This window comes from Lynx rufus, unplaced genomic scaffold (genome assembly GCF_022079265.1).
Source record: "Lynx rufus isolate CCGP_SWC_20201006 ecotype Redwood Valley unplaced genomic scaffold, mLynRuf1.p SCAF_19, whole genome shotgun sequence".
In the NCBI taxonomy this organism is placed as follows: domain Eukaryota; kingdom Metazoa; phylum Chordata; class Mammalia; order Carnivora; family Felidae; genus Lynx; species Lynx rufus.
The window spans coordinates 26,496,237-26,712,205 of NW_025814833.1; the positions used below are offsets into that span (position 1 = coordinate 26,496,237).

The following is a 215,969-nucleotide window of genomic DNA, read 5'->3' on the forward strand; positions in this document are numbered from 1 at the left end:
CTTTTGTGAACAGCCCGAGGGTTTTCGCTGTTATTTTTTAACATGAGATGTGACATCAGGCTCAACATTGAGACCGGGTGGGAACTTTGTCAAGTTCAACTCATCGCTGCAGCTACTTTGCTCTGTGTTTAATGAGCAGGCGTCCTCCTTTGGAGACAGGCCGAAGTGAACTTGGATCAGACCCTTAGTCCTGGAACAATGCATCCCACCTTTGTTGGAGCCCAAAGAGCTTTTCTGTGCAAAGGCCAGTGTGTCTTAACAAATGGCATTCCGCACATTTTCTCGGCCACGGCTCCAGCCTCAGCGGGATTCCACTGCATTCTTGGCAGTCGGGCTCCTCTCCTCTGGCAGGGGGTCAGCCCGGGGCCACTGAGGTCAAGGAACCTCCACAGGCCGCCCCTGCCTCGAGGAGGCGGACAATGCAAGCCCCCGCCACAGCGCTTCCTGCTTCAGCTTGGGCTCGAATGTGCACAGCTGCCCCCGCGAGAGGGGCTCCCGGCCTGCCGAGGACCGGGCGGCCTCAGCCAGCACTGGAGCCTGCGAGGAAGCCGAGGGGGAGAGTCTCAATCTTAGCTCAGGATTTGAAGGAGGGGAGCCCTGTGGGAAGGGGCCGGGAGGGTTACACTTCCTTAGGAAGCCCTTGCCAGCAGCCCGTGCTGTGGGAAATGCACGAGGGCGCGTGACTGCCACCACGGTCCCGGTCACCGGTCACCGCCGGGCCTCCGTGTGAGTGGATGAGGTCCATCAAAAGGCCTCCTGCAGGAAGGAAATGCTACGAGCTGTGATTATGTTTGGGGAGAGGGATTGTGGGTGAGTTTCCTTTTCTTCCTTATATTCACTCTACTTTCTCATTTAACAATGACGTGCCTGCTAGCGTAAGCGCGCTTAACAACTCCACCCTTAAAGGCCACACTGCAGTCCTCGTGCGGAAGAGTTCCCACGGTCGAGGGTTGGGATAAGGGTCTGACTTCCGGAAGGCCCCTTTTAAAACGCCTGAGCGTGTGTGGAGTGAGTTGGGGTAGGGGAGTGGGTTTCAGGCGCGAACCCATTGATTTCAGAGCAGGGAGTGCGGAAAGCAGAAGGCAGAGCATACGAGCAAACACGATTGTGTGGCACGCATGTGTGTCTCTCGGGCCGCCTGGGAACCGTCACACCGTCGAGGAAGAGAGAAGGGCTGGGAGAAGAATTCCAAGTTTTGTAGGGAAAGTTCAGGAAGGCAGCCCGGATACTGTAACCTCAGGGCCTGGCCTTATTTCCTCCTTTGGAAAATGAACAGGTGAGGCCAGCACTGTCCAGTCGGGTCGTGGAGCACCGGAAATGTGGCTGGTCTGGAGTGAGCTGTACGGTAAGTGTAACATACCCACTGGATTTCAGACACTTAGTATGAAAAAAAAAAAAAAGAGCGGGAGCTATCTCGTTAATAAGTCCAAAAATACTGATTACGTGTTGAAATGATAACGTGTTGGTTATAGCAGGTTAAAGCACATATACCACTGAAACTAAGTTCCCCTGTCGTTGTTTTTTTTCTTTTTACCGTGGCTACTAGAAAATTTAAATTGTGCATCTGGCACGCATTGCATTTCTACTGGACGGCGCTGGGTTGCACAATCGTCTTGGAGCTTCTTAAATTTTCCCATTGAAATATCACCAAAAGCTCATACAAGTACCACTGAATGCGGGTGGGGGAGGCAGGCTGTGAGCATAATACGAAGCAGTCTGCTAAAAGCAGGGGGTGTCTTTGAAATCTCCTCTTTTCTGTTTTAAGATGGATATGTGCGTGTTTTAATATAAAAACGACAGGTCTAAAAGAAAGAAAAAGAGTTCGCTCCCTGCCTCCACTCACCAATCAATATCTTTCAGTAAGAAGACATAAAGTTTCGCCTGTCTTTCAAGCCCCACCGCACCCCAGCACACTGTGTTCGAGTCCTGGGGGTCCACCGACCTCAGTTTGGGAAACACAGGTGGTGAGCTCTAAAAGGGCCCCTCCGTCTTTCAGTTTCTATAGGAAACTCCTGAGTTCCTAATTGCCACATGTCCCCTTTTGTTCTCAGGTTCTCACCTTTGCTCCCCACCCCTTAAAGTTCCCGAGGCCCCCGGGCGTAGATTGGGCCAAGTAGAAAGGACAGAGGCGGCCTTTCTCTATCTTTTGTAGCCCCCCAGAGCTATGCACACAGGTGCCCCACAAATACTCGTCATGTTGAATAGTTCAGTAACCAGAAAGGGGGCCCGGCTCCTGCTGCTGCCAGCAGTGTGAAAAGGTCTTTCAAACTGGTTCTGCTTTGAAAATTAACTAGGGAAGAAAGCCGCCTCCAATCCTCTGGGGGACGCGGATGGGGTCGAAACCAGATGACAAATAAGCAGACGAAGTAAGAAATCAATTAGGAACCAGCGCGATTCAGACCATCATGTGACGTTCCCTCACCAAACTGGAAGGTAACCCTTCCGAAAGGTGCACCCCGATGGGTGGGGTGAGTCAGGACTGATCACTTGCTGGGCAAATTCCTCATTTTCTCTCTCCTAACCCTGTATGAGCTTTCCAGTGACCCTGGACGCTTCGTGTTGACGCCTTTTTTCCATTTTAACCTTCCCTTTTAGACTATCGATTCTGACTGCCCTTGACTCTCAAAGATGCCAACGGTGCCCGGTTCTGGGCCACTCGTCATGCTGCAGCCTCTGTAACATTTGGTGTAGAGGGATCCATCCCACAACGCATTCTCGAACAGAACCCTTGGAAGTTATAAATATATATTTTTTCTGGGTGACCTGATGCCTGGCCTTGTTCCCTCAAGGGGTCTACTGAGAAATCCCCGTGCCTCATCCCATTCCCAGCCCACGAACAAACAGGAGCTGGGAGCTGGTGCCCGGCTGGGGAGCAGGGTGGGAGGCTTGCCGTTGTTTCCAGAAAGGGGAAAACCGGGGCTGCTTGCCCTGTCTACGTCACAGGGCTTTGTGATCCTCCCTCTTCCTTGGGAATGCCTCTGATCTGAGACCCAGAGAGCTGCTTCTGGGTACAGAGTCGGACCTACCTTGAAGCTCCGATAAGGAAACCCCTGTAAGCATGCTCCATGAGTCAGAACAAACTCACTCAGCTGTTGAGCAGTTCTGGAAACTCTAAAGGTTCGCCCCGTGGTTTAATGAGCTCCTGTTAACAGAAAGCAAACTTGAAATTGACAAGAAGACCCAAGTCCCATCAGTGCACAATAATTGGACAAAGGCAGTTGTCTTTCTTCTGCAGTCAAGCAGGACGTTTAATGGTGTAAGACAAGAAGCATCACAGTGTTCGTTGTCACTTGAATAATTCCCGTGGATCGATCTGTGCGTAAGCTCGGTCAGATTTCTTGAAAATGGAGTGCCTCCTCTCTAATCACAAGCCTAGGTGAACTGGAAAGAGTTTCTGCCAGCTACAGGACCGGCCCCTTCATGGCTTCTGTGAAGAAATGAAGCTCACAGAAAGAGCAATAATTTGCCTATCTCACAGCAAATTAGTGGCATGGGCGGGGCGGGAATCCAGTTCTCCTGGCTCAGCAAACCTTTTAGGTCACTTACTATGCGCCTCGTGTTTTTCCTAGGCACTGGAAGACAGCAGCAAATAAGGTAGATGTGGTCTCTGCTCTCACTCGAAGCTTCCCATCTATTGGGTTTTTTTGTTTGTTTTTTTTGTTTGTTTGTTTTTTGCAGCATTGAAATGGAGCAGATACTAATTCCAATCAAGCCTGGCAGAGTATTTGGAGCCCTGGTTCCACCAGCAGGTGAAAACTAAAATTAGGGCAGCTTCCCTGTGGCTCGGGCCAGTCCCTGAGCACAGGCCCGCTTGTCAAGCTATGGGTCTCCCCCTTCACCTTCCCACCATTCATTTGTCAACAAATATTTATCTTTTTTTTTTTTTTTTTTTACATTTTAAAATAATGTAGGGGCGCCGATTTCAGCTCAGGTTATGATCCGGTGGTTTGTGAGTTCGAGCCCCACTTCGGGCTCTGTGCTGACAGTTCAGAGCCTGGAGCCTGCTTTGGATTCTGTGTCTCCCTCGCTCTGTGCCCTTCCCCTGCTCACACTCTGTCTCTCTGCCTCTCAAAAAAATCTTAAAATATATATATTAAAAGAATGTACCTGTTCCAATCGGGATCAAACTCAAATTCATTAATTGTAATTAGTACGTTTCTTAAGACTGAAAATCCGTAAGGTCCCCGTTTCCTCTCTCTCCCCTCTTCCCTCTTGTGTGTGTCTGGTCTGCTTTCCCAGGTTGGATTTTACCAACTGCCAGATACTCCTTTGCTCCTAGATTTCCTGTCAATTGCAAGTTAGAATTAGAAGCTTGATCAGGTTCAGGTGTGATTATTTGAGCCGAGCTACTTCATAGACAGTGTTGTGCGGGTCACCAGGAAGCACACATTGTCTGCTTGTCACTCTTCCTATGAGGCTATCATGCAATTGGCAATCAATGCCTAAGACCCGCTGATGGATTGGTGGATGCAAACTGTTGACATCCCAACCCTGTCACTCTCTCTGCCTTTATTAGCTGCAATGCTTTCTATAAAATGAATCTTCCCCTCATGAAAATTTGGTTCCCCTCCGGGGTAGGGTTTATGCCGGGAGGGAAGATAAAGGCTTGATTCTTTCTCTTCACTTACCACTTTTGAAATGAGTTAGTTGCCTACCATCTTCACAAGGGATCAATGAGTTTATTGTCTTGTTCTTGTTTTGTTCTTTAAGCAACCTCCTATTTCTCGGCATGGTCTCCCTTTTGGTCTCCTCCTGCGTGCCAGGCGTTGTTCTAGACCCTGGGACTACAATCGCGAGTGAGAGACGTGGGCTCTGCCCTGGTGCAGTTCACAGTCTAGGGCCGTCCATACACAGAGCTCACTAAATAATCCAGGAATTCCATGGCCATGGGGTTATCCTCAGGTCCTTCTCACCATGCTCCCCTGCCCCTAACGCCTCACCTTTTGGAACATCCTCTCTCCCTGCTAATGTGCCCTTGATATTCATTTTAAGCAGATGCTATGGAAGAAATTATTAAACAAGAGGAATCTATACAGTGTCATTTCCTTCCCCTTCTGGATCTCCCAGGAATAACCCCTGTCACCGATCTGTCCCACTCAAGCAGCTAAAGTGTCGGGCTTTTCTAGAATGCTCCGGCCCTGGCGTCTGTGACAGTCCCCATCCCCGCAGCCTGTACCCCACCTATTGAGAATAGGGTGCTTCTGTGCATCTGTAGGGGAGCAGTTCTGCTGGGGGCCAAGGACCTAAAGTGCAGGTATAAGACCCTCAGCCACCCGAAAGCCACTGGCTTACCGGCTGCCCATTGGACATTTGGGGAAGGAGCTGTTTCTCTCTCTAGTATGCCCTGCTTGGGTCCCAACACCATAGCTGACATGAAATAGGTTGGAGAGGTTGCTGACTGCCGTGAACAGGTGATCTTTTAATTATTTATTTTGGGCCCCATGCATGCTTAGAGCCTCACTGCAAGGTCAAAGCAACAGCCCACACAAAAGTTGGCTAAACATGTAAGAGATGGAAAATGTTGATGGTGGCAACTAAATATAGACGCACATATGGGTGGATTCCAGAAACTGCAAGGCGGTGAACCTGACACTGAGCCCCAGCAAGATTCTGAACCACATTATCAAACAGGTGGCTTTTGCATATTTAGAAAAGAATGTGGAGCCCACACACGATCGGGCTTGAAAAGGTTAAAGAGGAAACCTCAGAGCAGCTCCAGGCAAAGGAGCGATGTTTGATGATGGGAAGGAGCAGAAAGGGCCACGCCAGGCCAGCGGGGCTGTTTCTGTGACAACGTTGACCTGGAGGAGGTTTTAAATACAGGCCGTCACGAAGAAAATGGGGAGGATGGAGCATGACTGAACCTATGGCATGGATTATGTTTTGCAACAAATATATGTAAAAAATACAAACAACAACCTAGAATAGTTTACGGTATAAACCATAGTCTATAGTATAAACAGCGGGTTTCTGAAACTGACTATAACTCCTTCCTCCCTTACAAAACAGTGAAGTCCCCTCTCCAGATTTTCTGGTCCAATAGGTACCCCTTTTTAACTTGCATACATTTTTAAAGTAAGCTGTATGCCCAACATGGGGCTTGAGCTCTTGACCCTGAGATCAAGAGTCCCACGTTCCACAGACTGAGCCAGCCAGGTGCCCCTAACTTGTATATTCTAAGTTCTGTGGATCTTCTGTGTGTTGTCTTCCACGGTAGTCTCATCGGTAAAATGGTGAAGTGTGGGCTGGCTGATAACGTTTATCGACCTGGGAGTTGATTGATGGCCGTGTCAGGCTGGAGGGAAGAGTGGATACTCCAGAATCCCAGCCCTGTGTTGGTGAACATACTTTGTCAAGGAAAGATGCAAACAAAAAGAGTCTCTTGATCAAATTTGTTCGTGACTCCAAGCTGAGACTTGCCCAATTCTCTACGCGTACATACGCGCAAACTCCTACCCCAAACCCTTAACCTGAGACATTGGGATATCAAGAGCTGGAAGAATTAATTGACCCTACTCACATTCCTGCTCTGAGGTGCAGTCCCTGCTGGTTGCAGATCCCTCGCTCTTATCTGCTCGATCTCTCCTCCAAAGAAAGAGCACACACTTCTATAGAGCCTCTGTTCTCCCTCCAGGTAAGCCCTGGGAGAAAACAAAAGCGGACAGGTATCCGTTTCATTCAAAGAGCCTGGGAAAATGAAATTCTGCGTAGGGATCATTTCATGTTAAAGCCGTACGCACCGTTGTGCCTTTCGGTCTGAAGGAAGTCGGTGTAACCAAATACAATGTGGGCACAAATCTTAACATTCTTAACTATAATTATTTGTCCAATCACAAGGCACTGCTCTCAGGAGATTCTTTAGGTCAGTCCTGTCATTGCCAAATCTATTACCGAGAAGGTAGGAGAAGGAGGACAAAGGGCACCTGAATGCAAAATGCTGGCTTCTCTGGAACGGCCTCAATTCCAGCCCAAGTGCCTTAGGTTTATACAATTTAGAAATTACGTCCCCCCTCCTTTGTTTTAGAAGCGACTTTGATGACTTTGATAAATCTCCTCGAAGCTTTGGCTGACTCAGCCCTCTTCAAAGAACATTCAAGCAGCGCCTTCACTTTACTTCCTTCACTTTACGAATACGTGAACAATGCCCACCCAGGCCAAGGAGAATTGCCCACTGTTTGCTTGCAACCTCTTGCGAGGAAAGCAACAAAGTTTACGAATATACTGGATGGGACTCGCCAACTTTCCTTTTGTAACTTAGGTCATTTGGACTGGGAAAGCCCTTGGGTTGAGGATGCAGAAACACACATAGTCTCCTCCTCTGTATCTTCCCTCTGGAACTCCTTATTGAGCAGGTGGTTATATTTTTATTCCTGTATCTTATCAGCACCTTATTTGCCACGGAATGAAGAAGGCGTTTGTTCCAACATTTTTGTAGATACTGATCAGTTACAAGGAAAGTTGTGCTTTAAAATACTCTGCCCAGAAAATACTTTCTAAGTCCAGGAAGATGAGGTTGGCCTCAAGTTAAATTCTAGCTTACAGTTGGGAAGGAAAAACCCAGTTTATCTTGTTCCGAAATCAGAAAACCTAATAAACTTGGTAGATGCAAAACTTTATTTCCCTTTTCAGAGTCTCAGGAAAACGAAATGGAAATCCATGTACTGTGCCTGTACCTGATTTTAGTCTACCTTTTCTCTTTACTCTTTGTTTTTACACATATGACGAATTTCTCCTGGGTCCAGAAATGAGTGGCGAATGATATGGGGATTTCAACAAAGCATAAAGAAACCAGAAAAGGTCTCAAATGGTCTCTATTTAGTTCATTTCTTAGGTGACTTTGGTGAATTCATGCTAGAGAAGGCTGATTCACAATGTGTTTTTTTTGTTTTTTTGTTTTTTTTTTTAGGTTTTGAGAGAGTGAGAGCAGGGGAGGGGCAGAGAGAGAGAGAGAGAAGGCGGGAGAAAATCCCAAGCAGGCTCCCTGCTGTCAGCAGAGCTCGAACTCACAAACCATGAGATCCTGACCTGAGCCGAAATAGAAAACCAGACACTCAACCAACTGAGCCACCCAGATGCCCCCACAATGTGTATTTTTTTTAAAATTTTTTAATGCTTTTTTATTCTTGAGAGAGAGAGACAGAGTGTGAGCTGGGGAGGGGCAGAGATAGAAGGAGACACAGAAGCCGAAGCAGGCTCCAGGCTCTGAGCTGTCAACGCAGAGCCTGACGTGGGGCTCGAACCCACAGACCGCGAGATCGTGGCCTGAGCAGAAGTCGGACGCTTGACCGACTGAGCCACCCAGGCGCCCCCGCAATGTGTAGTTTTACACACACATAGGTGCAGAGAGAAATCTTCCCAAAAGTTATACGAAGCACCTCTCACCCATTTTTCCTCCCTCTGCTCACATACAGCATGGCTACCTTCAGAGCTTCGGTCCTCCCTTAACAAGGAGGTGTCCTCCAGAAACCAGTTTGGGCAGGCTTCACAGGAGAGTCTCGAAAAATTCACGACAGTGATCAAAATCCCCTCCTCCTCTGGGGCGCCTGGGTGGCGCAGTCGGTTAAGCGTCCGACTTCAGCCAGGTCACGATCTCGCGGTCCGTGAGTTCGAGCCCCGCGTCGGGCTCTGGGCTGATGGCTCAGAGCCTGGAGCCTGTTTCCGATTCTGTGTCTCCCTCTCTCTCTGCCCCTCCCCCGTTCATACTCTGTCTCTCTCTGTCCCAAAAAATAAATAAACGTTGAAAAAAAATATTTAAAAAAAAAAAAATCCCCTCCTCCTCAGTCCCTGATCAGGAACAGGACTCTTCAGTTGTTTACCAGGTGTCAGAGAACATGGCCGAAGAACGGTCCCCCGGGGAGACACTGAGGCGCGCACCTTTATCGGATTCAAGTGAGAAAATCAAGTACAGTCCTCCAGAACAAAATGGAATTTGAGGCAGTTACCCAACTAGCTCAGCAACAAAGTTAACCAGACCCATTCAGTTACAGGAGTGTTTAAGACCCCCAAATGGTCATAAACTAACCGGCCTCCAATCTCAGCTCCCCTCAGGCTACACAGCTACCCAGCTTCAGGCTCAGAGCCACAGACTGCGGAGAGGCAGAAAGGCTGCAGGGCATGTTGATGGGAACCAGAAAGCCACACCAAGTGGGTCCCGATTTTTACAGGAAACAAAGTTCGGCACTACACAGTGGGACCTGAGTTCTGAGAATTGCCTAGCTCATTGCAGTGCCCACCTGCAAATTCGTGAGGATTTGTACATGGCGATGATTCTGTATTCAATGCATTGCAGGAAGCATCTGACGCCAGAACAATGTAAAAATCTCGCAAGTAATTTTCCCAGTAATCCCATTCCTCCCAACAGATAGCTATTTGTGGCCCGACACACTGGAAAGTCTCATGGTAAATTCATTTTCTTCATCGTATTCAAAGCCGTTTGAAATAAGCCACAATCAAAAGTTATGTCAACACTTAAGGGCTACTCTTGAGCCCCTGGCTTCTCTCTCCCAACTATGTAGAACTCAGTGTAATCCATTGAGTTGTCTTTAAATCACCGAAATTTACAGTAGGTAGAAACTTTAGATATCGTGTTCCAAACACCCAAGACTTACCTACCCTCCATTGGCCAGTTGTAACCCATACACAATGACGAGTGGTTTCTTTTCTCTTTTTAAGAAATGATCAAATATTAAAAAGTTATTAGGTCACCTTGGCTAGCAAAGGGTATTGTGGCTTATTGGGCATACAAATGAAATAAACGTTATGGGTAGCAGCACTCGGACAGATCACTTTCTTATTCTTGACTGCACTTGAAAGTGAACACACTACTGGGTAAAGATGAGACTATGGTTTGCAAAGAAAGGAATGCGTTATTTAAATAATAGCCAGCCCTCACGCTGACAGTGTGGAGCCTGCTTGGGACTCTCTCTCTCCCTGTCTCTCTGCCCCTCCCCTTCTCACTCTCTCTCAAAATGAATAAACATGCTAAAATAAATCATAACCAGCCCTCAGTTAAAAAAACAACAACAACAATACTGTTTTATCTGATTGACATCTTTCTCCACGGAAGAAGAGTTGATGGAATGAATGAATCAATGTATCAAGGAATGCACAAATGAATCGGTTCTGCTTACAAAACATCTCATTGCACTGGAGCAACCTTCTGGAGAATAGTCTAAAAAGCCCTACTCAGTACTGCTTGGCTGGTGGTTGCGTTACCTTCTACTGGTATCGTATTTTGGACGTCTGATGTCTCCCATTAGCAGGTAAGCCCGGCCTTATCTCTCTCATATGCCCACATGGCACCTGGCATAGAGTTGGGGCTCAACTCTCGCAGGTGCTTTACCAATTTGCCCCCAGCAATCTCAGGGCACATGTATCGACCAAGAGGACAGAACTTCAGCTTTTTGCTGCCCATACAGGCAGCCCTCCTTTCTTTCCCCTCATTTCTCTTCCTGCTCTTCACCATTAGGCAAGTGCCTCCACTCAACCACAGTTCCACATCCTTGGCGACTTTCAAGGAGCCCCCTTCAGAACAGAGGCTCAAGTAGGCCTTGTCCTTAGTGGAAACCCAAACCCTGAGGAGCCTGAGACTTTGGAACCAGAAAAGCATATGGACCTCAGACAAACCGTTTTAGAGCGTAGGCAAAAGCCCAAACACCACCTGTTTTCAATATGAGTGTCTCCATTACCAAACACACATTTTTACTTAGGCCTCAAATTAGGTCGAATGCGACACCAGCCTCCAATGCCCCACCAGCCCAGCCGTCCCCAGAGCAGGGATCCGCCTGTATAATCAGCTTGCCTAGGCCACGGTGGTCTGGCCGGCATCCACTCATGGTGCCCTCAACCCTGAGTGCTCCCTGCACATAGCCACCCGACAAGTCTGGCCACGTCACCAGACAGGGTCCGGCCGGTTATTAAAGCAGTGAACGGGACGAGCCGCGCCCTCCCACCGGGAAACAGCTGAAAGTATAGACTAAATGGAAACCATCTTCCTTTTGGCCAGTCGTGACAAGATTCTGGAGACCTTCTTGGCGGAGACCTTCTTGGCGGTACGATCTCTTGAGGATGTGAAACAGTCCAGCGGCTGGGGTTCTTCAGAGCTAACGAGTGATTTGGGAAACTTGGAAGGAACCTCCCGAGCCCTGACCTTCCTGTCCGCCCTCGCCTCAAATCCCTAAATGACGATGTCATTGCTTCAGCTGAACACTTTGCTCCCAGTCAAAATGCAGAGGCTCCAGGAGGGAAAGCAGGCCATCAGAGCCTCTGGGGTTTGGGGAGTGGGTGGTAGGAAAAGGCTGATATCTGAGAGGCTGAGGGCACCCGGGACAAAGCTTGCTTCCCTCACATTTTTTCCTAGCGTTTCAGAATCTGTCGGTGAGAGATCTCACAGATGCCATCTCTGATTGGTCTGACCAAGCCAGCAGTGACTGCCACAGAAGTGCATCATGGAGGACAAGCGGACAGAGCCCAGGGTTTAAGGAAGCTGGATAAGAGCTCATGATGAGGCTTACCACCAAGCTGTTAGGACTTCCTGATGCATCCTCGAATCAGTCACTGTGTGTCCGTGACTTTTAACAAAAGAGCAGAACTTGCCCTTCCAAGGAGTGCTGGCTCCTTCCAAGTGCGGAGGTTCCTTGGAAGGCTGTCCACTAGCTCCAGCCATATTGTCACACTCACGTGACTTGAAGCACCGTTCACGGGACCTGACTTCCGAGCTGTTTCTGAGCCATGTGAGAAAATCCCTCTCCTTTCATAACCACATCTCGTTTCTGAGCAAAATTATTGACCTTGAGGCTGAGCGAACCTCATGAGAACTTGGCTTTCTTGGCACTTGTCTTACATGCAAACGGATCTGGTTGGTGACGGAACCCTCTGGCCAATGCTCCGGATGTGGCCTTTACTAACTTCCGGCTATTAAAAAAAATTTATATCCATCGTCAGTGGCAGGAGATATGCCCCAAAGTGGCGGGAACTCCAAGCGTGCTGCAGGCTGGGAAGGCATTCTCTAGTGGGTTCTAGGAGCACCGGCTAACCTTTTGAGGAATCAGCCTACACAGGCACCGTTGGAGAAATGAGGGCACACTTGTTAAAGAAGAAAGGTCAAGGGTAACTATTGGGGAGTGGGAGCAGTTTTCTCAAGGTTGATTCCACAGGCTATGTCAAGCTCTCGGCCACTGCTAAAGAAGCATGAATCTGCATTAACTGTGTTTTAACAAAACCAAAACCAAATCCAAAGCCATGTCTGGATTGGGAGGGGGGCGGGCGGGCCCAAAGAAGGGAGGAGGAGGAGGAGGGGAGAGGCTGCTTTGAGGATAGTGGCTTCAGAGCTGGTGGTGGGAAAAGGGAACATGAATCAGGAGGGTGGGGAAAAGCGGGGGTAGCAGTATAGATGGAATCATCCTTGAAATAAAAACTTTCTGCACTTCTGACCATGCAGGCATACTGAAGGGGACTCTTCCCTGCTGGAAATGGAAAAAAAAAATATTTCCATAGCATCATACTGACATTTGAAGACGACCGACGAGAATGCAGGACCCTGGTGAACCCAGGCAACTCCCTCTGGTCTGGTCAGGCAGGGGTGATCCATGTAGTCAGAGGAGAATAGAGTCACTGGGGCACAGATGGTCCCTTGGCGCTCCCTTGGACACTGCCTCTAATCCCCACCTGCTGAAACTCTGCAGTGAATGCTACCAAGCCCCTCCTCTGTCTTGGCCAAGGCGGAAGCTGTTGTTATTCCGCATTCATCTGGATTCGTGTGATCACACCAAATACACCATCCTACTCTCGTCGCGAGGTGACACCAAGGGAAATCATCCCCTCCTCCCGTGAGGACAACCAGCTCAGCTAGGCCTCTCCAGTCGAAATGGGGAAGGAGCCACGTGGGTCCTACATACGACAACTGTGCTTAAGGCTAACAGTGCAAGGCATTTCCTTAAAAACATTTCCCCCCAAAATGTTAGTTATTAGGTTATGCCATGGTCTAATCTCTTGTTAAAATTTAAACCATTCAAACCAAAAATGGGTTTGAATTATGAAAAATATCTAAAGATCTGAACGCAGACAAGCCAAAATTTTCCCGGAGTTATTTGGTTGTTTATTTTCTAAAGTATCTCTTGGCAACATGTACGAAACTGCAAGGAAATTTTAGTTAGAAACGTCTGAAAACTTCCATTTCCAGTGGAAACACTGACAGCAACTTCAAAGGCTCTGCCACCTAATCACTGAGCAAACAGTCCACGTGCATACACTTTGGAGTTGGCAGAAAACCTGTCCTAACATTTAGAGATGCCCAGAGATAGAACACCACCGGAGGTAGTGAGATCCCTGTCACCGGACGTGTCCAAGCAGTGCTCGGGCAACCACATGGCAGGACTATTGTAGAGGGCAATCAATCATCAAGGATTCAAGATTGACCTGGCTGACCTTTAAGGGACTGTGGGAATTGGGTTGAGCTGGTGTATGTCTAGAAGGTGATAAATTGATCTCTACGTAGCTCTGCGTACATTCCGGAATCCCTGAATCTCAGTGAAGTTTCCTATCCCCGCCAGAGCTGCTGATGGCTAAGGCACTGATGATGTAATGCTCCACTTCTCCATCCCGGCTGCAGCGAGGGTGCCCTATACTCCTACTCGTGTTTCCCTCTAGTAGTACGCAGGTGTAGCCAACCCAGTTATCTGCCTACCCAATAACCATTCCTCCCTTCTTGCTTGTGAATCAGCCCCTAATTTGCTCAGTGCCTATCCTCCTCCCTGAAGCCAGGTCTTTCAAATAGGACTAGCCTTGGGGCGCCTGGGTGGCTCAGTCGGTTAAGCCCCTGACTTCAGCTCACGTCACGATCTCGCGGTCCGTGAGTTCGAGTCCCGCGTCGGGCTCTGGGCTGATGGCTCCGAGCCTGGAGCCTGCTTTCGATTCTGTGTCTCCCTCTCTCTCTGCCCCTCCCCCGTTCATGCTCTGTCTCTCTCTGTCTCAAAAATAAACATTAAAAAAAAATTTACAAATAGGACTAGCCTCAGCCCAGGGCATGAATCTTGGTTAGACTTTATGCTCAACAGCTTCGGACACGTGAGCCAATCTGGACAACAAGAGGGGAGGGAAGGTTTGCCGGAACAGGGTACCTTCGAGGAAAGGTTCTTGGCTCCTCGAGAGACTTGAGGGAAAGTGTCTCATTGCTACCAACAGAAAGTGGTGTGTGAGGTTGTATTAGTACTATAACTGCTACAGCCATTTTTTCAGCTCTATTGAGGTTTTCCAGCCATCTCTCAATCATGAGAGAAGGTATCCAACATGCCACGGTTGGCAAATTGAAAGATGGAAAGAACCCGGATCCTTGATAACAACATTGAGAAATAACCGTCCCTGCAGCTTTCCTTATGTGGTAGATTCTCGTCAGAGGAGATGATGAACCCCTTATTGTTTAAATCCTTTTGAGTTAGATTTATCCTTCCTTGTAACCCAGACCGTCTTAACTAATACCACTGTCTTTGATGGGGTCTTGGCTTCTCAGCATGTTGCAGGGATGTGGCGAACCACTCTTTTAATCCGTGTGCTCTGGGCCAGGAGGCTGCATGAAAGACGGACAAGGGAAGTACTCAGAATCATCCTCTCCCCCTACTAGTTTTCTAGAGTGATCCCCACTCCTTACTCAGGCTTCCCTTGTGGTGTTATCATGCTCAGCTAACTCCTTAATCCCTTATGAAATTAGACCTCTTGTGGGTCCGCCTCACTCCCTCCACACTTGCCTGGCCTTTTCTGGGGCCTGAGGTGTGGTGGATGGGCTCCGTTTGGGAATATTAAAGCCTAACCTGTCACTGTGGCAAGACGACTGCAGTCTCAGACAGTTGACCTGATGCTTGTCTTCTATTGCTTTGGAGTTGCCTCTGACTGACTGCCCCACAGGGCTGTGTGCCCGTATCAAAGGCCAGGCTTAAAACTGCTTTGCCTGGGTCAATAATTCTCGAGGCGTAGTCTCCGGACCAGCAGCGTCACCTGGAAAAGTTGCAGAAATGCAAGCTGTTGGGCCCCATCCCAGATCTGCTGAATTAGAAGTTCTGGGGATGGGGCCTGGCTATTTGTAGCGGATCGATCGCTCCGGGAGATACTGACGCACACTACCTCGGCCACTGCCATGACTGCTCACGGGGGTATAGGCATTTCCTAGGGCTCTGATGTGATTATATCACACTGCAAGGGTCCCATTTCACTCTGCAGTTATACTTCCTTTGCCGTGACTATTTGATCGCCTGTCTCCCTCTCTAGTGGCGAGCTCTGCCAGAATGGTCACCACGTCTATTTTGCTTCGCTATGGTATCCCCGGTGCCTGGAACGGTGCCCGGCATATAGTACGTACTCTGTCGACGTTTCTGGAATAGGAAGAAGGACCCCTGTGGGCCACATAAATGATCGGATGACATATATTGCTCCATACTAAATTCAGCAAATTCCTAAGGTCATATCTAGCGAAGACGTTCCAGTTGTGCAATGTTCTCTCTCTGAACTGGGTAAATTGACTTTCAGGTCTGCCCACCTTGAAGCAACGAGGACGCCTTCAAATGACTCCAGAACGTGACTTCCACTCAGCAAGCTGTCGTGCTGGAGAGCCGCGGATATCGGCTATTGCTCATTCCTTTGTTCACCTTTCCCTGCAGCCTTGACGCTGCAGAACACTGAGGACCCCAGGGCCAGGATAAAAGGAAACACGAAAAAGGCCTAAGAGGCCCGGCAGGGCTTTTTGTTGGTGCCAGCCCAACGCCACTCACTCCCCGCCCTTCCAAGACCACATCGGATCCTTCGGGGGAGGACAGATGGGACTTGGCTACTGGGAGCCACTTCTGCATGGCTTTCTCCCTTCTCCCTGTCCGCTCTGGAGCTTTGCTATGTGACCAGGAGAGAAGAGCTTTAATTCACAAATGCGATGGCAACTCAGAGTCTGGCAGGAAATTGGGGGCAGGGGGGTGGTGGCGTGTGGTGGGGGGAGGCACAATCAGGGGGATCGAGGGGCGCTCACCTGAGCGTCCTCCTGCCTGCCTCCTAGGAGGTAGGCTCAGTGCGTGGAGTTTCTCTCCCCTGGCTTCACCGGTGGAGAGGAGAAAAGAGGTGTGTTTTCAGGGTGTGGAGGACGGCGAATGGGTAAGGTAAAGGGACCACTGGGCGTTTCTCTTGTTTTCAACCTTTAAATCAGAATATGTCATTATTAGACACTTAGAATCTTCTCTTGTCGGGAAGAAGCAGGCTTCGCACTCCCATCTGCTCATCTTCTATAAAACCCCAGCCATACTTTGATCCAAACGCGGCCTTCCTGCTACCACTTGGCAACGGCACGGCGGGTGTACGGGCCCACTCCATTCTACATGTGTGCAGTGTGTGGCCTACAGAGTGGGCGCCGAGAGCGCGGAAGGGGCCGGGGTCCATCTCAGAGTTCCGCAGCTGGGGCTCCTTCCTGCCCAGGCTCCAACCTGTGCCCGCCGCCGGAGGTGAGCTCAGCGGCCAGGCCTCAGGAATGCGGTCATCCAAGTGGTCACGGAGCCCGGCGTGCAAGGCCTTGTCAGACTGCCCCTGCCCTGGGCAAGGCCCCGTGATGGGGCAGCTCCTGGGGCCCTGGTCCCCTAGAAGGCCACTTCTTACCTTGGAACTCCATTGTGTTTTCCGGCTCCCAAAGTCCCGGTGTGTGCGTCTTCCCAGCATTTCCTCATAACCACCCTGTGCCACACACAGGGCACAGAGAGACCTCATTTAAGAGGAAAGCCCAGAGAGAAGTGAAGCAGCTGTGTTGTAGTTTTCAGACTGTGATCTAGGTCACCCAAGGGGTAAGGTCACATAAGCTGCCTAGGATGGTCCCGCCCCTCTCACCCCCTCTTCAGAGGAGTCCTTCCTTAACCTGATATATATTTGGCCCATTCATCCTGCAGGCTGGCTGCCTAATGCTTGAAGTTTCCCATCTCCCCTAAAATCCCAAGTCCCTGCAGGATGGCGTCTGGGGAACCAGACTCCGGGGATCCTTCCCCACGTTCCTCTCCAGAACCAAGAGGCCAGAGCAGAACAGAGTGGCCTAAGATGCCTGGCAACACTGGGATGTCTGCAGGGGTAGGGCTGTGCGGGTGGGCTGCAAGCAACGCTTGAAGAAACGGAGAAGACACACCCACGTGGCTGGCCACAACCCAAGGATGTGACAGTGTGGGAGGCTTCGAGGACCGCTTCTAACGTATCTGAGTGCACTGTTAGCCTGGGCATCCAAGAAGTGCCCCTCGTGTGGAACTGGATTGTCTTTACCAGAAAGCTCCCAATCAAGATGGTCTGGGGGACGCTAGGGCATAGGAGGTGTGAGAGGCGCTGAGCCCCTTCCGGATGCACAGTAGAGTGCTCGGCACGGCCAAGCCCAAGGGTAACCCTGTAGGATCCGTGCCACATGCTTCTTAGTTCATGTTTATACACCCGGGTCAGCATGTCAAGGCCTGTGCAAGAATTTCCATCAGATCATGCCCATTTGAATTTTAAATTGCCTTGCCTAGCTTTTGAGGGTTTCATACTCTGATCCCATTCTTCTCTAGTCCTGTACTAACAAATATTCACCTCCATTCATTATTATGTTTTTAAAATTTTATTTATTGAAGTAATCTCTACACCCAATGTGGGGCTTGAACCCATGACCCTGAGATCAAGAATCATACACTCTACCGACTGAGCCAACCAGGTGCCCCTTCACCTCCATTCTTTAGACACATTGCTTTTCCACCCCTCGATGACCCACATCTGTCCCGCACCTGTCCTCGGGCCAGTTAGTGCCACCTGTCAGCCCTTACTCCTTCAATTTCACAGCTGCCAGCATCTTACTGGGAGGCAACCCGTGGCACCCGAAGAGTACTAAGAACAGAGGATCGGTCCTGCCCACAAGTAGTTCACAGAATTCCCTGTCCTCCTTTTTAAGTCCAGCTAGAACCCTGCCCCTCCCAGGAAGCCACCCCTGCCACTGTGGTGTGCTGCTCCCGCTCGATCAGCAGGGCAGCTAAAAACTTCTGTAATTCACTGGCATGTTTCCCGAGTGACCTCTGCCTCCCCAGTGGAACTATGGGCTGAGAATGGGTCTCCCCTTTATACCCTCCTTCATCTTCCCATGCAGAGACCAAGGCCAGCCATGTCGTAAATCATAATACTGCCAAGAGAACACTTATCATGACGAGCAGTGAGTAATGAATAGAATTGTTGAATTACTATTTGTACACCTGAAACTAACATAACACTGTATGTTACCCATACTGGAATTCAAACTAAAAAAAATTTTTTAGGGGCGCCTGGGTGGCTCAGTCGGTTAAGCGGCCGACTTCGGCTCAGGTCATGATCTCGCAGTTTGTGAGTTCAAGCCCTGCATCAGGCTCTGTGCTGATGACAGCTCAGAGCCTGGAGCCTGTTTCAGATGGTGTGTCTTCCTCTCACTCTCTCTCTCTCTCTCTCTCTTTCCCTCTCTCTCTCTCTCAAAAATAAACATTAATATTTTTTTAATAATTATAAATTTCAAAATAAATAAATAAATCATATGACTTCCTCAAATCCCATGTGCTTCTGGAAACCCACACACCCGGAGCCAAAGTGACTGTCATTAGCAATCTCTGCTAACCAAGGGCTGGCCTCTTCAGGTACTTCTTTGGAGTGTGTTTCAATATGACAGGGACCTGCAAATTTTTCGGACGTAAACTAGTTCTCCAAAAGGGAGCTGAGTAGACAAATTAGGCAACGCGGGGCACATAAGGGCCCATCCAGCCCTGATTGTGTGTGGGCCAATGGCACAAGGGGCAGGTTGAAGAGTAATACCAATGTCTGATGGCTACCTTAGAGGATGCCTCCCTTACCACACCGCCCTCACCCACCCCTGGAGTCCAGGGATTTTGTTCACATCAGCTGGTCACCATCAGCCTACAGCATCCATGGTGTAACCAATTTCATAAGTCACTACTTGATTCCCCAGGTGTGTGTTACATGGTCAGACCAGTGAGGCATCCCTTGCCTTTCTTTCATTTGGAGGTAGAGTCCACAGCCCCTGCTGGTCTCACAGGTTTCTCTCTGGACCTTGGATCAAGGTTGGGGTCAAACACGAGTCTGAGTACCGGTAGAGCAGGACCTTCCCAATTGTTTTCAGTATATACCACCTGATGGGCATGTGTTCAGAGGAACAGTCAACAAAAGCTCCCAGGTTCCCTCTCTGGGTAGGAAATGGCAAGTCAAACTCTCCTGTCCCTAAAGCACACGTTTTGTCTTAGGATGTGGTCTTTTCTAATGTGCACGGAGACCAGTCCAGGAGAAAAAAACCTGGTACTACACTCCTCTTCCACGGCAGTGCCTATGAACTTGGTTCTTTGTGTCCAACATCTGACCCATGTCTAATGTTTAAGGTGAAATCCTGTTGAGGGTTCTCGAAGATGCCCAGATTATAGTCACAGGGTTCTATTTATCCCAAGATGTATTTACCTCCTTGCAAAGTCTAGATGACTATGCAGGTTATGAATTTTCCGTATGTAAACCATGGTGTTTTTCTTAACAGACTGTGTTCGTGTAAATGTTCAGCAAGTTTACCCTTTCCAACGATGCCGCTGCCAGGGCCACCCCAAAGCCCTTCCACACAGGGTCACAGGAGGCTGTCCTGGAGAGGGCGGACAGAATCACTTAATGCCTGTTCTTCCAAAACCAGCACAAAGGCCACATGGTCCCTATGCACTATCAACTGAGCTCTTCCTGCTTCGAAGTTCACTGAGCAAGGAGCCACCACGTGAGGTTACAAAACCTTTTTATCAACATTTGTTTCCGAAAAGAAGGGAAAAGAAGAGAAGAGAAGAGAAGAGAAGAGAAGAGAAGAGAAGAGAAGAGAAGAGGAAAGGGAAAGGGAAAGGGAAAGGGAAAGGGAAAGGGAAAGGGAAAGGGAAAGGGAAAGGGAAAGGGAAAGGGAAAGGGAAAGAAAGAAAAGAAAAGAAAAGAAAAGAAAAGAAAAGAAAAGAAAAGAAAAGAAAAGAGAAAAGAAAAGAAAAATACCGTACTGGCCCTGCGGAAGGCCAGGTTAAAGGTCATGGCCAGTACGGTTCTAGTAGCGGCAAGCGTGACAATCGTGTTCCTTCCTGATGACTGACACGACAAAGTAAGGAGAAAGGAGTCACGGAGGGAAAACTAGCATTTGGGGAAAAAACAGAAACAAAAACAGAAACAAAACACCAGGCTCTGGTGGCCAACCAACCTCTGTTCCAAACCTGGTTCTTGCATCTCTTACTGTACGTCACCCTTGGAAAAGTAACCCGAGTCCTTACACGCAGGTGCAAAATGGAGCGACTTCTGCTTGTGGGACCATGGCTGCGCCTTGGCCTTCATGCCCCTCGCACAGGTTTGTCCTGGCTCCCTGCTCAGTCGGGATGTTTACGGGTGCCCAAGCAGCCAGGAACTTTCTTTTCACAGTAAATACGTTCAAATAACTTTCGGCTGCTGCGGCCGGAGCTGGTTGCAAATTATTCCGCACCGAAACGAGCTTTTCATTGCATTTTACAAGCGAGGTGAGGGCGGGGGCACTCAAGACCTATAAAGGCACGTACAGTGAACGGGTTCAGATCCTGATGCCAGGGCTCAGAAAATGACTCACCGACCGGAGTTCCTTCTTTGTGGCTAACCTGGCACCAAGTGCCCAGCGTGGTGAGTCACCGAGAACAGTGGGCTACAGTCAGTTCTAGGTTATCAATGTCGGCGCAGAAAAGCAAGTCCCGGGCTGTGGTAAACCTAAGCAATTCTATCTGGAATGCATTTTATATGTGCACGCGTGTATTTTTTTCTTGGCCGGAGACTTACCTTCCTAATGATGTTCCCCTTAGGCTATCATTAAAGTTAGCCCGCGCTCCCCAAGCACACACCGCCGACAGCAGGGGGAAGGCAGCCCGTAAGCGACGGGGGTAAGGTCGGCCTGGGACCAAGGGTTCGAAAACACACAAACGTGCGCGGCAGTAAGTACGTGTCTGTGCGCGCACAGGATTTCCAGCTGTGCCGCGGGAGAAACACGGTCCACGGAGTGGCAAGGAAGGTGCTGCAAAACTTCCCCAGCCACCGGAGAACAAAAGCGTGAAACCCTTCAGAAAAGCATCTTGGCCTTGAGCCTACCGGTCGCCTTTCATCAGCGCTCGCCGGGTATGCCTGAGGCGCGGCGGCCTGTTCTTTCCAACAATCCGGTGCTTATTTTTTCGGGATGCCTCGCCGATGTTTAAGAAGCGTCCCAAGGAGAGTGAGATGTGCACTTACTGCCACGTGTGGACACTCGTGCTGCGAAACGGAGTCCTGTAGAGTCTACGGACCAATGCTCGAGTCTCTCCAAACGCTGATGGATAAAAGTGCAACTTTACACGAAGACTGAACCCTGACCCTCGTTTGCGTATTCGAATGACTCCTTGGCAATCGGACAGACAACTTAAGGCTGACTGGGAAAACCCAGGTACGCGTTTCCGGGACGCTCTCCTCTCCATCTTTGCATGACGGCGGCCGCTGCTTCGAGGCCTCTGGGCTTGAGGAAACTTTTAAGAGCACGGAATCCTAGGGGCCCGTGGGTGGCTCAGCTGGTGAAGTGTCGGGACTCTTGGTTTCAGCTCAGGTCATGATCTCAGGGTTCGTGGGTTCGAGCCCCACATCGGGCTCTGCGCTGGCGGTGCGTGAGCCTGCCTGAGATTCTGTCTCTCCCTCTCCCTCTGCCCCACGCCTGCTCTCTCAAAAATAAACTTAAAAAATAAATAAAAAGAATTTTAAAACGTATTCTAATAGAGTAGGAATCATTCCCAGGGTACATTTCCTTTGAACCATTCTCACACATTAACAGTGGTGTTCATGTGCGGTGTTCTAAGAGGATCTTCCCAATTGCTTTGGCCAGTCAGTACCTTCTTCACTGGTGACGATATGTTAACAAACTACCAGGAACGAACTTAACGTGAACAGACAGCATCCTAATGATGCACTCCAGGATTGTAGCACTATCATGACTGTTCCTCGTTCAATTCGACACTTGTTTCTTGAAAAAAAAAAAAAAAATCACGTAGATCCATCTGGGCCAAAATAGTCAAAATCCCAAATGGGGTACCACTGAGAAGCCATGCCTTTAGAATAGGAATCTGTATCTTTAGGGATCCCGCCTCTCAAAGGTAATTAATTAAAAAAAAATTAGGACACTATATGCTACCTTCCATGTAAAAAAGAAAAAACAACAACAAGGAGGGAAAAACCTCTATTCATACTTGCTTGCACATCACGAAACTTTGGGAGATATATTTATAAACCAACTAATAAGTTTAGAGTGTGGGGGTAACTGGACAGATTGGATGCAGGAACGGAAGGGAAACTTCCCCTGTATACCTTTATGTAGGTTTTGGTTTTTAAACCCTGTCAAGGTATTAATTACCTAATGAAAAGCTAAACTAGATAACTTAAGTATTATAGGGATTTGCCTGACGGATGGCCTGGAATTCCTAGATTACTGTATGTTATCTCCCAGACAGTTTTCACATCTGTAAGGACTTCCAGAAGAAAGTAACCGGAGGAGGTTAAAAGTGGAAACTGAGCTTGTACAATAAAGTGTATCCCAGAATGCAGAGCTACGTTTCCCACCCACCCCACCCCCCCCCCCCCCCCCCCGACGAAGTGCTGAGTTGGAAAAAATGTTCCCAGTGCTTTTTTTTCCTGGTTTCGAAAAAGGCAGGAAAGTTGTACTTGGTAGTTTGGCATTTGCTCGAGGGTGAGAAAGCACACGCAGGCCTCCTGTAGCAGATCCGGTTATGAACGTACTGCACCCTTCAGCTCTGCAAGTGGACACATTCTGCAGACGCAGAAGGCTAAGCCGGATTTTGTGTGGCATCACCTACATCTATTTTTATGCTGGTTCTAGAATCACAGGTGGCAAATTCTACTTCATGTGAACTGTTAGGTTTCTAACACCGAGGGAGGAAAGTTTTAACGTGCACATCAGTTCTCTGTCCTTTGCCTTTTATCAAATAATAGGTGCTGATTACAGACTCTTTTCTGAAATGAAATGTACATCTAAGAGTCGTTAAAATGTTTTTTTCTTAAGGTACAAGAGTGGTGAAGTACTGGGAAAGAAAAAGAACTTCCAAATGACTTTGTAAAACACAAAGTCACATGCTATTAACGGAGACTCTGGAAAAGTCAGGTCTACTAACAAAGCTTTATTCTACCTCATACTCTGAACTCTTAAGATTTTAAAATATTCGACTTGCCTTTATTCTTTTTTGGTGGGGGGGGGGGAAGAGTGGGGTGCAACGGTGAGCCTGCCAGCTGGTTAGAAGCCAAGAGTTATCCAGTCAGATCTGAATGGAAAAATCTATGATTTGTTTATTCCATAGTTCAAGTTCAAAAGCAAGAGACAATTTAAATAATAAAAGGGTAACAGGGAAAAATGCAAAGAAAGAAAACAAATCCGTAAGAGTCCAGAAGAACCTTCAAGAATATTTAATTCGGAAAATGTTATTGGTGTAGAGAACTTGACTGAAAGAAAACAGCTGGGCAGAGTTCAAGGTTTTAAATTAAAAACAATCTAACAAGGTCTACGGGGATAACTCTTTGAGCCACAGTTTGGAGACCAGATTCATTTCTAACCAAGTAAAAGTAATAGCAGTCTAAGCTAAAAAGGAAATTCCTCACAACTGAGGTAGTTACTAAGTATCAGCACACTTTCCAAGTTCTCACAAGGCGGCTGAGCTATTTACAATCCATTCTCCTCATACATAAATGGAGCACCTTTTCAATTTTGTCTTCTGTGATTTGTTTTTAAAAAAAACAACACTTATACACACCAGCCAGAATATGCCTATTTTATTAACATCATGCTTTAATAAATAACTGGCTACTTCTAATAAAATTAAGCCTCTGTTTACAACAGCCCCCAATATTCCATTTGACCATTCTGCAGAATTTGGTGTAAAAAGTTGAATGAAATGTAGACCCTGAGCTATCAAGTAATTATGTTTCAATATAAAAATAGAGAATTACTCTTACAACTGAAGATTGAACAAGAACACAAACCACCTCTCTGTGGGTTTTAGCTTCTGTGGAATCGGTTGGGATCTTAATGGCTGTCTAGAGCAGGAAGAGACTTGCAGAATTTTCTTTCTGAAGACTTTTGGGACCTCCTTCTTAAAGTGATTTGTTACATTCTCATAGTTTTATGAGCCGTCATTTGTGAGGATACAAGCAACGGGTTCCTAAGGGTCACCGCTAAGATACCACCGTCTTCTCAGATCTATCTCCTCTCTCCCATCCTCCTCCAAAAACAACATCACATGAAAAGATTCCCGACACTCAGATCCCCCCCCCCGCCCCCGGTGGACGTCTTGGCTGTTAGGGTGGCACAGCGCGGTGAACCACTGCCAGTCCTCTGTCTTTTTCATCAGAGAGGCCTGGACAAGAAGACTCAAGCAGGACACCTTAGAAATCTTTTTTATACAAACTGGAATCCAAAACCAAATGCAAATGCACAGACACAGACTTTTTGAATGTTGACAGCTATCCCGTGAGCCCAGGCTGTACCCTGGTTCTGACTAGCCCCCAGACAGCTCCCTCCACTATATGGCTGGGTTTGAGATCCGGCACACCATAACGGGGGACCAAATGAGCTTATCGGTCACTTATTTCGGCCATCGGGGTACCAATTCAAAGCAGGTCAGCGTGGACGTGAAGACCAGCATACAGCGGCTTGCTAAACTCGCCCGGATAAAACACAAAAAGACAAAAACCCACCCCCGAGCTAAGTGTGAACATGTGGTAACTGGGACACCCTGAATGCCTTCTATATTTCCAGGGAGAGTGTATTCAAAAGAAACCTTCTTCTAAATGGGCCACACTTTAAGTGTAAACGGGTTTAAGGAAAAGACCGATCTGTGATCTTAGTTTGTGTAACTCAGTTCAACCAAGATGGGTATAGTCTGCAGTCTCTTCCGGTCCCTGGCCATAAACGAAGCATAGCCTTCTTCTTGTACTGATACTCGAACACACCGAACGAGTGTTTCAGAAGCCCCCTGTACGGCCTGCGCGATCTGCCCTAACTTAGTAAAAAACAAAATCACATCCACTCGTCTCCAGATAAGGCAACTAAAACAACAGGGATAAATGGAAATTTCACTGCTTGTTGGGCTTTTCCTTTTAATAAGATAACATGTACAGCTATTTAATATTTCAGAAATACGTACATGTTACATGCCAAGAAAGGACCCTGGTTTTCTTGTAAGAAACAAGGTGAGATCATAATTGAAGGAAAAAAAAAAAAAAACAACCCACAAACAAAAAGAAAAAAAAAAAAACAACAAACAAACAAGAGTGATAAAATCACAAATGCACAACTAACTACAGTTCTGTACCTACACTGTTAGCCACGTTTAACATGATTCCAGGGGAGCAGGAACTGACTTGACATCCAAGTCCCTTTTCCCCGCAAAACTGAATGAAAACACAAAGTCAGCCTTTTGGAAACCAGTGGCCACATAGTAAAAACTGTACATCGTTGTCCATTCATTTAAAAAGCAAAGTCACTAGGATGGTATAAAAGTGATAACCGGTGCCTCCTTAACTTTTTGACGGAAACCTTTTCTCGACAATTAAGAATTATCTCCACTCTCTCTGCATAACCAGGAACAAGATGCAGGAGACAGCGAGGAGGTAGGGCTGCGCCCCAACGCGGGCACCGGTGCCGCCGGTTTTATCACTGGCGCTCTTCCCCGAGTGGTCAGTCGCATTGTACTCCAACTCCGAAGGGCACTGCTGATACTCACAACCACTGCCGCTTCCCTCTCCGCTGCTCTCATCGCCTAGTGGTTAAAAAAACGGAACAGAGGTTTCAATCTGTTTGTTCTCGTCACAAGGCGCCCAAGGACGAGGTGTAAATCTCAAACCGCGACAAACGCTTACTGATATCAAAGAAGTCCACGTCGTTCCCGTTGTACGCGTTCTTCATTTTGCTGGTCATGACCCGAAGGGCCATGATCTGACGAAGGATCAACATGTCCGTTTTGCTGGTGTCGACCTGGACCTCTGGGTTATTGCCCTGGTTGGCTAACCCGTTCCCCGTCACTGCGAACAGGTATCTGAAATGAGAAACGACCCTGTGAAGATGATCAGTAAAACAGAAGGTCGCCAAAGATCACCAGAGAGAATCCTGCTTGGAGTCTAGTTATTTCCGCGGAGGGCGATGCCCAGGAAGTTCTTCCGCTTCTAAACAGCTTGGATTTCTCCTTTTCCCGGGCAGGCATCTTGTTTCTCCAATTTGATGGGAACCTTCTGGAAAGCAATGGAGGTTGGTGGCTCAGAGTCAAGTGCCGATACGGAGGCTACGGAGCAAAGTTACTAAGTGTCTAGGGGGAGGGACGCAAGACGTCACCCGAGAAGAGCACGAGACCTTTGGAGAACTGGTGCTTTAGGAGGCGAAGCTGGTGGGCAAAGACCCACAGGGACCGAGTACCATAAAGACGAAACTACTGGAACGGCCTGAGCCCTGGCTGCAGCCCTCACGCAGGGTTGGAACCGCCGTCACAAACTTTGGGCCCAGTACTCTTTGTAAGTAGCCGGGTGCCTTCCCGATGCCTACGGGGTAAAGCCCATTCCTCAGAACGTCCAGAAGCCTTCCACGTCACTGCTACCTACTGTGAGATGCTCCAGGATGCCTCCCTCAACTGACAACAGACAGACCCCCTCTGGAGCGCTCCCGGGGCTGACCTGCTCTTGCCTCTCCCGTTCCAGCAGCCATCCTCGTTGCCATTCCCAGCGGCCATCCTCTCGTCATTGCAAACGGTGCTGGGCAGAGAGGACCAGAACTTTTTGGCCTCTTTCAGCTTCTCCTTGACATCGGTAACCTAATGAGGTGGGGGCGGGGGGGGAAGCAAGCACTCTGTAAAAAACTCACGGCCACCTAAACGTGTGTCTTCTGATCATTTCTAAAGTAGCTCCAGAGTGCTATGTAATTCATTTTCAACTTGAGTCACAAGACAGAAATGCAGATCAAATGTATACAGAAAAGAACAAGATCACGCCCATGAACTAAGAGTCGAAACGCAAGCTCTGAACGAGTTGCCCGGATCCGCTGCCCACTCGACCTCTTTATTACAACTACCAACTGCCGCCTGCCAGTCTCCGTGCCCTGTAGATACAAGGAGAAGACACCCTCTCTTCCCACCAGGCTTTTACACTCTGGCTCAATTATCTAGAGCAACCCCTCTGTGAAAGCGAGTGCCTGTCATCACGCTCCCTCCTCCTACTGTATGCACAGCCTGCTGCCACGTGCTCGTACTTTCCGACCGTCCCAGCGCTTACTATACACCCTCTTTGTCACTTAAGCCTGGGATGTCGGCTTCTCCCTCTTTGCTGGGGCTGAGAACGAGGATGAGTCTTACCGCGTCCCTATGACATGCACAGCGATGGGCGCACGGTACACGCATCACGTTTCCTAACTACGTACCGACTTTATGAGCTAGAAAATCAGAGGCAGATTTATTGACATCCACATGCAAGTTGCTTGAGAAGTTTCACCTGAAAGACCCGCACTTGAAAGCCTTCCAACTAAAAATGCATTCGGAGCAAATGTTTTCAGTTCTTTGCCATTAAACGCGGCCGTTCCTGCCAAACTGCTCACCAGTCGGTCCAAACTAGTGCCGGCTGCTGTGGTTGGGCGTTCCTCAGGGTGATATGGTCTGAAGCGAGCGCTGAAGGCACCTTCAGAGATGGAACGGGAAATCCGGCCGGCCGGGAGGGGCTTGGGAGGTCCACATCCCTGGAAAACCTGCATTGAGGCAAGCACGAGTCACATTAGGGGAGTCGTGTCCCAAGCTGGAGCAGGGGAGGGGCTCTGCCCGTCCTCTCCAGTGTCCTGCCTTCATTACCTTCTGGGACACTTGCACACTGTTCTCTTGCATATTCATAATAGCATCGGAAATCTTCACATCGATGGGGTCCATGACCGATTCGATGTTGAAAGGGCCCTCGAGCCTCTCCGCCACCATCAGCATCGCGTCTAACGTGATGTTGGGGGAAGAACAATACAGCATAAACAGTAAATCGTCAGTCTGGCCTTGGGTCATCAGTGTGGTTATTTTACTGTCTCTCGTTTCGGGGGGGGGGGGTGGGAGGAGGCATGCGTCATAATTCATGTTTTTGTTTCTTTTAAAAAAATGTTTTATTTATTTTTTGAGAGGCAGCATGAGCAGGGGAGGGGCAGAGAGGGGGACAGAGGATCTGAAGCGGGCTCTGTGCTGACAGGCTGATGCCAGTGAGCCCGACGTGGGGCCGGAATTCACAAACTGCAAGATCATGACCTGAGCCGAAGTCAGTCGCTCAACAGACTGAGCCGCCCAGGCGCCCTTTACAGCTTTTTCTATTACACCGAACTGCTTTTAGTCACTATGCATTGCTAGCTCTCTAAAGTGTGAAGTGGCCAGGTGAATGCTCTATTCCACAGCAAGGAAACCCAATCAGGAATGTTCTATTATACTGATTATTCGTTCCTTCGTGTGTCAGTGGCTGTCACTGTAAGGCTGTCCGACTCAAAAACGCAAATCTGTTAAAATCCTGGCGTATCACTTTCTTGCTTTCCTTTTTGAAATGAAACCCTTTCAGATCCCTGAGTGCACACCTGCAAAGTACAAATGACAGTGTTCCTAGGAATTCTAATGACTTTTCAAATAATGACCTTTTGAAAAATGCAATTTTGTGCGAAGATAAACTTCCCATTTCAAACACAAGGGCCTCGAGTTAAAGCAAAAAGAACCTCCTTTTTGTTCTGGTGAAAAGACAACACAAGGCCACAGTACACAGAAAGCCACGTGCTCACAGCGTGAGTCTTCACGGATCAGTCTGCGAATTACTTTCACATTTTGGAGGAGTCTAGAAGGTTTCGGCACACACTGACTCTCTTAAAATACGCTGTACTTGTTTGTGTGCTGTATGCGTTCGTTGGGATTATGAGGCTTGGTGTTTTCAGTGTCCTCTCATTTTCACCAAGAAATGTCAGGCAAATTGGATGTCCGAATGGGAAAAGGACACTCCTGACAAGCAGGAACTTTTCAACTTGTTCTCTCCCCTTTCCACTCTAGTGCCGAAAGCACGGCAGAAGGGTAGGTAGGCCCACGTTATCCACAGCCTTCAGGCAGGCCAAGGACAGCTCCTAGAAAGGAGGGCTAGTTTCCTGAAGATTATTATGTGCCCTTTTCAAAGAAGGCCGCAGGCCACCGCGTGGATCTCCTACCTAAACCTTCCAGTGCAAAGGAGTTTTAGCATCAGCATATCAATGACACCAAATTTGGTCAACCTTTCACCTTGAACCTAGGACAAATACAACACACCGTTTTAAGGCACGGGGATCATTGCTCTCAACTGCAATGGCGATGTCACAAACCACAGACAGATTTCCGTGAAATGCACTTTTTTTTTTTTTTAAGTAATAACAAATGAAGTTTCAGGTTGCATTGTGGTAAGCGCCAATAAAGTGACGCTTCCAACCTCTAAGCAAAGGCTGCCGGCATGAATATACCATTGTCCTAGAGGAGGAAAAATGCTTTTGATGTGCTAGCAAAAGGAGACTTTTGTAAACAAGTGGAGCACAACTTAAATGTGTTCATCATTGTCAAAGCATCAGGGCTGGCACGTACAGAAAGCACATTCTTCGCCGAAGAAGTCGCTTGCTCCAAATAAAAATATTATGAATAGACAGATAATAAACATCCAAAATGCAGAGCTTTAAGCAAGAAAAAAAACCAGCGCGTTTTGAAACTACTTATTCCCCTAGTGGCGAGGAAAGGCCAGATCACTAATGTGTTTGTGAAAGACTGAAAGGAAACATAAACCCGATTCTTCTGGCTGTTTGGCGTCTTTGTAAACTCTGGGAATGGAGGGAAGCCGGGCCTTTGTTGGGGCCGGTGCCATGGCGCTGGGCGCTGCGCGGCTGAAGAATGCGCGAGCTGCCTCCCACCCCCGGGGGAGTCACGGTCGGCCGTCAATGAGGCTCTTCCGTAGGAGCCCTGATGTAGAAGCCCCAAGAGAGATCCAAAGATAGTTGGTTTGGTGTTTTTTCTTCCGGCTGGTCTAGGCTGCCGGCCTCTGATTTGCGGGGTATCTGACTGGTTCCTGCCTCCTGCCAGCCACCCTAAGACCCCAATACAAAATTCATGCTGGCAGCAACGTGTGACATGAATAAGGCTGGCTAGGAGTCAGATGACTGTTAACGCAGCTACAGCAGGTGATGGAAAACGAGGCGCAACCAAGCATCACTTACGCTTTTCCAGAAACTGACTTTGTTTCGGTGGGGGGGGGGGGGGGCGGGGGGAGGGGGGCGGCGGTCGGGGGGTAGTATTTGGCTGACCTCTTGAACCAACCTCTTCCAAAACCACGTCCAGGGCGCTTCAAAGTGCTTGGATCCATCTGGATAAAGGCTGACAACCTGTAGATGCAACTCAGGAGAAGGAAAAGGAGGACGTGGCGGCCAGAGGGCAGATGTGGAAAACCTATGCTTAGTGTCTCCAAGGGTCTAGACCAACTGCGGGATTTCAGTGCTCAGGTTATTTGGCACTGGGTCGGCCCCGCCCCATCAACAAAGTGTCCCCTTCGCGCTAGGCAAAGCGATTCCTTTCACACTGTGCCGCCAAGATCAGAAACCCACACCTTCGGCCTCATGACTGACTGGGAGAACAAAAGGCAGTTTCCCCGACTTAACCCCAAGATCTGATTTAAAGAAGTGGGGGTGGGGGGAAGCCCTTGACCATTCATTAACTGCAGCCGTTTAAAGGGGAAAGCAAAATTCTTTGCAAAGAAAGGAAAAAAAAGAACTTATAGCTGAGGCATGTAAATTGGGAGTGAATTCCACAACCACAGAGCAAATTAAACCCTGGTGAAAATTCATACAAAAAGCACAGGGGATGAACAATGTGTATTATTCCCGGCCTTTTAGACAGAAAGAATAAAATACCCATTAAAAATTAAGTTTAGATACCATTATACACCTCATCCCTCCAAAAAAGGATCATTCCAAATAACTGAGGAAAATTGATTCAGAAATCCTATCGATTTCCACTTGGGTTTAATTTGGTTTCTTGAAAGGGAACAGATGTAATATTTAAGACTCTCAACAAGAATAACAGCAGCACCTCAGCCTCACGGTACCTGGCTGAAAACATTAATTAAGCCAAGCCAGAGGACGGTTTTGATTTGATGTGGGCCCTTGGAAAAATATTTTGTTAAAAACGGGGGAATTTGTGTTTTAATGCCACGAGTTACAGTTTCTGCCAGACGTGTTCGAACAAAGGAATAGTGCAAGGGACACGCCCCCCTCTGCACCTTACTCCTAACGGATCCGGACACAAGTTGGCAAAACTAGGTGACTGTCACTGTACGTCGTTGGTACCGTATGGCGAATTCTACTCCTTTGCCCCGAGAACTAGTACGTGAGGTGTTATAAAGTAAAAAGGCTAACCAACATTACAAAAATGAAGTTAGCAAAACTGAACTGCAAATGTGGCGTTCGGGTGTGGGGGTGAGGGTGGGATTAAAAAAAGAGAGAGGGAGCAAAAGCATCAACTTTAGATCTGGAAATGCCACGAGCTTTCCTTGCCATGGGAAACAGTCGAAAACAACGATCTCCCCCCTGGCTTCATTCTGGGCATGATGCGCCATTTGTCCGCGTGTTGCCTTCGCTGGTCTTAGGCCTTCCCTTTCATGGGATTCGGCTTTTCTGCATGTAGATTTTTTTTTCCTCAGGTCTTCTAGCTTTGAGCTATTTAGGCTACAATTGTGCCGAAGTGCTTAATATTCACGTCTTTTTTTTTTCCCCTGTGTCAGTGTGCTCAAGAATCTGCTGGAGCCAATTTATTGATGCATTTTCAAACAGACTTAATATGGTAATTAGCTCTCATGCAGACTAGAAAGCATTCTCTCCCACTCCAATCCCCCCCCCCCGCAAAAGTGCCAGCAAATTGTATGCACTTAAGTTCTGCAATTACACAAATGTGACTGGGGGCTGGGGGAAGAAGCGAAGTTTGCTTTTGTGAGCTGTTAGTATGTGTATTCGGTGCCACTATCACAGGAACGTCCATACTGATGTTTTAGGACTAAGCTATGCATGAAAAGCACATCAAGGGAGTCGATGACTGGACATTGAAATTAGCTTCACTTGTCCTTTCCCACAGATGTCGATTAACCCTCTCAGAAATTGGGTCCTTCGCTTACATGGCGGTCTGGATGCCGGGCTTCAGGTGCACGTTGAGAGTGTTTACCTCTAAAATGACTAGATCAAGAGCCCCTCCGTCCCCACCAGAGCGGTCTGCTTCTATCAAATCCTCTACAGAAACAGAACTCCTAAATTCTTACAACTGGATTGCACTTCAAATCCCCAAGGAGTATCCGTCCAGTATGCAGAAGATTTGGTCACAGTGTGACAGGTGCAATGATTCAAAAGCTCAGCCAGTGGGGTGCCTGGGTGGCTCAGGGGGTGCATTTCGGCTCAGGACATGAGCTCATGGGTCGTGAGATCAAGCCCCGCTTTGGGTGAGCCCGCTTCTGTCTTCCTTCCGCTTCTGACGGCACAGAGCCTGCTTGGGATTCTCTCTCTCCCCCTTTCCCACTCAATTCTCTGTCTCTCTCTGTCTCTCAAAATAAATAAATAAGCATAAAAGAAAAAACAAAAAGCTCACTCAGTGATGGCTGTACTCCAGCATCTACATGGACACAAACCTATCGTGTTTAACGAAAACTGACCTTTAGGAGGAAAATGTCAAAAAATCCCATTCTCATTATTAAAACTTGCTACTCACCGTGTCTAATGTCTTCTACAAGTAAATGAACTTGTAGAACGGTATGAACTCTGAGTACAGTCAGAACCCTGGCAGACAATAAATACTGAACAGAACTTTCACAGATGACAATTACAACATTCCGTATGGCTGGCGTTGAGCTCCCTCCAATGACACAAATACTTCCCTCGCTTACTCACCTATGAAATTGTTCCACTCAAAATCAAGATCCCCTTGGTGGGCCAAACAGCCTCTCATGATGTTTGAGCAGTAGTTGTAACATGGCTTCACGGTCACAAGCCCCTGGCAGTGGGAGCAGTAGACCATCCTCAACAAGGCGTGGGTACACTGGGCAGTGGGGTTCACCTGGTTTGGGAGAAGAGAAAGACAATGGTGGGGCCAAGATAACACAGAAATCCCAAGTCCATCAAGCTGACCCTGAAGGTTGGGCCACAAATTCAACTTGAGAATGAGTTGTGACAGACCATGCTGAGCGGGCCTGGCCTGCTTCTTCTAGAGGAAGATTAGATAAAAGGAAGGAGGGAGGCTGGGAACAAGGGTGGAGGGAGGGAGGAACAGGGCTTAACCTTAAATCATCAAGGTGCATGGATTTCCCACCCTGTAGACTCCCACTCTTCCTCCCTCCCAGTCCTTTTCTCTCTTAAACACACTCACTCTCTCTCATTTTCCATGGCTCGATTGTTTCAAAGTCCTCTTACAAGTAAATCTCCGGGATCGGCCACGAGACACAGCAGAGGTGACCTCCTCCTGCCCGCCATGCCTGGCCTGGGGTGGCCTCTGCCTTGCCAGACTGGGACCCCAGCGGATCTTCTTCTCAAACACACAGACCACAAGACTGTCCTTTGAACCTTAATCCCCCAATCAAGGTTTAGAAGGGTACCCAGTCTGTACTCCATTCTGTGCCAGTAGCTATGCAGAAGGGAAAAAACAACAAATACTCTACAGACGTGAATCTGAGTAAATGTAAACGTGGGGTGAGGCGGAGGCCTTCCGAGGCCCGGGAGCAGTACAACACAGTGTTCAGGGAAAACCTGATGGAAGAGAGGAGGCTTCAGTTACATTTTGAAGGAAGGGTTGGATTTAACTGGCCAAATGAAGGGACACCATCCAAGCCGGGGAGAGGGAAATGAACACGGGCTGGAAGAGGGCGTACCGAGCGTGTGGGGCTGAGGAGGTGCGGGGACTAAGACTGAATGCCAAGGAAGGAGGGTGCGTGTGGCCAGGGCCTGAAGGCACATGAAGAGCAGGCAGACACGGACATTCCATATGGCACGACACAGGCGGCGACTGAAGTTCATGACGAAGGGGAATAGCAAGGATGAAAACGGTACCCAAGTCAGACTGGGCTGGCCGTCCACTTAGTGTCTGCTTTATACTTATTTTTTTTAATTTATTTTCTTTAAAAATTTTTTTAGTGTTTATTTATTTTTGAGAGTGTGTGGGGGTGGGGCGCGGGGCAGAGGCAGAGAGAGAGGGAGACACAGAACTCGAACTCACCAACTGTGAGATCATGACCTGAGCCACTAAAGCCGGACGCTTAACCGACAACCACCCAGGCGCCCCAACTTCTTTTTTTTTAAATGTTTATTCATTTCTGAGAGAGAGAGAGAGAGAGAGAGGGGGGGGGGAGGGGCAGAGAGAGGGAGACAGAGGATCTGAAGTGGGCTTTGCGCTGACAGCAGAGAACCGGATGTGGGGTTCGAACCCACAAACTGTGAGATCATGACGTGAGCCAAAGTCAGACGCTCAACTGACCGAGCCACCCGGGAGTCCCTCCTCTTTCTACTTCTATACGGTGATGCTGTCTGAGGCCCGCAAGAGCTGGTTCCACGGGCCATACGTTTTCTCCGATGCTTAGAAAGCGTGGCTAGGCATCACTCGCTGGCAGCTGCCCAAAGGTTCCCATCTTCCATTCTCTCTGCCCCAGCCTCGGCTTTTCGGGGTCACTAGGAGAGGATTAGTGCATCCTTCTCGATCTGCACACGTGAACTTTACACCAGCGCAGGGAGCACATGCTGGGACCCAGGGCAGTCTGGCCGCGCACTTCACCTCCTCCACAGCGTGACTTCGGATGCCGCTTATCAACAGTACCCTTAGGAACAGGAACCGGGGCAGAGGTCGGGGAGCGGGGGGCGGGGTGGCTGGAACTAGCAGGAGAAAACCTTAACACCTTTGGGCTCCTACCTGATGTATACACACACACACACACACACCCTCTTATCTTCACCAGACCTCTGGCCTAAAAGGGGCAGGGCGGGAACATCCAAAAACAAGGTGGTACCCGTTACGTTAAAGTCAACATTCCCGATAAAGAATTAGGACTTTTCCAAAGTCTTAACCAGGCCCATGTTAGTCCTTTTAATTATGTTTTAACGTCCAGCGTAATCTTGGCTCCCCAACCAGTCCGGATAACTAAAAGTTCATTCCTTTGAAAGTCACAGGCGGTTAAGACTTAAACGCCTGCCCTCCCCACCCCCTCATTTTGTGGATGGGCAAACAGGCCTGGAGAGAGGAGGTGGCTGGACAATCCTGGCGTCACAGAAGTCAGAGCTGGAAGGGGCCTTAGAGATCACAGAGTCAGGCTCTCACACTTAAGAGATAAGAAAACCAAAGCCAAGCAGATTAACTGACTTGCTGATAGTCACCCTGTACATCTGATTCTAGAACTGCACCTGACCAAACATTTCCCAGACGGATCATGCTTCCCTGTTCTTCTTACTACACACCAGACACGAAACTCTCAGCTGGGGCATCAGTTGCTTTCCTCTTTAATGATACTGCTAGACGCCTGTATTTGAGAGACGTAAAGAGTCAGAATGTAAATCTCTACGAGAAATCACAGAAGAGCCTATGGCGTTTGTTGAATATTATGCTTAAGAGTTAACAACGTTGGGGCGCCTGGGTGGCTCCATCGTGACCTCACAGTTCGTGGCTTCGAGCCCTGAGTTGGGCTGCGCACTGAGCCTCGAGCCTGCTTAAGATTCTCTCTCTCTGCCCCTCCCCTGCTGGTGCCAGCTCTCTCCAAAAAAAAAAAAAAAAAAAAAAAAAAGAGGAAACAATGTCTCAGTACAAAAACATGTAGAAAGCTAAAGTGCCAACAAATAGTTACTGAGCACTTATCTCAGCGGTGGGGATTACTCTGGAATGTATTTGTGATAAGGTACCGAGGCCGGTAGGAATCTGTGTTGGAATATGGAACTTGTTCTAGAAGGCACACAGACATTCCAAAATGGTATGGGTCTTTAGGAAATAAGCAAAATTGAAAAGCCCAAGAGTTATACTCGAGACACAGTTTTTTCCAGAGAGACCTTTTTCTCCTTTTTTTTTTTTTAAAACTCTAGGACGTGGTCCGCTGTATTCTTAGTTCCACTGTAAGTCAAATCTGGGATGTAGCAGATCTTGTAGTACAGTTCCCTAACACAGGGACATGTTGGCTCGAGTTTGAAAAACAGAAACTGAAGGAAATGACACAGTAGAGTTTTATTAAAGGAAGATTATGAAGCTGGGTTTGGCCGACTTTTTCCATTTCATTCTCTGGCTAAGCACTGGCTCATGCTCTACACAGGACTGGCGGTCTAACCACTAAAAACGATCGCAAGGAACTGAGCTATAACATGCTCTGGAAACGCTAAATACCAGGCTGAGGAGAGGTGGCAAAGTTCTAAGAAAACTGCGATGGGGAAGCACACACACAACAGCCATGTTGGGGCAAATCGAATGGAATCTTTTGTCTCACAACCATTAGCCAGACCACTGTGAGGAACTTTACATGAAGGGAATTCAGACCCTGGGAAAACAAAACCCTTGTGTGAGAATGAGGCCCTGGTATAGAGGAGGGGGTTAACACAGTCAGGAAACGGAAAGAAATAGGGGTCCCCTGTAATGCTCATCCCCACCCCCAGAGGTAATAGCAATAATGTGACCACTCCCCAGGCCTTGGGTCCCCCTCTCACCGGCCCAACCAAGCTCAGGATGGTGAACCCAGAGTGCCAAGGAGCAGCTCTCCCTTTGGACTCTGGAGTACCCGGGGGAGAAACAAAATGGAGTAGATTCCTTAACGCCCCTCACCCATTTAGCTCATCCCCCCTCCCATAACCCCTCCAGTAACCCTCTGTTTGCTCTCCATATTTAAGAGTCTCTTATGCTTTGTCCCCCTCCCTGTTTTTATATTATTTTTGCTTCCCTTCCCTTGTGTTCATCTGTTGTGTCTTAAAGTCCTCATATGAGGGAAGTCATATGATATTTGTCTTTCTCTAATTTCGCTTAGCATAATACCCTCTGTTCCATCCATATATTTGCAAATGGCAAGATTTCATTCTTTTTGATTGCCGAGTAATACTCCGTCATTGTTGTGCTATATGCTAACTTGGATATAAATTTTTTTAAAAAAAGAAACAAAATGGATACCTATCTTTTAGAATCCTCAAGAGCTTCATTCTGGGACTTTATTTATTTTCAACGGAAATTCAAGTTCATTCACATTCTACTCCCTTGTAACCCTCAAAATCAATGACTTCTTGAGTCCCCAGATAACTTACTAAAGTAAGTACTTAGTAAAGTACATTTACGTCGAGACCCAAGTCCAAGTGGTAGATTGGGCCACATGCAGAGTGATGAAAGGGGTAAACTATACTCCAAGGGCTTCCTTTGATCCTTGTGTTCAGCACCAAGGGTCTGGGGAGCTCAGTCGGTTAAGTGTCCGACTTCAGCTCAGGTCATGATCTCACGTTTGTGGGCTTGAGCCCCACGTCGGGCTCTGTGCTGACAGCTAGGAGCCTGGAGCCTGCTTTGGATTTTGTGTCTCCCTCTCTCTCTGCCCCTCCCCTGCTTCCGCTGTCTCTGTCTCTCAAAAATGAATAAATGTTTAAAAATTAAAAAAAAAATGTTCAACACCATGGTTCCTTTGGGTTACAACTCTTGACCAACATTTGAGGTTTTCCTTTGGTTTAGAAGGGTCTGTTGAACTCTGATGCCACTAATTTCAGAATCCTAGGGGCTGGGGTAGGAGTGGGAGTAGGGGTTATGATTACTTTGATAAAAGGCACGTTTTCTCAGACCTCTCTTAGAGGAGTTACTTCTCAAAATGGTATTTAGAAACAGAGAAGGGAAAATTATACATTCTTCCCTTTCCCCTTTGAGCCATTAAGAGAATGGATCAATGGGCTCAGGAGGAAAAAGCTTATTTAGCATTTATGGTTTCATGATCATGAAGGTCCTGATGTCAAGGCTGAAGAGTAAAATATTCTGCTCTATGTCAGAATTACCTGTCTACTGATAGCTTTTATTGGATTTTATTAGTACGTAAGATACAGTTATAGAGTACTCACTAGGTGCCAGGCTCTGTTCCGAGTACTTTACGTGTCTATTAACTCATTTACGCCTCAAAATAATCGTATGAGAGGAGTATTATCATTTCATTTCACAGATGAGAAAGCCGAGGTCCAAAGAGTTTAAGGGATTCACACATGATCGTCCAGTAAACGGCCAAGCTTTGCATGCAGGCATTTTGGTTCTAGAATAGGTACTCTCAACCTCCTTGAGTATCGGAATGGCTTCTTTTGAGTAACAGAGAACAGTGAAGGAAACGTGAGGGCAGCACGTGGGGCTGGGCCTTCTCCACAGCTCCCCAGACCCAGCACAGGGTATCCACACACAGGGATGGGGAGGGATGTTTATCCACATGGATCGGTACTTGACTAGATCCTTGGATGAGAGGACATACTACTTAATAAACAATAAGGACTTATTTAGCCAATGCTGTAACGTCACAATGGTTTAAGATGCCACAGGGGCGAAGGAAAAAATATATATGCCACTCACCGGCCCCTGCTCACCAAGAGTTCAACAGCTCAAGCAAACACTGCTGCACATGGAGAAAAAAAGAGCTACTTCAACAACAACAACTCCAGAAAACAATACACACATTTTACCAAAGTTCTAACATTTTGAAAGAACTGTAGCTATGTGGCAGAGATGATCAATTTCTACTAGGAAGTGGGGCATTACATATGAAAAAGGTTTGACATTATATATGTAAGAATGAGGTGGTGTGGGTGCCTGGGTGGCTCAGTCAGTTAAGAGTCTGACTTCAGCTCGGGTCATGATCTCACAGTTTTTGAGTTCGAGCCCCGTGTCGGGCTCTCTGCTGTCAGCACAGAGCCCGCTTTGGATCCTCTGTGCCCCTCTGTCTCTGCCCCACCCCTGCTCCTTCTCACTCTCTCAAAAATAAATAAACTTGAAAAAAAAGAATGAGGTGCTTTGACTTGTTTACTTTGGGGGGGGCAGCATGGTAGAAAGGGGACATCATCAGGACTCAACACTTCTATATGAACTCAAATCAAAATCTGAGTTAGTGACCCATGACAATATATTAACAGCCAATTTCCAAGTCTTAGAAAATCCTTCAAGACTGACCGAGGTCTTTCTAAAGGCTAAAGTGTCTTGGGATTTTAGGAAGCAGTCTGTGTTTCATGGTAAAAGTCAATGGGAGGGAGGAAGAACCCTCATTTCCCTTTCATAAGATACTCATTCCTGCCATCCTCAGGATATACATTTGACACTGATATCTGCACACCATTTCTGCTATAAAAAGGCTTTGCAGAAAAGTCCCCTTCTCTGCAAAGACTTTTCTAATATAGATTGCGACTTTCTACTAAATAACCTCCATTTTCCAAGCACCACATTAAAAACTACTGCAAGCAGCCTGAAGAAAAGAAAAATGCTGGAGAGGAACTCTTCACGCAGCCTGGATTTTGTTTCAGTAATTCAGAGCGAGCCTTAAGCCACATTACACAGTGATGGCAGTCAACAAGCTGCACTGAAGTTAAAAACACATTTCCTTTTAGTTTATTCCAGTCCCTGACATACATTTGCTGCAACGTTTTTTTGGGTCTGCAAAGCCAATAGTACTGAACAAACAAAAAAAGATCTAGATTTTATCTGTTGCTTGGTAACATAAGCACCCAATAAAAATAAGGGGAAAATCTTTCCCAAAATTATGGTTAAAAAAAGACAGGGAACCCAAACACGCTGTGAGACGTGACGAGTTTATTCAACAACTTCCTAGTTTTTGAATTCACTGAACACTCATGAAGAAAGGACGATGAGATGCTCCCATTTCCTTGAGAACAGGATTTTAATTTTTTTTAACGTTTATTTATTTTTGAGACAGAGAGAGACAGAGCATGAACGGGGGAGGGGCAGAGAGAGAGGGAGACACAGAACCGGAAGCAGGCTCCAGGCTCCGAGCTGTCAGCACAGAGCTCGATGCGGGGCTCGAACTCGCAGACCATGAGATCGTGACCTGAGCTGAAGTAGGACGCTTAACCGACTGAGCCACCCAGGCGCCCCGAGAACAGGATTTTAAAGACGTAACAAAATACATGGAATTAACCAGGACCCACTCAGGAATATTTATAGACACACTGTAGGTAAGACTGAAGCATCAGTTGTATTGACCTCCTTACAGAGGGCTCCATTTTTGTCCTGAGAGTATGCCGCTCAGTTTCCTCAGTCCTTCACACTCCTCCCATCCCATTCCCTTCCCTATTAGCTGAAGTCCTACCTTCCTCTTTGCAATCCTACTGTTTATAAAGGTTGTGAGTGAAAACAAATATTAAGTGTTGAAAAAATGTCTACACCCTGCTTCTTAAAAGCTTTTTGTATAGGGGCACCAGGGTGGCTTATGTGGTTAAGCGTTCGACTCTTGATTTCAACTCAGGTCATGATCTCACGGTTTGTGGAATGGAGCCCTCCGTCGGGCTCTGCGCGGATAGCACAGAGCCTGCTTGGGATTCTCTGCCTCCGTCTCTGCCCCTACCCACCCCCCACGTGCTCGCCCCCTCGCGCGCTCTCTCTCTCTCTCTCTCTCTCTCGTGTGTATGCATGTGCGCTTTCAAAATAGATAAACTTTTTTAAAAAAAAAAAGCTTTTTGTATAGATTTACAAAATTTACATTTATCGTGATTTGGGAAATGGCAGAATAATTTGGGCAGCACTCCTGTATGTGCTGGGGCACTGTGGACACACAAAACTGAAGGGGGAGCAACGGAAATTGTTTTCAAGGCAGGACAATCATTTAGACATCACAATGTAAAGCACTGATTTCTAATTATAGCCCCTGTAGTTGGGGTGGGGGTGTAGACACAGTCCCATTATGTCAGTGTTAATTGAAACCATGAGAACGCAACTGTCTTTGGCATAGGAGCTATTAATTTGCATGGTGCATACAACCACTTGTGCGTTATGGCAGGTAAATACGAAATGCATCACGAACCATGACAAGTACGACGGAGTAAGGAATACGGAGATGTGTAACGCCAGAGTACTCGTGAACCATTTGTTACTAATTAAGGGGACTCTTCTGAAGCTGGGACTGTGAAAGTGGAGTGAGCTGCAAGGCAAGTGTCCTTCAACTAAGAAGTGACTTTCTCTTGGAGTCAGTTAAGCCTGCTGGCGCTAATGGCCTTTAAAAGGTTTCAGTGATCATCAAATCATTGCTACACGTGTAACTACAACTCTTGTGTTGCAAAAGTTAGCTGGAAAAACAGGGCATCCGCTTACACACAGAAAAAGTGGGAACATGTTTGAGTTAGGTATACAGTAACTAGTCCCCAAGACCACAGTGCTTTTCCATATTTGACTTTGAAAGACACCTTTGTAGAGCGGGTGGGTAAGGTGGCGGGCCGGAATTAGGAAATCTATCCTCCACTCTGAGAGGCCTTTCTTTTCCACGCCCAATAATAATTAATTCTATCGGACACCAAAAGAAGGAATGTCTATTTCTTGGGTTGCTCTAGTTACACCTGCAGACTACCCTTTGACAGCAACCGGCAGTGGTGGGAGCCCATATGAAAAACCAGTGCTTGGGTCCCCAAACTGGTCAAGAAGCTTATCTTATTAACCAAATATAGGGGTTTTTTTCCAGCATGTTCAATTTGGAATAAGGTTTTGATAGATCATTTACTGTCTTCCCTATACCACTGTATATTACAATTTTCTATTTCATAGTCATACTCTAGAAATTAGTGTAATAAATATTTTCTCAAATACCTAAGTATTCCTTGCAGGCTTCTAAGCAACAACATTACAGAGATGAGAGATTTTTTTTTTACATATATTGTGTTTTAACTCCTTTAGAAACTGATTTGATGCCCGAGTGTCTTATTATTGTGTAATTTAAATAACATAACCCAATGTAGCTGAAGGGTTTGCTTTTAAGTTAGTCCTTAGTCTACAAGAAGCTCAGCAGGGAAGCACAACATTATTTAAAAAGTTTACGGGGCTCCCGGGTGGCTTAGTCGGTTAAGCATCCGACTTCGGCTCAGGTCACGATGTCGTGGTTTGTGGGTTCGAGCCCCGCATCGGGCTCTGTGCTGACAGCTCGGAGCCTGGAGCCTGCTTCGGGTTCTGTGTCTCCCTCCTTCTCTGCCCCTCCCCCACTTGTGCTCTGTCGCTCTCTCTCCCTCTCTCTCTCAAAAATAAACAAACATTAAAAAAAAGATCTTAAAAAAAAGTTTCCAATTGCAAATACAAACTTTAAAGCAGACATGAAAGAGTATTTTCAACCAAACAAGTGGCAAGTGATGTTTACTCAAAGTAAATCAAGCCCTACAGCTTGTGTTCACTGTATTCTCACAAAACTACGCAAATATCTCTTAGGCAGATACGAGAATACAGTGACCGTAGAATACACATTAACTCTGAAACAAATTTAGGGTTATATTTAGAAAGGAACGTTCTCCAACAACTTAACAGTACTAAGGTACACAGGAAATCTCTTGCTTAAAAAAAATTCATACCAAAAGAAACATCAGAAATGGATCGTGACTCTTACTTTGAGTCACATGCTCCTTACGGCATAGGCTAAGGGCGTTTGGATCTTACATACAAAAGCCGATCTTGCTGATTTCCCACCATGAATTCTGAGAAGCAGGTCAAGAAGAATGTGACACCGGGAAACCACAACTGCTTCCTTGTCCCTACCCTGGGAAGTGGGCTGGTGTGGACAATGGCAAGCCTTCTGGCCCTCAACCTTCTCATCGGTGACGAAGGGTCTCGAAATCACTTCTTGTTTTATCTAAAGCCTTCTACCCCAAGTGGGAGGTTCTGCAATCTCAGTTCTCTAGGGGGTCTCCAACTTAGCAAAGTTAGGCTAACCAGACTTGTGCTGGCCTGTCCCTTTACCCAAGAATCGAAAGGGGGATGGTTAATTTAAAAGCAACCACTTTTCAGACGCTTACAAAAAGGGCTTTCTCCTCCTTGTCTTTCTCTTCAGCGCGAGTCTGCACACATGCACACACGTACACAAGCAGGCACACACACTCATTCAAGTCACATAGCAGCGCCTGTCTGCCTATCCAGATTAGGATGAAGCCAAGGACTTGCTGAAGAAGGGCAGATGTGTGAGGTGAGCTACAATGTAAATGACTTTGATCTGGAGTCACTGTGCCTTGTTTCGGGACTCTGACGCGAGCGCCTGCAGGATTCATAATGGATGCCGGGGTTGGCAGAAGTTCAGCAATCAGATTATTCCTTTAATTATAACCACCATCCCCCCACGTGCACACATCCACCCTCCTATGCCTCAACAAATTGTTGCAAGTTGTAAGGAAAACATCAGGAGAAAAAGGAGTGAACAGAAACATGCTGGAAAGAATTGTTTCCTGCAAATGTATGGCCTGGAGATGAGAGAGAACAAACAAAGCTGAAATAACGAATGCAACCAATCAACGAATCCTCGTATCACCCAATCCTAGTACGAAATATCCCATAAGCATCTAATCTTTTACGGCACACAATTCATCAGAATCTGCTCTTTGCTGGGTTAACGCAAGTTTCGTCTCTAACTAGGGTAACCATGAATCCCGGTCCGCTAGGGACAACCCTATTGCTTATTTCAAATTAGTGGCACATGTGGTCTGGGTAGGGCTGTGAATAAGCACCTCTCGGTTTCGACGATAAGCATCCTGGTTTGGACGATAAATTGAATGGTCACTTGAACTCTAGATGAACTGGTAGACAATCAGATTGATATTTTGACCTCTCCTTCAGTCCCCCAAACAACCAAATGGCCTAAGTAAAAGCTGCTGACCTTATGACTGCAATTTTTTTTAGCAAATGGACTACAATTTAGTTTTTTCCTTTGGAGGCCGGAATGTAATGGCACCAAGATCAGTCCTCCAGAAGGTAATGTGCCCCAGGTTATTCTGTTCCTTCACTGGTATTAAGTCATGGAAGGGTAGAGGTGGAAAGGCCTTCAAATTTCGTCTTTTTTTCTGGGGAAGGGGGAGTAAAGGAGCCATAGAACCATTTCCCCCTCAGAATCTGACTCAATACTCGACTGGGCAAAGGGGAAAGCAAAGCTTCTCCGGTGCAGCCAGGAGGTGAAGTCCCCGTGTCTCTCTTCCTCTCCTCAAGGAGGCCCCTGAGACACCTTCTTAAGGGGCTTCAAAGAACACGGTCCGATTCCTTCAATTTACAAATGAGGAAACTGTAATATATTCATTCTGTCTATTGGTACTCCTATAAACAAAGCCGTAAGTCAAGAGCAGGTGGCCCACACTGATTGTCATAAAAAGCTCTGCCTTCTCAAGAGCATGGAGCACACCTTAAAACATAGAACAAGGAAACACGCAGTAATGGATGCTAAATACTGTTCCAGACTGCAACCGGCAGGCCCAAACCCAGTCACTCAAAGCAACTAAATATGGAACCTGTCTGCTTCTTCCTCTGGAGGGGAAGTAGAATAGGAGGCAAAAAGAGTATGGCGATATTAAACTCAGTTTGAAAATGAAGGTTCCAAAGTGAACATACAATCTGCTTCTAAGAATAGCTACCAAGGAAACCACTGAAAAGAATGACGATGTTCCTCACAGCATTGGTTTCTAACTATACGGCGTACGTGTATCGGGCCAATGTGTGCGAGGGAAAAAGGCAAGAGAGAGAAGAGAGCAGAACAGAAGAAAACCGTTCTCGAGCCCACGTATGTCTACCTCCCAAACTTCCTCTTAAAATGCAACAACACAGGGGTGCCCAGGTGGCTCAGCCGGTTAAGCATCAGACTCTCGATTTTGGCTTAGGTCATGATCTCAAGTTCGTGAGATCGAGCCCCACACGGGGCGCTGAGCTGACTGCGTGCAGCCTACTTGGGATATTCTCTCTCTCTCTCTCTCTCTCTCTATCTCTATCTCTATGCCCCTCCTCTGTCCACGCTCTCTCTCTCAAAACAAATAAACATTAGATAGATAGATAGATAGATAGATAGATAGATAGATAGATAAAATGAAACAACACACACAAAAAAACACAGGATGCAGCCAGTGCTTACCACGGACACTTTGCTCACTACGTCCCTCGCAACTGCCAAGCCCTGAGCAAAAGTACGGGCTGCTACAAACGCACGGGTGACCTGCAGCTTCAGCTTCCGAGGGACATCTCCAAAGGGCTTCAGCTGCTCGGTGTACTTGCTCACACATTCCAGGTACTCGTCTGTAAAGTGGTACTGGGAGTTCACCAGGCGGAACATCCGCTCCAGAAGGCGAGCCCAGAAGTCACTTAGCATCTCTTCCAGGTTGACGCTTCCCGCCACATAGTAGCGCTTCAGCTCTCCGAAGAGATCTTTAAATAGCTCGGAATTCTGCATGTATAAGCGGCCATATGTCTTCACGAACATGTCATTGAGGGATTTCTCTGCGTTTTCCAGCAGTTCTTTGAAGAATTCTAAAAACCAAACAAAAAAAAAAAAAGAAGAAGAAAAAGAAAGAAAGGGTTTTCAGTAACTGAATAACGGAGGGCTCTTCGGGTCCATTTGAAGACTGAAAAAAAAAATCAGAGAATTAAACTGGAAAACATGCTCACATAGGTGGATTTCTTTCGAGGGGATGTGGCATTGCTGGTCGTTTGTCAACGAAAGGAAACCTAGGTCACAAGTTACAAAGTCTCGGGGGAAAAAAAGAATTTTTAGACCAAGAACTTTTCGGAAGTCGATATAAAACACACACACAGCCAGACATTTCTCTCATTCAGTCACAAGGTGAAGAAAGAACCAGATAAAAATGGGTACATGAAGTCTAAAACATGAGATCTGCCAGAACTTTCTTACCATAAGACTCTAAACCAAAGCCAATGATGCCTCCGAATTGAAACCTAACACCAGTGGACAGGTATTTTCAAAACATGTTGTTTTACTTGGACACATTTTTTTTTCTTTTTCTCCTTACATCTACATGACATGTAAGAACGCTACCCAGGAAATGTTAGCGGACAAGAAACATATGAAATACCCTAAAAGCTAGCACTGAGATTTTCCGCAACTAAGTTCACAGGTGTTCCCTGGGACATTAGTACAAATTGGGGTATCCAAGCTGACCTTGGGTTCTTAAAGGATTCATATGGTAACATCATGAGATTCTTGGCGGGAAGTGGGGAGGAGAGAGAGAGAAATGTCTCACAGACTCAATCACAGATCTGGTATATTTATAGGACAACAGGGAAAACTAAAATAAATAAGAATTCCTGGTTATTTTGGATTTACTTTTTTGGCCTGAGTGTTAAAGATAGTAATCTCTTAAGTACACATGGCAAATTAGTTTCTCCTGAAGCTTTTCTTAGGCAGGTCAGAGAAGAGAAGAGCTAATGGTGCATCTGTATCAATAATTCTTCAAGAATCTATGGTTGGTATAAAAATAAACACTTCATGACATCAAGTTTATAAGCAGGAAATGTAATAAATACCGAAGCAAAATATAAGGACATCAATTAAGAAAGTGCCTCCAGGGGTGCCTGGGTGGCTCAGTTGGTTAAGCATCTGACTCTTGGTTTTGGTTCCGGTCATGCTCTCGCAGTTTGTGAGTTCAGGCCCCACATAGGGCTCTGCTTGCTTGGGATATTCATTCATTCATTCATTCATTCATTCATTCATATTCTGTCTGTCTCTCTCTCTCCACCCCCGCCCCGTGCTCTTCCCCGCCTCCTTCCCTCCTTCCTTCCCTCCCTCTCTCTCTCTGTCAAAAATAAGTAAATAAACTTAACCAAAAAAAGTGCCTCCAACCAAACATGGAGCAGCAAAGAAAATATGGTGCCTCTTTCAAAGCCAGAAGAACATTAACAATCTTATCAAAATGCAATAGGGTGACAAAGCCATTATCTTCTCATAATGGGAAAGCATACTGGCAGGCAAATCAGAGGCTGAAAGCTGCCTTCAAATAGTTTCTCAAAACCTGCACTGGAAACACAGAAGCCTTTTGGAGGGGATGCGTGCCTTTGCTTACTTCCAAGAGATTCCATACCTATGTCCCTAACTCGTCACCACGCATAGTTGCTCGATGCTTGAGGCTGAAGTCCACAGTCTTCTGCATTCCAGCTTTATAAACTATGTGTGTTTTGTTTGTGGGGGTGGTTTTGCACAGAGAACGGCTCTTTCCTTTTCCTTTGGTTGAGTTTTTCTTTCTACTACCATTTATCTTGTATTTCCTGGGCTTTCTTCAAGGAGAGAAAGGAAAATGGATTCTCTCCGAAGAGGTAAAAAAAAAAATTAAAAAAATGAAAAAAAAAGGTTGGGAGGCCAAGTCAACTCCTCACCTCCATTACAACTGCACAGTCTGGCATTTTTACCAACGTTCTCTCCCTGGAATTAGACCAGAAAGAACACAAGGAGATAGGGGAACTATATGAAAAGCATTATTCAAATCAGGTACCTGAGAGGCCTCTGATTCTCTCCAAAATCCTAAGTGATTCTCAAGTGTGGCCCCAAGACGGGCAAGCATCACCACATCACCAGGATACTTGTTGGAGATGCCAAGTTCTTGGGCCCCACCCTAAACCCACTGGATCCGAGGCCCTGGGGATGGAGCCCAACCATCTACAACCCTGCTTCCCCTAACATGTGAGAACCACTCACCTCTCAATAGGGATCAACACCAGCTCAGGGCTGTGCTAATATGAAGCATGTGGGTTAAGCATTTTAATTAGAGGAAAATGTCTTCCCAATGAATTGGGTTTTTAAAATTTCTTTTCTTGCATTCTTGGGTATGATTTATGATGTTTTCGGGGGGACAAATGTTCCTGTGCGGAAGTCTCTACTAAGTGTGTGGATGCAGGTAGCACTTTTCTAGAATTCAAAGCCGGGGAGTCTTGCGGTAAGAAGAGACCTTAGTACATGTCCAATGAGTTGCACACATAGCTCCCACATACTGGAAAAACAAAGCCTGGTCATTGAGATCAAAATGCAAGCCTTCTGTCAATCCAGTGCTATTAATATTTCACGATCCAAAAGAGAAGATTCCAAAGGTAACCACAGGCCCTTCCTTAATATTGGATTTTTATTATAGTGTTCATAAAATTGGCACACGTCATTTAGCGTAGAAGTAGGATGTTGAAAATTATTTGACTTGTGCTTTGATGACTCACCTAATAAGTAACTCTGAATACTCGCATTTCTAGTGAATGGCATCCACAGGTTTTAAGGGTAGGGGCAGAGTGGCATTTCAAAGGTATTTTAATTGAAAACATCTATAAAATGTCAGAGTTCGTTGTTCAGGCTTCAAAGTGCTCCAGGTCAATGAAATGCTCAGACACTAAACATTTTATGGACAAAAATAAAAGTCTTAGAGTTCGTCATTCAGATCAAAAACCTATGGGTTGGTGTAGCTCTGTATAACATAGCTTTGGAGTATAAGAGAAATGATCTAATTAAGAGGAGAACCGATTTCAAACCAGCATGCCCTCTGTCTAACACCATCATGGACCTTACTCTGTTTCCCATGACTCAAATCCGGTCTAGAAAGGGTGTGTGTGTGTGTGTGTGTGTGTGTGTGTGTGTGTGTGTGTGTGTGTGTGAAGTACATGCGCTGTGTGTTATGTTAATTTAAACTTTAAGAGATTAGCTTGGCGCTACATACATATTAAATTCTAATTCCTTTGATTGTTCAGAAAATTCATTTCCTTTCCTTCACACTTTAAAGACTCTTTAGTGTGGCTATATAAGTTGCAAATATAAAGATCGTTGGAGTGGGCTATATATAGAAATTCTATAAAACTGATATAACAAGTTAAAATCTGATAATTTAATCCCTCCTAATGGCTATGCAATTTGACAAGTATTTACTGAGTGGCTATTAGGGGCTCAAATCAAAGCACACTGTTTTACCATGCACTTTAACCTTCTTGCCGAATCAGACTCCGATCAGCATTTCCAGAAAGACAAATTTCCTTCATCCAATTCACCTTCACTATACCGCCAACCCTCCACACGTGGTTTTACGTGCCCCAGAGATTTTTAAAGCATCTATAAAATCCTTAATCCTTCGTTTCATATAGCAAGTTTTAAAATATTCGTCTCTTTCACCTATGGAAGTTAACAGAACAAAAGTGAAGGGATCCCAAGAACCCAAACTAATTTCTCTTTGGACTTCTTACGGTCCTGTTCGGTTGGACTATGTGGCCTATGCCATTTGCCTCGGACACCTTGCAAGGTTGGCAGGCATAGTTTAAATTCTAAAATCCATACTAAGGGGCACCTGGGTGGCTCAGGCAGTTAAGTACCCAACTTTGGCTCAGGTCACGATCTCACGGTTCATGAGTTCAAGCCCCACATCAGGCTCTCTGCTCTCAGAGCCTGCTTCAGATCCTCTGCTCTCTCTCTCTGCCCCTCCCCCCAAAAACAAACAAAAAAACATTAAAAAATAAATAAAACAAGATCCATACCAATTACTAGGCACCTGGGTGGGTCAGTCAGTTAGCATCTGACTCTTGATTTCAGGTCAGGTCACGATCTCACCGTTCGTGAGTTTGAGCCCCAGGTTGGGCTCTGTACTGACAGTGTGGAGCCTGACTGGGATTTTCTCTCTCCCTCCCTCTCTCTCTCTCTCTCTCTCTCCCCCTTTCTGCCCCCCCCCAAATAAATAAGCATTAAAATCCATACCAATCAGGTACAATATCAAAGCATAATAATTTGCTCTAAGGAGAAAAAAAGAGAAAACGGGAGAAAAAGCTTTTACATCTGCTACTCCTATCAAACTAGCAGCTTTCGTAGATTGTTATAGAATTCTTTCACATCCCCTCTCCCCCTTACCTTCCTAGGACACTTCCTTCTACAATGAGGACTAGAACGTGGGTTAGACATTCAGGTCCCGGTCCATTAGCCATCAACAGCAACCTCATAAATGGTTGTAACGTTCATCTCCACTTTTCCCCCATTATTCAGAAATCAGGATCAGGGTCAGAGCTTAACTGCTAACAAAGAACCGCGTAGGCATGAAGACACCTCGCAGTCATTCCTTCTTAATCATTGTGTCTGAAGCCAAGTGTAAGACACTTCGTGGCTCAGAGAGAACCAGCTAGAGCAGTGTAAACCAGAATTCCACAACGACCAGAAGCTTAGTTAACTGGCATTAGGTCTCCCCTGTGGCAACTGCTTGTATTCATGAAAAATGCCGGGCAGGGAGTGTGTTTCAACTGATGCTACCAGTGGCTGAGAGACAGTCAGAGAGAAGAAGACTGTGTATAAGCGTTGCAAATATGGTATCTGTGACCAGGGTTTATTTCTCCTTCAGCTTCCAGTTTGGAGGCTTAAGTGTTTACGTTCTAAGGACCAAGCTACTCCCAGGTCTCATGAAGGTGCACCTGACATGGGGGTGGAAATAAACATTGCAACATGCTATACATATCCAACCCGGCATGACACAGGGGGAAAAGCATGGGACCTCTCATTGATGAGCTGTGTGACCCGGAATGGACAGAGGAGCTACCCTCTCTGATCTTCTGTTGCCTCATCCATAACATGAGGCGGTCACTACTCATCTCACATGGATGATGGCCAGCACGTAGGAGATGCTCAAGAAATGGACACTTTCTGTCAACTGTCCAGGGCTATTTTGTCACCTTTAGAGTGTCTTCCTGTCTACAATCACTTAAATCTTTCTTTTGAAGCTGGTTTTCATCTTTCCTGGCAGAGTCAAATAGTATCCAGCTCCGGGTACGTAAATGAAGCCAAAGCGGCTGGAGATGGATTAGGAAGACCCAAGGCCTTACACAACTGGGAGCAATTTAGTCAAGGGAAATGCTTAACGACTCTGACTTCCAATGCTGTGAAACATCTCAGACATCTACGACGGTGGCAGCTGCCACTGAAACACAGCAAAGACAGAAACCTCAACCCATCGAACAGGTTTTGTATTATATTAGGAGGGAGTATCACACACACCACACGTAGATAAACACGGATCAGGGCATTAGAGTAAGCCAAGAACTGGGGAAAGGAAAATTAAGAAATAAGCGGCAGGTCGGTCCCCAAGCCTCCCCGCGTATGTCATTTGCACACCGCCTTCTTTTCCTGGAGTCTGCTCGGTACATTGAGCTGGGGGACTCTAAGTATTTTCCAGCTCTAAAATGCGATGATCCTCAATGTCAGGAGTATCACTTTAACATGGGAAAAACTAGGATGAGAAGGCAGCTTTTCCATATACGAGTTTCCTCCATAAATATCCTGTCTTTTAAAAGAACGAAAAAGAACATCACGTACAGCCACTTGTCTTGCATCAAATAAACATTCAAAATTCTCGAAACAGGTCAAAAGGCCCCCGGTTCTGCTGTTCAATGCCATTAGTTACTCCATTATAAACAATCGACTGGCCATTGATTAATGAGCTAGAAAACATTCTAGAACTAACCCATGACCTACAGAGACTGGAAGCCCTTTCTATTCAATCCGTTTGGCGTGGTGCTACAAATTACCACCTTGTATTTATATTATTATGCAGCTGCTTTTTACACAGATGGATTAATTTCCTCTTTACTGTAAAGACTGTATTTCACAGCCCTGGTATGGTGTGCAAACAGTAAGTTACCACCTCGACGAAATTCCTGAGAAAAGAAGCCTGTGAGTGCTACAAATCATACCTTTCTCACTGTTAAGAAAACTCCGAGAGTTCTATTCACCCCCTCACCCAAGATCACGCGTTAATAAAGAATGGTTGACATAAGCATCTATAAACGTCAGAGCAAACGGAAATTAAAAAAGCATCTTACGGACTGAAACCAAACTGAAACTTTGGTCTTTGACCATCTCCTCCTGTCTTGCTTTTTCAGTAGTCTCTGTATTTTAAGTTTTCAGCAGGGACTTTCCTCTATCCTGGCATAATCTTACACTCCAAAAGTGCCTGGGAGGGCATGGTGTACGAAAAGGACACATACATGGGGCACCTGGGTGGCTCACATCCAACTCTTGATTTTGGCTCAGGTCATGATCTCATGGTTTGTGAGTTCAAGCCCTGCATCAGGCTCTGCACTGACAGTGCAAGGGCCCGCTTGGGATTCCCTCTCCCTCCCTCCCTCCCTCTCTCTCTCTCTCCCCCCTCTGTCTCTGCTCCTCCCTTGCGCGTCCTATCTCAAAATAAATAAACTTTAACCAAAGCTTTTTTAAATAAAAGGACATGTATTTGACTAACACTCATCAACCGGTGGCATCTCGATAGACCTCTCGTAGGTTGATGACAAGACAATTGCCAAGTGCAGGCCTTACTAGGGGCTGCGAACATATGAAAAGGTGCTAGGGATCCTGCCAAAGTAGGTTGATCTTCTTAATTAATGCATTTCGAACGCTAAAGCTCCTTATGTTGATCTCTCATGGCCCCTGTCTCATGCTACTGTAGCCAGAGACATGGGACAAATACTGTAAGGCCCCTTGTACTGGACCTCGTCCCATCCATACTAAGGGTCTACCCAACACCAGCCAGTTTCCTTTAACACCCATGTTTCTGCTCATTCAAGTGCCCAGAGAAGGCAGAGGGGATGCTGAAGCTACCCCAGGAGGGTAACTTCCATATACTAACCTCTATGTGGATCTACTGTATGGCCTCATATACAAACCTCATCATACAGTCTAGGTGCTCATGACCTAATATCAAGAGAAGAGTCAGGACAAAACGCAGCATAATCAGTTATGATGCTAATTTGCATCTACCTGCACAAAACACCATGAGGTAGGGCCAACGTTGACATAGACACAATGAGTGTTAGGGACCTGGGGTAATTTTTTTCAATAGACACTGCTCAATTTTGAGCACCCAAATCATTCAGTGACATTTTATAGCCAGAAAAATACTATACCTTCATGTATCCAAACATTACTTTATTTCCCTTTATTCTATTCATTTAACTTAATTGCTGGAAGTTTCCATGCATTTTTCTGCGGTCTACAAATGGTCTATAGTGAGCACTGATACTTCAGGAGAAAAAAAAAAAAAAACATTTTCTTCAAACACCACCAAAGCACTTCTTGTATTTTTCATAAAAATGATTTTTTTTCCTATCAAGTATCCCTTTCAAATTATTGCAATTTGAAAGGTACGGAGAGGTATGAAAAAAATGTAAATAAATTGCCCACAATCCCACCGCTAAAAGAGAGCAACAATGGTTTATCAAATTACCTCTTTTCCCCATGAAGATATGCATCACATGCTTGAGATCATACCGTATTTGTACCCTGTTCTCAGGTAACACCGTAATGGTTACCGTTTCCTATGTGATTAAAGATTCTTCAGAAATATCACCTGTGGGGCACCTGGGTGGCTCAGTCGGTTAAGCGTCCACCTTTGGCTCCGGTAATGATCGTGCAGTTCATGAGTTCAAGCCCCACATCCGGCTCTGTGCTCACGGCTCAGAGCCTGGAGCCTGCTTTGCATTCGGTTGTCGCGGTCTCTCTCTGCCCCTCCCCCACTCACGCTCGCACGTGCTCTCTTTCTCTCAAAAATAAATATTAAAAAAAATTTTTTTAAAAAAGAAACATCGCTTTGTAACAACTGCGTATACATGACACCGTACGGACAGGTCACAATCGTTATGGGACCCTTAGACCGATTTCCTGTTTTTCATTATTATAGGTTAATGCTGTGATGAACGCCCTTGTACATCAATCTGCACGCAGACCTTTCTGTCCCTGAGATAAATACCTACACGTGGAATTAGTAAATCAAAGGCTGGGAATGCATTCGAAACTTCTGACAGACTGACCTCCAGAAAAGGTGTGCCCACGTGGCACTCCACCTGAGTCACATGTCTGAGTCATATTTATTCCGAGAGTTTCGATGGCTTTGCTAGTTCTTTCAAGCGAAGGGGGGGGGGGGGAACGGAGACGGGAAGGGACAATAAACAAGAAAGGCCTGACCGGCTTGAGAATTCTCCCAGTCAATCAGTCGGGAGTCAGTGCTAGATCAAATACGCCCCTTTCTTTGCCTGGACAGACAGCCGCCCGCAAGAGGGTGGGCAGAGAGGAACAACAGCGTTCTAAACTCCCAGGCTCAGAGTGCAATGAACCAACAAAGTAGATAAAAGCAGTTCAGCTGAAGCTCTTCCATTTATTTACTTGCCTCCAAACAGATCAGCTGCTTCTTGCTGCTGCCGTGACTTCTAAAGAAGTCAAAGCTAACAGCAGAGGCCCGCGGCGAAAGCGCCCCGGGCGGAGGGATCCTTGGAAGCTGCACAAGTATTTGCAACCCGCCCAGAGCGCCAATGCTACGGCCACGATTGGTCACACTTCAGATAACAACTCAAAAGGCAGAAAACCTTTGTCAATACAGAAATGTGTGTGTTTTGTCTGAGCTCTTGATTTGATTACAGTAAAGCTGGCAGTGGCTCTTTTTCATCAACTTTCACAGAGAGATTATAAAAGAGTTAGCATGGAAGGAAAAGAAAATAGAATCGTAAAGGAAAGGGGAGTGGGGCTTCCCAACGAAATCAAAGACCATTACTATTATGATCTGGAAAAGAGCGCTACATTTGCAGGATGGCCAGAAGGCCTCGGGTCTCTCTCTGTAGTTTTGTGGCTGTGAAATGTTGTCCACTGCACTGTGGCAGAAGTTTGAAAAGGCAACACGTTTCTTAAAAAGGCCTCAACGGATGAAATCTGAGGTGAGGATGAAAAAGCGACCCTAGGTTGTATGTACGTTAGACATTTCTTTGACACATTTATTTTGAGGATATTTAAGACTTTATTATTTTAAAAAAAATTTTTTTTTCAACGTTTATTTATTTTTGGGAAAGAGAGAGACAGAGCATGAACGGGGGAGGGGCAGAGAGAGAGAGGGAGACACAGAGGGAAACAGGCTCCAGGCTCTGAGCCATCAGCCCAGAGCCTGACGCGGGGCTCGAACTCCCGGACCGTGAGATCGTGACCTGGCTGAAGTCGGACGCTTAACCGACTGCGCCACCCAGGCGCCCCGAGGATATTTAAGACTTTAAATAAATGTTACTATTTATTTGAGAGGGAGAGAGAGACAGAGAACGTGGGGGAGGGGCCAAGAGAGAGGGAGACACAGCATCGGAACCAGGCTCCAGGCTCTGAGCTATCAGCACAGAACCCGATGCGGGGCTTGAACCCATGGACAGCGAGACCATGACCTGAGCTGAAGTCGGAGGCTCAACCAACTGAGCCACCCAGGTGCCCAAGACTTTTTTTTTTTTTTTAATGTAAAAACCTCCCAGGGGGCCTTTGGTTATAAAGTCAATATGGATGTGCAAAGGAAAATAATAAAACCATGCAGCTGAAAAAATAAAGTCAGAGGTCAGGGCAATTCCGGAAATTTCAGTTTGGCTAATGGCCATGAAGCTGGGTTGGACGTATCTGCCTTTTAAGGTGAGCGGCCAGCTTCCTCCCACCGAAGTCACCGATTTCGTGGGCATGTGAATTCTAATGCCATCAACTCCCTGCACCTCCACGCTGGTTATCCGACTGGCCTAATGAAGTGGATGGCCAGTATGAAGTCTGGGAAATTTCCAGTCAGTGATTAAAACACAGATTTGGCTAAATCTGCAGAGTGCGACATGTCCTGCCTTTGTGAAATGATAGAAAACAAGGGGGCGTGAGGGCTTAAGGAAAGGGTGGCCACTTTGATTTGCACTTGGCCCATGCAGATAGATGGGACAGACAATTATTTCTTTTATGTGCGTTTTAAGCTAATTCAGAAAATTTCTACTATTATTCGAGTTAACAAGCTTCAGGCTCAAGGGAGGGTTTTCAAAGACCTGCGGAGAGTAGTGGAGTTAAGAAATCATAGCGGGAAAATAGAGGGTACCAGACAGGCGGCTAATTAACATCTTGTAAGACCTTTCACTAAAGCAGCTGGTCTAGTCACATGTTTAGAAGATACACAGAATTTTTAGAATTGAAAGGGTCTTTAGAGAGCATCCAGCTCAACCCCCTCATTTTATGGATGGGAAAACTGAGACCCAGCAAATGTCAGAACCAGGCTGACAATTCAGTGTGCTGTCTCCCAAAGTTACTCCATTTGCTCCCTAAAATGATGAATCAACAGAGTTTTCGCGATGGGCTAGCATCAGACAACCTATCTCCTTAAGATTTCTTCAACATGCAAACCAAACCGTTTGATTCGGGAAGTTAGGCAAAAATATACTCGCATACTTGTTAACATCAGTTTTACTACGTGATTCAGAGATATACTGAACACGGCAGCTCTAATCTTCTTAATCTATTTGGGTTGTTTGAACCATGCTTCTTTTAAAAACAACTAGTCTCTCACAAAACACGACATTTTGGGGTGGGCCTTTATGTTGTGGTCCCAAAACACGGATTACGCCCCACTTCTATTATTTCTATTCCTCTGCCTGGCAATTCTTTCAAAGCCCCCTGAACTGCGCATGTGATTAGCATATTCATGAGACAACCGATTCAGCTATGTTAATTAGCAGTTCTCCTTAAAAAAAAAAAAAAAAAAAAAAATCCCAGAACTCGCCAACAGGGGGAGCAGCCAGCTCTGTCACTATCGCTTCCCGGCTCTAGGTGTCTAGCCTAGGATGGATTTCTGGCACCGAACATCGTAAGTTAAAGAGTGGACAGAGAAGATTACAGTGTGGAAAATAAAGAGGTGAGACCTTAGACTCAGATGTGCAGGTTTAAAATGTGAGAAACCCGAGAATTCTGTGGGGGAGATGCGCTGCCTGAACGTGTACCTCTGTACTTCACTCGAGCCTGAGAACACACACCTGCACACAGTTGACAACTTAAAACAGGATTTACAGGGGCGCCTGGGTGGCTCGGTCTGTTAAGCGACCGACTCTTGATTTTGGCTCAGGTCATGTCACGGTCCTTGGGATCGAGCCCCATGTTGGGCTGTGCACTGACAGCGTGGTGCCTGCTTCAGATTTTCTCTCTCTCTCTCTCTCTCTCTCTCTCTCTCTCACACACACACACACACACACACACACACAATTCTCTAAACTCTAAAAAATGAATTTACAGACTGTATAATCTCTTCAGATGGGCAAACAACAGAAAACTAAACGTGTAGAACAAAAAAAAAAAAGCCTTTAGGGATGAGGGAACTGGCTTCGAAACACCACATTTGGCACCTGAACTCCGGAGCTTCTCAAGGCGGAATGATGGAAACTTGGGGTAATGGGATGGTCTCTGGTTAACGAAGGCTAATCCCCTAAAAAGCCTACAAATTTTGTTTTTGTTGAAAAGTTTATAACAAGCAATTGTTCCTGTCTTAGAAAGAAGTGGGTATCTCATAAACAAGACTAAAGGTTTTAAGTTGCCTGTGCTCGGGGTCACCACTTTAATTTTTTTTATGTTTGTTTATTTTTCAGAGACAGGGAGAGAGAGAGGGGGGCAGGGGCAGAGAGAGAGAGAGAGAGAGAGAGAGAGAGAGAGAGAGAGAGAGAGAGGCACAGAATCCGAAGCAGGCTCCAGGCTCTGAGCGGTCAGCACAGGCCCGACGCGGGGCTCGAACTCCTGAACCACGAGATCATGGCCTGAGCCGAAGTCGGACACTTAACCGACTGAGCCACCCAGGCGCCCCTAAATTTATACCATAAGCTTGGAAAATAGCAAAAGATGCTCCTTTGAAGTTGCTTGACCTTGTACGTTCCCATGGGTCCCTTTCCTATTTCCTCAGGACTCACCCTCAGCCTTCTTTATACCACCTTGCAGCCCCATCACGGTTCTCCAGCTGCCATCCTGCTGCTCGGTCCAACCTTCTCTCTTCCATTCACCCCAAGAACCTCGGGCTTGTCCTTTACAACGGCTTGGACAATTCTTTGAGCAAAGCACCCTGCCCTTGGATTTCTGAGCATCAAGACAACCTCTGTACGATTTTACTCACCATCATCTTTAGGCCTGAGGAGTGTTAGCAGTTCCTAACGGCCATCCTTAAAAATCAGTCAACAAACACAGCACACCCACGTGAGGCTTATGGTTTGTTGGATAGCAGTCACGTTTTACCATACAAAAGCATTCCATTATCTCAGAAAACCCAAATTGGAGGAAATAGGCAACATATCCCACACCTGTTCTGATCACCAGACCAAACACATTTCAACTACTATTCCCTCAAAAGAAATTTAATCTGTTCTCACTACCTTTATTGTCTATGCCATAGTTGAAGTTAGAAGAAACGAACTAGAGTTTCATAATCATTTTCATGACCAGTTTTGAAACTGATACAGTATTATTAAAACATTTATTGAATGTGAAACCTGGTAGGGAAGGGCAAGAGAAACTTTTCTCTGTAATTTTTTTTAATGTTTTTATTTATTTTTGAGACAGAGAGAGACAGAGCATGAGCAGCAGAGGGGCAGAGAGAGAGGGAGACACAGACTCTGAAGCAGGCTCCAGTCTCTGAGCTGTCGGCACAGAGCCCGACGCGGGGCTCTCGAACTCACAGACTGTGAGATCATGACCTGAACTGAAGTCGGACACTTAACCGACTGAGCCACCCAGGCGCCCCTGTTTTCTCTGTAATTTTTAAAAAAACTTCTATTAACACTTACTGGTGGTGTTTCTCTGTGTGGCTTCTTAAAAACTACACGTTGGAATCATATGAGTAATGCCACAAAACCATGGGGAGCGAGAAGGGGAAAGAATAGCTAAACCAGCAGGCCTGGAGGCGAGAGAGATCACTAACGTCTGTGGCCTCATACCAGGAAGAGACAGGTCTAACAGGAAATGGGGCAACTTGGGGAACTTGAAAACTGTTTTATCTCCAACTCCATCATGCTGCCAACAGGTTAGTTGCTTGTAAAGAGCAAGACTTTTTCCTTCTAAATGACATGATAAAACCCCAAGGGGTCATTTTTTTTGGTATCAGCAGCTCAAGTTTTCAAAGATGGCTATCTGATTATCTTTCTAGGTATTGTCCTCAACGTTAAAGAAAATGCTTGGGTTACTGTGTTGAATGAGAAATGCCATAGTCAAGCAAATACCAGTCTTTCTAATAATTATAATAATTTATATAAAAATAAATATAATAATTATAATTAATATAATATAAATAATTTGTATAATAATAATAATAATTAGACCACCAATATAGACAGAGGTGGTCTAAGATGTCTTTTGATATCAACACCCATCTCTGCGTGGTATTAGCACGTTGTTAAGTACTCTTTATAGTTACAACATGTGCGGTGAGTGGGGTATTGACTAATAAACAGGAAAGAGATATAAAAACATTTGTATCCAGGGGCACCTGGGTGGCTCAGTCAGTTAAGCGTCCGACTTCGGCTCAGGTCATGATCTCACGGTTTGTGAGTTCAAGCCCCGCGTCGGGCTCTGTGCTGACGGCTCGGAGCCTGGAGCCTGCTTCGGATCCTGTGTCTCCCTCTCTCTCTGCCCCTCCCTAACTTGTGCTCTCTCTGTCTCTCAAAAAATAAACAAATGTAAAAAAAAAAATTAAAAAAAAAAACATTTCTATCCATCCAGGAAAAAGGAGGACATAAAATTAAGACTGAACCCAATTTTGCACAGCAACTGTTGATAAAATGGGCACGAAAAATGGTAGGCTATGTAGGGAAAACTTCAGTTCAACTACATTACAAATTAAATATGCTCTCATGGTCTAGCCTGAGAACCCAACACTTATTAAATCGGTTATAAGTTTCAAATAACAAATCTCGAAGCCAACATTTGAAATACAACCTGTTCTTTAGCTGGGGACTGCCTTATCAGCTATATAAATCTAATTTCATCCAACTTCTCACCATGGTAACAAGCCCTTTGCAGAAATACTCAAAGACATTTCACATCTCGAAAATTTGCCTTGTACTTCTTCACCACACATAATGTCAAGAAAAGCACGCTTCAAAGGTACTATGTAATTAGAATGGCCTTTAAAACAGGCACAAAGAAAACCATTCCTATGAAACTTAAACCTACTTCATAATAATCTTCAGACTGAGTACAGAGCACCAGAGAAAAGAATCCTGAGGGGTTTGGGATCCCACACTCCCTGGGTTTTAAAGTCTGTTACCGGTAGCGTTGCCTCCGATACGATTGAAGCGTCTCTCATTTGGACCCTATTGGCTAGTTGTTCACTATTAAAAGAAAGTGCGCCTACGAGCTTATGTTTGGCACAGGGGACCGAAATGGGTTTGGTCATGGCTTTACGTGGACAGACCACACCAAAGTGCCAGCTGAGAGACGAGGCCCAGCTTAACAGCAATTATAAATATAGTAGCTACTTCTGGGTCATCGCTGCATGGAAACCCAAGAGCTGAGTTTTAATCCTATCTGTGTACCACAGGGCTTCTAGGAACTCTAGTGGTCTCTGAGGAATCCAGTTTGAAATCTAATTGGAAATCCAGCATCTGCAGAATCTCTCTGGTTATGGTAAGTTTTCAGACGCCTGCTTTTTATTAGGGAGGTTTTTTTGTTTTGTTTTGTTTTTTTTAAAGTAACTTGCGTCAACAACACTATTTTGCGTTCACCCAAGAAAATAAATGAAAGCCTTTCAATTAAACTACGCTAATCTTTTTGTCTCCTTGTGACCATATTTCCATAATGCCTACCATACAGATTCTAGAGCATCCAGAAGGGCGCTAGCAATGACACTGGAGGACTAACTCGCCCCTAGGATCCAACAAGGAGAGTATCTTCGGAGAAGGCAGGGGAGCTCTGAAAAAGCAATTGGACAAACTGAACTGTCACCTCTAAAATGTGACTCGAATAAAAGGTAAAGACCAATCCAAGAGCAAAGCACGTCGATGCTTACTTGGACCAGACTTCCAAAACCTACCATCAAACTTCTTGTAACGGGAAGCAAAGATGGCTTGCAAACGATTGCACTGTTCGCTGACCACACTTTTGAAATCATCTTTACTTTGCAGGCTGTATTTCTCCTCCATCTCCGGGGAGCAGCAGGTATAACCCTGAGGACAGATCTTCAAATGATCACCTGGAAGATAAAACGTAAGACAATCAAGCTCCATTATCATTCATCAAGGCCAAGAGGGAAGAGTTTGGCTCAAGTGCACACTCTCTGCTTCATTTCCACCCGTGAGGTTCCTGCAAAGGCCTAGGCATCATGTGTATCTGAAAAGTTTTACTAAACTGAAAACATAGAGGGGGGGCGGTGGCTGGCTGGCTCAATGGGTAGAGCATGCGACTCTTGATCTCAGGGTTGAGTTCAAGCCCCACGTTGGGGGTAGAGTTTACTTAAAGAAAAAAAAAAAAACTAAAAACATCCGTTCTGTTATGGGAAGGAGAAAATAATAAAGCCACCTACAAAAGACAAAAACTTTTGATTCAGGAACATTGCTACACTACAGGAAAATCGGTGCTGCCAATAAACATTATCGTTCAATATCAACCAAAGTCTTTTTTTTTTAATATATATAAACTATTCAAGATTCTATGAGGCATAAGTTTTTCTAGCTTTTCTGAGTTTACATTCCAAGAGGGGGTACCTTAAGGAAGAATGATTTCTAAAATACATGACAGCCGAAAACTGAGCAAATACACCAGCGGTAGTTATACTGAGGAGAAGCAAAGGGATAAGTGGATTTCAAGGGGTTGTCGACCAAGAGGAAATAATGTGAGTTCACACTGGATAATTTCAGGCTATGATAAGTCACAAAGGGTAATGGCAGGTGATCTTCAAACTTCAGGTTTTCTTGTCCGGCACCCTCTATGCAGTTGTTAGACACCGTGTGACCTTATGATACTGGGATGTGTAGCCACTCATCCCAATATAGACTAATGGCATCTGATAAATATAATCTTTATGTAGTGATATAGCCCTGAGAGTCAAGAGACATGTCAAAGACGCCATCACTCCACAGCAGCTCAGACACACAGAGGATCTCCCTCCCCTATACCAACTAGGTTCTGCTTGTGGTTCGGACCGGACGGTGTGGAGGGCTTTTTTTTTTTTATGTTTATTTATTTTATGAGAGAGGGAGAGAGCACACGTGCAGGCGAGGAGCAGAGAGAGATGGGGAGAGAGAGAATCCCAAGCAGGCTCTGCATCATCAGTGTGGAGCCCGATGTAGGGACCGTTTGTAACTCTGAGATCATGACCTGAGTCAAAAATCAAGAGTTGGACGCTTAACTGAATGAGCCACCCAGGTACCCCTGGAGGGCTTTTTTTTTTTTTTTAATAGACCCCAAAGTTCACCCACACCTTGTTCCTTCGGCCACAGAACAAAAATGTGCTATGCAGAGACCATAGCTCTTCCTCCTAATGACCAAGAGGTGCGGTGTCATTGAAAACTAAACCCAAACAGGTACCACCCCTTGAGTTGCTCCACAAATCGGTGTGATCGAATTTTTACAGAGGCTTACAAGGATTCACTGCCACTGTTCCTTCTGCTATTGCTGTCCATGTTCCATGTAAGATGAGGGGTCTGGAAAAAAAATCAAGATCTCAGGAACTCAGGAACTGAGTATATTAAAGACATATGCACTTGTCAATGGTAAGTGTGTACAATAAATAAAGGGCCGTAGAATGATGAGCAGATCAAACAAGTAACGGGAAATGAACCGGACCGTGCGCTGGCCATTGCTGCTTCTTGGCTGCGTGTGCTTAGAAGTTCAGTCTTCACCTAAGACAGATGCCAACGTGGCCTCGGGGAGGTGGGGGATTTCAGATAAAATGGAGTTAAGGAACTTAATTTGACTAAACTAGGACTGTCAACTGCACGTATGCAAACAATTACATGATCATATATATTCCTGATCATTCTTCCTTCCTGGCAATTAACAAGCAGGGAGAATGTTACTGCCACACAAAAAGGGGTGTGCGGTATTAAAAGACTATTTAATAGAGAAGGCGGAAGGGAAACAATCTTCAAACAGCTTCCTCATCCAGAAACTGCTAAAAGTTCCTTTTGGCATTTTTGAAACCCTTGGTCAACAGATAAATCTAACAAAAAATGTGTGTGTTGCGGGGGTGGGGGGGGTTGTGTATAAGAGTTTAGAAGCTTAGATCTCATTAGTCGAAGAAGAAGGTTGCTAAGGCTCAGTTTTCTGCAAACACCTTTGTTACAACCAAAAACAAAACTCCCTCTTTGCTGGCTTAACAAGTTCACAGCAGGCCTTTGGTGCTGAGACACATAATTAACAGAGAGATACCCAGTGGTCTCCAGGTTTCAGGGTTGAGGATTTCCCCCCAATATAGTCCCAACGTGTGAAATAATATGAAGAACCCCAACTAGTACAGTACTTGCTGTGGTCGCATTAAATAATCCATCACACTTACACCCCACATAGAAAATTAATTGGAATGCTCAGAATGAGAACTTAAGACACGCAGGGCTATATAAATGAATTATAATAAGGGAGCAGCTACTCTTTAAGACTGTCACAGGCTAATATTCATCACACGCTGGTTTTCAAATGCATGCAAAGAGTCCATTGGGGTATGCACTGCATTTCCGAGGCAAAACAATTCATGAGTTTGGAAAACAATCTATGTTCACCGAATCTTAACAGGGTTCACATATATAATAACAAAGGGGCCACTTATTGGAGGCCATCAAAATAAGCTGCTAAGTCCAAGGAAAACTACTCCTTTTTCCCAGCCCCAATGCAAGCAGGCAGGCAAGCAAACACACACACACACACACACACACACACACACACACACACACACACACACACCCGAAGCCAGAAAATTCAAAGAGACAGCAGGAAAGAATAATTTTCTACATTTAGGAAGGTGCTAGACATTGAGGGGTTTAAACTGACCCACAGGAATTTTGCATTGAGGAGACACCTTTCAAAAATGGGTAACAGCAATGAAAGTTACCAGCAACCTGCTGAATGCACGCAGCACCGTTTCCACAGATACATGTATACACTGGCACATCTAAAAGGCCCAGAGTGGCCCATGTACTCTGCCCATTTCACAGCCACCAGGGGCCCTCAGCAGGACTTTACGGAGACCTGTCTACAACAGAACACTGGAATACGTATTTGTTCTGGCAATACCTAATAAGGAGTCCACTTTCATTTTAGAGAGGTCTTTCCAGGAAGACTCGGTCTAACAGTAAAAGGCTTGCCTTGGGTCAAGGATGACAACAGGATGGATACGTGGTTAATGCTCCTGCTGGCAAAGTGGTCTTGCCCTCTGTTGCAAAGCAGCCCCTCCAACAGGCCACTTATTCTGTCGGCATCTCTAAACAGCATTGCTTGAAAACGTAACGTGACGTTCTCGCCCAAAGCCCTGCCTGAGACACACGCAGTCCAACCCATACCTGGTGAATTAAAACCCAAGCTCAGTGCCATGACCAGTTCCTGCTGATGAGAAGTACGAGGAGGAAAAGGTGGGGGCAGTCTGGGTGCATTTGAAAACGGAATCAGAGCTCGACATTCTGGTCAGAACTTGACCGATGCATTTGATTTTTAAAACCTGCATACTTCTGGGGGCGCCTGGTCAGCTTAGTCGGAAGAGCGTGCGACTCTTGATCTCTGGGTCCTCAGTCTGGGCCCCATGTTGGGCGGGGAGATTGCTTAAATAAATACTTTTAAAAAAAAAACGTGCATATTTCTACTTTAAGTGCCCAAAATGGTTCCTATTAAAAACCAGAGCACACGTATTATTTCAGAGACGTTATTTGTCTGAGACATTCCTAAAATGCTGTGTCTGGATGAGAAACGCCTTTTCTTTCTGGAGATCTCCTTTCTAAACCTGGTGATCCCTTTCTCATTTAAGAAAGACGGAGCGACGCTCTCCTTGGGCTGAGAGAGCCGAGCACAGGGACAACAGGATCCAGTATGGGGCAGGCAGACAGCCACTGCAGGGAGGGGGGAGTGCTGAGCACGTGCCTTTTTTTCAAAGGGCCCTGGGTATTTCTGATACATACAATTCCATAAGAATTTTTACTTGAGGGGCTCCTGAGTGGCCCAGTCGGTCCAACATCTGATTTCGGCTCAGGTCACGATCTTGCAGTTTGTGAGTTCGAGTCCTGGCAGTGCAGAGCCTGCTTTGGATCCTCTGTCTCCCTCCTCTCTGCCCCTCCCCAGCTCATGCTCTCTCGCTCTCTCGCTCTCTCTCTCTAAAAAAGGGATAAACATCTTTAAAAAAGAATACATTAAAACAAGAATTATTACGTGAAAGGCTCAAGCAGTAGAACTACAGATGAGCTATGAATAGCTGTGAACCAGTTAATTGCAGTTTCCTCTCTTTCCCTAACTCAGCTTCCTCCGTCCATGACCCTTGGCTGCAGGTAGGGTTTTCTCCACGTATCTCTTCTGGTCCCTTAAAACTCCCCTGGCTGCTTTCGCTCCTTTCCTCTCCCCGTACTGTTCTTTGTTGCTCTACCCCGTATCTTCTGACTGCGCAGAATATGAACCTGAAGAGGGTTTTTGTTATATTTGTTGTACTTGTGTCGAGTTCCCTGTTCTTCATTTAAAAAGCAGGTAAGTTGAATGCTTTATGCTTTTCTAAGGAAGCACCTAAATTAAGTTGCTTTTTGTACACGGCCCTTGATTAGTTTTTTTCTTTGTGGGTCAGTGGCCTTCTAAAGAAAACAGGTCCCCTAGCCCTGTCCTTGGAGGCTCGGATGAGATTCAACGAAGCGTGCTTTTTAAAGCTTAACTCTATGTCATTAAAAACAAAACAAAACAAAAAAAATCACTCAAAAGAGCCAAACGTTTTTCAATCACACCAGCTCTATGTAATTTCTCTTTAGTCTTGATATCAATGCCTTAGTTTTCGAAGCTGAACAAAGACAATCACAATAAATTACTGCTCAGTCCTGCCGAGCATGTATTCGCTCCTTTTTGGAAGCGCTTCAAATCAATGGTTAAAGAAGTAGGCACTGCACATGAGGCATCTAGCCCGTGCTTTAACGGGACTCTGCCGCGAACAATCTGTGGAAGTGTGCTTTCTCGTTTTCCCTCATCGACCTTCCCCTCGCCAAAGGCTGGCTCTGATGTACAAACGGGGTGCAGCTCACGTCAGTGGATTTCGGCTGCTCCTACCCACCTTCCCGTAGAAAATGTTACACGTGGCGGTTAGTTCTCAGGCCAGCTCTCTGCTTATTTACTATCAACTTGACTCTTTTTAGCTATATCTTACAACCACTTTCTAGGTCTTTCTCGGAAAATGCCTTTTGAAGTCCAACTAGATGCCAAGAAAACGTCTCTCCAGTGCTCACATATCCGGGCGGAACGGTGATAAAAGAATACCTGTAGTCACCACTAAGGTGTTAGCTTTCTGCACCTGCCGGAGATAAAGTAAGTCTCTCGTAATTAGTCCCCCAGAGTTCGAAAAGGAGGGAACAGCAGCCAGAAACCTTTAAGGGACACAGTGGCAGAGAACCCAGGCTTGCCTACACCAGCATGATTTGTAGGGCAGACATCCTCTGCACCCCAACGGATTTTACCAATAAAACAACCAAATGCTCTCGGTAAATAATAGACACACAAATTGCAGCCTAAGGGGAAGGGCTGGCCGCCTTGAGAAGAACAGACTGGAAGGCCCTTTGCAAACTGCAAATGTAAGAGACTAGACAATCTTACATTGGTCTTTCCTGCAGAAACCGAGTGCCTCGCTTGGGTTTTGATGAAAACTTAGCGCTTTACAAGGAGGGGTTTTTAGGAAGTGAATGTAAAAGGTTCCAAATATTTAACACTATTTGCACCTTTCATTCTGCGAGGCTAATGGTAGTCTAGGGATAAGAAGACTGATGTGGGGATTTCAGGAACTGGGTTTGAGTCTCGGCTGACATGATCCACTGTAGGCTCTTGGGAAGGCTCTTGAGCCTTAAAAAGCCCTTTGTAAACAAGGAAGCATTATGTCAATGTAAAAAGTGCCATGATCGGGGGACCTGGGTGGCTCAGTCGGTTGAGCATCTGACTTCTGCTCAGGTCATGATCTCGCAGTTCTTGAGTTTGAGCCCCACACTGGGCTCTCTGCTGTCAGCGTGGAGCCCACTTCAGAGCCTCCGTCCCCCTCTCTTTCTGCCCCTCCCCTGCTTGCGTTCTCTTTCAAAACTAAACTTTTTTTTTTAAGTGCAACAATGAAACAGAAAGGAAGAACATCAATTATGCCCTGAGAAGCCACCGAAGTTCTCCATGAAGAGACTTTTCTGACCACTTGTACTAGCTGAGGGACAGGGGCCAGGAGGGCAAGCAGCCTGTCTCCTCTGGCTAGATCAGGAAAATTTCTTATTCCAGCCTGGATTTTAGGGGAGTAAAGATGGTCAGAAAGGAGGTATTGAATGGCATGCATAAGTGACGGTTTAGTGATGACAATGAAGCACAGACCTCCTAAGGGCCATCAAAAGCAAAGTCCTGGGAGCTAAAGGAGGCCTGATGATGAAATAAAATGTATCCCGGATGGGATCCCGGAAGGAAGAAAACGATACTGGGGGAGAACTAAGGAAATCACACAAAAACTTGCAGGTGAAGGTTTAGAGCAGTAGTGATTTTATTTTATTTTATTTTATTTTATTTTATTTTATTTTATTTTATTTTATTTTATTTTTATTTATTAATTTTTAACATTTATTCATTTTTGAGAGAAAAAGAACATGAGCAGGGAAGGGGCAGAGAGAGGAAGATACAGAATCTGAAACAGGCTCTAGGCTCTGAGCTGTCAGCACAGAGCCCGACGTCGGCCTCGAAATCACAAATTGTGAGATCCTGACCTGAGCCGAAGTCGGACGCTCAACCCACTGAGCCACCCAGGCGTCCCTATTTTATTATTTTTTTTTTAACATTTATTTTTGAGAGACAGACAGAGACAGAGCACAAGTGGGGGCGGGGCAGAGAGAGCAGACACAGACTCCGAAGCAGGCTCCAGGCTCTGAGCTGTCAGCACAGAGCCCGATGCGGGGCTCGAACTCACGAACCGTGAGATCATGACCTGAGCCGAAGTCAGTCGCCCAACTGACTGAGCCACCCAGGCGCCCCAGGCTTATAGCAGTATTATTCATAGTAGCCAAATATCCATTGACGGGTGGACAAACAAAATGTGGTATATCCATATGATGGATCATTCAGCCGTAAGAAGGAAAGGTATGTGTTACTGCATGGCTGAATCTAAAGAAAATAAAATAAAAAAATGAAATGAAATGAAATGAAATGAAATGAAATGAAATAAAAATAAAATAAAATAAAATAAAATAAAATAAAATAAAATAAAATAAAATAAAATAAAATAAAATAAAACAAAAGCTAAATGAAAGAGCCAGTCACCAACGTCCACATACCGTAGGATCCCATTTATGTGAAATGTCCAGCATAGGCCAATTTACAGAGGCAGAAAGTGGATTCATGGTTGTCTAGAGGAATGGAGAAGTAAGGGGAGGTTACAGCTAAAAGGCAGGGGATTTCTTTCTGGGATGATGAAAGTGTTCTAAAATTGATTTTGGTGATGAATCCACAATTCTGTGAGGGTATGAAAAGCCGTTGTACACTTTAAATGGGCGAATCATTTAGGATATGAACTATATCTCAATAAAAGGGTTAGTTAAAAAAAACTAAGGAAATCAGAAATCAGATAGGGACTACAGATAATAATACATCAACATTGGCTTATCAATTGTGACAATTTACCACCCTAATGTAAGATGTAAATTTCCTGTGCTATCACTATCCTCCCAACTTGTGTGAATCTGAAACTCTTCTAGGATAAACAAGTGTGTTGCTTCTTTTAAAAGCAAGCTTCAGTTCTCAAAGGGTGTGTATACGTATGGAGGGGCTTTCATCAGGTTTTTAAAAAATATATAAATACTTGGTATAACTTTACTAATGGGAGCTACATTAAGCTGTTATTTGCTGTAAGTAATTTTCCTAATCCCTCAATTGCTACTTTACTCTTTTTCTGATTTTGATTTGTCCCAAAAGTAAAAACAATTCCTTGCCATTGGTCTTAAGAGTTACCAAAACAGTTTCCATCTACTTTCTACTTTCTAGAGCTAAATTCACGTAGCCACAAAGTGAGCTAAAAAGCAGGTTGCTGGATAACCCCGGGGCCTCCACGCTACCTGAGAACCCCAGGAGGAATATGCAACGTTCTGCTTCTTGGGAACAAAGAAAGAAAATCTCTAAAGGTTTTTAATAATCCCAGGAGGGAGAGGGAACATATACACTAATCCAACCTCCCTTTGCGAGAAGGAATGGAACCACGGCATAGGATGTGCAGTGCACATGGAAAGCCTTAAGTCACTTGACCTAAGCCTTAATAATAAAGCACATCAATTATAGTCATTATGCAGATGTGGGATTTGAGATCACCTACCAATCAGTAGGAGAAATGCAGCTAGTTAGTATTTTGCACACCCGTGCCGAAACACTGCTCTGGAGGGCTTAAGACTGCCAATTATTTTTAGGTCCACTAATCCTGCAAGGTAGGCCAGAGAAGGCCAATCAGAAACACAGACATGTTGAAAATCAGTTGTATTAGGTTTTTCTAAGAATACCTTCCTGTGAGTGTAGTGGGAAGAGTTAGGGTTGCTGCTTTAAAGCTCCAGGCTTCATTCCCATGAGCTTGCAACAGCTTTCAAATCCACTCCAGAGAGAAATCAACAGGATTTTTATTGCTCTTTAAATGATAAGCGAATTATGAACCAAAGTTTATGCCTGGCAACCTCAGAACCCGCTTTTCACTGCACCAAAGGTTTACTAAAGGAAGGCATATCAGCCAAAATGAGCGAGCGGCGTGAAACGCACACTCCGACCCGTGTCACCGTCACGTTAGAGCAGCCAGGGCACCTGCCTCTATTTTGCACATTTACAACCACTTTGTCCAAGGTCTAGGACCCAGCAGGAATACTACTGCTGGTGGGTATAACCCAAAACCCTTCAACGATTCGGAGGATCCAACGAAGAGTACCTAAGCAATCGGTGCAGATAAAGGCTCACAGGACTGTGGGTGGAGACCTTTTGGGGGGTCGGCGAGGGGCAGGCTTCCCGGGCGTGTACCTGGGCAGCATCATTTCAGAGTTTCTCTCGAATCCCAATTTCTAATCTTCATTGGGCTCATAATTTAACCGAATGCCTGGAGATACGGGATTCCAAATGCCTACGTTATATATTCAGCTACAAGCAACAAAATAGCCTAGAGAGGAATACCATCTATTGGCTGGGACACTTTTGTCTCTGGTGCCCAACAGTTACTTCTGGCACCTGTGAACTCAAACCACGCATCGCAAGCCCTGGTAGAGGAAGACCCTGGTGGGGTCATCTCTAAGACAGCTCATCGGGCCAGGCTTGGAGGGCCACAGGGGATTCTCAGGGTGGGGAGACGCTGGCCGCCAGCACCCTGCTTTTTCTCTGCACACACCTAGCGTGCACCAAGTCTTTTTTTAAAAAAAAAATTTTTTAACGTTTATTTATTTTTGAGACAGAGAGAGACAGAGCATGAACGGGGGAGGGGCAGAGAGAGAGGGAGACGCAGAATCTGAAACAGGCTCCAGGCTCTGAGCGGTCAGCACAGAGCCTGACGCGGGGCTTGAACTCACAGACCGCGAGATCGTGACCTGAGCTGATATCGGACGCTTAACCGACTGAGCCGCCCAGGCGCCCCGCGTGCACCAAGTCTTAAGGGTTGCCCCTGTGAGCAGCCTCCGGTGGGCAGTCGCTTAAAACTAGAGAACAAGTGAATGAAGGAAAGTATCCTCAGGAAAACAGGGCGTGACTTTCCTTATTATTTCTAAATAATCTCTGAAGAAACCCCCAGGGACCTCGTTTTCAGATAACCTGCCAAAGCCACTTAGGTTTCACAGCAAGATCAGAAAGGGTGAGCGGTGAAGTCCCGAGTTTATCACAGGCGTGGAAGAAAATGCAGTTGGTGGGTGGGGAAGCTCACAGACACTTGCTCTAAGACAAACATCAATGCCTTTCACTTCAGATACATTTCATGGGTCGAGGGGGTCGTGAACGTTTTAAAAATTATCTTCGCTGTTTTCCTAATTGCTTTCAGCTGCGGTACCTAGGAACCCAAAACTCCTCCTTAACTTCTTTTTACTCTGTCTCGCAGGATACACCTAAAATTCCTCTCCAAAATACCGTGTGAGACTAGGTTTTCAGTAAACCTGCTTTCTAGGAAAAGCATACCCCAAGAACAACATACTCATTAATCATAAGTCCTCCCAAAGATATTTTTTCCAAATGGCTATCTAGATAGCAAAGTCGGCTGCTTCACATAAAGCAAATGATACTCTCACATCAGATTTCAAGCCACCCGAACCATTCTTTAAAACTCTAGCCAGGCATCAACGAAACGGCAAAGAGGAAAGAAACATTTGCATTTTCAATGCTTGTACTTCATTACGTCCCTTAAAATCCACTTCCACACAACTCTTGTTCAAGGTCTCAGTGAGTTACAGCTTACTCTAATACACATCTGCATTGAAGGCCTCTTAATTAGAGTCCATTCCACGGAGACTAAGCTCCATGGACAGGAGCCACAGCTGAACAGGGGTTCATTGCTCTAACACGAGAGGAAAACTCCTGCACCTTAGCACAGGCATATGGAGAAGGGGCAGGGTCCCCCTGTGGCAAGGCTGAGTCTCTCTGACCCTCAAAACCAGCTCTTCTCCTCACTGTTATCAAGCCCCCTAACACCCGGGCCTGCCACCTTTGGGGCATACACCCTAGAACGGATTCCTTTTTAGGGGGCTCTCTGCTATTTAGAAAACTTTTGTTAACGGTAAGGTTTTCAACGTATACTTCCAGTTCTAGGTCCAGTTCTGGAGCTTGAAGTGGAATCTGTCTCAGTCCTAATTTTGCACAGAATGCCACTGTTCATGTCGCTATCCAGAGGATTATCTATCTGTACCCTTTGCTTCCTTCCTCGAAGTCAACTGGAACGAACAGTCCCACAATTCTGTGGTGAAGCCAATTACCCCAAGGTTCCGGGGCTCGGTGAGCAAACTCACAAACAGCTTTTGGGAAGCAGATCACTTGCACTGGTTTCCCTTTGTCCACATAGATCTTTAGTTGCTTGAAGAGCACAAGGTCAGTCACTCGCCAAGCACAGAATTACTCTTATAGAAATGATGTTGCCTTTCCCAGAAGATGGAGTTTGCTGAAGTTTTCAGCGTTCCCACTCTTCATTACAGGTCCTCTCTGCTTACCTTTATAGGTGACGCACCCCGCGTCTGATTGGGATTTATCCTAATGGCAATCTATTAGCTCCTTGGCACCACTTGATCCCCCAATCTCACCTTTCAGAATCTTTCCTTTACGATCAGACCGGTTGATTAATTACATTTGATTTCTTCATTAGGATTAGAAAATCCAGTGTATTTATCACTTGAACTAGTTACTTCGATCGGTCCACCTCAAGAGATCATCTGGGAAGAGAACGCTGCTCCCAAATTTTCCCCAAGCCTAAATCAAAGAACCATTCACGTTACCTAAACTAACCTTGGACCTGATTCAGCAACACAAAAACACTAATGCAGTATTTACCAAGCGCCTCTTATGTGCCAGATGTCATCCATCAGTGCAGAAAATACAAAAGGCTTGGTCTCTACTCTCGAAAATTACAAGAGGCCCAGACACGGATTTTATTGTTGCTCTACACGCTTTTTCTTTCTCCCTCTTACTCTGTAATCTGAATTCCTCCAGCCTCTATCCCCTCAAATCTCCGAGGTCCTCTGATCTTCTCCTGGAACAACTCGAGTTCAAAAGACAAGAGAGCTTCTCACATTGGGGCTTCAACAGATATGCTTTTGGAGGTGCCTCTGGACAAACTGGGGGAAAGAGTCACACCCTCAAATATCATTTATGTGCTGCCAGATACACTGGGTTCATTTTTTGAGTCATCCAAAACTACGGAAGATACGAGCTTGGACTCAAAGCAGAATCTCGTAACGAAGGAGAGAAGCAAACTCCTTGGGGACCTACTTCTGCTGCCTGTCTTGGTCAACAAAGCAAAATCCACAGAGCAAAAACGTCTCGCACAGATGCTTCTGAGTTAATTTGGCTTGACACATCAGGTCACTAAACATTCCCATTTATTTTAAAAACCCGCACCTCTCAGACGATGTCAGGGTTTTGATTTTTTTAAAGTGTCGAACTCTGGGGGCACCTGGGTGGCTCAGTCGGTTGGGCGTCCGACTTCAGCTCAGGTCGCGATCTCACCGTTCAGGAGTTCGAGCCCCACGTCGGTCTCTGCGCTGACTGAGCCCGGAGCCTGCTTCAGAGTCTGTGTCTCCCTCTCTTTCTGCCCCTCCCCTGCTCATGATCTCCCTCAAAAATAAACAAACACTGAAAAAACTAAATAAATAGAGTATTAAACTCCGGTCACTTGAGGATGAGCTGCCCTAAACTTATGTTGCAACAGACAATCACTCCCTGGCATGGCTCCATACCATTTTTTGCAACTGAGGTCCCAGGAGAGGAGTTTTTGTGCCTTCGAGTGACCGTAACGACAAACCGCCAAGGAGTTGAGGTACTACAGAGCTCCTCTCTGCCCCACTAGGAATAATCCCTGTTTGTTCTGGGCTCAGAAACTCTGATAAAAAGGTGCTTGAAGCGAAACGTAAGGTGCCATGCTGACTGCGTTCCACTTTACTCTCATTCCTTAAGGATCACACGGAGGGAAAAGTAAAGGCAGATCCTGGGCACTGCACTGAAGTATTAATGGGACTATTTATTTACGACACGAAAAGATTTACTTCCTTGCGGAAGAAGATGGAAGAGTGACCGCTGCTTTGCCGGCAGGTGACGAGGAAAAGAAAGAAACCAGTCATTTGCTTTGCATTCAAGTCTCCACAGGCCCTATTCAATTTTCAATTCCTGACCATCCTCAGATACAGGCCTGCCAGATAAGAGGCCTCACTCATAGTTACCCCGGGGCCACGTAGATGTGAATGTTCCAGAAAAAAAACTAGCGCACTGGAGGCGGCCTGGACCTCATTACTGCAGAACTATCAGATAACCAAGAATGAAGGGCTGCCCGTTACCATTTTTGCTTTGGGTGGGGATGAAAGGAAAGAGGCCACCATTCTAGTTTGAGCCTCTAAGAAATGCAAGTTGCTGTCACAGGGCTGACACTGGAGTCACCGGAGAAGGGTGCTGTCCCAGGACCTAAGTAAGGGACGCAGCAGGGCTCTGGAAGCCTGGCTGAGAGTCAAGCTTGAGACGTATGTGTCAGCTTGCTCTGGGCCAGAGCAACTCGCCAAGTGGGTGCCTGTTTCCTCATTTCAATATCCGACTTGCCTTCCACACATCTTTCGGACCATGGGTCAACTGCTGGCTTGTAAAGCAATTACTGTAGTCAAATCTCAGCTCCCAAGGAAGTTCCAATCACTCCTTCGGTCCCAGGATGTGACCCACCATCACGGCCACAGGAGTGAGAGAGAAAACCCGGAAGAGCATTGGGTGAGGAAGAAAGACCAGGAAGATAGCGCGGAACCCAAGGCTGAGTAGAGGCGATCTGGCACGAGGGCCTCAGGCCCCGTGGTAACTCTCATCGAGCAGAGGGACGTGTTTTCCTCTCTCGTTTCCATTACACAGAGCCTGCAGATGGCACACCATTACCACGGCAATTACTGGCTGTCATTATGAAAAGTCTTTGATGTGATCGCAAAAATTATTAAAATGGCCCTTAGAAAAAGAAGGGCGATAAACATAGCCTCCTTTGTAAAACCCAAGGACCAGTTTCATACCAGGACTTTGTGCCAGAAAAGAGGTTGCCAGTGTAATATACCTGTTTCCAGCTTCTCCCCTTCAAGATGTCTTCTCCCACGTGGAGAACAAATAATGGTATGTGGTTCATGATCTATCTTTTTTTTTTAATTTTTTTTAACGTTTTATTTATTTTTGAGACAGAGAGAGACAGAGCATGAACGGGGGAGGGGCAGAGAGAGAGGGAGACACAGAATCGGAAGCAGGCTCCAGGCTCCGAGCCATCAGCCCAGAGCCCGATGCGGGGCTCGAACTCACGGACCGCGAGATTGTGACCTGAGCTGAAGTCGGCCGCTTAACCGACTGAGCCACCCAGGCGCCCCATTCATGATCTATCTTAAGAGTATACTGACAGGTACCTCAAAGGAAAATACAAAAGTAAACTTCTCCTTGTGGACACACATGTATTTGCACAAGCTCCCAGTTTTTCCTCACCCCACAGTAACCAACAAGAGATCATTATCAGGGGCGCCTGGGTGGCTCAGTCGGTCGAGCGTCCAACTCTCCATTTCAGCTCAGGTCATGAGCTCACAGTCATGGGATCAAGCCCTGGATGGGGCTCTGTGCTGAGTGTGGAGTCTGCTTGGGATTCTCTTTCCCTCTGCCCCTCTCCCCCATCATGCTCGCTCGCTCTCTCTAACAAATAAACTTAAAGAAAAGATCATTTTGAAAATGGCCACGTGGTGCCTGGCTGGCTCAGTGAAGCATATGATTCTCGATCTCGGAGTTGTGGGTTTGAGCCCCACGATGGGTGTAGAGATTACTTAAGAAAATAAAACAAATAAAACTAAAAACGGGAGATGCCTGGGGGGGCTCAGTCGGTTAAGCTTCCGACTTCAGCTCGGGTCATGATCTCACAGTTCTCGAGTTCAAGCCCCGCGTCGGGCTCTGTGCTGACAGCTCGGAGCCTGGAGCTGCTTCGGATTCTGTGACTCCCTCTCTCAAAAATAAATAATAAACATTAAAATAAAAATAAATAGATAAATAAATAAATAAATAAATAAATACATAAAACGGTCTTCGAGGATGAGAACAAATGATAACTCACATTAAATGTCGGTCTTGGTTTAAACAGAACATGTGGCAGTGCTGTACTTATCTGCTGGAATTAGTAAATACTGTAATGTACTTAAATGGGTATCGGTAACCAGAAACATGAAAGAAAAGAGAAGAGCTCACTTTGTTCTCTGTCTCTCATAGGATCACAAACCGTGCAAGGTCACATTTTCTTTTCTTAATCCACCTAATCTTAGGTTTAAACTGAGTCGAGACAGCATAATCCCAAGTATATCCAATGTTACAGGGGCACATCCATGACCACAGCGCACGATTTTAAATCATATTCTGGAAATGAGCTTCAATGTGGGGGGAACGGGGCCATTTCGAAAGCTTAAGTGAGTAAATGTCCAGCATCATAAGCCCGTCTTTTTTTTTTAATGTTTTTTTTAATGTTTATTTCTGAGACAGAGAGAGACAGAGCATGAGCGGGGGAGGAACAGAGAGAGAGAGAGAGAGAAAGAGAGACAGAGACAGAGACAGAGACAGAGAGAGAGACAGAACCCGAAGCAGGCTCCAGGCTCTGAGCTGTCAGCACAGAGCCCGACGCGGGGCTCAAACTCACAGACCGTGAGATCATGACCTGAGCCGAAGTCGGTCGCTCAACCGACTGAGCCACCCAGGTGCCCCCATAAGCCCTTCTTTTTGCAAATGAGAGGCCTAAATCATAATGCCTCCGACCAGGCTAACATACTCTTGCTTTTGTTCATGGGTATTTCTAACATATGATCCCAGCCCAATATAAAGACACCAACTAACCTAACTCAAGTGTTTCCACTGTGACAAATTCAATCCTATAACAATGATATTACCACAATGAAATAAACTTGGAGAAGAACCACAGTTCAATCTCAAGTTTCACACACATGTTTGAGGAGGTGTTTGGCGGCACAAGCCTGGGCGTTCATTTGGCCTAATGACCGGGTAGGTATGGGTTAAGTGTGGGGCATATTCACAAAAAGGCGTGGTTTCATTATCGCGAGATGAGCTTTCATGATTTCATGATCTGAGCAAACAGAAACACAAATTATGCCAGAGATTATGAAATGTGCCTGTATTTAAAAAAAAAAAAAAGTCACGACGCATTTTGCTTATTGGTGAAAACTTTTATGATAGCATTAACAAATCTGGTAGCCCTGGGAGAGCAGACAGAAGCCAAGCTTCCTTTTCACTACAAACCAAATGAAGAAAGTCACAACAAGGAGGCCACTCAACAAACAAAGGGAAAAGAAAAGCTTACCACACACATTACTTGCTCTGAGTCTCTGAGGCAGGCAGGCAAGCTCCATGTGACGAGGAAAGCGTAAGGACTTTTGAGTTCAACGGGCCTGAATTTGAACTCAAGTCTGTGCAACTTTGGGTCAGTCTCTTCACTTCAGAAACGACTTCACCTTCTCGAAATTCGGGGCAAAACCAGAACCTACCTAACAGAATCATGGAATGTATATGGTGCTTCACAGAAGAGTAGCTACCATGATAAATACTGACATCGGAAGATACTATACAGGGGGCACCTGGGTGGCTACGCTGGTTGAGCGTCCGACTTTGGCTCAGGTCATGATCTCAGTGTTCGTGAGTTCAAGCCTCACATGGGGCTCACTGCTGTTAGCACAGAGCCTGCTTCAGATCCTCTGTCCCCCTCTCTTCCTGCCCCTCCCCCACTCATCTCTCTGTCTCTCTCTCTCTCTCTCTCTCAATAATAAATAAAACATTAAAAAATAAAAAGAAGATACTATATATTCCTCAGAAGGGGATCAGCTGGAAGCTTCCTTTAATCGATGGAAGGGTGTTGTTTGTTGGTTACTGTTACTACTACTGCTCCTCATCTCAGGTAGCAAAATAAAGGTTGAGTCGTATGAAGCTGCCATTGTTCTAGGTCAAAAGGATCAAATACCAGCAACGTTTATATAGCCCGACCTAATTATTTTGAGGCATCAACTTTCTATCAACATCCAAATATTTCTACATACAAACAAAGATCGTTCGCGTTCTAGAATTGCTGCACTCGTGAATACAATTCGGAAGAGTGACATAAGACACTCCTATTTACTTACTTAAATATGCAATCTTACTTTTTTAAAAAAATGTATGTGCCTGGAGTGTGCAGTATGTCGCTGCACTGCCCTGACAAAACGATCATTTCCTCCCTCGTGGCCAATCATTTTGCTGAGACAACACTGTGCTCTACCACAGAAAGGTGGATGATTCAGAAATTTAGAATGTCGAAGGAGAAACATATGTCAAAGAAAAACCAAAAAAGAAAAGAAAAAAGGAGAAAAAAAAAAAAAACAAAACCAGCGAACCCACCCTGAGATGAAGGGAGTTTGTTCCCTGTCACATCAAAGGAAGGGAGAACAAAGATGGAAATGACAGCTCCCTGCGCAATTGTGATGCATTCAAGTGCTGATTTTTTTGATGTTTCTGATGAGAGTATATTGACCTCAGATCGTCTGTCACTTTAGCACCTGATCACCTCCTTATGATCTATTTCTTAAGTATTTCTGTCAAATACATCTTCCCCTACTAGGTTTTAGACGGGTACCATAGATTTCCCTCCATTATCCCCTTACAATTATGCAGAAGATTCACAGACATGAATAAGGAAAAGAAAATTCATCAACATAACGCTTAACCTGCCAAGATGTGTAGGCAAGGTTTGGAGATGAAAAATGAGGGCTTCCTGAACAAGTGTTTCTAGAAGAGTGTGTGGGAGGAGTGTGCAGGGAGGGAGGGAGGAACAGGTGCTCCCTGGCCTTGGTCCTGAGTAGTATATAGGACTCAGGGCACCAAGTAACTGGTTAAACATGTAACGGTGATCACAGCACTATTAAATTCCACAGCGTGATAAGAGAGGAAAAGAAAAGCTCCAAACCCATTAAATGTGTTTTTCCTATTTTTGGCTAAGAAGCTATGGCAAAACCAGGCATTTTGAGGGAGAAAGAAAGAGTTTGAAAAGTAAACAACATGCAAGACGCCTGGAGACTGGTTTAAAAATAGACAGAAAAACAAACCTTACCTATTGTTACTTCAGAGTAAGTGCTCCCAAGTACTTATGATTTGGAGAGGGCTGCAGAGAGAAGAGAAGCTTTAGTGTGGATAAAAAGCAGAGTGAAAAGAAGTGAAGGTATCTTTGATGAGATAAAGAGCTAGTCGAGACACAGAATAGAGAAAAGCCCATAAGGCACTGCAGGCTGGACACAAAATAACCACCAGGCAGGAGCAACTTGCGAGAGACTACAAAGCCAACCGAGTAAGAGGCTCTTTTCGTTCTATCACAGGGAGGAAGCCATGTAGAGCATCCACGGGCCCACTTAATCACAGTCACAGGACTGAAAAAGGAGACGGCTGATGGACTGAATGAACTCTTTGTCTTCTAAAGAGATTCGCATTCCCGAACCCGAATGCTGAACTGGGCAGGTCAGAGGTACTAGATCAAATAGCGGTAAATAAACATGGTGGTCTGCGTGCAATCAACAAACCAGGAATAGATAAACCACGGTGACCAGATGGTACCCACCAGCCAGTTGTGAAACTGTTTTGGCCAACATGTGTAGGCCATCTTTACAAACAGCGACTGGGCCCGAGAGACTGGTGCTTGTCAATGCGATTCCTATTCAGAGGAAGGGCTCCAGAAGGGACCCTGTGAAGTAGAAACCTGTAAGACTCATTTCCATATCAAGTGGGCTGGCAAACTTTACAATAAAGGTGAAATCGTGGCACGTTTACAAAAAGAAAGCCTATGAGGGAAGAGAAAGTCAAATATTTTGGCAAAGGAGACAGATCGTGTTCATCTAATAAACCAGAGCTCAGGGAAAAATATGCGGTTCAATGAAGGGGACCCTGAAGATCAAATGTATAGGCGTGCTAAAAACACAACAGAAAACATTACCCTGTATCTATGCGGCTATGTACTGGCATTGACTCTTCAAAGATACAAAGGAGATAAGCAAAATTCAGAAGTTAGATAAAAAGATTGGGGCAATTATTTAAGGGATGTGGGAGAGACAACAGAAAATAAAGGTTCAATGTGGAAAGATGGGAATGCTATTTCTTTCAATCAAGCATATGGAGAGGCTTTAAAAGTGTTCTTTTTATAGTCTCCTGATATACTGAATTTATTCGATAAGCAATCCTAGAAGTATAGCAATGGATCACTTACACATTGCTTCAACTTTTGGAACAATCCAATAAGCAAGGGAAGCCTTGGTCTAACAAAAAGAAAAAAAAGGGGGGGGGGGGAGAATAAGAAAAAAAAAAACATTCAAAGTAAGTGAAATTTACTGTAAAATATTGGAGCCATCCTCTGAGACACATTTTGCACACAAATATCCCAGTTGCCTATTTAACCAACTCTGCTGTCTAATTTCTAGACAGTCAGTTCTGGCCTGGGTTAAAAAGGGCCCTGAGGACCACATTAGCCCACCATTTCTTAAACGATTTTCACAATGATGACCCTGGGTCTGCCTTAATTGATTACGGTTTTTAATCTTCTGTTTCATAAGGCAAGGGAATAAATATTCCAGAAATATTTTCACCGAAATGTTTAGAACATTTTTCTAAGAACGTTGATATGTGAAAGGGTAATTATCTGGAAAAATCTCTTACTCAAAATATTTCCTTTTCAGATGAAGCAAGATAGCGAAGCTATTATTTTAAAGCCACAAGCGGTAAGGTCAACAGTCGATACAGGACCCAACTCAAGAGCTTCACGAAAGTTCTACGTGTATTCAGAGAGCAGATCAACAGGGTGACTTATTAAGGAAAATTTGCTTGTTTTTGTATATATTTAGATACTTTGAATTTGTGTTCCAAAAAAGAACATTCATTTCCTTTCCACCTGACTGTGGTGTCCTTGCCAGAGACACAACTTGACCAGAGAACTGACCCATGGCGGCAAGGCTATTTTTCCTTTCAAAAGACATCCAGCAACAGATTCATGTTACCAAAAACGTTAATCCCAGAAGACTCAGAAGAGAGGACTTAAGTCAATATGAAAATAAGGTTGATTTCTTCGAATGGGCTTATTTAATTCTTCAAACATGTCCGTTCCCATTTGGGAAGAGAGCCTCTGCTCATTGCACTCCACACCATTCTTTATTCCTCTCAAGACAACTCGGGCTTAGTGAAGGAAAAAGATCCAAAATATCCAAGGAGCAAACAAACAAAAATAAGATGCTTACGTAAAGCCAACTCTCAAACCACGTGCCTTGGGACAAGTCACTGTGCACACCAGAAAAGCACCATTTCTGGTCTTTGTTAAGAGAATGTATTAAGTGTGGGGCGCCTGGGCGGCTCACTGGGTCGAGCGTACGACTTCAGCTCAGGTCATGATCTCGCAGTGAGTCTGAGCCCCGCACTGGGCTCTGCGCTGACATTTGGGATTCTCTCTCCCCCTCTCTCTGCCTGTCCCGGACTCGCGTGCAGGCACTCTCTCTTTCTCTGTCTCTGTCTCTCTCTCAAAAGTAAATAAACATTTAACTTAAAAAAAAAAAAAAAACCAGAATGTATTAAGTGCTCCAGGGAAATGAAACGTAACAAACCCTGTGTAACAACATGGAAGGCCAACCTAAGAATGCTTTCTGGAAAACAAAATTGCAGAAGCTCTCTCGTTCCTTCTCCTTTCTATCAGAGTACCCAAATGCAAAAGTTACTCATCTCTCATGGCAAAGAAAAAGGGACAAGGCAGGATCCTGAGTAAGGAAAAGACTCCCCTCCCACACAAATCAAATGCAATAATGGAAACAAAGACACTGGGGGGAAAAATCGGACAGAGAAAGGGCAGGGGCAAACGGTGGCTGGCTCTTTGTCACCCTGAAAATGCCAGTGTACCAAATATCACATGCCGGATCTGTACCCTACATAGAACACAGTACAAATGTTCTACGTTCGAAGGAACAAAACGAAGAATGGTTCTACAATTTTAAATAGCCCTGGTCCGGAGACTGAACTTTGCTATAAACCCCTCGTTGCTCCCAGTCTCTCGCAGGGCATTTTATAAATGAACATGTGTGTGGTCATAGATGGCACTCAGCACTGATATTTGGAGATCATTTCTTTAGAACAATGGCCTCTTAACATTTCCTACTTCTTAGCAGGAACGGACGCTAAAAGTGCCAGAGTCCTGCCTTGCTAAAGAAGGGATGAAAAGCTTACAATATTGCCAGCATTTCTGAGAGAAACAAACCTCCTCTGTGAGGGCTGTCCTGAAAACAGCCCTCTGTGATGGCTCACACAATCTTTATTTCATGAAAACCTACACAATGATGACTTTTCAGCAAAAGCTTGTCAACTCCTTCTTTCCTCTCGGGAGAGCCGAGTGGGTGCTGCTGTGGTCCCCAGACCCCCTCAAGCTCCTGCCACCGCCCAGCTGTCTCCCACTACAAAAAACAGGTAAGTCAAGTCAGGATAGCCTGGGCGAAGGGCAGGAAGGGGGAGGCAATGATGTTCCTTTTGCTAAGACAAATGGTGATGATGGTTTGCTTTTCTGACGGAGAGCTGGGAAGGCCATGGCCGAGAGGTCAAGAGGTGCCTGGGTGAGTGTGGTCAACACTACCGGTTCAGTAATAGGAATCAACCATAGGAGCGTGCCCTCCTCTGGCGAGCAGAGAAATGATGTTTCTTTCTAAACGCACAGCACCGCTACAGACTGAATGTTTCTGTCACTCCCACTTTGAGATGCTGAAACCTAACACGGGATGGTATTTGGAGGTGGTATAATTAGGTCACGAGGGTGGAGCCCCCATGAATGAGATCAGTGCCCTTATAAAAGGAACCCCAGGGGCCCTCACAGCGGACAATCAACAGGCACCTTAATCTTGAACTTCGCAGCCGCTGGGACTGTGAGAAGTAACACTTCCGTTGTTTAAGCCACATGGTCTCTGGAATTTTGTTATAGCGGCACAAATGGACTAGGACAAGTTAGCTTTTACTCTCCCACTTCCCCAAATATCCTCAAGCCTTTTATTATAAACATATGCCACTTACCCACTCCTCACCTCCCAACATTGCCCGCACTCTTTGGAGGATGGAAAACAGTGAAATAAGGCCACATGTTAAGCAAAGGCTATCAGAGTTTCCAACCACTGAGAACTGGAAGGAACCCATGACCTTGAGATCTGATTCCCTCAGTCTACGGAGAAGGAGATGAAGTTCCCTGCAAATGTGGGTGGAATTGTCCAAGGCGGCACAGTACTAAATTATTTGGGCTCCTGCCATCCAGTATGGGATTTTTGTGTCCCTTATCAGTCAGGTGAACCCAGATATTAGCAGTTAGGGAAAAGCAAATGGGAAATTCACGAGTCCAACATGGTGCTAGACACATTGCTTGCGCCCACCCCCCGCCGCCAACTGGTTTTTACTATCTTCCCCCAACTATTCTTTAATCAAGATGTAATTCACATACCATGCAATTCACGCTTTTAAAGTGTACAGTTCATTCGGTTTTAGTTTATTTGCAGAGTTGTGCAATCACCACCACCTAACTCCAGAACTTTCTCCATTTATCAGTTGATGAACATTTAGGTTGTTTTCACCTTTTGCCAACTGTGAATAATACCGCTACCAACGTACTTAAATTATATTATTTGCCTTTTATTTTGATATTGGATATAGACATTGACAGGAAACCCTCCTGGCAACACTAAAATCTTCGTAATCTCCAAACTTACAGTTTTGTCTGTCTTTTTTTCTTTTTTCGTCTTTTTTTTTTCCTTTTTTTTTTTTTTTGTTTTTTGTTTTGTTTTGCTCAAAGGGTTTCAAATTCTCTTAGGCATGTACATACCTAGGAGTGGAAATGCTGGGTCACGTAGGCCAAAAAGTCTACGCTGCACTTTTCGAGAATCTGCCACCCATAGACATTTTGGAGTTAAGTATTCCATCTGGACTGGCCTCAGATAGAAGCTTAACACAAGTTATTGGTCTCCACAAACTGGCTGCTCTGGCCACCAGAAACAACAATGACATTTAAATTGGGAGTGATGACCAAAACAAAACAGACTCCAAAACATGGGTTTTAATCCCTCAAATAAGAAAACACACTTAAATTTAGTCACTACTTCCTGTTTTCATCCAAAAACTTAGACAAGGCATTCTGAACTTCAAATACACACGCACAATTGTAAAAGTAGCACGAAACAGTAAGAATCATATACACCACTTTTCTTTAATAACTCCCATATGAATTACATCTTTCAGAAATTGTGAAAGGAATACCTCACTGTCTGGATCAGAACACAACAAATGATCTCAAAGAGATCTAGAGATGAACGCTGTTGAAAATCTAAGAATATCCACTGTTCCTAATGCAGCTAAAAACTGTGCTTTCTAGAGTAACTAAGATGTTTAAGACAGTCTCATTCTCCACTGATTAAGAGACCCTAGGGGCACCTGGGTGGCTCAGTCAGTTAAGTGTCCGACTTCAGCTCACGTCATGATCTCACGGTTCCTGGGTTCGAGCCCCACGTCAGGCTCTGTGCTGACAGCTCAGAACCTGGAGCTGCTTCGGATTCTGTGTCTCCCTCTCTCTGTCGCTCGCTCTCTCTCTCTCTCTCTCTCTCTCAAAAATAAACATTAGGGCGCCTGGGTGGCTCAGTCAGTTAAGCTTCTGACTTCGGCTCAAGTCATGATCTCACAGTGCATGAGTCTGAGCCCCACATAAGGCTCTGTACTGACAGCCCAGAGCCTGGAGCCTGCATCAGATTCCATGTCTCCCTCTCTGCCCCTCCCCTGCTCGCACGTGCTCTCGCTCTCTCTTAAAAATAAATTGGGGCGCCTGGGTGGCGCAGTCGGTTAAGCGTCTGACTTCAGCCAGGTCACGATCTCGCGGTCCGTGAGTTCGAGCCCCGCGTGAGGCTCTGGGCTGATGGCTTGGAGCCTGGAGTCTGTTTCCGATTCTGTGTCTCCCTCTCTTTCTGCCCCTCCCCCGTTCATGCTCTGTCTCTCTCTGTCCCAAAAATAAATAAACGTTGAAAAAAAAATTTAAAAAAAATAAATAAATAAATAAATAAATTAAAAACATTTAAAAATAAACCAACATTAAAAAAATTTTTTTTTAAAAAGAGACCCTACTAATGCAAATGTTATCAACTCATTTTAGGAAGACAGCTTGGGCAGGTAAAAGGTCATTCTTGTCAAAGATGGGGGTGGGCTGCAATGGATTGTTTATGGAGACTCACAGAGCTTGTTGATTTCTTTTCATTATGAAAATTCTTCTTATTCATTACTCAGGCTGCTGGGCAGGGCATTTTCCCTGATCACAGCTGCAGAATTGTAGCCCTGAAGCCAAATAAGTAATTTTTTTTTTTTTTTACAACTTCCCCAGTGTCTTGTCTCTTAATGTTTTATTCTATTTCAACTCTGGTTTTGGTGCCTGCCTGTGAGGCACACCCCCCAAGCTTTCCAGCTAATTTTTTAAACTTCACCTTTTCATCCCAATATTTCATTAACCTTTCGCCACTCTCATGCGTGCTTGCTCTACCTATATTCCCATGAACCATCCTTTCTTTCTCTAGTCAATGAACATTTACTGGCTACCTCATATGTGTCAGGCATGATGCCAAATGCGGAGGGTAAGAAATGAGCCTGGTCTCCGCCCTAAAGGAGCTCAGAGTCTAATACAGATGATTCCAGCAGCCCATTCCCTTCCCATTTCTTTCCACCCCAGTTAGGACAACATCTTACCAAAAGTATCTATTTGAGAGCCTATCTTGACTTTCTTGACTTTCCCTGTTCCCAGGAGACCCTCTGCCACTCGATGGATACCAGCACTGATAGGGCCATCTCTTCAGAACACGAGAATCTCAAGGATCTCCAACCTTATTTAATAAACCAAAGTTAGAATGATTTTACTTTCAAAGATCTTTAAAAAATCAGCCTGTAGGGGTTTTTTTTGGTAGAAAAAGGAAACAAGCCTGTTAAAACCTGCAAATATGCACTGTTTTCTGCATTACTCATCTTTCCTAAATAGTTGCAGCTGTTTTGCATGCTTTTTTCTGCAAAAAGATGAAGCAACATCCTATACTGGATGTTAGGTTAGAGGGCACACGTTTTAGACAGTAAGATCAGAAATGGCAAATGGCTGGAGAGTGAAATGTTCATAAGCAATCCCTTGAGAGCTGTACAGAAAGGAGAGAACGCTGTAGCAAGACATTCATCAGTTCTCCAAGTGTTTACATGCTATCAGAGCAGCCTTCTCAAGTCCTTATCAGCTTCATGGATTTCAGGTCAAATACAATGAAGGCACGAATCAGGTATGCACAGAGAGATGATTATCATTACATAAAAGCTACACATATGTTTTCAATGGTTCCGTTCAGTGGTTCCCATCCTGTGGGTCTTTGAGGTATTTTCAAAATATCTATAGGTCTGCCAAGTACGGTCTGCACACTGAATACTATCTCACTTATAGAACACACTATGGTTTTCTCAGACTACGCAAGGTTGAGATCCAGTGCAGCCGGCACTCAGCGCTCCCGTGCAGGGAAAGAAATCAGGGGAAGAGAACATAGCCAGTTCATGAGACCGTGGGCAGAAAAAGTGGCAGGTAAACCTCAATGAGCTGGTGCACGTAAGACAAATGATCAAAGTGATTTAGAAAAGGATGATGAACGCTTCTTATGTGCAGCAAATGGGATCGCCACTGATGACACCAAACCATATTCTGTTGGAGCCCAAAAGAGAGAGTAAGACCCTGCATGGTATCATTTAAGGGGCAATGATGAAGAAGTCAGACACCGTGGTCCTCAAACTGACTGCTGCAGAGTGGCTGGGTGACGTGGGGGCAAGTATGCCCTCGTCTGGATCTCAAAGACTTCATTCTGTAAGATGACTTCTGTACTCCCATCTGGCTCCAACATTCATAGGACCTCTAAGATCTTATGTTCCCCATGATTCTGTTTCCAGGGGCTCCCAGGGCCTCCTGTGGGGGGCAGAGCTGATGAACATCAGCCCCCCAGTGAGCTCCTACACGGAGTGCCTCTCCAGTAACCAAGGGTTTATTTTATTCACTTGAACATCCTGAGCCACAGTACCTGGTTGAGTTTCTCTCAATAAATACTTGTTTTGGATGGATGTGAGGGCTGGAAAGGGCTTCAGAGCCAACAGATACAGACCAAACCTCTCATTTCTTAGTCACCGGAGGTCCTTAGAGATCCTTAGGGAGGGAGATCTTCTGATAATTTCTGACCCCTTCCGTAGTGAGTGTACTTTCTCTTCCCTAACCCTGCCTCCCCAAGTTCAATGGCAATTTCTACCTTCTGCATTTAGTAGCAGGCCAAATAGGGTAGCTGTATTTTAATAAATTATGAGGCGAAAGCTGTGTATACCTCTGCGGGGTGGTTCAGTTTATACATTCCAATCTATGAATGCCAAAAGCTGGGAACGGACAGAGTTTTCAGTCCATTACGTCTGCAGGACTGGAGGCTTGCCAAGGCTAATGGGGGGACATTTCTAGAGATAATAAACGGGCCCCTTTGCGGACTTTTGCTTTGGAAGCCAATTTAAACTTAACATCACTGACAAACGGAATATGATTCCCATTCTATCAAAGGGTGGAGGACTGAAAAGCAGTAACGAACTAAAGCAAAACATTCTTCCCATGGCCACTGGCAGACTAACCTACCCTCAGTACAAGCCTGGCAGGATGGACATAAGGCTATAGGACCAATTTCATAAATTGTATCCGAGCACAGCATTTATTGTTTTGGGTCTCAGTTTCCCCTTTCAAACTGGATGCCCTATAGGCTACTTCGAATCTCTAGGATACTCTGGTCTTTCTTGATTTCATTTGCAATTAAAAGAATCCAGGAAAAAATAAAGTAGTGGGATTACATCAAGCGAAGAAGGTTTTTGCACAGCCAAGGAAACCGTCAACAAAAGGAAAACCCAACCCACTGAACAGAACAGATTTGCAAATGATCTATCCGATATAGGGGGTTAAAATCCAAAATACAGAAGGACCTCATAAAACTGAGCACCCAAAGAAAACATAATAATCGATTAAAATAGTCAGGGGACCTGAACAGACATATTTTCAAAGAAGACATGCAGATTGCCAACAGACATGAAAAGATGCAAAACATCACTAATCATCGGTGAAATGCAAATCAAGACCACAATGAAGTATCGCCTCACACCTGTCAGGATGGCTAGTATAAAAAAGACAAGAAATAACAGGTGTTGGCAAGGATGTAAAGAGTAGGGAACCATTGTGTACTGTTGGAATTTAAATCGGTACAGCTACTGTGGCAAAAGTATGGAGGTTCCTTTAAAAATTAAAAAAAAATAGAAATACCGTGTAATCCAGTAATTCCAATACTGGGTATTTGGCCAAAGAAACTGAAAACAATGAATTGGAAAAGATATACGCACCCCAATGTTTACTGCAGCATTATTTACAATAGCCAAGATGTGGAAGCAACCTAAGTGCCCATCACTAGACGAATGGATTAAGAAGCTGTGGTGTATACATACACACAATGGGGTATTATTCACCCATAAAAAAAAAAAAAAAAAAAAAGGAATGGAATCGTGCCGATTCACAATAATATGGATGGACCTAGAAGACACTGTACTAACTGAAATAAGTCAGACAGACAGAGAAAGACAAATACCAAAGGATTGCTCTTAAATGTGGAACCTCAAGAACAAAGCAAACAAAGACAGGGGTCAGAAGTCCAGAAGACAAACTGGTGGTTGTGGGAGGCATGGTACAGCAGGGATGGGCAAAATAGGTGAAGGGGACTAAGAGGCACAAAGTTCCAGTTACAAAATAAATAAATGAGTCACTGGGATGAAAAGTCGAGGGAACATAGTCAATAATATTGTAATAATGTTGTCTGATGACAGATGGTAACTACACCTACTACGATGAGCACTGTGTAATGTATACATACGGTTGTCGATTCGCTACGCCGCACGCTTGATACTAACACAGCACTGCATGTCAATTACACGTCAATAGGAAGGAATGCAGGGGCAATCACTTGCAATTGATCGAGATAAAATCCTAAGGAATAAGTGTGCTAAAATTTTTTTAATGTTTACTTTTTTTATTTTGAGAGAAAGAGTGCAAGCAGGAGAAGGGCAGAGAGAGGGGGAGAGACAGAATCCCAAGCAGGCTCCATGCCATCAGCACAGAGCCTGATGCAGGGCTCAAACTCACGAACCGGGAGATCGTGACCTGAGCCAAAATCAAGAGTCGGATGCTTAACCAACTGAGCCATCCAGGCACCCCAGGAATAAGCGTTCTAAGAGCCACTGAAACCGAAAGTCAACAAGACTAATAATATAACCTGTTCACACTACCATAAAGGTCCACATTTGAAGTCTTCTACGTGAACCTCAAGGGCACAGGATCCCATGGACAACATGCTGAGGTGGTCTCGAAACCTTCAGGTAACGAACCTGGACTTGAGGAGCTAAGGTGCCTTCAAAACCTGGAGATTCGCGTTTCCATCCTCGCTGCTTGTCCCTACTCTCCTCTCGATCATGGTCTCTCTGAACCAGGTTGCTTAAGAGGCACTTACCAACTGCCACAAGGTAATCCAGGTGTCTTCATGTGACATTCGCTGGTTAAGGACCTTAACTGTCTTAGCCCGCTGCTGCCCAATTAACTAAGTTTTCCTATAACTGGCGAGGGCTGGACTGGGACCCTATCCTGGCCTGACTTACAGCTTCACCACAGGGGCCTGCCATTCAAGGCTCCAGTTTAAAACACTGCCCTGTTGGGGCGCCTGGGTGGCTCAGTCGGTTAAGCGTCCGACTTCAGCTCAGGTCATGATCTCGCAGTTCGTAAGTTCAAGCCCCGCGTCGGGCTCTGTGCTGACAGCTCAGAGCCTGGAGCCTGTTTCAGATTCTGTGTCTCCCTCTCTCTCTCTGACCCTCCCCCATTCATGCTCTGTCTCTGTCTCAAAAATAAATAAACGTTAAAAAAAAAAATTTAAAACACTGCCCTGCTGCCCTTGCCGACACCTGTTATTGCCCTGGGAAGGGAGCTGACCCACCCCAGTGCCCCCAGAGCTAGAAATAATCCTGCGGGCCTTCCCACCTCCCACTACACTTAGGGTGCACATTCTTGTCCAGGGACCCTCCACATCCTAACGCGCGTTCTGCCTGCTTGGGGCAAGGGCTAAAGCTGAAGACACTCAGAAAGTCCTCCACGACCTCCCCCATTTTAGCAAGAGAGACACAAGGTGAGCGAGGGACTTCATCTCTCAGAAGGAAGCAATTCACTTCTTTAACCCCAGAAGAGGATTTCTGTATCCTTGTTAAGCTTCAGAAAGTAGAAAAGGGACCGAAGGCACGGAGGGATTAAGTGACTTATCCAAGGTCATCTAACACAGCACAGGAATCCGTCTCCTAGCTCCAAGCCCACTAAACCACACGCCACAATAATAAACACATAAATCTGATTCCAAAACACCTATTCCACACTATTTGGACATTTCTGTACAACTTGGGTATTATGGTGTTCCCTACGCTGATGATATTTGATCACTGGGCACAAAACCATAATTCATACTTTGGCCTACAGCGCTGTAACCAGTTTAAAAAAAACAAAAAACAAAATACACAAATAAAACAGTAAAGAGTGCTTGTCTGCTACTCTTTCTTACTCCCTGGGAGGAGGTTCGTAGAGAAGAAAAGATTCACTTTATCGGTCAAAAACAAAGACATTGGCAGGCCCTGGAGGAACGCAGTTGTGTACCCTGCATTCAACTTTCACACACAAGCTACACGGAGGGAGGCAGATATTTGCAAGCTGGTCCCCAAAACCCTCCCCGACTCTTACTGCATCCAGACGTGTAGCCAAGGTTATGAGAAGCGATCTTCATAATGATGGCCCACAGGTGCTATCAGTCAGGCTCGATTCTATTCTGTAAGATTCTTTCTATGCCATCGGTATACATGGCTTTCCTGCCTCCTTGAAAAGCACTCCCAATGAATCCAGAACCCGCTTGGCCAGGAGACTGACCTGGTGGAGCTTCATTCCGCAACCTTAGGCTAACTCACCCCTAGCAAAGAACTGGAAAGTTCGCTTAGCCTTTTTTTGAAGCCAAACTTTTTGAAATCAGGTTTAATTACCAAGTTCTCTTCACGAATATACCATTTCCTGTCCTGAGGCTGACCATAAATTATAGCCCACCAGGACACATTTGACAGGGAAAGAAGACCCTATTAACAATCATGCAAGGGGGTGCCTGGGTGGCTCAGTCAGTTGAGCGAGCGACTTCGGCTCAGGTCGTGATCTCACGGTTTGTGAGTTCGAGCCCCACGTTGGGCTCCGTGCTGACGGCTCAGAGCCTGTAGCCTGCTTCCGATTCTGGGTCTCCCTCTCTCTCTCTCTCTCTGCCCCTCCCCCACTCATGCTCTGTCTCTGTCTCAGAAATAAACATTAAAAAAATGTAAATAAAAGAACAAACAATCATGCAGGGACAACACGTGTGAACCTGAACTGTACCGGGCAAATCAGAACAAGAAGCCCTTCTCTCACCTATAATCTTTCAAGTAAAGTATCCTTTGCTTCTTTCAAATAAACAGGGTCAAAAAAAAAATACACAACTGTTCCACTCCACGCCATCTCTCTTCCAACTGTGAACCATCTCAAAAACAGTGCCGGAAACTAATTGGACCTGCTTGGTTTTTTCTTGCTGGGGTATGAAGTCTTAATGTAATCACAATGATCTGGATGGCCAATGGAGGCCCTTCAACGAGGACACAGGTCTCCCTGAATGAGACACTCGGGAGACAGCAACGTGGCACGTTTTCCAGTACTCCGAACGTCCATGCGGACTACAGACTTCATTCCTTCTGTCCACACCAAATTCTAAAAGGAGGTTTTCAATTCATAAAAGGACTGCTAATAAAATCTGCCATCTTTCAACATGTTTTATACTCCTTATCATCTGTAAGATTTTGTTCATTTACAGTTTCTCTAAGATTTTGAAGAGCACAGTAATTTTATCATCTAAGGAAATACTGAGAAAATTACTTCAGTATAAAGGAACAGAATATTGGGTGAGCGACACATTTGTTTAGTACTTTGACGTGGCTTCTTGACTTTATCCGTGTATGCACATGAAGATCCCACCTTATACCATAGATGTATACATGGGCGATGCCAAGTTATAGTGCGTTATATGCAAAACCAGGGAATTGATTTTATTCTGCTTGCAACCAAATGATTTCATAGAAAACCACATCCTTAATTCTCCCCAAGAAGTAGGATGTACAATTAATTTAATCCTTATTATGTGCTCTATGTTTGCTTTCCATCCTGTTACTGCCTCCCTTCGTGCAATCAAGAGCTCCCGAAAAACTATTACGTCAGTTACGTTTGCCTCCTCTGAGAAAGGTTATGACCCTTTTATATACCCTGTGGGGCTTCTGACCCCAGTTCCTGGTTTTGTTATATTCCTGTTAGGTTGTAGTCCTCACAGAACCACTGTCATTTACATGAGATAATTCAAGTCTGTCTTAAGTGATATTGAACTTGTAACCGTTAGATAGTGTGAGCTAAGCAACGAAACCTAATATAATATCTAGGATGCGGTTGATTAAAAATGACATGAAACCCTAGTCAAGGCTGTCAAAATATTTTTCAAATGCTTCACTTACACAGTGACTCAGTCTCACCCGATTCCCTGGTTTGGCATACGGTAAGGTGCTGTAATTTAGGACATCTTCCACGTATACACCTATGTATAAGGTAGGATCTGCACTTGGATACACAAACAAAATCAAGAAGCCACATCAAAGTATTAAAAAAAAAATGTGTCGCTCACCCAATATCCTATTACTTTATACTGAAGCAATTTTCTCAATATTTTCTTAGATGATAAAAGTACCACACTCAATCCACAGTACTATTCTCTTCAAAATGAATTTGAATTGAATTAAACGCCCTAGTATTTACAAAGCTTTCTTCCCAGGATAAATCATTCTTTCTGCACAGGATATGAACATGTAAATGAGGATTCTCAAACAGCAAGTAACTAGTGAGACGTACAGTGCCAGGCATTTAATTATCCTAAGGGATTGGGGAAAGACAGAGGTTGAGAATTAGGGCTTAAATAAATCATTTTCATCAGAAAATTGTTTAGTGACCTATAAAACATTCAACCAAGGACTCTGGACTCAAGGTCTCGCAGCCCAGCTGCGACTAATATTACTATTAACAACCCACCATTCAAGAGGGAGACCAAATAATTAACACTCAACTTGATAAAAAAAAAAAAAGGCCAAATTACTCCCATATGATTGCTTTTAAAATAAGCAAGGTATGTCAACTAGTTGATTACTTAGTTAAAAATGAAAGCTGACAAGGTAGATTGAGTGGAGGTGGGAGATCAGGTCTCTCAAGCCAGTACATATGAAAATCAAACTTCAAAGTCAAGTGTCTTCTTACCAAATGCTTTAAAACAAAAACAGAAGAGCTCCTCAAAACCCACCCACATCGCTCCAGAAATAAGCTTTTGCCCTGAGAATAGAGGCTATGCAGTCTGAGGTTTTTGTTCACCTCCCCAGCCACAGCAGCAAAATCTGTCCCCCAAATTTTCTGGTAAAGTCATTCTGTTTTGTCTTTTACTGTTCACCCAAAACAAAACATGGTTGGAAGGGAGGGAGGAGTGAGCTGTTTTGCAAGAGGTGGTTAAGACTTCCGGGGTTGTTTTTATTTGTCGGAAAACGCAATTTTCTGGAGAACCACTTGAAATAAAGCAGCAAACATCTAGACGTGGGGCACTGGGAAGTTCATTATCTTAGCTAACCTGCATCCATTGATAGCTCCTGGAAAGTTCCTCAGTTTTGTTGTCAGTTGGCGCTTATTTCTTCATACCTTCATTGTTCCAGGGGGACAGTTCCATCATCTCTGCTTTCTATCCTGGACCACGTTTCCGGGCTTATCCAAGAGATGCTCTCAAATGCTCCGGTTGTAATAAGCCCCCTTTCTCCTTGGATGTTCTTTGGCCTCCAGAAGCCACTTGCAGATTTAACTAATTTCCCTTCCAAGGACTGAATGACCACTAGCTCAATAACTATTTGAGGACCTAGGTCTACATTCAGAGAAATTCCACAGAACTGCTAACCAAAAGAGATGTTCTTTTAAGACTGTAGCTCTTGGGGGGTGGGGGGGAGTGGGGAGGAGAGACTCGAAGCAAAAAGGAAGTTTCAATTACTTTGTGAAGCGGAGCAGAAAAATTAAGTGAGATCCAAGCAAACTTTATTAGCTATGACACGCAATCCTTAATGCTTTTGTTTCGTGAGTTCTCTGAAACCTTTGCTGGAATATTTGAAGAATTCATCACGCTCCAGCATCCCAATGTAGTTGCCGTGTCTGGATGTGTGTGGAAATCGGTCTTTAAAAGCAAGTTCCCATTCAGCGTTTCATGAGCACGTTAGGAAATGAAGAGAAGTCCTAAGCTGCCTTCCTGTTCAAATACAAACGTAATTGGAAACTATGGCAAATTTAAAAACTGTTAATTAAAAGCCTACTTTAATTCTTGATTTTTAGGCCTAGACTAGCCTCACTAGCTCTTCTTCTCAGGGTTTTGACATAAGTGCAAATTGCCAAGATGCCCCCCGCCCACCCACCCCCACATCCCTGCCAATTTTTTTACTTTACCCAAATCACGGTTCTCTCTGGGGAAAAGTCAGCAGCCTGCCCTGTCCCAATGCTGAGATACGCTCAGATTTTATAATCTCAAACTTATCAAATAAAAGCCTGCGGCCATGACTTCTAAATATAAATAAAGCCATCTTTATACACAAAGCTTGTCCTTAATGGGTGTATCAATTCTTGGAGAGAAAAAAAAATATGCTTGAGTTGATTTCTCTTTTTCCAAATTGGCTAACATAAGGCACCTTTGGCCACTAGACCAGTTGCAATGTTTCTCACAGAGGGAGGCAATTAGCTTAGCCAACAGAAACTGAGGCCCCAAGACAAGCAATTTGCTTTCCTGGACAGTCTGAAAGTCATTCTAAAATTGAGCCGAGGGGGCTGCAGGTGATTTCATAGAAATGACTGCTGCTCCTACCCTAAATGAGCACATTCAGTCCTTCATCGCTGAGCCCAAACACCAAACTTCCCCGCCCAGACCCAGGCTCCACAGCTTGAAAGAGGTTACATGGAACCCGAATTTTGCTTTTAAATTTCAGAAAGTCTTTTTGTGTTGTAATATATACCCAAGGGTATATATGTTAAGGGTAGTCATAAAATGCTGGTGTTCATTTTCTAGAAAGACCTCTCCTTTCCAGTCTAAAGTGTAACACTTAGAGTCCTCTCTCCAATCATCTACACCTACTTGTGACCAAGCCCACCCCATCCCCCCCCCCACCCCCTGCAGACAATCAGCTTCAGGGCAGCCCCTGGCAAGCACAAGTCTGACACGTTCACAGAGAAAACACCAGAAAAATGCAGTTTCTGGCTCAGTAAGAACATCTCCTTACTCGCTAGATCAGAATTCTCCCCGTTTCTAACATTTTCTGAAAATTAGAAATCAAGACACAGGACGTAATGGGGAATGTATTTCTCTGACCCTCTCTTTTACAATCTACTTATAAAGCTCTCCCCTGAAGAAACCCAGAGCCTAATTCCAGGCCAATGAGTTTATGATTACTTAAAGGTCACCGACCCCAAGATATGTGTCACTTGTTTTCCTAACACGCAGCTTTGTCTTCTGGACTGTCAAAAATGCTTTGCTAGGAAGTAACAGTGAAAGCCACTTTCAGAAAGGCTCGCTTCCTAGTCGTATCATAGCTAAAATGGGGCTGGAGGGTGGGAGCGGTGAAACTCCAAAGCTTAACATGAAGTAGTCTGCACGGATGGGGTTTTAACACTTCTGTTTGGCGTTTTCATGTCTACAGCGCACGGTAGGGACAGTGTTCTCGAAGGAAAGCAGTGCCGAGTTCTAAAAGAGAACGTGCTCAAATTCCTTCGCTTTTCTCATCAAATCCCTTTCTGCTAGGCCACTGTCTACTCTTAGAAAGGTCCACCTGCCTTGAGAGCTGAAAAGTAGAATAAAATGATAATTCCCTCCTCCCCATCCCATGACTCAGAGGTTAAGCTCAACTAATACTCGTAATTGCTGAACTGGAAGTTTTGCAAAGCCCTTCGATAAGGTCTCTGGTACAAATTAGGAACATTTTAGGCGTTTGCTTAAGAGCAAGCACATGTCTTCGGGAGCGCTGCACTGCCTGCTTGTGGCTTTTTGAGAGTTGCCGGGATATTTTGGATAGCAAGCTTTGAAAGTTCAAAGCTAATTTCCAACATTCTGCTCCTCAGTGTGTGGCTTTTAACATCCTATTGGTGGACAACCTTAAACCCAAATGACCCTACAGGTTTCACTTTTGAATTTTTGCCGATGCCTGAGGGCTGCGTGTGCCGTGCTCCCTGGGGCAGCCCCATTAACGTTTCACCGACACTTTCTCAACTTCGCCACCAGGTCCATGGTTCCGGCAATCCGAGGAATCTGCGATAGGATCTTGTCACTCCCACTTCTTTTCTGACTGCTCCACGGGCATGTAGTGGATTGCAAGCAAAAGCATTCCTTACCAGATGCTCATCCTCAGATAAAGAAGAGCTACAAAGAATCCAGGCAGCTACCTGGATTTCTACAGCATTAGTAGGAAAGAGCAGACATAACTGGTCCCCTACACCTTCTACTTTTTTTTTTCCCTTAACACTTCATGGAGCATCACGTGGTTTGCTCCTGGATAGGAACCAGACTCACCAGGAACAAGCGGTGGTGAGAAAAGAGCACGCGTCTGATCAGTACCCCAAAGGGGATAGCACCAGAATGTACTGATATCCGTTTTATATGCTATTTTATTTTTTTAATGTTTATTTATTTTTGAGAGAGAGAGAGAAAGCCTGTGAGCGGGGGAGTGGCAGAGAGAGAGACACAGAATCCGAAGCAGGCTCCAGGCTCTGAGCTGTCAGCATGGAGCCCAACGTGGGGCTCGAACTCACGAACTGTGAGATCATGACTGAGCTGAAGTCAGATGCTTAACCGACTGAGCCACCCAGGCGCCCTACATGCTTTTTTTTTCTTTAATGATTTTACAGGTGGGTTAGTAAAAGAAAAGCACAACAGCACAAATGGGCTCAATTAGCTAACAGTGACATGGAGGTGTCAAAAAGGTAGGGTAATTTACTCTTCGTTAATATCAGTGCGTAAGCTCCCTCATTCAGAGAACAAGGAGTGTCTATTATGTGGCAGGCAGGCATTAGACTCGGGTTACAAAGTCCCTGCCTTGAGGAAGCTTCCACTCTTAGGGTTTGCCATCACCAGGGCTTAGGGGCAAAGAGTAAGCAGTCATCTGACAAAAACGAAGTCAGGAAGCAAGTCAGACATCAGAGACAAAGTTCACATAAAGGTTCTCCAAGGCCCCATTCTGGAGGCTCTTGCATGGGAATGGCAGTGCAGAATACACTCATCTTCAAGTTGACCTGCCTCTAAAGTACTCAGTGATAGGTCCAGCTAATGAGGGAGAATGGACAAAAATCAGGAAGGCCGCCGTCAGGGTGGGTGGGTGGGCAACCCGACGATGCCTCTTATCACAGGGACATGACTGTAGACGGGGCCCTCAAGACAGGAGTCTGTGCACAGAAAGCAGGTTAGTGGCTGCCTAGGCCTGAGACAGGTGGTATGAAAGGAGACTGATCGCTAAAAAGGTACAGGGTTTCTTCCGGGGGTGACAAAAATGTTGTGAACAGACGGTGGTGGTGGCCACGTGACTCTGGGAACATACTAACACCAATGAACTGTACGCTTCGAGTGAGTTTTACAGTAGAGGACTTCTACTTCAATAAAGCTGGAGGGAAGGAAGACACCAACTCAGCACACTTTTGTGCCTGGAGGTGCCCGGCACCATGGGAAAGGGCTGAAACCAAAGCCCTCCGCAGCCATCTAGGGCGAAAAGCCTTACTCTTTGTACAAAATAGTAATTCGGTTGTGCCTCGAGTACCATGCTATTGTAAAACTCGGGAACACTAGGGAATAGACTTTCTGGAGTAGGGCGGCGGTGGGGGGGGGGGGGAGAAAGACAACTAAAAGAAAAAGGAGAAGAACGTCACAGGAAGGGAGACGCTCGGTGGGAGAAACAAGCCTAAAGGTGGGAAGGTAGCTGGGAAAAGAAAAAGGAAATAAAATGTGCAAAGTCACGTGGAATATGGCCAGGGTGAACCGAGCTTCTTTGATCACAGAAACCTTTAAAAGCTTAAAAGTCTCCAAAATTGGGAGGGCGGGGGTGGGGGGGGGAGGGGGAACGAAAGCAACCTACAGTTGGTTACACATGTTGAGAGGAAACAAGGCCCAGTGAGTCAATCTGCTTCTAGAACCTTGAGAACAAATCAGTGACCCTTCTTGGGCTTCCACTTCCAGTCTTCAAAAGCACTGTGATTCCTAATTATGCTCAAATCCTCTCTCATTAATCAAGCAGAGCCCTTAAAGAACCAGGAGCTCTTCAGAACAGGACTATCATATTGCACTCTGAGTTCACAATACAGAAATTTACTAAGCAAGTCATTCAAGAGGTATATGGACGGCATCTAAACGGACTAGCTTTCACATGAGAGATCAAAACCTTCCGAGTATCCATAGGGTTTAAAGACCTTGGCAAAACCTTTGACAAACCTTGTTGGTTTAGGCTGTCAAAACTCCCCAGGAGCCTGCAGGTTTGTTAGGAAGCTGTGGCAGCCTATTAGGACACTGTATATTTTTTGCTGCCTGGTTGGCCAATATAGTCTAAAACAAGTAATATAAACACTTGCACATACTGCATAATAAAGTATCTTCAAAGCGTCTGACCATTTCAGACCTCAATTTGTAAATATCATCTATCATGCATGACAAAGTATCTCACAGGATTAATACGATCATTGAAATCCTGCCAACATTTGCGTATTGTGGGATTACAGAAACTGAACTACCCACCCCTGGCATGTGTATGTAGTAGCCCACAGCTTTCTGATTTGTTAATGTGTCCTCAAGGAAATAATTCTAATGGAAGCAATTCACAGTAAAGTTCTCCCCAAGTACTGAAAGAAACATGCTAATAAGATGGATAGAGGCATTTTTGCAGATTTACAACAAAGGGCAGCTTCTGGAAAATGCAAAAATCTGTCCACCTAGTGTGGTAACCAGATTCTCAAAAACAATTTCTTCATAATCATAGAATAAATAGCATTCCTTAAAGGTAAAAGCCACTGACACTAAAAAAAGAAAGCTTAATAGAAAACCACTTTACAGCTGAGGCAATTTCCATTTCTTAAGAATATTAACTGGAGAAACTACAAGTAGTTACACATTCTTGAAAATGGCCCACTTGTACTTGGGAATATCACAGCCCTTGGCCATTTAGCAATCCAATTCTCGCTGTTAGGGAGAGCAAAGCCTCCCTTCTTTCTTTTCCTTTCCAGTCACTGAAAAGCACACTTCCTCCCCCCACACACTCCAAAAGGATGAGAAGTGCTAACCCAGGGAAAGCAAGTAGTGGCTCTAACCGCTGCGACTATTAAACACAAGTGCCTGGATGTGAACTTTGCTTCATATTGTCCACCGCGATGGTCCTTAAAATATTTTACCGGTCCAGATACTGGTCTAATCCGCTCCATAGCTGCAGGGGATTACACCGTAGGGTTTGCAACAGTAAAAACTCGTTTAGGAAGGGAGAGAAGAATGTAACTTGGAATAAGACAGACAGAAATGGCCCCTCTTCAAATTTCCCAGTACAGCTTTGAGAGCTGTCCTATAGCCAAGTCTCCCCGGGGTTCTCCTAATCCTCGGCAGCCACTGAAGAGAGCCAGGATGAAACTTTTTTCTGAACAAAGAGAACTGAAAAGGGCCAAGTCTCAAAGTCACAGGCTCCCAGCTCGCCACTGGCTCAAAGCCAAGGAGCAGCCCGCGTGCTCAGGGCCAGCGGCCCTGCAGCTGATGGACAGACAGCAGGCCGGGGAGGGCCGGGCAGACAGGGAGAAGCCACCCATCTGACCCCGGGGGCCCCCTCCTGCCGCCCAGAAAAACCTCCCCAGGGTAACAGGGCTGCCCCCCGCCCCGGGCCTTGCCAATGGCATTTCACACTCGCCGACTTCTGGCAACGAAATCCCCGTATCTGACATGACGGCCCGGGCATGTGTCTGGGCACGGTGTGCGCGTGTGCGGCCCCAGCTGACAGAGCATTCCTGCCTCCATGATGGAATCCAACACAGATACCCTCGCAGGAGCAGCCAGCCGTGCCGACCGCTCGCTCGGTGGCGGATTCCCGAACACGCTGGGAGCTCGGGGCTCTCCCGGCGGTAACAGAATCGGTCTGCAGGCGGCCCTGGGCTGCAGAAAGGAGACCCAGAGACGGCCGAAATGCCCTCGGTGAAAGGAAGCCGCGACCCACGCTGCCCACACCCGGGGGGGCGGCTGTCGGCTTGCACTTGCAGCCTGTTCTCTGCAAGTGCTCCCCAGGCCCTCCGCGTGTTTGCTCTGGGCCTGTCTCCTCAAGGGGCTGGGGGGAGGGAGGCTGACTACCTCTCTGCCTTTGTCTGCCCCTCACAGGGGACCCTGCCTGGGAGGCGCCGGGCAGAGGCTCGATGCCTGGAGCCTGCAAGCGTGAGCACAGACAACGGTGGGCACGCTTTTTCTGGAGGGCCTTCAACCTGAGAGCGACTGGGCAAGCGGCGGCTTTGTTCTGCTTCCCTTTCACTCACAGATCCGTGTGGCTTCGACTCCTGCTGTGCGTCCCATCCCGGATTTTTCCTCTGCTTCCCTTGAGAGGCCGCTGGTTTCTTTACTAGCAGGAGCTCCTACCTCCAAGTTCCTCAAAAGCCTGGGGAAGGGAGGCATCAGGGAAAGAGAGAGGAAAACATACCGAAGGAAGCTAATCTACACCAGGACTCCTCCAACTGGGGGATCATGACCTCCAAGGGAACCGGAGAGAATTTCAAGGAGGTCAGAGGCCCTGGAGCCCAGGGCCCAAGACCTCCCAACATCTGTTGCCAGTGAGGGCAGAGCAGCCTTTTTAATACAATTTCCTCTCCCACATCACCACCAATGTTTTTTTCTAGCCCCTAGGTCTACCCAGCACCCCCTGCCACATGACCTCATCTCTCATTACTATCCGAATTATTGCCTCATTACGTTGTCCTGTACTGTTCATTTCCCTGGGCAGCAGGGTTGAACTAAGAACTTAAATTCTGAGTGGAATTCTACCTATTTCCTGTCTTTGTTGCCTTCTCATGAACAACATCTATCAGTTGGATCTTCAAAAAATGCTTTATGATGCTAATACCAATAGTTAGCAACATACATTGAGCACTTGTTATGTGTCAGGCACCATGCCAGGCACTATATCATCCACGGTAGCTCCTTTGATCATCACAATTCTAGGAGGTAGGTACATAACTATTATTTTACCTCCTTCTACACGTATGAACACTGGAGCAGAGTCACTAACGAGCTCCAGAGCCTATGCTGTTTTTTAATGTTTGCGTGAGATATAACTCACATGCCATAAAATTCACCACTTCAACTGTGCTACACAATGGCTCTTAGTGTATTCAGGCTCATGCGACCATCACCACAGTCAATACGAGAACGTTTTCATTACCCCCCAAAAAGAAATCCCATACCATAGTCCTCACATCAGTTCCCAAGCCCTAAGAAGCCAGCAGCCACCGATCCTATACTCTACGGATTTGCCCGCCGTGGACGTTTCTTAGAATTGGAATCATACGATACGTGGTCCCAGGACGTACACTCTTAACCATTATCTGACACTGAGGAAGAGGAGGATGTCCACTGACCAATCTCAAACCCTTGTTCCTTCCCCCAAGCCAAATCCACATTACCAACAACTTCCTCTGACAACATGAAACCCCACGCAAGGTGCTTCTGTTGTTGGCTGGAGGTGAGATTCGGTCAGGGGCCGGGGGGGGGGGGGCGGGTTGGATCCCTTGGGGAGTTATTAGGAGACAGCATGGCCCAAGAAAATGGGCACAGCCTCTGGAGTCAGAAAGACCTGTGTTCACGTCACATGCTGCTGACAGTCATGTAAAATGGAGCCATGGAAAATGGTTGGGCAGTCCCTCAAAAAGTTAAACGTAGGATCACCATATGACCTGGCAACTCCACTCCTACAATTATACAGTGGACCCTTGAACAACTAGGGGTTAGGGACACCGACCCTCCCCCCAGCACAGTCAAAAATCTGCTTAAAACTGCTTACCCTGAAAACTTAATTACCAAATAGCCTACTACTGACCGGAAACCTCGCTAATGGCATAAACAGTCGTTTGCCTGTATTTTGCATGTCGTGTGTATTATATACTGTATTCTTACAATAAAGTCGGCTAGGGAAAAGAAAGTGTTACTAAGAAAATCACAAGGAAGACGGGGCACCTGGCTGGCTCAGCCAGAAGAGCATGTGACTCTTGATCTCGGGATCGTGAGTTCAAGCCCCACACTGGGTGTAGAGTGTACTTAAAAAATAAAAGAAAATCTTTAAAAAGAAAAGAAAATCATAAGGAAGAGCAGACACATTTGCAGTAATGTACTTAAAAAAATCTACATAAAAGTGGGCCCCCACAGTTCAAACCGGTGTTGCAAAGGGATCAACTGTATTCAAGAAAATTGAAAACAGGGGTTCAGACAAAAACTTGGGCATGAATGTCCACAGCAGCACGATTCACAATAGTCAATTGGAAACCCAATGTCCACCAAGTACATAAAGAAATGAGGTACAAGAAAACAATGGAATATTATACACCCATAAAAATAAAGCAAGTGCCGAAAGAGACAACCGGGGATAGACCCTGAAAACATGATGCTAAGTGAAAGAAGCCAGGCACAAAAGGTCAGATATTGCATGATTCCATTTACATGAAATGTCCACAACAGGCAAAAATCCATACAGACAGAAAAGAGTTTAATAACTGCCAGTGGGTGGGGGGAGGGGCGGTAAGGAGTGGTGACTTAATTGGGTGCAGGATTTTACTTTTTTTAAATGCTTGTTTTTTGTGCGTGAGACAGCACGCAAGCCCGGGAGGGGCAGAGAGAGGAGGGGACAGAGGATCGGAAGCGGGCTCTGCACTGACAGCAGCGAGCCCGACGCGGGGCTCAAACTCACGAACCACAAGATCATGACCTGAGCCGAAGTTGGACACTCAACCAACTGAGCCACCCAGGAGCCCCCAGAATATTACTTCTGAGAGGATGAAAAATGTTCTACAATCAGTGACGGTTGATGGTTGCACAATAATGTGAATATACTGAATGCCGTTGGATTGTACACTTTAAAATAGTTGAAATGGCGAATTTTCTGTTATGTGAAACTTACTTAAATAAAAAAAAAATAATAGTTAAGAAAGGAAATCCTGGGGTGCCTGGCTGGCTCAGTCAGAGGAGCGTGCAACTCCATCCCGGGGTTGGAAGTTCACACCCCGTGTTGGATATAGACATTACATAAAAAAAAAAAATCTTTTTTTTAAATCCTGTATTCAGATACTTTGCAAGTGGAAGAAGTCACAGTTCCCTGCAGGGCAAAACACATTTTACAATGTTTTTTAAAGGAGGGAACACATGGAAATTAGTGCTGATATACACGAAGGTCTCAAGTAAAAGAATCAATTGGTGAGCCAAGGATCAAAACCACTGCCCTCACTCTCTGGGCAAAGATACCGATTTCCATTCTCCACCTGAAACACTGACATTTCTATCAACATTTCTGGAGACAACAGAGTGGTCCTCAATAGCAAATAATAACAGAGAAATCAGAGGCTCCATGGAAACCGGACTCCTTTGACCTGACGATCGGAGAATCCAGAATTCTCTTTACAAAACCTTTTTAAAATGTCACTTCTCGACTCCCAGGGACCCATTCCCAACCAAGCAGAGCAGCCTTACAAATTTGATGCAGCTCCTGGATGGCAAGAAGTTTTAAGGCTAAGAATCTATCTCAGCCAATCTACAGAGAAACCCAAAGCTTTTCAAAAATAATAGAGACACTCTGAGTCCAAAGCATCTCGAGTGAGGGGGATTATAGGAGATGATACACACAGAGTAGAGCATTTGTATTTTGTGAAGAATCCTTCCCTGCAAAGAGAAAATAAAGTATTTCTTTCCTAGAACAGAAGGGCAGCGTTTTGTTGTTGTTGTTGTCGCTGGAGCACTTGTCTGGATATTTATATGCGATGTGAATGTCTATTTTTGAAAACAAATTCCTCTCTAAGGCGTTGTTTTCCCTTTGAAAATGAGTCTTTAACATGATCGAGAGCTTCCCTAGGAAGAAATGGTTTCTATAATCCATAAGGGGAAAACTGCACAGAAAAGAGACGCAGACACCGCTCAATACGGTCCTGTTACGATCCATGCCAGACTCTGGAAAGACCTGGTTCTGATATGCTTTCAATGACTCTATGAAGACAGTTCATCAGAGGGCTCAAACATGCAGCCAGCCCTAGTTAAAGCCTCCTCGCCATGGAGCGCTGACCAGTGCTTCATCGACACCAGCGATTCTGAGTAAGCAGGAGGTCAAACAACATAGCGTCCCCCTCTACATAAAACCAGAGGTCAGCTCTCTGCATGCTACCTGGCCCTCCCAAGCAGCACAAGAGGCCCCCTGGGGAAAGGACAGACTGGTGATGAGTCCTGACTAGCGGGCCCTCAATGGCAGCACTTCTGGGCAGCACATACAAAGGAGGTCCTATGTGAGCAGCTATTAAGAGAAGGAAAGGAACTTTCTACGCTTAAGAATACAACAAAGAGGGCTGCCGGGGTGGCTCAGTCGGTTCAGTGTGGATAAACGACCGACTCTTGATTCCGGTTCAGGTCGTGATCTGTTTGTGAGTTTGAGCCCCACTTTGGGCTCTGTGCTGACAGTGTGGAGCCTGCTTGGGATTCTCTCCCCCTCTCTCTGCCCCTCCCCGCTTGAGCACACACACACACACACACACACACATATACATGCTCGCTCGCTCTCTAATAGGTAAACTTAAAAAAAAAGAATGCAACGAAGGGTATTCGCTAGAATCTGCTATGCTAGAACACTGATTTCGAACATGAGAATTTGTTCCAATGTGATATCCGAGGCAACCATTTGAGCACGTGAATTTCACATTGGCTTTCTCGTGCCATATTTGCCGTAGTAGTTATGCACTTCTTAATCATTCAGCATGTGCAAAACTATACTATTGTTTTTATTAGGTTATTACTTTTTAAATGTGCCGCTAGTTAAGTTTTTTAGTGCCATGCCCTAACCCCAATCTTCCCATAAGGCCTGTGGTTTTACTGCACGATTTTGCAGAGCACAGTGATCTTTAGGGATGAACATGTGCGACGGCAGGACAAGACTGCCAAGTTTGTAGCGTCAACAGGTTAAGCGGAAGCTACACACTTAGTGGGTCGCTAACTTTTTACCTGCCCTTTCGAGGGAAGCACGTTAATTACAGTGACTCCTTCGGCAAGCCCAGGGATCTCTGTACCAGGCACGGTCTGCCTGAGACCCCACATATCTAAGTGGGAGACATAACCCAAGTCAAACTTTCCAGCTGCCAGTGAGAAGGGACCAAATTAACATCTGTCACAGGATGGAACGATATTAAGAGTGAGAAGAACACAAACAACCCGATTTAGAAAATGGGGCAACGACCTGAGCAGATATCTTACCAAAGATCTACAGATGGCAAATAATCATATGAGAAAATGCTCCACATATCATACGTCATTGGGGAATTGCAAATTAAAGAGATACCTATTAGATAGCTATTCTAATGCACACCTATTAGGATGGCCAGAATCCAAAACACTGACAACACCAAATGCTGCTGAGGACGTGGGGCAACAGGAACTCGTCATCCCTTCGGGGGGGGGGGGTGGAAAATGTCACAGCCACCTTGGAAGACGGTGTGGAAGCTTCCCACAAAACTGAAGACACCCGTGCGCCTTGGTTCTTATCCAAATGAGCTGAAAACTTACGTCCGCGCAAAAACCTGCACACAGATGTTTACAGAAGCTGTGAACACAATTACCAAAACCCGGAAGCAGCCAACATAGCCTTCAGTAGGTAAACGGAGAAATAAACTGTGACAATCCTGACAATGAAATCTTATTCGGTGCTAAACAGAAGTGAGCTATCAAGCCATGAAAAGACACGGAGGAAGCTTACATGCATATTGCTAAATGAAACAAGCCAAGCTGAAAAGGTTACCTACTGGATGATTCCCATGATATGGCACTCTGGAGAAGGCAAAACCACAAAGACAGTAAAAAAGATGAGTGGTTACCAGAGGTTGTAGAGAGGGAGAAATGAACAGGCCGAGCACAGGTGATGGTTAGGGCAGTGAAACTCCTCCGGAGGACACTATAATGGTACATACATGTCATTATACATCTGTCCAAACCCACAGAACGTACATCGCCAAGAGTGGTCCCTAATGTAAAAAGGACGGACTTTTGGGTGATGATGACAGCTTCCCGTAGGTTCGTCAATTTGTAACAAATGTACCACTCTGGAGCATGATGTTGGTAAGGGGGAGGCTGTGCGTGGGGGGAGGCAGGAGGTCCAGGGGGAGACTCTGTACTTGCTGCTCAAATTTGCTGTGAACCTAAGATTGCTCTAAAAAATAAAGTCCATTAAAAATATTAAGAGTAGCTCTTAAATCAAAGTTTAAAGCCCTTTCAAAAACATGTACGCTTATTATTGTGACAATGCACTGTAATGTGTCCAAGTGAACCCACTCTCCAGAGAAAGGGCCATGCACACACTACAATGTAAAAGGCCTAACAAATTGTGACAATTTTGACTCCCGTATAAAAAGGAGCCAGGCAATCTTTTTTTTTTTTTTTTCTTTTTCGTGGAAAGTACAGTGCTATCCAGTTTTTAAAAGTTAGTTCGGTCTCAGGGATCCCTGTCACACAAAGTCATGTCCTTCAGCTGAAGACAGAAGGGCCATACCCTGTTGTTAAATCTGCAGTGAATTAAAGTCACTTCTTTTCAAAGAAAAGTTGTTTTTTTTCCTGAGTATCTCAAAGTCCAAACTTTGAAAGAGGAAAGAGAGATGAGAAGAACTTTAGGGTTGCTATAAATGTCTCCGTCTTCGGTTTGAAAGGTTATGTAAGGATGCACAATTACCTAAGTAGGAGGGAGAGCCCAAGCCAAAAGCAGACCCTGGGCATTATCTTTGGCACATGTAAAACGTTTCTGGAAGCCTTCAGAAGGCTTCAGACCTTGGGCTGTTGAACTACGTGTACAAGCAGGGACCCTGAAACATCCCAGGTCATCAAAGACCTTGAGAGGAACCAAGGGCCTTAAGAATCTACCAGCACAGATGTCAGATCTCAAGCACCCCCATCCCCAGTCCCTCCTGCAAACCTGTCACTGGCCAGCATTCCCCTGTCCAACCACCACCCACTACAGTCCCTAATCCCACTGGGAAGCACTGACCTTCAGACTCCCCCCAAAGCCCTTTTGAAGACAGAGGCCTCACCTCAGGACCTGGAACCCTATGCCAGGACTCATAATGAACGTGCATGTGCTTGCATAAAAATATTAAAACATATCTTGATGCAGGTAATCGATGCCTCCAAGAGCCTAGTATTACTTCCCCTACCAATTTCCTGCACCCTTCCAACTTGTGGGTGAATACAGTAAATGGATTTATGGGCAACACAGCCTCTATCCCACAGGAACGTGTCCTTTTTGACTTTGTAGTACAGCATCTAGTTCAAGGACTCAGTACTGTTTGCAAACTGGGGGGCCTGCAGTAATGTTTGCAAATCAATTTTTATGGGGTGGCAGGTGGCAGGGGAAAAGAGCATAAAAATGTAACTGCGATGGTCTTAGGAAACACTACAGAATTCAGTTGTTAAACATCAGGGACATTCCAAATCAGTGGGCTTATTTGGTTCTGAATTTTACTTAAAAGTATTTATAATCAGAACAGAAGTAACTAGTTTTGTGTTGTTTTGTTTTTTAAGTAGGCTCTACCCCCAATGTGAGGCTTGAACTCAGGAACCTGAGATCAAAGAGTCGCATGCTCTACCAACTGAGCCAGCCAGGTGCCCCCAGAAGTAACTGTTTTAAATAATGGCAATGCCTCGCACTCACATGGTGCTGAAATCGTCTTCACATATATGTTACTTCGTCCTCACCATCAGCTCTGAAGCTGTGATCCTATTTTACAGTTACAGAAACTGAGGCTCAGTTTCCGAGCAGAAAAATAAAGATACAAATCCTCTTCTGAGAGGCCCGTGAAATTGAGAGAAGATGCACTGACCTAAATGCTGGGAAGTGCCTGGCCCCCAGCTTAACCAAGACAGGCACTCGAGGACTAGCTAAAATGCAAGCGCTCTTGCCCTACACGTCTACATCCCAGCCAAAACTAACGTTTGATTTGTGGATGGATTATAGATGTGTATGTATAATTAAGCTAATGCTAAAATTAAAGAACATTCCTAAAATAATACCAGTTTGGCAGAGGGTTAGGACTGGGATTTCGACTTCTTTGAGGGCTCGGATACGACTTCTTTGTACAGCAGCTCTCCTATGGGAGGGAGGGCCTTGCAGGGGGAGGGGACGCTGTTAAATAGCAGTGAGGACACTGGAGTCCATTTTACTTGGGGTTTTTTGTTGTTTTCTTTCTTTCTTTCTTTTTTTAATCTAAGCAGTTCTTTCAGAGGATTCTAGCAGGGACACAAATGGAATTGAAAAATGTTTAAACAAAGAATACATATTTGCTTGTTCAAATTAAAATTACTTCTAGGCACATTATCGAGAAACTTTATCTGGAAAGTAATTGGGCAAAGCACAAGGGCTCTTAATTTTAACACGTAGTGTTTCAGAGAGAATGAAAGGGACATGATTTTATTCCCTTTCAAAGAGCAGCAATAAAGACCCTGATGATCCTGTATTACACACGATATGCAGCTCTTAATGCCATTAATGGAAATGGGAGGCAGGTGCATATACTCAGAGACTAAAGAACAACCTGAGAAGTGGCTATTAAGTCAGAGATCTGTCTATTCAGATCCCCCCCCTTGCCTCCCTTGTTTTAAGGACCAGCTCAATAACTAGCAGAGTTGTTAAAGCATTAATAGTCCTAATTCGCTCTGACACACTTGAAGGAAAAGTACCTATTCTGTGAGTACAAAGGACTCCCCCCCTCCTCCAGTTTCTAGTCTGTTTAGTTTGTTTTTGAGACCAGAGCTAATTTTATGCAGAATTAGATTTTAGAAGAAAAAAAAAAAAATAACTCCCATGTTAATCCACCCAGCGCTTCGGGACCCCAAGCTAATTCTCATGGCTATTAGAGACCAGATTCTATCTTAATACTTGAGGTGGGTTGGGGGGGGGGGCAGCAGCCAGAAGCCCCCAGTCCCTTTAATCAGGGAATCCTCATGCAATCCGGCATGGTAGTGGTGGCAGAAGTTGGAATCTGCAGTACATAAAGGGGTCCCCGCACCTCTGGTGAACAGGCCGCTTAACTCCGCACGCGCTTCTGATCGGCCGGATCCTGACATGACCCTGGTTTCACATGGGTCTGCTAAATCTTACTTGGCCATAACGCATCGGCCTCAGTTCACAAGAGCAAAGTGGCTTCATGGACGAAGGCCTACAGTTATCCCGGGGGTGCGCCGAAAGTCTCTCCTTTGGTCTCCCAGTACTTCCTGTTATTGTAGTAATGCTGCATGAAAGACAGCAGTAGGTTTCAATTATATGCGGCAAATAATTTCCCTGAAGCATTCTGTAGTGATATTAATTCCTTGTTGTTTATCGCTGCCAGAGTGGAAAGAGCAGAGCATTGGAAGCAATTCTGGTGAACAAAGGTTAATATCTGAACATCAAGCAAATAGATAGATAGACAAATGAATACATACATACATACATACATACATAAATAAATAAATAAATAAAATAAAAGTGCACAGAAGACTAAATGAGATTTCCACCTTGTTAGTGAATTAGGGCTCACGAATTTAGTATGTTATTCTCAAATTCTTTCCCAAAGCATTTAGGAATAATTATACACCACTTAAAGGACAGGCATGGCCAGATAAACCTATTAAGTCTATAATTTGTACTAGAAGCAGGGTTTCCTGTACAGGCGAGCTGGATTTAATTTTATCATTTGTACTTTAAAATGTTTGTTGGTTATTAATCACATGGTATGTCGGACTTCTGAGGCTGCAGCCCTTCATTTTCCTGATACGTGAGAGCTCAAATGCGTGAACTCGGCTTCCCCCCTCCCCGCCCCATAAGCTCGCCAGTTTGCAACTCTGAACATCCATTTACACTCAGTATAAATGATCCCCGATCCTGTCTTCGCGTTAGCCTCAAAAGCTCAAAAACCAGATGATCAGAAGCTTCCCCCCCCCCCCCCAACACCCGTGTGTGGTCTACAAGCCATTTTCTTCCTGGGACAATCCTACTGCTGGGCCCTCCTCTAGCTGAGGCGGTGGCATCAAATCCTTTCAACAAGATACACAGGTTTGCAGCTAAAGGCACTGTAGCAACTCTGGACCTAACAAGCCAGGTGGCAGGCGGGAACGTGTACTCATCCAGGAGCACATACGGGCAGAAGTCCTTATTTTCGAGGCTTCACACTGGAAAGAAGACCTTGCCTGTACCCGGCAGGGACCCGTCTTAACCCTTGGTGTTTTTGGTCCACTTGAGGTCGAGGGAGGAAATGTGCCTCAAAACCTAACATCGCCACTGTTAGATCGAAGCGCTCAGCCAAAGATGCTGCCTTGGAAAGGGCTTCTGGGAATGTATGCCCCTTTCTTCATGGGAAAGGAGTGGGGTATTCTTCCAATCAAGCTAATATACATTTACTGAGCCCCTCTGTATGGCACGCAAGGCACGATGGGATTACAAAACTGAGCAAAACACAGTGCCGGGCTTCGGGAGGGCTTACGACCCCATAGCGGCAATAAAACCAACAGTCGATTTTAATGTGAAGTATTATTTCCTTGAGGACCGAGACTGTGTCTTATTCATTTTTATATCCCTAGTACCCGACGCTTGGTTGGGCACACAGGAGAGGTTTAATAAATGTTTACAGAATAAATGAACAACTCACCATCCTGGTGTCCATTCATTTCTCCACTCATTCATTCATAGCAAAATGCTATGGGGAAGAAAGGGGGATGCCCAACCATGAGTAGCAGAGAAAATGGATACAAAGATCTAGGCGAGATGAGCAGAATGCTTCACTGACAGAAGCAGGAAGACGCGACAGTCGCAGGTATTCCTGGGGAACAAGGACTCCGATTGGGCCGTGTGTAGACAGAGTACAGGGTGTGGGAAGGGGAACATAAAACTGGGGAGGTAGAAAGATGGGGCGGCGTAAAGGGCCTCTACCCCCAGATTAACTGTTCTGACCACAAAACACACATGTGGCCAGCACCACAGATCGTGGGTTCGTACCACTCTTGGTCTGACGGCCAGAGAGACTATTCTGAACATAATGACTGACCATTTGACTTCTGTTTCATGCAGGAGCACTTTAAAGAAAATCTGGAGGGGCGCCTGGGTGGCACAGTCGGTTAAGCGTCCGACTTCAGCCAGGTCACGATCTCGCGGTCCGGGAGTTCGAGCCCCGCGTCAGGCTCTGGGCTGATGGCTCAGAGCCTGGAGCCTGTTTCCCTCTGTGTCTCCCTCTCTCTCTCTGCCCCTCCCCCGTTCATGCTCTGTCTCTCTCTGTCCCAAAAATAAATAAACGTTGAAAAAAAAATTAAAAAAAAAATCTGGAATAAGGATGCATATCTGGATATTAACGCCTTGCTGTTTATAACCTGCTGAAGGAAGAGGAGCTTGGTTCAAATTCCCACTCTGGACCGTGCCCCGAGACAAGGAGTGGGGTCTCCGTGGCCTTTCAGAAGTTTGGGTACAACGTTGTACCGCCCAGCACCCTACTTTAAGCAGACAGGCACACCCAAGCCAGCTCTCTCTTTAGAATCCAAGCTTCGAAAGTGTGCCTCCGGCTTTCTCAAACGGCCCCTCAGCCTAGCTCTTTACCTCAAACTTTTTTACCTTTAAGGAGGTCTCCTCTGATGCACGTCTAGCCATGTGGCTAGACCTGGGGAGGGGGCGGGCAGGGGGGGGGGGGCTGGGGAGGAGCCTAAATACAAGCCCCTCCCAAAGGCTCCGATCAGCCCAAGTCCAAGGACTGGAGTCACAGGAGAGGCCCTTCTTCCCAACTTCTGTGCACTTACTTGGCATAGAGCTCTGATGAGCTTAATGCTACGGTTTCTAAGACCACAAGGGAAGCAGCCAAGAAGGAGGGACAGAAGTGGCTAAAAGCAGGCATGCTGACAGCAGTACAGAATGACAGCTGACGGCAAGGAAGGAGACAAAAACCATTCAGAAAGCTCAGTTACCCAGAACTGCTCATTTCAAGGTTTTATTGTATTCGAGAATACATATGCAATGAGGAAAGGGCTTTCCTCCTATTCCTCTTAGCTTTCCAGATCATCTCATCAGCTCTCAGCGCATTTGCAGTGAAACACAGAATATCAGAGCCGGCCAGGATCTTAGTGACCAGCTAAGTTCAAAGCCCTCATTTTCTGAACTCCTGGAATAAGGCCCTGACAGGCTCACTTCCTGAACGTCCATCACCCAGCCGGTCAGTGGCAGAGCAGGGCACAGCACCCGGGTCTCTGGCTCCCCGCCCGAGGCTTTCTCCTGCCTGGCAGGGATACACTTTGGGATACACTTACGTGCTTACGTTATAGCAAAACAAAACAAAACTCAACTTGCTTAGAGTGTACTGACTACTGAAATGTAACATCAAACTGGAAAGAACAGTAGCTTAGAACTTCTGAAAAGGTCAGTAAAAGAGATTCAAAGATATAGAGATAGAGATATGAAATTCCTAGAAATTCCTTTCTAATTACATTTTTATCGTTGTTATTGCTATCAGCAGCCTTCACTTATGAGACATCTGCAGCATCAGGGCTCTAGAAGTTACAGTGAGTTCCTAAAACACCATGCAGCAAGCCTCCCTTCAAGGACAGAAAGCTTTCTCAGCCTCAGCAGATGGCCCCCTTTCCACTCATTGTTACAACAGAGTTCTAGCACAAAAAGGCAACGTGGACTGCTTTCGGTCCCCGCATTCACCCTCCTGATCATTCAGCTTCTTCCCAAGAGGCCACTTGTAAGCCAGGCTTGGGAGAGAGCAAGAAAAGGGGGCCTGGAAAAGAACTGCCCGGATCCCAGATCCTTTGAGCTATTACACACCGGCACAGCTTCGGTGGTTGCTACTGGTTAGCTCTTTACATCGGTTCAAACCTTACATCTTGTTCTGAATTATTAGCAGGCTTTAATCGGTTAAATGTACTGTAGTCAACAATACCAAGAAAAAAAAATTGTTCATGTACAGAGAGGGAGGACATGGGAATCAGAAAAATGCTACCTTCCATCAAACCACCTGGAATATTATTGTATCATTCTGCGCTGTGCACATGAAACAAGACATAAAGGCTGGGTGGGGGGGGGGGCGGTAGTCTGGCACAGGAGAAAAGATTTAAAGGGATACCTACACAGATCTAATTCCTACATCGTCAAGTCCCATGAACCCTAGAAGTGACGATCTCAGGAGGCTATCAACAACCAAAGGTTACAAGAGGTGTGGAGTTCTTTCACAACAGAGAAGCAGTAACTCACCCAGGAGCCATTCACCAGTCAACCTGCTGGTATGAACTAAAGAAAGAATGGCTAAAGCACTTCAGGGCTACTGGGAGACAGCCATGAACACCAGGATCCCTGGGGACCATGTGGGACACCACGCTGGCCTGGACTCTCAAAGGGACAGCTTCTCCTGCTAAGGATACCTAGCTGGTGAATGATTTATCACTCCTGTTCATTATAAGAAATTAATCTACCCAGTTGCGTTTTCTGGATCCTCATTCTGTTCCCATAGAGGGTGCCCAGTAAAAGGCAAAAAAAAAAAGGCAGAAATGGTCCTAAAGAGGGTACATCTGTCTTCCAACTTCAGGCCTTATGGGCAAACTCCTCTTTCAAGGCTCCATTGAGGAAAAAAGAGCATAATAATCACCAGCCATTTGTCAGACAGCCCCCAAAGCAGCAGCTAACCTCTCTCCTCTCCCCCTGCATCCCCCCCCCCACCCCGCCCTTTAAAAGCACCTCTTTCACCAGCCACCTGTCAAAATAAAGCAAGCCACGGATCTTTCAAAAACTGACACTGGAAAGAAGCCGTTGGACGATTTCTTTCCAGGACCTGTTGAAAGATAAAAGATGAAGCAGACAATTTAAAAGGCGAGACTGTACCCTCCCGATCACAAAGCTGAAAGCAGACAAACCGTGGAAGCCAATGACACAGGAAACGCCCTTTGACCAGAGACAGACATTAGGCATAGCAAAGTTATTTTCCATAAAGAATAAGAAGCTGAATTAAGCCATTTCACAACTAATAGTCATAAAATCTCTTCATTGTAAAAAAGTGGGAGAGGAGGGAGAATGGAGGGTTATTACGAGCTCCTCCTTTTAGAAACAATGACACCGCTTTCTAGGAAGTCCTGTTTAGATGACAAATGTTTTAGGAAGGGTTTTGTTTGGGTTTTTTTTTCTCCCTTTGTTTTGTTTTGTTTTTTGAAGTGAGACACACAGACATGTGGGAAACTGCTCCAATCAAAGGGCAGAAGAACCACAGAAAAAGGCCCTGCCCTTCAAGCAACTAACTTGTACTCACCTTTGGGTTTAATCCCCTCCCACAGGACAACATTTTAGCTGTTTCTGGGAATACTGCTGAACTAAGTTTTTAGGAACCAAAGGTGATGCAGGTTCCTTGCAAGTGCTGCGAGAGGGTGCATCCGGGACGCGCTAGGGAAAAAGTGAACACTTAAAGCTGACCGACCACCTGAGTTGAACCTCAGATTTCCTCGCCTAGGCCTCCCCTGCACATCTGGAGCAGAGAAGCGTGGCCTGCGGTTCTGCTAGGCCTTAGACACGAGTGGAAGTTTCAGGCTTTTACACCTTCTAAAAGTTAAAAAAAAAAAAAAAAAAAAGCCCAAGAACTCCTCATGAAATTGAACTTAAGGCAGTCATTCAACAGAAGCCAAACACGTAGGAATGGAGAGATGATCACCGTTGTGCTCAATATAAAACCAAACACACACAAACATGCACACCTACAAACCACCAGAAATCATCTCAATGTCCATACGGGGTACCAGAAATCCATTATGGTCGCATTTACCCTGGGGAATATTATACAGCCATTTCAACTGTAACTGTACAGAACTGTGTGTACCTACAGAAGCATTTTCAGCATTATCTTAAAAATAAGACAAACCTGAGTGGCTCAGTCAGTGAAGCGTCTGTCTGACTTTTTGGCTCAGGTCATGATCTCACGGTTTGTGAGTTCGAGCCCCACATCGGGCTCTCTGCTGTCAGCACAGAGCCTGCTTTGGATCCTCGGTCGGCCTCTCACTCTTGATTCTTCCCCGCTCGCGCTCTCTCGCAAAAACAAATAAACATTTTAAAAAAAGAAAGGGGGGCGCCTGGGTGGCTCAGTCGGTGGAGCGTCTGACTTCGGCTCAGGTCACTATCTCACGGTTCGTGAGTTTGAGCCCAGTGTCGGGCTCCGTGCTGACAGCTCAGAGCCTGGAGCCCGTTTCAGATTCTGTGTCTCCCTCTCTCTCTGCCCCTCCCCCACTTGTGCTCTCTCGCTCACGCTCTGTCTCAAGAATATTAAAAAAAAAAAAAATTTAAATAAATAAAAAATAAAAAGGAAGGTAATGGATTTAAAAAAATTAGAGACATACCAAGTAGTATGTACAATTTAAATGAAGTACAACTGTATAAACGTGAGTAGGGAGGGGACCGCGGTATGCGAAGGATATAGAAGTTCCTCCTTACAATTGTTGTCATACCATCTTTTCAATTGGAAAAAATTTAACCTACCATAAACCATAATCTCTGGAGGCCAAGTGACACTGTGACAAGTCAGTGCCAGGTACAAAGTCCTGAGAGCAGAGTGAGGGCAGGGAGAAGAAAAATGGCTGAAAAAGCAGAGAAGGTGCTTTCCAGAGCCCCAAGACCGTGTGAATTCCTAGATCTGAAGTGGCTTCAGCCCACAGGTTCCCATTTCCCCTGGTGTGCAACCGTCTGGTGTTCTGGCCATCGCAGGCGGCTGTCTGTGTTCGCTGTTATCGTGGTGTTGTTAGCAGGCAGCTCAGACTGCGAGACCAAGAGATATGAATTCAGGCACAAAAAAGGAAGCAGTTACCAATAAAGATAAGAAGAGTTTGATTCTAAGAAAAAGAAAGAAAAGAAGAAAAGAAAAGAAAAGAAAAGAAAAGAAAAGAAAAGAAAAGAAAAGAAAAGAAAAGTCAAGTCTGATTCATTAGACTGAACACCACGGACCCAAAAGACTGACCAGATTTCTCAAGTGTGGTTTCTTCAGATTTTATGGCAGATCAGTACAAGAAACGAAATCCCTGACAACACTGATTATTACACTGTTTACTGTTTCACCTAAGAATCTATGTAACAAATACTTTCCAGATTTAGCAAAAAGAAGACAATGTCTCACCTAAGGAAATGTTAGGTTTCTTTTGATCAGATAAGCAAAAAATGCATATAACCAGTTTGGCGTCCTGTTTAACCCCAGCCAACTGCAAAGCCTACTACCGGTCAGGTGTGGAGGGCTCATTCGCTATAATAAATAGCCTTGCTTTCTTCCATCCTTTCCATGCGTGTCTTTTTATTTTCTGTTTACATAAAATAGGTTCATCTACATAATGCATTCAGAAAAGGCCCATAGTGAGTGCTCCGGGCAAACGCTATCTACAGTTAACTAGGATAATAATTAACAACAATTACCACCATGATTGTAGGAATCTTGGTGAATATGGATTAAATAATTTTAAGTAGGTAGGGTTTATATTACAATTCAAATTTTAAAACCTTGGAAGAAGATGATATGACTTCTTAAAGTTTCAGGCCCTGCCAGATTTTTAAAAATTAAAGACATATGGTTGAAGGATGGGTCACTAGTTCCTTTTAAAACTGCACCCTTGATGTTTAAGGACCAACAGATTTCCATTAGGAAAGCAATTAGAAGGGCTGATGAAATCATGTCAATCTCTTCCTGGTTGTTTTTGTTAAGTGGGGAAAAAAAATGACCAATATTGACTGATTAAACAAAACAAATACGAGGAAAAGGAAGAGGAGAGGCAGAGGAGAAAGGCCCGGTCGAGGTTACAATAAATTGTTTAAAAAGGAACATGAGCACAAAGTCAAACGATTCAGTGGACAAAATTCAATACAACTGAAAAATACACTTATGTGACGTGGTACTTGAAGAAATTTCCGACATTTTACATTTACCTGGAGTAAAATGCCTTGCTCTGCTTCCTTATTTAAATTGATCACAATCCGCCTTCATTTCAAAGAATTATAATCACAATTGAAATACTTGAAGTACATTTTAATGGTCCCTTGGAAACTGTCTGCAGTTGGGGGCTGGGCTTTCTTCCACAAGAGCATAACACTACTAAATACACAGTAATATACAAATTTAAGGTCTGACACAACTCTCTGATCACACATCAAGTAACTGTTGCAAAAGGTGAAAAATCCCTTTATGGCCAATTTTCGTTAGGAAAAATACTTCATACTCAAGGCAATTTATCTTTGGCAAAATGTAGGATCTGAATCTACATTTCTGAAATGTCACCCCAGGAAGCCACAAAGCATTGGCATACCACTCAAGCTTATAGTGCAGATTCAAAGACAGTTCTGAAATTAAAACTGCGCCAAATGCAATCATTTCCCCTTATTGTTGGTGTCCAGCCTGCATCCCTGTCACATGAAAAACACTTCTCAATTCTGGGGGCTGTTTTTCCTTTCTGCAAAATATGGGGATGGAACAGCTGCTGGAGCTTTGAGAAAGAAAACAAATACTCTGTCCTAACAGCGGAGGCGCCACGAGTCTCTCATGTTAATATGGTCAATTACAGCAATGCCTTCTATAAATGTGACTAATTAAAGGGAATATGGGCTGAATTATACCATATTTTACAATCTCTCTACAAAGAAATACACCCTTGTCACTTTCGAGCACAAAGTGACCCCTCCCCAGAAGTACAGGCAACCGAAGCAACTTAGAGACTACTTTAATAGACAGTTATAAATAACACAATGGTTTCAATTGGAAACCTGCTCTTCCCCTCTATAGGTGTTAAACATCTCCTAATACTGTATTTAGGCCATTCATTTGCTTCTAGCCAACCCTTTTATTACAGACCCAGCTGGGATAAACAAGAATCCCAGAACCTCATGGTGTGTTTACTTCATTCTTGAGCTTAGAAGCAACCGAGAAAATCTCAGGGCTCCAAGAGAAATGCTAAGAGGTTATTGGTGAAAACAGTACATGTTGTGTCTGCTTTCAAAATAAAAGCAGAGACGATCACTCCTCCCTAAACTTAAAGCTACGGTTTAGACAGCTAAGGATTGGTTTGCCCTATCATAAACTCTTAGCCCATACCAGGTACTTCATAGCATATAGACGATTTGATCGCTTTCACAAGAAAGGAACTGCTTATTTCTATTCTTTTTTTAAATTTTTTTAATGTTTATTTTTGACAGAGAGAGAGAGAGAGAGAGAGAGAGAGAGAGAATGAGTGGGGGAGGGGCAGAGAGAGAGAGAGACAGACAGACAGACACAGAATCGGAAGCAGACTCCAGGCTCCAAGCTGTCAGCACAGAGCCCGACACGAGGCTCGAACCCACGAACCCGGAGATCATGACCTGAGCCGAAGTTGGACACTCAACTGACTGAATCACCCAGGCACCCCTGTTTATTTCTATTGTTAATCAAGCAACTTATCCTTATAATAATAGCAAGCCACAGTATTCAAACTAGGGCACTTGCATAATTGTTATATTTAAATTCACATTTAAAATAGGGCAACTTAATTTATTTTTTTATTTTTTTTTTTAAACTCTACACCCAACATGGGGCTCGAACTCACAACCCTATCCTCATTTAAAAAATTCTTTTCTCTCTTCACTGTTCAACTTGTATGCTTTCCAGTAATTAATTACTTTTAAAAGTAAAACCTTTCAGGGGCACCAGGCTGGCTCAGGAGAGCCAGTCTGGAGAGCATGAGACTCTCTCAGGAGAGCATCTAGGACTCATGAGTTCAAGCCCCACGTTGGACATAGAGATGACTTAAAAAATACAATTCTCGGGACACCTGGGTGGCTCGGTTGGTTAAGCATCCGACTTCGGCTCAGGTCATGATCTCACGGTTCGTGGGTTCCAGCCCCTCGTCGGGCTCTGTGCTGACAGCTCCGAGCCTGGAACCCACTTGAGATTCTGGGTCTCCCTCTCTCTCTGCCCCTCCCCCGCTTGCACTCTGTCTCAAAAATAAACATGAAAAAAATTTTTTTGATATAGAATTCTCAAAAATATCAATTATATTTCGATTTTAAAAATAAGTAATCTGGGACGCCTGGGTGGCTCAGTCGGTTAAGCATCTGACTCTTGCTTTCAGCTCAGGTCACGATCTCATGGTTTGTGAGCTCGAGCCCCACATCAGGCTCCTCGGACAGTGTGGGGCCTGCTTGGGATCCTCTCCCTGCCCCTCCCTGTCTATCTCTAAATGACAAACTTTAAGTAAGTAATCTGAAAAACAATCCCTGTTCTCAGAGCCGGGGCGCATGGCAGGGAAGCTCCTTCCCAAATTTGCCTCCTATCTCCAGGGACACTCGCGCCACAGGCCAGCCCCTTCCTCTCCCCTGGGTTACCTCCGCATACTCCGTCACCATTGATACAGTCTCGGGGAGGACAGGCATTTTGCTACCCAGTGACAAGTGCATCTGGTCCATCTTTTGTGGAAGCCGAGTTCTACTGTAACAATCACTGCTGGGCCAGAAGGTTTTGTTTTGAGCCACTCATCATGCAAAAACAACGAGTTATTTCTGTGGTCTCTATGGGAATAAAAGTGGACGCCAAACTTTCCCAGAAACCTGACGGCTTTAGTATTCCCAGCACTGGGGTGGTTCCTCTGCAGACACAAGAGTTCACTCTGCATTCTGGGGTCCCACGTGATCCCAATCCCCAACATGACGGCTAAAGTCTATTACCAGAGAAGGGCACTCTGTAAAAGCCTCACTGACTTAGCCCGTCTCGCCCGCGCTGCTCCACCAAGGACTCCAGAATTCACCTCAGGACCCAATGACAGAAACGGACCCTGGCCATTCAAGTATCTAGGGGGGACCCCGTGATGGTGTGAAAAAGCACTCCTCAGGGAGAATGGCAAGAGCCCTCACGGGCCTAAGTGCAGAGTCTACACGCTGAAGAAAACTCTGCTTCGCCCTGACCATCATTCACCCAAGACCAAGGGCTTCTCCTTGGAAACAGTTATCACAACTGTCGCGGCAGAAGAATAAAGCAGAGAGGGAGAGGGACAAAGCGTGGCTTCTCGTGAAGGGACTAGGTAAGCGATGCCTCAAAACATTTGAGGGAGCTAGCAGTGTTCTAGGTGCTGAGGATAAGGGCAAAGGGACCCGCCCTTGACTGTGCCCTGAGGAACAGAGAGACCGACGGCGTGGGGTAGACTGGGGGTGGGGGGAGGAGAGGAATAACAGAGGAGAAGGTGTGGGCTGGCATGGGAGAGGGCAATGGGCAGACCCCATAAGGCCTCATAAGCTTTGGCTTTCACTCTGAGTGGCCGGGGGGGGGGGGGCGGCAAGGGGGGGGGGGACTGGAGCGTTCTGAGCAGAGAAATGATATAGTCTGAGTCAGAGTTCACAGAAAAGGATCGTATTGGCTGATGTGCGGAGACAGCCCAGGCGGCGGGGGCTGGTGAGAAGGATGATAGCCAGAGAGAGCCAAGTGACCAGTTAGGGGAAAGTACAATAATCCAGAGTAAGAGGGGATGGGAGAGGAGACCAGCACAGGAGCTGCCCAGGTGGGAAGAGGTGGACAGATTCTGGATACACCTTGAAAGCAGAGCCCAAAGGCCGAGCTTACGAAAGAGCATCTCCACAGAAGCCACCTGCCACCCGGTGTCCGGAATCTTTGTTCAGATCACAAGAAAACTGACAGTCCCTTATTTTGGAAGGCCGTGATTTCCTCATGTGCCCTCCCCCTCGCGAGATACCAGGCCCTCCTGTAAGACTGCCACACTGCTTAATGATCGATCAGCCTCCCGCCAACAGAGCCTTCTTCCCAGAGTGTCTAGGCCCATCAGACCCGAAGGGGCAGGAAAAAGAACAAGTGAGTTCCAAACTGGGGGAAAACGAGGCAGAACATTAACCAAGCAGCCAGCCAGGGGCATTCAGTTCAAATCCAGGCTAAAGCGGACCCACTGCACGCCCCCCCCTTAAAAAAATTCTCCCCGCGAACACAAAACACGATTCCTCCGCAGAGCCTCCAACATCGTGGTCGGGGAGGGATTGTTCAAGGACTGCCTCTAAAAGTACGCCAGTGAAAAGTTGTCTTGTTTTGCAATTTTGAACCTTAGCATGGGGAAATATTCCATAATTAAGGCAATTTTAACAATAGCAGATAATAATTTGCCTATAAATTGGAAGGAATGTAATGACTGCTTATTCTGGAACCAAAGAAACAGGACTTTCTGTGAAGTGACTGCCAAGAAAAAGGATACTCCCACTCAGACCGGACCATTGCAAGTAGTAACTGTTAACCACATGCTGTTTGCAAAGACACAGTGCTTTGTTTTCATCTCTAACCAAACACCAGGCTGAAAACGCAAATGGAGACAAACTCCGTGGAGGAAGAGAAACAATAACTAAAGGGAAGAAAACGTTCTGTGGCTTAATGCTTGCTGGGACACCGACGTCAGGGCTTTGCAGAATGAAGGAAAGCTTGGCGGTCCAAAAGAAACCACTTTCCAGGGCGCCTGGGTGGCTCAGTCGCTTAGGCGTCCGACTTCGGCTCAGGCCATGATCTCACTCACGGTTTGTCAGTTCGAGCCCCGCGATAGGCTCTGTGCTGACAGCTTGGAGCCCGGAGCCTGTTTGGGATTCTGTCTCCCCTTCTGTCTGCCCCTCCCCTCCCCTCGCTCTCTCTCAAATAAAAACATAAAAAAAAAAAATTTCTTTTTTAAAAAGAAACCACTTTCCAGTCTGCTCCTGTAGACCAGAAGCCCGGCCTATAGGAGAGGAGCCAGGCTTAAAGAGGCTTGTGAAAGCCAACTGACAAAGTAGCTGTGAGAAGAAAGGACTAGAATGAAAGGAATGGCTGGGATGAAGCAGGACCAGGTGACCTTGAAGTAGACCAGACAAAGGCAGCAATCCTGCCTGGGGCCTGCCCCCAGCCTCCTGGGGAAGAAAAGGGACGTGATCACCTGGTAGAAAGGGGGAAGCAAGGAACAGGGGCAAAGGCGGCCTGGCCTCTCTCTTGAAAAGCACCTCTGCAGGTACAGCTGACTTCCTGTGTCTGGAATGGACAACGTAAGAAGCAACCATGTGTCCACCAAGCTTCAAACAAACCATGTGAAACACTCAGCTCCCAAGCAAGTCGATAAATAACACTACGATCTAGGTTTGAAAAGAGGATTCTGGGGCACCTGGGTGGTGGACTCTTTCCCTCTCCTGCTGCCCCTTCACCCCACTCGCAATCGCTCTAAAATTAAAAAAAAAAAAAAAAAGAGGATTCTCTTGCCCTTTCTTATTTAGGCATCTAGGATTGAATGCAGAAATGTTTAAAGCTTTTTTTTTAATTTTTTAATGTTTATTTATTTCTGAGAGACAGAGAGAGAGACACAGTGTGAGCTGAGAAGGGGCAGAGAGAGAGGGAGACAAAGAATCTGAAGAAGGCTCCAGGCTCTGAGCTGTCAGCACAGAGCCCAACGTGGGGTTCGAACCCATGAACCGTGAGATCATGACCTGAGCCGAAGTTGGACGCTTAACCGACTAAGCCACCCAGGTGCCGCTGAATGCAGAAATTTAAAATAAATAGTTTCACATGGGGGGCGCCTGGGTGGCTCAGTCGGTTAAGTATCTGACTCTTGATTTCGGCTCAGGTCATGATCTCACAGTTCATGAGTTCCAGCCCTGAATCGGGTTCTGCGCTGACAGTGTGGAACCTGCTTGGGATTCTCTCTCTGCCTCTTGGCTACATGCCCTCTCGTGTGTGTTCTCTCTTTCTCTCTCTAAACAAATAAACTTTAAGGGGCTCCTGAGTGGCTCAGTTGGTTAAGCACTGACTTCAGCTCAGGTCATGATATCATAGCTCATGAGTTCGAGTCCCGCACCAGGCTCTGTGCTGACAGCTCAGAGACTGGAGCCTGCTTCAGATTCTGTGTCTCCCTCTCTCTCTCTGCCCCTCCCCTGATCACACTCTGTCTCTCCCTCTCTCTCTCAAAAATAAATAAATATTTGAAAAAAATGTTTTAATTAACTTTGAAAAATAAATAGCTTCAGGGGCTCCTGGGGGGCTCAGTCGGTTAAGCGTCTGACTTCAGCTCAGGTCATGATCCCGCGGTCCATGAGTTCGAGCCCGCATCGGGCTTCTGTGCTGACAACTTAGAGCCTCAGAAATGAATAAATGTTAAAAATTTTTATAAATAGCTTCATATGAATTCATTTAAAAGGGATAAATAGAAATATCCATTCCTAGAATGAATACAAAACTCAAAAATCATGCTTGAACTTATTTTTGAACGATAAACATTGCTCAAACACCAGCCATGTGCCATGCAATGTGACAGAAACTGGAGATACATGGTCTCAGATCAGACATGACTGGGCAAAGAAGGGCTTTCTTTTTTGTAAGGTTCAAATGAGGCACATGGTCAAAGACAAGGACCATCAAATGTGTGTACTCCTACCCTTAACTTCTAGCACTTCTTTAATTATGATTATACATTTACTCAGTTTGGTAAATGTTTAAAAAGGAAATCAATATTCAAATATTTAAATCTGTCCCCTCTAACTAAAAACCAACTCTTGCCTCTTGTTACTTCAGGTCAGAATGTCAGTTTCCCAAGCAGAGCATAGTAGGCAGTAACATTAGTAAGGAACTAAATGAACTTGAATGTTCTAGAGGGCTTAGAGAAGGTGTGGAAGGACAAAATCACCAACCAAAAGCTCTGAAGTGACTAAATCACTGAATTAATAATATACAGCCTTTAACTCATTTTTTTAAGTTTGTTTTTTTTTTTTTTTTTTTGAGGGAGCGAGCGAGCATGTGCGCATGAGTGAGGGAGGGGCAGAGAGAGTAGAGGGAGGCCCAGAGTCCGAAGCAGGCTCCAGGTTCCAAGCTGTCAGCACAGAGCCCAACGCGGGAGTCGAACTCACGAACCATGAGATCATGACCTGAGCTGAAGTCTAACGTTTCATCACTGGGAAACCAGGTGCCATAAAGAGGGGAATGTGTGAGTGAACTAACTTTCCTTTCTTTCGAGAGCAATTCTGAATTTCAAATAGGTCCTATTCTTTCTAAAGTATACTCTCTATATATTTGAATTATACCAAACACCATTACTCAATACCGCCCTGAAACATCGTAGCGCCCTCAAGGGTTAGGGAGCCACCTCTGAGCTTCCGGCCCATCATAAAGGGGCTCAAGGAACGAAACGGATCTGCCAAGATCAGCCAAGTTCTGGGTCTGCTGCTTAGCTTCTGGCCTCCCCACCCTGTTTCTCTCGCACTTCTCCCAGATGTCAAGTTTTGCCCGCCTCTAAAACCATCCCTCCTCTGACCTCTCCACTCCCCACCGGCCAGCACTACTTGACTTCTACTCAGCCATGGACTGGGAAGCCAGACGACCCAAGCCTTCTGTTTACCCAATTTGAATCCAAGCACCTCAAAAGCTTGAACTCCTGTCTGAAACCTCTTTGAATCCCCAGCACCTAGCATTTTGCTCTTGATAGAAGAGCCATTCAATCAGTGATGGCTGATGATAAATTTCCGAAGGCCTCGTCTCCAAGTAGAATGCATGGGCTTTATGACAGCTGTTTCCATCATGTAGCTTTTCTGCTTACTTCCACATTCCCAGCTGTGTTCTGGATGGCTGTGCCGGCCAGAAGCCTAGGGATTTACTGTACTTCTATTTCTTGATAAGATACTTGAAGAGAATAAACACATGGCAAAGAGGACATTAAAGTAAGGGATAAAGAGATCTTTTTTATTTTACCAATAAAGAGAAAGGGAAGAAATATCACCTAGCACGCGGACACTTAATAAATGACAAGCAAGACTGGATTCCTTTCTAATTCTCTCCAAAGTACTCTCAATGGCCTAGGCTTACTTCTCTCCCCTCAGCAAAGCATCACAGGCGATGCAGCAATTGCCTCTTGATGAAACAAAAATGTTTTTTTTTTTTTTTCCGCGTTCAGCACACCTTCCTCTTAAATCCGAGTTAGCCAAAATTAACATGAGCCTGCACGGAGTCGAAATTAAAGCTCTCTTCTGAGACAATACCTCATGAGGAATTGCATGAGAAAACTTAGAATCATGGCGTCTCAGAGATGAAAGGGACTCGGAGATCAACCAGGGCCGTGGTTGTCAACCATGGCTGCTCACCGGGACCACTGGGGAGCCTTTAAAAAATTATCATGACCTAGCCCCACTGCCCGAAAGTGTGATTTAACTGGTCTGGGGTGGTGCCCAGGCATGAGTCGGTTTTGAAGGCTCTCCAGGTGATTCTAATGTGTGGCCAGGCTTGACAATTCCTGATTTCATTCGGCATTCTAACGTCCCCACTCCCGTTTTTCAGACAAAAGAGAAAGAAGCTGACCCAAGGTACCAGACAACTGATCGGTCAGAGCTCAGCTGGAACTGCTCCTTCCAAGAAACCACGTCCTCCCCGTGGAAAAACTACTCCATCTAGGACAGTGGGGTCGGTCCCCTTTTCCCTCCTCAGTAAACCAACATCCCCCCACCTATCCCACAGCAAATGCATTTTCTGAATATTCTTTGCCTTGGAATCCCATTGCATAATTCTTAAAAACCCAAACTATGTGCGTCTGTTTTCCTCCATCCACTTGCTTCATTTTAACTTGTGATGAACTCTGGGAGGTTAATCAGGCATGGTTTACCCTTAAAGAAGCCAGACTGCTTTTGCTCTGATAGGCTGGACTCACTTGGCCCAGCCTTCTCCCCATTATCCTCACGCGGGCCTTGTGTTTGGAATGCCTTGCAAGGTGCACCTCTGATTCTCTGAGCTCACTCCCTTTCTAGTTTGTACCTGCCCTGCCGCACCTCGCGGCCTTCCCTCTTCTCCTGGCCTAAGCTCTTTCCATTTTGTGAAAGATTCCTTTTCCCCTGAAGCAGCCTCTTTTACTCTGCCAGTTAGTCATGCCGGGTTCTTTTTTTCTTCCCCCAAGCAGCTGGTCTTTTTGATGTCTGGCACACATTTATCTGGGCTTCCAATAAGATGTTTTTACATAGTTTCCAGGCTTCCTGGAGGTTATTGACTTTTTTGGGGGGGGGTAACTCTTCCATTCAATTTTTTTCCTAATTTCTAACATTTGTTAGAGTTTCTTTTTCAAAAGTTGAATACCTGGCTGATGGATCTCTTTGATTTTTCTCTCCCACCAGATTGCTGAATTAAATGCATCAGAACTTAAATATAACATTTCAAATTACCTCCAGGATGGAATTGCTTCATGAATTTTCTGCACTTTCATGTTCTCTGTAGTAAGCAACAGATGCTTGGCCAAGTGGAATTGAAAATGCTAATTCTTACCTGTGCGTGTTTTAGCGGGTCTACTTATATAAATATCCTAATATCTTTAAGAAGCCTGTGTTCTTCTGCTTGGTAAAGACAATAAACTTCAGATTTTACTTTGTAAAAGGTAACCAATGTGCCCTGAACAGCTTTACATACTGAATCTGATGTGCTAAATTACTCATCTAAATTTACTCCAAATTGCCTAACACGAAAGCCTCCATTATTTATCCCTTAAAGAAGATCTCAGAGCGAAAAGAAAAATAATTTTGAATCTTTCTGGAAAATCCTATGCCACTCAGTTAATTAATAAAGTGGTTAGGTACTCCCCCCCCAAAAAAAATAATAAAAACATTTATTATATGTTATACCAACATATGGAGATTTACTCTAAATTTATTTTTTACTCCAGAATGTTTAGCTCCAAAAGATTCCGAGGAGAGTAAGAGACCATGGGATGACAATCTATCATCAAAGCAGTATAAACCCCATGAGACAGTTATGTGCAAAGACCATCGATCTGACTCAAGCAAAGAATTAGGAGGAAGACGGCATGCACCCCTGGGGAGTTCATAAATGACTTAATGAAAGTATCATTTGTGATACCTGATGCCACGGAAGCTCAAAGTGGAGGAATGACTCCATTCAAAGCACTGCAGCAAGGAAACGAAGCTGGTGATGTTCAGCATGGAATGAGAAGGTAACAGACAAGAGGAAGGCAGACTGGTTCAAAGAACTGCATGTATGTGGAGTCACTGTCTCATGCACCTGAAACTCACGTAACACTCTACGTACTAACACTCACGTACGTGAGCTATACTGGAATGAATTTTTGTTTTTGTTTTTGTCTTTTTTTTTTTTTTAGTGTTTTTATTTTTGAAAGTGTGCTCCCAAGAGGGAGAGAGAATCCCAAGCAGCTATGCGCCGACAGCAGAGAGCCCGACGCGGGGCTCAAACTCATGAACTGCAAGATCATGACCTGAGCCGAAGTTGAACGCTTAACCGGGCCACACAGGTGCCCTGAAAATAAAATTTAAAAGAGAACTGCATACTTAAAACAGCCTCCTGACAGCTCTGACTGCTGTTATTTCCCTTGCCTCACCGACCCTTAACTCCCAGGGGCACTAGGTGGCTTCCTAAAACCGTCGACTGATAACATTCCCCAACTCAGTAACCATCACCAGCTCCCCATGGCCCAAGGAATACAATTTATATTCCTTCAGCTGTTAACACTAGGTTGTCTGTGTCCGGGTATGAACACTTGGCCCACAAGGGACATGACTGGATCCTCTACCTACTATAGCATCAAAACAGTGCTGTGATGGTCTTTTGCTAGTTGATGGTCGTCTTATAGGTTCCATTTCTGAAACCAGCCCTCCATGGGAGCCGGGAAGGTACTTTGTCTTTCGATCTGTCCCACACAGCACAGACTGTTATTTGGGGCCAGGGAAGGCCTGGGTTCAGATTCCACCTCTACCATTCACTGGCTGTGAGACTGTGGATCTATTTCCAGACCGCTTTGAATCTGTTTTCTTGTCTTATAAAACGGGGAGGATGATGAAGATAATAATACTTCTGCCTTCATATGGTTGTTGTGGATTTCAAATGAGATACTATGTAAAGCCCTTAGCTGGGGACCAGGTCCAGAGAAAGCAGTCAATAGCTTCAAGCTCTTTTCATGAGGCCAAAATGCATTTTTTGTGAACACATGTGGGAACCACCCCAGTACTAAAACAGTCAGTGTTACTGGGGAGCCAGATTCCCTTCCAACTGATTCAGATTTAACACTGATGTTGTTTCCCTGGTAGAGACAACAAGAAACTTCCTCTTCATTCCTCAGTCTAGTCTCCAGCTAATCCTGAAATTGCATGGAACCCAGTGTGAGTCCAATCAAAAAGGAAAATAGTAATTATACTGAATCAAACATCTTATATTTGTATGTTCTAACTAGAGATTGAGCTGCATAAGCCAGAACTTTTATTGTTTTGTTTTTTTGAGCACGTCCAGGAAATAGTTCCGATACTACCTGGGACAATCTCTATACTGACAGGTCCTGTGGCTCAATTAGACCCTCTTTCTTAAGGGAAACGCAGGGAGCCAAACTGAGGATTCCAACAGAATAGAAGATCACAAGTTCTCTGCAAAATCCAACCCACCTACTTAAGTGGGAAAGAGGAAATGTAAATCTTGAGGACATATGCTGTCTTACATACGATAATCACCTCAGTATCAGAAAATATGCCTACCAACCAGGGTGCCTGGGTGGCTCAGGTGGTTGAGCATCTGACTCAAGTCATGATCCCAGGATCGTGAGGTCGAGCCCTTGCGCTGAGCATGGAGGCTGCTTGGAATTCTCTCTCTCTCTCTCTCTCTCTCTCTCTCTCTGTCTCTCTCCCCCACTCATGCATGCTCTAAAATAAAAATTTTTTTAAAAAGTATGCCTACCTCTCCAATGCACACGTACAGCTTTTGCCATGTAATCCTAACCTAGCTTATGTCGTTCCCAGAATCCTTTGAGGCATACATGTGCATATGCGTGTGTATGTGCCTGCAAGTGCACTGCTCATAAACATAAATGGGAACTGGAAACAAAAACTCCAAAATCACAACTATGACACACTTCTTTATCCTTCAATGTCCCTATGAAAGAGACCTATGGCAAGCCTAAGAATATCTCCAGGAGCACCTGGGTGGCTCAGGCTCAGTCAAACATCTGACTTCAGCTCAGGTCGTGATACCACGGCTTGTGAGTTCGAGCCCTGCATAGGGCTCTGTGCTGACACTGTGGAGCCCGTTTCCAATCCTCTCTCTCTCTCTCAAAAATAAACGAAGAGTAAAAATAAAGATCTCTAACCAACTACCTCACTCTTAAAGGCAATTTCAGCAAAAATTAGATTAGGGAATAAAGTGCCAAATGTTGAGGCACCTGGCTGGCTCAGTGGGTGGACATGTGACTCTTGATCTCATGGTCATGAGTTCAAATCCCATGTCAGGTGCAGAAATTCCTGAAAATAAAAACTTTAAAGAAATAAAAAAATAAAATCAAATGCCGATCGTTGCATCTCTGTAACCCTGTCTCTTGGAGGGGAGGCACAATGAAAACAGATTGTTAAACTTCCTATTATCATTTTTTACTAGCAAACTAGCATTACCTAGTTAATAATCTGGTCCCAAATCCCTTCTCCCTTGGAACTCTGGGGGCACCCCTTGCTCATCTGCACCACTGAGATGGCACTTCTCTCACACCACACTGCATTCCGATTACGTGTGTGCGCGGCTTATCTCCCTGCTACCTGGAAAGGTCCTGGTGACAGAGGACCCTCTGACCCTTCTCGCTGCCTCGATGACCGAGCACAGAATACCGCACATAGTAGGGTGCTCCAAAAAGATATGCCCATTGAAAGCTGAACAAAAACCTATCCTTTCTGTTAAAGATCCCTTTTGATCTACCCATTATTTGATAAGAACGGGGGTCAAGAGGATAGACAATGCAGGAGGAAGCCCTGTCAGCATGATGTACTCCCTGATACCCTTGAGAGCACATCAAATTATCTTAATTATGATCTAAAAAGACTGAGACTCCTTAAGAACACAGTATTCTAAAGCTTGTTCAAACCTCTAGAAAGCAAGTACAAGGCCATCAGGAATAAAACCTTAAACTTGGGCTAAGCCTGGAGCTAGGCACCCAGACATTGTGACCCTTTGCCTGGAAAACAATCCTGGGCTTTTTGCACCTAAAAAAAAATAGATCATCTCCACCCCTACCCCTCCCCCCCCCACACACACACCTCTGGCCAGAGAAAGTGCCGGGCCATTCATTCAGACATGGGCTGAATCTGAATACAAGTCACTATATTGACTATGCTCCCCAAAATGACCAAAACTATCCGAGTGTAGCCCAGGGGAAGACAAGGCTAATGTATGCATCTGGACAGGCCAGGGGGATGGTAAAGATTACCCCCTGTTTCTATACTGGCCGTCTAAAGGTATTTACTTGGGTCTGTCTGTGTTGTGACAGTGTCCTAGGCTCAAATGAATGCCTCTAACACTCCACATTTTTGAGCCATTCAGTCATGCATTTTTGTTATTGTTGAAAGTGGTGCGAAATTGCACTGCATGAGCTAAAGTCCTTGGTGGTCTTCCAAGGATTCCAGCTAAAAAGGCACTTCCTTTGTTCCTCAGGAGAATGCAGTCCAGTAGGTCATTCAAAAGGGGAAATAAAAGCAGCAGCCCTGGGAGGGAGATGAAGGACAAGACAAAAAGAATAAAATGTTTTGGGTGTGAGCACATTAGCTTCCATTTCCTGCTGCTGGTCGCTAATAACTCTCCTATGTTTGGGGGGGGGTGTCCAGATAGACATTTATGCAAAAATATCGCTCAGGTGTTTGCCCGGGACCAGGACAATCAAAGGGAACACCTAGCACAGTCCTTGAGGACCCTTCAAACTTCCGTCTTCCTGAGATGCTGGCTGGGGAAGATGTCCTGCCATTAGGCGCCTACACCGAGCCAAGTGGGAGAAAGTGGGGAGGGCCATTTCACAACCCACTCCCTGAATGCCTCCGGTCCGTCTCAAAGGCACATATTGTTTGCAGGAGCAGAAGATGAAAACTTGTCACATTCCCATTAAGTGCATCGCCACATCTATCCCTTCAAAATGTGGGAATGACAACTGTAACCTTCACGCCAATCATCTCTGCTGGGCCCAGGCCCAAACCGAGCAGGGCACAAAGACCCCAGGTCTGACCTGTGGAGCCCCCAAGCTTCAGTGGCTGCTGGTTCACTTCACTTTTTCTGGCGGCGCGGGAGGGAGAGGGGAAAGAAAGAGGGCTTTTCAGGGCTCTACAACCAATAAAATCGTGCCGCTCTGAGGACATACTTGAGTTCCCAAAAAGACAGGCAGCTCAAGGGCAAACAGTCTCTAATCAGTGGCGTGCGAATTATTTGGTAACTGCCAAGGTGCAGTGAGCTCCTAGGCTGCTCCAACAATTTCTTGAGTTCTATTTCTAGACAGATGCCGAATACACTCGGAAAGTGCCCGGCGACTTCCCTCAATTACCTTTGTAATTTATATGTAATTGATGACTGCACTTAATCTCCAAGGTTATTAATAGCCCTTCCAAAAAATGACCCCCACGTCTTCCTAAGCCTCTAGAAGCGCCTGGTTGAAATTACAGTATTTCCTTTGCTGGCTGCCGGCCCCCTGCCCGCCCCACCCGGGTGACCAGCACCGCGAGGCAAAGGCGCGCTCCGCTCACTTCCATGAAAGGTTCGGAATGGAGGCTTGGCCCCCGGGGGGCTCGAATCGCTCCCTTCCCCGTTAGGTGACGCTGGCCAGCAGCCAGCTAGATTCGTGGTTCTTTCTGAAGCCTCAGGGCGAACCGGCTACCTGCGCCGCGGCTGGCCCCGGCGCGGCCCGCGGGGCTGCGCGCAACAGTTGCCCTCCGCGAATGAGACTGCGACCCGGAGGGCACCGGCCGGCCGCCCGCCGCCAGCCTCGCGAGGAGGGGCGAAGGGCACCCGCCGAAAAACTGCCTCCCCGGCGCCCCGAGAAGGGCTTCCACCAACACCCCACGCACCCCCCAGCGCCGAAATCCGGTGAACTCTTTCACAGGCTAAGGCTTCTCCATTTGCATAACCATCTCCAAACTGAGATTCAGGTTTCCCGTAGTCAGTCCTTTCAAAGGTTTGTAATTGAATGTGCAATTAACCCTGAAAATGAGGTGAGAAAAAGAAAGGGGGTGGGGGAAGTACCCTTCCCGTCCAATACCTTCCGGAAAGCAGGAGAGTTTCCAAAAGTCAGGGTTTGGTGGGTTGGAAAGTCGTTTGCTTTTTAAAGGCGACTTCTAAAGCCGCTGGACCTACTAAAACTCCTAATCCGCGTCAGCCGTGGAAGAGAGGCGGGGAGAGGGTTTTTAAAGAACATCAATGAAACCTCCAGTCAAGTTCCACGTTTGGCGTCCCCCGGAATCTGGCAAGCTCTAGGTTGCCCCCACGCACCCCACTAGCGACCCTCACCCCACGCCCCGCCTCTCGTCACCCACACAACAAAGCGGGGAGCGCAGCAAGGAGTTCAACCCGGAAAAGGCGAGGGAGCCGGTGACACGCACTCTGCGGGCCAGAGTCCTCGGGGCTCCCTGGGACCGGGAAGACGCGGCGGGGCGGGAAGAGACGCGGGGTGGCACCGGCCGGTCCGCGGCGCCCCTCCACTCGCAGTCCCGGGGGGGCCGCGCTGCGCGGCGACTCGCTCTCACGCCCTCTCCCGCCTGCCCGTTGCTCGCCCCGGGCTACCTGCGGCCGCGCGGGGGCGGGGGGCACTCCGCGGCCCCTTCCCCTGGGTGCCTGCCGCCGCGCTCGCCTCCCGGGGGCTCCCACCTACCGTTGATCTCGTGCGTGGGGGCATCGTTCTTGTTGAAGCCTTTGGACACGTAGAGCCGTCGCACTTCCGAGCAACTTTTCGGCTTGGGCTCGGCAGCCAGCAGCGCGGCGCAGAGCACGGCCAGGGTGCAGAGAAGCGCGGGCAAGCCGAACCGGGCCATGGCGCGGGCCGGGGCCGACGCGCTCCCACCTCTGGGACCGGGGGAGAGTGGCGGGCGCGGGGCCGGGGGCTCGCGAGTGGAGCGAGAGGGCGAGGGAGTTGGAGGAGAGCGGCGGGAGGAGGAGACGCGGGGCGAAAAGTGGAGCTGGGCCTCGCGCGTCAGGCAACGGTCCCCGGTGCCAGGCGCCCGGCCGGGGGAGGAGGAGGAGGCGGAGGGCGTGGAGGAGAGGAGGCGCGGCGCTTGGGAGAGGAGGCGCGGGCCGGTGGGCTCCGGGCTCCGCGGGGCGGCGGACGGGGTTGCGCTGGCCGGCGGCGGGACAGGGGCGCGGGGAAGGAGGAGAAGGTGGCAGGCGCCGCGGGGGCCGCGGAGGGCGTGGGCGGCGGCGGGCGCTCGCTGCGCGCTGCTCGGGCTGCCCGGCGCCGGTCCGCTCTCCCGGCTCGGCTCGGCTCGGCTCACTCTGCCCTCGGCCGCGCGGCTGTGCCCTCCTCAGCTCCGCCGCTGATTGACTGGCCGGCGTGCGCGGCGACGCTCGGCAAACTTGGCCCAGCGGGCGGCACTCAGGGGGAGGGGGCGGGCGGCGGGGCGGGGGGGGGGGCCGGAGACGGGCGGGAGCACGCAGGGCCGGGACGGGAGAAAACCTGGAAGCGGGCTGGGATCCGGAGCGGCCAAATCCACTTCCTAGGGGGCCGCACCGGGCGTGCGGCGCTCCCTCGCGCGACACGCCCCGCGGGGCTCCTCCCTCCTGCCCTCCTCCCCTCCTCCCCCTCCTCCGGGGAGGCGGGGAGATGCCGGCCGCCCCCCACCCAAAGAGGGAGGGCTAACTTCTGGGGGGTACAGGACCCGAGTCCTAGGGGACCGCGCCCCTGGGCACTCGTCACGAAGCCCCCGTCCGACTCACAGGCCTTCTGCGCTCGGCCACCTGACTCGCTGACCGTGGGCCAAAGTCGGGCGGAGCCCTCCCACCTCGATACCTGCCCCCGCCCCCCGCCAGCCGCCCCGTAGCCCCGAGGACGCCCCTAACCGCCCTGCTCCTGGGCCTGGAGGGGAAGGCGCCGGCATCACTCGAATTGTTTCGCTGAAGGCACCAGGGGACTTCGGACTCAGAGCTGGCCCTAGACCCTCACCTGGCCCTCTCAGACCTGCTTCCCATTCAACGGTGCTCCGGGAGCCGGGAGCCGAACCCAGCAGGCATTCTCCTCCCCCGCCTTCCCCCAGACGCGCCTGGTTCTGCTACCCCCTGAAGTGGGAGAAACCACCCCCCCTCAATCCGCCAGCGTGAGACGATGGGACAGTCAGGGATGACCTCGGAGACTTTGGAAACCCGGCCCAAACCCTCCTTGTGCAAGTAGGGAAACTGAGGCCCAGAGAAGGGAAGCGACTTGCTAATAGCATGCAGCCAGGTTGTGAGTTCAAAACCCTGGGCTACGGTCCCAGGTCACGTGGAATAAAGGTAGCCCGAGACCCCCAATTCCCCTCTGCCCTCAAGCCTCTTGAGACAGACTCACACCTCTCTGGGACCCAGTCTCCACTTAGCCACCAGAAAACTGGAAATGGGTGAGTCTCCCACCTTCCCAGCTTTGTCAGATTCCATTAATGAGTGTTTTTGAAGCTCCCAGGGCTCCTTTAATGAAGGGAACTGTGCAGATTGGGAACTTGTCATTACCCTTGTTATTGTTACAATCTGCTTTAAGAGGTTAGGGTGAGAAGTGCCTCAGACACCTCGGGAGTGTGCTGGGAACTGGGCAGATAAAAGGGGCTGGAACTTATTATTTGGCTAGACTCTCAATTCCCATAAAATTACATAGGGTGAAGATATGAACCGTCATTACAATTATCACCCTCATAGGGTTTGTTGAGACTCCGTCCACTGCTGTTTGTAAACCCCGTTGACATGTTGGCTCTGTGGAGTTGTGGAAACTTAGGTTAGCTGTTGTCTTGAATGCCCACTGCAGACGCTGACATTTTATTCTTGGAGATCATCAAGGTAAACAGATTGTGGCCGGTGTATTGGTGGAACTTAACAAAATTTCTGTGGGTTGGCAGAACACTTAACCCTGCAACTAGCAGAGAAGTTTTTCTAAATACGCAAACTCTACTCCAAGTGAATTTCCTGCCATTTTCAACAGCCTGTCAAATAGTCCAGGTTTTTCTCAAACTGATACCATCAGGTCTTCAAGTTATCGCTAGGGCTTAGCCAAGCACTTGTAACTTTCATTGATCGATGCATTTACTTAAAGAGGTTCTTTACCAAAGACAATACGATGTGAGATGCAACCAATATTAATACTAAAATAAAATCCAGTGACCGTTAGTGAAAAGAAGATACTCCCAAACCATGGAGCCCAAATCCGAAAGCTTCGTTTCACAAGCCAGGGGGAACTCATTCCTTGCCCCCCTGTTTACTCCTGCTTTTCCACTTCATGTATTATTAACCAAAACTTGAGCCTTTTCCACCAGAAATAGTAACCTCTGGCTAGAAACGGATCTGGACAAGTCTGAACTTTTACCACACAAGACAGGAACCCCAAGCCCTGCTCAGAGGCGGTTCCCACTTCAAAGCCTCCTTTCATTTAAATACAAACAGGGTGAACAACTGGCAATCTACGCAACAAATACCATCCAGCTTCCCTTTTCAGATGCCCCTTCGCCCCTCCTTTCCTCCCCTACCCCCACTCCAGCTCTTCTCTTAGAAAGACACTCCTTAGTGGAGATGCACGTACTCTGTAAGTTCTCCGAAAGCCAAAAGGTGGGTTGGGTACTGCATGTAGAACGTAAGAATCAACAGCTTCTCAAGACGATTAACCCTGTAGCACTTTGGGGGAGAGCTTTTTTTTTTTTATTGTGGTAAGATACACCAACATAAAATGTACCGTTTTCACCGTGTTAAAATATACGATCCAGTGGCATTTCAGTACATCCACAAAGGTGTGCAACCATCACACACCTAGTTCCAGAATATTATCATCATCCCAAAAGGAAACCCCATACCCATTAAGCAAAGTCTATTCCCTTCTCCCCGCCTAGCGCCCTGGAAACCACTAATCTGCTCTATGTATCTATAGATTTGCCTATTATGGACTCTTGGTATGGAGGGAATCCTGCCACATGTGACCCGTGTCTGGCCTCTTTCACATCAGGTCTTCAAGATTCATCCATATGGGAGCACATATTAGGACTTCTTAATATGGCTGAATACTATTTCATTTTATGGAAATGCCACGTTGGGTCATATAGTACTTTACAGTTTGCAAATTTCTTCCAGGTGCGCTCTTCTACTCCTGGAAAATTTCAGTGTTTTTGTTTTTTTTTTTAAATAGGTGAGCAGACTGGGTCTCAGCGAGGTTATGTGGCTTGTTCCCAGACACAGAGCTCCTGAGTAGCTGAACCAAGACTGAAAATTGTAAGGCCTCTGACCAAATCCCGTGTGATTTTTTGGTTAGAAAACCCAGTACTTGGGGTGCCTGGGTGGCTCAGTCGGTTAAGCATCTGACTTCGGCTCAGGTCATGATCTCGTGGTTTGTGAGTTCGAGCCCCGTGTCGAGCTCTGTGCTGACAGCTCGGAGCCTGGGGCCTGCTTCAGATTTTGTGTCTCCCTCTCTCTCTGCCCCTCCCCTGCTCCCTGTCTCTCTCAATCTCTCAATATAAGAGAGTAAACATTTTAAAAATTTTTTTAAAAAAGGAAACACAGTACTCTGGGTCTCATTTAGGATCAGCTGTGAATGTGCCACTGCCCAGATTCTGTAGAAGCATCCCTGATTCAGATCACTAAATGCTCACTGAGCACCTACTGTGCGTCAGATGCTGCTCGTCCCTAGAGGGAGGGAAGACAGAAGCCAAAAGGAGTTTAGAGTTGAATGCGCTGGGTACGACACACATGCAAAGGCTTGCTTAGATTGAATGTGCGGTGGACTGGCTTTCGATGGTGGGCAGAGAGAACAAGGTATGCGCTCACTGCTGCTGTCCTCCAAGCCAAGAACTAGTTGAGTCACGTCCACTCTCTCAGCCCTGGGGGGCACTTGTCCTGGCCTGCCGGGGAGCTAGCTTGGTTGCCAGAGGCGGGGATGGCTGGCGAGTAGAATGTGACTTCCCTTCCTGGGGTAGGTGTTGTCCTACAGCCCTCCAGCCTCCCCCCTTGCCCAGCCCATTCTTCCCACAGCCACCAGAGTGAGCCTCCGACAACACCACCCGAACACTGTCCCTCCCCTGCTTAACCCTGCTCCTCCCCACTACGCGACTCCATCCCTTTCTAGATCAATTCCCAAGTAGTGCGGCAGATCTGGATCGTTGCTACCGGGCCACTGTCGATATTACCAGCTTTTTCACTGGCCCTTTCCCACCCTGTATCCTGGGCTTGGCCCCACAAGAGCATGTCTTCATTCTCCATCCTGCCGTGGACTTTCTTGCACCCATCCCCCGCCCCTGCTGGGAATACCTTTTCATTCCCCTCCACTCCTTGGACAACTCCTTCACACTCATCCATTGAGACTCAGCTGAGATATCACTTGGTCTGGAAAACCTTTCTGGATTTCCCCAAGCAGAACTGACGGCTCCCACTCTGGGACCTCCAAAGCACCGTCTGCACAAAATAACTACTCCGCCTGCCCCTGCGTTGGCATGACCACGCACTAGTCGTGTTTTCTCTGAGGGGTCCTCCACCCCCAGCCTCCGAGAGCTCTTTCAGGCTTTATTTTTATTTGAATGCCTGTTGCCTGCCAGAGTACAGGTTCACCTGCTGGGGCAGTTTCCCACTGGAATAAAAGACCTAGAATTATATCTGAAATCTCCTGATTTGTAAACGTTTGTGACTACTTAAGAACTCCTAAGAGCTTACCAGCCAAACTCGGCCCGGCCTTCAGCAGACATTTTCACCAAGTGACGGTTCTCTCTCACCCCGTGCCTCTCCTGTTCAAGCACCCAACCAAGTAACATCTTCTGACCAACGGTTGGCTCTGTGGGGGGCTCTAGAAACTTGGAAGACCAGAGGCATCTGGAGAGCTGACGATCTGCTCGGGGGAGGTGGGGTCCATATCTGCATGGAGAAAGACACCGGTGAGGATGCCATAAGGCAACACCTGTCCCCTGGGACAGTCGTCCCAATTTGCTCTTTGTTTCATGGCCGCCGGTCTCCTCTTGGTCCCTTTGGAGATTTACAGAAGTGCCAGTAACCGAAGGGTCAGTCGGCCGGCAGGAGCCGGCGTGTGTAGTCTGCTCCTGTCTCCCAATTTCCTACTCCCTTTCAGTACTCTTCCTGTAACGCCTGAAGTTCGCCTCACTTTTCCTTGTCCCTCGGCGAGCTCATCTGTGTTTCCAACCTTAACCACCAGCAGCAGATGCCTGGCCGCCGTACTTTCCTGTTTGCACCGGTGTTGCCCCACTGGCCCCCCTTTCCCTTCCGTAATCACCTGGGCTGGTTGGGTCTTGCTTTCGACGCTGTGGCCATCAACTGTTCCTTGTCCACGTTCCATTTCCTCTTGTCTAAACCGCAGAGCCAGCCTCCTAACAGGCCTTCCGGCCTCCAAACTCTTCCTCTCCATCCAGCCACCCGGGACTGTCACGGAGTCAGTCTTCGGGTAGCATCATTTACAAGCTTCCCACTCCTTGCTTGAAAATTCTTCCGTGGGAAGGCAATCTTACAATAATAACTGATATTTGTTCAGTACTGCAGAGTTTAGGAATTGCTTCCACATGTACTATCTGTGAAGTATGTATTATTTTCCATAATTTATGGGTGAGGAAGCTGGTTCAGAGTCTTAAATTGAGGCCCTCTGAGTCCAAGTTCAATTACAGTCACTTCTCACTATGCTCCAAGCCCAAAACATCCCCGGGAAAACTTCGAACACCGTGCAAGGCTAATAGGGAAGAGACTGGAGAAGGTAGGACTTCCTTTGGACCGTGAAGGACAGGGAGGAATTGCCAGGCACAGAGGGCTGGGGGTGTGTGAGACCAGTGGAGGCCAGTGAAGACACTATTTTGACTGAGTCCAGGCTCATCTGGGGGACTGTCATGAAATCAGGTACCGGATAATGGGGACAACGTACAAGCAGAGAGTGAAAAGACAAGTGGTGCCTTAGAATGATCTGGTGGGGAGAGGGACCAGGAGGCATGGGATGGACTGAAAGAGGCAAGTGAGGCCATGGCCGTCTCCTCAACAAAGTAGTGAGGACCCAGCATTTCTTCATCCAGGGATTCTGTATGAAGAGTAGAAAACAAATACATAAATGACAGAAAGGGAGGGACACCTGGGTGGCTCAGTCGGGTAAGGGTCCGGCTCTGGATTTCGGCTCAGGTCATGATCTCATGATCCAGCCCCTCTTTGGGCTCTGTGCAGACAGCACCCGGACCTGCTTGGGAATCTCTCTCTCCCTCTCTCTCTGCCCCTCCCCTGCTCACACGCTTACGCTGTCTCTCTCTCAAAATAAATAAATGAACATTTTTTTTTTAATGATTTTTTTTTTGTGTGTGTGTGTGAACCTACAGCTTTATTGACACCTTTCAGGATGCTCTTAATACTCGTATTTTCATGGGTTCACTCCCTGTGAGGAGTCTGAGTTGTAGATAATCAATTTCCACAGAGAAATGTGCAGCCAAACCAAATTAAGAACTTGTATCTTCCACACACGGGCTCAAGTCGGAAACGTTTTGTTTAGTATAACGAAAAGTTAATTTTTAAAAATATCTGCAGTCTTTTTGAAACACAAGGCACCAACAGACATTCCAGCAAAGAGTGATTGTCTGGGCGGGGGGGGGGGGGGGGATGCAACTGATCACAGTCCTCTGTCCTTTGTTGATGAGAACACCTCCTCCTTTCGTGTCTACGCAACGTCTTCCAGATAATCCGCGACATCACTGAGCTGGGACACAGTCAGGTCCTGCGTCAGGTCATCAAGTTTGTCACTGGTATTGATGTCGTCCATTTCCACAGAAAGATCTTCCTCGATCTCTTCACCAATACTCAGCTCACTTTTTTCTGAGCGATGGCTGGTACTGTTAAAGTCATCAACATAGTCGTCGTCTTCTCCAGTCCCTAACCCAAGCGATCCAACTTTATCGTTGACCAACTTCAGATCTTTCAAAACCGTGTTTCCTCTTTTACTTCCGGCCTCTGCGGACGAGGGGGCTCCGGGGGCTCCGGGGGCTCCGGTCAGGGAGCTGCGGCCGCTCTTCAAGGGGGGCGCGTCCGAGAGCGAGGCGAGGCTTCCGGCGGGCGGCCCGGGCTCGCTCCTCCAACCGTAAGTTTTTTCTGGTTTAGGAATGGGATCATCAAAGAAAGAATCCCCTTCCATATCATCTCCATCTGGACAAAGACCAGCTTTGTCTTTGACATCTAGACTTTTGTTACTTAGGAAAGATCCAATTTTCGTTTCATGAGTCAACAAGTGGAGACTGCTTCTGCTCTTTGGTTCTGATGAGGAGAGACTCGTGTCACTCTGACTGGCCTCACTGTTGGCCTTGGCACCAGACTTCCGCCTGCTTGTCTTCTTCTTACCTTGTCCTGTGTACCTTGGTATCTTGCTGGGACCGCTGTGTGCACTCGTCTTGCCGTCCGGTGACTTCGGTGGAGAATGCACATCAGAGAGATCTAGCGCACCCTCCCCATTGGTTGATCCTTTTTCTTTCTGTTGACAACGTCTGATCGCTTCTAATAATAAAGGTCCACCCACAGTACCTTCTGCTTCAATAATACCTAGGTCTCGGGCTAAATTCTCTCGACCTTCAAGACCTTGAAATGTGCTAGTTTCAGGCTGAAAAACGGCCAAGGTGAAGTCAAGATTGAAAAACTGAAGAAATTCTGCAACAAGACCAGCCACCAGCCGGCCATCTCTTGTGTTCAAGAACTTTCTCAGGCTCTCATTGACTAGAGGAGTTTTGTTCTCTACTTTTTCTTGCTCTTCTAGGGCTAAAAACACAGCTGCTCGGAGTTCAGCCTTGATGCGGTTCAGGACCCCGCTGTTCTCCAGCGTCTGCACCAGCAGGTCTCGCAGCTCCGTGTCCTCCTCCGGCACCACCGCGGCCGCCGCCGCCGCCATCTTGCTTCTCCTTAATGATTTTAAAAAAGAAAGGGAAAGGCTAAGCTGTGGGGCCAGGCAGACTGAGAGTTGAGTCCTGGCTCTCCCACTAACTGTGTGTCCTTAGATAAGTAACTTACCCTCCCAGAGCTGCATTTCTTTTTGTTTGGTTGGTTTTTTTGTTTGTTTTGGTTTTGGTTTTTTTCAGGTGTCACACCTGCCCCTAGAGGTTTACAAGAGAAAACCTACGAAAAGCAGTCCTCTTGGCCCAGAGCACATAGAATTCCTTTTTGTACCCTCAGCCCAACTCATAGAGTAGAAAATACATATACGTGGAAGTAATCAGAAAGCACTCAGCACACTGCCTGGTACAAAGGGCTCATTTGCTATCCATTCACTCATTCCTTCATTCAACGAGCATTTATTGGGATCAACACTTTGTAAGGCTTTGGGAACATAGTTATGAATAAAACAATATCCCTTCTCTCATGGGACTAAAAGTTGGGACTCGATATAGTAAATATTAGCTAAGACTCTTGTTATGGTTATTATACATTCCATGTACTTCATAATTTGCTCAAACTCTGCCAGCATTGAAATGCTATTTAATATGATAGAATATTGGTCTAGTAATTTTGTTTTTTTATGTTCATTCATTTATTTATTTAAGGAGAGGGTTGGGGAGAGCAGTGCAGAGAGAGAGGGAGGGAGAGAGAGAATCTCAAGCAGGCTCCATGCTGTCAGCACAGAGCCCGATGCAGGGCTCAAACCCATGAACTGGGAGATCATGACCTGAGCCAAAACCAAGAGTCCAATGCCCAACCGACTGAGCCACTCAGGTGCCCCTGGTCTAATAATTTTGTATTGAAACACATGAATTATATCTGTATTGGTCTCTAATTAGCACTGAATTATGCAAGTTGTAGAACACAGAGGCATCGGAGTTATTTTTATCCAATATGGTTCTCTCACTATAGGAAAGGTGTTTCATATGCCCATTTTCCCAATAAGATAACTGAGGCTCAAAGAGTAACAACAGACATTCTTACATAATAATCACATGTCACTGGTTTTGGTGTTTTCTCGTACTTTACTACTGGGGTAAAGGTTTCACGATGTATGAAGATGTATCCCACATCTCATGCTCATCAGAGAACAAAGACCAATATCTATATGGAAAGCTGGTTAGTCTTCTCTATACCTAAGCTTTCATTTATAATATGATAAAATAAGGGCATTTCTTTTTTTTTTTCAAGCATTTGTAATTACTGGAAAAAAAAGAACCCACTTTTCAGTGGATGCATTTTCGTGTGATGGCAAAACAGTTGCCCTAGAAATTCATTCCCCCAGCTTGTGGCCTATGATTTGACCTACAGCTTTAGATGTAAAACACGCATTTCAAGATAATCGGGAGAGAGTTCCTTCTCTAATTTGCCCACTGGACATAAATGGCACATTCATGGAAAGAAAATTATTTCTTCACATCCTTTTTTTAAAATTTTTGTTTATATTCATTTATTTTTGAGAGACAGAGTGAGACAAAGTGAGAGTGGGGGAGGGGCAGGGAGAGAGGGAGACACAGGATCCGAAGCAGGCTCCAGGCTCTGAGCTGTCAGCACAGAGCCCGACGCGGGGCTCGAACCCACAGGTGGGGAGATCGTGACCTGAGCCGAAGTCAGACGCTCAACCAACTGAGCCACCCAGGCGCCCCTCTTCATATCCTTTTGATTCAATAAAAACACTGATACTCTGTGTTTGGCAATTAGATTGCGAGGGTACTTCTGAAACGATCATTTTCCAAAGTTGTCTGTCTCTTCCACCACTCGCCCAGCCTCTGAGAACGCTGCCCAGGCAAAAAGACCGGGCGGAGGCAGGCAGCCCAGCATTGTCTAAGCAGAGGCTACTAGACTGTGAGATCTGGAAGGGACCTTGGCATTTGTCTAGTCGATCCACCTCAAACTTGACCTTTCCTTTTGCGTTTGAAATTTCAAGCCTGTGAAAGACTGTCAGAGGCAACGCATAGGTTCTGACTAGGACGGTGGCAGTGGTAATGGTGTTTTCCCACCTCGCAGCTTCTATTCAGGATTTCAGAGGGAACAACGGTTCCTGGGTTTCAGGCACACCGTGGCTCAAGATTGCAAAGGACACCTAGTGACATGTTTGGAAAAATAGATAAGCTCTCTGGTGGCAGCCTCCGCCTCTCTCCCAGGGCTCCGAGGATCTGAAGGGAGCCCTCCCCAACTCCGGCCCTGAACATCATGAAACCTTGGACTCCCCGCACTGTGAGGATCAGGAAACCGAGCTACAAAGCCAAGGCCCAGTGAGAAAGCCACATAATGTCTTAAACGACATAAGAAAGTCCTTCGGGGGGGCGCCTCGGTGGTTTAGTCGGTTAAGCGTCCGACTTCGGCTCAGGTCATGATCTATCTCGTAGTTCGTGAGTTCAAGCCCCGCATCGGGCTCTGTGCTGACAGCTCAGAGCCTGGAGCCTGCTTCGGATTTGGGTCTCCCTCTCTCTGCACCCCTCCCCCGCTCACACTCTCTCTCTCTCTCTCTCTCTCTCTAAAAAAATAAACAAACATTTAAAAAAATTAAAAACAGAAAGAAAGAAAGTCCTTCGTAAGGTGCCAATTTAGCCCTACAGGTGGTGAGACTTGCACTTTAAACCTGAAAAGCCAGATTGAATTCCTTTTCTGTTTTCCCCTCCTCCTCCTCCTCTTCTCTTCTTTTTCTTCTTCTTTTTCCATAGCACCATCATCCCTGCCTTTATGTGAGGAGACAATGTGCATTTTTAAGAAGACCCAGCGGGGAGTAGGCATTTTTATTCCAAAGAGATACCACAGATAAAAAGAGTTGAAGAGAGTCAGGGTCAGACATCGTTTGACATTTGTCATTTTCTAACCACTGATGGGTGATGTCTACAGAGCTGTTGCTGTAACAACAACGAATTCAAATGAGCAAGGAAACTATAAACCTGCAGACATTCCGAGCATCTAGCTGAATCCAGGCTGCGCACACAGCACAGGGGGATGGCCTTTCCCATGTCCCTCCCTGCTCATGTAGACAAGCTTCTCTTACCCAGACTGACTGTGGATAATTCTAACCGACGTTTTCTTCATTCTCAGAGTACCCAGTGCCCTATTCCAGCATGCAGGAGGCTTGGGGGGAAGAGAGAGGATGCATAAAATTGGGCAGAACCCAGGAAGGGGCTTATGCCTTCTCACTTGCCACCACCTCCAAGAGAACCCTGCCTTTCTTCCCTTGACTTCTCAGGGTCAAGAGAAGGAGGTGGCTAACAAAAAAAGATGTATCAAGAAAAACTTGTAGGGGTGCCTGGCTGGATCAGTTGGTAGAGCATGAGACTCTCGATCTTGGGGTCGTTTTGAGTTCAAGCCCCATGTTGGGCACAGAGCTTACATTTTAGAAAAGTAAAAAAAAAGAAAAGAAAAGAAAGAAAGAAAGAAAGAAAGAAAGAAAGAAAGAAAGAAAAACTTGTTTTCCTAAGTCAATTTTCTGATTTTAAATAATTGAATGTGATTTTTTTTAAGTTTATTTTTGAGAGAGAGAGAGGGAGAGAGGGAGAGAGGATCCCAAGCAAACTCTGCACCACACCATCAGCAAAGAGCCCAGTGCAGGGACAGAAGATCCGAAGCTGGCTCTGTGCTGACAGCAGAGAGCCCAATGAGGGGCTTTGAACTCACGAACCGTGAGATCATGACCTGAGCCAAAGTCAGACGCTTAACAGACTGAGCCACCCAGGTGCCCCAGCATATTAATTTTCATCACGGATTGTGGCTGGGTGTTGTAAGAGAAGGTTCTTTCCTGTTGCCCTCCGTGGGGCAGTGGTTGAGTAGTCGGTCTTTGGCAGAGCTTGGAGAATGACATGGTGAGAAGTCATTGGGTTGTGAATCAGAGGCCTCCAACTGAGTCCTAACTTTGCCACTATTCTCGACTCCAATTTTCTCATCTCTGCCCTAGACAAGATCCTGGTCCTCAGGAAACTTACGATTTAAAAAAAAAATTTTTTTTTTTTTATTAAGTAAACTCTACCTGCCAATGCGGGGTTTGAACTCACGACCCCGAGATCAAGAGTCACATGCTCTACTGCCTGAGCCAGCCAGGTGCCCTGAAACTTACAATTTTGGTGGGCAGACGAGACATGTCCCCCAAGAGACAACCGATGACCCACAACGGCAGGTGTGAAATACCAATAATTAGTCTCACAGGTGTTTGGAGAAAGTTTTTCTTTGAGTCTATTTTCTCTGTTCAACACGAGGAAGCCTTTTCAACGACGACGTTCCAATTTCTTGCTGCAACAGCTGCTGCCGCCGCCAGTAATTTCTAAGTCTTGGGTTCTGCGAGGCTGGGCTACTAGCCATAGGGACCGAGGGTGGCAGTGAAAACAGCGATATTATAAAGGGGGAAGCGCTGAACCGATTCTCGCTGCACAGAGCTAGTCCTTCACTAGGAAATGAGGAGCAGCTGGCCGCGGGCCCCCCAACCCGGGGAGGGGCTGCTTCCCTAAGCGGAAGAAAAGGCGGCCAGAACTCCAACCCACCCCGGATCCAGGAAGGACCCCAGCTCTCCCACCTGCATTGAAGCCCCCGCCACGCCTTCTGGGAAGAAACACAGCTACAAAGAGCCCCACGGCCTCTCCATTCATTGCCACATCGCTTTGTTGAATTCCATTTAAAATGTGACTTGACAATTGGACAAAATCATGTTTCAAAGAATGCACTGGACAGCGTGCAGCAGGGACCCATTAAAATACTGCTTTGGTATATACAAAAATATACTCATTTTCACAGATTTAAATACTTCTCAGCTCTCTCCAAAGGACTGCATGACAGATGGTTTCAAAGCGAGTCACATTTACAAACAGCAGACAAAAATATTATTTAGCAGATTCTCTAAGAGTTCTTCTGAGCTTTCCAGAACCAATCTTTTCCCATGGGCTCTTTTATTTCTAATTTGTGGAGGCCAAAAGAAAAGTCTACTTCCTAGCAACCTCTGTCTGTGCATTTCTTTTTTCAAAAAAGGAATCGATTCTTTTTTTTAAGGTTTATTTATTTATTTTTGAGAGAGAGAGACAGAGACAGAGACGGAGAATCTCAAGCAGGCTCCACACTGTCAGCACAGACCCCGAAGCATGGCTCGAACTCATGAACCATGAGATCGTGACCCCAGCGGAAATCAAGAGTCGGACGCTCAACCGACAGAGCCACCCGGGCGCCCCGGCTTGTAAAGTTTTGGAAGAGGTCACGCGTCAAGCACACCAGGGGACGAGCCACAGACCTGCTCCTGTAATGCAGAAGCATCCACGGTCAGCAGGCACCGAGACAGACATTAACTCACAAGGCAGGCAGCGCGTGTTAGCGGCAGATAGCCAGCGGTCCTCACCATCAGAGGAGGGGTGAGGTCCCTGGGCCTTCTGGGGTTGGGTCCAGGCAAGGGGAGATATCCACACCAAAGACCTCCAAGGGCTAGGAGGGCATGTGAGATAAACAGGATGCCTTGAACAGAGGTCAAGGGGATGAGGAGCGTTTGGAGATGGGCAGAGGGAGGAGGAGAGTGGGGGACAGTCAGCTTGGGGAAGAGTGGAAGCAGAGGGGGGAAGGGCAAGTGAGCCAAGCCTAGGGGGCGGGTCATGTATTGACAGGGAATGGAGAAAGCCTGAGCAAAGCAACAATATATCTGGCCTGGGTTCTGCCTAATAGCACAATTGTGGGTTGTCTGAGTGAAGCCATCCTGCAAGAAGTTAGTGCATTTTCATCTTTTACAGTGAAATTTTCCTGTTTATTCCTCCCACTCATGTTCTAGAATTTTATTTATAACACTTTTTGGCCTGCTCTTTAAAGTGTGTGTGCGTGCCTCTGTGTGTGAGAGACTGACTGAGAAGCTAAAGTACTCTTATTGGGCTTTGAGCTTCTGGAAAGCAGGCCTCACGTACATTCCAAGTATTATAATTATGATCTATTATGCATAAGGAGAAGCAGTATAGACGGTGTCCCTCTGTTCTGGCCGCATCATCTTGTGTAGCTGCCTCCCGGGCTAGTAGCCATCCAGCCTCGGCTTCCCATTTGGTCCCAGCAAGGCGGCCTGCCTGTGGCCCTGGGCCACGGGGCCTCTGGCAGTCTGACTCACTGTGCTAGCAGGGCCTTCAGAGAGTCACCGGGGCCAGTCCCCCGCCGTCAGGCAGGTCCGGGACCAGACCACCCAGACAGGTGGCTGAAGATGTCAAGAGAAAGGCCGCCAGCCCAGCTGGGCACCTGGCACACAGCTGAGCCCGCCTGGCAGGCAGGAAGGGCTTCCCCGGGTCTGACGGGGAGGAGTGGGCCTCCTTGCCCTGGTTGGTGGCCCGGCGGTGGCGGCAGCAGGCTGCGGAGGGACCGGAGAGAGCAGGCCCGGCCCACGCGAAGGCCCACGCGAGCCCGGGCATCTTTCCTGGCCCAGGGCGGCCTTGTCAGCCCCAGCCTGAAGCTGGACAGCCACTTGCCCTTTTACTGGGAAGGGGCTCGGACAAGGGAAATCGTCCCTCTGCAGTCCGGGGCCCGGGGGGGGGGGGGAACTCTTCCTCTGGCCCCCGGGGAGATAAAGACCAGCTCAGCACTCTGCCCAAAGTTAGATGGACACAACCGGCCTTTATCTTCTATTGGCCCAAGGTGTGGCTTAACTCATTCATTGCTAGAGGGCAATACGATGAAGCGGCAAGAATCCTAGATTTTGGAATTGGGTAAACTTGTTTTTGAATCTTTTCTCTGCCCCTTGGCTCCTATGTGATCTTCAGTTTCCTCATCTGGAAAATGGGAATAAAAATAGCGTCTTCCTCAGGGGGTGGTTTTGCAGATTCAAAGTATCTGGAACACAAAATACAGATGACAGATATTAGCTCCCTTCAATTTTGGGGGGGATTTATTTACTTTTTTAAAGTAAACTCTACCCTCAATGTGGAGCTCGAACTCACAACCCCAGGGTGATCAAGAGTCGCATATTCTACCGACTGAGACAGCCAGGTGCCCCCAGCTCCCTTCCTTCTTTACCTTGATGTGCTATACTGACTTGAAAAAATGCATTTCAAAAAATATGAAGGATTGATCTCAATTTCTGTTGATCTAAATACTGCTTTCAATAAATGTACCACTGCCTAGAATTTTAGCCAGTATTTTGCTATAGGGAGATGTGCCTGAGAAGCCATGATTTATATTAGGGTCTCATCTGTATATTCAGAACTTCTTGTTCCTGTGGGTTTTTTTTTTGTTTGTTTGTTTTGTTTTTTCTTCAGATTTGTTTTTCACTATTCCTGCAGAACTCCAAGCTGGATCCAGGCCTCTGGGTAAATTTTCATCACTGCCAAGTGGAGTGGAAGAATGCCTTCTTGTTTTCGCAGATTGAGGTTTCTGAACAAATGAAAGACCGATAGTACTGTCTTCATTTAACTTAATAATAATCCTTTCCAGGGTAGCCTGGGTGGCTCAGTCGGTTGGGCGGCTGACTTCAGCTCAGGTCATGATCTCCCAGTTTGTGGTTTGAGTCCTGCATTGGGCTCTGTGCTGACCGCTCAGAGCCTGGAGCCTGCTTCAGATTCTGGTCTCCCTCTCTCTGTGACCCTCCCTGGCTCACACTGTCTCTTTCTCTCTCAAAAATAAATAAACATTAAAAAAAATTTTCTAAATAATCCTTTCCATTGTATTAAATGAAATAACCTATGTAAAGTGTCCAGCATAGACTAGGTATTCAGTAATTAGCAGCTGCTATTATTATTATTACTTATTACTATTATTATTATAAAGCAGGAAGTGATAGGGGAAGACACTCAAGAGGAAAGCTTTATCATTCGTATCCTGGCCCGGAATGCTGAGCTCCCAATGGATATACATTACATCAAAGGCCCATTCAGGCATCTCAGCAAGATATTGAAGTCAATGAAGTCCCCATAGTTGTCAACTTGATCCTTGAGCCTGAGACCAGAGAGAAAGAAGAGGCTGGCCAGCCTAAAGGTCTTTTTAAATGCTCCAAACAAAAGGTTAATAAGGAAGTGGACAGGCCCTTCCTGGAGGGACACAAAGGCAGGGCCCTCCCCTCAAGGAGCTTAGACTCTCCCCTTGGCTCACTTCTCTCCCTATTATACCCACTTGTATGTTGTTTTGTAAGTGTCCTTAAATCTTTTCTCAAGAGAGTCACTGGGAGATCACTAATTAGGCCTGTAAACCCATCGGGGACAAGGGCCCCTGGCTTTTATTTCTTTTGTTTCCTGTCCCTCTCACAGAGACTAGAACGGTACTCCACACGGGGCATAGCCTCAATAGAAGTTGCTGACTGTCTGACCTTGGGGACTTGGTCAACAGGCCAGTTAGAAGCCTCAGCTTAAGTTGTGTCAAGTGGCATTCACCGGTGACTGTGACTGGCTGGCTGGTTGGCTGGCTGGCTCAGACGGAGGAAAAGGCGCCACAAAGTGCAAACATGCCAAGGGCAGTTCGGTCGAGAAAGCCAGGCTGTGAGCAGATGGGGGTGGGGGAGGTGGCAAAGGGGGTGGCTCCGTCATCTCCCGCAGTAGATTGGATATAATTACCTCTACAACGTGTGCCCAGATCACCTTCTGTGGAATTGAGTCTTTGACAGCAGACTGCCTGTTGAAAGTCTCAGAAGCCACAGGGAGCAGGAAGCAGGAGAGGGCGGGATATGTGTGTGGATACTTTAAAAGCCTGACCTTTTCAGATATGTTTAATACTGTAAACATCTGAGGTCTCTGGAGTGCCACTATCACCACCACAGCAAAGGCACTGGCTCTACGGGGCTTTGTGTGACATTTGCTTCACTGACCATATTAGCCAAAGCGCAACATTCTGGTTGATAACGGAAATTCAGGGCAGCCTTTTTTGTCTTGGGGTACAGGAAAGCCCACCAGGAGTCAGGAAGGATTCCTAGTGGAAGCACTGAGCTATCACTTAGTGACTTAGGGACTGTCCTGTCTTCTCTTCGGAGCCGGAGGACAATGTTCTGGAGGCCTGTTGGAGGAAGACAACAGATTTAATCCCTGTGGTTCCTGAAGGAGGGACAGGAACCAAGGGTAGATGTTACAAGGAAGCAGATTTCCACTCTATATAAGGAAGAGCTTTCTAACCCGCTGGAACTGTTAAAATCTAAATGGGTTGCCTGCGAAGGTAATGAGTTCTTCATGTGGGTGAGTGTTGAAGTTTCTGATTTCGTCTTCCTGACCACATATCCTGCTTCTTTGCTCAAATTTGCAAAACCGAAGCCCTAACCACCCATGATTCAAAGTGACTAAATATGAGACCCTGGCATCCTAACCTCAGTGGCTGTTGGGTCCACTGCCAACAGCCCTGGCCGATGAGATGGGGGTTCCTTCCCCTGGAAACTGAAGTTGGGTCTCTCTCTGGGAGGAGGCGTGGCTCAGCCCCAGCACTTCCTGGGGTGAGTTAGGATGTTCCTGCTTTGACCCTGGGGGAGGTGGGCACTCCAGGTGTTGGGCCTTCCTTCCGCTGTTGGACTTTCCGGGTACCAGGCAGGCCCTCCGGGGCTGGGCCAGCTGGGCCAGGCACAGCCCTAGCATCCCACCTGTTTGGCCCCTCTCGGAGGCAAGTCCATTCTTCTGTCCCCAGGAAGAGCTGCCACCAAGCAAGCTTGGCAAGTAAATACAAGACATTTACAAACTCCAAACCATTTTTCACTAGCTTGCCAGTCCCCTAAAGGTACTCTGAGAGAAAAGGACATGAAATTAGCATTCTTGACCTTTGACCCTACACAAATCATCATTCCCTGAAAGGGTGGCTATTCACACAGCAGAATTCGGTCACTCGGGCCAGACAGACTCAACCTGGAGACGTGTGTTTCGTGAGGCAGATTTGGGGCTACATCTTAAGTCACGTCTCAGTTTTAAGTGTATTCAGCCCTTAAATGAATACTCGTTTTAAAGAGAGCGTTAGAGACTTTTGAGTGGTGCTTTCAGTAATGATACTTCACTCTTGGGAGGGGGGTGGGTATCCATCTGCAATTTACAGAGAATTTTCAAGAACCTGGACTTACCAGATTAAAGGAGCAAAGGCCCAGCACACCGCTGAAACATATGTGCCCCATGAAAGTGAAGATCTCAACCGAAAACTCACCAAGGCCCCTTGATTGTTTACATCCTCTCTTGCTGGCTCGGGACCAGCACTCCCATGAATGGGTACAAAGACCCTGTGGGTCCCCTCCCAGCCACCACCAACCTCCCCTTTGGCCCTTGAGGTCACCAAGAGCTTCCTCTCCATGAGATCGTCTGAGAGTAGTGGGGTGAAGCTGGCCAACCTGGGCCAAAGGCAACGGAGCCCTTTGCCAGAGAGCTGGGAGGGGCCGCAACCGCCCCTACTCTGCCCCGGATATTCAAGGGCATCTGTTGGGATGAGGCCCGGGTGTTGGATGTAAGTGATGAATCACTGAATTCTGCCCCCGAAACCAATATGGCGCTGGATGTTAACTAACTAAAATTTAACTTAAAAAAGAAGTGGGACAAGCGTCTCAGAGCATACCTGGAGACAGAGTCAAAGATGAGAATCCGGGAAGAATCTAATGAGGAAATTCTTGCCAACGTGGGTGGCAGACAGGGTGTTTGAGCGTGAGGCACTCCCATTTGTGGAGGGCCTGTTAGGTGTTACTTGTTTCTAGGTGCTTTCTTCTGTTATCTTTAATCGTCCCAACAACTCCCTGAGATTGATGTTACTCTCCCCTATTATATGGGACAAGGACGAAACAGGCCAGGCCTGAGACGTGCAGGCATCTGCCCAAGGTCACACGGCAGGTTTCCGGATACTCCCGTGCATCTAACTTGAGTGCATCTAACTCGAGTGCTCGTGTTCTCTGGGCTCGGCTGCAGCACGACAGCTGCCCCAACACTACCTGACAGGGAGGAAGGAGGAGGCAGATGACAGGAGATGCTTCTCCCCCCCTGAGTTTCTGCAGTTTCCAAACACAACACTGGGCCAGGGAGGGTCTGGAGCTGCTCTGCTCCTCTGGTGCCTGTCGGCCTCTTCCTGTGTTGACGCCCCCCCAGGTACCCCAGGAGCACACAGTCTGCAGTGGGCATGGCTCCCCCTCCCCTCCCCCACGTCGGACAAGCTGGAGCTCTTATCCTAGAATTCAACCCTCCCCGGAAGCAGGAATCTATGTGCTAATGTGTTAATCCTCCTATTCAAAAGGTCGCTACTTCCCTACTGTGGGGACCAGCAGCAGTCTATAACCCGCCCCATACAGTATTTCTGTCCCGGGGCGAGGCTTGTTCCAGCCTAATTATAGCACAAAGCGGAGTTTAGACCCACTCATGCAGTTGTTTAAATTTACCGGGAGCCAATAGGGCTAGGGGGTTTGGAAGGTGGCAATAGGGTCCCGACCGCTAAGTTACTGGAGGCCACGAGATGGCCAAGGCTCTTAGGGAAACTAAGAGGACACAGAAGAGTATAGTGCATGTGTGGCCTAGCCAGAAAGATCCCCTTAAGGGGCAGGAGGGTGTGGGCAAATTGCCCTACCCCCTAGCTGGGACCGGGACTGGCCTGGCCTCCTGGAGGAATGTGGTCCTCCCTCTGGTGTGCCATGGGAGCCTTTAAAAAGGTTGCCTCCGTTGTGGGAACCTTTCTTTCCTGTGTGGGAAAGAACTGGGCTCATGTTTCAACCAGACCATTCTGAGAAGGCCTAGAAAGAAGGGAATGGTGGGAACAGGCAACCAGGCCTTTCCTAGTGATGGCGGGCACTGAGGAGAGGCAATGGTGACCTCCCTCACTATCTGGCTGGGGCTTCAGAGCAGGCATAGTTACGGGCACTTGCTCCTACTTTGCCGAACAGATGAAACAGAGGAGGGTCTTCAGGAGAGGAAAAGTGTATGGCATTCTGCCCCTCTCCTGCTTCTCCTCAGCTGCTGTCCTCTGGCACTGGGGACCGGAGGAGGAGGAGGAGGCAGCCCTGGTCACTGGACCTAGAAAGCTGCCGAAAGAACCAGTGATTGAGGGGAAGGAGCACTGGACTGGGAGTCAAGAGGCAGGGATCCCATCTCCTTCATTCCCTGGCCCTCTACTAGGGAACTCTGCAGCTCCAGTATTCCAGAATTTACCTCCCGAGGAGAGTTTTTAGAAGTTAAAAAAACAGGACAGGACATGAAACTAGAACCCACAGAGGACTCTTCCCCTAAGTAAGGCAAACCTGGGATGCCATGGTGGTTGCAACCGCCACGGTGAGCAGCCCCACCCCCACCGAAGCACTCATGTTAGGTCGCAGATAACCGGCCCCTGGGCCCACTGAAGAACACGAGCCTATGGTGAGGACCTTCTGACCAGCAAAAGGGCCCAGGGCACCTGGCTGGCTCAGTGGGTAGAGCCCTGGACTCTTGATCTTGAGGTCGTGGGTTTGAGCCTGGGGTAGTGGGTTCAAGCCCCACGTTGAGTGTAGAGATTACTAAAAAGGTGGGGGCGGGGGCAGATCCTAACGAGCAAGGTGGGCAGAGTGGGGAAAAATGCACCAAAATGCATCAGTGGTTGTGACAATCTTGAGATTGGGGATAATGAAGCTCTCCCCTTTTCCTTATTTTCCAACTTTTCAGGAAGGCAGCTGTATTAATCTTTCTAAAACTTGCTTTGCTAAAAGAAAGCTTGTCAGAGGCCATGATCTACGCGGCAAGGTGACTGGAGCCTTGACTGGGCTGACCATTTACTTTGGAATTGTACTGTCCAATAGGCTGACCGCTAGCCACATTCAGCTATTTAAATGTCAATTAATTTAAATTAAGAGCAATTTAAAATTCAGCTCCTTCATTGCACTAGCCACATTTCAAGTGCTTAGCAGCCATATGTGTTACTGGCTACCATATTGGACAGCACAAATATAGAATATTTCCAGCATCTCAGAAAGTTCTGCATAGTGCTGTTTTGGAACATCCATGGAAATGGGTTTGAAAGTCAAGGTAATATCAAATGTCTGCTAATGATGCACTGGCCTTACTATAGAGACCAAACATTAAAAAAAAAATTTATTTATTTTTAAGAGACTGAGAGACAGAGTGTGAGTGGGGAAAAAGCAGAGAGAGAGAGAGAGAGAGAGAGAGAGAGAATCCGAAGCAGGCCCCAGGCTCTGAGCTGTCAGCACAGAGCCCGATGCGGGGCTCCAACTCACAGACCATGAGATCATGACTGAGCCGAAGTCGGATGCTCAACCGACTGAGCCACCGAGGTGCCCCGAGACCAAACATCTTTAAAGCATCTACTTAAGGGGCGCCTGGCTGGCTCAGTTGGTGGAGTATGCGACTTGATCTCAGCATTGTGAGTCTGAGCCCCACGTTGGGTATAGAGATTACTTAAAAATAAAATCTTAAAAAAAATAAAGCACCTACTTGGAACCTTTTGCTTATGGTAATGGATTGTTCCACTTTATTTTCTTGTATTTATTCAAAGAGGTGAACTCAACCTCTTTGGGCAATACTTTGTTAGTTGCTACTGTTATTGCACGATTAAAAGTAATAGAACTATAATTCCTGAAAGCATGCTCTTACTGCTTTTAAGGTAGTAGCTGCCCTTGGCACATCCTTCTGGATCCCAGTTTTGGTCCTCCTTCTAGAAGACAATCAGTCCATTTGAGAGGCTGCTATTTTGTGGGATGGGTGAGATCTCCTGAGAGATCTTGTAATGCCTGATAGGATTCCAAAGCTAATTGTTGCCCCCATATCTCACTCACAGAAAACTAGGCCTTATCATGGGTGTGGGAGTGGGAGGGCAGAGGGGAGGTAGAGTGGAGGGGTGGGATATGGGGAGAAGCCCAGGTAACAGTGGCCTTTAACTATTATCCTAATGTTTCTAGAAAATGAAACAAATCCTCCTACAGAGTTCGGGAGCCCCCCATATCCTCGTCTTTCCCTCTGACTCCTCCCCCAACTAAGAAAAAACACCCTCACTGGATGGGCTCTTGCTGTGGTCTCGCCCATAAAAACCCCTCGTGGTAGCTTAACTATCATTACCTGGGCAAGGCTATTCTGGCCAAGTGCTGTGCCGGGCACCAGGGACACAGAAATGAGCAAAACCCAGTCCTTGACCTCATGGAGATCACGCTTGAGCAGGGGACACAGACATCTAAGCAGTGTATCTCAACCCAGGGTGCTAGGTGCTACCTACAGACACGTACAGGGTGCTGTGGGAGCAGAGGAAAGGGGATGTTGCACTCTGCGTGCAGACACAAGAGAAGGATGAGTATAAATTCCCTAGGCCAGAAGGGATGAGAGGTGGGTTTTCAAGGCGAAAGCATGGAGCCATGAACATCTGGCCTTGGGAGGCGGGGAGCAAAGACTGAAAAACCTAAGGCTCCGGCACAGGGAGAAGGTGGGTAGGAGCAGGGGGATGCCTGGGCGATGGGGTTGGCATGGCAGGCCACGGAGGACCCTATGTGGAGTCTGGACTTGACCTTGATGACAATGGGAAAGTCCTAGAAGGCATATTGGCAAGAATGGACTAGAGGGGATTAAGTCTGGACAGAAAAAGTCAGTGGAGTGTGTCAAGCCCTGCTTCTACTCCCGAGACACTGGAATCATTCACTCAAGGTCACTCAGCTTCCAACTCAGTTCTATCTGTCTCTACACTACATTCCATGGTCTCTGAGGACATACCACAGGTAACAGCCTAGGAATTAGCCAACAGACTAATTTCCATTGATTTAACTGGTTTATACAAAATGACACACGGTGCAAGGCACAGAAATATAAAGAAGAATAAGGCATGGCCACTGCCCTCAACTCCCCTGCTTTTTAAATAACCTAGATATGTATCAGAGGGGTTGACTGTAATTTAAACAGCAGTGAATGTAACAGTACTCTAAGACATCCAAACATGTTTAGAATTATAACGACTTCTAATAATAGCTTTGGTAATACAAACACCTTTAGCAGGAAATGATATGAGTTTAGGTAGAAATTTGTTCCACTGGGACTAAACTGTGGTATTTAGATCTTCTGACTGGCCCAGAGAAGTGAGCACATGACCAGAAATCCAAGTTAGCCAGTCCCTTCTATGGCCTTGGGCACATCTCATCTCTGCACATGAGCTTGTTCTTCTGAAATTGAGGACGGATCTAACAGCACTTCTCTGACAAGGCTATGCTAGAAAGTTTACTGTCAAGTCCCATTAACTATTTTCATATACACTCATATATGCCGAACATTTCCCTTTTATGTTCCTTTTTTCTTTTTAAAATTTTTTTTAATGTTTATTTATTTTCGAGAGAGACAGAGACAGAATGCAAATGGGTTAGGGGCAGAGAGAGAGGCAGACACAGAATCCGAAGCAGGCTCCAGGCTCTGAGCCATCAGCACAGAGCCCGATGCGGGGCTCAAACCCATGAGCTGTGAGATCAATACCTGAGCCGAAGTCGGAGGCTCAACCAACTGAGCCACCCAGGCGCCCCATAGGCTCCTTTTTTCTTAAAAAAAAAAAAAAAAAAAAAAAAAATCCGCCTTACTCTATTTCTCAGGAGGATTTGGTTCTCTCTCCCCCTATGATTTCCATAACATTTCAAAACTCCTGAAATGAAAATATGCGAGTCATGACTTGTGGGTAGCAAGTTAGGACGTGTGGGACAGTTAGGGGGAGGGCAAACTCTGAGATTTGCCAGCAATTGTTTTCTCTCTCGATGCGAACGAGCGAAAAGATCATGTTATTTATACAGCATAAGGTTCCAGATTTTCAGGAATGAAATCTGAGCCCCGCATGTCAACATATTGGTCTGGTCTGTCTTGGAATCTACAGTAGATGGATTTCTTTGTGCTGGGAAACATTAGGAAGGTCAATATTCTTTTCTGATTTTTTTTCTTTTAAGAAAAGAGTTCATTCTCACACTCTAAAGTGGTGGTATTAGATAGCATCCAGATAATACACTCAATGGTCGCGCCGACTTCAGTTTCAAACATAAAGCCCCAGGGCAAACAGCTTTTATGTATTCAGTTACATGTTCTTTACTTTACAGATAATGTTTTTCCACAAAGACGCCCAGCCTGGGAGGAAATACAGAAGTGAACAATCCAATGAAATAATAATAATAGTGATGTTAATAACGAGGAATCCCAAATTGCAAAGAACCCAGAGAGAGATCAAACCGGGCTTCCCAGTCAACCATGAATCGCCCCGGAAAAGGGAGCCTGAGAGAAGCAGGTGGGGCAGAGGCCTCCCCGCAAAGGCGGACGGATGGCCCTGGGGGTAGTGGAAAGAGAGCTGGGCCAGGGATCACGGGAAGGGACCAGACTTCCAAGTCCCGGCCTCTTCCTGAGGAGCTAGCTCTGCAACAAGGTATAATCACTTGCCCTCCAAGGCCTTCAGTTTTCTCATCTTCAAAAGAAAGGGGTTGGCCTGGACCTGGACGAAAGGGTTCTGGAGCCCGACAGCTGGAGGCCTGCCCCCTGGCTCTACCACTGGCCTGTGTGGAGCCCTGGACGGTTGGTCTGTCTCCGAGCCTCAGTTCCCTCCCCTGTAAAATCAAGGACCATAGTACTTCCCTGACTGAGCTACGCTGGGAATTAAAGGGATAGGGTGTTTGAAGTATCTGGCACATAGTAGGCAGCGCTCTGGAAACTCGAGTTCCCTCCCGGCTTCCTCTGGAAGGCCCTCTCAGCGCTAAAACACTCTGGCCCCGATCCGGTTCCTTTGTCTCCAAAATCCAGTCCACGGTTTACCAAGAGCCCTAGTTCCCAGTCGCTACGGGGGCACGCACACCTGAATTGCTTCTTTCAGTTTTCCGAATTGCCTCTGAAACTTGCTTCTCGCGAAGTATTTGCCCCGCTTCAGCATCTCTTAAAGCGCTTAGCCACACTTTCTGCTTCCTCGACTCGGCTTCAACTTCTCTTCCCCCAGGCGGTGGCGGAGCGCAGCTGAGGGCGACTGGGACAGCCCGGGGACAGAGCTCGGCCACCCGTTTCCGCCCCTCCAGGTGTTTCGTTGCAGGCCCAAGATTCAGCAAGTGTTTCCCACGAAGGAAGGGCCCCGACCCGGCCCATCTTCCGGGCCGCTGGCCTTGGGATTCGCAGATCCCAAAATAGGGTCCCTTGGGGGGTTGGTCTGTTGGTGGTTTGACTGACGTGGCCCGGGTAGAGGACTGCTGCGTGGTGGTCCTTCTTTGGGAAGGGAACTCCTTGTTCGGAATTCCTTAATTCCAGCGAGGCTTCAGATACATATTTATAAAAGTAACATATATAATTTACATATATTTATAACAGTAATATAACCACATTAGAGAACCTTTGAAAAGCACAGCAAAAGAAAAGCCCCTCCCCCTTTATAATTACAACTCCCAAACGCAGATATTTTGCTGTGCGTTAGTTTAGTCATGTTCTTTGAGTCCTTTCCCAAAGCTTTCATTTAGTTAGTTCTATATTTATTTACACACACACACACACACACACACACACACTTTTCGTACCTCGCTTTTCGCGCTGCGAACTTTTCTAGGTAGATCCTTCATAGTCATTATTTTAGCAGCTGCAGACTCCACGAATGTATTTTACAACTTTCTTGTTGTTGGCCCTTTGGGTGGGATCCAATGCTCTTGTGTTGTGACTAACACTGCCTGGACTATATATTAGCATAATGCCTTGTCGCCCAAATGTCTTACCATTTCCTTCAAGTCATCTCCTAGAAATGAAAATATAAGGTTAATGAGTATGAACACGTTCATGGTTCCGTCAGTCTTGCCCAGATGCTGTTCCAAGCGGTTGAACCAACATACACCCTCACCTCTGTAAAATGGTGGTTGTTTGTTTGTTTGTTTGTTTGTTTCTCCCAGGGCAACTGTGCTGTGATTTACCGTGAGAGGCGCACCTTTATCTCCCTTGAGTTTGATTACTTGTTTTTAAAGCAAGCCTTTTGAAGCGAGTGGGATTTGAATGAAGAAAGATGGCTTAGTGAGTAGAACCTGGGAAGTTGTCCCGGTCGTGATGTTCCGGGAGACGTGGTGAGTGGAAGAAATGGGTGAAAGTGCTTCGTGGGGCGGGAGAGGCGGGCCAGTGGGGGATGAGTTTGAGAGGGGACAATGGGGGGGCCACCTCCCTCTATGTGGCCCAAGTCGCAGGTGTGAGGAAGATGGATTAGAAGCAGCAGTTTGGACCAGTGGAAAGCAAAAGTACCTGGGCTCCAGGCATGAAATCAGCATCAAGGATTTTCTGAAGGGATGGAAGATAAGTGAATTTTGGACTACAGAAATGCCAGAGTCTCTCAGGTACCATGGGGAAGGAATCCTGCCCTCTCTCATTTATCGAATGCTTTCTCCGTGCCCGCTTTTTGGAGGCCATCTCGATGAATCTTCACCATAACCCAAGGAAAGAGGCAACATCGTTATCCTCATTTTGCAGATGTAGAAACTGAGGGCCTGAGGAGTTCAGTGTCACAGTCAAGGCTGCTCATATGTCACAAGCAGCAGAACTGAGGATTTGAAGCCATGCCTTTCTACCTCAGACCTAGGGCCTTCGGGATCAAGAACGAGGTTTGGACAACAAACCGAAGAGAAACCGCATTTGCCCCCTGCTCAGTTTCAAGTACCTCCTCTTTCTCTGCCGATGAAAGTAGAAACTATGTGGGCTTAGCGGGTTTGTGGTATACAAAGCCAGAGTTAAGTTTTCTTTTTTTTTCTTTTTAGAAATTGTATTTTCTTCTTCTTCTTCTTCTTCTTCTTCTTCTTCTTCTTCTTCTTCTTCTTCTGAGTAGGCTCTACACCCATCGTGGGGCTTGAACTCACGATCCTGAGATCAAGAGTCACACGCTCTATTGGCTGGGCCAGGCAGGTGCCCCCCGAGTTAAATTTTCAAAGGCATTCGTCTCCTAGTCCCTTATTTCAACTCCTTGTTATTTCACTAAAAAACGTCGCTGGTTTGGAACATGGATTATGTTTGGTCACCAATACCGATGTGTTCTTATTCCACCGCTTTTCTATTCGGCACAGTCTTCGAAAATGTGGTTAGGTAGCACACATCGTCTGGAGATCTGGATGACAGAGGTGAGCCATGGAACCAAGGAAACATCTTAGTTTGGCCTGTTTCAAGGCCTGGGTTTCCAGAGCACTCAGTATCAGCAAGGAAGGAAACCCAGCTGGCAGATTGTCTTCTGAGACCAACAAACTTTTGTGTAAAACAACAGTAATAACAGGTAATTATTTTAATCTTCATTGTATTCCTTCCCTCTCTCTCTTTTAAAAGATTATTTAAAATTTGTTAATGTTTATTTATTTTTGAGAGAGAGAGACAGAATCCCAGTCAGACTCCAGGCTCCATCCGAGCTGTCAGCACAGAGCCCGACATGGGGCTCGAACCCGTGAATCCGAGCCCTGTGAATCCTGAGATCGTGACCTGAGCCGAAGTTGGAGGCTTAACCGACTGAGCCACCCAGGCGCCCCGGAGATTTTATTTTTTTAAGGCTTCTCTACCCAACATGGGGCACAAACCCACAACCCTGAGATCGAGAGTCGCATGCTCCACTGACCAAGCCAGCCGGGCGCCCCATCTCTCTCCTTCTCTTAGATTTATATAATATAAATAAATATATATGGAGAGAGAGTTTATATAACATAAATAGAGAGAGAGAGAGAGAGAAAGAGAGAGAAGCAATGGAAGGAAATATTCCAAAACATTCGCATCAACATAGTATGTTGCCAGATGGTGGTCTTATAGCAAATTTTAGATTTTTTTTTTTTTTTTTGAGGAACAAGAGCCAACTCTTTAATTTGTTTTTTCTTGCATTTGCAGCACTCCTCGATGACACCCTTGGTCTGAGACTCTGCCACAGTCCTTAACTACTAGGCAGCCGCAGCCGACCGCTTTGCGGGGTTCTCCTTCTGTGTCCGTCTAGCTCCTCCCTACCCTAGTTTCTTGTTGTCGTCAAGCTCGATTAGGTGGATTTGGTGTTGGGCACAAAGGGCCTCCACCAACTTGACATACACAGGCTCGTCACAGTTGGACGCAAGCATACAAAGGTGGGTTGGCGATTGTCGAAGGCTCTGGTGGCTCCTCGGGTTCCCGGTGCTTGGCCACGGTGGGTGAGGGCGGTCTTCAGCGCCTCTTGTAAAGCAGTATTACTGTCCAGCACACCTCCAGCAGCGACACCTTCCTCCGCCGAGGCGAAGCGGTGGGGCTGAATCTTGGATGCACCCCTGCCTCCGAGCTGCGGCTAGATTTTTATCGTGCAGTACTGTGTTCTCCAAACATTCCCGTAACAAGGATGATTTCGCTTTGATATTTGGAAAGACAGTTAAGAAAGCAGCAAGTCGTGTTTCTTCAGATTTTCAGCACGTTTGAAAAATGCAGTTTATTAAGGACCATCTAAGGGATCCATCACCTAGCGGATTTTTATTTAGCATTTAAAACGTGCCGGCCTGGAGCTAGGCACTGGAGACAGGGAGAATCATAGGGGAAGGGAGAACTGCTTCACTGAGTACCTGTTATTCACCAGGTACATTTTTAAAGCAATCTCTGCTCGAATTTACGACCCGATAACGAGTCACATGCTCTACTGAGCCGTGTGACTGAGCCAGCCAGGTACCCCTACTAGGTACGTTTCTGATATTTACTCATTTCATCTTCCCCCCATCCTGGGAGGCAGATTTTCGCAACTATTAGTGATACCGATGAGGATTCCGAGGCTACCGAATACCGTGTGCCAATGGCTAAGGCCATGCAGAAGCTGGTGGAAATTCCGGGCCTGGAAGGCAGGTCCACCTATTCCAAAGCTTGTGCTCGTTAATTATAGACTATTTTTCTCCCATAATATACACTCATGCAATACGATGCCTGGCCTTTCAAACCTCACAGTCTAGTTGAGAAGATAAATACAAATACCAATACTAGCAGCCCCCTGGTTAGGGACACTCTTGAGTGTTTGGGGGAGGCTGGACTGGGCTGGGCGGCGATGATCTTGCCTTCTATTCACCCCAGCCTTGCCTCTGACGGGTTTTTGTTTTGACCCTGGCAGGAACCGCCATTGCTGTCCCAGGTCATCAGATTGCCAATCTAGGTTTTATTCTGGCCTGCCCTTAACAATTAAGGCGGGGCCTCTCCAGCTTTAATGCACATACCGGTCACCTGGGGATCTTATTAAAATGCAGATTCTGGAAGAGTAGGTGTGGGGGTGGGAGCGGGGACTGGGATTTTGTATTTCTTTTTAGCAAGACTTTTTCATTTTCGTTTTAACTTATTTATCTTTAAAAGTAAGCTCTATGCCCAATTTGGGGCTTGAAGTCCAGACCCCGCGATCAAGTGACTGAACCAGTCAGGTGCCCCTGGGAGTCTGCATTTCTAATAAGCTCCCAGGTGATGCTGCTACGCTAGTGGAGGGTTGGGTAGCAGACACTAAGGAGTTAAATGAACTACCCCAGACCCAGACCTCAATGCCATCTGTGAGCTCCAGGCAGAGTGCTGAGCTGGTCTTTATCTCCCCGGGGGCCAGAGGAAGAGCCCCCCCCCCCCCCCCCCCCGGGCCCCGGACTGCAGAGGGACGATTTCCCTTGTCCGAGCCCCTTCCCAGTAAAAGGGCAAGTGGCTGTCCAGCTTCAGGCTGGGGCTGACAAGGCGGCCCTGGGCCAGGAAAGATGCCCGGGCTCGCGTGGGCCTTCGCGTGGGCCGGGCCTGCTCTCTCCGGTCCCTCCGCAGCCTGCTGCCGCCACCGCCGGGCCACCAACCAGGGCAAGGAGGCCCACTCCTCCCCGTCAGACCCGGGGAAGCCCTTCCTGCCTGCCAGGCGGGCTCAGCTGTGTGCCAGGTGCCCAGCTGGGCTGGCGGCCTTTCTCTTGACATCTTCAGCCACCTGTCTGGGTGGTCTGGTCCCGGACCTGCCTGACGGCGGGGGACTGGCCCCGGTGACTCTCTGAAGGCCCTGCTAGCACAGTGAGTCAGACTGCCAGAGGCCCCGTGGCCCAGGGCCACAGGCAGGCCGCCTTGCTGGGACCAAATGGGAAGCCGAGGCTGGATGGCTATTAGCCCGGGAGGCAGCTACACAAGATGATGCGGCCAGAACAGAGGGACACCGTCTATACTGCTTCTCCTTATGCATAATAGATCATAATTATAATACTTGGAATGTACGTGAGGCCTGCTTTCCAGAAGCTCAGAGCCCAATAGAATATTGAGTACTCTTTTTGCTAGTCTGACAGTCATCCATAACATTGTTTCTATGGGAAATGGTTTCCAGTTCCCAAACCGCCTGATTGCATGCTGGGAACTGGCTGCACAGACAGGAGGAGAAGAGAAGTGAGGTAGTATTCACTAAGAGCCAGAGGAACTGTTTAGACAGTGTGTTGCAGGAGCGCAGAGGCGGGAGGGAGGTCCTGGCCTGGCCACTGCAAGACCTCCTGGGACGGGGGGACCGTGAGCTGTGCCTCTCAGGAGGTCTAGGATTTGGGGCAGGCAGGGTAAAGGGGTGCAAAGCCCCAAGGCAGGAACAGGGTGCCGACTACACAGGCTGGGAGAAATGGATTACGGCATCCTGACTGGAGTCAAGGGCTGTCAGGCCAGATGGGGTGGGAAGAAAAGTTGCCTAGGGAGCTCGCATATGAGAGAAGGAGGGGGTTAGGGAGGAGAAGAGGCACAATTTTATCATGACTACTACGGGCCAGGCATGTCACCTACATTCTCTCTGTTCGTCATAGGACCCCTCATTGCTTAGATGAGGCAATAGCTTCACAGAGGTTAAGTGAGGCTCTTAAGTACCCCCGAGGTGGTAAGTGCTAAATCGGAATTTGAATCCAGGGGCGTGTGGGGGTTTCCATGACATTGCGACTTCTTAATCCTGCACATGTCCCTGACTCCTATATTGGGCTTCGAAATACCCATGGAAGTCCGTGTTTCTGAAAATGTTCCAAAGGCCACCTGGCCCAGATCCTGGAAAAGTCAGAGGCCATGGTGACTGTCGTAGTTTCGTAGGGCTACCGTGAGAAACGACTACGAAGTGGAAGGCTCAAAAGTGTTTTAATGCGTTCTCTCAGTTCTGGAAGCCAGGAGTCTGAAATCAAGGTGTCAGCAGAGCTGTCTTTCTCTGAAGCCTCTAGAGGAGTACCCTTGGGTGTTAGTCAGGCTTCTCCAGAGAAACAGAACCAATAGAAGAGAGAGACAGAGACAGAGACAGATTTATCATAAGGAACATGAAGGCTGGCAAGTCTGAAATCTGCAGGGTGGACTGCCAGGCTGGAGACCCAGGAGAACCAACGTTCCAGTTTGAGGCTGAAGGCAGGCTGCTATAGGACCAGGAAGAGCCAACGTCTCAGATCAAGTTGGAAGTCAATCTGCCGAAGACTTCTCTTTTGCTGGGGGCGGGGGTGGGGTCATCTTTTTTGCTCTGTTCTGGCTTTCAACTCGGGGGATGAAGCCTGCCTACATTATGGAGGGCAATCTGCTTTACCCAAAGCCCTCTGATTCAATGTTAATGTCATCTAAAACACCCTCACAGAAACACCCAGAAGAATAACGTTTGGCCAAATATCTGGGTATCGTGTGGTCCAGCCAAGTCGACACTTACAATTAATCATCATCGTATCTTCCTTGCCACTTCCGGCTCCTGGCGGCTTTCGGGATTCCTCATCTTGGGGCTGCAGTACTCCAGTCTCTGAGTCTATCTTCACACGGCTTTCTTCTTATGTGTCCTGTCCCAAGTCTTCCTCTGCCTTTCCCTTGTAAGGCCACCTGTTACTGGATTTAGGGCCCTTCCTAAATCTAGGATGATCTCATTTCAAGATTCTTAGCTTAATTACATCTGCAAAGACCCTTTTCCCCCAATCAGGTCATAATCACAGTTTCTGGAGGTTAGGACATGGGCATACATTTTTGTGGGGCCACCAATCCACCCACGAAACTAGTGTTGCCCCATGGAAATCTGAGGGGTTCTGCCGGCATGGCCACTTCCTAGCTCCAGGTAGAAAACAAAACAAAACCCCAAAACTGAAGACTCCAGACTATCAATAATCCTAGCGAAGGAGGCAAGTCAGCCACCGTTTGGGGTAGGTATTTTAAATGGAGTGTCATGCTGGGTTGCCTGGCCCATCCCTTTGTGAAGTGAGAAGGAGAAAGATTCCCAGAGAACCTTTGGAATTTTCGTTCAAGGGGTGCTCGGTTGGTTACGTGTCGGACCCTTGATTTCAGCTCAGGTCATGATCTCATGGTTCATGAGTTTGAGCCCCGTGTTGGGCTCTGCACTAACAGGGCAGAGCCTGCTTAGGAATCTCCGTCTCCCGCCCCCCCCCCCCCCGCCCGTCCCCTGCTCTCTCTGTCTCTCAAAAACATTAAAAAAAGAAAACTCTTTTTATAATTGTTTTCAAATACTATTTCATGATAATTTTTATTTTGAAGTCAATAAAATTTAACAAACATGCTTAATTGGAGCTCTATATGTAAATCACACTTGTAGATATATCCGGAAGTTTACAGGTACCCAGCAGTGCATGTGTATCCGCTACGGACAAGTAGAAAAGGAAAATATTTAGTTAAAAAATAGCCCTGAGGGGCGCCTGGGTGGCTCAGTCGGTTAAGCGTCCGACTTCAGCTCAGGTCACGATCTCACGGTCCGTGAGTCTGTGAGTTCGAGCCCCGTGTCGGGCTCTGGGCTGACGGCTCAGAGCCTGGAGCCTGCTTCCGATTCTGTGTCTCCCTCTCTCTCTGCCCCTCCCCCGTTCATGCTCTGTCTCAAAAATAAATAACCGTTAAAAAAAAAATTAAAAACAAAAATATCCCTGAAGCAAGAAGTCACATCCCAGTACAGACCAGTCATCATGAAGCAAAGACCTCCTTGACACATACATGACATGATCCATTTTGGACCAGCTCTGACACACCTCCTGCAGCCACACGGGTTAAAGCTTCCACATACTTCCAGTGAAGAAGAGGGAGACTAACCATATCTTTAATAGTAGGAAATTGGTTGTGGCTTTACTGATATTGTGGGAGTCCTGTCTTTTCTGTAAATTCCTGTAAATTCTTTTGATATCTTTTATAAGCCCTTAAGCCCCTTTCAGGGTTTTATATCTAGACATTTGACCAGATAAACACTTTTCTGATCACTGAGCTCGTATTTGGGTGTTATTGTTTATGTTCTTCATTCTTTCCTAAATTTCTGATCTTATCTCCCGTCTGTCTAAAGAACCTCTTATTTCCTATAATGCAGGTCTACTAACAACCAGCTATCTTAGAGTTCTTTTATCCAAAATGTCTTTAATTTATCTTCACTTTAAAAAAAAATTATTTTGGGGCACCTGGGTGGCTCAGTTTATTAAGCATCCAACTTCAGCTCAGGTCATGATCTCATGGTTCGTGGGTTCGAGCCCCGCCTCGGGCTCTGTGCTGACAGCTGAGTCTGGAGCCTGCTTCGGGTTTTGTGTCTCCCTCTCTCTGCCCCTCCCCTGCTTGTGCTCTGTCTCTCTGTCTCTCTGTCTCTCTCTAAAAATAAATAAGCATTAAATTTTTTTTTTAATTTAAAAATTAAAAAAATTTTAAGTACACCCATCATGGGGCTCAAACATGCAACTCCGAGATCAAGAGTCATATGCTCTACCGACTGAGCTGGCCAGGCGCCCATCATCTTCACTCTTGAAGAATCCTTTACTGTTTATAGAATTCTGTGTTGACAGTTTTTCTTTCAGCACTTTAGAGATGTTCCAACTGTCTTCGTCCTTCATGGTTCTGGTAGGAAGACCAGGGCCATTTGAATGATCATTCCCTTATATGTGACATTTTGTTTATCTCTGGCTACATGCAAGATTTCCTTTTTATCCTTGGCTTTCATCCACGTGATTATGATGTATCAGGTGCGGTTTTCTTCATATTTATCTTGTTTGGTGTTCACCAAATTTTGGGGTGTTTTTGCCATTATTAGTTCCCCCCCCTTCTCTCTTTCTGGGATGATTACCTCTATGTTAGATCTTTTGATATTGTCTCACAGATCTCTGCAGCTCTGGTCATTTTCCTTTCTTTTTTCTTTTTTTTTCTTTTTAAAGGTTTTGCTTTTAAGTAATCTCTTAAAGCCCCCAAAGTGGGGCTCAAACTCACAACCCCAGGATCAAGAGTCTCCCGACTGAGCCAGCCAGGTGCCCCATGGTCATTTTGTTTTCTGATCTTTGTACTTTCTCTTCTTTATTTTTTTAAGTTTTTTTTTTTTTTTTAAATTTAATCTCTACCCCCCATGTGGGGCTTGAACTCATGACCCCAAGATCAGGGCTTGTGCACTCTTCCTACTGAGCTAGCCAGGCACCCCTTCCTCTTTTTTAATTTGGAGAATTTCTACTGATCTCTCTTCACGTTCACTGACTTTTTCTCTGTATTTTCCATTCTGCTCTTGAGTCCATTCCGATTTTTTCCCCAAACATTACATTTTTTGGTTTTAGAACTTTGTTCATTTTTGTATGGTTTCTATTTCCTTTGTTGAGACTTCCTTCTTTTTCACATTCATTACAATCATAGTTTCCTTCAACTCATTGACCATAGTTATAACACCTCCTTCAAAGTCCTTGCCTGACAGTTCCAACTTCTGAGTCATCTCAGCGTTGACCTCAACTACTGATTGTCTTTTGTCTTGCGAATGGGTGGGTCACGTTTTCCTATTTTTGTTCTTGTTTTGTTTTTCTATATTTGATAATTCTATATTTGATAATTCTGATGTAATTGTGAGGTTGTAGAGACTCTGGATTCTAGTATATTCCTCCAAAAAGTGTCGATGTTTTTTGTTTTGGCAAGCAATTAACTTTGTTAGGCTCAGACTGCAAACTCTAGCTCACCTACAGAAGACATCAGCTCAATGATTGGTTCAAATCTTTTGGCCCTAGTTGGCATGTGATTTGAGTCTGCCCCAGGCATGCATGATTCAAGGGTCCTGGGGTCCGCCAGAGACCTTGGCTCCGTTTATGCACAGAATGTGGGGCTTTCCTGTCCTGCCTCTCTCCTTTCCAGGATTCCCCTGGCGTTTTCTTTTTTTTTTTTTTTCTTCAACGTTTATTTTTTTTATTTTTGGGACAGAGAGAGACAGAGCATGAATGGGGGAGGGGCAGAGAGAGAGGGAGACACAGAATCGGAAACAGGCTCCAGGCTCTGAGCCATCAGCCCAGAGCCTGACGCGGGGCTCGAACTCACGGACCGCGAGATCGTGACCTGGCTGAAGTCGGACGCTTAACCGACTGCGCCACCCAGGCGCCCCAACCCCTGGCGTTTTCAAGTGGCTGTTGTTACCCTGGGTTCTGACATGTGGTTCTTGAGGCCAGAAAGGTGGAAGGTTTCCTGTTGGAGTTTTAGCTGTCTTGTGCCATGCTACAACAGTAATCTGGGCTCACGCTATAAGCTGTAAAATTGGAAACTCACCCCATGCCAGTCCTTTCTTCCCCATTTCAGCTCCCATCCAAAATCTGCCTGTTTTTGTTTTTTTGCTTTGTGTTGTTTTTTACTCTCTGGAATCTCCAGGTTTCTTTCTTTCTTTCTTTGTTTTCTTTTCTTTTTTCTGTTTTTTTTTTTTCATAGTTTGTAGTTGCTATCTTTAGGGAAGTTGTGCAGTTACTGGCTTATTCCACAATACTGGAAGTGGAAGTGCTTTTTAATTTTTGAATCAGTAAAGACATTGGAGTATTTACCCCTTGTTAAAAAATAATATATGTGCATTAAAAAATGATATGACAGGGGCGCCTGGGTGGATCACTTGTTTAAGCACCTGACTCTTGATTTCGGCTCAAGTCATGATCTCATGGTTCGTGAGTTCAAGCCCCACATTGGGCTCTGTGCTGACAGTGCTGAGGCTGCTTGGGATTCTCTCTCTCCCTCTCTCTCTCTGCCCCTCCCCTGCCTGTGCTCTTTTTCTCTCAAAATTAATAAACTTTAAATATGATATGACAAAAAAAATATATGACGTAGAGAAACACAAAGAAGAAAATAAAACTACCCATAATTTCATTTTTAAAAGACACTACTGGGGCACCCAGGCGGCTCAGTCAGTTAAACATCTGGCTCAACTTTGGCTCAGGTCATGATCTCACAGTTCGTGAGTTCAAGCCCCAGGTCAGGCTCTGAGCTGACAGTGCAGAACCTGCTTGGGATTCTCTCTCTCCCTGTGTCTCTGTCCCTCCCTTGTGCTCTGTCTCTGTCTCTTTCTCTGTCAAAATAAATAAACTTAAAATAAATAAATAAAAGACACTATTACCATGTTGGTATATTTCCTTCTATTTTTTCGTATATAGTTTTTCATGTATATATATCCAAATGTGTTTATATAAGCGCATATATATATATATATATTCCCTTTTTTAAAATTTTTATTTCCTTTAAAGTAATCTCTATAGCCAGTGTGGGGCTTGAACTCATGACTCTGAGATTAAGAGTCACACACTCCACTGACTGAGCCAGCCAGGCACCCCAAGAAGTAAATGCATTTCTTATAACTAAAACAAGAACGTACTATAGATGTATGATGCGCTGCTTTTCCCCCAACCCCATTTGGCCATATATAATAAACACCAAAAAAGAGTTCTTCTGGGCTTAAGAATAAAGGGTTGGTGAACTTACTAAAGACAGATTGAAACATGAGAGTTTTGACCTAAAAGGGGTGGTGCTGAGAGGTGGTACCTTTGAGGGTAAGGGCCACCGAAGGGCCTCAGCCCCTGCCCTTGCTGCTATAATAGAGGGAACAGTGTCTTTTTTTCAGCCCCAAATACCTGGGGAGGAGCTGAGGATTTGAGAAGGGGCGGTGGTTTCTTCTGCGAACTCCTGGCTATTAGCGACTCTGATGAGAGGAAGTCCCAGCCCTGGAGTCTGTAGGGGGCTTAGGCAGGCCACCCAGATAGCTCTACAGGACAGTGGCAGTCACTGCAGCTTCTGGGTGGCCCTTCCAACTGCACCTCCTGGCCTGTGCTGACTGTACATGGAAGAGGTGAGGAGTAGGCACCGAATTAGGGGAGAATAGCTATTATCTGACGCGCGGATTTGAGTTTTCAGGTGTCTTCAACTATAGCAGGGGATAACTTCCTTCAGAGTCAAACTACCTGATGAGAAGTCGCCCCTTCTTCTTTACAGTCAGTCTCCTTTTGTATAGGTTTGACCTGAGATATTTATTCACTACTCTTTTTCTCTCTCTCTCTCTCTCTTTTAAAGTAGGCTTCATGCCCAACGTGGAGCCCAACACAGAGACCAACACGAGGCTTGAACTCACGACCCTGAGATCAGGACCTCAGCTGAGATCAGGAGCTAGATGCTCAACCTACCGAGCCACCCAGGCACCCCTTTATTCGCTACCCTTCCCTACTTACCCAGCTTTTTCCAGTATGTTGAATCTTTGATTAGATCTTTAGATCTTCAGTTGTTAGCCACTAACTTCAAACTCAGTACGTTCTAATCTGAGCTCATCACCCCCCCTCCAGGATCGAATCGTCTTCGTGCCTTTCGTATTTTTGTTCGGGACACCACCCCTAGGTCACCCAGTTGCAGTGTCCTCCCTCAGACCTCCGTCTTCCATCAGTGGCTGTGTTTTGGTGGCTTTTGTTCCACGAAGAGGATCCACTAAAGGATTTTGAGTGGAGGAGTAGGGCGTGAGCAGATGCGGGCGTTAGCAGAGAGAACGAACTGAGGTCGGAGAGAAAGAGACAGGCGAAGGGCAGAGAGACCCGTCTGGAGAACAGCAATAGGCCATGCAGGAAATGAAAGCGGTACTTGAAATGGAGGAGAGGCTTTCAAGAGACAACTTGAACGTGGAACGCCTTAAAATTTTCAAAGCCGGAAGAACTCTTAAAAGTTGAAAAGATGGTTAATGTTGTTCAAGATGTGCATTTTGGGGGGGGAGCCTCGGTGGCTCAGTCAGCTAAGTGTCCAACTGTTGATTTGGGCTCCGATTTGGCTCTCGTGATTCGTGGGATCAAGCCCCGCATTGGGCTGTGTGCTGAGCACGGAGCCTGCTTGGGATTCTCTCTCTCTCTTTCTGTCTGCCCCTACCCTGCTCGCTCGCTCTCTCTCAAAATAAGTAAACGTTAAAAAAGATATGCATTTTTAAGCAAACTTTTCAAGGAGGTGTAGTATACGCATAAAAAGCGCAGTAACGGTGTCAGCTTGATGAAGTTTCAGTCTGAACACAACCATGTAGCTATTACCCAGACCAAGAAACAGAGCGTTACAGCACCGCAGAAGCCCCCAATGTCCCCTCCCCATCTTTGTGCCCCTCCAAGGAGAGTCACTAACCTGACAAGTAATGCCATAGATGGATCTTGCCCATCTGTTGACTTTGTACGCACGGAATTCTGTCGTATGCGTTCTTTTGTCTGGCTCCTTTCGCTCAGCATCGTACTTGTGAGATTTAGCTACGCTTTCTTAATAGAAATAGTTCTTTCCCTCTCAATGCCGTATAGTATGCAATTTACTGTTAACAGGCATTTGTGTTGTTTCCATCTGGGAACTACTATAAACAGGGCTGTATGAATGCTCTATATGTTTTCTTGGTACACCCATATATACGTTCATGTTGGGAATAGACCTAAAAGTGAGTTTTGCTTGTTCACAGGATATAGATCTATCTCCATCCATCTACCTATCTGTGACAGGGCCACAGAGCTTTCCAATGTGTCGGTCCCAATTTACACTCTGCCTAGCAACGTGAGAGCGTTCCGGTTGTTCCAACACTTGGTATTGCCTGCCTTTTTTTAAAAGATTAGCCATTCTGGTAGGTATGGAGACAGTGTCTTTTACTAGACGCAACTAAACAGAATCACATGCGTGGGTCAAATCAAAGAGTGGGCCCACTCTCAAGCAGCTCTGAATCCACTGGGAGACTCACTGACAGAAAAACAGGTAATTACGACATACAATATGTGCTATTCTGAGTATTGAATTACAGGAGAGGGAAGACAGCGTGCCAGGTTAGTTCAGCAGAAGCACTAGTGTGCTCTCTCTACAGTATGGGGCACCGGTTGGAGGGGCCTAGAGGAAGCAAGAAGACCAGTTAGGTGGCTATTAAGTAGTGCAGGGGCACCTGGCTGGCTCAGTGGGTAGAGCATGTGACTGTGGGTCTCGAGGTTGTGAGCTTGAGTCCCACGTTGGGTGCAGAGCCTACTTAAAAAAATAAAATCGTGCCATTGGGAGGTGAATAAAGAACAAAGCCACTGGAATTGTTAAGCAGGTAGAATCGACATGACCTGCCTAAATGATTACTAGAATATGGAGAGAGAGAATCGAATGACCACGCAGTGATCTTAAGGCAGTAGGATGGACAGGTAAACATCCAATGTAATGTGCAAAATCAGGGAGTTATCAACGGTGACTTCCAGGTTTTGGATCCAGGTGTCTGGTTGCTGCTCTCAGTTGAGAACTGGAGGTAGGAAACATGTCCTCGATTTGGACACGCTAAGTTTGAAAGGCCTATGGGATATCTAGGTGGAGCTATCTATCATCAGTAGGCATTTGGAAATACGGGCCTAGAGCTCATAAGAAAATGAGGGGAAAGCGCTGTGGATATTATTGGAGGGATATTCGGCATTTTGGAGGTATTTGAACAATGGGAGCGCATGGCATCGATAAGGAGATTGTGAGCAAGCTTAGGACAGAACCCTGTGGAATCCCACATTTAAAAGGCAAGTAGGGGGCGCCTGGGTGGCTCAGTCAGTTGAGCATCTTATTCTTGATTTCACATCAGGTTGTGATCCCAGGGTTGAAGGATTGAGCCCCACATCGGGCTCCGCGCCTGCTTGGGGTTCTCTCTCTCTCTCTCTCTCTCTCCAAAATAACATAAAAATTTTTTAAAAAGATAAAAGGCAAGGGAAAGAAGATGACTCCCTCAAATTGAGACTTAAGCATAATTTTGGGTTGGGGGGGAAGTAAGCAGAGAGGGAAAGTTTGAAGACACAGAAAGTAGACATGATGAGCCATTATCAAGGACTCAGGAGTGGGCAGAGATTGACCTCAAGACACTGGGGATGAGGTGGGACACCCCTTGCTGACACTGGAGACAGATGAAGAAAGGATAGGTTTGGAAACACGTGCACATAAATCTGAAGGCAGAGGAAGGAAGTAGAAAGTTCATATTTGATGACATGTATCCCTGTAAGGACATCTGCAAGGCATCCTGTTAAGAGTCAGGGAAGCAGGGGGGCGCCTGGGTGGCTCAGTCGGTTAAGCGTCCGACTTCGGCTCAGGTCACGATCTCACGGTCCGGGAGTTCGAGCCCCGCGTCGGGCTCTGGGCTGATGGCTCAGAGCCTGGAGCCTGCTACCGATTCTGTGTCTCCCTCTCTCTCTGCCCCTCCCCCGTTCATGCTCTGTCTCTCTCTGTCTCAAAAACAAATAAAAACGTTAAAAAAAAAAAAGAGGGAAGCAGAGTCAGGGCTGGCGATCTGAAGAGTGGTAAGTCTTGGATCCGTCATTGTGGTGAATGGGAGCGGCCGATGACTAAGGGCAAAAATAAGATTGCAGAGTAGCACTGAAGTTTCTACTAAGGTCGGCCGCCAAGTAAGTCAAGATTCCCCAGTGGAGGGAGAGCCATGGTAAAAACAAATCAGTAAATCACTCCCCGGGAGCCAACATCCTAGGACTCCACTTCATGTCGAAGTTCTTGAGATTAACCATTCCGTAGAAGAGGTGTCATGGCAAGTACCTTTAGGTGGGGAGTAAGGCGGGCTGGGAGAACTTTTCTTTTTTGAAGATTTGATTTTTTTAAGTCATCTCTACCCCCAGTCAAGAGTTGCATGTTCCACCGACTGAGCCAGCCGGGCACCCCTGGAAGAATTCTTAATGTGTCATTAACTGAATGATAAAAAGAGGAAGTGAGGCCATGTCAGCTGTGGCCACCGTCAGCTAGGTTTATTATCTGTCCCCGCTGTGGTCACATCTTTTTTTCTTTTGTTTTTAATCAGGTAAACTCTACCCCCAATGTGGGGCTCGGACTCACGACCCCGAGATCAAGAGTTGCGTGTTCTACTGACTGAGGCAGACAAGCGTCCCACGGCTTCCTTCTTATACCAGGTGGCTAGATTCCCTCACTTTGCTTTAGGTCTTGGGATCCGGCCACATCCCTCTTTGTCCAGGCTGGTGGCAGCAGTGGTGTCGCCGAAGTCCTAATTCTTTCAGTTAACATCTGGGGAATTTTTAGCAGTCACGCCAGGATGAATTCATTCAGCCTTTGCCTCTACCTTCCATTTGCTTTTTGCCCTGGCTAGAATCTTCACCCAGCCGTCAGCACATCGTGTTCTTGCATTTTAAGTCAGCCACTGGAAAAGTGAAGGCACCTTATAGACCATAGGTTGCACTTGAAGAACCCAGGCCTAGACGCTTCATCTTTCCAATTAGATGGGGGGAAAGGGGAGACCTTGATCCCGTGGGATCTCCAATGAAGATCTCATTGCAGTGTTAGCAAATTTCTGGATGTTAACCAAAAACTGTCCGTCCACTTGCAACTCCGGCAATTATAGCTTCCGCATGGGAATTTTACTCTAGATGGGACTACGTTTCATCCAGGGAGAGCTATCTGGATGGCTCTTATTCAGGATGCAGGTGTGTGGGGAGATTTAAGTAGTTAACATTCGTGAAACACGCTGTGCTCTTTCAGCAAAAGGTGTCTTGAGAAGAGTCTACTATTGTTAACATCATCTTTTTGAGACACTCCAGGAGTCAAAGTGCTTGTTTTCACACTGGTTTCAGGAAGCAAAGGTGTCGGACTATCCCGAGTTAATCCATTTCTGCAAAACGCCCAAGGAGCCAGCGTGAATTGGAAAGTGAGTGACAAAAGGGACCATCTGAAGATTCAAAGACCTCTCAGCACCAATTATGCCAAGAAATGCTAAGCAAATTAGCACTTTGGCTAATTAAAAAATAAATACCCGAAGTAGTCAGTGAAAATGGCTCATCACCCTGATAAATAGCCAATCTGTTTGAGTAGCATTTCCAGTGTTAATTGAGGTCTGGGTGACTCAGTGCCCTGGTGGCCAAAACTCAATCGTGAAAAAAAATAAATAAATAAAGAGAAGGTACTCAGAGGCCAGGCCACGGAGCCCATGGCTTCTCACATCTGCACACAGCCCCCAGGCCAGCCTTTTAGAACAGCAGATGTTTATGCTCTACTTCCTGACCTCCCTTCCAAATGGCAGCTCTTGCAGTCCCACTGAAGGGCTTTGCAGGCTGTTTGTTATTTGTGTGGAGTGCTGTGGATTTGATTTTTGCCCGAAATGACTTCCTGACAGACTTGTTTCCCCCAGTGACGATATTTCACTCGGAAACGGTTTGAAAACAAGGACCGAGATGTGGACGCGGACTCCAATGCTCTTCGCAGGCCTGAGACCCCGACAGCGGCCTGGGCAGGTGGGCAGGGGTGGGGGTAGAGATTCCTAGAAGCCAAGGAAGAGCCGAAGTTTACAGCAAGGTAGTTTTTTGGAGTCCCCGGGGAGACGCGAGCCTGGGAGAACTCTGCCTTCCCCGGTGTGGAAACCATGCCAAGGGTAACAAGAGGAGTAAACGAAAATGTTGAGCCTGGCAGCATGAAGGATTGAGTAAACCCATAATTCAGTCATTTGCAAAGCGGCTGGAGAACTCATCTTCTTGTCGGCACAGCAGTCCCATGTAGGCAATGACATGTCAGTAATCAAGTGCCTGTCACTCCCACTTGTGCCAGGCCTTTGGTTCTGGATGCCACACGGAAGAAGGGACTGCTTAACTTGACACAAACAGACCAAATCACTTAGTTGAAAGGCCCGAGCCAGGGCTTTCAGCTCCCCGAACAGCCAGCTCTGACTGTCGCTGAGGTCCTAGCACTCCTGTCAACAAATTGCTTGCCGCCACGCGAGTCACATCCCTTCCCATAAGCCCGCTGCTTTGGGGAAACCCCACTAGCAGGGTTCTTTATAGAATCAAGTCAAAACAGGCCAGAGACTACTGGGCACCTCTTCCGTGGCCAATAACGTGCCAGGTACCAGGGGAGAAGGAGGCAGGGACGAGAGTGGCCAGTGGGGGGGTGGGGGGGGAGGGCGGTGAGGATGGGGTGAGGGCGGGTCATTGTGGGAGAAAAGTTGGAGATAAAGGTGGGCCGGGGCGGGTGTTCAGTGCCACAATGAGGGATTTGGAATACGATTCACAGGCAATTCACAGGGCCGTAGAGAGGCAGGGAGGTGGAGAAAGAAGCCTCTGCGGCATTGACCGTGGCTCCCTGTGCGGGAGTTGGCGCGGTCAGGCGGGGGGAGTCACAGCAGTGTGGACCTGAGGCGGCTAGCCCCTAGCCTAGGCCGGGGGCTGGCCACATGGAGCCACAGCACAGCCTATGGCACAGGCTAGGGCTTTGGAGCCAGACGCACCCGGGTTCAAATCCCCCCTTGACCACTTACAAGCCACGTAACCCGGAGTAAGAAACCTCACCTCGTCTCCTCTTGTAAACTGGGCCAATCCCTGTGCTTGCCTCATGGGGAACTGGTACGGATGAAAGGAAATGTGTGCGTAGCACATAGGTGGCCCCACTAAGCAGTAGCCTCTTGCTTGTACTTATCAGAAGAGACTTCTGGGGAAAGAACCCAGTAGGACTAAAGAGGGGAGTCACTGGTGCTTTCCACGGTTCAAGATGGGAAGCACAGCGGCCCAAAGGCCTGAGCCCAGGGAAGGAGCCGGTCCTGGGCTGAGGTGGGGCCAAGCCAAGCCCTAGTGTGGCCCCTGTTTGGGAGGGCGAGGGGGGCCACGCATTTGTTTCCCATGTATATTCATCTTCGCCTGTGCTCAGGCTCCAAGAGCGCCTTGTTTAGAGAAAGGCTGCAGCAAAGCAGAAGAAGGTATATTTTAAAGTGACAGGTCTAAAAATACGGCTCTCTCCCTGCCCTTTCACAGCTGCAGATTCTCAATCCTGATCCTCACTGGGAGAAATAATAAAATGCATATGTTTATAATAAAAATCATATTTCCCCCTTCCTGTGATGTCTCCCAGTTGTAGGTTCCCATCCGTTTGCTGTTTTACCTATCATTTAACAAATGTATTTTAAGAAAAGTAATCTTTTCCACTGACATGTCCTATAAACGTCACATCTTCGGCTTTGGTTCTCATTGAGGAACAGAGATGCATGTTTTGAATATTTCCAAAAATGCTTTCCACTCCATTCCCAGGCAAAGATTTTTGAATCTTTGGTTAGAGACAAAATATACAGAGAATGTGCTACACAGTGATGTGGGTCCCTCGGGCTGGATTGTCAGGGGACGAGATGAGAATTTAGGTTCTGGGAGAGTTAGCTACAACTGATGGCTGAAATCCGGGCCTGAGGTCCTTCTGTGAGTCATGTCTGAGGTGTGCTCAGTGCGAGGCATCCTGGAAAGTCAGAATTTGGGCCTTACAATGAGTGGGGTGAGTCAGACTCTGGGAAGTTTCTTGTGAAGGCACTTGAGTGGGGCTGTGGGAGGCAAGGACAAGGTAGGACAGTCAGCTAGCCCAACATTCGGTGCAAAGGTCAGAAAAAGCATCCCCTTCCTTGGTCTGTGGGAGAAGGCCTGATCTGAGGGCACGTGGAGGGTAGTTGCCTTTGTTTGGGCATATCATCCATGTGTTGCTCTATGGATTAAATAAAATGCGTGTAACGCACTTAGTACGGCACCTGGCACACAGTAGGCACTGACGCAAGCAAGATACAAGGGCCCTTGTCAAGGCAGGGCTTCGGTTGGGGACTGGGAATAGGGAGGAGACATGGGAAAAGTATAGCATGAGGCAGAACACAAAAAAAGAAATGAGAAAGCCAAGCCAGGGAGAACCAACAGGTTGAGAGAGAAAAATGTAGAAAGCGTTGTGATTAAGATGCGGGCGGGGCAAGTTCACCCTGGTATGGATGGTCATTTCAGGGGTTCATTCATCGCACAAATATTGGTTGAGCACCTACTATGTTCTAAGCACCGATACGAGTGCTGGGAAAATAGCAGTGAACAGAACAGAGAAGGACCCTTCTCCAGTAGAACTTACAGACACATGACAACAGGCAACAAAGGAGATGGGGGGTGGGTCAGTAGTACTGGAGTCCAGAACTGGCCCACCCAAACTGCTGAACCCCACGAATGGGAGCCCAGAAGTTGTCCATCTCAGTTGTGATCTGTCCTGAATAGTGGGGCCAACCCCCACCCCACCCCAAATTTCTTGCCCGATCTGGCTTTGCAAGGAGGCACAGTAGACCTCTGACACTGAGGAATATTTCTGGAGAAAAGGGTAGGTTTCCCTCCCCTACCTCCTGCAGAGAAGGAAGTCTAACTTTTCCCATCTCAAGACCCAAATACACTAGAGGAACAGAAGCTAAACTAACTAAATGATAAATGGTAATCACTATGGAGAAAACCAGAGCAGGGGAAAGGGAAAGAGAGCCTTGGGAAAAGAGTTGGAAATTTACATAGGGGGGCCAGGGAGTCATTTAAATAAGGTACCATTTCAGTGGAGAACTGAAGGAGGAGAGGAGCAAGCCATACAGAATTCGGGTGGGGGAGAGAATTCCAGAAAGTGGAAACCGTCTTGGCAAAGGCTCTAAAACAAGAGTGTGCTTGGCATTCTCAAGGAACGATATGGAAGTTGTGGCTGGAGCAGAGTGCGTGAGGGGGAGCAGTGTAAGAAGGCACGACGGGAGGCCAGATCGTGCGGGGCCTCGTGGACCATGGTTAGGACTTTGGCTTTGACTCTGAATGGAATGGGGAGCCACGGCAGGGTGCTGAACAGGAGTAACATGGTCTAAGTACAATTTAAGTGGTTTCGTCCGGCCTCCATATTTAGAATGGGGTATAGGAGAGGTGCCGGACTGGCTCATTTGGTAGAGCGTGCGACTCTTGATCTTGGGGTCATGGGTTTGAGCCCCATGTTGGGTGTAGAGGTTACTTAAAAATACAGTCTCGGGAGAATAAAGGTAGAAGCATGGCGGGGGCTATTTCCATAATCCAGGACAGGGATGAGGGTAGCTTAGGCCAGGGTGGTAGAGGTGGCAGAGATCACAAGTGATCAGATGCCGTAGACAGTTTGAAGGTGGAGCCAACAGTATTTGCTGCTGGATTGGACACGGGGTTTGAAAGAAAATGAGGAGTCAAGAATGATGCCCAGGTCTTTGATCTATGCAGAACAGAGTTGCATTCAGAGAGGTGAGCAGACTATGGGCGCGTTTGAAGAAGGAGACAGACATAGATCAAGATCTTTGGGTCTGGCATGTTAAGTTTGAGAAACTCATCTGACATCGAGGTGGAAAAGTTAAGTAGCCAGTTGGATATATGAGCTTGGAACTTAGAGGAGAGGACTGAGTGGGCCTTTGATCGGCCAAGGGGAGGGGCCCAGACAGCTACGCGGAGGCGGGGCCCTGGTGAGCCCCTGGGTCTCTCCTCCTTCACTTCTGTTCTCAGGGCCAGACCTGGACCTAGATAAGAGGATCCGTCCTTACTGGGTGAAGTGGAGCTTTCTCCTTCCTTTGCTGTCCCCTTGGCCTGTCGTGGTCTCTGTGTCTTCCTCAGGTCATACTCTCCCCGTGCTGCTTTGGCTTCTCAGAGTTCCCCAAATCTGGGCCCCCTTCATATGTACTTCTCCTTGAGGAAGCCCTAAAGGAAAGCCCTAGGAGACAAGGAGCAGGCTGGACTCCAAAGCTGGGTGGAGGGCGGCTGCTGTCAACCTAGAGCTTCGTCAGGGTCACTGGCTATTGGCATCACCTTCAGAAACAATTTGTAAGAATAGGCGCCGGGGATATTGCAATGAGTGGGTTCTTTGAACCTTTATGTACGGTTAACATCTTCTTTGGAGGTAACATTTCTCCTGTTTGCAGAAAGGATTGTTTTCCTGTGATGCTGTGGCAACACGTGGCAATCAAGTAACATAGTGTGTAAATATTAGAGTCTTTCTTGGACATTTGCCCGAGTCTTCTTTTCTGATTTTGTGTTTTCTAGCATTGCGCTATGAGGTCTCAGAGGGCACTCCCTGTACTCAGCTATTCCTGAGGCAGAGGGTCACTGGTTTTTCCAGACCTGGAAATCTCCAGATGGCTTACCTCCGGAAGTTTCGTAGCAGCCCAACTTGGTACCTACGTGTGGCTTGGAGAACGAGCTGCTGCTTCCCACAAATGCTCTCGCCGTGTGGCTAGCAGCCGATCACAGACAAAGTCAAGTTTGGGTGCCTTGGTGCACATGAAGATGCTCCAGTTATTCACCAGGATAAGCCCCCTTCTTTCTTTGACAAGCCCTCTCTTTCCTTAGCCCTGCTTTTATGAAGTGCACATTGTGTACATGGATACACTTGTAGGAAGCATGGAATTATTTATTTTCCCATCAAGTCATTCTGACATAATTGCATAGAAACCTTATGGAGCTTTGGAGATCTTCTGTTTATGAGTCACAGAAATTAACTTTCTTTTCATAAGAGCTCTTTATAAAAAGAAAAAAAAATACAGCCAAATGTCTGTTCTTTGAACTTAAGTTGCCTTTCTGTGACTCGCTGAAACCTGAACCTGGGTGTCTGTTAGTCTTAGACTTGCTTTAGCTTTGAATTTCAATTATTCAGCCTCTGCACCCAAGAGGAGGCCTGAAGCAAATATCCCAACCTGGACCTCACCCATTTCTGAACTCAATCATTTCTCTCCCTTGTTCCTATTGCCTACATAACTCCCAAAGGGGCTATGGGGAATCCACAGAACTCTGTAACAAAGGGGCCATCCGGGGTCTCGTAAAAACCTTTGGAGACCCTAGGTGTGGAGGAAACTATGATGCCTGATGACATATGTTCATGAACTAAAAACAATATTAAACTAAAAATAAGCATAAGGAAACCCAACAAAGCTCTGGTTTTTCCACAATGACTACTTCAACTCTAAATTTTGAAACACCAAATCTCAAATGAATTCAACTATTTGGGGGGTGGGGTGGGGTGCCTAGCTTCACAGGAGTCCCCTAAGCATGGGAAGCATGGGTTGAATTTGTCTGTTAGGTAAACTATTGTTGTTGCCAGTGAATGTTTTCCGTCCGTGTTTAGCTCCAGAAGTAACTGGGGGTAAAATGTGTTCTTGGGATGTTCGTCATCACTTTATAATTTTAGGCTTCTTGGAAGAGCCTTTAAGAGATCTATTTTCCATTTAAGAGGGCTGAGCTTCCAGCTTGGTTTCATTACCACTAGGAATAAGAAGGTATCGTGGATCAGAGCTAGGGGTCTAGGCAACCGCTGATCATTGAATGGGTTGGGAGAGAGGAAACTGGAACCAATGTTCTGAAGCAGGTGGACGAACTTAGAGGAAAGACACCCAGGGCAATATGTACAAATAAAGCAGGGGAGCAAAGCCCAGAGGGCCCAGAGCAGGGACCACACAAGCCTGGTGGTGAGAGTAAGCAGTGAGACTGAGAGCAGGCGGGCAGACAGGAACCCTTCCTGGAAACCGAAAAGGAGAAGGCAATGGGGGCAGCTAGTTCCACAGGCCCGCAGGGTGGGACAGGGGAGAAGGTAAGGAGCCAGGCAAGCATTTGGCTCTGCAAACACGAGACTCCAATCAGAAGACCTAGAGAGTATGTCAGTTTTGTGCCAAAGTTCATTCCACTCCCTGGCATTCCAAGAACCAGTCCCAGGACGTGGACAGCCCCAAACAGGCCTGTGCCAGTGGCTAAGTGGTGGCGTGGCCAGTGGTGAAACTGAGGGTCCGGGAGACGAACAGATAAGGACACCGATTCCTTTGGTCTCATGAGCCAGATGGAACCACACGTGTTCGTCTGAGACACAGATGAGAATGAATACAGTAGATCTGGTTTGTCCAGGCCACCTTGGACCACGGGACGGTCCAGGGCCCGAGCGGCAACCAGGTGCCGAACTTGTTCACAAGACACCCAGCGGCGATGGCGCTGGCTTATCCAGTACACAGACGCGGTTCACGATCAGGACACGTGGCATAGGGCTCTGAGCCCCACCCAGTCTCGTATCTGGATCCCTAAGCCCGGGGCTTCTCTCCGTCCCGTGGGTCCTCAGTGGTTCCGACTCCTCTTTGGTGGCCGTGGAATTTGGTGTTCCGCTGTCTTACTCTATCCCCTGCCAAAGCTTTCTCGTGCGGCTCCTGAGATCAGGCAACGGGGGTCCCCCAGATGACTACCGATAGCTTCGGCCACCTTTTGCTGGCCTGGCCTCACACATTTGTTCAGGCTTAACGGTAGCGTTAACTTTTCAACTTTGCAGCGCGCCTCTGTCCAAAGAACAGAGGGCAAGGTGCCCAGAGACGGGACTGGGAGCACTTGGAGGACCCAGGCTGTGTTCGGGGTACTTGAAGCACATCCTCCAGACCGGTGGTCAGTAGGGGTCCCGGACTAGCCACGAGGCTTCTGTTCTGTCCTTCCGGATGGGATTCTTGTTGTCCTGATGGAGACGCCTCATAATTAGGGCCACCTTCCTCTTTTTTCTTTGTTTGGAAATTCTTAACCCAGTTGACCCAGGGACTTGCTCATTAACCCCTCAGGTCGTCTTCACCATTACAATTCACTACGATGCGGGTATTATTAGAAAGAATACTTCTTCTTGCTCCTCTTTTTTTATTGTGTTAAAAAACAACACAACCGTTGACAGTTTAAGTACACAATGCAGTAGCATTAATTACATAGCGTGCAACTAACACTGCTATTATTTCCAAAAGATTTCATCACCCAAAGCAGAAGCTCCGGACCCATGAAGCAATAACTCCTCATCCTCCTGCTCCTGCCAGACCTTGGTGACCCTAATTTACTTTCTGTCTCTATGAATTTGCTCATCTTAGATATTTCATATAAGCAGAATCGTACAAGCCTTTCATGTCTGGCTTATATCATTTAGCATAGTGTTTTCAAAGTTCATCCAAAGTTGTAGCATATATAAGAACTTCATTTCTATGGCGACTGGGTGGCCCAGTTGGTTGAGCGTCTGACTCTTGATTTCAGCTCAGGTCACGATCTCACGGCTCGTGGGATCAAGCCCTACGTGGGGCTCCGCACCGACAGTGCTTAGGATTCTCTCCCCCTCTTTCCCTGCCCCTCCCCTGCTCGTTGTCTCTCTCAAAATAAATCAACAATAAAAACATTTTAAAAATTAAAAAAAAAAAGAGAATTTCATTTCTTTTTAAGGCTGAACAATGTTCCTTGTGTGGATTTTGTTTACTCGCCTGCTGATGGCCCCTTGGGTTGTTTCCACCTTTGCAAATAGTGATGCTATGTATATGGCTGTACCTACACCTGTTTGAGTTCCTTGGGGTATATACCTACCAGTGGAATTGTTGGATCATACGGCAAGGCTATGTTTAACATTTGAGGAAACACCAAACTATTTTCCACAGAGGCTGCACCATTGACGTTCCCACCAGCAATATCTGAGGATTCCAATTTCTCCACATCCTTGCCAACACTTATTATCTCCCCCCCTTTTATTACAGCCACCCTACTGGGTATGATGTGGTGTCTCCTGTGGTTTTGGGTTGCATTTCCCTGATGACTCATGATGTTGAGTCTCGTTTCATGGATTCATAAGCCATTTGTGTATCTTCTTTGGAGAAATGTCTATTCAGGTCCTCTGCCCATTTTAACTGGGATATTTGTCTCTTTTTGTGTTTGAGTTATAGGAGTTCTTAGTTCCTTCTGGATGTTTAACCTTTATCAGATACATGATTTACAAATATTTTTTTCCCATCTCTGGGTTGTTTTTTCACTCTCTTGATAGTGTCTTTTGGTGCACAACAACTTTTAAATTTTGGTAAAGTTCGATTTATTCATTTTCTTTCTTTTGCCGCTTGTGATTTCGGTGTCATTTTGAAGAACCTATTGCCAAATCCAAGATTCTGCATATTTCCTCTGTGATTTCTTTTCTTTTCTTTTTTTTTAATTTAAATTCAACTTAGTAACCATACACTGTAATCTTGGCTGCAGGAGTAGAACCCAGTGATCCTTACACATGACACCCAGTGCTCATCCCAACAAGTGCCCTCCTTAACGCCATGACTCATTTAACGATCCCCCCCCACCCACCTCCCCTACAGAAACCCTCAGTTTGTTCTCTATATTTAAGAGTCTCTTATGGTTTGCCTCCCTCCCTGTTTTTATTTTATTTTTCCTTCCCTTCCCCTATGGTCATCTGTTGTGTTTCTCATATTCCACATATGAGTGAAATCATGGTATTTGTCTTTCTCTGACGGACTTATTTCGCTTAGCATAATACACTCTAGTTCCATCCATGTTGTTGCAAATGGCAAGATTTCATTCTTTTTCATCACTGAGTAGTATTCCATTGTGTATATATACCACATCTTCTTCATTCATTCATCAGTCGATGGACATTTGGGCTCTTTCCATACTTTGGCTATTGTCGATAGTGCTGCTATAAACATTGGGGTGCACGTGCCCCTTTGTATCAGCATTTTTGTATCCTTTGGATAAATACCTAGTAGTGCAATTTCTGGGTCATAGTGTAGTTCTATTTTTAATTTTTTGAGTAAACTCCATACGGTTTTCCAGAGTGGCTGCACCAATAAAGTGTATTTATTTATTTTGAGAGAGAGAGAGAGAATGCAGGAGGGGCAGAGAGAGAGGAAGAGAGAGAGAATCCCAGCAGGCTCTGCACTGTCAGTGCAGTGGGGCTTGAATTCGCAAACCGCAAGATCATGAACCTGAGCCGAAACCAAGAATCGGACGCTTAACCGACTGAGCCACCTACGTGCCCCTCCTCTGTGATTTCTTATGAGAGTTTTGTGGTTTTCGCTCTTAAATTTAGGTCTTTGATCTACTTACCTTTTTTGTATGTGATGTAAGGTAAGGGTGCAACTTTTTTCTTTTGCTTGTGCAAACCCAGTTTTCCCAGCACCATTTGTAGAATAGACTATTCTTTCTCCATTCAATGTTCTTGGCATCCTCATCAAAAATCAATCGACTATAGATGTGAGGGTTTATTTCTGGGCAAAGATGATACATCTACAGAATGATCCATAGAGAGAAAGCTAAACTCAAGGTATAGTTTGGAGAGTTTTTTTTTTTAATGTTTATTTATTATTGAGAGACAGAGAGAGACAGAGCATGAGCAGGGGAGGGGCAGAGAGAGAAGGAGACACAGAATCTGAAGCAGGTTCCAGGCTCTGAGCTGTCAGCACGGAGCCTGACACGGGGTTTGAATTCATGGACCGCGAGATCATGACCTGAGCTGAAGTCGGACGCTTAACCGACTGAACCACCCAGGCGCCCCTGAAGAATTTTTTTGATTAACAAGGACTACGTTGGATTGCTTACCTTTCCCTTTATTCCTAAGAAAAATCCTTAGCTCATACTCTTACCTACTTACTTTTTTTTTTAAGTAGGCTCTATGCCCAGTGTGGGGCTCAAATTCACAACCCCAAGATCAAGAGTCGCATGCTCCAACGGCTGAACCAACCAGGCGGTTTTTACGTTTAAAAAAATGTTTAGGGGGCACGTGGCTGGCTCAGTAGGTAACGTGTCCAATGCTTGGTTTCGGCTCAGATCACGATCTCACAGTTGGTGAGTTCAAGCCCCGCATCGCATTCTGGGCTGACAGTGCAGAGCCCGCTTGGGATTCTCTCTCTCCCTATCTCTTTGTCCCTTCCCTGCTCGTGCTCTCTCTCATGCAAAATAAATAAACCTTAAAAATTTTAACCCAAAGAATGGGATAAAATATTTGCAAATCATGTCTGAGAAGGGATTTGCATCTAAAATATATATTAAAAAAATAAATAAAATATATATTAAAAGAACCCACTTACAACTCAAGAATAGGAAGAAACCCAATTTATTTTTTATTTTATTAATATTTTTTAATGTTTATTAGTTTTTGAGAGAGACAGAGGCAGAGTGTGAGTTGGGGAGGGGCAGCGAGAGAGAGGGAGACACAGAATCTGAAGCAGGCTCCAGGCTCTGAGCTGTCAGCACAAGTAACCCAATTTGAAACTGGGCAGGGGCGCCTGGGTGGCTCAGTTAAGCATCCCGCTTTGGCTCAAGTCGTGATCTCAAGGTTTGTGAGTTTGAGTCCCACGTTGGACTCTGTGCTGGCAGCTCAGAGCCTGGAGCCTGCTTCAGACTCTGTGTCTCCCTCTCTCTCTGCTCCTTCCTCTCTCTCTCTCTCTCTCTCATCAATAAACGTTTAACAAAATTTTGAAAAATTCTTCAAAAAAAATGGGCAAAGGATTTTTGAATAGACATTTCCCCAAAGAAGATAAATGTCCAACAAGCACCTGAAAAGACGCTCAACATCATGACTTATTAGGGAAATGCAAATCAAAACCATAGTGAGATAGTACCTCCCTCATTAGGATGGTTATAATAAAAAAAGAGGCAAGTAACAACAAGAGTTGGTGAGAACGTGGAAAATTGGAACTCTAACAGGTCGCCTGTGGGATGGGCAAATGGTGCCGTGAATTTGTAGAAGAATCTGGCAGTTACCGTATGGCCCAGCAATTCTACTCCTAGGTATATGCTTACTAGAATTGAGCACACAGGTCTACACAAACCTTGTGCACGGATGTTCACCGCAGCATTATTCATAATAGTTCAAAGGTGGGAACAACCCACATGTCCATCAAGTGATGGAAGGATAACAAAGGCTGGTCTATCCATATAACGGAGTAGCATCTGGTCATAGAAAGGAATGAAATACTGGGGCGTCTGAGTGGCTCAGTTGGTTAAGCATCTGACCGCAGCTCAGGTCATACTCTCAAGGTTCCTGAGTTCAAGTCCCACATGGGGCTCGCTGCTGTCAGCGCAGAGCCCGCTCCAGATCCTCTGTCCCACTCTCTCTGCCCCTCCCCTGCTCACGCTCTCTCCTTCTCTCTCGAAAATAAACAAAACATTAAAAAAAGGAATGAAGTACTAACACACGCTATCCCACGCACAGATGAACCTTGAAACACTCTGCTAAGTGACAGAAGCCATTTGCAAAACACTCCATGCCTTGTGATTCCACTTATAGGCAAACATATAGAGACAGGAAGTCGATTAGTGGTTGCCTCGAGCTGGGGGTGATGGGGGAAATGGGAGTGACTGCTCATGGGTACAGGTTGGTTATATTTGGTGGTGATAAAACTTTAGCAAAGAGAGACAAACCAAGAAACAGACCCTTGAGTATAGAGAATAAACTGACGGTTACCAGAGGGGAGGTGGGTGGGGGGATGGGTGAAATAGGTGATGGGGATTGAGGAGGGCACTTGTGATGAGCACCGGGTGATGTATGCAAGTGTTGAATTACTATATCGCACACCTGAAACTAACACACTGTATGTTAAACTGGAATTTAAATAAAATAATAAAGTTTTTTAAAGTTTATTTATTTTGAGAGAGAGAGAGCGCGTGCGTGCGGGTGGGAGAGGGGCAGAGAGAGAGGAGGATAGACAGAGAATCCCAAGCAGGCGATGCACTGTCAGCACAGAGCCCGATGGGGGGCTTGAACCCATGCATCATGAGATCATGACCTGAGCCGAAATCAAGAGTCAGACGCTCAACTGACTGAGCCATCCAGGCACCCCCAAAACCAAACCAAACAAAACATTAAAAAATGAACGATCGTGATGGTTATACAACAGTGAATCCACAGAAAAATCACTAAATTATATAGTTAAATGGGGAAACTGTATGATATGCAAATTATATCTCAATAGAGCTGTTGCAAAATGATAAGAAAGAATACGCTAGAGACCAAATGTGGCCCACATTTCCTAAGTTGTTTACTAGTGGGTCCTTCCCAGAAAAAGTTTGCCAGTTCCTGCTCTAGTCCCACCCTCTCAGCTCAAACCTGACGAGGCTGTGACCCAGAGAGGGCGGAGTCTGGGGACCTGTCCACGCTCGCTCAGCCACACGAGTCCAACACAAAAGAACCCCGAAGTGAGTGCTCTGCTCCCTTGAGCATTTTGAGAAGAAGGAGCAAAGCCCTGTTGCTAAGGGTTTCCCAGTCCGAGGAAACAGCCTCTGTTCGTCCGGAGGAAGTGAGAAACTTTCTCTTCCCATCAGATGTTTCCAGGAGAAACTTCTGGCTCCGTGCTACTTGGGGTTTAACGGCACAATTTATTTGTTTTGCTACAGCCTATACCTCTAACACCCTGCAACATTTACAAATTGCTTCAGTAGAAGAAATCCTTAGAAAGTGTACTGAATGAGACTTTGGATCCCTTAATCATAAAACATTTAAAGTAAATTTGAAGCACAGATTTGGAGCAGAGATTCGAGGCCATTTCATCCTGCTCCTTCAGGATTAAAGGTGTGCGAGAGCCGCTTGCCACGAAAATAGCTCAGGGGTAATGCGTCGCTTTGCCCTAGGGAACGCTGGTGAGCATTCCCTTGGCGCCCGCCCCTCCGTCTCTCGTCTTGTGTTAGGTGTTTGGGGGTTGTACTCCCCCAGATTAAACTGGGATCTCTTTCCGGGGGGCGGGAGCATGTCCTTCCTTCTACACCACATGGAATAACGTGCTGGTGATGTTCCTGGCCTCACCAGGGGTGCATCCTTCCCAGCACACTTTTACCCACCGGTGGGAGGAGGGCCCGAGGAACAGGGCCATGCCTGCAGGTGCCATTGTCTTCGGAGCCCCTTCCGCCTTTTTCTCGTACACCTTCTGGCCTCTACTCAGGCGTGCAGTGGGGGTCCAGCTCTGCCCTTGCTCCTGGACCCACTTCTCTGTTCCCCTCTTCGTGCCAGTCCGTCCCCTGTGCTCCACGCGGGCTTGGCTCACAGGACCGAATCCTGGGGCAGCACCTGGGTCCCTGTTCACTGGCAGGACACCCCTCCCGTAGCCATGGGATGGCTCAAGGTCAAAATCGGAAATGTGCTCTTGACACTTTTGCCAGCTTCCGGGCGGACTCGGTCTAACAGGATGCTGACCAGACCGCTCCCTCTCCATCTTTGCCGTCCCCCCTTTTCCTTGTGAGGTTTCTGTTGGAAGATCGGGCAAACCCCACTTGGGTTAATTTTGGTAGGTTTTGTTTTGATTTCGAGGCAAACGTGATCACGGACTCAACTCCCCCCCTCACAACAGCGGAGGCTGGGACAGAAGGCAGGTCCAGGTGAGGCCAAGGAAAACAACTCCTGGGACGTCGCCGGGCACTTGCGTAACCTCGAGGATTAGGGCGAACGGGGTCAGAGGAGTATGAAGCCCCAGACGCCAGCCTTGAGATAGTCATTTCACGACATTTCGTCCCGTTTTCCAGCCCATTTCTGGAGACAGTTGAGCTATTTGTTTGGAGATTCTTCAGTGAAGTTGATGAGCCGCTCTCTTTCCAGGAGTGCTGGAAAATGCCAAGAAACTTCACGGATCATTTCACTGCTCTCCATTCTCTCTCGGGTCATTGTTGGCCTTCGTCCCAGGCCTCCTCTGGTAGCCAACTCCCTCATTCCAGCAATCATTTCTTTGCAGGAGTTTGCTTCTAACCTTTCAGCGTGTGTCCCAAATATTTAGTGATGGACTCCATCCAGTAGAATGATTTTTTTTTTCTTTAACTCATTTAGATTACTTAGGAAAAATGAACACTGTGAGCTGAATAAACACTGCCGTTGTCTCGCTCAGCACCTCCTGGCTGGAACCTCCCTGATCCGGCAGTTCCCCGGGGCCCCCTTCCGCTCTCCCTCTCACCTTCCTTGCCGATCCAAGGACACTTGGGATTTAACCACCCAGTCCCAAGTGCGCGGCTTCTTTGTAACGTGCCATCAGCCAACACTGCTCCCCGAGCGATCCAACCTTGAGTCTTCTGTATGCCCCTCTTTGTTCCCTTCAGGCTTATTCTGGGGTGTGACACCTGCCATCGATGACCTGACCCCGTCGCCTGGCTTAGCTGTACGAGGATGGAAAGTGCTGGCTTCCCTCTGGAGAGGAGCGGGGCTGAGGGCCGGCACAGGGCAAAGCTGCATCCGGCTCCCTGGCACTGTTTACCACTTGCTATTTTGAGACTTTCCTCCCATGGAAATGTCGCATGGCTCCGGTGCTAGAAAGAAGTGTGAGATGAGATCCATGCGAGGGAAACATTTGGAATGTGTTGACACGTTATGTTTCTCTTCCAAGGCTCTCCTGGGCAGAAATGAAGGTCTGTGGGGATTGCATTACCTGACTCCTTCAGGGCCACAGAAAGAAAGAAAGAAAGAAAACAGAAGGAGGGAAGGAAGGAAGAAAGAAGAGAAAAAAGAAAGGCACTTGGTCTCCTTTTCTTTCTCTTTTTAAAGATTTGTAAGTAAGTGCCACACCCAATGGGGGGCTCGAACTCACAACCCTGAGATCAAGAGTTGTATGTTCCACTGACTGAGCCCGCCAGGCACCGCTTTGTCCCCTTCTCTTCGCAGTCCAAGGGAACATGTGTATTTGTCCTAAAATGAAATGGAATCCATCTCATTCTCCTCTGCACTTGATCTGCGTGTGTGTGGAAACAGCCCCAGCGAGGCCCTTTCTACTTAGTGGTTATGACAGTTGAGGGTCCTTTTGACTCGGGGATCATATTACAGTTTCTGAAAGATACACATTTTTTTTTTTTTTGAGAGAGAGAGAGAGAAAGAGCGAGCGGGGGAGGGGCACAGAGATGGGGGACAGAGGATCCGAAGCAGGCTCTGCACGGACCGTGGCGAGCCCGGTGTGGCGCTCGAACTCATGATCCCTGAGATCATGACCTGAGCCGAAGTCGGCTGCTCGACCCGCTGAGCCAGCCAGGCGCCCCGAGAAATACACATTTTATTCACTTGGCCCTGACTGCTGTAAAAGGGGCAACCCACGCCCAGGATTTGCTGACAAAAGAACCATTCTGGCACTGGAGGGAGGACGAGGAGCCATGGGCAAGGAGCACGTCACCCAGCGGGCCCACGCTACCTCCAGGAGAAAGAGAACGCGCATTAACCACAGGAAGAAGACACTTAGCCGAACCCTCCTAACTTTGGAGGATTGACTCCCACGTCCTTTGGCTCCTTCGGATCGCCAACGCTTCCTGGCTTCTCCTTGCACAGGTCTAGGTGTCTCTCTGGAGCCTGTGCCGTTCTCACGCGGGCTCCGTTGCCCCTGCCTCCGATAAGCTGTTCCATATGGTTGCGCCCTTTGTTCTCACAGTGCTGGGTTTTACAACTTCCCATTGACTTGGAATGTCTTATTTTTTTCCACTGGGCTCTTTGGGGATTTGCACCTCCTGCTAATATACAAATTATTTTCTTTAGTTGCATCGTGTCCGTTCCTAATCTTGAAAACACTCTGTAAGGAACTCTCCCGTGGAAGGGCTAGCCAGAAGAGTACAGGAAGGAACCTGCCCGGAGTCCCAGTTCCCCAGGCGAGCCACGCAGAAGGAACCAAAAGCCCTGGACGTTCGTTCTGATAAGTCAAAGAAACACAGAAGTGCCCCTCCGGTGCTGAGAATGTCGAGGACCCAGCTGTAGTCTGGGCACGCGGTAGGCAGGCCGGGCCTGTCTTTTGGAACTGAAGACAGCCCGGGAGAAAGCACGCGGTTCAGAGAAACGATCTGCAGAAGCTTGAAGAGGTTGAAGCTAGAACGGAGCTTCCGTGGCTGCCCTCACCTCCTCCGTCAGAACGGGGAGCCCCGGGCCTAGGTCCCTCCGTCAACATTCGCTCGACGCTACAGCGTCTGAAATAACCTCACTCTTGCTTTGTGAAGCAGCCAGTGCTAAAAAATAGGGGGAGCCTAACAGTTGCGTTCGCATCCACACTGGGCTAATGTACCTGGGTAGAAAGCAGTGGTTTTACTGCTCTGTTAGAATCGTCTGGGGAGCTTTTAAAACCTACTCGGGCCCAGACCCTGCCTCCAGGGACGGTGCTTTAATCGGCCTGGGGTGGGGCCTGGGCGTTGGGAGGCTTCAGAGCTCCCCAGGCGATTCTAATGTGCAGCCGAGGTGAAGAACCACCAGTGGAAATGACAGAACACGGCCTTTGGAGTTCATCAGAACTGCCTTCCGATCCTGGCTCTTCCCCTCGATAGCAGTGGACCCTCTTGAGCCTCGTTTTCCTTGTCTGTAAACCAGAGAGAACAATCCTACTGCTATCAGAGGGAATGAGGTAATACGAAGCACTGAACGATGCCTGGCACACAGCAGTCACGTAACGTTAGGTGCCAGCGGTTTGTAGAAATTACCCCTATTTAATTTTCTCCGACATCGAAATACAGCAGGCAGAAGCGAGCTACTGCGGAAGAACATTTAGCTCGAGGCTCAACACTTCGCCCTAGGCCTTCCGGCCTGGAAGAATTTAACGGCATCTTCCTTCAGTGAGGAGAACCTGGATAAGTGGGCCGCACGCAAAGTGCTGGGCAAAGTTTACAAAGATTCAGTTGTACGAAGACCGAATGAGGGAGGCACGGTTTGACGACGGTTCTGTGCGAAAGACTTGGTTGGGGGTTGAACCGACCACGTCATGTTAAATAGGGGCAGACAGCGCCACGTGACTGCTAAAACAGGCCACACAATCTGGTAACATCCAGAGGAAGGAGGCAGGTAGCCCACTACGCCCCCGCACTGGCCGGGCAGTCCCCCTCGGAGGGTGGCGCCCACCTCTGGGCATCACCGTCAGAGGGACTTTGATGAATCCGGAGGAGGGTGGCGGAGACGGCGAGTGGAGAACAGTTGAAGGATCCAGGGGTTTGATCCAGGGGTTTGGAGAGGCTGCGTTGACTGGCATCGAATGGTTTTCAAGTAGAAGGACTCGGCTTCTTCTACGTGAACCGGAGGGCAGGACTAAAACCAGTGGGAGGTGATTATGAGCATTTTCAGCTCAGCATTGGCTGCCAGGGCCAAGGAGATTGCTTTGGCAATCGTAAGGGACTATGATTCTAGAAGGATCCGACTTTTTAAAAATTCCTCTTCCATATGAACAACCCACCACCTAGCAGCGGAGGCTCTGTCCCTGACGAGCTGTACGATCCTGGCCAAGTCACTTCATCTCTCTGGGCTTTAGCTAAATGACACTGGGTCAACCGATATCAAAGGACTCTTATGGAAAGTATTTTCTGAGCATCTATTATGTGCCAATCACTCTACTCAGCTTTTTCTGCCACCTAGGACATTTTGGTACTCATTCACAGCCACTTACTCTTTGTCACATTCACCATGGCCTCCCCAGACCACGTCACTCCAAGCCCAGGTGCTGGGGTTGAACTGAAGGGGGACCCCGTAGCGTTTTTAGAGCAGAACAATAGGCAAGTGAGGAAGCTTGCCTATACGGTTGGATGAAGCCGAGTGGGAATTAAATCCAGATTTACCCCTGAAAGAGATAAGTACCACTTAGATGAGGGCTTTTAAAGAAACTTCACAATAAGCAGCTTTTCTATATAAGATTTGGGGATCAAAAGCATTTTCTACGCATGCATGCGGGTATATATGTAGGCATATGGCACACGTCAGGAACCTCGGGTTCCATCCTAATCATATCCAGCCCTAGGAAAGTTCAGTCGAAAGTCTGTGAATCCACTGGAGGGAGATGCGGTAGCCCGGACTTCCTAGTGAATTGCCAAGTACTTTGGGGCAACGTCAAAATACTTTCTGGAGCAATGAGGCTTGAGGGGCTCTAACAGACAGACCTGAAGTTGGCCTGGATCTCTCTCTTAGTCTGAAGTTGCAGAGTGGCGGGTGCCAGGCTAGCTCAGAGTGAGCCCAGGGTCAACTTGCGGGAGGGGAGACTGAACCCATTTTGCCTCCCGATTTCCCGGGAGCCTCTGTTTTGTGATTTCTACCTCTGTGCTCGGGTCTGGCAGCGGGCACGTAGACGTGTCCTAAGGAGGAACAGATATGCAGCCCGTGGTTTAACTTCCTCCTTCTGGCGGATGGAATCCCTCCAACGGGCAACTTCAGGGGGCCGTGACCATGTGCCTCCGTCAACCCGGTGACCCCAGCAATCTCCTTCCAGGTACCCCATCGCTCTGCAGTGCCTTGTGGGCCTGAGACTTCCAATTCTGACTCCGCTGTGGCCCTCAGTTGCCTGGACTTGGTCTGGTGGGATCTGGGGCTTCTGCTTGTCTCCCTAAATTCAGATTCATCCTGTAACTTCTTGCCTGAATAAACGATGTCAGGCCCCTCCAAGAAAGTCTGGAATGCAGGCTGCCTGTGCTGTGATGGACATTGTCCTGACCTGGGAGTCTGGAGGGTGGCATTCTGCCTCGGCTCAAGCATAAACCAGCAGGTCTTTGGCCAAATCACTTCCCCTCTCTGGGCCTCAGTTTCCCCCTCAATAAAATTAAGGGTTGGCCCGGCTGATACCCCTATCTTCTCTGTCTCATATTCTCTCCCTTGTTGAGTCTTTCTATCTCACTTTTCTGTATTACCCATTTACCTTTCTACCTGCCATTTTCTTTTTTCTCAGTACCCTGCTGCCAGACCCTGTCCCTTTATCTTCTTCTTTTTTTTTTTTTAAGTCATCTCCACGCCTAACGTGTGGCTTGAACTCACAAGACCCTGCAATCAAGAATCGCATGCCCCACCAACTGAGCCAGCCAGGGGTCCCCCTCTTTATCTTTTTCAATAATTTTCTATCTTCCTTTTCCCTCCCAGCTGTTTTCCTTTCTGTGCCCCTGTTCCCACTCTCTTTCCTGCCCTTCCTCTCTCTGGCCACCAGAAGGAATGAAGCCTATCTGAAAAATAGAACGCGTGTGGAATCAAGTGCTATGGTTTTCTTTCTTAGTTACCTGATGTAGGCTGCTTGAGGGTAGAAACAGGGTCCCAACACCTTCCCCTTCCCCTTGAGAGGCAGTCACTGCAAACAGAAGTTGCTTTTGATAATTGTACGTGACCTACAATCGACATTTGTTTTGTGGGTCAGTAGCCATCATGGAGGAGAGGTTCCCTGCTCTTGGCTGTGCCATCTGACCCACTTGGTCAGCTCAGGCTGTCAGCAGGGCATTGCTAAAGATAGTTGGCCTGGGTGGGGGCATCTTATGTGTAGCTTGAGACTCGAGTCTGTGACGAGAGAAGGGAGTGCCTTGCGGGCTATATAAAGCCCTGACCTTAAACACATTTTAGCCTTCAGTTTTCTCTAGGACAGAACTCCTTCTGTAACGACCAAGGCATCAGATTGCCCCGAATCACTGAAACCGGGAGGGAAAGGCGCTTGGACTTGGCGAAAAAAATCAAATTTTAGATATGTTTGAAAAATCCTCGGGGCGCCTGGGTGGCTTGGTTGGTTGAGCGTCCGACTCTTGATTTCAGCTCAGGTCATGGTCCCAGGTCAGGCTCTGCGCTGAGCATAGAGTCTGCTTAAGATTCTCTCTCTCTCTCTCTCTCTCTCTCCCTCTGTCCCCCTCCTCTGCTCATGCCCTCTCTCTCTCAAATAAATTTTTTTTAATTTAAAAAATAAATAAAAATAAAAGACCGTCATCAGTCTGAGCATTACTGAAGTGTACCTAGAGCAGGGAGCACGTCCCGGCCAAGGTCAAAGTCCTGGGTGTCTCCAGGCTGGACGCCTGTCTTCTGAGGACCCTCCACCTGTCTAGCCATTTCCTTGCTGGCCCGCCCCTGCTTTTTCCATAGAGAGGTTAAAGGTCAACCTTCGCCCATCTTGTTGTAACTATTGCAATTCTAGATTTAGTGGGGTGGGAATGAATGAAGCTTGACTCTGTACACTTGGATTTCAACCTGGTTCCTCCTACACCCTTTTCTCTCCTCCCATTCCCCACCCTCTGTGGTTTGCTGCAGCAGGGGGGTCCTTCCCCCCCTAAAGGAATCATGCACTCTTTAGGATTCAGAGTTCCACCACACTCGGTAAAGCTCGCCGGCCCTTTCCACTCTAGTGTCTGCTACATCTACAAATGTCACCTTGGCATCTGCTGAAAATGTATCAGGTCCTTAGTCAGATGACCTCAGAATGCAGTCAGCAGAGGGGTGTGCCAAGGGGAGCGGAAGTAACTCTCGTCTCCCGTTATGATAGGATCTTGTGACGTACGGGTGTATAACCATCAAAATAAAACTCGTCAGAGGCACACGAAAGATGTGGGCAATTCTCGTGTGCAAATTTTACCTCAGAGAAAGAAAAATAAACACATCGTACACTGTAGTTAATTGTGCGAATGCTAAGCGTCCAGGAGGAGGGTGTACTTGTGTCTGTAGCTTATTTTGAAATAAATCCAAAAAATAAGATGGATTGACGGCTGGACTGAGGGATGGGTAAATGGATCAAATGTGATATGAAGCAAATATAGCAAATGTTAACTGAAAATGAAACTGTCACTTGGGCGGGTTAAGCCTCATACCTATGGCACTTTTCTTCTCCTCGTTACCGGTCCGCTCGGGCACCGAGCGATGAGTTCCCCAAACCAAGTGAGGAGACATTCGGTCCTTGGTAGCCTTCACCCGGCTGGCAGAGTATCTCTTTGCTTCACAGAGCCTGCATTTGCCAAGGCCAGTGGTCTAGTGCATTGGACATAAGCAGTGGCCGCGTTGACCTTATTTGTTTGAAACCTTGTTGAGGCGGATGCCGACTTCTGTTGCTTGATGCCCTTTCCCTCAAATCTATCCTGGGTCCCACCCCGACGGCTTTGAGGTCCTTAAATTAGCATCGCTGAAAACAACCGCCAACGTTATCGTCCCTCCCGGCTGCAGCCACTTGGACGTCCACCCCTCATCTCAGCGACTGCTGTTCAAGCAGTCAACAGACAGGTATCGGGCACATACTGTATGCCAGGCAGTAAATAAGGTGCTGAGGGAGATGGAGAAACGCCGACGTGGGCAGGCGTCAACCTCCATCCTTGAGTCGCGCGCAACCTAGCAGTTGGGCCACGCAAAGCGCGCGTGAAAGGTAAGACCGCGGCGGCCCCGGGGCAACGGGGCCAGGTACACACCAGCCCCACCTCCAAGGCTTCCGCCACCACTCCGTGCTGCCGTCTCTGAAATCTGCGTCACCGCCTTGCGAGTGTTCTCTGAGCTCCGGACCCTCGGTGTTTCCACCCGCCTTCTCAGTGTCTTCTGGATCTCCCACAGGTGGCTCAGACTCGACCAAACTCAGAATTCTCCTTCTCAGCCTTGCTCCTTCTTCTGCATCTTCTATCGCCCATCACGATCTTTTTGGAGACACACAGTTCACCTTTCGCCTCTCCACTGTACCTTTACCCCTCCCCCTGCAGGTAGGTCTCTTGACTGCCTCCTAGGTGTTTCCATTTGCTTTTTTGTACAGACTTCTAGCCACAGCATGTACCGCACTGTCTTGTCGTTTCTTCTTAACATGCTCGCCCCTGCCCCAGGACTATGAGCTCCGTCAGGGCAGGACCTGCGTCCTTTACCAAAATTGTACCCGTGTGCCTAATATCGCGTGACGCGGACCAGGAGCCGAGTGTGCACTAGCTGAACTGAGTGGAAGTGAGTGACTAACTCTGTCCGGGAAGGTTGAATAAAGCTTCACAGGGGAGATTCTATTTATACTGGATCCTGGAGCAGAAAAGTCTGTCGGTTGTCGTGGGAGTGGGACAAGAAGGAACAAGTGAGACAGACCGAACAAGAACATGAGCAAAGGGGCAGAAGGCAATAAAGCGTAGTGCGCTTTCGGCATAACAGGTACTTCAGTGCAACCGAAGGAACAAGAAATGAGTCTGGAAGAATGACATGAGTACGGACCAGATCGCAAAGGATCTTTAATACTTGCCTATGAGTTTGGATTTTTAGCCTATATGTGTAGCCAAAGGAGAACCATTGAAGGGTTGTTGTTTTTTTTTTTCCCAACGTTTATTTATTTTTGGGACAGAGAGAGACAGAGCATGAACGGGGGAGGGGCAGAGAGAGAGGGGGACACAGAATCGGAAACAGGCTCCAGGCTCCGAGCCATCAGCCCAGAGCCCGACGCGGGGCTGGAACCCGCGGACCGCGAGATCGTGACCTGGCTGAAGTCGGACGCTTAACCAACTGCGCCACCCAGGCGCCCCAAGAAGGGTTTTTGAAGTGGGTGCCACGTAATCAGAGCCGCGCTTCTGGAAGTTCACCCTGTTGTCCGTGTGGCAAATAGATTTCAGAACTACGGGAGACTGGAGGCGGGGCGACCAATTAGGAGACTCTTGTCATAGTCTAGGTGAGAGATAATGAGGTCACGGACAAGGGAAAGGTAGTAGGCATGGAGAGAAGTGAAAAAGAACTGAGAGGTAGGGTCTCCACCTCTCACACCTAACCTAAGAAGTAGACTTCCGACGGGTCACGCACTCTGCTGAATTGAAAATATTTTATAAGCACGCTCATTTGAGTACTTTATTACCTAGAGTGCTAGGCCAGAAAGCAATTCAATGTTCTAAATCTTTGCTGGGCATATGGTCTATCTGGAAACATTCACAAAGTAGAATATGTAGGCTGTTGTTACTGATTAGAAATTTGGAACGAGGAGCCGAACAAGACTCCAGGGTTTCAGGCCCATGTGACTGAGCAGAGGAGGAGTAGGTCTAGAATAGTGGGAGAGGGGTGGGTGCTGTCTGGGCACGTTGAGCGCGTGAGGTGCTGTGAGACACCCAAGTGGAGCCATCGGGGAGGCAGCTGGATACATGGGCCGGGAGCCCAGGAAAGATCTGGGCTGAAGACGAAGATCTGAGAGCTGCCAACTCGGAGACAGAGGTGAAACCGTGGGGCGCTTGAGATCGCCCAGCGACAGTGTGTGCAGTGAGAACCAAAAGAGCACTTCGGATGGAACCTTACGGAAGACCAAATCTGAGGGGTGGGCAGACAGAGCAGAAGGAGACATGAAGGGGGCTAAGAAGCAGGGGGGACGAGGTACAAGAGAAACACCAGGAAACAAGGGAGGAGACTCATGGAGACAAATGTCCACTCCCAAAAAGATATACAGATGGCCAATAAGCACATAAAAAGATGCTCGATCTCATTAGTCATTAGGAAAATGCAAATCAAAATCACAAAGAGGTACCACTTCACACCCACTAGGATGGCTACAATTTAAAAAAAAGAAAGAAAATAACACGGATGCCCAGCTGCCTCAGTCGATAGAGCATGCAACTTTTGATCTTGGGGTTGTGAGTTTGAGCCACACATTGGGGAGTAGATTGTACTTAAAATTAAAAAAAAATCTTTATTGGGGCTCCTGGGTGGCTCGGTCGGTTAAGCGACTGACTTCGGCTCAGGTCATGATCTCACCATTCCGGGGGCTCGAGCCCCGCGTCGGGCTCTGTGCCGACGGCTCGGAACCTGCTTCGGGTTCCGTGTCTCCCTCTCTCTTTGCCCCTCCCCTGCTTGTGCTCTGTCTCTCTCTCCCTCTCTCAAAAATATTAATATTTGTGAATAAATAGTAAATTTGAATACATATTAGAAATAAAAGAACGTAAGTCTTTATAAAAAAGGGAAAATAACAAGCGTCAGCGATGATGCGGAGAAATGGGAACCCTCACACGCTTGTGGGAACCGTCACACGCTTGCTTGTAGGATGTGAGCTGGTGCAGCCGCTGTGGAAAACAGTTTGGTGGTTCCCCAACAAGTTAAACATAGACTTCGCATAATACCTCCCAATTCCTCTCCTAGATATATACCCAGGAGAACTGGAAATGGCTATTCAAAGAAAAACTTGCATTCAGATGTTCACAGCAGCACTGTTCCCAATCACCAAAAGATGAAAGCAATCCAAGTGCCCATCAGCTGATGAATGGTTAAGCAGGATTTTACACGTTGTACGATGGGCTACTATTCAGTCATCACAAGGAGTGAAATACCGATCCATGCCACTGCTTGGATCAGCTCCGACAACATTATGGCGGAGTTAAAGAAGCCAGCCACCAAAGGCCACATACAATAACTCCATGTGCATGAAGTATCCGGAAGAGGAACATCTATGGAGACAGAAAGCAGGTATACCGTGCTGGCCAAGTGATGGAGGCAGGGCCCAACGAGGAGTGACTACTCATAGGCACATGGCTTCTTTTCAGGTCAATGAACCTGTTCTGGGGGCACCTGGGTGGCTCAGTCAGTCAAGTGTCTGACTCTTGATTTCGGCTAGAGTCACGATCTCACGGTCGTGAGATCGGGGCCCCGCGTCGGGTTCCATGCTCGGCAAGGAGACTGCTTGTGGTTCTCTCTCTCCCTCTCTCCCTGGCCCTCCCCTGCTTGCTCTCTCTCTCTCAAAATAAATAAATAAACAAATATTGTAAACGTTCTGGAAGTCGTTAATGGTGATTATTGTACAACACGGCCAGTATACTAGAGCCACTACACTGTATGCTTTAAACGTTTACATTTTATGACCTATGAATGATATCTCAATAAAGCTATTAACCGAAAAAAGAATGGTGCCTTGATAGGATTGTGTGCATGGTAATATCATTTATCGGGACAGAACAGATCGGGCAGGGTTGGGGCGGGGGGGGGGGGGTGGAAGGTGGAAACAAATGTATCCATTCAACAGGTCAAGTTTGAGGTGCCTCTTACACCTAAGTGGATACGGGGGGAAAAAAGAAGTAAGTCTAAGTTCTTTGTTCTTTGGTGGCAGGGAGAACCTGGTGGGGACTGGGGGGAGGGCGGATCAGGCTGACGTTTGCTAGAACGGCTGGAGTCCGTAGTGGTTAGGAGGGGCGCGAGGTGATAAAGTAGGTTATGAAGTAGGGGGCCTTGGCATGAGTCCTCTTGGATCCAAGTCCATTGTCACTCGGGTCTACATACAGACTCGGTCCTCTGGTCATTCCACGGGCATTCAAAACAGCCTCTGGCTCTTGGCAAAGCGCAGGGTAGGTCAGATGGGGAGGGCCGAGACTAGGATGTGTTGGCTGTCTTGCCATGAGTCACCGGTAAGCGACGGCCTTGCTCAGTCGTGGATGTGGGGTCTTCCTTAATGCAAGCACGGTAGTCGTCTTGAATGACCGCCCCTTCCGCGTGGCAGACATCTCTCTTCCTTCTGCATAACCTGGGCTAAAGTCTCCGTCTATAGCGGCCAGATGCATAGCACCAAGATGTAGCCAAGGCTTTGAATAGCTTCCCCCGTAACCTTCTCTGAGAGGACAGCGGTGGTGGCCCATCTCAGCGGGGCCTGCTTCGGCAAGAGCACCTCTCTGCAGGATGGATGCCTGGTTCCCAATCACAGGGCTGGGGCAAATAGAAAAACAACACCAGGCATGTCAGCTGGTGTTAAGAGCTGGACCGGGTGGGACCGATAAGGCACCTGGTGGGACGGGGCTCACTCAAGGGAATCCAGGGGCCAGCAGAAGAGCAACGTCTGTGCCGAACTCGACGTGGGGTGAGTGAGGTCTGAGTCAGGGTCCCAGACAGGAATTCGGGAAGGTGGGGACCTTTTTGGAACCAGAGTAGTGACAGAATAAAGTGGCAGGCGAAACCAGATCCGGGCTGGAGACAGTGGCACAGGGCCGGATGCTGGCAAGTGTGGAGCAAGACCTGGTGGGTGTGCTTAAAAGTTCACAGCCGCCGCACCCGGGGGGCTCAGTCGGTTAAGCGTCCGACTCTTGAGTTGAGGTCAAGATCTCATGGTTTGTGAGTTTGAGCCCCGGGTCAGGCTCTGCCTGCTTGGGATTCTCTGTCTCTGTCTCTCTGCCCTCCCCACCCCCCTCCAAATGAATAAAACATTTAAAAAAAGTTCAGAGCCAAGGGCAGAGTTTACTTAAAAAATTAAAAAATTAAAAAAAAACCCATATAAATTTACAAAGGGGCTTGTGTTTGGCTCAATCGGTAGAGAATGTGACTCCTTATCTTGGGATCATGGATTCGAGCCCCACTTTGGGGGTAGAGTTTACTTTAAAAAGACAAGTTCAAGGGCACCTGGGTGGCTCAAGTCGGTTAAGCGTCCGACTTCGGCTCAGGTCATGATCTCGCAGTCTGTGAGTTCGAGCCCCGTGTCGGGCTCTGTGCTGAGAGCTCAGAGCCCAGAGCCTGCTTTGGATTCTGTGTCTCCCTCTCTCTCTGCCCCTTCCCATTTCATACTCCATCTCTCTCTCTCTCTCTCTCTCTCTCTCAAAAATAAACATTAAAAAGAAAACAAAGAAAAGTTCACAGCCAGGTGAGGCCGGAAACACCTTACATGGGAGACTGAAAAACACGAGGCCGTGGTGAGCCTGGGTGCCTTTGGTTGTGTAGGTGGAGATGGCCAGAGGAAGTGCTTAGAAAGAGTCTGAGGCCTAAGGAAGGGACCAGAACGGGAGGTAGAGTGTTGGCAAGCCCTGGCATGGAGCTGGGCGCGGAAGCCGTGGGATGGGATGAGCTCTGGGCAGAGAAGGTAAAGAGGCCCAGGTCCCAATCCCCAAGGGGCCGGCAGAGAAAAGCGAGCATGAGAAGGAAGTTGAAGAGTGGCCTGAGTGACAGGAGGAGTGAGGAGGGAGGAGTCGGCAGTGACAAAGTGACATAGGATGAGTGAAAAGAGATTTTTTTCCTGCACGGACTAGGAAATGGTCTGCGCTCCTGAGTCGGAGGGCAGGCAGGAGTGGCGGGGGTGGGGGTGGTGGGGGGTGGTGGGGGGGTCGGGGGGAGCCACTTCTTCCCCTCTGTTCAAGGGAGTTGAGGCCCCTCCGGCTCAGGTAACTCAGGGCGCCTCCTCCCTAGGGCCCGGTTCACCCGGTGCTCTGACGGGTCATTCTTGTCACTCGGTCTTCTCTTCACACCTCACGCTGTCTCTGGTCACCGCTTCCCTCTGAGCCTGGCCCGGGGCTCACCACTTGCCGGCATGTCTCCGCAGGACGCTGGCTCCCAGACAGGCCCGGGCCCTGGGTGCTCCCAGCGAGCTGGACCCCTCTGATGCCAGCTGCTTTCCTGGGGTGCACAGCCCCTGGGCCTCAGGACGCCGGGTAGTGAGCCTCCTTTCTATCCCGGTATTTTTTCTCTCCTCGTGTCTCTCCCTGCCCAGGTCTTCCGCCCTATGCTGGCTTTCTTCCTTTCTTTTCTTTCTTTCCCTCTTCTTCCCTCCTTCCTTCCTTCTCTTCTTTCTGTCTGTCCTGCCTGTCTTCCTTCCTTCTTTCTTTCCTTCCTGTGTTTCTTTTTCTTCCCTTCCTTCCTTCCTCCTTCCCTCCCTCCCTCTCTGTGCCTTCTTTTCTCCTTCCTTCCCTCCCTTCCTTCGTCCCCAGAACAAATATTTGTTCTGTATTTATTGTAATCTTTTATCGTGAGATAAAATTCAGATCCAGAAAAGCACACACAACAGAGGCACGACTCAGTGGGTTACCACAAAATTAGTGCCCAGGACACAAGATGGGACTTTGCCAGCCGCCCTGGAAGCCCTTCCACATGCCCCCGACGATCACGGCTTTCCTGTCCCCTAAATGCAACCCGTGGAATGTCCCCGCGTTCGCACCGCAGACGCAGAGGCAGCGTTCCCGCGTATCGAGCGCTTACTTCCTGCTTCAGAAAAGGGTGGAAATGTATCCAAGGTCACGTGGTGCGGGAGCCGGGACTGTAACCCCGGTGTATCTAGCCTCCAGTCCCGTGCTTTCTTCCTTCACCCTGCTGCGTGCCGCACCTCCCGGCTGAGTGCCCTGTGCACGGGGCCGCCCGGCTTTGTGAGGTTAGCAGTTGTCACAGAACCAGACCCAGCGGCCACACACCCACACCCGCACCCGCACCCGCACCCACGCCCACCCAGGCGTGTGCACGCATGCTCCGAGTGGGGGGTGGAGGTGGGGGCGGCGGGGTGGATCATCAACCCATTTGCGACGGTCTGTATTCTCTCCTTGTCACCTGGTGCTAACATCCTTCCATTACCCGACGGGAAAATAAACAGTGAACGGCCACACCAGTTAAACCGTTTAATTACGTAGGTTGAGAAGAATGACATTTGTGTACATTCCCCAAAGACGCGGATTAAAGAAATGACCTTTCCCTTGGTGTGAAACTAATTTGCTGTGTACTGGAACTCTGATTGCTCGGGTCGGGCCGGGCGTTCTGTGTTTACGTCTAAGGCTGGAGATGAAGCTGAACGAGACTCCCATCTTCGGCTGGACCGATGTGCGCATTAGCGAGCTCGAAAACGTCCCCATCTGAAATATATTTCCAAAGACATGTGCCTTTCTGTAGCCACTTCTGGTAGTTGGTGGATTTGTTCGAATGTAAATGTCTCTGAAAACATCAAAGGAATAAGAAAAATGACCTTTGCTATGAGCCCCAGAGAGAAGAAAAAAAAAATGCCATGAATCAACAATGACTATTCGAAAGACGTAAGAGCATCATTTAGGGGACCCGTGCTCTTTTTATAATTAAAAAAACATCTGGAACCAGAAAAAGAAGTCATGGAACTAAATGTCAGGTGTCACATTGTGAGATCTTTATTAGTTACTAATTAGTAAACGTCATTAATTCTTAATTGACTTCATTATAATGTTTCTCCCCGGTAGTGTTAGGGCTCTGTTAGTTAAAACACAGACGTATGGAGATTATACTCTTCTCCTCCAGTGTCATTTTGAAATGTATCGTGGATATTTCGACAGCAGTTGAAACGTTTGAAGCATTTAAAAAATGCATGTACCAACTCAACTTCTCCCCATTTATTTAGGCTCTGGGAAGATCGGGCTGATGTTTTTTTTCTTGAGGACAGAAAAATCAGTTAAAATTGGTTATGTCCACGGGGGGAAAAAATCTATTGTCCGTGTCTCTACACCCTTGAATTTTAAAGGAAATGTGGTGTTACAAGCTCGCCAGTCCTCGAGTTTCAGGAGAACTAATGGTGGTCAAACATAACGTGCCTCAGTGAGCTTCCCGGCCACCACCAAAGACACGAAGGCCACGGTTTTCAGTGTTATGGTTTGGGGCTGTAGTTTGGATTTTAAAAAAAAAATTTTTTTTTAACATGTATTCATTTTTGAGAGTGAGAGAGACAGAGTGTGAGCGGGGGAGGGGCAGGGAGAGGAAGAGGGAGACACAGAATCCGAAGCAGGCTCCGGGCTCTGAGCCGTCAGCACAGGGCCCGACGCGGGGCTCGAACTCACGGAGAGAAAAACTCTGATAGATTCCAAATAGGCCACAACAGCGGATTTCCAGTGAAATAAGATCAGATGTTCATTTTCTAAAGGATCCAACTCTGAGCAAAATACACTCTATTCGATTAACAGCAACTTTCTCAGACAACAACATCACTGGCTTGGAAACATGCCGGGAGCCGTCCATCTGTCTCTACCGGGAGCCCCCTTACCTCGGCTCAGGGGAATGCCGCTAAGTTGTAACCAAAAAACTCTGACGGCTTCTTAGGCTCTGCTTCCTTGCTTGCGGCCCCCGCCCCCAGCCTCCTGCCCTTCCCACCCCTACCCGAACCCTTTTCCGCACCCACCTCCTCCCGGACACAGCACCGGCCCAAGGTGTCTCTACTTGCCACGACTAGTGGGGAGCTGGATGGAGCCAGGCCTGGTCCCATTCCTTCCCTCCATCTTCAAAGTTCTGATGTTCTCTCTTGGACCATGACTTCACAGCAAATCCGTTGGCCTGCAATGAGCTCCTTGGGAGAGTCTTGAAACTCGACCTTCTTGACACTCTCTCTTCTCCCAAGTTGAGCCCGAGAGGCACAGAGTGGTTTTGTTTTCCCACACATGCCTGGCCGAGCCCTTTTGCTCTCTGAGGACCGCTTCAGTTTCATTATTTTTGGCTGGCTCTAGAAAACACAGATCTACCTTTTTGTTACATTGGCTCCCAGCTGTTCTGCTGCATTTACACTTTCCATGGCAGACCAGTGCCATTGGTACCGTGAATTTGGTAGCTATAAAAACACACAAGGAAGGTGCAAATTTGGTCATGTTTTATTCAACATGAGCTTGAAGGCTCACGTTTCTCATCTCTGGAGACCGATTGGCATTTTTCAAAGTTACAAATTTCTCAGAAGACAGAACTCTGCTCTGAGCGTTGGTGACTTAACGGACAGCATCCATTACTCCAGACAGCCGAGAACCAGGAAGAAACGTTTGCTCTAATATTTGAACATTGTGGACTTATGACAGTACTAGGAGAGTGAACAGCAGCTGAAAACTGCTAAGCAGTTCTGTGTTGAAATCAAACCTCACTCGTTGTTCATCAGACTCGTGTGACGGTTTTTCCACTTGGTTCCACAGGGCATGCTAACCAAGCATAAATGATTGGTAGTTCATGGAAATGGCAGTGACAGTCTGATTTCTATGCAGTCATCATAATAATTCTGGGAAGAAAACTCTGGAAGAGGAGGAGAAGTAGAGTTTGTTGTCTTTAGTCTTTTGTTGCTGGAGGAGGTCAGTCATTGCTCTGATGACATCCTACACCAGCTTTCATTCGGGATAACGGAGTCCAAGGATGCCTCTGTCAGGTCTAAGGCTGGTTCCATTTTAAACCAGGTAATCCCAGGACCCCAGGGTCATTTCTGATCCAGAGGGGGCCAGGGGCCTGTCAATAGGCGTTTCTGGAATGCGTACCAGGGGGTAAGACGGTCCAGTGCTTGGGTCCCGCTGGGTTACTGATCTGGAGATCCTCAGAGGGGACTCAGAAGAGCTTTTCACGCCACCTACATTTTGCTTCTCTTTCCCTCTTTCTAGCTAGGTTGAAGGTGAGATCTCAAAAGGTCCTTCTCCTTTGTCTTCCTCCATCCTGACTTCTCAATGTTGTATTATACAAGGAGGTAGATTAGGCTGAGGGGTACGACTTAAGCAGCAGTCCCCAACCTTGGCCGCACAGGACGATCATCTGGGAGCTTTGAAAAACACTGATCCCAGGGTCCTATCCCCAGAGACTCCCATCTAATTGGTCTAGGTTGCAACTTGGGTGTTGGGATTTTTAAAAGCTCCCCAGATGCTACCAGGATGCAACCAAGGCCAAGAGGGGGAGTTTGCATTTAATAAATAAGTTTATGCAAATACTTTTAGGTTAGCGCTTTCTGAACCATCTGCCAGGAAGATTTCGGAAGCTTCAGAACCAGGTCTCCAGCAGGTCATGCCTGCCAATAAGTCTGCTTGGAGAACTCTAGTCCTGTCACAAAAGCACTTCACCACCCCTGTGCTTCCTGTAGGTTCTAAATTTGTGTGACTTGAGATAAAGTAATCCATTTTCTTCTCTGGTGTTCCCTACGATTCCTGGACCCCAAAGTCACACCCTAAGGAACCGAGGCCTTTGTTGGCCCTGTTGATCTCTCCTCTTTGGTATGTCCCAAAGGGAATAGGCTTTGCCTTAGGGGCCAGGTGAGGTCCCTCACCAGGAAGGAGTCTTGCCTCAAGTTGAGATGCACCTGTCCTGTGTCTGTCTCCCGTCGCTGCCGCAACAAATTACTATAAACTCGGTGCCTTAAAAACCACAGAAATTTCTCCTTTCACAGCTCTGGAGGCCAGAAGTCCAAAATCATGGTGTTGTCGGGGCTGCCCTACCCCTGGAGGCTCTTGGGAAGAGTCCCTTCTTGGCCTCTTTCAGCTCCTGGTGGCAGCCGGCATTCCTTGGCTTTCGGCCACAGTCCTCCAACCTCTGCCTCTGTGGCAGGTCACACCGCCTCCTCCTCTCCTGCCCATTGATCGCCCTCCTTTAAGGATCCTCATAACTGCCTTTAGAGCCCACCTAGATAATCTAGGATAATCTCCCTATTTCAAAGCCCTTCATTTAATCACACCTGCAAAGACCCTACTTCCACATGAGGAAATTTCCACAGGTGCTAAGAATCAGGATGTCAGATCTTCTGAGGGGCCTGATTTCAGCCGACCACCCCTCCTAAGAACAAGAATGGTGTCCTTAAGAGGGTGAGCTGGTGATGTCAGAGGAGCAAATCCCCAAGAGGTTGTTAAAGCCTGGGTAAAGAACTCGGGTGCCCGGCTAGCTAGAGGTCTGAGGGCCTGAGAATCCAAAGTGAAGACCAACAAGTTTTGTCCGGATGATTCTGCGGTTGGGGGATGGGAATACATAAGGTTCGGTGGCGGGGGTAGGGGGAGAAATGCCTAAGGCTGGGTTGGTGCCTATTTCTGGCCCATGCTTCCATGGGCCTCAGAGGAGGGCCCTAAGAAGAATCGGCCTCTCAGGAGCAGGCCTGATACCCGTGGCCCCTGTCCCTGAGCATGTCTGAGCCTCTAGTGCAGCCCCTCCAAGGCCAGTCAACGGCAATGAGGTAGGGAAGACTTTGGGGATGACAAATCAGAGCTCTCTTGGACCCCAACCCTTTAGTTTTGATCGGCAGCCTTCTCTCTTTGTAGCGAAGGAGATAGAATCACCATCAAACATTCTGTGGAAACAGTTTACATTTTTTGACTTTCTGATGCTTCCGGTGAGCACTATAATGCACCGGGGAGTTGTTGGCCAAAACGATTTTCTCTTTCACTTTGGCTCTCTTGTAGCCACGAAGGTGTGTTTTGAAAAGCCAGACGTTAATGTCGCATCTAATTCATCATCCCTTCCAAAGCACCAGAAGGATAAGGCAGCGCCGATTCCTTGACGAAATCACAAAACTCCTGGTAACATCCGAGGCGAAAAGCTAACGATTCACAGAGCTACTTTTACACATTCCTGGCTCCGGCCTGCTCTCTGGAGAGAACAAAGAGTGGGTGTTCCAGAATGCCACCATGTTACCGCACTGGGTGGGGCTTTGGAAGAGACGTTCAACCAAGGCCTCTTATTTTGAAAACTTGGAGGCACAGACACCACTTCCCATACATGCAGCTGGCAGCTTGCCCACATACTTACCCAACCGCCCAGTCTGCCCGGGCAGAGCACGAGGAGAAGTAACGCCCACTTTGGGAAGGAAAAATGTCTTCCATATTCGGAAGCCTTGCAGGCTAGGAGCTGGGGCCTACAGAGGCTGTTCTCTGTGGTCCGACCTCCCACACGGATAATGCCGAGGGCATTCAGAAAACCAGCGTTTGAACCCTGCGTTCACCGAAGCGCACAGGATCAGGTCGGTGGCAGAGAGATTCAGACAAGTGGGAAGTCACGACGGAGGTCAGAGACGTTCTAGTTCAGACCTGCAGACTGGTGGCCCCTCAGGTCGGATCCCCGTGCCAATGTTTGGTTTGCCCCAAAGAATTTTTTTTAAAACTTTGAATCGGTTGCCAACCTTTAAAATCCGTAGTTTTGGCTTCTTGTGAAAAATCAGGACCTGGCCACCGCAGGCCCTTGTTACCCTGTGACAACAATGAGCTGAGGCCTGTACTCATCTCTTCCTTTAGATGAGCCGCGGGGGCGCCCGGGTGGCTCGGCCGGTTACGTGTCTGGCTCTTGGTTTCGGCTCAGGTCACGATCTCACAATTCGTGAGTTCGAGCCCCGCATCCGGCTCTGTGCTGACAGCATGGGGCCTGCTTGAGAATCTCTCTCTCTCTCTCCCTCTCTCTCTGCCCCTCCCCAGCTCTCTCTCTCTCTTTCAAAAAATAAACGTAAAAAAAAAAAAGCGCTGAGCCACGTATTCTCCAATTCACCACAGCCTCACCCTAGCCCGGCCTCCTTCACGCATTTATGTTGCCCGCTGAACCCCAGTGGGCATTGGAGTTTGCAAGGGCTGCCGTCGTTCAAACCGCCTACTAACACACCATGGAGCTGACGCTCGCACGCACAAGGGATACTGACCGAGGCAACCCGTCCTTGTCGGCGATGCTGATTTCCTAGAGGAGCATGGTAGAGTAGAAAGGATGTGAACTTGGAGATGGGGGCCTTCTGTTTAAATCCTGCCTCCACCCCTTCCCTCGTTGTACGGCTTGCACCAGACGAAATCTCCCGTGTGTAAAATGAGCAAACCCGGAGCACAGATTGCATGAGATGAGGTGAGTGACAGCACGTGGCACGGGCACGCGGGTGCTCATACCTCTGATCGTCTTCATCCCTCCCTCTCTCCACTGCACCGTGCAGCCCCCCCCCCCCCCCCGACGGCCCCGGAAAAGAACGGAGCTGATGTGGTATCACCAAGTTTGCCTGAGCAGCCACTAGGGGCTTTTTTCAATAGCTTTATCGAGATATATTTTGCACACCGTAAATTTTACCCATTTCGGGCATACAACAGAGTAACTTATAGTGTGTTCGGTGCTGTGCAGCCATCACGACTGTCTGATTTTATAAACTTTTCAACACCCCCAAGTGATACCCATTAGTCATCACTCCCCGTCCTACCCCCACCCCCCAGGCCTAGGTAAACATTAATTTACTTTCAGTCTCTATTGATTTCCCTTGTTCTGGGCATTTCATCGAAATGGAATCATATAATACACGGCCTTTCGTGACTGGCTTCTTGCGCTTAGCATATTGTTTACAAGGTTGGCCCAGGTTATAGCATGTGTCAGTACCCCCCCCCCTTTTTATGGCGGAATAATATCCCATCGCATGGCTATACTACCTTGGTTATCCATTTATCCATTGAGGGGCGTTTGGGTTGTTTCTACCTTTTGGTTATTGTGAATAATGCTGCAATGAGGTATCTGTTTGAGTCCCTACTTTTATTTCTACGTATGTATGTATGTATTTATTTATCTAGAGAGCGCACGCACGAGCAGGGGAGGGGCAGAGAGAGAGGGAGAGACAGAATCCCGAGCAGGCTGTGCACTGTCACCGTGGAGCCTGAGGTGGGGCTCAAACCCACGAATCATGAGATCATGACCGAAGCTGAAATCAAGAGTCAGATGCTTAACTGACTAAGTCACCTAGGCGCCCCTGCATCCCTATTTTTAATCATTTTATATATATACCCAGGAGTAGAATTGTTGAGTTATATATTACCTCTCTGTTTAACATTTTGAGGAACTGCCAGACTGTTTTCCAAAACAGCAGCACGACTTTCCATTCCCATCAGCAGTGTAGAGGAGTTTTAATTTCTTCACACCCTCTCCATCACTTGTTTTTTCCCTTTTTAAAAAAATTATAGTCATCCTAGTGGGCGGGAAGTGGTACCTCCTTTTGGTTTTGATTTGCATTTCCCTAATGGCTCATGGCGGTGTTGAGCATCTTCTGAAGCACGTATTGGCCATTTGTATATCTTTGGAGGAGAGTCTATTAGATCCTCGGCCCAATTTTTAAATTGGGTTGTCTTTTTATCGAGTTGGAAGATCTCTTTATAAATTTCAGATCCATGTCACTTGTCAGACATGTGGATTGAAACTGTACTTTCCCATTCTGTGGACTGTCTTTTGATTTTCTTGATGGTGTTCTTTAAAGCACATTTAAGTTTTGATGATGTCCAAGTTATCTATTTTTTTCCTTCTCTTTTTTACATGTGTTTTTGGTGTTATATCTAAGTAACCATTGCCAGATCCAATGCCATATACATTTACCCTCATGTGTTCTTCTCAGAATTTTATAGTTTTAGCTCTCACATTTAAGTCCTTGATCCATTTTGAGTTAATGTTTTAAGTTTTTTGTTTTATTTTATTTTTCAGAGAGAGAGACAGAGAGATTGAGAGAGAGGATCCCAAGCAGGCTCTGCACTGCCAGCATAGAGCCCAACACAGAGTCAAACCCATGACTGCGAGATCATGACCTGAGCTGAAGTCGGACACTCAACCCACTGAGCCACCCAGGCACCCCTCAATTTTTTTTTGAATAGGGTCCAAACCCAGCATGGAGCCCAACTAGGAGCCTGAACTCACAACCCTGAGATCAAGACCTGAGCTGAGATCAAGAGTTGGACACTTAGCCAACTGAGTCACCCAGGCACCCCAGCTTGTCAATTTCTACCAAGAAGAAACCTAGCTAGGATTCTGATAGGAATTGTGTTGGATCTGTAGATCAATTTGGAGAGTATTGCCATCTTTACCCCTTTGTGCTTTTTCAATAGCAACAGGCCCTGCTAGCTTCCCTATCAGGTAGCAGGTGCTACAATAGCCAGAGTTTGTTGAAACCAAAGTTTGTTCATTACTTGAATTTCATTTTAGTCCCAGGCTACATTGTCCACTGCAGAGGCCACTGGCCACCCGTGGCTATTGAACACTTGAAATGTTGCGAGTCCAAATTGAGATGTGTTCTACATTGAAAGACATGACTGATTTCAAAGATTTACAAGAAAAATGGAAAATATCTCATAAATAATACTAATAGTGATTACACATTGAAATGATAATATTTTAGATATGTTAGTTTAAATAGAATATGCTCTTGAAATTATTTTCAGCTGTTTCCTTCTACTTTTTTAATGTGGCTACTGGAAGATTTTAACTGTGTGGCTTTTATTGTATTTCTTGGGGGGGGGGACGTTGGCTTCTATCGTATTTCTATTGGTCATCGCTAGTCTAGGGATTTTTAAGATGGAGTTAATGTAAAGGAGCCATGGAGTGATATTTAGGATATTCTGGAATCCCCTGAACATCCATCGAAAATCTTGTGTGCGTGGATGTGCATTAGTTATTTACTATTGTGTAACGAATTAACCCCAAATTTAGCAGCTTAAAAAAACAGGTATTTATTATCACACGACCTTTGTGTCAGGAATCCAGGTTTGGCTTAGCTGGTACTGCATTCATCTGAGAGCTTGTCTGAACGTGGATCTACTTCTACTCATGTGGCTGTTGGCAGGTTTCGGTTCCTTGCTAGCCACTGACCAGAGATATTCATTTTTTGCCATATGACTCTCTCCACAGTGCAGCTTACAAGATGGTGGCTGGTTTCCTCAGAGTGAGTGAGCAAAAGAGCAAGAGAGTGAACAAACAAGATGGAAGCCACAGTCTTTTATTATTATTGTGGGAAAATTTCCATAAGGAAGCCATAGTCTTTTTGTAACCTAATCCCACCACTTTTGCCACATTCTAGTCATTTGAAACAAGTCACTAAGTCCAGCCTACACACAAGGGGAAGGGATTAGTCAAGGGTGTGAATACCAAGAAAGTATTGGGAGCCATCATAGAGGTTGCCTATCACAGTGTATCTGTGTGGGTTTCTTTCTAGAGAGACCTAAGCTTTTATATGAGTCTCAAAGAAATCTCAGACCACACCTCAATGCCCCTCCCCTTCCCAAAAAGATTTAAGAACTAGTTTGGAGGGAACCAAAATGGAGGTTTTGGCTAAGGAAGAGATTTTCTTCCAAGATTTCAGTGCTAAATACAAAATTTAACCATTTGGTCATGTTTAAAAAAATGTAACGAGAGGGAGCCATATAAGACGAAAACTCAACGTACACTTAAGTAAAATGATCACAAGGTTTGTTTTCTCACAATTTATATAGTTTTCTCCCAGGCCTATTAAAGTTTCTGAGCTGCTAATGTTCTGTGTTACCCCCCTGTGGTATTCATGTCTCAGGAAGGATAAATGACCCCATGGTTTTCTGTGACAATAGAGTTGAGATGCAAATATAAATCTCTCTAGTCCCGCTGGTTCTACAGTGTCTGGACCCTTCTCCAGAGGAGCTTAGTTTCCCCCATAATCTCTCGGTCAGGGTTCCCTATACTCAAAGAGACACGAGAGTCTCTGGAATGATTCAGTGAGACCCAGGTTAAGCCAAGTCCGTGTGGCCCCATCACTTAGCATTGCTGGAGTTATGGTTCCAATCTAATTAGCTCCTACTGTAGGGAATGTATTAGTTTCTCCTCACTTATGCTTTCCTGCCTTTGTCAACATCTCTCCTTGGTTTTAAAAACCAAGTGTACGAACTTCTAGAGCTGAGATTTCCAGAGAAGGGTCTTAGCCAAACCTCAGTGATGGGGGTAGATAAAAGGGAATGCCCAGCCTCTTTATTCTGACAGCAAGTGGAAGTGAAAGCATTACATTGGGCCAGATAAGCTGTTATTCTTGGAAAGTGGTTTCTGGAACCAGTGGTTGAATTCTTTCTCCCTATAATGAAGGACTGAGCAGACATGTGAGAAGTAGGTCTCCAGATATGTGCATTACCAAGCTCCCAGGGTGAGAGGCAAGAGCCTGTGCTTGAGTCATTGCAGAAGAAAGAAACGACGCCATTTGAGTCAATGTGTTTTTTTCTTCTCTTTGGCCCTTGAAATGAATCTCCGTCTGTTTCTCTAAGGAAAATTCATGTCTCTTAGGACTCATAGGAAATGCCTACTCTAGTAGGTTCCCTGCTGACTGCTCTAGCTCTTGTCTTCCAGTCTCTGGGCAATTCAAAGATTCTGCAAGGTATTTATTGATCTGATTTTTGTCACAAGCGTTGGTGACAGGAAGGGTTAGAGATAAGAAAGTAGGGACTCTGATATGGAGAAAGTTCTAGATTCTGGCTTGGCAGATGCTGTCTTGTTTCTGATCCTATTCATGGGCTAGAACCACGTGAGCCCTAGACTGAGAGCCAGGAGGCCCTAGCCTCTAGAACCATCCCGATTCCCTCATCTACCCTGAGGCCTTACTTTCTCCATCTGTTGGCTGAGGGGGCTGGGCTCGTTGACCTCAAGGGCCTGTTTGCCCTGTCCCTGGATGATTGCCATCTCTTTCTGGATGCAGCACGCAGAATAGCACATGGCAAGAGTGAGGAAACCCACCCTCCGGGCCTTGGGCTAGCCGCAGCAGAGAGCTCCGCCAGTGCCCTTGTATGAGAGGCATAAACTCAGATACTCCCAGACCCTGGCCAGTCTTACTGGAGCACAGCCCCTGGCAACCCCAAATCCTACACCCCCCACCATCCAAAGGAGCCACCCTGATTAACAATAGAAAGACCGTGTGGGGGCTCAGGCAGGAAATCAACATTCCCTGAGAGCTCAAAGGAGGCCATCGAATTCATTTCCCTTTGAAAATCAGCACCTAGGAGTCCGTACGCCCTTAATCATCTAACTGATCCTTTTTTTCCACCCTCTCTCCCAAATCTCAGTTGTTATAAGAATGTTCAGTGGGTTTGGAATTATCACAAATAAAAAATGCCAGAAAGATTTTTGGATAAGAAACACTGAGCTCTGCAGCTTCCGGAGAACTCAGCGAGGAAGAATGTGGACGGCACTTGAAACCAGTCCTGGCTGGCTGCCTGCTCAGAAGCTTCCGGTTTCATCTGGACTCCCAGGAACATTATGGATGGCACCTCTGAGGAGCTCGGCAACCGAGGAAGGTGGGCGCAGCTGTTCTGACATGCCATCTAGAGCTTAAGGCCAAGAGCAAAACGGGACCCTCCCGAGGAGAAAGGCATCACTGCTTAGCTTCCCTATGCGAGCTGTGGGCTCCTGCTGGGAGGGGGGTGTAGGATGTGGGTATGTGAGCGGGTGGACTTCCTGCCGCACTGCTGGGAAAAGGCACTCTGTAACTGAAGCTCTCGTTAGGATTAATTGGGTGGACAGGCCTGGCAGGGCCCTGGAGAACATGAGTACCTTTTTCCTTAGGTCTGTGGCCGGCTCAAAGCACAGGCTTCAGCTGTTCTGGTCAACTCTTGGGAAGCCTAAGCTCCCCTCACAGTTTGGCTATATATAACCTGATCTTTAGACACTCCTCATTCCGCTCACCAGCTCCTGCTGGGCTGTAACCGATACTCATCTTTATAATAAGCGCGGGCAGGCTCAGAAACCTAGATGATGCCTGACGGTGGATGGGTGACTTCAGTTAAACTCGAGTATCTCCTGGGAGAGACCGTAATGGGTGGGATCCCATTGGTCCTCACCTCCTGCCCTAGCTAAAGGATGAAACAAAAGTGGCCAATATGAGAGGCGTTGGGGGACAACTGGAAATGAATCATGAGTCTCTGGATGTGAAAGATGGGGGACTGGATTCCTGCTACAAGACCACCGACGAGGCTTTAAAAAGGCCATTTCAGAAGAAGTCAGAGACAGGCAAGACAGATTAATAACCCTTTTTTTCTCAGTGGTCATGAGGGCTGTCCGCCTTGGCCGTGTGTGAGTTTCCAGCGATGCTCCCTTCAAAAGGAACGTTGATTCTTCGCTTCTAGTGAAGCCCGCGTTCGATTCTCAGCATCCATCTCAGTCTCTTTCTTCAAGTTGACCTCCCGGCTTCAAGCGTGAAATGTGTGGAAGAGGGTGATGAGGGAGGAGGTTTGGAAGCCATAAGCCTTTTATTGTGGTCTCTCTGAGAGATTCTTTTGATGCGAAGACCCCTGCCCACTTGAGGCCGAGGAGAATCCTCACCGTGGCAGGTAGAGTCTTGCGTTAGGCCCGTTAGGTCCGGCGGTGCTGGGCGGTTACAAAGGCCCTTTGGATCCTCCGGCCCCTCCGTTCCTACCCTGCTTGCGCGCGCTCTCTCTCTCAACAAGAAATTTAAGAAAACATTTTTAAAAAACCGCTGTCCTGCCCATTCCCTCATGCAAGCCTCAGGACAAGCCTGAGTAGGCAGTACAGGGCTTAAGAACGTAATATATAATGGTTTCCCTCAGTTTTATTGAGATACAACTGACCTACAACGTTGCGTAAGTTTAAGGTGTATAACATGATGATTTGCTATGTGTGTAGTTTGTGAAATGACTATCACGACAAATTTAGTT

The 215,969-nt window shown here is 46.9% G+C and overlaps 2 protein-coding genes and 1 pseudogene across 3 annotated transcripts; 1 reads left to right on the forward strand and 2 right to left on the reverse strand.

Annotated features, from left to right (window-relative positions):
• The window catches only part of LOC124513835 (tigger transposable element-derived protein 1-like), a 19,879-nt pseudogene extending 19,149 nt beyond the window's left edge, over positions 1 to 730 (forward strand).
• A 24,884-nt stretch (positions 731 to 25,614) lies between these two features.
• GPC4 (glypican 4) lies at positions 25,615 to 132,921 on the reverse strand. Its single transcript, XM_047082136.1, has 9 exons — positions 132,762 to 132,921; positions 60,827 to 60,985; positions 45,127 to 45,518; positions 32,978 to 33,143; positions 27,882 to 28,012; positions 27,635 to 27,781; positions 26,722 to 26,858; positions 25,918 to 26,093; positions 25,615 to 25,817 (listed from the first exon to the last, which is right to left on the reverse strand). Exons 1-9 carry the CDS (start codon positions 132,919 to 132,921, stop codon positions 25,615 to 25,617), a joined length of 1,671 nt encoding a protein of 556 aa, XP_046938092.1.
• A 6,744-nt stretch (positions 132,922 to 139,665) lies between these two features.
• Positions 139,666 to 140,948, reverse strand: LOC124513928 (centrosomal protein 43-like). Of its 2 annotated transcripts, XM_047081977.1 has the most exons (2): positions 140,430 to 140,948; positions 139,666 to 140,369 (listed from the first exon to the last, which is right to left on the reverse strand). In XM_047081977.1, exons 1-2 carry the CDS (start codon positions 140,946 to 140,948, stop codon positions 139,734 to 139,736), a joined length of 1,155 nt encoding a protein of 384 aa, XP_046937933.1. In that variant the 3' UTR covers positions 139,666 to 139,733. The 2 variants fall into 2 exon arrangements, with proteins under 2 accessions (XP_046937933.1, XP_046937932.1); XM_047081976.1 differs by having other exon boundaries at positions 139,666 to 140,948.
• Positions 140,949 to 215,969: the final 75,021 nt, after the last annotated feature.

Bases quoted from the DNA above. Each gene is read 5' to 3' on its own strand.
- GPC4 (XM_047082136.1), bottom strand. From the start codon at position 132,921: ATGGCCCGGTTCGGCTTGCCCGCGCTTCTCTGCACCCTGGCCGTGCTC. The intron at 60,986-132,761 runs GTAGGTGGGAGC...TTTATCTTCCAG, and splicing joins CCCCACGCACGAGATCAACG to GTGATCATTTGAAGATCTGT. The intron at 26,094-26,721 runs GTCAGCCCCGGG...TTCTCATTTCAG, and splicing joins AACGGGAGAGGCAAGAGCAG to ATACCTGTTCGCAGTGACGG.
- LOC124513928 (XM_047081976.1), bottom strand. From the start codon at position 140,948: ATGGCGGCGGCGGCGGCCGCGGTGGTGCCGGAGGAGGACACGGAGCTG.